The sequence below is a fragment of the Dama dama genome, chromosome X (assembly GCF_033118175.1).
Source record: "Dama dama isolate Ldn47 chromosome X, ASM3311817v1, whole genome shotgun sequence".
NCBI classification, from domain to species: domain Eukaryota; kingdom Metazoa; phylum Chordata; class Mammalia; order Artiodactyla; family Cervidae; genus Dama; species Dama dama.
The window spans coordinates 61,922,949-62,211,306 of NC_083714.1; the positions used below are offsets into that span (position 1 = coordinate 61,922,949).

General features: G+C 41.2%; 7 protein-coding genes across 14 annotated transcripts; 5 read left to right on the forward strand and 2 right to left on the reverse strand.

Annotated features, from left to right (window-relative positions):
* Window positions 1–22,206: 22,206 nt before the first annotated feature.
* Window positions 22,207–38,088, reverse strand: LOC133053130 (T-complex protein 11 X-linked protein 2-like). Of its 2 annotated transcripts, XM_061137995.1 has the most exons (11): window positions 38,049–38,088; window positions 37,468–37,605; window positions 34,973–35,105; window positions 29,390–29,510; window positions 27,803–28,023; window positions 26,755–26,891; window positions 26,286–26,503; window positions 26,009–26,190; window positions 24,851–25,014; window positions 23,870–24,018; window positions 22,207–22,552 (listed from the first exon to the last, which is right to left on the reverse strand). In XM_061137995.1, exons 2-11 carry the CDS (start codon window positions 37,592–37,594, stop codon window positions 22,541–22,543), a joined length of 1,464 nt encoding a protein of 487 aa, XP_060993978.1. In that variant the 5' UTR covers window positions 37,595–37,605; window positions 38,049–38,088; the 3' UTR covers window positions 22,207–22,540. The 2 variants fall into 2 exon arrangements, with proteins under 2 accessions (XP_060993978.1, XP_060993977.1); XM_061137994.1 differs by lacking the exon at window positions 22,207–22,552 and having other exon boundaries at window positions 23,631–24,018.
* Window positions 38,089–46,086: 7,998 nt separating this feature from the next.
* On the reverse strand, window positions 46,087–46,878 carry TMSB15A (thymosin beta 15A). Its single transcript, XM_061137583.1, is given in 3 exon segments — window positions 46,087–46,124; window positions 46,778–46,805; window positions 46,807–46,878. Coding segments are annotated over 3 exon segments (138 nt in total).
* An 11,578-nt stretch (window positions 46,879–58,456) lies between these two features.
* Window positions 58,457–151,743, forward strand: GPRASP1 (G protein-coupled receptor associated sorting protein 1). Its single transcript, XM_061137041.1, is given in 9 exon segments — window positions 58,457–58,692; window positions 58,798–58,907; window positions 120,776–120,843; window positions 121,189–121,267; window positions 121,588–125,065; window positions 125,067–128,459; window positions 151,257–151,320; window positions 151,425–151,488; window positions 151,672–151,743. Coding segments are annotated over 2 exon segments (4,119 nt in total). The 5' UTR covers window positions 58,457–58,692; window positions 58,798–58,907; window positions 120,776–120,843; window positions 121,189–121,267; window positions 121,588–121,912; the 3' UTR covers window positions 126,033–128,459; window positions 151,257–151,320; window positions 151,425–151,488; window positions 151,672–151,743.
* Window positions 58,460–63,114, forward strand: ARMCX5 (armadillo repeat containing X-linked 5). The gene is given in 5 exon segments (XM_061137585.1): window positions 58,460–58,471; window positions 58,798–58,907; window positions 60,408–60,487; window positions 61,109–61,285; window positions 61,288–63,114. Coding segments are annotated over 5 exon segments (1,881 nt in total). The 3' UTR covers window positions 62,790–63,114.
* Window positions 151,744–152,118: 375 nt separating the features above from the next.
* GPRASP3 (G protein-coupled receptor associated sorting protein family member 3) lies at window positions 152,119–173,385 on the forward strand. Of its 7 annotated transcripts, none has more exons than XM_061137046.1 (5): window positions 152,119–152,362; window positions 168,343–168,441; window positions 168,829–168,924; window positions 169,255–169,333; window positions 169,654–173,385. In XM_061137046.1, exon 5 carries the CDS (start codon window positions 169,804–169,806, stop codon window positions 171,508–171,510), a length of 1,707 nt encoding a protein of 568 aa, XP_060993029.1. In that variant the 5' UTR covers window positions 152,119–152,362; window positions 168,343–168,441; window positions 168,829–168,924; window positions 169,255–169,333; window positions 169,654–169,803; the 3' UTR covers window positions 171,511–173,385. The 7 variants fall into 7 exon arrangements, with proteins under 7 accessions (XP_060993029.1, XP_060993032.1, XP_060993031.1 ...); XM_061137048.1 differs by lacking the exon at window positions 152,119–152,362 and adding an exon at window positions 158,440–158,728 and having other exon boundaries at window positions 168,829–168,930; XM_061137044.1 differs by lacking the exon at window positions 152,119–152,362 and adding an exon at window positions 158,440–158,728.
* GPRASP2 (G protein-coupled receptor associated sorting protein 2) lies at window positions 152,362–155,271 on the forward strand. The gene has a single exon (XM_061137043.1). The coding sequence runs from the start codon at window positions 152,396–152,398 to the stop codon at window positions 154,931–154,933; it is 2,538 nt and encodes an 845-aa protein (XP_060993026.1). The 5' UTR covers window positions 152,362–152,395; the 3' UTR covers window positions 154,934–155,271.
* A 55,296-nt stretch (window positions 173,386–228,681) lies between the features above and the next one.
* On the forward strand, window positions 228,682–237,837 carry LOC133052692 (nuclear RNA export factor 3-like). The gene is made up of 19 exons (XM_061137586.1): window positions 228,682–228,707; window positions 230,495–230,511; window positions 231,924–232,074; window positions 232,295–232,448; window positions 233,059–233,142; window positions 233,249–233,353; window positions 233,477–233,557; window positions 233,854–233,970; window positions 234,088–234,195; window positions 234,343–234,452; window positions 235,033–235,069; window positions 235,430–235,498; window positions 235,581–235,636; window positions 235,777–235,884; window positions 236,005–236,063; window positions 236,156–236,271; window positions 236,375–236,417; window positions 237,027–237,099; window positions 237,651–237,837. The coding sequence occupies exons 1-19, from the start codon at window positions 228,682–228,684 to the stop codon at window positions 237,835–237,837; spliced, it is 1,701 nt and encodes a 566-aa protein (XP_060993569.1).
* Window positions 237,838–288,358: the final 50,521 nt, after the last annotated feature.

Below are 288,358 nucleotides of genomic sequence, written 5' to 3' on the forward strand. Positions count from 1 at the left end.
CTATGGTCCATAGGGTCACAGAAAGTGAAAGTGAAGTCGCTCAGCCGTGTCCGGCTCTGCGAACCCATGGACTGTAGCCTACAAGGTTCCTCCATCCATGGAATTATCAAGGCAAGAGTAGTAACTAAGCACAACACAGCATATATATATATATATACATATATGTATATATATATATGTATATGTATATATATACACACACACATATACATACACACACACAGACACATATGCGTGTATATACACTCACACATATGTACAAACATGCATCTCAACATTTAGAATTTAAAGTTTGGCATATCAATGCAAACCACAAAAATAATTAGATGCCAATAAATATGATTTTTTAAAGGAGCGCAACATGATCAAGGGATTTTATTTTATTTTATTGGATAGAGGGATTTTAAAGAGAGCAAGAAATGATTAGCTACAAAATTGAAGCTAATCACAGGTAAGGAAAGAGGGTTGCATAGAGGGTGGACAGGAGAGTTGGCCGGCGAGCGATTCAATCAATCGCCTTTCTTATTAACCCCAAACTTTGATCCTAGGTAATTTCAATTATGAAACTGACCAGGAGATCAGTCCTGGGTGCTCACTGGAAGGACTGATGCTGAAGTTGAAACACCAATACTTTGGCCACCTCATGCAAAGAGCTAACTCATTGGAAAAGACCCTGATGCTGGGAGGGATTGGGGGTGGGAGGAGAAGGGGACGACAGAGGATGAGATGGCCGGATGGCATCACCAACTTGATGGACATGAGTTTGAGTAAACTCCGGGAGTTGTTGATGGACAGGGAGGCCTGGCATGCTGTGATTCATGGGGTCGCAAAGAGTCGGACACGACTGAGCAACTGAACTCAACTGAACTGAATTTCATTTATATCAGTTAGAGACGTAGTTTATAGAAAGAATACTGTTGAGATGTACCTGACTGGAAGAAGAGTCGGAAAATAGCTCAGATGTCCGAGACCCCAGCAGTGGCAGCGCGTTCCTCCCTCTCCACAGCTCGCTGACAAGCCGCAGTGCTAGAGGCTACTGGCGTCTTAACGGTTCCCGCTCCAAGTTAAACTCACCAGAAGAGCACTTGGATTGGTGTAGTTCAGGTTAGATGCTACCCACTCACTCAGCTAGGTACCGGGAGGCGGGGCCAAATTCCAGACCCGCCCATAGGGACTGAGGGCAGAGAGGCTTATGGGTGAGAGGGTTCCTTTCAGGCGCCAGCTCCGCGCATCTAGAACCCCTTGGGTGGAAAGCTGGGCACAACGTCTCTCTGTGTGGCTCAGATACCGCCTGGCCAGGGTTTCTGCCAGGCCAGGACTCAAACCCAGAGAACTGATGTCCACATCGATGGGCATTGCAACAGAGACTGAACTGAAAAACGATTGGCTCCTTGATGAAAAAGAGGCTTCTCAGGTGGCGCTAGTGGTAAAGAACCCTCCTGCCAGTGCAGGAGATGCCAGAGTCCAGGTTCGATCCCTGGGTCAGGATGATCCCCTGGAGGAGGTCACGGCAACCCACTCCAGTATTCTTTGTTTTTTAATTTTTCACTCCAGTATTCTTGCCTGGAGAATCCCATGGACGAGGAGCCTGGCGGGAGACATAGCACTTGATGAAAAAGGCCATCAGACTTTAGTGTCCACGGGGCTCTCCTATGGTAAATAAGGGGTTGAGTCCACACCAGATAGGGAAAATGTATTCTGGCCTCTGTGCAGTAAAGCCGGCATAGCAATGACATTGATATTTGACAAAAGCAGCATAAAGGAGAAAACTGCATGCATGCTAAGTCACTTCAGTCTTGTCCGACTCTTTGTGACCCCATGAACTGTAGCCTGCCAGGTCCCTCTGTCCAGGGGATTCTCCAGGCAAGAATACTGGAGTGCAAGGCCATGCCCTTCTCTGGGGAAGGAGAAAACAGCGACCCGTTTAATAGCAAGGGGCATTCAGGGTATTTGTGTCCAACCTTCTCAGCCTGAAATGTGGGAGACCTCGGTTCGATTCCTGGGTTGGGAAGATCCACTGGAGAAAGGATAGGCTACCCACTCCTGTATTCTTGGGCTTCCCTTGTGTCTCAGCTGGTCAAGAATCCGCCCAACAATGTGGGAGACCTGGGTTTGATCCTTGGGTTAGGAAGATCCCCTGGAAAAGGGAAAGGCTACCCACTCCAGCATTCTGGCCTGGAGAATTCCATGGACTGTATAGTCCATGGGGTCGCAAAGAGTTGGACACGACTGAACAACTTTCACTTTCACTTTCTCCCTGAAATCCTGATTCCACTGTTGGTTTCTTATTCTCTTCCCAATTGTTTACCACTTTTCGGAATACAGTACATTTTATTTATATGCTATTTTTCTAAATTGGCCATCTCCTTCTGGTGGAAAAATATAAATTCCTGGAGGGCAGGAATCTTTGTTTATTTGTTCATTAACATATCCTTATAGTAATGCCTGGTATAATGTATACTTCAGCATTTGTTCAATGAATTGTTCTCCAGTCACACTAGCCTCTTTCTTGTGTCTCTGACCCTAACTCTAACTCACCAAGCATGTTTTCACACCATTATGTATTTTCCTGTAACAACCTGCCTGCAGATGTTCCTATAACCACCATCCTTACTAAGTTCACTTCTCTGCTCACCTTATCAGCCAAGGCTTACTTTTCTTCATGACACTTAGCATTTGATAATAGCTTTTCTGAGTATGTTTTGTTTCTCTGATTTGTTGTTGTTTTTACTTTGCTTTAGTTTAATTTTGCTTTTTGCTGTTTTCTTTCTTCAACATTTCTTTCTTATACTCTTTTAATTGCTGCTAAAGAAGTAAACCATCCATGACTGTTTTAATTTTTGCCATATAATGTCATCTTTCAGTATATGGGGGTAATGACATTAAATATCTGAAGACTGGATCCCTGGTTTCATGACTTTATGACTTAGTGGTACCATAAGCTTCATGACCTTGGCCTGGCACATTAACACTTCCAAGATTTCATTATCCATCTTCAAAAGGAGAATGACAATTGATGTAACTTCTTGGCTGTTGATAGGCTTCCATTTAGATAATGCATATATAGGGCTTAGCAGAACACTTGACAGTGATGATAAATGGATGATTATTATCATGATTATTGAATGTATGCTATCAGAATTGAGCGTCGAGAGATCTAGGCTTCTTCCTAGTCTCTGTTGCTTAAAAATATTTTGCAATTTCCATGAAGTTACCTTAAAGCACACTGTGCTTTAGATTCTGCTTCAGTCCAAAAGAATAATAATGCCTGTCAATATTGTTTCCCATAAGTATTTTAAGGAAAGTCTAAGTATTTAACTCATCTCAAACCCAGTATCACTTTTTTAATAGGTAATGGTTGGTTGAAGTGCTTCCAGTGTCCAGACAAATTTCTAAAGAACCCCAGGCAAGGAAAATGAAAAATCCTGTTCTCTGTTGCTCAGAGGAACAGACATTAGCCCAGCCTAACATCAGGTTCTGCCCAAAGAATCCTGAGCAGAAAACAACTGAGAGGTCCAATTCAGGTGCCACTTGTACAGACAGTAACTGGGCAGATTGCAACGATAATGCACCTAATGTCTTCCTCTAGATGGATCACTCCTGGGTGAAGATAAGAACAACAACAGAAACTTTTGAAAAGGAGAATTTTAAGGTAACTATTTTCCTCTCATATCCCCTATAAGAATTTTGAAAACTGGCTTCTCATATTTTTAACTTGCAAAGGATCTCATTTCTAGAATATTGTAGATATACCAGATAAATGTGTTTTAGATATCCTTTTTCTAAATCTTGGTACTACAAGTGTAGTTTACTCAGTTCATGAAAAATGTTCAGCATATGACTGAACAATTGGAAATCTAGTTCTTACTGAAAATTTTCAATTATTAATAGCATTATAGTTTATAAGTAAAAGTCTGACTTCATTTTTCAATTTCAGTAAATGTGTGAATGACACTCTATAGTATCTTCCTTCTGAATTCCAAATCTAATATTGCTCAGTTGATAATAAGATAGAAAGCAAGGTAGAAGAAGCCCACTTTTAAGTCTAAAATCTATCTCCCAGGTTTCAGTAAGAAATGCACTATTGTTGTGTTCTACTATTTCCACTTCTTTGCTGAGGTTTTCCAATTTTTCTTTTGTTTTAAAAGAACTTGTAACTACTTGATAATTACTTTTATGATGGTCACTTCAAACTTCTTGTCATTATTTCAACATTATTCACATCAGTATTGGCATCTGTAGAATGTCTTTTATTATTCAAGCTGTGATTTTCTTAATTCTTGGTACTGTGATCTCTACCATATCCTGGGCATTTTGAATACCACATTCTAAGACTCTGGACCCTATTCATCTGTATTTTTGTATGATTCTTGGGTGCAACACACAGTGATGTGGGCTGTACCTTCAGATTACTGCTCTGATTCTACCCTAGCAAAAGTGGATTGCTGACTCACGCTGCCTCAGTGGTAGCAACCACCCACCTCAGCCCTGGATAGCATCCGAATCAGTGAGAGGCACCAATTCACAATCCTTCTGTAGCCTCAGAAAGGGAGTATAAGTTCAGTTTCCCTCTAGGCAAGGCTGACCCCAGGGAAGGGGGAAGGGAATGGCAGACTGAATAATTTGTGAAGAAAATAGTCAGGACTATATTAATGGAGGCAGAAGTAGTATTTGACAAAAGCCAACAGCCATTCATAATAAAATCTCTCTCAACACACTGGGAATAGGGGATAATTAACCCCAACTTAACAGACTCAAGGGTAGGTGCAGAGATCAGCAATGTTTGTAAGAGTCAATGATGAATGTAGGCACTCACCAGAGGTAATAACTTGGAGAAACAATCCCAGATGGCACAGTCCAAAACCTAAAATAGAAAGAAGTGATTGACAGCTCAGGGTTGTTAAGCCTCTTGCCCTCAGTCTCTCCATCTTCCCTCTCCTTTCTCCCCTGGGTAGCTCCCTCCCAGACTGTCCAAACTCCCTTCTCCTGTGCCACAAGGAACAGCACTTCAAATCCAATCTGCAGGCCTTCCTCCCCTTCCTGCTGTTGTTCCTCCAGTGCCCAGTGAAGGTTGTGGAGATTAGAGGGAGTGGGGGGATGGAAGGCCAGGGCTTTGCTACCTCACTGGGGGTCCAGCACTCTGTCAAGTCAAGACACACTGCGGGGATGGCCCAGGAGGCTGTGGCAGGGAGGTGAATGTGGTGGGGCTGAAAAAGAGGGAGGAAGATGAAGACAGGAAGAGAGTGGAGGGAGGAAAGGAGAGATGAGACATAGGGGTGTAGAGACAAGGGAGAGAGAAAAAGGGAAGGGAAGGGAAGGGAAGGGAATGGAAGGAAGCTCTACCATGGCGGGGGTCAGAGGAGAAGAGAAAAGAAAGGGGAAGCGGTGTCCCTGCTGCAGCCTTTTCCTTTCCCTGCCCTGGAACAGCCCAGGCACTGTTCCTCCAACTATGCACATGTTGGACTGGGGGTCACTGGATGCTGGTTGAAGCTTTGTCACTTGTGTGAGCTCAGTCAGACTTGGCCATGGGAAACAGAGCAGCCATGGGGGTAGATGGTCCCCAGAAGGAGTAAAGGGACAGGTCCTGACTCACTGTGGGGCTGAGGGGCTTTGGCCTGCCCTTATGATCACCACTTTCTCTCCTGATGGCTCATGTGCCTGTCTGAGTTGGATATTTCTCTGAGGAATCACACCTGTCTCAGGCTACCTGGGGTTCCTCTGGAGGACAGGCAGGATGATGGGACGAGTGCAGGGAGGGATAGGCATTATCCCCCGAGAGGCCTGTCCTGCAATCTCCTCTAACACCTCTGCCCTATGCCAAGTTGGAGAAAGGAAAAGAATGAAAGTGTTAAATGTCTGGCCATCTATTCTGCTTGCTAACATGTTTCAGTCATACTGACGGGCTCAGGTGGACATCACTCATTGCTGTGTGTCTATCTCACTCCTGGTAAGATGAAAGATGTATATTAAAACTGTTCCAAACAATTCCCATACTTCTCTGAGTAAACATGCTGGGGTTTGCTCTACTTGGAAACAAAATACCTTGATCATTGTAATCTGATTCGGGAACAATATATAAATGCTCCAAAGGCCAGAACAAAGTCCTAGGAAAATATCATGCCTAATGAAGCAGAATCACTGACTTTTTTTTTCTTTTTTATTTATTTTAATTGAAGGCTAATTACTTTACAATATTGCAGTGGTTTTTGCCATACATTTACACGAATCAGCCATGGGTGTACATGTGTTCCCCATCCTGACCCTCCCTCCCACCTCCCTCCCCATCCCATTACTCAGGGTCATCCCAGTGCATCAGCCCTGAGAACCCTGTCTCATGCATCGAACCTGGACTGGCGATCTATTTCACATATGATCATATACATGTTTCAATGCTATTCTCTCAAATCATCCCACCCTTGCCTTCTACCACAGAGTCCAAAAGTCTGTTCTTTACATCTGTGTCTCTTTTGCTGACTTTTAAAAGCTAAAATGAAGTATTGCACAGTTCTAAAAATCTTGGAAGACCTCACTATAGTTTATTTTCTGGGATATGAGAGATTAGGAGGATCCACAGCAAGTACAGTGGGAAGGACTTGGGCTGAGGGTCTGATCTATGTTAGTTTGAGCTCTCCCTTTGTCATGCTGGGTCACCTGAGAATATTCACTTAACATCTCTAACCCTTACCTCCCTTTAATACCCTAAAGGCATAATAAAATATACCCTGAATATTTGGTGCTGTAGTTCAAAGCTCAAAGATAATTTTCCTCCTAGAAAGAAGAATTAGAAAAATGAAATATAGGTCTAAATAAAGTGTACAAAATGTAACCTGAAGAGACAGATGATGAGTTCAGTTCAGTTCAGTCACTCAGTCGTGTTTGACTCTTTGGGACCCCATGAATCACAGCACGCCAGGCCTCCCTGTCCATCACCAACTCCCAGGGTTTAGTCAAACTCATGTCCATCGAGTCAGTGATGCCATCCAGCCATCTCATCCTCTGTCGTCCCCTTCTCCTCCCGCCCTCAATCCTTCCCAGCATCAGGGACTTTTCCAATGAGTCAACTCTTCGCATCAGGTGGCCAAAGTATTGGAGTTTCAACTTCAACATCAGTCCTTCCAATGAACACCCAGGACTGATCTCCTTTAGGATGGACTGACTGGATCTTCTTGCAGTCCCAGGGACTCTCAAGAGTCTTCTCCAAAACCACAGTTCAAAAGCATCAATTCTTTGGCACTCAGCTTTCTTCACAGTACAGCTCTCACATCCATACATGACTAGACGGACCTTTGTTGGCAAAGTAATGTCTCTGCTTTTCAATCTGCTATCTAGGTTGGTCATAAATTTCCTTCCAAGGAGTAAGCATCTTTTAATTTCTTGGCTGCAATCACCATCTGCAGTGATTTTGGAGCCCCCAAAAATAAAGTCTGACACTGTTTACACTATCTTCCCATCTATTTCCAATGAAGTGATGGGACCAGATGCCATGATCTTAGTTTTCTGAATGTTGAGCTTTAAGCCAACTTTTTCACTCTCCTCTTTCACTTTCATCAAGAGGCTTTTTAGTTCCTCTTCACTTTCTGCCATAAGGGTGGTGTCATCTGCATATCTGAGGTTATTGATATTTCTCCCGGCAATCTTGATTCCAGTTTGTGCTTCTTCCAGCACAGCATTTCTCATGATGTAATCTGCATATAAGTTAAATAAGCAGGATGACAATATACAGCCTTGACATTCTCCTTTTCCTATTTGGAACCAGTCTGTTGTTCTATGTCCAGTTCTGACTGTTGCTTCCTGACCTGCATACAGGTTTCTCAAGAGGCAGGTCAGGTGGTCTGGTATGCCCATCTCTTTCAGAATTTTCCACAGTTTATTGTGATCCACGCAGTCAAAGGCTTTGGCATAGTCAATAAAGCAGAAATAGATGTTTTTCTGGAACTCTCTTGCTTTTTCGATGATCCAGCAGATGTTGGCAATTTGATCTCTGGTTCCTCTACCTTTTCTAAATCCAGCTTGAACATCTGGAAGTTCATGGTTCACATATTGCTGACGCGTGGCTTAGAGAATTTTGAGCATTACTTTACTAGCGTGTGAGATGAGTGCAATTGTGCGGTAGTTTGAACATTCTTTGGCATTGCCTTTCTTTGGGATTGGAATGAAAACTGACCTTTTCCAGTCCTGTGGCCACGGCTGAGTTTTCCAGAGTTGCTGGCATATTGAGTGCAGCACTTTCACAGCATCATTTATCAGGATTTGAAATAGCTCAACTGGAATTCCATCTCATCCACCAGCTTTGTTCATAGTGATGCTTTCTAAGGCCCACCTGACTTCACATTCCAGGATGTCTGGCTCTAGGTGAGTGATCACACCATCGTGATCATCTGAGTCATGAAGATCTTTTTTGTACAGTTCTTCTGTGTATTCTTGCCACCTCTTCTTAATATCTTCTGCTTCTGTTAGGTCTATACCATTTTTGTCCTTTATCGAGCCCATCTTTGCATGAAATTTTCCCTTGGTATCTCTAATTTTCTTGAAGAGATCTCTAGTCTTTCCCACTCTGTTGTTTTCCTCTATTTCTTTGCAATGATCACTGAGGAAGGCTTTCTTACCTCTCCTTGCTATTCTTTGGAACTCTGTATTCAAATGTGAATATCTTTCCTTTCCTCTTTTGCTTTTTGCTTCTCTTCTTTTCACAGCTATTTGTAAGGCCTCCTCAGACAACCATTTCACTTTTTTGGATTTCTTTTCCGTGGCATGGTCTTAATCCCTGTCTCCTGTACAATATCATGAACCTCCATCCATAGTTCATCAGGCACTCTGTCCATCAGATCTAGTCTCTTAAATCTATTTCTCACTTCCACTGTATAATCATAAGGGACTTGATTTAGGTTATAACTGAATGGTCTAGTGGTTTTCCCTACTTTCTTCAACTGAAGTCTGAATTTGGCAATAACAAGTTCATGATCTGAGCCACAGTCGGCTCCCGGTCTTGCTTTTGCTGACTGTATAGAGCTTCTCCATATTTGGCCGCAAAGAATATAATCAATCTGATTTTGGTGTTGACCATCTGGTGATGTCCATGTGTAGTCTTCTCTTGTGTTGTTGGAAAAGGGTGTTTGCTATGACCAGTGTGTTTTCTTGGCAGAACTCTATTCGCCTTTGCCCTGCTTCATTCTGTACTCCAAGGCCAAATTTGCCTGTTACTCCAGGTGTTTCTTGACATCTTCCTTTTGCATTCCAGTCCCCTATGATGAAAAGGACATCTTTTTTGGGTGTTAGTTCTGAAAGGTCTTGTAGGTCTTCATAGAACCATTCAACTTCAGCTTCTTCAGCATTACTGTTTGGAGCATAGGCTTGGATTACCATGATATTGAATGGTTTGCCTTGGAAACGAACAGAGATCATTCTGTCACTTCTGAAATTGCATCCAAGTACTGCATTTTGGACTCTCTTGTTGACCATGATGGCTACTCCATTTCTTCTAAGGGATTCCTGCCCACAGTAGTAGATATAATGGTCGGCTGAGTTAAATTCACCCATTCCAGTCCATCTTAGTTCGCTGATTCCTAGAATGTCAACGTTCACTCTTGCCATCTTGACCACTTCCATCTATGCCAAGTATGACCACTTCCAATTTGCCTTGATTCATAGACCTAACATTCCAGGTTCCTATGCGATATTGTTCTTTACAGCATCGGACCTTGCTTCTATCACCAGTCCCATCCATAACGGTATTGTTTTTGCTTTGGCTCCATCCCTTCATGCTTTCTGGATTTATTTCTCCACTGATCTCCAGTAGCATATTGGGCACCTACCGATCTGGGGAGTTCCTCTTTCAGTATCCTACCATTTTGCCTTTTGATACTGTTCATGGGGTTCTCAAGGCAAGAATACCGAAGTGGTTTGCCATTCCCTTCTCCAGTGGACCATATTCGTCAGACCTTTCCACCATGACCCATCTGTCTTGGATGGCCCCACATGCCATGGCTTAGTTTCATTGAGTTAGACAGGACTGTGGTCTTGTGATCAGATTGGCCAGTTTTCTGTGATTATGGTTTCAGTGTGTTTGCCCTCTGATGCCCTCTCGCAACACCTACCGTCTTACTTGGGTTTCTCCTAACTTGGACATGGGGTATGTCTTCATGGCTGCTCCAGCAAAGTGCAGCCGCTGCTCCTTACCTTGGACGAGGGGTATATCCTCACAGCCGCCCCTCCTGACCTTGAACGTGGAGTAGCTCCTCTCCGCCCACCTGCGCCGGTGCAGCCGCTGCTCCTTGGACGTGGGGTTGCTCCTCTCGGCTGCCGCCCCTGACCTTGGGCGTGGGGTAGCTCCTCTGGGCCGCTGCCCCTGACTTCAGTCATGGGGTAGCTCCTCTCAGCCGCTGCCCATGACCTGAGGCGTGGGGTAGCTTTATAGAAAATACCAAAGGAGAGTAGATGAGAGTTAAAGGAGAGGTGAATAAATCTAATACACGTTTCATTGGAGTTCAAGAAAGAGAATAGAGAAGTATTTGAAGAGATCATGATTGAGAAATATACAAAAGTAATGAAAGATATCAAATTGTTATAACCACATCAATGAGAGAAATTCTTTAAAGAAACTATACAGTAGAAAAAAAACATTTCATAATTATAAAAGATTTGATTTGATAAGAATATATTAACAACACAATTCAAATTTATGCACTTCTTATCACAGGAGTCAAAATACATGCAGCAAAAATTGACAGAAGTAAATGGTGAAATAAACAAATACACAGTCACAGTGAGGTATTTTAACAGCTCACTGAATTACAAGTAAAACAGACCAAAAAAAATTCAGTTAGATAGAGAAGTTTTGAACAACATGAGTGAAAAAATTAATTCAGAGTAGAACACTGCCTATAACAACTGGGGCTGGAACATTCCAGAATATGCTTGGCCATAAATCAAGCATTAAGAAACTTCAGTGAGAGTAATACAGTCGACCCTGAATGGTTCATGTGAGGATTCAAAGGTAAGGGTGATTTCTCTGCCCTTCCATCATCCAATTATGAATCCCAAGATTTCCAACACTCTCCACCCCAGGAATGCTCCCGTCTCTCCAAATCTTTATCCTGAGAGGTATCAAAGATGAACAAGGCCAAGCACTAGTTGCAAAGAGTTGGACACAGATGAGCAACTGAACAACAACATATAGGAAGAAAGTCCACTGTGAACTGAACTTGTAAACTCTCCAGTGTGAACTAAACTTGAATCCCTGAAAAGAAGGTTGGAGACATTTTTACTGATGGGTGAATGCTAAGGGAAAGTCACTGAGGGGTGTTTGAATGGGGGTGGAGTAGGGAGTTAGTTCCTATGATGCAGCTACTTGGATTTGCTAATTAGCACTTATGTGGGGCTTCCCTGGTGACTCAGATGGTAAAGAATCTGCTTGCAATGCAGGAGGCCTGAGTTCAATCCCTGGGTCGGGAAGATCCCCTGGAGAACAGAATAACTACTCAGTCCAGTATTCTTGCCTGGAGAGATCCATGGATGGAGGAACCTGGCGGGCTACAGTCCATGGAGTTGTAAAGAGTTGTACCTGATTGTAAGAGTAACACTTTCACTCTTTCACTTATCTGGAGGAGAAACAGTCTTCTCTTGTATTTATGGCAGGAAGCAGTGATGTAAATTGAAACAAAGTGCTCACTGAAGTTAGGGCCTTATCCTTCCATAGGGACTGGGAACAACAGGGAGGGTCATCTCCCTGAATGTTTGCACTTCACAGAGATGACTCTCAGGTCCTTGAGGCAATGTTTTTATCCCAAATTTAAGAGAAAGGATTATAACTGTAAGATATCTAATTGCTCTAAGAGTGAGTGCTGGGGAATATCTCTCTACTACCAAGTTTTAGATGGAACAAACAGCAAATTCTATTGTTAGCATTGAGCTTTTTCAAGGATACAATTAAAGGTGAGGGGGTGTGGCTGGGGTTATCTCTAGGACATAGCCTTAAGCTGCTAGAAGCCATGCTTGAGTTTAGTCAAGTTTTTTATTGCAGAGATTTTGAAGGAGTAGTTAGGAACCTAGAGTTCTGCAAGACTCAAGGAATCACATGATTAGAGCCTTTCCCCTTCAGCAGAGGGAGGATTCTACATCAACCACGACCTTAGCCACAAGAGGAGAGGTTCATCACATGTAATCATGGCATATGTGTTAGGGGTCACTCAACCCACATCCTTAGAAGAGTGGAAAACAATCAACCTGAGCCGTTGTACCACAATCGTCTGTGTAAAGGGGAGTCCACTGGGTGTCCTGTGGGTTGGGGTGGGGAGGATCCCTCAATCCCACCTACCATATAGGGTCCTAAGGTCAAGACCTCATGGTGACTGACTCACCCAGTTTGGCTTGTGGGCAGTGACCACGTCTTCAGAGTGTTTGTGAGGAGAGTCTATAGGATGAAGTCATGGGGTTTTGGAAAAATAAGGCAAACGGTCAAGGAAACCAAAAGTAGTCCCCAAACCACCTTGTCAGGGCCACATAAGCAAGATGAGTCCTCAAAAGAAGTTCCTTTTCCAAGGAGAGAGAGGAGAGCCCTAGGGGCCAGAGGAGACTGAGCTCCCCGTTCTTATTGCCCTCCCCCCACCCCCACTTTGCTACAAGTGTTAACACTGAGAGAACCCTTAGAAACTGAGCCACCTATGCAAAAGCAGTTAGCTAGAATCAGGAGGCCTGGGGCCCAGTTACTTGTATGTACAAATCCAGGGAACTCTGAGTGCCTGCTGCATGCCAGGCCCTGTGTCTCCTGCTTCATATTCTCCTCCTTCTCGTGTTCTGATCAGGACTCTGATATGCAGAATCGCCAGGTCCTGGCCCTCTCTGAGGCTGCTGAAGCTTAATGAAATATAAGAGCTTGTCAGGAGTTATTCAGATGTTACATGGAGATGCAGACACTGGGACTGAGCTCTACTGAATGAACATGATACCACCATGGATAGTTTTAATAAACTCCCTCTGCCATATTATGGGATTTTTCTGAAGGACGATCAAAGTTGCAAAAAGAACTGAAAGTAGCTGCATGACACTTCAGCCCATTCCAGGGAGGGCATACCAGGGACAGAAATGGAAAGCAGAAAGGACATAGGAAGCAGAGCTTAGTGGGCACTGAAATAATAGTAGAGGTAAAAGTCATGCTGCTTCCTTTTGAAAAATTTGGACAATGTGGATCGATGTTCCCTGTTTGTGAGAGACAGAATCAGAACTCTGTAAGTCTCAGACCAGCTTACTTAGCAAGGGACAGGGAGTGAAGACAGGGCATCAGGCAGAATTTTCTGGAGTTTTCTTTCTCCTAACAGCAAGTTCTTCTTGAGTCTCTGTGACCTAAGAGAAGAAATCCATCTCCTGCATGAGCTGAAGAGAAATCTGCACAAGAGTTGTGAACATTTTGGATGATGGAAGTGTAAGACAAAAAATACACACACACTGAAATAAACCTTCAAGAAAACCTAAAAATACAAGTGAATGTTTGGTCAATTTATTATTATATATTTTCTAGTGTTTCACTCAACAAATTTTGCTAATTACAAAATATTAAACACTCTAAATGTGTATTTAGAAGATAAAGTCATTCTGCATCTTCCATCTATATGAGTCCATCACCGTGACTCTTAGATATCTAGTATTTACTAGGTTGGTGCAAACTTCCAAATGCATTTGCCCTTAGGTAATGTGCTTACCTGCCTAAAATATTTTAAAGTATTTAGGATGTTTGTATATTATTTTTAAAAGTTACTATTACAGAAAATTTTCTTCATACTGGCTTTCTCACTTATTATATCTCCTAATTTTCATTTTTAAGCTAATGTCATTTGGCATCTGTCTAGAGGTTTATTGAAGAAGTATTTTCCTTTTTAGGTGTATTATTTGTTGATCTCTTGTCTACTTTGTCACATTTATATCGTTGCATATTTAGTCACTCAGCTAAGTGACTGACTCTTTTGGATCCCATGGGCAGTAGCCCTGCCAGGCTCTGTTGTCCATGGGATTTCCCAGGCAGTACTGGTGTGGGTTGTCATTTCCTTTTCCGGGGCCTCTTCCCAATGGAAGGATTGAAGGATCTAACCCGGCTCTTCTGCATTGCAGGCTGATTCTTTACCACTTAGTCATCAGGCTCTGGTCATCCCAGAGGGGCACGCCCAAAAGACTGCTTGAAGCACGGGGAAGCTGCCGAGGGGGGCCGATCACAGAGGCCACAGCCAGGGCCTGTATGTAAGCTGTCTTCCTATCTTCCCTCTTGTGGGCAGCGTTCCCAGGCATCTGCCACAAAGGCAGGGGCCACCATGTCTGCACTTAGGGGGATGGAGGGCCTGGAGGCCCTGAGAGGACACCCCCAGCAGAGCAACACTGGGGTAGCAGGGTGCACAGGCCTTTGATCAGCATGCTACACTCAAATAGGCCTAGCAGCTGGAGGAACCCCAGGGCCACAACCCCAGGGCAAAGGAAGTATGAATGATCACTGCATCCTGCAATTCACATTAATTCTCACAGCATTCTTCACAGATGCTGGGGCAGAGTGATCCACTGCTAAGAGTCCTACCAGTTTGCTTTTTATTTCAGCCCCTCTCCCATCCCAAGAGAGACCCGCCCCTGGCGAGGCACAGTCACCCAGGAGGATGCCCAGGAGGGAGACAGCAGATCTGATGGCCTGGAAAGTTCCAGACGGGGCACCAGGCAAGAACCAGCAGGGGCAGCCTCTGACACCGCATAGGCGCTGGGGGTGGGTGGGTGGGGGGTGTCAGGAGCGGGGGTTTTTCCCTCCTCCCTCCAGGACGAGGGTCGCAAGCAGGGGAACAAGAGGCTGCGGCCAAGCCAACAGCCGCCGGTAGCCCCCTCCCGACTGCCTCAGCCAGGGTGACCGTGGCACCAAGGGGCGCCACGGCCCCTTGGGATGGCGGAATCTGGGGAAGAAGAGACCAGTCTCCTGACTACCCACGGCCGACCCCAAGGTGGACGGGCGACCTCCCCAGGAGTCTTTAAACCTCCGCCCCAGGACAGGCTAGGTAACTGAAAAAGGCGAGGCAGACAAAGCAGGGGCGGAGCGCCCCACAGCAGCCACCCCGACTTGGACCACCACGCCCCATCTACAGACCGCCCGGGGCACGCAGGCTTCGGCGCTATGGGCCGGTGACTAGGGATCGCTGGGCGCTAGTCGACCGCCGACCGACGACAGACAACCCCGGTCCCCTGGAAAGCAGACAGAACCCCTTGGCTCCCCGATCGCCCCTTCTCTTTCCCAAACCCCGGGACCCTCCCCGCACCCACGTCTCAGGCACCCTCCCAGCCACCGAGGGCGGAAGCGGAGGCTTCAACGAGAAGCCGGGCACAAGCGAGCAGGGCCACACGCGGGGAGGGAGAGAAATTGCCTAGCCGCTGGAGGAGAGGCCCGAGGCGCAGAGGGCGGGGAGAGGCGCTGGGCTACAGGCAGGCAAGCCACCCCCGCAGGGGAGCAGCCTCAGCCACACCACGTAGCCCTGAGGCTCTGTGCCAGACGCGCAGGAGGCTACGCGCTGGTGGGTCACAAGCGGCGGGCGGGGGGGCGGGGAGAAGGTGTCGTAACTGGCCACAGAGACGAAGGACCGTGGGGGTGCTCGGCCCCACGGAACCCTCGGACCTAACCTCGAACGACGTGGCAGTGAGGTCGGGCGGGAGAGACACGCCAGAGACTACGTCGCCGGACGCGGGGCGGGAGTCGACTGGAACAGCCAGATGGGGTTCACGGTGTCCAGGGAGTAGGCGCGCGAGGGAGACGCGCGTGGGGAAGGCGAGGAGCTGCCTTCCCACCCGACTGCTTCACGACACCCCTTCTCACTGTCGTCCCTTTCAGAAGGCCACCAACCCTACTGCCGGCAGCCCAGGCGCCGGGTCTCCGCAAGCGCGCAGACCTGCCTACAGACGCCTCCTTCCCTCCTTCCCGTCATGCCTGGGGGCAGGCATCTACCTCAAAGGCGTGGGCCACTATGTCTATGCTTAGGGGGAAGGAGGGCCTGGAGGTCCTGCGAGGACATCCCCATTAGCGCAAACCTGGCAGGGGCAGGGGAATGGGGCGCAGGCATGCAGTGGAAGGTGGCGTGGGACTTGGATCAGCACACCACACTCAGATAGGCCTAGCAGCTGGAGGAGGCCCAGGACCACAAGTGCAACAGAAGTATGAATGATCACTGCATCCTGCAATTCACATTAATTCTCACAGCATTCTTCATGGATGCTGGAGCAGAGTGATCCACTTCTAAGAGTCCTACCAGTTTGGTTTTTATTTCAGGCCCCCTCCCACTCCAAGGAGAGACCCTCCTGCTGGTAAGGCACATTGGCCCAGGAGGGTACCTCTGGCAGGCTAAGTCAGAGGGAAACAGCAGACCTGATGATCTGGAAAGTTTCCAGATGGTACATCAGGCACCAACCAGCAGGGGTTGCTTAGGACACTCCATAGGCGCTGGGGGGAGGGGGAGAGGGCGGAGGGCGGAGGCGGCTTCCCGCCTCTGTCCAGGGAGGCGGGTCGCAGGACAAGCAGCCACAGCCAAGGGAACTGCCGCCCGGTAGCCCCCACCCGACTGCCTCAGCCAGGGTGACCGTGGCGCCCAGCGGCGCCATAGCCCCTTGGGGGTGGGGGTGGAACCTGTGGAAGAAGAGATCAGTCTCCTGACTACCCGTGGCCCGACCCCGAGGCGGACGGGCGACCTCCTCAGGAGTTTTTAAACCTTCACCCTAGGACAGGCTAGGTACCTGCGAAAAGCGAGGCAGCAAAGCGGGGCCTGAGCGCCCCTCAGCTGCCGCCGGACTTGGACCACCATGCTCCATCCGCGACCGCCCGGGGCACGCAGGCTTCAGGCTTCGGTGCTATGGGCCCGTGACTTGGGATCGCCGGGTGCTGGTCGACCGCCGCCCGACGACAACCCGGGTCCCCTGGAAAGCAGGCAGAACACCCTGGCTCTCCTATCGCCCCTTCTCTTTCCTAAACCCCGGGGCCCTCCCCGCACCCAGGTCTCAGGCACCGTCCCAGCCACCGAGGGCAGAAGGGAAACTCCAATGAGCAGCGGGTCACAAGCGAGAAGGGCCACACGCCGGGAAGGCAAGAAAGAGCTGGAGCGACGGAGGGGAGGCCCGAGGCGCAGAGGGCAAGGAGAGGCGCTGGGCGACATGCAGGCAAGCAGTCCGTACAGGGGAGCCGCGTCCACCACGCCGCACAGCCGGAGACACTCCAGAGGCTCCACGCTGGTCGGTCGCAACGGGCGTAGGGGGAACGGGGTGTCGTAACTGGCCCCAGAGACGAAGGCGCGTGGGGGGGGGGGGGGGCGGTGCTCCGCCCCACGGAACTCTCGAACATAACCTCGAGGGACCTGGCAGGGAGGTCGGGCAGGAGAGACACGCCAGAGACGACTTTGAGGGACGCGGGGAGGGCCTCGGCTCGGCCCTCCAGACAGGGTTTGGGATGTCCCGGCTGTAGGCACGAGAGGAAGACGGACGAGGGGAAGGCGAGGAGCTGCCTTCCCGTCTAATCACTTCACGCCACCCTTTCTGTCGTCCCTTTCAGAAGACCATGACCCGACTGCCAGCCGCCCAGGCGCCGGGTCCTCGCAAACGAGTGGACCGGCCTCCAGTCACCTCCGTGCCCCCTTCCCGTCCCGCATGGGGACAAGCTGGAGAGCTGCCTGGAGAGGCCGCCACGTTCTCAGAACCGCGTTAATGATCCTCCTGCAGGTTCAGCTATGTGAATAGTCAAATTCCACTGTCTTAATGCTCAGCTAGGGCTTTGGGCAGACCCTGGCGGGGCCCATCCTAGTGCCTCACTAAACCATCCATCCAATTAGAAGCAGCAAGTTTGCAGTAGCAACCACTTCTCTACTGATTAGTAAAACTCTTCTTTGGTCAAGCATATCAGCATAAAGTCTATAATAATTACTTTTAACACGTTTCCTTCTTTTGGCAGTACAGAAACTGTTTAAATTTGTTCATTGATTATTTGGGGGTGGGTGCGTGGGGACCCTGCAGGATTTTAGTTCCTCAACCAGAGACTGAACCCAGCCTAGGGAAGGGAAAGCACTGAGTCCTAACCACTGGAGCACCAGGGGAGTTCTCACTGATTTTTTAAATGCAAAAATTATACAACTTGTGAATAGCTGAATGCTTATTTGGCCTAAAGAAGACACCATAGAAAATGCCTCTGACTTAATTCTACTTGTGGGATTTCCCTGGCGGTTCAGTGGTTGCTTAGGACTCTGCACTTCCAGTGCAGCAGGTCTTGGGGTGGATTTCTGGTTGGGGAACTGTGATCCCACATGTTGTAGCATGCGTCCAATAAATAAATTAATTAAAAGACACTAGTTTCTTAATTCTGTTCTTGTTAAGTGCCTTCTCTCCTCAGAGGTCACACCTTTCCAGTGCTTCTGCCTGAGCCTCACACACTACCATTTCCTACACCTTTATATCCAGCTCTGCAGCAGGATTTCATCTTCCTCATCTTCTTCAGCACCAAGTAGGTGGATTGTGTACATTGGAGACACGATATAGATACCATTAAAGAAATTAAAAACTAGCTATATGACTGAAAAAGCTTTCAACTATGCTACAGATGTATTTACAAAAATTAAAGTGAAGTTAAGAAGATCTTGTCTATCCATACAAAAAGTCTCTGATAAAGAATGGTGAATTATTTTTTTAAATACTAAGGACATGTTTTATAAGCAAATTTTCAGCATATAAATGAAAAGGGTGTTAGATTCCCAAAAACCTACAGGAAGGAAACAAATTGATAAAAAGTATTCAGCTGCAAACATGTATCATTCAAGAAAAACGGAAGGATGATTCTGAGTACAGAACCTTCAGTGTGAAGTATAGACCCTTAGGCACAAAGGCCAGAATCTCCAGAAACAGAAGATGATTTCCAGGCCTTGTAGCCTGGTGGAGTTTACCTAGTTGGATTTCAAGATTGCTTGGAGTCAATAACGCTTTTCTTCATTTTCTCCCATTTGGAGTGGGAATGTCTGTAACTATTATCCTATACCTATCCCACTACTGTAATTTGGGAGGAGGTAACTTTTTTTACTAGTTCACAGACCCACTGATGAAGAAAATTTTTGTCATAGGGAGAATCATACCCAGTTTCTCACATATCTGGTTAAATGATTTACAGGTGAGATTCTGGACTTGATATGTAATATGTTGAGACTTTGGGGGATATGGGGATGAGATGAATGTGTTTTGCATGATGGGTGGATTTGGATCTTTGCAGGGGTCAGAAGATAAACTGTTGTCTGCTGAACAATGACCTCTAAGGATATCCATGCCCTAGTGCCTGAAATCTGTGAATGCTACCTGATTTGGCAAAAGGGACTTTGCAGATGTGATTAAGTTAAGGATCTTGAGATGGGGAGACTATCTTGAAAGCGAAACATGAAAGTGTTACTCACTCAGTTGTGTCCGACTCTTTGTGACCCCATGAGTATAGCCCGCCAGGCTCCTCTGCCCATGGAATTCTCCAGGCAAGAATACTGGAGTGGGTAGCCAATCCCTTCTCCAGGGGATCTTCCTGACCCAAGGATAGAACCCAGGTCTCCTGCATTGTAGGTAGATTCTTTACCGTCTGAGCCACCAGGAGACTAGCTTGGTGAGCCCTAAATGTAATAGTGTGTCCTTATAAAGAGGAAAGGAGGACATTTGACACAGAAGAAGGAGGGCAGCGTTACGTTGGCTCGGATGATGGATGAATGGGTCACAAGGCAACGACTATAAGAATGCAGCTCTAGATGTAGAAAAGGCAACTTAAGACATTCTCCCTAGAGAAAGCCACTCCCAAGGGACAGTGGCTTTGCTAAGAAACCTTGGTTTGTACCCAGTAAAGCCGATTTTGTACTTGACCTCTGGGGCTAGAAGAGAATAAATGTGTGTTATTTTAAGCCACCAGGTTCATGGTAATTTGTTACAGCCACTGTAAGAAAATAATCCAGGAACCTTTCAAGATAATCTAGTCCAGTGGCTTCAAAAGAACTTTTCAGCCCTACTTCACCTCAACCTAAAGAAAAAGTCCAGAAATGTGCAAAGATGTCCCCTTAACTCACTCAACCAGAGAAGATAAACAAAAATCAAAACAGGTTCTAACTCCCGTTAGAGCTTCTTATGCCACACTGCTCTGTGCAGGTGTGCTCAGTTGTGTCCAACTCTTTGTGACCCTATGGACTATAGCCCACCAAGATCCTCTATCCATGGAATTTTCTAGGCAAGAATACTGCACTAGAACTAGAAATATGGACTGGAAATAAACAATGCAGGAATAAATAAAACCATATACGTAGAAAGTTTAAAAGTGCCTAGCCTGTATGTGATCATAACACTATAATGTGTACTTGCATTTGCAGAGAATATCTCTGGAAGGATATACAAAATTGTAAAAATGGGGATTTCTTCTAGGTTGAATGAAACAGAAGCATGCTACAGAAACTGGCTTTTTACTACATTTAATCGTGTACACATACTGCCAATCCAGGTGGATCACTGGTAAAGTATCCTCCTGTGAATACAGTTCCTATCCTACAGCTGAACCAATCTTTTTGTCACGTTTTGAGGCTGAGAACACTTCATTTTTCTTGAGAGAAATGATGTGAGTATTCAAGGGTCAGAAAGGCACCATGTTTCTGTTTTTTATCTTCTCTGGTTAAGTGAGTTAAGGGAACATCTTTGCACATTTCTGGGCTTTTTATTTAGCTTGAGTTGAAGAAGAGCTGACACACATACACCCATACTCACCTTTGGACTTGTTTGAAATGGACAGGAGAAAATAAAACTTCACTTGTGGGATATTATAACTGGATGGGGGAAAATGTCCTCACCATTTCAGGGTGTGTATATACGTATATATTTTCCCCTTAAATGGTGAGCAGGATTGAATGAAGCCATCTTTCCCTGTTTAAGATTAAGATTTCTCTCTTCTCCATGTGGAGATATAAAACTAACTCAGAATCTCAAAGAAATCAATTATACCAAATCTCAATTGTAAACTATAAGGCAAAATTTCATTTCAGTCTAATGTCTATATCCACCAACACTCCTGCCACCAACAGTCATTTCCACAGGGATCCCTTCAGAGTACATTTTTATATAAAACAATCAGGACTCCAAAATGAAGATTTTTTTAAAAAAATGTATTTAATAGTGGCAAATCATATTAGAAAATCCAGCTAGACAAAATTCACAGCCTGTTTATTAAATGCACATTAACCAGCCATTGTCTCTTTCCTAAAACTAAGTCACAAGACTAGAACCCTTGAATGATCCATTCCTCAGCTTCCCTCTGTACCTTGCTCAGTCACTCAGTCATGCCTGACTCTTTGCGACCCGATGGACTATAATGTGCCAGGCTCCTTCCTCTGTGTGCCTTATATTCAGTCAATAAAGATATCACTCTATTCACCTAGCTATAGCAACCACCTGGAATCCATCTTCTAGAAAAATTACCCTGGGACTAATGGAACTCAGATCCCATCTGTTATTATTCTTGGATTAAGTAAATTATACTCAGCTCTTCCCATCCCCTGAAATGGTGAGGACATTTCCCCCCATCCAGTTATAATATACCCCAAGTGAATTTTTATTTTCTCCTGTCCATTTCAAACAAGTCCAAAGGTGAGCTAATTTTTCCCCTACTTTCCTGGATTGCTGGTGGTCTGTTGTAGCTGTCCTGTAAATGATAGGGTCACTTCAGTTCAGTTCAGTCATTCAGTCGTCTCCAACTCTTTGAGACCCCATGGACTGCAGCACGCCAGGCCTCCCTGTCCATCACCAACTCCCGGATCTTACTCAAACTCATGTCCATGAGTCGGTGATGCCATCCAACCATCTCATCCTCTGTCATCCCCTTCTCCTTCTGCCTTCAATCTTTCCCAACATCAGGGTCTCTTCAAAGGAGTTAGTTCTTCGCATCAGTTGACCAAACTATTGGAGGTGCAGCTTCAGCATCAGTCTTTCCAATGAATATTCAGGACTGATTTCCTTTAGGATTGACTGGTTGGATCTCCTTGCATTCCAAGGGACTTGCAAGAGTCCTCTCCAACACCACAGTTCAAAAGCATCAATTATTCAGCGCTCAGCTTTCTTTATAATCCAGCTCTCACATCCATACATGACTACTGGAAAAACCACAGCTTTGACTAGATGGACCTTTGTTTGCAAAGTAATATCTCTGCTTTTTAATATGCTGCCTAGATTGGTCGTAACTTTTCTTCCAAGGAGCATCTTTTAATTTCATGGCTACAGCCACCATCTGCAGTGATTTTGGAGCCCCCAAAAATAAAGTCTGTCACTGTTTCCACTGTTTCCCCATCTATTTGCTATGAAGTGATGGGACCGGATGTCATGATCTTAGTTTTCTGAATGTTGAGTTAAAACTTTTTCACTCTCTTCTTTCACTTTCATCAAGAGGCTCTTTAGTTCTTCACTTTCTGCCATAAGTGAGGTGTCAACTGCATATCTGAGGTGATTGATATTCCTCACAGCAATCTTGATTCCAGCTTGTGCTTCATCATTCCAGCATTTCTCATGATGTACTCTGCATATAAGTTAAATAAACAGGGTGACAGACAACATACAGCCTTGACATACTCCTTTACCGATTCGGAACCAGTCAGTTGTTCCATGTCTCGTTCTAACTCTTGCTTCTTGACCTGCATACAGATTTCTCAGGAGGTAGGTCAGGTGGTCTGTTATTCTCATCTCTTTAAGAATTTTCCAGTTTGTTGTGATCCACACAGTCAAAGTTCAAATGATAGGGTGAATCTCTACAATTGAAGAAAACAAGCCCAGATCTTTGTGAATCTAGGACATCTGTCGTTTGTGATGCCAAATGAGTTGACAATCACAATCTGGAAGTTAGAGGCTTAGACTGCAAGTGGGAAGAAACATGGTGGCTGTCCCACTCTTGAATACCCAGGTCATTTATCTCAAGAAGAAAGAAATGTTCTAAGCCTAGAAATGTGACAGTAGAAGATTTAGCTACAGAATGGAACGAGAGATGAACTTGAAACAAGTGTCTGTGACCTAAGTGTTTGCATTTGGAACTGGTTTGAGAGAGTCTAAAACTTACCCCCAGGATCACTAAAGAGAGAAAGAGAGAGAGTGCACACCCATTGAGGCTGAGAACTATCCTCAAATGAATGCTTGCTGGCAGACAATATTGACTTTCATCCAGTCCTCAATTTTGCATACTGCTTCATGCCCCCCACACCAGAACAGGATGTGGGGGCTCTTACTATTACTGCAGTTTTAAAATTATAGGGAAAATGTGATACTGGAAATAGGGTTCTATGACTTCCCCTGATCTGTAACTCAGTGTATTCCCAATTTCTAGAAGCCCTTATACTTCCAGAACTCATACTTTGAAAAAATTCCACAGAAAGTTTTCACAGCCCTCAAGGAAATGATTTTTCATTGGCGAAAACAATGCTAGCAGCCAATGCCCTGATGCCTGCTCAAGCCAGCATCCTGAAGAATGATCAGCCAGTGAAGGAGAACTGAGAGATCACTGGTTCTCAAGACAGTAGCAGATAAGGGCACAAAACCTGGGTTCAGTCACAACACAGAAGGAACTGAGGTTTTCTTGCAGCACAGAAGTTTATTATGAAGGGGGCTGGGCCAGTTTGTATTTACATGTTGGAATCCTGCAACCTTGAGTCCAGGTTGAAATGAGGAAGAGGCTACTCTGCTGGGCACAGGTGATGTCATCCCAGGAACATACTTAGCCCTCTCTCCTGGGTCCCTGTGGCCAGACTGGGGTCTGGCACTATCAGATAGACTCCACTTCTGTTTCTTGTGCCTGAGCTGAAGGGATGATATCTTTAAGGATTTCATCATAATAGGGGCTAAATACCTGCTGATTGTGACGCATCAGATTGAAAAACTTCCAACCCAGTTTTGTCAGCTCCCCCTTGATGAGAATAAGGCCAACAGGGAAGTTTAGCAGAGACTCCTGCATCCCGCGAACCAAACAGCCTTTGAGAAACAAGTGGATCCGCTGATCTGTGTGCAAGAAAAAAGTTAAAAGGGGAAGATCAAAGAGGTTTCAGAAGAAATTCACAATGCCCTTGCACTCTCTGTTTGCCAACGTTTAAATTAACACATTTTCACTGACCTATCTACTCATTCAGATAAACCATATTAATGAGATTTTTTCTTTTTTTTTTTTTTTTTTTTTGAAGAAGGAATGCTATAAAGCTCCTAAAAGCAATGCATTATTGAAAGATGTCGAGCCAGTAAGTTTCTGGCTGTTTATAATGTTATGGGGTGCTAAGTGAGCTCCCCATGTGTGTGACCTAACAAAAGGATCCTAGACATTGTACGTGAAATTCTAAGGACACACATTGCAGCCAGTGTACCGACTCTGGGCCCATACAACCATATCAGATTATGTCAAGATGCAAAAATTAGAAGCAGGGTGGTTGAGTTCATTGCTGCCATTCTTGAAGGGAATATATCCTTCCGTCTAAATTAGCATCAGTTCCTTAGAGGGAAATAGGGACCATCATGGTAACTTAAAGCATGGGATAGAGAAAGGGTTTCCCATCACAGGTCTTGGGTTATAGTTAGAGAATGGCCAGGAATCACTCAGCACTAGCAGCTACAAGTTACACATCCTAGCTGACCTTAAAACCATGTGTTCACTCTTCAAGCTGAAAGAGATCTATTTCAATTCTGTACATTATACATAAGGAAACTAAAGCCAAAAGACTTTCCCAATGATCATTCCATTTTTGAATGGCTTCACAACTGACTTCCAGGCTTGAGTCCACCTTCTTACCTTCCACATTCTTGCTACCCCTTCCCAGCCCCACCAGCATAGGAGGACTCTTACCAATGATGCTACGAACACAGTTCTCTTTCTTGGCAATGTTCTGAAGTTGGCCTCTAAGAGAGGCTTTCTTTTCACTACTCAGGGCAGTTAGGCCCATGTCTTTGAGGCGTTCATGGATTTTCTGAGACACTTGTTCACTCACACTCACCATAGTCTCTTCAGGCCTAGATAATGAAGGACAGAAAGCAGAGTGGCCTTGGCACAGGGGCAAAGCCCAGAGAGTCCAACATCAGAAGCCAGGTCCACTTAACGAAAGAATTCCAGCTCTCCACCACTAACAGAGGACCCAGCATTTCAAATCATTTCACTGTTACCCTCAAGATGTCAACTATTTCACAATATTAATTCATACATATTAACTAATTCATACTATTCTCCACTTCAAATGAAACAAATTGGACAAGGGTTCAGTTCCATTCTTGGATCTACTCAGTATTCTTTATTCCCATAAACTTTAATCAAATTCTGTTTTAAGACTTCTTAAGCATTTTCCAGAGTTGTCTTCCCTACTTCACCAATTAACTTGTAAATATACTGAGATCTGAACTTCCAGTTCTTTTTTTTACTTCGGCTGAGGTGCCCTGCATGAAGCAAATTATGGATACATATTGACCAAGAGATCAACTTCTGGATATACATACACAAATCCAATGCCACTTATTTAAGTATATAATGACTCATTTTTAGCAAACATGGTACTGAATCATTCATAGCAAACTAGTTTCCACACTCACCTCATTGGAAATAGGTTTTGTTTCAATCACAAGCCTTAATACAATTTATCAAAATACACCAATGACCTTTGCAGATGATGCCCAAGGTCTTTTGCGTAGTTTATGAAAAAGAATAAGGCAGTGATACATTAACTGCCTAAGTTCCAAAACCAACATACTATTTTCAACTCTCAGAAAGATCTAGGAAATTTGTTGTTGCTCATGTTGTTTAGTCTCTAAGTCATGTCTGACTCTTTTGCAACCCCATGGACTGTAGCCTGCCAGGCTCATCTATCCATGGAATTCTCCAAGCAAGAACACTGGAGTGGGTTGCCATTTCTTACTCCAGGGGATCTTCCTGACCCAAGGTTCAAATCTGGGTCTCCTGCATTGGCAGGCAGATTCTTTACCACTGAGTCACCAGGAAAGCCTCTATGAAGTTTACCTGGAGTTAAATTCCCCCATCAGGGCCTTGGTTATGTGTTTCAGTTTATTCACAAATTCAGTTGAACTGAATAAAGCACTACCAGAGAAACTTCTGGCCACTAGCAAGACTGAGGTAAGAATGGCCAACTGCTTCAACTGGGATTCCATGTTCCGCAGCCGGATTCTATCCATTAGCAGAGTCTGGTGAGGCAGAGAAAAGCAAGCTGTCAGAAGAGTGTTTTAGTAAAGGTTTCAAATACAAAACAAAAAGGCAATATTCTAACATATGTTCCTACCTCGGGAAACTCTTTACTATCAAGATCCCAGAGAAGAAGGTTCAGGTAACCCTGGTATAGCACCATTGTGGAACTGGGAAGTTGTGGGTTGTCCACTGCCCAATTTGGAGATGAACGGGCCACGACGGAGGAGCTGGGAGAGTCAGGAGAACTTGAAGGTGGTGTAGTGAGGTCTAGAGCTGTTTTGGTTAGCCATTTTGTGGTGCAATCAAGGAGATCTATGACATAGAAGGGAATATGTAAATATCTTCAAACACCAAGGCTTGAGGATATATTCTTCCTCAATAAAGAAATGATTTTGTACATCTTTTCTCTTAGAGAAATGTTCCTTCTTCCTACCCCACACCCTCACCCCCTGTCCAAGAGGGAGAAGCTATCTGTTTAAAAAAACTACAAAGTACCCTATCACTGTAAGAAATCAAACCCAAAGTCAAATTCCCCCTTTCCTGTCTTTAAATTTTGAACATACTGGGTTGCTTGTTGAGGAGTTCCTGGAATTTAGCTCGTTCATACAGGATGGAATGTTCCTTCAGGTAGGGTCGGAGGCTCTGTATAGTATAGTTCACCATGTCCATTTTCATCAGGCCCAGAACATGGAAGATGCCCCTGTCAATGGAGGAAAAATCAAATGCTTACACTCTGAAAGGTAATCTAGTTGAGTGAGGTGGAACTCAAGCTAAGAGTCCTAAAATCACAGTATCTTAGAGTTAAAAATGGCCTTAAAAACCAGTCTTCAATTTATTTCAGTCTACATTTGTACTTCAATTTACAAATACAGACATTGCAGCCAAGGACCCAAGGCCACAGAGTGAGTTGTTATCAGAGCTAGGAACAGATACATCTTCTGACCTTTTAGTTACCAGTCTAGAGTTCTTTCTACTGTAGGTACTCCATCTCAGAAAAATGACTAAAATTCTAACTCTCTGTGGGTAGCTGGAATGATGGTGGTTGAATTTCTAACTCATTCAGCTTATTACTTTACCTCTGGGTCTTGGTTCTTCTATCTGTGAAACACGGATCATCCTCATTCTTGTTCCCTCACAGGGTTTGAGTTAAGATACATAAGAAATTATCTGTGAAAGTGCTGTCTGAAATCTCCAAAGAAACAGTTACTGTACTCTAGTGTCTAGACAAGAATATTGGAGTGGGTTGCCGTTTCCTTCTCCACAGGATCATCCCAACCCAGGCATCGGACCCTCTTCTCTTGCATCTCCTACACTGGCAGGGGGATTCTTTACCACTAGTATCACCTGGGAAGCCAGTATTTTAACAGCATCATTTCTTAGAAAGTGTCCAAATGATCTGAAGATCATCAAAAGGGTTCTGAGAATCCATCCTTTGAAAATAAAAGCCAATAAACCAGAGAGGAACAACAGAGGTATTAGTCCGTTCTTCAGTATAGAAGAGTTAGGCAAGCCAGGGGCTATAAGCCAGTATCTGGCCCAGAGTTTTCTGGTACAGTGTCTAAGACAGGATACTACATCTCATGTTCAGGAACAGTACATCTAGTTTCTCACCTCAGTAACTGCACAGGATCTGTTATGCTCTGTAATTTTCGCACTGCTTCATCTCGGACTGGTGCACACAGCAGGGTCATCAACTTAAGAATGTAATTGGAGAGATGAGGGACATCCAGGGCCCCATGCTCTGCTTCCTGCTTGAGGAGATCTATGTCCAGAGCTTCTTCAATCTCATCTTTTAGGCTGTTCTGGCGTGGTAATAGCAGTGATAGCAATATCTGCCCAGAAAAGAAAATCAATGGAGCCAAATTATTTAGAATCCCAAACACTCTTTGATGAACAATCTCCTTAAGGCAAAGGCATGCCAGCCTATGTCTATTGAGGCTCCAGAAACTAGGTTTCCCAATTGCATATACAGAATATTATTTCTCTCTGTTTAGGAGTCAGTTATAATTTAAGGCTTCATTGGGATTAATAGTAACAGTAGTGCTGTACTATTTTCTGGGCAGAATGAGATAAAGATAGGAAGAAAAATAACTGTGACAAAAACAAATGCAAGATATAAAAAGTATAAAATACATACCATCACAAGGTAATGGGATATTCTTTTTATAAAACTTTTTAGTTTGTATTCAGGTAGCTGATTAACAATGTGATAGTTTCAGGAGAACAGCCATACATATACATGCATCCATTCTTCCCCTAACTCCCCTCACATTCAGGCAGCCACATGATATTGAGCAGAGTTCCATGTGCTATACAGTAGGTCCTTGGTTATCCATTTTAAATATAACCTTGTGGTGGTGAGATATTTTTAATAAGGGATAAGGGCATTATTAGATTGTTTGACTGCAAAGGGAAAAGATGAAATAGGCAGAGAAACCTTTAAGTGTCACTCGAAATAATCTTTTCACTCTAAAGTATAAGTTTCTTATTGGCAAAGGCTCTCTTATGTATCTATGTGCTTCTGAAACACAGAAAACATAATAGGAGTTAAGCGAAAATCTGTTTAATTGAATGACATACTGTGTTGTTACAGCAAGATCTCAAATTTCAAGCTTCATCTCGTACAAATAAAATGGAAGTTTCTCCATATTATCTGTTCAAGTAGTGGAACATATGTAGAAAGGAAGCTTGTGCATGCATGCATGCTAAGTCATGTCCGACTCTATGCTACCCTATGAACTATAGCCGGCCAGCCTCCTCTGTCCATGGGATTCTCCAGGCAAGAATACTGGAGTGGGTTGCCATGCCCTCTTCTAGGGCATATTCCCCACCCAGGGATCAAACTCGAGTCTCTTACTTCCCCTGCATAGGCAGGTGGACTCTTTACCACTGGAATCACTTGGGAAGCCCCCAAATAATTCCTAGTTATCAACAATTAAAAGGTCTGGGGTTAAAAAAAAAAAAAAAGGACTTCCCTGTGGTCCAATATTTAAGAATTCACCTTGCAATACAGGGGACATGGGTTTGATCCCTGCTCAGAGAAACTAAGATCCCACATGCTGCAGGGCAACTAAGCCCACAAGCTGCAAGTGCTGAGCCTATGCATCACAACTAGAGAGAAGCCCATGCACCACAATGAAAGATACCCCATGCCACAACTAAGATTTAATATCCAACAATGGGAAGTTGGTTACTCACCTCCTTAACTTCTTTTAGGAGTTCAAGTGCAGAAGTGAAGTCAGCTGGAGTACTTGATAGCTGGACTTTCAGATGATCCCAAAAAGCCTTGTACATTGTCTCCATAATCCTGCCTTCCAGACTATAAGAGGGTTAAATGAGCAACTTATTCTTTACCCAGAGAGTTGATATAGGATCCTAATCTCCTAAATCCCAAACATCATTTAAGATCATGAAAGACCATTATGTTGATAGGGCAGGAGCTATGTTTAGACTTTAGCAGAGTTGAATAAACTGAGTTTAGTCTCAGATGCAAAGGCACTGGTCAATTTCTCTCAGAAGGATTCCTCATGGTTCCAGAAAAGCTCTCCTTCTAGTAAGAAGAACCAAGAACTTGCATTTGAGGCCCTGAGTTCTAGCCTTGGTTCTTTATCTGACCTAAATGTATGTCTTGGTTTTAATACCCGTAGACTTATACCTTTGAACTAGATGATCTTTTCCCTTCAGCCTTAAAATCCAAGAAAGGATTTTCCTTCTTGATAACGCTTGAAAATCTTATGTGCACCTCCAACTCATTATCTTCCCTTCTCAAACCTGTGTCTTTTCAAACAAATCATAAAGTTTACATTTTTCCCATTAAAAATAAAATAGTAATGCATGCTTTTGTTGAAAATTTTACAAGCAATACAGAGGTAGATGAAAAAAGTCAAAGTTCCTTCCCCAACACACCAATCCCATTTGTGAGATGTCACCAACTGTTATTTATCTAACGCATAATAATTACTTCTCTTCATCCTTTTATTGCACTTGGTCCCAAAATTACAGAGATTTTGATTCCTAAATATGTCTGGAATCCATCTCCTCCTGCCATCATTTCCTACCTGGACTATTGCAATAGTCTTGTAAAGGTATTCCAGCCCCCAATCAAAGTCTTACTCCCACAATGCCACATATTCTTGCTAAGACCAATGATATTTCTAAGAAAAAAAATTGATCATAATGACATGATCATTTAAAGTTCTATAGAACCTCCCTATCACCAGGAAGATTTTCTTGTTGTCATTGTTATTTAGTAGTTAAGTTGTGTCTGAGTTCTTTGTGACCCCATGAACTATAGCCCTCCAGGCCCTCCTATCCATGGGATTTCCAGGGCAAGAATATTGGAGTGGGTTGCCATTTCCTCCTCCAGGGGGTCCTCTTGACCCAGGGATTGAACCTGGGTCTCCTGGATTGGCAGGTGGATTCTTTACTGCTGAGCCACCAGAGGAACCCCAAAGTTGTTTAGTTGCTAAGTCGTGTCCTCATCTTTTTTTGTGACCCCATGGACTGTAGCATGCAAGGCTCCTCTGACATCCTCTATCTCCTAGAGTTTGTTCATTGAGTCGGTGGTACTATCTAAACATCTCATCCTCTGCTGCTCCCCTCTCTTTTTGCCTTCAATCTTTCCCAGCATCAATGTCTTCTCCAATGAGTAGGCTCTTCGTATCAGGTGGCCAAGGTACTGGAGCATCAGTCCTTCCAATGAATATTCAGGGCTGATTTCCATTGGGATTGACAGATTTGATTTCCTGCCAGTCCAAGGGACTCTCAAGAGTATTTTCCAGAACCACAATTTGAAAGCATCAGTTCCTTGGCACTTAGCCTTCTCTGTGTTCCACTTCTCACATCCGTACATGACTACTGGAAAAACCATGATTTTGACTGTATGGACCTTTGTTGGCAGAGTGATGTCTCTGCTTTTTAATATGCTGTCTAGGTTTGTCATAACTTTCCTTCCAAGGGCAAGCATCTTTTACTTTCATGGCTTCAGTCATAGTCTGCAGTGATTTTGGAACCCTAGAAAATTAAATGTGTCACTGCTTCCATTTTTTCCCCTTCTATTTACCAGAAAGTGATGGGACTGGATGCCATGATCTTAGTTTTTTAAATGTTCAGTTTCAAGTCAGCTTTTTCACCCTCCTCTTTCACCTTCATCAAGAGGTTCTTTAGTTCCTCTTCCTTTTCTGCCTTTAGAGTGGTATCATCTGTATATCTGAAGTTGTTGATATTTCTCCCAGCAATCTTGATTCCAGGTTGTGACTCATCCAGCACAGCATATCTCATGATGTGCTCTACATATAAGTTAAATAAACAAGGTGAAAATATGCAGCCTTGACATACTCCTTTCCCAATTTGGAACTAGTCAGTTGTTTCGTGTTCAGTTCTAACTTTGACTCACAAAGGTCCAGTTCTAACCTTCTAATCATGTGAAATGAGTGCAGCTGTTTGGTAGCTGGAACATTCTTTGTCATTGCCCTTCTTTGGGACTGGAATGAAAACTGACTTTTCCAGACCTGTAGCCACTGCTGAGTTTTCCAAATTTGCTGGCATACTGAGTGCAGCACTTTAACAGTGTCATATTTTAGGATTTGAAATAGCTCAGCTGGAATTCCATCACCTCCACTAGCTTTGTTCATACAAATGCTTCCTAAGGCCCACTTGACTTCACACTCCAGGATATCTGGATCTAAGTGAGTGACCACATCATTGTGGTTTTCCAGGTAAATAAGACTTTTTCTTTTGCATAGTTTTTCTGTGCATTCTTGCCACCTCTTCTTAATGTGTTTTGCTTCTGTTAGATCACTATTGTTTCTGTCCTTTATTGTGCCCATCCTTACATGAAATGTTCCCTTGATACCTTCAATTTTCTTTTTTTCCCATTTATTTTTATTAGTTGGAGGCTAATTACAATAAAAAAAACCTTCAATTTTCTTGAAAAGATCTCTAGTCTTTCCCATTCTATTGTTTGCCTCTATTTCTTTGCATTATTCACTTAAGAAGACCTTCTTGTCTCTTCTTGGCTATTCTCTGGAACTCTGCATTCAGTTGGGTATATCTTTCCCTTTCTCCCTTGGCTTTCTCTTCTTTCTTCAGCATTTGTAAAGTCTCCCCAGACAACCATTTTGCCATCTTTCATTTTTTTTCTTTGGGGTGGTTTTGGTCCCTGTCTCCTATACAATTTTATGAACCCTAGACCGCCTGAAAAGCACCTATTCATATATAAAAATTCAACTCAACATTACCTCATCAGGAAGGTTTCCCAGACCCTCCTTGGCAGCTAAGCAGGAATAAGGAACTCCATATACTAGATGTGAGAGAACTTATCACTGCACAGGAACTATATACTATTTGACTATCTCACCTACAAAAGCTTCTTAATGGCAAAGCCAGCTATATGTCCCCAACATTTAGCATTCAGCCCTCCACCTAGTACATACTCAATAAATGTTTATAGAATAAATATCTGACAATGAGATTTCTCTTAGGAATCCATAACTCTAATTAGTATCATTTTATAAGTCCAAAGATAAAAGCAGTCATTGATTACCTATAGATAATAGATAACCCTCAATTGTACTTCAGTATCTTTCCTGGTATACTTCTTGCATTACTACACTAGAATAACGCTGTTATTAACAAAACAATGAAGATCGAGTTTCAAACATTGAGTTGGCCAAAAAGTTCCTTTGCTTTTTAAAGTAAAAATACAGACACATTTCTCATTTTCACCAACTTTATTGAACAACGTATTCACCATTTTGTTCCACTACCTTCTGCCATTTTTCAGACAACTTTATAATTTAATCTTCCCCAAACTTTTTATCTTTTTGAGCAAAGAACTAACCCAGGTTCCTTTTAAGTCTTCTGGGGAATTGAAACTTTTTCCATTCAAAGCATTTCATAAAGACTGAAATAAGTGGACATCTGAAGGTGCAATGTCTGGTGAATACACAGATGCATCAGAACTTCCTAGTCAAATTGTAACAGTTCTTGCCTGGTCATCAAAGAAACATGCAGTCTTGCACTATTCAGATGGAAGATGATGTGTTTTCCGTTGACTAATTTTGGATGCTTTTTGTTAAGTGTTGCTTTCAATTGGTCTAATCGGGAGCAGTACTTGTGATTAACTGTTTGGTTTTCTAGAAGGAGCTCATAATAGAGGACTCCTTTCCAATCCCACCATATACACAACATCACCTTCTTTGGATGAAGACCAGCCTTTAGTGTGGTTCGTGGTAGTTCATTCCGATTGCCCCATGATCTCTTCTAATCCACATTATTGTATAGTATCCACTTTTCATCATCTGTCACAATTTGTTTTAAAAATGAAACTTTTTTACCTTTCTTGAAAAAAGAAAGCATAATATGCCAAAATGTTGCTTTTTTCTTCCATCTTCAATATTAAAATTGCTACACAAAAATTCAGCAATTTTGATAAGTTTTTTTAATGCATGCTGATATGACAGCTGTCACAATACAACCTAATAAAATTGTTTGAAGTGAAATTAAAGTCAACTAAATGCTACTAGAGCCACCTTACAGGAAAAACTGAACAGTTTGGCCAGTTCAAGAGTATTATTCCCTCTGCTTCATTTCCCCACCCCTCATCACCACCACAACCCCTCAGCCACTTTAGCAGATCTTCACTCTCCTTGTTTCACTTTCTCTGCATCCCTGCCAGCAGAAAAATAAATCCAACTAAGACTCCAGGGACAGTGAAGGCAGTGTTGGCAAACTAAGGGAAAAAACTAAGAAGTGTAAAGATCAAGAGACACTGACAGAGCAAGGTGCTTAAGTGATAGAATACCTGAAGTGGCAAAATAGAAGCCACTTTTAAAGCTGGGAAATTAGAATGTTATATGCAATATTGGGTAAAACAAGGAAATTTACTCATTTAACTATTAACAAACTACTGCTGCTGCTGCTGCTGCTAAGTCGCTTCAGTCGTGTCCAACTCTGTGTGACCCCACAGACGGCAGCCCACCAGGCTCCCCCATCCCTGGGATTCTCCAGGCAAGACCACTGGAGTGGGTTGCCATTTCCTTCTCCAATGCATGAAAGTGAAAAGAAAGTGAAGTTGCTCAGTCGTGTCTGACTCTTAGCGACCCCATGGACTGCAGCCTACAAGGCTCCTCCATCCATGGGATTTGCCAGGCAAGAGTACTGGAGTGGGTTGCCATTGCCTTCTCCAAACAAACTACTAGAAGTATTCAAATCATACTTCCTGAATGATTCATGTATGTAGTGCAATATCAATACAATTAATAAGAACCAGAATAAACTGTGATTTTAGAGGGGCATTGTTTATTAATGGGTTTTGATCTTGGTTCACAGAATTTTTGTTAAGCTGATTATGAAGTAGAAATGTTCCCTGAAATCTCTTATCCCATGAAGAGTTGGCAATATCACTATTAGAAAAGAAATAATTTCATTTGTACTTGATCAACCTATAGACAGTTAAGAGATTAACTACTAGTAGCTACTTCCTCCAAAGCTGTCTAAGAAGATGTGGAATTCACTGTGTTTCACTGTTAAATGAGATACCAAAATGAAAGTTCTGACAATAATTTCATTAATTTATTCCCTGCTTAGATAATTTTTTTCTGCTTTGAATCTGTAAAACTAATAATTACACAGATTATTCCTCTGTTTTATTTGTTGGTATCATTTAAGACATACTAAAACATTAACTATATTAATAAAAATGCTTCAAACCTGATCCAAAGTCATTTGTGCTGTGTACATATGCCAGGAGGAATAAAATGGAAAAAATAGAGTTGATACCTGTTGGGAGGTAATACACTGTCTTCCATGTTAAAATCTTGATTTACCACGATTTCATGAGCAATGCTAAGCTTAGAAATTTCATTAACTGTCTTTATCAGATCCGTGACAGAAAGTACTTCAGGTCGGCTTGCTGGAAAAAGGCATAGAAATCAGTAAACAGGGAACCCACACAAATAGAATTTCTTTTCATCAGAGATACACTCAGCCAAATAACTTCCTCAAATTTAGATTTATCAAACAGATCTTAAACAGATTCACTCGATCATTATAGTATTTGAGGTTTTCTGAACTCTTTGCTGTTTAACAGCTCTAGAAACTTGCAGAGAAGTCAGATATGAGGAGAAGTTACCTTATGAAAAACAAAAAGTGAAACTTATTTCAAAAACTTTTGCCTAAACTGTCAAAACAATAAGCGAAATATAGCAAAGAAACAATGAATAAGTTGTGGTTTATAAAGTAAACCTTTAGCTAGAATTTACTTTTTATACTTACTGTTTTATCTATAGATTAAAAAAATATATTTTTATCTACCATCAGGTGCAGAGAGCCAACTGTATACTGAACTCAGAAAGTGCTTCCTAAATCCTTTTTCTACCTCTGATGAGAGAGGAAGAGACATAAAATGACAGTCTCCTTACCGATAACACCATAAGTATTCATATATGGCTCTAAAGCTGAACCATTCTCAAAGCATTGTTCCAAAATCTTGGGATTCCACAGACCAATAAAATTCACACACAAAAAATGAGTGACAGTAATATGCCAATTTAAATTTTTCCACATATGGGTATTGTGGCAAAAAACCCATCTTACCATAATCCAAGTAATTATTTTGTAAAAAATAAAAAGTATATTTCAACATATCAAAAGGCAAAAAGAAAATAGTCAGAATTCAGCAATCTTTAAATTGCATCAATTTAACTTTATTTTTAAAACCTATGATATTTCTGCTTTATTTCCTTCAAGATTGGTAAGAACTTTATTACACACTCCCATAGGAATTAAGGAATGACTTTCTGAGTTAATTATACAGTTGGCTCTCTGCACCTGAAGTTTCAACCCATGGCAGATAAAAAATATATATTTTTTTAAATTTCAGAAAATTCCAAATGGCAAAACTTGAATTTGCTCCATGCTGGTAACTATTTACATATAATTTATATTGATGGTATTATAAGTAATCTAGAGATGATTTATATTATACAGGAAGATATAAGTAGGTTATATGCAAATACTACACCATTTTACATAAGGGACTTGAGCACTATGGATTTTGGTATCCTAAGGGGCGAGGGTGATGAAGAGTCCCGGAACCAATCTCTTGTGGACACAGAGGGATTGTTGTACAGACTACTTAGTTACAGAGAGATAACAGTAAGCACACACAGTAGTTACAATTATTACTTGGTGTATAAAACAAAACTATTTTCTGTCTCACTCTCAACACTGTTCCATAATTGGTTCAAAAAGAACTACTTATAAGCAAAAATATAAAACTCATCTAAGAACCCTAAAACTTCACCAAGGAGATGATCTAATTATGCAAATTTACTTCTCATTTAAAAATTTTTCAACAGAAGTTAGTATCATCAATCAATATCTCCTTTCCACTCTAACTAAAAAAGCTACATATGTTGAAATATATCGTTTATTCAATTCATTAAGTCATTTATTTGAGAGACACTATGAATTAATAATTGTTCCACTCCGTTTACTAGCAGTGACCCTAAATGGCCACTAGAAAAACATACATGACTCAACTTAACAATATTGTGGCTCCCAACTATTTTTCTCATTTCTGTCTTCAAGAGGTTAGAGCAAGTCACTACATTTGGACAGATCTTCAGATTTATGTTTGGTTGAATTCACTGGCAATTTTCATAAGAGAACTGCAATTTGAGTTCCTATGAGATTGGACTAGTCAAACAAAAATCTCAAATAAGTGCCTACCACAAGGTGTAGAAAAGACCTCATGATTCTATGCATCTGTTATTATAGATCTAAAACATTACCCTAGAGCAGTGATAATTCTTATGTCAACAAACTGCTTTGGGAGTGGACAGAACACAATTCCAGCACTAGGTAATTAAGATTCTCTCAAATCCATTCTAGATTTATCATTTACAATCTATAAAATTAAAATATAAGAATGCCACCAATTTCCCATGTTTTGAACTAACTCAGACACGCTCAAGTCTTGTCAAACACAAGTCATTATGTTTTCTTGGCCTCTTTCTCTAAAGTTAAAATATCTTTTAATTTTATTTGACAATCAGGGACCTAGGTCCAATATGCAAAGATTAGAGGGGGAAAAGGACAAGAAAAAGAATAATATGAAAGAGGAGTTAGCAGAAGGATGAGGAGTGAAAAACATAAAGTTGTGAGGACCTTCTATGCTCCTTAAAGGCACTTAAACCACATGCTATCTATTCCTTTAACCTAGCTGCTATCGAGCACTACCCAAGGAAATGATGACAGAATTCCAGACCTACCAGCAGAATGGTCATCTAAACAGAAGCTCTGGTTTTCTTGGGTTTGTTCTGTTGTTTCAGGCTTATGGGTTCCATTCTCTGCTTCATTGGAATCATTCTGGAGCACAGTTTTTTCCATCTTGGGCATCTTGATGGTATCTGGAATTAGAGCAAAAAGAAGAGGCAAGCTGTTAGTGGTGGAAGATTTGGCTCTGATACAGGGAGGCGGACAAGAGGGCTCTTCAGTTGCCAGTCTGTGCTTTGAATCTGTGGCTCCAAGTTGTGATTGGGGACAAGGGTTTCAAGAGTCTCTTTTGGAATAGCTATGTTTCTCAAATAGCCTTGAGGGAAGGAGAACAGTGAGTCTAGTAGAGTCGCCTTTCCTGAAATTCAAGAAAGTTAGCATTGGGTAAGAAGGAGAGAAAATCAAGGCCCAGAGATGGACAATAACTTCTTCAAACTCAGTTGTCTTTAATTAGTCTGAGAATAACCCCCTTCCTCCTTAACTTCTGCCCCAGACTTGCCTTTGGTTATGAAGAGGCCTGGCAGCTGAACTCAGGCAGCAAGACACCCCCACAGCCCTCGGGACCCTGGCCCCTCACCTCAGCCCAGTCCTCCACCAGCTGCCCCTCCGCTGTGTGTGTTAGTGAGGCCCCCCCTGCCTCTCCAGTGCGGTCCTGGGGCATACCATGTGGGACAGGACAGGAGGGGTGATCAGCAGGAAGGGGCTGGACACAACTGTAGAGATGATGAAACCAACCCAGCATACACCCCTGCCAATGACTCTAGGTAGAACAGTCCGAAACGTGAAAACAAAGGGTGTCCGGGTAACGTAAAGGGTCTTGTGACCAGGGTACCATGGGAACCTAGAGAGCAAGCAAGGCAAGTGGGGATGCAACATTTGGTGATAGAACAGGTATGCAGCTGAGATTCTCCAGAAAGAGAGTTTTTAATTAATCTTCTCAAGTCCTGTGCCTCCCCTCCAGGGAAAAACTGTCCAAAGCTAGTATCCTCTCTGCCTGGCTTGGGGGGGTGGGGGTGGGGGTGGGGGTGGGAAGCATTTAAATAACAATTTAGAAAGGAAAAGGAGCATTATTTTTTGTTTCACCTCAAGCTCCTGTAACCTTTGAAATGAAAAACCAACAGGGTTACAGAAATCCAGAATTATGTTCTCAAGGTTTTTTGTCCCCTTTTGTTTAAGTCAATCCTCCTCGCAATGCAGAGACAAATAGGCTGTTAAACTTCCATTTTACCAATATAGAAACCAAGCATCATTTTAAAGGGCTAGTTATAAAAACTTTGTGGTGAAGGGGCCAGATCATAAGTCTCAGAGGGAGCCTAGGTTTTGGTTTGGTTCTTCCGACTATTTTCCTGGCTTCTTCATTACAATCCAATTGTGAGCCTTGGAGATCACCTAGAATGTAGATGCTAGAACAGATGTGGGTGCTAGAATGTGGGTGCTCGAATAAATGACTCTAAGGGCACTTGGGTTGCTCATTCACTAGTCCTAGCTTACTTTTTCACTCTACTGGCCAGTTAGTTACAGTGATTTGAGGACCCCTGGATTGACTCATTTCCAAATTTTGGGAAATTTTTTTTTTCAAAAATGTCTCTACCCTGCACTAAGGACTTCTCTGGTCGCTCAGTCAGTAAAGAATCCGCTTGTAATGAAGGAGACTTGGGTTCGATCCCTGAGTAGGTAAGATCCCATAGAAAAGGAAATGGCTACCCATTCCAGTATTCTTGCCTGGGGAATACCATGGACAGAGGAGCCTGGTGGGCTACAGTCCATGGGGTGGCAAAGAGTCAGCTACGACTTAGTGACTAAACCACCGCCACCCCTCTGCACTATTCTATCCTGCTCTTTTATCCTGATGACTGTTTTTTTACCCACTAACTTTAACTTCATAAAACAAAACTATAATTCGACCAAATTCTCATCCCTTGCCTTGTTAGGGTCAATAATGAAGTGTGGATATCTTGCACAACAGTTATAGAGGAGAGGTCCAAGAACTTTCCAGTCTCAGGAAACTCCAACTACCCTCTGGGTCCAAAAGGATGTGAAGGGTCTGACCAGTAAAGTTTCTGATTAGTTGGAGACTGTATAATATTAATAAATGCTAAATCTGAATGTCTTCCTCATCTTCTCTTGATATTTGCCTCAATAATATCAACTTTGAAACAAAATGCTGTCACACTTTTTGTCACACAAAACACTTGGAAGAAATGGTTACTTATATTTTTCTCAATTTGAACATCAAATTTTACATTCATAAAGCATGAATCAACCAGAAATTGATTTATCTTTTTTTTTGATTTATCTTTTTAAAAATAAGATTTCTGCTTGGCTTCTAAGAGAAATTATCCAGAATGATACAGATTTTTTCCCCTCACCAAATTGCAGTATTTAAAAGATTCTTCTCAGGGATGCTTCAAATTCTGCTAGTACTAAATTTGTTTAAGTTAAACTGTGATTTTTAAAATAGAGTATATTTTATAGAGCACTTTTAGGTTCACAGCAAAATTGAGCAGAAGTTACAATAATTTCTCATATGCCCTCAGGCCCTATTCATATCTAGCTTCTCCCATTATCAACATCCCGCATGACAGTGGTACATTTGCTACAATTGATGAGATACATCATTATCAGCCAGAATCCATAGTTTACATTAGGATTCACTCTTGATGTTGTACATTCCATGGTTTTGTACAAGGTGGGATATAGTCCATGGGGTCACAATAGTCAGACACGACTTAGTGACTAAACCACAATAACAATATCAACATGTACCCACTAATATAACATCATACAAAGTAGTTTCACCCTAAAAATCCTCTGTGTTCCACAGGATCCCTCCCTTCCACCCTGGCAGCCATTGATCTTTTATTGTCTCCATAGTTTTGCCTTTTCCAGAGTGTCATATAGTTGGAATTACCTAGCAATTAGTCTTGTCAGACTGACTTCTTTTACTTAGTAATATGGATTTAAGTTCCATCCATTTCTTTCCATGGCTTGATAGCTCATTAGTTTTTAGCTGTGAATAAGATTCCATTGTCTAGATATACCAAGGTGTATTTATCCTTTCACCAACTGAATGCCGTCATGGTTGTTTCCAAGTTATGGCAATTATGAATAAATCTGCTATAAACATTCATGTTCAGAGTTTTGTGTGTAATATTCTTTTCAAATTTCTTCGGGTAAACACCAAGGCATATGTTTACTGGATGATATGGCATAAGTAGGTTTAGTTTAGAAGAAACTGTCTTCCAAGGTTGTTGTTCAGTCACGTCTGACTCTTTGCTACCCCACTGGGATATATAGAAAAGCAGTTGACTCATATGTATTTATATCCTGCAGTCTTACTATAATCACTTGTTTAGGAGTTTGTTGATTCTTTCAGATTTTGTACATATATTATTATCATGTATGAACCAAAGATAGTTTTATGTCTTTTTCCCAATCTGTATGCCTACTATTTTTTCCTTGTCTTCTGCATTATCTAAAGTTTCCAGTACAATGATGAGAGTGTGCATCCTGTCTTGTTCCTTATCTTATAGGAAGAGCTTTCAGCTTTACACCGTTGAGTATGATGTTGGCTGTGGGCTTGTTAAATATGGTCTTTATTATGTTGAGTTACATTTATTCTATACCTAATTTGTTGAGAGTTTTTATTTTGAAAAAGATTTGAATTTTTTAATGTTTTTATGCATCTATTGAGATGATCATGTGATTTTTATCCTTCATTTTGTTAATGTGGTGTATCATGTATTTATTTTTGTGTGTTGACCCATACTTGACTCTGTGTCCGAGCAGGGCTGTAAGACAGGCTGTAAGATGGGCTCCATTGCTGGCTGGATTCTCTGGCCATGCTTTCTGGTCAGGTAGGATTAGAGGTTATACTAAGCAGTTGGGTAGGGCTGTGAATTTGTTTCTCTGCCCATAGAAAGGGTTCCACAGCCCATGTGGCTCATTGGCTGAGGACCCAAGTCAGGCAGAAATGCCAACTAAAGTACCTTGCTAGATGTGGCCACCAGCTTAGCTCTGCAGATGGGCAGAGTTACTGGCCAGGATGTCTGTTCTGTCACCATTGTTAGCAGGATTGCAGTCTGCCTAGATCTGAGTGCTAATCTTTGAAAGCCCTGCTCCCCTTTTCCATCTCTATCTGTCCCCCAATGGTCAAGCCCTGCAGATTTTCCCAGTGATCCCTGTGAGGTGCAACCCCTGTGAGCTTCCTGGGAAATTTCGTACAACACTGAGAAGCTGGACATCCACCTTTTGTTATTTTTCACAGTGGAGAAATTGTAAGTCCAAGAGGTCCCTCTTGGTGCAGCACTTTATCAGCTTGAGAGAGAGGCGATGTGATCAGAGTGTAGTTGCTCCTCTCGCCTTTCTAATATGCAGTGCTTCTCAGTCTCTGTGGTCCAAGGGAGACTTCAACCTCATCCCTCATTCCTGTCTTCTGGAATTTTCACAGTGCTGTCTTGGCTATGGATGATTGCTAGTGGGTCTTCTTGTGAGTGGGAAGGAAGTCAGGAATGATGTATATTGCAATCTGGATGACACCATTCCTCCAATTTTCTAATTAATAAATTGATTTAGGCCCTAAATCTCAATGCTTATAGTGAACTTACTGGGAAAACATTATCACACTTTGGTAGGCAAGTAAATCTAGTAACTAGAAGAGTACCCCATATTGTATATTTAAGAAAGGCAGGGTAAAACTACTCCATTTTGGCAATCATTTTTCTCATATTTGTGTGAGTATTCACTTAGAAGCTCCAGGTTTTTCATCTCCTGCCACACACCTCTCATCTGCTCCCACTCAATTTAGTACTTACACTGCCCAGGGTAGAATCAGTACATTAAAGAAAAGAATGGTTATCAGATGCAGCTAAACAATGGGAGTTATTGTCCAACACCAGCTTATCTGACAATGCTCATGCTTTTCTTTAAGCCCTTTGAAATGGGCCTAATCTTGTGATTAATGCACAAATGCAGAGTTTGCTCAATTTATCATGGATTTACAGTATCTATCTCAAATTTGCCAGTGGCAGTACTAGAAGGAGAGTAATGTGTTGTGTGAAGGGATTAGGATCCAAAGAGATCTGATGAGCAAATTTGAGCATATTGGCAACCAGGGTTGTTCCCCATGCATGCAACTTCGGTCCAAAGGATCTGAGAAATGTCATTAGGAGAAGACTTAGGGGTACAGTAGCAGGCACACAATATCTATCTTCAACTACTGAAGCAGAGATTACCTGCTGTGTGAGACTCCAGCATATTTTCCTAGGTCTATTTGATTGAAGCTACAGGGAGGCAGGTTTGGGCACAGTATAAGCAGCAGGTCGCCAAAAGGGACTGAACAACTCTATAGGATAACTATTTCAAGCAAGAGGTTAGGTCTTGGTGGCCAACATGGTTTCTTCCAAGTCTCAAATCCTCCAGCAACACTAAGACCTATGATTGCATCATGTCATATCTACTGTTTTGCTTGTGGAAATTTATGCTCTAGCAAAGAAAACAGCTTCCAGTTCCCTTGGAGGATAGTCCATTAGAAAGGACTGGTAAGCCAATACAGTACATTAACGCATATATATGGAATTTAGAAAGATGGTAATGATGACCCTATATGCAAGACAGCAAAAGAGACACAGAGACAAATAACAGACTTTTGGACTCTGTGGAGAAGGCGAGGGTAGGATGATTTGAAAGAATAGCATTGAAACATGTATATTACCATATGTGAAATAGATCTCCAGTCCAGGTTCAATGCATGAGACACGGCACTCAAGGCCAGTGCACTGGGACGACCCTGAGGGATGGGATGGGGAGGGAAGTGGGAGGGGGTTCAGGATGGGGGACACGTGTACACCCGTGGCTGATTTGTGTCGATATATGGCAAAAGCCACTACGATATTGTAAAGTAATTAGCCCCCCCAATTAAAACAAATTAATTAATTAAAAAAGAAAGGAGTGGTAAGATAACATGATGTTTCAAATAGGTCTGAACGTCTTGTAGGAAAAGATACATACATATGTACTTCATTTTATTGTGCTTCACTTTATTGTGCTGGGTTTTTTGATGTTATTTTTTATTTCTGTGAATTGAAGGTTTGTGGCAACCTTGTATGAGACAGTATGTTATCTCCATGTTTTTCCAACAGCATTTGCTCACTTTGTATTTCTGTGTTGCACCTTGGTAATTGGTTCACTTCATTTCCCTGCACCACATTACAGTAATTCTTGCAATATTTCAAACTCTCCACCAGGAAAAAGATTATGACTCACTGAAGGCTCAGATGGTGACTAGCATTTTTTAGCAATAAAGTGTTTTTTTTTACTTAAGGTATATACATTGCTTTTTAGACATAATGCTATTGCACACTTAATAGACTACAGTATAATTGTCCTTTGAAACATGCAGGAATTAGGGACACTAACTCCTGCACAGTAAAAAATCCATGTATAACTTTTGACTCCCCCAAAACTTAACTACTAATAGCCTACTGTGGACTGGAAGCCTTGCTGATAACAGTTGATTAAAACATATATTCTACATTATATTTACACATATTTTAATGCATTCAAGACATCGTGAATTAATTTTTTTTTTTTTTTATTTCTAGGTTATGTGGTTTGTGAGTTTCTCAAATTATGGCAAATCTTAAAACATTTTTCCCACATATTTATTGAAAAAAATCTGTGTGTAAGTGGACTCACAATTCAAACTCATATTGTTCAAGGGTTGATTGTATATAGTGTAAACATAACTTAAACATAAACATAACATATGCACTGGGAAACCAAAAACTTTGTGCGATTCATTCTATTGCAATATTTGCTTTATTGCAGTGGTCTGGAACCAAACTAACAATATCCCTAAGTTATGCCTGTAGTATACTAGAGTACGGGTGATTATGCACCCAAATGCTAATGCTTCTAATTGGTGGGATTATAAGTGACTGGTTTTATAAACTGAAAGTGATAAAATACTGCATATGGGCAGGGATTGGGTCACTCCCATTTACATGTACTCCTTGTTCTCACCATGAACATCAAAATGATTGGTTCATAAGACAGTGGATTCTGTTCAAGACAAGAAATAGACCAGAGGTTCAGTGCTGCAGCTCATCAAAAGATATTAGATTTCTGAGTTGATGTTCAACAGATGTGATGTGTTTAGCAAAGTGGGTGTTAGTGTCTCTTGCCCCCTTCTCTATCCAACCTCAGTCTTGGGTATCTCCTCTCATTAAACTGAAAAACACTCTCAGAAAACAAGAGAATTCAGTTTATTTTTTAAATTTATTTACTTTAATTGGAGGCTAATTACTTTACAATATTGTAGTGGTTTTGCAATACATTGACACGAATCAACCATGGGTGTACATGTGTTCCCCATCCTGAACCCCCCTCCCACCTCCCTCCCTATCCCATCCCTCTGGGTCATCCCAGTGCACCAGCCCCGAGCATCCTGTCTCATGCATCAAACCTGGACTGGCGATCTGTTTCACATATGATAATTAATACATGTTTCAATTCTATTCTCTCAAATCATCCCACCCTCACCTTCTCTCACAGAGTCCAAAAGACTGTTCTATACATCTGTGTCTCTTTTGCTGTCTCGCATATAAAGCTATCATTACCATCTTTCTATACTATATATAGTATACTGACTTACTTCACTCTGTATAACAAGCTCCAGTTTCATCCACCTCATTAGAACTGATTCAAATGTATTCTTTTTTAATGGCTGAGTAATATTAAATCCCAATCCTTATTTACCAGGTTTTCATTTCCTCATCTTCGAGATAAGAATACTAGTCCACATGACCTCCTCTTCCAAGGTTCTCAAATTCTGTGACTCCAACTATGGAAAAAAGCAAGTCATGACCACCTCACCTGGACAAAGAAGAGCCTTTTCCATGTGACTATTCTGCTAAGTGGACTTCCTTCATCCTTCAATCATTTTGTTTGCTTGAAGGGTACCCTTTTGTACTTTCAGTCCTTAGAAGACCACCAAGAACGGACCACCACAGGAGTCTCAACATAATGATTATATATATTATTTTATTGCTAAGTAAGAAGTGAAATAAACTGTGAGAAGCTGCAAATGCTTGCCAATTTATGAAGATTATGGAACAATGAAGACATCCAGTATAAAAAGTTGCTTATCCCTTAGGGAGGCAAGGACTACATGCACAAAGATCATCAATGGTGAGATTATTCCATCAGCCAGCTGATGGAAATGGAAAGTTTAAAAATGAAAGTAAAGGAACATTAGGATTCCCTGCTAACTCAGATGGTAAAGAAACCACCTGCAATGTGGGTGACCTGGGTTTGATCCCTGGGTTGAGAAGATCCCCTGGAGGAGGGCATGGCAACCCACTCCAGTATTCTTGCCTGGAGAATCCCCATGGACAGAGAAGCCTGGTGGGCAAAGAGTCAGACACGACTGAGCAACTAAGCACAGCACAGCAAGGGAACATTAGCTACTCCTGACCTCTTAACCAGGGATTATGGATGAGAAGACATCAGAAGATAGCCAAAATCTCTACAAACACATAGGTTTACAAAAAACAAGTTTAAAACCAAGACATTCAGGCAATGTTGAAATTTATGTTTGGGAGGAGATCCTCATCTTATGATGCTTGAATATACTCTTTCTCTTGCTGGATAGCTGGGAAAAAGACAAACACAAACAATCATTAAAAGAGTGTTCCTAAGATGAAGTTCAGTTTCTTCCAAGAGAGCTCTTTGCCACTCTTTGCCAAGTCACTGAAGGCTACCATATCTGCTTTAAATTTAGGATCCTAAGGCACTAACTGCAAATCCTCAGTTGGGTGTGTGTGTCTGTCAACCACCTGAACATCAAAATCTACATTAGCTGTGTCTTTTTATTCATTTAAGAGTTTGATTTATGCTGTTGCCATTTTTTTTCATTGAATGCTCTGAGACTGAGGAGCAAGTGAAGTATTTTCCTCGGATTTATCTATCACTATATAGTTAGGAAATTATACCCTTTCAGACAATTTTGATTAATTTAGAAACTATCAAATAACAGCAACATGACAAAAAGTGTCCCCCAGTTTTGTGAATATGCTTGGAGTTTCTCCATCAGGCTGTAAATCTCAAAGGCAAAACTGATCCCTCGAGTCTGGGAGCCCTGAGCCAACCGAATATCTAAACTTGTTCTCTGCCTCATTGTCAGGTACAGAAAGCCAAAACTGCAGAACTTATATAGGAGAGTTTATTTACTGAACCTGTGAATGCTCACCAATGCTTTTCTTCACTAGAGCCACCCCCCCCCCCCCACATTGCCCCATGAGTTACTTTCCTTTGAGGGGAGAGTATTTTTTTCTTTCAGTATTAGTTTTCTTCAGTTTTGACTTGTCAAACTTCTCCACTTCAGACAAGTCTGGTTTATCACTCATCTTGGCTTAAAGAAAGATTGAAAAAAACTTTTTTTTAACTTATCTGGCAAAACTATTATCATACAAATAGATCACAACCCCAAATTCTCAAGTTTAATATCAATATGGATTTTACCTTCTGATTTTCAACAAGAAAACAGCACACATCTTAGGAAAGTCATGTTTTTATCGAAATGCTTTTGAATTGCACATCATTACCCTATTTCCAATAGTCAGTAAAAACCACTGAATCGGGATGCACTAGAAATCAAGATGTTCTAAAAGCCAGAGTTGATATGTCTGACTCTTTTAAAAATCACAAGCAAGGTCAATTGGAGGTAGTGATAAAAGTACAAGAGCAAATAGAGATAGAAGAAAAAATGAATGAGCTTAACCAGCTAATGAATTTGTAACAGGAGATAGCACTATGTGAACACCTTCACTTTATATGGCATTTCTACTGAGGTTAGGGAGCAGCACACAATAAAGGGTGGCATAAGTTGTACTGCTTTTTTTTTTTTTAAGAGACATTACTTTGCCAACAAAGGTCTGTCTAGTCAAAGCTATGGTTTTTCCAGTAGTCATGTATGGATGTGAGAGTTGGACTATAAAGAAAGCTGAGGGCCGAAGAATTGATGCTTTTGAACTGTGGTGTTGGAGGAGACTCTTGAGAGTCCCTTGGACTGCAAGGAGATCCAACCAATCCATCCTAAAGGAAATCAGTCCTGAATATTCATTGGAAGGACTGATGTTGAAGCTGAAACTCCAATATTTTGGCCACCTGATGCAAAGAACTGACTCATTTGAAAAGACCCTGATGCTGGGAATGATTGAAGGCAGAAGGAGAAGGGGATGACAGAGGATGAGATGGTTGGTTGGCATCACCGACTCAATAGGCATGAGTTTGAGTAAATTCCGGGAGTTGGTGATGGACAGGGAGGCCTGGCATGCTGCGGTCCATGGCGTCGCAAAGAGTCGGACACGACTGAGCGACTAAACTGAACTAAATTGTACTAGTTTCTTTCCATTTAATTTGCCTAAAGACAATAGATCAAGGTGCTGCAATAAGGGAAGGGGAGATTCAATCCCATCATAACTAATGGCATGTCTCACAATAGCTCCTTGTGGGACTGGTTTGTAAATGCTTTAAGACAGCACGACTAATTATGATCAAACCAGGAACTTCAGCAGAATGGGATAAACCAAACAGAGTTGATTTTTATTTCACTATATTTTCTCCTCAGGAGGAGAGAGGAGGGCATGAAGCTAGGAGGTGAGGTGCCCGGTGATTATTCTGAATTTGTCCAGAGGAGACAATAGGAGACCTCCTAGCCCGGAAAGCAGAGCTCTCCTGCGCGTGTCTGGTCTCACCCGGTGGAGTATGGCCTGTCTAGTGCCTAGACTAGAATGGAGAGGCCCCCAAACACCCAGGCGTGCCGAATATGCCTTCTCTCCGTCGGGGTCACCCTAGGACCCTCCTTGATTGGCCGCCAATCTCCAGAGGGCAGAAAATAGGGATTTCAAATAATAACAGGGCTGGGCAAATAAGCCACATTGTTATCAGCTCACATGTTATTTGCTCACATTTAAAAATAACTATTATCATTGTTGGGAGACCAGTCCAACCAAACAGTCACAGGAGCAGAGGGAGCAAAGGGCCAGCCCCAGAGTGCTCATTCCGAGTCCCAAACTCCTCGTTTGGCGGGGGGACGCATCGGACAGCCGCTCTTGGGGCTCCTGCCTACGAACCTGCCAGGGACCGACCCGGGAAGGATTCGAATCCCGCTCAGAAGGCGGCGCTGCGAAGACAAAAGCGTGCACTCTCCAGGAGGCGCCGCTACAAATCGCGCATCCCAAGTTCCACCCTTCCAATTCCTGCAGGCCGGATTCACCAGCCCCGCGGCCACCACGCCCTCCTCTTCCCATAGCCCTCTAGCTCTGGCGGGGCCACACATCCTCACCCGAAGACTTGAAGACCAGAGAAAGGTAGACACCGACACCGCTTCACATTCTAGACGAGGTTAGCATTCCGGTGAGGAGCTCCTGCAGTTTTAAGTTGCGTGGCAGACCCCGCCCCCCCCAATCCGCCCCAACCATCTCCGATTGGTCAAGGAATCCTAGATCCGCCTCCTTGCCCCTCCCACCGCTTTAGCCTTGCTGGCCTGAGTCCACTATCTCTCTACTCAGGACCTCACCTCTGCAAATGGGTGTTTTAATGTCATACCAGATTCGCTTCCCCAGTGAAAGTGAAAGTCACTCAGTCGTGACTGACTCTTTGTGACCACATGGTCACATGGAATTCTCTAGGCCAGAATACTGGAATGGGTAGCCTTTCCCTTCTCCAGGGGATCTTTCCAACCCAAGGATCGAACCCAGGTCTCCCACATTGCAGGCAGATACTTTACCAGCTGAGCCACAAGGGAACACCAAAGAGTGAAAGTGAAAATAGCTCTGTCGTGTCTGACTCTTATAGTCCATGGAATTCTCCAGGCCAGAATACTGAAATGGGTAGCCATATCCCTTCTCCAGAGGGTCTTCCCAACCCAGGGATCGAACCCAGCTCTCCTGCATTGCGGGTGGATTCTTTACCAGCTGAGCCACAAGGGAAACCCAGGAATACTGGAGTGGGTAGCCTATCCCTTCTCCAGAGGATCTTCCCGACCCAGGGATCTAATCGGGGTCTCCTGCACTGCAGGCGGAGTCTTTACCAACTGAGTTATCAGGGTTTAATAATGTCATACCAGATTTGCCTCCCCAGGCCCCATTCAAACTCACTCTGATTCCTCCAGGGTTTGATGGCTTGGCCTATCTCCCCTGTGTCTCCCACGATGTCCATCCTGAGGGTCCACTTCCCTTCCTCCTAAGTATGCTCACTCCTCCATGATAATAGGGGCCTTTACAATAAGTAGATACATCTTACCCAGTTAGCTTTGTATCTGTCTGAAGCTCCGAGATCCAAGCTGAAGGAGCCATAATCAGGTACTCCCTGCTTTTTATAGCCATAGGAGCTATACGTTGTGACAACCAAACAGTGATTTGGAAGCAATGTTCAGTGTTGTCTGTTCTAATTCTGCGAGGTCAGGGAGGAAGGCTGTTCATGAAGAGGGTGGGCGGTTTGGGGTCATTCACTCTCTCAGCTGAGCATTTCTGTGACAGTGGTGGGCTCCTATGTAAGTTATATTTTCTGATTTTCAGCCACTGAACATGGCAACAGTCAGTTTAGGGCAATCAGAGCATCTGCTGAGGCTATTCATCTTGATTTTCTTCAATCCTGATCACTTTACTTGATCCACAGTAGTTGCTTAGATAAATACCCATCTTTAGATTGAAGTAATAAGTCCAGAATAGAGCAGAATTTTTGGACAGCAGCACCACCCAGTGTCTCTGTTGGGGAGAATAGTGAGGATCTGGTAGTTAATTGGAAGAACTGGGTCTTCAAGGTGATTTTCTGCATATTCACCCAGAACCTTAGAGTGTTAAGATAAAATGGAGATAGGACTATATCTTCAGCTTGCACTCCATATTTTCTATATGGCTCTTGTATGGTGGTAGAGATCTACACAGATCATCAATCACTCTCTCCTCAAGCATTTCTCAGGCCTCCTCCACACCTCTTCATTTATTTTTCTATGCTCTTGTAGCATGGGGTACAACCTTGAGAGTTTTGTATGCTTGTTGGGTGGACTTGTAAAACAGAAAAATAAGCTCATTCAACAAACGACATTCACTGAATACCTACAATGTCCCAGGCATTAAATATAATAAACACCAGTGTTTCTGCCACTCTGATTTGGATGTTGTTGATATTTAGGTATATTTACTTTGTCTTTTTTTTTTAAAGGAATAAAAACATTACAGAAAAATTCAGGTTTTTCTTGACTTTCACCCCATTTCCACTCCCATTTTCCCAGGGGTACTCCTATCCTGAATGTGATATGTAGTTTCTAGCTAAGGTTTCTGTCATTACAGATTTATATGATCTGTTTCCAGGAGCAACATGGACAATATTTTTGCCCAGTGCCCCAGGTGTAAGACTGAATTTCCACATCTCTTGGGTTGACAGGAAGCCCCAGACAGGCACCTCCCCACTCCTGCCCCAAACTTCAAAGTATATCTTAAATCTATCCACCTCAAATCTTCAGAACTCCTCTCATGTCCACCCTTTCATGTTTCCATACAAATTGTAAAATGTTTCGTGCTTATTCTGTGAAAAATGTCACTGATAATTTAATTTTAAATCTGTAGGTTGCTTTGGTAGTATATTCATTTTTACAATATTTATTCTCAATTTTTCACCATTGAGAATGATGTTTGCTATGGGTTTGTTGTATATGGCCTTTATTATGTTGAAATAGGTTCCCAAGAATGTTTTAAGAATAAGAAATATAACAGCATGTTCCAGCTGCTGGAAAGGTAACTGATTAAAATGAAATAAATATAATGAAATGTTTTTGGTTAAGATATGTGTGTGTGTGTGTGTGTGTGTGTTTATACACATTGGTTGGCACTGATACAAGTCTGGAGGATTCTATATCAAAATATTGGTGGTATTTATCAGTGTTAGGATATACTATGTGTGTGTGTGTGCCAGTCACTCAGTCATGTCTGATTCTTTGTGACCCCATGGACTGTAGCCCAACAGGCTTCTCTGTCCGTGGAATTCCCCAGGCAAGAATACTGGAGTAGGTAACCATCCCCTTCTCCAGGGTGTCTTCCCAACCCAGGGATCAAATTCAGGTCTCCTGAATTGCAGGCAGATTCTTTACCATTTGAGGCACCAGGGAAGCCCCAGGATATTCCATACTTTTCCTAATAATTTTTCTTATATTTACTATTTTTTCTACTATGAGCATATATAACTTAGGTAATAAAAAATAAGTTAAAGGATTGGGAAAATAAACATTCCCAGAAAGTTCAATAGAAAAAAAATTGTGGTAGAAAAGAAGTTGAATTATTTTCAGAACCAAGTACATTTCTAAAGCAACATATGAATTCAGTTAAGAGTATGATCATGAGAACTATCTCATTGTTCTTTGTTTCTTCCAATGGAAGGGCCAAAATCTGGGACCACCCTAAAACAAAAAAGACGCCTAAAAATAGAAAGCGTATCTCCCATAATCATTATTTTCAACAGCTATCATTTCTGCTCTTTAGATGTTTATTGAGTGTCAAGAGTGCTGTTTCACATCATGCTTTTGTGTGGATTCAGATACAGTCTCCTCAATGAAAAGCAACATTATCTGTTATAGTAGTAGCAGTATCTTTACAGCATTTATTATGAATTTACCCAGTAAAATAGATTGTGACTCTCACAGGAGAATATGCAATTAAGGGCATCTTGGAAGCTTGTTCTTCAAATCTGGAGGATAAGCCATCTACCCTCATTAAAGCCATTTCAGAATTGGAAATTGTTAAGCCAACCAATGGGCCTTTTTCACTGTCTTTTACTAACATGGTGGCCCATCTTAGAGTCCATGTGTGTAAGTCTGAGAAGTTGGAGCATTTCTAAGAATATGTGTTGTGTTTTCGTGCACCCCAGTGTTCATCGCAGTACTGTTTATAATAGCCAGGACATGGAAGCAACCTAGATGCCCATCAGCAGATGAATGGATAAGGAAGCTATGGTACATATATACAATGGAATTTTACTCAGTCATTAAAAAGAATTCATTTGAATCAGTTCTAATGAGATGGATGAAACTGGAGCCCATTATACAGAGTGAAGTAAGCCAGAAAGAGAAAGACCATTACAGTATACTAACACATATATATGGAATTTAGAAAGATGGTAATGATAACCCTTTATGCAAAACAGAAAAAGAGACACAGATGTATAGAACAGACTTTTGGACTCTGTGGGAGAAGGCAAGGTTGGGATGATCTGAGAGAATAGCATGGAAACAAGTATACTATCAAGGGTGAAACAGATCACCAGCCCAGGTTGGATGCATGAGACAAGTGCTCAGGGCTGGTGCACTGGGAAGACCCAGAGGGATGGGATGGGGAGGGAGGCGGGAGGGGGGATCGGAATGGGGAACACATATAAATCCATGGCTGATTCACGTCAATGTATGGCAAAAACCACTACAATACTGTAAAGTAATTAGCCTCCAACTAATACAAATAAATGAAAAAAAAAGAGAATTATTCCTTAAAAAAAGAATATGTGTTGTGTTTTAAATATCCTCTAAGACATGCTTTATTTAAATTGAAATTTATTTTTGAATAGTTATAAATATGAGGTTTAAAATTTAAAAAGAACATGAAAAGTTCATACAAGTAAGTCTCCAAGTCTCTTTCACATCTTTGACTGTCTATCAATAGGTCATCCTCCAAAAGAGATAAGCCACCAACAATGTATAAGAATGCCAGTTTTCCCACCTCTTCTCCATTCCAATTTGTTCTCCATTCCAATACAGTATACTGTATTGGTCTTTATCTTTCCAATTTGCCAATATGATTGATGAGAAATAGTATATCATTGTAATTATAATTTGCACTTCTGTTATTGTCAGAGAGGTGAAACATTTTCTCGTATATTTGAGAAACATTGTCTTTTGATGAACAACGATCTACTATTTTTCTACTGGGTTGCTGGTCATTGGTCTTTTCTTTATGAATTCATAGAGGTTTGCTATATATTAAGGAGGTTAGTAAGGTACAGTTTCAAGTATGAAAAGAAGACAGAAAATGATAAAAACCTCTTATCAAATGTGTTCCCCCAAATGTTCATTGCAATGCATGTTAAGATATGCCAGATTTATTTCCAAAATATATTAAATCAAATTCTTTGCTTCCTTCCTCCACTGAAAATTAGAGAGCATCTTCAGTGTGGCAAACTCTAGGCAAAGCCTTTGGTTTACAGACATCAAAGTGAAAAGTGAAGGTGTTAGTCACTCAGTCCTGTCAGACTCTGTGATTCCATGGACTGTAGCCCATCAGGCTCATCTGTCCATGGAATTATTCCAGCAAGAATACTGGAGTGGGTAGCCATTCCCTTCTGCAAGGAACCTTCCTGACTTCAGGGATCGAATCCAGGTCTCCTGCATCGCAGGCAGATTCTTTACCATCTGAGCCACCAGGGAAAGACAAAGACAAACCTAGAGACAGGTCTTGATCTACAAACAGTAGAAGGTACCATGGAATTCTCATGACTAAACGGCCCTTCGCTTGTTCCAACTTGAAAAGAATACATATATTCAGGGAGAATGAGCGATGCATTCATTAGGCAGGACACAGTGGTGAGAGAAGAGGAGGAGTCAGGAGAGCAGTTCAAGGATCTGCCATGAGAAGCGTGTGGGTAGTGTCCCTTTTCCTTAAAGAGAACAGTGTAAGAGGAGCCAGGACTGCTCCTACATGGTGCCTGACCCCTGGCTGTGGGGTGAGAAACAGGGAGGATTGTCTGAGCAGGTGCAGGTCCTGACAGGAAAAGATCCTCTTTCCTGGGCAACTGTGGGGACAGTGAAACGGTAAAGTGTGCCACCACTGAGACTGAGAAAACAGCAGTGTGGCAGAAAGAATGACTACACTGGGCAGACAAGTGGTTCATCTCCTCAGGCCAGAGGTCTATCAGGGGCTGCCTTCCCTTAGAAGAGGGGCATATGGCTTGGCCTCCATAGGTGCGCCTTTCCACCTTCCTGCCCATGGCCCCAGAAACAATGAAAGCAGAACTGCAGAGGGCCCAGAATCTCTGGGGTGGTCTGGCTTCAAACTGCTTCTCCTCTCCTCCTTTTCTGATATTTCCTCTACCCCACCTGACTTTTTATGCTTATAATATGGTTGGTGTAAGAAGGCCTTAAAAACATCTGAGAAAAGACAAGTGAAAGACAAAGGAGAAAAGGAAAGATATACCCATCTGAATGCAGAGTTCCAAGAAGCAAGGAGAGATAAGAAAGCCTTCTTAACAGAACAATGCAAAGAAATAGAGGGAAAAAAGAGAATGGGAAAGACGAGAGATCTCTTCAAGAAAACTAGAGATACCAATGGAACATTTCATGCAAAAATGAGTGCAATAAAGGACAGAAATGGTATGGGCCTAACAGAAGCAAAAGACATTAAGAAGAGGTGTCAAGAATACACAGAATAACTGTACAGAAAAGCTCTTAATCACCTGGATAACCAGAATGGGGTGATCACTCACCTACAGCCAGACATCCTGGAGTGTGAAGTCAAGTGGGCCTCCGGTAGCATAACTACAAACAAAGCTAGTGGAGATGATGGAATTCCAGCTGAGCTATTTCAAATCCTAAAAGAGGATGCTGTTAAAGTGCTGCACTCAATATGCCAGCAAATTTTGAAAACTAAGCAGTGGCCACAGGACTGGAAAAGGTCAATTTTCATTCCAATCCCAGAGAAGGGCAATGCCAAAGAATGTTCAAACTACCTCACAATTTCACTCATTTCACATGCTAGCAAGGTAATGCTCAAAATCCTTCAAGCTAGGCTTCAATAGTACGTGAACAAAGAACATCCAGATATTCAAGCTGGTTTAGAAAAGGCAGAGGAATCAGAGATCAAATTGCCAACATCCGTTGGAGCATCAAAAAAAGCAAGGTAATTCCACAAAAACATCTACTTCTGCTGCATTGACTACACTGAAGTCTTTGACTGTGTGGATCACAACAAACTGAAAACTTATTAAGGAGATGGGAATACCAGACAACCTTACATGTCTCCTAACAAACCTGTATGCAGGTCAAGAAGTAACAGTTAGAACTGAACATGGGAAAACAGACAGGTTCAAAACTGGGAAAGGAGTATGTCAAGGCTGTATATTGTCACACTGCTTATTTAACTTATATGTAGAGTACATCATGCAAAATGCTGGGCTGGATGAAGTTCAAGCTGGAATCAAGATTGACAGGAGAAATATCAGTAACTTCAGATATGCAGATGACACCACCCTAATGGCAGAAAGCAAAGAGGAACCAAGAGCCTCTTGAAGAGGGTGAAAGAGGAGAGTGAAAAAGCTGGCTTAAAACTCAACATCAGGTCTTATCATTTCATGGCAAATAGATGGGAAAAAATGGAAACAGTGAGATACTTCATTTTCTTGGGCTCCGAAATCACTGGTGACTGCAGCCATGAAATTAAAAGACGCTTGCTCCTTGGAAGAAAAGCTATGACAAACCTAGACAGTGTATTAAAAAGCAGAGACATCACCTTGCTGATAAATGTCCATATAGTCAAAGCTATGATTTTTCTAGTAGTCATGTATGGACGTGAGAGCTGGACCATAAAAAAAGTGAAGAGCTGAAGAATTGAGGCTTTTGTACTGTGGTGCTGGAGAAGACTCTTGAGAGCCCTTTGGACAGCAAGAAAATAAAACCAGTCAATCCTAAAGGAAATCAATCCTGAATATTCATTGGAAGGACTGATGCTGAAGCTGAAGCTCCAATACTTTGGCCTCTTGACGCAAGTCGACTCATTGGAAAAGGCCCTGATGTTGGGAAAGATTGATGGGCAGGAGGAGTAGGGAGAAACTGAGAATGAGATAGCTGGACGGCATCATCATCAACTCAATAGACATGAGTTTGAGCAAACTCCAGGAGATGGTGAAGGACAGGAAAGCCTGGAGGTCCTGCAGTTCATGCAGTTGCAAAGATTCCGACAGCACTGAGCAACTGAACAACAATATGGTGGTGAGGCATAAAGAGGGGTCCGCAATGAGATAGTTTGGCATTTAACCCATTCTCATTCAGTGCTGCTTTCTTAACTCTCTTCCATTTCATATTCCATTTTAGGTGATAAATAAGGAAACCCTGTGGAGGGGGTATGGGAGTGTGTCGGGGAGGGGGGAGGGAGGTATTTAAGGGTACAAAGATATTTGAGTACTCATCCTCTTCTATGAGTACAGAATTGTTTTCCACATACCCATAATCAGGCCCATGCATATTTAGGCGCAGAAAATATTGTGGGTGTTCAGAGGGGAGGCAGGGCATAAGAATGGCATATGTACACACCTGCCTAATATGGTATTAATATGCTTCTCTCCATACATCTGTGCTTTCCCTATATTCTCAACCCACCTTACCCTCAACTATTTCTGTGCAAGAAATAAAGCAGACAATAAGGGCCAGAGACTTAGAGAAGAACAAGACCAAGGTGTTTGACATTGATCAGCACATCCGACCAAAGCAGATTTCCACACACCCCAACCCATTCATTGGGCAAATGGATTGCTGGGAATGGCAGTTTGGAGGGGCTTGAGAAACCTGTATACAGGTCAGGAAGCAACAGTTAGAACTGGACATAGAACAACTGACTGGTTCCAAATAAGAAAAGGAGTACATCAAGGCTGTATATTGTCACCCGGCTTATTTAACTTATAGGCAGAGTACATCATGAGAAACGCTGGGCTGGAGGAAGCACAATCTGGAATCAAGATTGCCAGGAGAAATATCAGTAACCTCAGATATGCAGATGACACCACCCTTATGGCAGAAAGTGAAGAAGAACTAAAGAGCCTCTTGATGAAAGTGAAAGAGGAGAGTGAAAAAGTTGGCTTAAAGCTAAGATCATGGCATCCGGTCCCATCATTTCATGGCAAATAGATGGGGAAACAGTGGCTGACTCTATTTTTCTGGGTTCCAAAATCACTGTGGATGGTGATTACAGCCATTAAATTAAAAGACGTTTGCTCCTTGGAAGGAAAGTTATGACCAATCTAGACAGCATATTAAAAAGCAGGTCCGTCTAGTCAAGGCTATGGTTTTTCCAGTGATCATGTATGGGTGTGAGAGTTGGACTATAAAGAAAGCTGAGCACCGAAGAATTGATGCTTTTGAACTGTGGTGTTGGAGAAGACTCTTGAGAGTCCCTTGGACTGCAAGGAGATCCAACCAGTCCATCCTAAAGGAGATCAGTCCTGGGTGTTCACTGGAAGGACTGATGTTGAAGCTGAAACTCCAGTACTTTGGCCACCTGATGCAAAGATCTGACTCATTTGAAAAGACCATGATTCTGCGAAAGATTGAGGGTGGGAGGAGAAGGGGACAACAGAGGATGAGATGGTTGGATGGCATCAGCGACACAATGGACATGGGTTTGGGTGGACTCCGGGAGTTGGTGATGGACAGGGAGGCCTGGCGTGCTGCAGTTCATGGGGTCGCAAAGAGTCGGACACGACTGAGCGAATGAACTGAACTTTCATGGAAGGGCTTCTCTCATGGAAGGGACGCATAGTTTCGGAATAGAGGAGAATTTACCTTCTTGTGTCAGTCTTGAGCCTGTCGGTCCTGAGCTTCTTTCCCGACCTTTACCCAGACCCCTAACCCCACCCCTAGCTGCGGACCTCGGACTTTGGAGAGCAGAATGTGTAAAAACTATATTTTGGTATCTGTCTGCTCATCAGGTCAGAGCTGATTCACTGACTCCACGTCCCGAAAGGCGTACACATTTCAGTTCAGGGGAAAAGACTGTAGGTTTGTGGTAGGGGAGCTCTCTAAGAGAAAGGAACTAATACCAGATCCTTTCGTTTAGTCGGCTTCTCACCCACCAGAGAGGCTTTCTCTATATCCAAACTCCGCCACCGCCCACTCCAGCAGCCTAAACAACCAGGGTGGGCGGGACCGGGCTCGCCGGAAGAGGAAGGAGCGGCGCTATGCAAAGCGTGGTATCACTCCGCTTCCGTAAAGCCGGATCCCCTTCAACTCCCCTTTAGCCACTCTGGTTGTCGGTTTTGTTTTTTTGGATGAGGCCAGACAAAGTCTGCTGAGGAAATGGTGGCTGTTAAAGATTTACTAGGAGCGGGTCCCTGAGATGTCCTGGGGACAAGAAGAAGGAAATACCAAAAAGTGACAATCGTATGCCAATTGCGGTCCTTCATCTGATAAAGTAGGTATCTCGTCCTGAGTCCCAGGTGCCGGGCCTGTCTCCAAGCAGTCGGCGCCATTGTCTCATGTCCTTGAGCTCATCTGACTGTCTGTCCCTCTTTCTTAGGTGTCTGCACCCCCTCGAGGCAAGGAAATGAGAAAACTACTTCTCATCCAAGCGGAGCAGGTCAATGAAGAGGCGGGCACTGCTTGGGAGTGTGGATACGGGTGTCAGAGGTGAACGTGGGCGATGTGACTTGGTCCTGGGGTGCACGGGGTTGGTGAGAGGCAAAGAGGGACAGGGGTCGTTTGCGTGGCACACAATGATAAATGAATGATCTGCCTCTTGCAAGCTTGGCTTCCAGACACTGCACCCCGCCACCATGTTTGGGGCGAGAAAGGAGTGTAGTAGCGGCCTCTAGCGGAGGAATGGTGGATTACAGTAATAGGAGGAGGAGGGTCTCCTGCTGTTGGTGAGAGCTGTTGTCTGCAGAGCCCTGGGAGGGAGAGTGTGAAAAGAGGTTGTAAGTGTTTGATAATCAAGGCCCCGGGTTAGAAGAGAGTCTCCTGTCCTGATTACTAGGCTGAGTATTAATAACCAGGTCTCTCCCACTGTCTTTTCATTGCGTCATTGAGTGTGTATCATGTGTTTATTTGTGTAGGTCTGTTTCTACGTTTGTGGTACTCCATGTTTCTGTAAACATGATCTGTAGGGGGTAGTGAACCTCAAAAGGAGGAGTAAGAAAAAGAAAATTTGCATAACCTCTGTAGAGAAGGCAGTGCTTCGGTGTGGTAGGTGGCTAGGACTAGAGCAGGTAGGGATCTAGGGGTAACGCAGCATCTCCTTTCTGCCAGTTTTCTAAACCATCCTCCCTTTTCCTATAGTGTTGAAGAAAATGACAGGCTTTGGGGAGAAGAAGGAAACATAAGAACATGAAAGTAATACTTTTCATTGATTTCCAAAGCAACTTCAATGGTTTGAGCATTCCATCCTTCCTACCAGCAGCACAGTCTTGCAGCGATTTTTGAGTTGTCTCTGCAGGGGAATTGTCAGACTGAGAATGGAGCAGAGGAGCTTGGGGCTTGGGGGAGGAGAGAAAGAAAGAGAAATTTTTGGCAGTCAGGTACTTGTATCTAGAAAGGATCAATGTCCTAGGTGCTGATCTCTACCAAGGACTCAATCTCCACTGTCTTCTGTGTCTGTATTTATATATTTATCTCTGCACTTATGAGTCTTTGTGTGTAGATCTGTCTTTTGGTTTGCATACCTCTCAGTTGTTGTGAAGACTTGTAAATGGGAATGCAACTTGAAGCTTGGCAATAATGAGGAAGAGAAATAAGCCCTGTATCTGCTTAGATTGGTGTGAGGGTAGAGCGATTGAGATTATGGAATTATCTGTCTTTTCTGTTTTGCCAGTTTACTAACCTGTTTAGTCTTCTGCCAATTTAGGTGGAAGCCTTCCTAAGCTTTAGGGGTACAGAAGGGTAATACCTGCTTTTGTTACTTTCCACTTCGTTTTCCTAGCCCAGTTCTGAAACAGGGAAATATTAGGGCAGTCTCTGAAGAGGAATATGATGGGAAACAGGGAGGAGGAATGGTCCTGAATGAAGCAGGGCAATGGGGGAAAGGGACCAGAAGGAGGGAAACACTAGACAAACTACAAATGTAGGGACCAGGGACCAAGGTCAGTCTACCAAGAGATCAGTTTGCATATCCTCCTATTTATTTGTCCATAGATCTGCCTTTAGGTCTGCTGTGAGTCTTGTCATCACTGGAAACAAGGAAAGGAGGAGGAAATTACTGCAGATCAGTGAAGGTTTGTGTGTGTGGAGACTTCCTCAGTAGACCTGTAGGATGAAGTAGTGGAGATCTGCTTGGGTGCAGCAGAGGTAAAGAGTCAGCCTAGGGATTCTTCAGCCTCTCTCACTCCCATCCAACTTTCCCACTCTCCATACTCCCGTTTTGTGTCTGGAAAAAAGATTGATTTTACCTGCAATGGTAGGGGACATGAAATGGAGGAAGAGTTTGCTAATTATCTGCCTTCTACACTTAGAACTGAATTTCCATACTTTTCTGTTCCATGTTGTGCTTATCAACGTGGAAAAAAGTTAGAAAAAGACTCAAAGCCCCATTTCCTTCCTCCACTCCTAGGTCCAACTTCAGTGGCTGATCTGGTGGCCTTGGAGTGGCTGAAGACCACCATCCTCCACAGGGCTGTGCTCAGGCACACAGCCATCCTTCCCTTCCCTGAGTGAGCTTCTTCTGCACGTTGTTTATATCACTGAGAGCCTGTAGTTTGAAAGGGGGCTGAGTGACAACTGGACTTTGTATGAAAACACCAACCTGAGAGAGACCTTCAGTCAAGGCTGAGACAGGGTTGGGGATGTATAACGTGGCCTTGCCTGTAACTTGGATCGTGACTGACTTCCGTGCTGAGGCAAGGGCAGAGGAGGGGCTGGGGTTGGCCTGAAAGCTGGCATCCGTGGCCCTGCCAACGCTAAAGCCAAGGCTAAGATCCAAGCCAAGGCTAAGATCCAAGCCAAGGCAGTGGCTGAGGCAGAACTGAAAACAGGACTGGTGACCCAGGCCAAGGCTGGGGATGGAGCAGTGGCCAAGACACAGTGACCTATGCTGAGGCCATGGCTATGGCAAGGCAAGTAAGCAAGATGGAATCTAAGACTAAGACTAGAGTCATGGCTGAGACCAAGGCAACCCCCCTGACAGAACCTAGTGTAGTGTCCCAAACCAAGTCAAAGGCCATGTCTATGTCCAGGCTCAGTGCTGTGACCAATTATAAAGGGAAGGCTGGTGTTGGAAGTGAAGCCAATATTGGTTCCAAAGACAACATTGGGCCCAGGTCCCAGAGAAGGAGCGAGGCCAGCATCAAGTTGAAGGTTGGGGACAGAGCTGGCAATGTAACTCAGTTCGGTGATGAGGATGAGGAAAATGTCTGTTCTTGGTTTTGGACTGGAGAAGAACCTAGTGTAGGATCCTGGTTCTGGCCTAAAGAAGACAACCCATTTCAAGTGTATAAGCCTCCAGCTAAGATCCAGGAAAAGCCTAAGCCTACACCCAAACCTGAACTTACTATAAAGCAAAAAGCAAAAGCATGGTCAAGGGCCAGGTTTTCTGTCCTAGTTCCGGTAGATGGAGGGGAGCAATCCTTACCTCCAGGAGGGAATTGGACTCTGGTTGATACCTTGATTGAAACTCCACTAGGGATTCGACCTCTGACCAAAATCCCACCCTATGATGGGCCTTACTTTCAGACCTTAGCTGAGCTCAAAAAGCAGGTTAAGTATAGGGAAAAGTATGGGCCCAATCCAAAAACCTGTCGCTGCAAATCACGTGTTTTTAGTTTAGAGCCTAAAGAGTTTGATAAACTTGTTGCCCTGCTTAAGTTAACTAGGGATCCTTTCATTCATGAAATAGCTACAATGATAATGGGTGTCAGTCCTGCTTATCCATTTACCCAAGATATAATTCATGATGTAGGTATTACTGTTATGATTGAAAACTTGGTCAATAATCCCAATATTAAAGAACACCCTAGAACTTTAAATATGGTGGATGACAACTCTGAGTTTTCTGGAGAACCACAAATAGGAGAGTTGTACATAAATCAAATTTGTAAGGACATAATCTTTTATCCTTTGAACTCCCCTGAACAACTGTCTGGACTAAAATTATTAGTGCAGCTGAGTGTAAACTTTGAGTACCACCATATAATTGTCAATTACATTCCAGATTTCCTCACTTTGTTAAACAAGGGAAGTGTCAAAACCAAGTTTTATGTTTTAAAAGTGTGTTTGCACTTGTCTAAAAATCAAGCCAATACAAGAGAACTAATCAGTGCCAAAGTATTGTCATCATTGGTTGTGCCCTTTAACAAAAATGAGTCAAAGGCCAATATTCTTAATATCATTGAAATATTTGAGAATATAAATTTCCAATTTAAAAAGAAGGTGAAGCTATTTAGCAAGGAAGAGTTCACAAAATATGAACTTATTTCCATATTTCAGGGAGCAAAAGAGTTTGGTCAGAAACTACAAGACTTAGCAGGGCACAGTGATCCTGAGGTGAGAGATAAAGTTATAAGATTAATACTCAAACTCTGAATAGCTGTATGTTCTCAGAAAACCTTTAGCAGTTTTTTTGGTGTTGTAATATGAAACCAATGCAACTTATAAGATAACTTATGCTATCTGTGCTGATTGAAGGAGCTAATTTTATGGATACCAAATGATCTTGACAGCTTGAATGTTTGTTGGTTTTCATTGTGCCATATAAGTTCAGATATTTTTAGTATTTTTGCAATATGACCTGATAATGAACCTATTCATCCTGAGTAAGTTATACTTCTGTGCTTTATATTAACATAAGTGTATTCATTTAATACTTCAATTACATGTGAATAAAGTTGCATGCTAAAACTGGTGAAAACATTGTCCTAGTTCTTCAGTTGAAGTCTAGTCAGAGGGATAAAACACCAATAACAGGATTATAAAGAGCACAGTCTGTGTCTATAGCGGGGTACAAACAACAAGTTTATGTTGACAGATCCTTTAGTTTCAACATGTTCAAGAAGGATAATCACTCTGTACACAAGAAGACAGGACTGTGCTACTAGCTGACATCTGGGCAGATCTGGGAAAAGGGGTGAAGATGTAGACTTTAGGAGTAAAGAAACACAGATGCTTTCATTCCAGTCTGAGTCTCAGAACTTGTGCTTAGCCTTTCACATATGATGTCTCATCAGGAAGATTTTTAACCTTCAAGAAAATTCCTGGTTCTCATCCCCAACTAGCAAAGCCATGGTAGTGTGGTTCTAAAAGGACCCAGTCTCATTGTGTACTCAACATCCAGGTGCCCATCTTTGGGGTACTGAGTTTACTGCTTCATCTGAGGCTCCCTCCCCCTGTATTCCTGGGTCTCAGAGGAGTGCCTTTCTAAGGTCTAACCACAGAAATTGCTTCATGGATAATCTCATTTGCCCCATCTTTATGACTGTTTGCTCTCATATTTGCTTTTATTTGCTGGCCAATGCTTCGGACTTGGTGATTTACACCTATGCTTGATGACAGTGCCTTGTTTGTGCTGATCCCTTTTGATTAGAGCTTAGCTCTATGAGACAGCCACAGGGTACCAAAGTCCTTTAGGAGTGTGTGGTTAGGAAGAAATTAATTCCCCTAATCCCACTATTTTATTTATTTGTACAGTTTACAGAGCTGAAGCCATGTTGTCTATACTACCTCAGCTCCTCCTGTTTATACCTAACAGAACCTAGGTTCTGGTTAAGAGTTTGTGGCATAGAATGCCAGAGTTTAGATTGGGATCTGGGGTCCCCTTTGCCTCTCCTACCTTCTATCTCCTTTGCTGTTATCATCCTCTTTCCTTAACTGCCAGCATTGGAAAATTGAGTATTGGAAAATGCAGTGTAGAAATACTGGTCTTTCTATTGAACTATCTCTCTCCTTACTTTTTATGTCTTTGAGGAGAAGGCCTAAACTGAAAAATCTCTATAAGATGTCATGCGCCCCTAGTTTTAGCAATTATCTTTAATTTCTATTACGGTCAAATCTGAATCTATCTTCTGTATATCTAGGAGTTGAAATGAAGGACAGCCACACATGTGCATTAAGGGTGCAAAAATGCAGGCCGGCTTTTTGCAACATACAGTTGCAACTTAGATGATATTTGAAGTTCTTTATAACTTGTTTTTAATCCACAGAACTCCCATAGCCTGGAATTCCATCTGTGGGTGCTGCCTTCAGAATTGGGGATCTTCACAGAACTGTTGGACCAGACCCTTTGGAAGTGTTCTGTGTCTCAAATGCCCTATGGAGCACACACTTAAAACAGTTGATAGCTGTAGAATTTTCCATCAGCTAAAGAGAAGGGTGAGTGTAGGGTGTGTATGTGTATCAAAGCAAGAAGCTGATGGTTTCTTCTTGGGTGGTAATTATGGAAGGCAGAATCAGTTTCCAAATTGTTCCTGGGGTGTACTTGAAGTCAAAACCCCATTGCTCGTCTCTTGTTTCATCTCCTTTCCTGGAAAAATAATTCAAGCAAATCCATGTAGTATCAGAGCTGATACAGATATTACTTATCTCAGTATGTTGCTGGCTTGGGGTAAAACCAGTGTAGATTTCTCATCTTCCCTGTCATTAAGTAAAACAAGAACTCTTCCTCTAATACAACTGGATCATTAGCATCTACTGACCCTTTGCTGTGCCCTTAATTTTAAAAGAGGAACTTTCAGAGGAAATCCATCTACAGATCACCAGATTCCCTAGCAAGGCTGTCAAGGCACAATATCCTTCAGTATCTTTCCATTGTCTGCATTATATGCCACTACGTGACCTGCATTCAACCTACAGGGGACTTCAGGTTCTCTGAAACACCTTAGGTGAGAAATCCTGGTCCACAACTAACAGTTCATCCCTCAGTGAACCAGTGACCAAGCACAAACATCTTTAAGAAAAGAGGCACACTCCCATCCTTCAGTTTTCATAACAGATGATTTCTCCTGAGTCAAAACCAGTCTGATATGAAAAACAAAAACTTCTGTGGCTGTCATCCCTTGGTATATAAATCTCAAGTGGATAAAAAACCAAAGGAAATGACTCAAAGGTTGTACCTTTTCCACTTGAGATTCCTGTTAAAGTAATGTGATTTTTCTGGTATACCAAGAACAGTGGTAGGAACTTTTATGATTTACATAAATCCATTAATGTCATTATATATGTAGTAAAGTTTTGAAATATAATATTAAAATTTCCAAAGATAGCCTAGATGAACAACACAGTTAATTCCCTCTCTCTCTTCATTCTGCAAGAAACATGGCTCCATTGAACAGAAAAAATTCTTTTCGGGGACTGTTGTGGCCACCCCTCAGAGATGAAATACATTATCACTCCAGATTTTGTTCAGATGCCGATATTGATAATGTCACACATATATACACACCAAGACAGTGTAAAAAGTTATTACTCAATAATGAGGCTTTCTGGGCAGAGCAGGGTAGCTCCCAGACAGGTCTGAAAATAGCTTAAGAGAATAGGACAAGAAGATGACCTTTGGGTTTTATGATAGCTAGGAGATGGGTTCAGAGTGAGGGTTCCTGCAGGTGGTTTGAAATTTTGCCAGTGCCTAAGGAGGGAGCACCTTGGCTTTTTGATCAGCTTGCCCAAATGTGGGGCAGAGGGGGAAGATATCAACTTATTCATATGTGGAGCAGAGGAGAGGGAGGGGTGAGGCTTGAAACCTATCAAGTAGTCAAAGTTAAAAATATGAAGTCAGCCTCTTTATTATAGGGACTGTAACGTATCAGCTTTTTTTTTTTTTTTTAACCAGTCATAACTTAAAGCATATACAGATAAGTTTCTATTGTGATTGAAGCAAAAAATCATTTTTGGTTAATCAAACTTCCCTGAAATAGTTTTCTTCTGGCATCTTTGTCCCCAGAGTTCAATCTACCAGAATATCCTAAGAGTTACAACGATTTAATAAACCAGTGACATGGATATCTTGAGTAACTTAAGTGTTGACTCCACTACATCAGTAACAGGATTTGATGAATAATATAATGAATAAGAAGTATTTTCCTTAAACACTTCTCAGAGCAAAACCATGAAACTTACTCAGTTTGGCTTTAAAATTAGCAACATGCTTCAAAGAATGCCATTGATAAATTAAAAAGACAACTCATAGGATAGAAAATATTTGCAAATCATATATATGATATGGAACTGGCATCCAGAATATATAATGAACTCTTGCCACTCAATAAAGACAAATAAAAAGCAATTAAAATAGCAAAGGATTTGATTAGACATGTTTTCAAAGAAGATATGTAAATGTCCAATAAACACATGAAAATATGCCCAATATCTTGAGAGAGCTGCAAATCAAAACCACAGTGATACCATTTCACACCCACTGGATGGCTATAATTCATTAAAAAATGGATAATAGTGTTGGCAAAGATGTAAAAATTTGGAACCCTTGAACCTGCTAGTGGAAATGTAAAAAGTTGCAGCCAACATACAAAATAATTTGGCAGTTTCTCTAGGGTGTGTGTTAGTCGCTCAGGCATGTCTGAATGTTTGGGACACTATGGACCGTAGCCCACCAGGCTCCTCTGCCCATGTCCAGTATTCTACAGGCAAGAATACTAGAGTGGATTGCAATTCCCTTCTCCAGGGAATCTTCCTGACCCAAGGATCGAACCTGGGTCTCCTGCATTTCAGGTGGATTCTTTACTGCCTAAGCTACCAGGGAAGCCCAGTGTACCATGTCTTAATTATGTAACACCCAAGTTTGAATTGATATCAGCTTAGTTTCAAGAGTAAAAGTCTCTCCTTACCGCTCAATTTCCCTCTTTATGTTATTGTCACAAATTAGATCTCTATACATCATGTCCATTAGTACAGAGTTTTAGTTATAGTTTGTGCATTTGGCTTTTAAAATACAGTATAAATTTACCCATGTTGTGACAAATGGCATGATTTCATTCTTTTTTTTAATTAATTTATTTTTTACTGAAGGATAATTGCTTTACAGAATTTTGCTGTTTTCTGTTAACTTCATTCTTTTTTAAGGCTGAGTAATCTCTGTGTGTGTGTGTGTGTGTGTGTGTGTGTGTGTATCTTCTTTTTCCATTCATCTGTTGATGGACATCTAGGTTGTTTCCACATTTTGGCTAATGTAAATAATGCCGCAGTGAATATAGGGTGCATATATCTTTTAAAATTAGTGTTTTTGTGTTCTTCAGTTAAATACTCAGAAGTGGGGTTGCTTGATGGTATGCCAGTTCTATTTTTTATTTTTTGAGCAACTGTTTTCCATAGTGGCTGTACCAGTTTACATTCCCACCAGCAGGTGAATAAGGGTTCCTTTTTTTCCACATCCTTGCCAACATGTTACTTCTTGTCTTTTTGATAATAGCCATTCTAACAAGTATGAGGTAATATCACGATGTGGTTTAAATTTGCATTTCCCTGATGACTAGTGATGTTGAGCATCTTTTCATGTGTCTATTGGCCTTCTGTATGTCCTTTAGAGGAATGTCCATTCAGGTTCTGTGCCCATTTTTTTAAATCTGATTGTTCATTTTTCTTTTCATATTGAATTATGTGATTTTTTAATAATTTTGATATGAACCCCTTATCAGATATATCATTTACAATTATTTTCTCCCATTCCATATCTTGTTCTTTCATTTTGCTGATGGTTTGCTAGGTGAAATAAGTCAGAGAAAGACAAGTACCATATAAACTCACTTATATGTGGAATCTAAAAAACGAAACAAACAAAATGGAAACAGAGGGAGTTCTCTGCTGCCCTAGTGATTAGGATTCTGGGCTTTCACTGCTATCAGTTCAGTCACTCAGCCATGTCCGACTCTGCGACCCCATGAACCACAGCACGCCAAGCCTCCCTGTCCATCACCAACTCCCAAAGTCCACCCAAACCCATGTCCATCAAGTCGATGATGCCATCCAACCATCTCATCCTCTGTCGTCCCCTTCTCCACCTGCCCTCAATCTTTCCCAGCATCAGGGTCTTTTCTAATGAGTCAGCTTTTTGCATCAGGTGGCCAAAGTATTGGAGTTTCAGCTTCAACATCAGTCCTTCCAATGAACATTTCAGGACTGATCTCCTTTAGGATGGACTGGTTGGATCTCCTTGCAGTCCAAGGGACTCTCACGAGTCTTCTCCAACAACACAGTTCAAAAGCATCAATTCTTCGGTGCTCAGCTTTCTTTATAGTCCAGCTCTCACATCCATACATGATCACTGGAAAAACCATAGCCTTGACTAGACAGACCTTTGTTGACAAAGTAATGTCTCTGCTTTTTAATATGCTATCTAGATTGGTCATAACTTTCCTTCCAAGGAGTAAGCGTCTTTTAATTTCATGGCTGCAGTCACCATCTGCAGTGATTTTGGAGCCCAGAAAAATAAAGTCTGACACTGTTTCCACTGTTTCCCCATCTGTCTGCCATGAAGTGATGGGGCCGGATGCCATGATCTTAGTTTTCTGAATGTTGAGCTTTAAGCCAACTTTTTCACTCTCCTCTTTCACTTTCATCAAGAGGCTTTTTAGTTCCTCTTCACTTTCTGCCATAAGGGTGGTGTCATCTGCATAACTGAGGTTGTTGATATTTCTCCTGGCAGTCTTGATTCCAGCTTGTGCTTCCTCCAGCCCAGTGTTTCTCATGATGTACTCTGCCTATAAGTTAAATAAGCAGGATGACTATACAGCCTTGATGTACTCCTTTTCCTATTTGGAACCAGTCTGTTGTTCTATGTCCAGTTCTGACTGTTGCTTCCTGACCTGCATACAGGTTTCTCAAGAGGCAGGTCAGGTGGTCTGGTATGCCCATCTCTTTCAGAATTTGCCACAGTTTATTGTGATCCACGCAGTCAAAGGCTTTGGCATAGTCAATAAAGCAGAAATAGATGTTTTTCTGGAACTCTTGCTTTTTCAATGATCCAGCAGATGTTGGCAATTTGATCTCTGGTTCCTCTGCCTTTTCTAAAACCAGCTTGAACCTCTGGAAGTTCACGGTTCACGTATTGCTGAAGCTTGGCTTGGAGAATTTTAAGCATTACTTTACTAGCGTGTGAATTGAGTGCAATTGTGTGGTAGTTTGAGCATTCTTTGGCATTGTCTTTCTGTGGGATTGGAATGAAAACTGACCTTTTCCAGTCCTGTGGCCACTGTTGAGTTTTCCATATTTGCTATGGCCCAGGTTAAATTCCTGGTTGGGAACTGAGATATCATAATCTGTGCAGATGAAAAAAAAAATCTCGAAAATGTGAACAGATTTACAGATACAGAGAGCAAACTTATGGTTGTCAGAGGGAAGGAAGGTGGGGGGTATTATGGTGCAGTAGGTAAACAAATCATACAATATTTATTATTTGTGTCTGGCTGCTTCATATATTTTCAGTTTATCCTTGTAGCATATATCAAAATTTTATTTCTTTTTACAACTGAATAGTAGTTCATTGCTGGTATATATCACACTTTGTTTATCCATTCATCTGTCAATGGACATTTTGGTTGTTTCCAATTTTTGGCTGTTGTGAATAATGCTAAGAACATTGGTGGCACAAATATCTGATTCAGTCTTTGCTTTCAGTTATTTTGGTTAAAAACTAGAAGTGGAATTGATATATCATATGCTAATTCTGTGTTTAATTTTTTTTGAAGAACTGACATACTGTTTTCCACAGTGGCTACATCATTTTTCATTCTCATCAGCAATGCACATGGGTATCAATTTCTCCACATCCTTGCCAGCATTTGCTATTTTTCTGTATAATACCCATCTTAATGTGTATGAAGTGGTATCTTGTGGTTTTGCTTTGTATATCCCTAATGACCAGTGATGTTGTGCATCTTTTCATGTCCTTATTGGCTATTTGCATATCTTCTTTGAAAAAAATGTCTATTTGAGGCCTTTGCCCTTAATGAGGGCTTCTCTCATAACACAGTTGGTAAAGAATCCGCCTGCAATGCAGGAGACCCTGGTTTGATTCCTGGGTTGGGAAGATCTGCTGGAGAAGGGATAGGCTACCCACTTCAGTATTCTTGGGCTTTCTTGTGGCTCAGCTGGTAAAGAATCCACCTGCAATGCGGGAGACCTGGGTTTGATCCCTGGGTTGGGAAGATCCCCTGGAGAAGGGAAAGGCTACCCACTCCAGTATTCTGGCTTGGAGAATTTCATAGACTGTATAGTCCATGGGGTCGCAAAGAGTTGGAAACAACTGAGCGACTTTCACTTTCACTTCACTTTGCCCTTAAAAATAAACCCTTAAAAATAGGGATGTTTGGTCTTTTTTGTTATTATTGTTGAGTTTTAGAAGTCTTTTAAGTATTCTTGATATTAACCCCTTATTTTGTATATGATTTGCAAGTATTTTATCCCATTCTATGACTTGCCTTTTCACTGTCTTGAAAGGATCTTTTGATACACCTAAGTTTTTAATCTTGACAAAGTCCAGTTTATTTTTTCTTATGTTTTGGTATTCTATCCAAGAAATCATTGCCAAATTCAGTGCCATTAAGTTCTTCCCTATATTTTCTTCTAAGAGTTTCAACGTTTTAGCTCTTGAGTTGGTCATTGATCCATTTTGAATTAATTTTAGTATGTGGTATGGGGCTTCCCTGGTAGCTCAGATGTTGAAGAATCTTTCTGCACTGTGGGAGACCTGGGTTTGATCCCTGGCTCAGGAAGAACCTGGAGAGGGGAATGGCTACCCACTCCAGTATTCTTGCCTGGAGAATTCCATGGACAGAGGAGCCTGGTGGACTACAGCCCATGGGGTTGCAAAGAGGAACGACTGAGTGACTAACACTTTCAGTCTCACATGTGGTATGAGGTAAAGCTCCAAGTCCATTCTTTTGCATGTGGATATCCAGTTTTCCCAACACCATTTCTTGAAAAGAATGTTAATTCCCCATTGAATGGTCTTGGTACCCTTGTCAAAAATCATTTGGCCACATATATGCCAGGGATTATTTCTTGGCTCTTTATTCTGTTTCACTGGTTTGTGTGTCTATCTTTATGCCAGTGCCATACTGTTGAGATTGCTGCAGTTACTATAGTAAGCTTTGTGTGGTATTGTGATTTATAAGGAATATAATTGGCCATTCAGATGACCAAGATATATTTCTCATATATATTTGGTCTCCATCCACTGTCCCTGGCTCACAGCTCCTGAAACCCTTGAAATTTCCTGAATAAGAGCAATGAGAACACCTTTTGTGATAATGTTTGGTCTCTTATCCTCAGTTCCTGAAATCCACTTCAGAGCTATTATGGTGAAATGCGCGTTTTGTTATTCATTTGTTGTTCAGTTGCTAAGTTGTGTCTGACTCTTTGGGACACCATGGACTGCAGGACGCCAGGCTTCCCTCCCTTTTTCCGCCACAACTGGGTTTATGTTAATGAGATGACTTTTGGAAAGCACCAGAGATACTGACCCATTGCCAGAGGAACCAACCCTGTGATTAGAAGTTGTAATATTCAGTCCAAACCCCTCCTATTACTTCCTGGGAAGGGAGAGAATGTAGAAGTTGAATCAACCACTAGGAGCCAATGACTTAATCAGTCATGCCTATGTAATGAAGCCTCAATAAACACCCCAAAAGGATGGGATTTGGAGAGCTTCAGACTTGGAGAACACATGAAGATTCTGGGAGAGTGGAGCACAAGGAGAGAGCATGCACCCATTCCCCATACCTTGTCCTATGTAATCCAACTGACTGTTTCTGAATTACATCCTTTGATAATAAACTAGTAATCTGGTAGATAAAATGTTTCTCTGAATTCTGTAGGTCACTCTAGAAAATTAATTAAAACCAAGGAGAAGGCCATAGGAACCTCTGATTTATAGCCAGTTGGTCATAAGTACAGGTAAGAACCTTGGCTTGAGATTGACATTTGAAGTGAAGGCGGTCTTGTGGGACTTGGTCTCTAACCTGTGGAATCTGATGCTATCTCTGGGTAGATAGTATCATTATTAAGTTTACTTGTAGGACACCTTGCTGACATTTGAGAATTACTTGTTGGTATAGGAAACCACCTCCCCCTCCCACCTTCTGACACATACACATTGGAAATGAGTTCAGAACCACTTTAGTTAGTATCAGAGAAGTGGGATTTGTTAGAAAGCCCTGGCTCACATAAACATGTAGTTTGGGAAAAGAAAGGATGAAAAGGTGGGGGATGAGGAACCTTTGATTCATGATCATACATGGTATGGAGCAACGGCTGTGCTACAATCTGATACGAAGGGGTAAAAGTTACCAATGGAATTTAGGGATGGATCTGTAAATGAGAAATTAGTAGTCAATCTAAGAAAGACATGAAAATTTTATTTGAAGCAACTTGAGGATTATAACTAGAGAGGCAGACTTTCAGAAAGTTCTGAGGACTGTCCCACTTGTTAGAGGTCAAAGCACCATTATATAGTTTTTGAGACAAAGGATTATATATCAACTGACATATTGATACAATCCAGGTCTGCAAGTACAAAGTGAGTAGTGGGTCACCATGACTCCTTACAAGACTAAGAAGGAAGGTTATATCCTAGAGATCTGATTAGTGCAGATGCACAATACACACTAAAGGGAAGGGAGGAGGCCCAAATGGTCAGAGAAAAATTTTATGTTTACATTTTCTTGTCTTGCCATAAAATTAGAATTTTATTTAATCAGATCCAACTCCTGGGGAGTTGTCTCACTAGATGAATAAGGAAGTGCAGACTAATAAGAAAAAAAGGTAAATATACAATCTTGGTAATTATCTGTTAATAGCTAAAGTAAAAGAGAGTGTTAGACCAGACCCTGATGTTAGACCAAGCTCAGATTTCAGTGAGTCTGATCTTCAGCCACCAGCCTCACAGCTGCTTCCACCCCAAGGTAAAAATTATGCAGAGGCAACAGAAAGTACCTCTAAAACCTCTAGTTACTAGGAAGGTAGTCATTGTAGGGGGAGGGCAAAACCAAAACACTATTGAAATCAGGGGACATTAGTGTGAAGGAGTTATTTTATTTTGTAGATCAATATCATCAATCTCCTGAGGAACTTTTATTAAAATGGATTGTGAAAGCGACTAATTTAGGAGCTATGGCTTTGGTTTTGAATGCTGCAGAGTGAAAGAGCATGTTTGGGTTGGCACAGGATGCACAGATCACTATAGAACAATCACAGATGGCTATATGTGATCCAGACACACAGGAGGTTATTCCTGAAGGAACAACTAGCCTGGTAGATGGGATAAAAATCACTGTAAGGTCTGTTTACCCTGAGAAGGGGACTGCCCATCTTTTTGTATGAATGGAAACTGGATTACCCCAGATGAAGCAGCTGATATGCTTTGTATGCAAACCATGTGGGACTGGCTTTATGAATACCAGGATATTCACCCAATGAATATACTTGTTACCCAGTCTTGGTAGATGCTATGTTAAAGTGCTCCTTTTGTATGGATACCCTATTGTAACCTTACTGCCACAAAACTGAGGGACAGTTCAAAAAGTCTTATGAAATTTACTATCTCAGCTTCCTCTCATGGTCTTATTGATGCTAGTAAAAATATTAGATTATTAACAAGAGAATGGAGAAGGCAGAGAAGAGAATCAAGAGAATGGTTTTATCAGGGGAGAAATTTTAAACAGTTAAGGAATAAGGTGAATAAAGCTAATGTTGATAGGAGTGGAGCAAAGAAGAAAGAGTCATGGAACTCATCCTAGCAGAATGGAAATCTTTAGATAGTAATTAAGGAGTGGAATGAATAAAACAGATATTGGTGGGCTTAACACAGAGATTTTAATACAGCACTACCAATTGCCCCCCCAACATTAAATAGCCCCAGATAAGTCAGCTCTGTTTACAATTTGGAGAAAATTTGAAAGCCAGAAAACAAATTACAATGAGAAATCTGACCAATCACTTAGGGCAATAGTAAGACAATCAATATAAGATTGACAAATCTCATATAAGATTTAAGACATATAACATTTTATATGTCTTATACATAAGACCTTATGACTTATAAAGTCCCTTGGCTCTTGCTAAGGATTTAAAGCCTTTTGCATAAGCTTGGATAAAATAGTCAGATGGTGGCGAAAAGATGCCAAGACTCCCTGATACAGGAGTCTACAAACTGGTACCAAAATCCATTGATGAAACCTTGACTCAGGCTGCAGTTCAATTGAGAGAACATATAAGTGTAAGGGTTAATTAAATTATGAAAGTTGGAATGTTACCCAAATCTTTTTTTAGGAATGGAAATTATGTCTGACTGGGGAATGCTTCTCTTACATAGTATTGTAAAACCAAACCCCCTCCCCCCAAAAAAAAACCCATTGATGAAGTCCTAAGGGAGGCTACAGTTATGAATGTAAGGGTTGATGAAGTTAAGATAAAACTTTGTAGGAGAATTGATATACTTTAACAGGTTTCGTGTGAAGTGATTGCATCTTTTTTTTTTTTCCTTTTTACTTCATTGTATTTTGGGGATGGACATTTTATCTGACTGATGAATATTTCCCATACCTAGTAGTGTAAAACAGAAGGCAGGTAAATCCGCCCTTCAAGCAGTGTTAATTGGGCATACTAAATGGGAACCAGTAAGATTGCCTGAGCCAAAACAGTGTAGAATAGAGGCTGAGGTGTTGGTAGGCTGTGTGATAGCCCTGTGTGAGGCATATAAGTTGTGTCCGCCACTTTTGCAACCCCATGGGCTGTAGTTCACCAGACTCCTCTGTCCATAGGATTTCCCAGGCAAGAATCCTGGAATGGGTTGCCATTTCCTTCCTGACTGGGGCTTATGGCAAGAGTCTGTGAGCACCTCACAGTGACAATTACCGGCAGGTGGGACTAGAAGATTTCCATCTGAGGGACATTTTACTACCTTGCAATCAGAGATGAACTGAAGCTACCCTTATGACTGACTGAAGGGCATAAAGTGATCTTGAAACTTGAAATAGCCATAATGTCTAGGATAATGGGACTGGCAGTGCCCAGAAGCATTCCGCAGTAAAATAAAAATGGTTGGTAAAGTAATAAGCTGCATGAGTGATGCAAGAATGAGGTACTCCTGAGAGCAGGGGGCCTCTTTTCACTAAGGGCTGACTCTGAAACTGTTTGAGGTGCTGCTGGATTCTGTTGTAATGTGTACAGTGCCATATAAAGAGCCCTTAACTGACCAACAAAGAGCTGCTCGACTTGTGGATGGCCAGTTCCATGGGAAATGGACAATATTTTAGAAGTGTTTGGGAGGCCAGCACTCCTGATTGAAGAAGGTAAAAATAGATCAGCCTGGTGTGCTGAATTGCATGCTGTTTTCCTAGCAGTGGTGGAATTGAGAAATGGCAAAAGCCCTTATATTTGGGTGGTTACCTACACTTAGGCAGTAACCCATGGCCTGGCCGTATGGTCAAGTAGATAGGCAATGGAAAACTGGACTATTAAAGGGATGACCATATAAGGCACAGCTCCATGGAAATCACTTGGAATTTAAGGGGGTACCTTAAAGTAGGACATGTTGATGCTCATCAGAAGAACCCCCTTCCGAAGTTCAGAAGGTGATTGGAACCACCAGGTGGACCTTTTGGTGTGCTTCCTTGAGTTTGCCACCTGGGTCCATGAAATAAGTGGACATGGGGGAAGGGCAGCAAGGCAAAGATGGGCTGAATTCAGATATATTTCTCTTACACCCCCAGAGGCATTGCCAATAAGAACTGTTCTGTATGCCAACAAAAGAGACAGCCTGCAGATGGCTATGTGGCAGATTCACTGGGGGTGGGGGTAGGCCCTGATTATAGTTGACAGACTAATTATAGTCAGACCAATGCTGGTAGTCCTGGGGGCTACAAATGAGTCTTGATAGGAATGCAGTACTAGATATTGACTCTTTACTGGGTTTTGCCTACCCAGTGGTAGATGGCAAAAGCTCAAAGTACTGTAAGAAAAGATGTTGCACAAGTTTGGACAGTTGAGCATCACGTCTTTAGATAAAGGAACATACAGACTACATCACATGATGTCCATCAATGTTAAAAAAAAATAACCTCGTTAGAGTCATAGTTTGATAGAGAATTGAATTGGGCTGTTAAAATATTGGTTATCTAAAATGCAGGGGTGGGGGCTGGGTAAAGGCGTGAAGGGCTGGCTTATGTCCCTTTTCAAGTATGTACTCATTCTCATCTTGAATATGAGTGTGGCTAAAAGAATGTTCCCACAGGATAGATTTCTGTTTTTTTTTTTTTTTTTTTTTTTTCTGATGGATCCAGGGAATAGGGGGTGGGGAAAATACTGGTATTCTCCCTTCTCCATATCACATCAAATTCTTTTCTGCACTACTTGTTACAATGGTTTCAGGACCAGGGCTGCCACTACAAAGGGTCTGAAACAGGGAAGATTCCTAAGCAAGAAAATGTTTACCTTTATGTCAGAATTCCTAAGGATATTAAGAAGATATGCCTTCACCCAATCTAGTAGAATTAGGGTTAACAGTGAATACAGCTATACTGCCTATTGATAGCTCACCTATGTAACTTCTGCTCATATGTAGCCTTACCTTATCTGACTAAAAGTGAACTGAGGGAATAGGACTTGCTAGACTACTTTTGCTGCCTGCCGTTTATACCAGTACAGTGACTGAACCTAACATCCTTTCCAAAGATGGAAAAGTTTGAGTGTCAGTGAAGAGAATGAAAAATATTAGTAGCTGAGGGTTAGAAAATGAATAAATGGGTTATGTAGTCAGAGAAATTTACATGAGTATCTCAAAAGAGGCCTGGAGCAAAAGATCTCTTGTCTCTCGGCTCAATTATACTGGATGCCTGAAATGGTTTAGCTGTATATTGCTGATACCACTTCTGCTTTTGGAACCTGACAGGATTGAATAGAAGCCTGCAAACCTGAGTGACCTTGTGCTGGGAGACATTTTCATAAGATTTGATAATGGACTGGATGGTTATTAGTGATTATTAGTGATTGAATGAGGTTCTAGTAATACGCTATATTTTTTTTAACATTTTTTATTGTTTTTCTATAAAGGATCTGTGATATATTTGTTATTAAGATGATCAAAATCTATTTCTCATGTATATTTGGTCTCCATCCATGGTTCCTAGCTCATAGGTCCCAAAACCCTGGGAATTTCCTGAGTGATAAGAGCAATTGGAGCATCTTTTGTCATAATATTTGGTCTCTTGTCCTTAGTTTCTAAAATCAACTTTAGAGTCATTGAAGGTGTTTTTCTAGAACTCTGTTGCTTTTTCAATGATCCAACAGATCAGATGTTGGCAATTTGATCTCTGGTTCTTCTGCCTTTCTAAGAGGTTTCTGCCTTCTAAGAGGTTTCTCTGGTGGCTCAGACCGTAAATCGTCTGCCTGCAATGCAGGAGACCTGGGTTTGATCCCTGGGTTGGGAGGATCCCCTGGAGAAGGAAGTAGCAACCCACTCCAGTACTCTTGCCTAGAAAATGCCATGGACGGAGGAGCCTGGTAGGCTACAGTCCATGGAGTCACAGAGTCTGACATGACTGAGCAACTTCTCTCTCTCTCCTGCCTTTTCTAAACCCAGCTTGGACATCTGGAAGTTCTTGGTTCACGTACTTTGAAGCCTCATTTGGAGGATTTTGAGCATTACTTTGCTAGTTTGTGAGATAAGTGCAGTTGTGCGATAGTTTAAACATTCTTTGGCATTGCCTTTCTTTGCAATTGGAATGAAAACTGAACTTTTCCAGTCCTGTGTCCACTGGTGAGTTTTCCAGATATGCTGGCATATTGAGTGCAGCACTTTCACAGCATCATCTTTTAGGATTTGAAATAGCTTAGCTGGAATTCCATCACCTCCACTAGCTTTGTTCATAGTGATGCTTCCTAAGTTCACTTGACTTCAGACTCCAGGATGTCTGGCTGTAGGTGAGTGATCACACCATCATGATTATCTGGGTCATGAAGATCTTTTTTATATAGTTCTTCTGTGTATTCTTGCCACCTTTTCTTAACATCTTCTGCTTCTGTTAGGTCCATACTGTTTCTGTCTTTTATTGTGCCCATCGTAGCATGAAATGTGCCCTTTGTATCTCTAATTTTCTTGAAGAGATCTCTAGTCTTTCCCATTCTATTGTTTTCCTCTGTTTCTTTGCATTAATCATTGAGGAAGGCTTTCTTATCTCTCCTTGCTATTCTTTGGAACTCTGCATTCAGATGGGTGTATCTTTCCTTTTCTCCTTTGTCTTTAACTTCTCTTCTTTTCTCAGCTATTTGTAAGGCAGTGCCTAAAGAACTACGGATGGAGGTTTGTGACATTGTACAGGAGGCAGTGATCAAGACCATTCCTAAGAAAAAGAAATGCAAAAAGACAAAATGGACAAGTAGGACATTCTTTGAATATATACCCGGGCTTCCCTTGTTTCTCAGCTGGTAAAGAATCTGCCTGCAATGCAGGAAACCTGGGTTCGATCCTTGGGTTGGGAAGATCCCCTGGAGAAAGGAAAGGCTACCCACTCCAGTATTCTGGCCTGGAGAATTCCATGGACTGTATAGTCCATGGGGTTGCATAGAGTCAGACACGACTGAGTGACTTTCACTTTCAGTAATAACAATTTAGCGTCTATCTACAGACTAAAGTGGGCTTCCCTGGTGACTCAGTGATAAAGAATCCTCCTGCAATGCAGGAGACATGGGTTAAATTCCTGGGTCAGGAGGATCCCCTGGAGGAGGAAATGGAAACCCACTCCAGTATTCTTGCCAGGAAAATTCCATGGACAGAGCAGCCTGGTGGGTTATAGTCCATGAGGTCAAAGAGTCAGATGCAACTGGAGTGTCTAAGCACACGGACAAAAGTGCCTTTGTGAGAGCTGTGGGGTCCAACACCATATACCACAGGACCTGGACAGAGTCTCACCCACTCATGTCTTAGGTAATACACATACAGATCTCAGTCTTGGCTTCAGACCCTGCAGTGGCCCATGCTCTGGCCCTAGTCCTTGTCATTCATGGTCTAGAAGCCCCTGAAGAACACTATCAACCATCTATGGATGAGACAGTCACCCATTGACAATAAAGCCTTTGTGGAATTCAGGGTTTTCAGCAGAGAAGGTCCAGCATGCTGTTGGAGAAAGCAAACAAACACACACACACACGTGTGTGTGTGTGTGTGTGTGTGTGTGTTTTTGTGTGTGTGAGTATGAGTTTGGGTTCATTGGAGAGGGGAAGAATAACATTTTTGACTTTACCTGTACCACCCCACCCCCAATCAATACGTCTCAGTTCCAAGAGACACTTTTTTGGCCAGTGATTTCTCCTGCATGGGCCAGGGGTGCAGGGTTAGTGAAAGGGTGTTAAGGAGTGTCTGGCTTCCCCAGTTGTCAGGGACACCACCAAGAGGCCCATTTCTCTCTCATTCCATTCAGAGTACCGAGTTCTGAGCTGCATGACGGGAGTAGAAAGAGGCTGAAAGAGTGACATACAGGACTCTTGGAGGGCACTAATGGGACATAGATCCTACTAGCTGCTTCATGGACTCTTAAGAAGCCATGAATTTGAGTCAGTTGTAGTGAGGTGGATGAACCTAGAACCTGTAATACAGAGAGAAGTAAGTCAGAAAGAGAAAAAAACACATGTTGTATATTAATACATATATATGGACTCTAGCCCTGGAGAAGGAAATGACAACCCACTCCACTATTCTTGCCTGGAGAATTCCATGGATAGAGGAGTCTGGAGGGCTACAGTCCATAGGGTTGCAAAGAGTTGGACATGACTGAGTGACTGAGCATATGGAATCTAGAAAAATGGTACTGGGGAACCTATTTACAGGGTGGGAATAGAGATGTGGATGTAGGGAATGAACTTGTAGACACTGTGAGGGAAGGAGAGGGTGGGACCAACTGAGAGAATAGCATTGAAACATATATTATTGTATTGTAAAATAGATAGCTAGTAGAAAGCTGTTGTATAACACAGGGAGCTCAACCTGGTGCTCTATGACAACCTAGAGGGGTGGGTTGGGTCGGATAGGAGAGAGGTTCAAGAGGGAGGGTATATACCTATACTTACGGCTGATTTGCAGTGCTGTATGGCAGAAACTAACACAGCATTGTGAAGTAATTGTCTTCCAATTAAAAATAATTTTTTAAATATTTTTAAATTAAAATTTTTCATTTAAAAAGTTTTTTTTTTTTCAATTTTTTTTGGCCACAGTGCGTGGCTTGTGGAACTTCCCTGACCAGGAGGACCAGGGATCAAACCTGTGCACCCTGCAGTAGTAGTGCGAGTCTTAACCACCAGACCACCATGGATGTCTGAGTTGTCTGACTTTTTTAAAAATTAATTTATTTAATTGGAGGATAATTACCTTACAATATTGTAGTGGATTTTGCCACACATCAGCATGAAACAGCCATGGGTGCACATGTGTTCCCCCATCCTAAACCCCCTTCCACTTCACTGCCCACCCCATCCCTCTGGGTTATCCTTGAGAACCGGCTTTGAGTGCCCCACTTCATGCATCAAACTTGCACTGGTCATCTATTTTAAATATGGTAATATGCATGTTTCAATGCTATTCTCTCAAATCATCCCACCCTCCCCTTCTCCCACACAGTCCAAAAGTCTGTTTTTTACATCTGTGTCTCCTTTGCTGCCTTACAATAGAGTCATCATTACCGTCTTTCTAAATTCCATATATATGCATCAATATACTGCATTGGTGTTTTTCTATCTGACTTACTTCACTCTGTAAAATAGGCTGCAGTTTCATCTACCTCATTAGAACTGATTCAAATGCATTCTTTTTATAGCTGAGTAATATTCCATTGTGTATATGTATCACAACTTCCTTATCCATTCATCTGCCAATGGACATCTAGGTTGCTTCCATGTCCTACCTATTGTAAACAGTGATGCAGTGAACATTGAGGTACTTGTGTCTTTTTCAGTTCTGGTTTCCTGGGTGTGTATGCCCAGCAGTGGGATTACTGAGTCATATGGCAGTTCTGTTTCCAGTTTTTTAAGGAATCTCCACACTGTTCTCCCTAGTGGCTGTACTAGTTTGCATTCCCACCAACAGTGTAAGAGGGTTCCCTTTTCTCCACACCCTCTCCAGCATTTATTGTTTGTAGACTTTTTGATGGCAGCCATTCTGACCAGCATGAGGTGATAACTCATTGTGCCTTTGATTTGCATTTCTCTAATAATAAGTGATGTTGAGCATCTTTTCATGTGTTTATTAACCATCTGTAATGTCTTCTTTGGAGAGATGTCTGTTTAGTTCTTTTCCCCACGTTTTGATTGGATTGTTCGTTTTTCTGATATTGAGCTGCATGAGCTGCTTGTATATTTCAGAGATTAATTCTTTGTGAGATGTTTCATTTGCTTTTATTTTCCCATTCCAAAGGCTGCCTTTTCACCTTGTTTATAGTTTTCTTCATTGTACAAAATCTTTTAAGTTTCATTAGGTCACATTTGCCTATTTTTTTTTAAATTTCCATTACTCTGGGAGGTGGGTACTAGAGGATCTTGCTGTGATATATGTCAGAGAGTGTTCTGCCTATATTTTCTTCTAAGAGTTTTATAGTTCCTGGTATTACATTTAGATCTTTAATCCTTTTTGAGTTTACTTTTGGGTATGGTGTTAGAAAGTGTTCTAGTTTCATTATTTTGCAATGTGGTTGACCAGTTTCCCCAGCACCACTTGTTAAAGAGATTGTCTTTTCTCCAATGTATGTTTTTGCCTCCTTTGTCAAAGATAAGGTATCCATAGGTGCGTAGATTTATCTCTGGGCTTTCTGTTTTGCTCTGTCGATCTATATTACTGTCTTTGTGCCAGTACCATACTGCCTAGATGACTGTAGCTTTGTAGTATAGTCTGAGATCAAGATGGTTGATTCCTCCAGTTCCATTCTTCTTTCTCAAGATTGCTTTGGCTATTCAAGGCTTTTTGTGTTTCCATACAAATTCTGAAATTATTTTTTCTAGTTCTGTGAAAACTACCATTGGTAGCTGATAGGAATTGCATTGAATCTATAGATTGCTTTGGGTAGTATACTCATTTTCACTATATTGATTCTTTCAACCCACAAACATGGTATATTTCTGCATTGATCTGTCATCTTCTTTCATCAATGTTTTATAGTTTTCTATATAAAGTTCTTTTTTTTTCTTTAGGTAAATTTATTCCAAAGTATTTTATTCCTTTTGTTGCAGTGGTGAATGGGATTGTTTCCTTAGTTTCACTTTCTGTTTTTTCATTGTTAGTATATAGGAATGCAAGGAATTTCTGTGTATTAATTTTATATCCTGTAATTTTACTACATTCAAGGATTAGCTCTAGTAACTTACTGGTGGTATCTTTAGGGTTTTCTATGTACAGGATCATGTCATCTGCAAACAGTGAGAGTCTTACTTCTTTTCCAGTCTAGATTCATTTTGTTTCTTTTTCTTCTCTGATGGCTGTGGCTAGGACTTCCAAAACTATGTTGAATAGTAGTGTTGAGAGTGGGCACCCTTGTCTTGTTACTGATTTTTAGAGGAAATGCTTTCAATTTTTCACCATTGAGGAAAATGTTTGCTGTGGGTTTGTCATATATGGTTTTTATTATGTTGAGGTATGTTCCTTCTATGCCTGCTTCTGGAGAGTTTTCATCATAAATGGGTGTTGAATTTTGTCAGAGGCTTTCTCTGCATCTTTTGAGATAATCATATGGTTTTTATCTTTCGATTTGTTAATATGGTGTATCACGTTGATTGATTTGTGAATATTGAAGAATCCCTGCATCCCTGGGATAAATCCCACTTGGTCATGATGTATGATCTTTTTAATATGTTGTTGGATTCTGTTTGCTAGAATTTTGTTGAGGATTTTTGCATCTATGTTCATCTGTGGTATTGGCACGTAAATTTCTTTTTTTGTAGATCTTTGTCTGGTTTTGGTATGAGGGTGATGTTGGCCTCATGGAATGCGTTTGGGAGTTTACCTTCCTCTGCAGTTTCTGGAAGAGTTTGGGTAGGATAGTTGTTAGATTTTCTCTAAATTTTTGGTAGAATTCCCCTGTGAAGCCATCCAGTCTTGGGCTTTTGTTTGTTGGAAGATTTTTATTAGAGTTTTTATTTCCTTGCTTGTGATGGGTCTGTTAAGATTTTATATTTCTTCCTAGTTCAGTTTTTGAAGGGTATACTTTTCTAAGAATTTGTCTATTTCTTTAAAGTGTTCAATTTATTGGCATATAATTGCTCATAGTAGTCCCTTATGATCTTTTGTATTTCTTTTTGTCTGTTTTGATTTCTCCATTTTCATTTATCTAGTGGATTCTTCTCCCTTTTCTTGATGAGTCTGGCTAGTGTATTGTCTATTTTATTCATTTTCTTAAAGAACCAGTTTTTAGTTTTGTTGATCTTTGCTATAATCTCCTTCATGTTTTTCAGTTATTTCTGCTCTGGTTTTTATGATTTCTTTCCTTCTACTAACTTTGGGGTTCTTCTGTTCTTTTTCTGGTTGCTTTAGGTGTAAAGTTAGGTTGTTTATTTGATGTTTCTCTTGTTTCTTGAGGCAGGCTTATATTGCTATGGACCTCCCTCTTAGCACTGACTTTACTGAATCCCATAGGTTTTCACTGTCATGTTTTAATTTTTATTTTTTCCTGTGCATATTTTGACTTCCTTTTTGATTTCTTCCTTGATCTGTTGGTTGTTTAGAAGTGTGTTTTAGCCTCCATATGTTTGTGTTTCTTATAGTTTTTTTTTTTTTTCCTGTAGTTGACATCTAATCTTACCACATTGGGATCAGAAAAGATGCTTGAAATGATTTCAGTTTTTTAAAATTTACCAAGGCTAGATTTATGGCCCAAGGTGTGATCTATCCTGAGGAATGTTCTGAGTGCTGCTGTTGCTGCTAAGTCGCTTCAGTCATGTCCAACTCTGTGCGACCCCATTGATGGCAACCCATTTGAGAAAAAAGGTAAGATCCATTATTTTTGGGTGAAATGCCCTGTAGATATTGATTAGGTCTAACTGGTCCATTGCATCATTTAAAGCTTGTGTTTCCTTGCTAATTTTCTGTTTGGTTGATCTATCCATTGGTGTGAGTGGGGTATTAAAGTCCCCCACTATTATTGTGTTACTGTTAATTTCTCCTTTTATACTTGTTAGGATTTGCCTTATGTATGGAGGTGCTCCTATGTTGGGTACATATATATTTATAATTGTTATATCTTTTTTCTTGAATTGATCTTTTGATCATTATGTAGTGTCCTTCTTTGTCTCTTATCACAGTCTTTATTTCAAAGTCTATTTTATCTGACATTAGTATTGCTACTCCTGCTTTCTTTTGGTCTCCATTTACATGAAATATATTTTTCCAGCCTCTCACTTTCAGTCTGCATATGTCTCTAGGTTTGAGGTGGGCCCCTTGTAGACAGCATATATAGCAGTTTTGTTTTTGTATCTATTCAGCCAGTCTTTGTCTTTTGGCTGGAGCATTCACCCTATTTACATTTAAGGTAATTATTGATAAATATGATCCCAATTACCGTTTACTTTGTTGTTTTGGGTTTGTTTATAATAACCTTTTCTGTGTTTCCTGTCTGGAGAAGATCCTTTAGCATTTGTTGAAGAGCTGGTTTGGTGGTGCTGAATTCTTTCAGCCTTTACTTGTCTGTAAAGCTTTTAATTTCTCCTTCATATTTGAGTGAAATCCTTGCTTGGTAGAGTAATCTTGATTGTAGGTATTTCTCTTTTATCACTTTAAGTATGTCCTGTAAACTGCTCCTGGCTTGGAGAGTTATCCTCCAGTTATTAGCTGTTATCCTTATGGGGATCCCCTTGTGCATTATTTGTTGCTTTTCCCTGGCTGCTTTTAATATTTGCTCTTTGTTTTTAATTTTTGGTAGTTTGATTAAAATGTGTCTTGGGGTGTTTTGCCTTGGGTTTATCCTGTTTGGGACTCTGGTTTTCTTTAACTTGGGTGGCTATTTCCTTCCCCATTTAAGGAATCTTCTGACCATTATCTCCTCTAGTATTTTCTCATGCCCTTACTTTTTGTCTTCTTCTGGGACACCTATGATTTGAATGTTGGGGTGTTTAACACTGTCACAGAGGTCTCTGAGTTTGTCTTCATTTCCTTTCATTCTTTTTCTTTTTTCTTTCTGCTTCATTTATTTGCACCATTCTATCTTCCAACCCAATTATCCTCTCTTTTGCCTCAGTTATTCTGTTGTTGCTTTCCTCCAGAGTGCTTTTAATCTCAGTTATTGCATTGTTCATTATTGACTGACTTCTTTATTTCTTCTAGGTCTTTGTTAAACATTTCTTGCATCTTCTCAATCCTTGCTGCTAGTCTATTTATCTGTAACTGCATTTTGTTTTCAAGATTTTGGATCATCTTTACTATCATTATTTTGAATTCTCTTTCAGGGAGAATCCCTATCTCCTCCTTTTTGGCTTCATTTGATGGGTTTTTATCATGTTACTTCACCTGCTGAATATTTCTCTGCCTTTTCATTTTGTTTAGATTACTGTGTTTGGGGTGCCCTTTCTGCAGGCTGGAAGTTCATGTTTCCTCTTAATTGTGGAGTCTGCTCCCTCTGGGTTGGTTTGGACCAGTGGCTTGTCAAAGTATCCTGTTTGGGGGAAGTTGTTTTTGTGTTCTGGTGGCTGTAGCTGGATCTCTTCTCTCTGGAATGCAGTGAAGTGTCCAGTTATGAGTTTGGGGGTGTCTATAGGTTTGGCATGGCTTTGGGCAGACTCTCTTTTTGTGTTCAGGAGTGTGTTCCTGTTTTGCTGGGAAATTAGTGTGGTGCATCTTGCATTGGGTATTGTTGGCTCTTGGGTGGTGCTTTGTTGTAGTGTAGGTTTGGAGACTTTTGGGTGAGCTCTTGTCTATTAATGTTACCTGGAGTCAGGAGTTCTCTGATGTACTAAGTTTCTGGAATTAAGCCTCCTGCCTCTGGCTTTTGGTCCTTCTCTTACAGTAGCCTGAAGACTTCTCCATCCATACAGCATAGAAGGTAAAACCACTAGGTCAATGGTGAAACAATTCTCCACAGCCAAGAACACCTAGAGAGATGCACAGAGTTATATAGAGAAGAGAAGAGGGTGGACTGTAATGGAGGTAACCTGGAGGAGAAAAATGAGAGTCAAAAAGGAGAGAGCAATCAAGCTAGTAATCAAATCCCTAAGTGAAAATGGATACTGAAGATTAGATTCTTTAAGGTACAAAATTGATAGCAAATACCATAAAAGCAAAGACTAAAAACCTAGAATACAGTTTAGACTCTCAAAAAATACAATATAAAAATACAAAAAAGTTGATCACAAAAGTTAATAAAATATGTATGGACTTTATTTGAAAATAGGGTTTTTTTAAAGGTAATATTAGGCTATAAAGTGAAAAATAAAGGAGTAAGAAAGAACTAAATTTTTTTTTTAAAATTCAAAAGTGATATAGTCACTTTTGATAGATGGCAGAGGACAGATGGCAGAGGAATAGGACGGGGAGACCACTTTCTCCCCCACAAATTCATCGAAATATCATTTGAACACTGAGCAAACTCCACAAAACAACTTCTGATTGCTAGCAGAGGACATCAGGCACCCAGAAAAGCAGCCCATTGTCTTCGAAAGGAGGTAGGACAAAATATAAAAGATAAAAAGAGAGACAATAGAGTTAGGGATGGAGATCCACCCTGGGAAGGGAGTCTTAATAGAGCAAGTTTCCAAACACGAGGAAACCCTCTCACCGGTGGGTCTGGTGGAAGTTTTCAAATCTAGGAGGGCAACCTAACTGGGAGGAAAAATAAATAAAAACCCACAGATTACATGCCTAAAAACAACTCCCAACAGAAAAGTACCCCAGATGGTCGCATCTGCCACCAGCAAGTGGAGGCTGAACGGAGAGGAGCCCCAGATGGTCGCATCTGCCACCAGCAAGTGGGGGCTGAACGGAGAGGAGCGGGCGATATTGCTTAGGGTAAGGATCGGGCCTGAAAGCCCTGAGGGCAATCTGAGGAAGCTAACCAGAGATAGCAACTTAAACTGTGGGATAGCAAGAGAGAGAGAATTAACCTGGGAAAAGCCCTAAATTTAGGCACTACCTGCCAGTTCCCAGAACAAAGGACTGAGTGAATACCAGAGAAGAGCTAGCCTGCTGCGGACCACCCCATCCCCCTCTGGAGGCAGGAGGCAGGGGGGAGGGGAAAGGGGCAAATTCTGCCCCAGAGACGGTATCCCCTACCAAACTGCAAGCACGCTTCCAGTCTCTAACCAAAGACTCCCTGAGATTCTGGATGATTGACATCCACCGGGAGGGTTGCAGCCAGAAATCAGCTTCCCAGAAGAGACACAAGGCACACCCGACCTGTGCGCCCCGGAAACTGAGGCTGGGACTGTGGAGGGGATAAGGCACACTTCCCCCGGGAAGAGTGCGCTCATCAAGCTCCTGGCTGCTTGAGCTGCTCGGGCCGGGGATGGCACAAAATGCAGGCCCAACAAAGTCTGCGTCTTTATGGAGTACCTGAAAACATGAACCTGAGTGGCTTAGGCCAGGGAAGTGCATGCAACTCAGGGCTCACTCCCTGTAGAGCAACCTGGAGCCTGAGCAGTGTAGACGGGGAAAGCACACACGCCGTGAGTGGGGGCAAACCCAGTGTGGCCAGAATACTGCGAGCACTCCCCACACATGCCGGTGATATTTGTCTGCAGTGCCCCTCCCTCCCCACAGCGCGACTGAACAAGTGAACCTAAAGGAGAGATGACCTCCGCCTACTTGTGTCAGGGCGGAAAAGAGACACTGAAGAGACCTGCAAACAGAAGGCAAATAAAGGGAACCGCTTTAGAAGTGACAGGTGCAACAGATTAAAATCCCTGTAGTTAACACTGACTACACTGGAAGGGGCCTATAGATATTGAGAAGTGTAAGCTCGAACAAGGAGCTATCTGAAACTGAACTGAACCCACACTGCTCACAACAGCTACAGAGAAATTCCTAGATATATTTTTACTATTATTATTAATTTTTTAATTAAAAGAAAATTTTCTCTTTTTTTTAAGTCCTCTATTACTGCTCTTTTACTCCTTAATTTTCATTTTTATAACCCACTATAACCTGGCAAAAAAAAAACCAAAAACCAAAAAGGACCCTATTTTTTTTTTTTTTAGTTTTTATTTATTTATTTATTTATTTTTTGGTTTTGTCATACATTGATATGAATCAGCCATGGATTTACACGTATTCCCCATCCCGATCCCCGCTCCCACCTCCCTCTCCACCTGATTCCTCTGGGTCTTCCCAGTGCACCAGGCTGGAGCACTTGTCTCATGTATCCCACCTGGGCTGGTGATCTGTTTCACCATAGATAGTATACATGCTGTTCTTTTGAAATATCCCACCCTCACATTCTCCCACAGAGTTCAAAAGTCTGTTCTGTATTTCTGTGTCTCTTTTTCTGTTTTGCATATAGGGTTATCGTTACCACCTTTCTAAATTCCATATATATGTGTTAGTATGCTGTAATGTTCTTTATCTTTCTGGCTTACTTCACTCTGTATAATGGACTCCAGCTTCATCCATCTCATTAGAACTGGTTCAAATGAATCCTTTTTAATGGCTGAGTAATATTCCATGGTGTATATGTACCAGAGCTTCCTTATCCATTCATCTGCTGATGGGCATCTAGGTTGCTTCCATGTCCTGGCTATTATAAACAGTGCTGCGATGAATACTGGGGTGCACGTGTCTCTTTCAGATCTGGTTTCCTCAGTGTGTATGCCCAGAAGTGGGATTGCTGGGTCATATGGCAGTTCTATTTCCAGTTTTTTAAGAAATCTCCACACTGTTTTCCATAGTGGCTGTACTAGTTTGCATTCCCACCAACAGTGTAAGAGGGTTCCCTTTTCTCCACACCCTCTCCAGCATTTATTGCTTGTAGACTTTTGGATAGCAGCCATCCTGACTGGCGTGTAATGGTACCTCATTGTGGTTTTGATTTGCATTTCTCTGATAATGAGTGATGTTGAGCATCTTTTCATGTGTTTGTTAGCCATCTGTATGTCTTCTTTGGAGAAATGTCTGTTTAGTTCTTTGGCCCATTTTTTGATTGGGTCATTTATTTTTCTGGAATTGAGCTTCAAGAGTTGCTTGTACATATTTGAGATTAATCCTTTGTCTGTTTCTTCATTTGCTATTATTTTCTCCCAATCTGAGGGCTGTCTTTTCACCTTACTTATAGTTTCCTTTGTAGTGCAAAAGCTTTTAAGTTTCATTAGGTCCAATTTGTTTATTTTTGCTTTTATTTCCAATATTCTGGGAGGTGGGTCATAAAAAAGGACCCTATTTTTAGAGCAAACGTCATATACATTTCTTAATTTTTTTGTGTTTTTGTTGTTTTTTAATATTGTATTTTTAAGAGTCTAATCTCTACGCTGGATTTATAATATTTGTTTTTCAGTTTTATATCAATTTTGGACATTTAAGAATCCAACCTTCAGTATCCATTTTTACTCAGGAGTGTGATTACTGGTTTGATCACTGTCTCCCCCTTTTGACTTTCCTTTTTCTCCCCCAGATCACCTCTATTTCCTCCCTCCCCGTTCTCTTCTCAATCCGATTCTGTGAATCTCTGTGGGTGTTCTGGGCTATGGAGAACACTTAGGGAACAGAGTACTGCCTAGATCTGTCTCTCTTCTCTTGAATCCCCCCTTTTCTCCTCCTGCTCACCTCTATCTCCTTCCTCCCTCTCCTCTTCTTCATGTAACTCTGTGAACCTCTCTGGGTATCCCTCACTCTGGTGAACTCTTTCACCTTTAACCTAGAAGTATTATTATCAGTGCTGTATGGATGGAGAAGTCTTGAGGCTACTGGAAGAATAAGACTGAAATCCAGAGGCAAGAGACTTAAGCCCAAAATCTGAGAACACCAGAGAACTCCTGACTACAGGGAACATAAGTAATAAGAGATCATCTAAAAGCCTCCATACCTACACTGAAACCAACCAACACCCAAGAGCCAATAAGTTCCAGACCAAGACTTACCACACAAATTCTCCAGCAACACAGGAACATAGCCCTGAGCATCAATATACAGGCTGCCCAAAGTCACACCAAACCCAGAGACCCATCTCAAAACTCACTACTGGACACTCCATTGCACTCCAGAGAGAAGAAATCCAGCTCCATGCACCAGAATACCGATGCAAGCTTCCCTAACGAGCAAACCTCAACAAGCCAAACATCCAGCTCCACCCATTGGGAGAAACCTCCACAATAAAAAGGAACCACAGACTACCAGAATACAGAAAGGCCATCCCAAACACAGCAATCTAAATAAGATGAAAAGGCAGAGAAATACCCAGCAGGTAAAGGAACATGACAAATGCCCAGCAAACCAAGCAAAAGAGGAAAAGATAGGGAATCTACCTGAAAAAGAATTTAGAATAATGATAATAAAAATGATCCAAAATCTTGAAAACAAAATAGAGTTACAGATAAATAACCTGGAGACAAGGATTGAGAAGATGCAAGAAATGTTTAACAAGGACCTAGAAGAAATAAAAAAGAGTCAATTAAAATGAATAATGCAGTAATTGAGATCACAAACACTCTGGAGGGAACCAATAGTAGCATAATGGAGGCAGAAGGTAGGATAAGTGAGGTAGAAGATAAAATGGTGGAAATAAATGAAGCAGAGATGAAAAAAAGAAAAAAGAATTAAATGAGGACAACCTCAGGGACCTCTGGGACAATGTGAAACACCCCAACATTGGAATCATAGGAGTCCCAGAAGAAGAAGACAGAAGGAAAGGCCATGAGAAAATACTCGAGGAGATAATAGCTGAAAACCTCCCCCAAATGGGGAAGGTAATAGTGACACAAGTCCAAGAAATGCAGAGAGTCCCAAACAGGAGAAATCCAAGGCGAAGCACCCCAAGACACATATTAATGAAATTAACAAAGATCAAACACAAAGAACAAATATTAAAAGCAGCAAGGGAGAAACAACAAATAACTCACAAGGGGATTCCCGTAAGGATAACAGCTGATCTTTCAATAGAAACTCTTCAGGCCAGAAGGGAATGGCAGGACATACTTAAAGTAATGAAAGAGAATAACCTACAACCCAGATTACTGTACCCAGCAAGGATCTCATTAAAATATGAAGGAGAATTCAAAAGCTTCACAGACAAGCAAAAGTTGAGAGAATTCAGCACCACCAAACCAGCTCTTCAACAAATGCTAAAGGATCTTCTCTAGATAGGAAACACAGAAAGGTTATATGAACCTGAATCCAAAACAACAAAGCAATTGGCAACAACCCAAAACCTATGGGGCAAAACCTATGGGGCAGTGGGACCATTCTTATCAATAATTACCTTAAATGTAGATGGGTTGAATGCCCCAACCAAAAGACAAAGACTGGCTGAATGGATACAAAAGCAAGATCCCTATATATGCTGTCTACAAAATACCCACCTCAAAAGAAGGGACACATACAGACTGAAAGTGAAGGGCTGGAAAAAAATATTTCACACAAACGGAGACCAAAGGAAAGCAGGAGTCGCAATACTTATATCAGATAAAATAGACTTCAAAATAAAGGCTGTGAAAAGAGACAAAGAAGGACACTACCTAATGATCAAGGGATCAATCCAAGAAGAAGATATAACAGTTATAAATATATATGCACCCAACATTGGAGCACTGCAATATGTAAAGAGATGCTAACAAGAATGAAGGGGGAAATTAACAATAAGAAAATAATAGTGGGAGACTTTAATACCCCACTCACACCTATGGACAGATCAACTAAACAGAAAATTAACAAGGAAACACAAACTTTAAATAACACAATGGTCCAGGTAGACTTAATTGATATTTACAAGACATTTCACCCCAAAACAATCAATTTCACCTTTTCCTCAAGTGCACACAGAAGCTTCTCCAGAATAGATCACATCCTAGGCCATAAATCTAGCCTTGGTAAATTAAAAAAAAAATTGAAATAATTCCAGTTATCTTTTCTGACCACAATGCAGTAAGATTAGATCTCAATTACAGGAAAAAAACTATCAAAATTCAAATATATGGCGGCTAAATAACATGCTTCCGAATAACCAAAAAATCATAGAAGAAATGAAAAAACAAATCAAAATATGCATAGAAATGAATGAAAATGAAAACACAACAACCCAAAACCTATGGGGCACTGTAAAAGCAGTGCTAAGGGGAAGGTTCATAGCAATACAGGCTTACCTCAAGAAACAAGAAAAAAGTCAAATAAATAGCCTAACTCTACACCTAAAGCAACTAAAGAAGGAAGAAATGAAGAACCCCAGGGTTAGTAGAAGAAAATAAATCTTAAAAATTAGGGCAGAAATAAATGCAAAAGAAACAAAAGAGACCAATGCAGAAATCAACAAAGCTAAAAGCTGATTTTTTGAATAGATAAACAAAATTGACAAACTGTTAGCCAGATTCATCAAGAAACAAAGGGAGAAGAACCAAGTCAACAGAATTAGAAATGAAAATGGAGAGATCACAACAGACAACTCTGAAATACAAGGATCATAAGAGACTACTACCAGCAGCTATACGCCAATAAAATGGACAACTCGGAAGAAATGGACAAATTCTTAGAAAAGTATAACTTTCCAAAACTGAACCAGGAAGAAATAGAAGATCTTAACAGACCCATCACAAGCACAGAAATTGAAACTGTAATCAGAAATCTTCTAGCAAACAAAAGCCCAGGACCAGATGGCTTCACAGCTGAATTCTACCAAAACTTTAGAGAAGAGCTAACACCTATGTTACTCACACTCTTCCAGAAAATTGCAGAAGGCAAACTTCCAAACTCATTCTATCAGGCCACCATCACCCTAATACCAAAACCAGACAAAGATGCCACAAAAAAAGAAAACTATAGGCCAATATCACTGATGAACATAGATGCAAAAATCTGTAACAGAATTCTAGCAAACAGAATCCAACAACATATTATAAGATCATACACCATGACCAAGTGGGCTTTATCCCATGAATGTGAGGATTCTTTAATATCTGCAAATCAATCAATGTAATACACCACATTAACAAATTGAAGGATAAAAACCATATGATTATCTCAATAGATGCAAAAAAAGCCTTTGACAAAATTCAACATCCATTTATGATAAAAACTCTCCAGAAAGCAGGAATAGAAGGAACATACCTCAACATAATAAAAGCTATATATGACAAACCCACAGCAAACATGATCCTCAATGGTGAAAAATTGAAAGCATTTCCCTTAAAGTCAGGAACGAGACAAGGGTGCACACTCTCACACTACTATTCAACATAGTATTGGAAGTGTTGGCCACAGCAATCAGAGCAGAAAAAGAAATAAAAGGAATCCAGATAGGAAAAGAAGAAGTAAAACTCTCACTGTTTGCAGACGACATGATCTTCTACATAGAAAGACCTAAAGACTCTACCAGAAAATTGCTTGAGCTAATCAACGAATACAGTAATGTTGCAGGATATAAAATTAACACACAGAAATCCCTTGCATTCCTATACACTAACAATGAGAAAAGAGAAAGAGAAATTAAGGAAACAATACCATTCACCATTGCAACAAAAAGAGTAAAATACTTAGGAGTATGTCTACCTAAAGAAATGAAAGACTTATATATAGAAAACTATAAAACAATGATGAAAGAAATCTAAGAGGACACAAACAGATGGAGAAATATACCGTGTTCATGGTTTGGAAGAATCAATATTGTGAAAATGACTATACTACCCAAAGCAATCTATAGATTCAGTGCAATCCCTATCAAGCTACCAACGGTATTTTTCACAGAACTAGAACAAATAATTTCACAATTTGTATGGAAATACAGGAAACCTCGAATACCCAAAGCAATCTTGAGAAAAAAAGTGGAACTGGAGGAATCAACCTGCCTGACTTCAGACTATACTACAAAGCCACAGTCATCAAGACAGTATGGTACTGGCACAAAGACAGAAATATAGATCAATGGAATAGAATAGAAAGCCCAGAGATAAATCCACATACCTATGGACACCTTATCTTCCACAAAGGAGGCAAGGATATACAATGGAAAAAAGACAACCTCTTTAACAAGTGGTGCTGGGAAAACTGGTCAACCACTTGTAAAAGAATGAAACTAGAACACTTTCTAACACCATACACAAAAATAAACTCAAAATGGATTAAAGATCTAAATGTAAGACCGGAAACTATGAAACTCCTAGAGGAGAACATAGGCAAAACACTCTCCAATATAAATCACAGCAGGATCGTCTATGACCCACCTCCCATAATATTGGAAATAAAAGCAATAATAAACAAATTGGACCTAATGAAACTTAAAAGCTTTTGCACAACAAAGGAAACTATAAGCAAGGTGAAAAGATAGCCCTCAGAATGGGAGAAAATAATAGCAAGCGAAGCAACAGACAAAGGATTAATCTCAAATATGTACAAGCAACTTCTGCAGCTCAATTCCAGAAAAATAAATGACCCAATCAAAAAATGGGCCAAAGAACTAAACAGACATTTCTCCAAAGAAGACATACAGATGGCTAACAAACACATGAAAAGATGCTCAACATCACTCATTATCAGAGAAATGCAAATCAAAACCAAAATGAGGTACCATTACACGCCAGTCAGGATGGCTGCTATCCAAAAGCCTACAAGCAGTAGATGCTGGAGAGGGTGTGGAGAAAAGGGAACGCTCTTACACTGTTGGTGGGAATGCAAACTAGTACAGCCACTATGGAGAACAGTGTGGAGATTCCTTAAAAAACTGGAAATAGAACTGCCATATGACCCAGCAATCCCACTCTTGGGCATCCATACCGAGTAAACTAGATCTGAAAGGGACACATGCACCCCAGTATTCATCGCAGCACTGTTTATAATAGCCAGGACATGGAAGCAACCTAGATGCCCATCAGCAGATGAATGGATAAGGAAGGTGTGGTACATATATACAATGGAATATTACTCAACCATTAAAAAGAATTCATTTGAATCAGTTCTAATGAGATGGATGAAACTGGAGTCCATTATACAGAGTGGAGTAAGCCAGAAAGGTAAACACCAATACAGTATACTAACACATATATATGGAATTTAGAAAGATGGTAACGATAACCCTTTATGCAAAACAGAAAAAGAGACACAGATGTACAGAACAGACTTTTGGACTCTGTGGGAGAAGGCGAGGGTGGGATGTTCTGAGTGAATAGCATTGGAACAAGTATACTGTCAAGGGTGAAACAGATCACCAGCCTAGGTTGTATGCATGAGACAAGTGCTCAGGGCTGGTGCACTGGGAAGACCCAGAGGGATGGGATGGGGAGGGAGGCGGGAGCGGGGGATGGGGATCGGGAACACACATAAATCCATGGCTGATTCATGTCAATGTATGGCAAAAACCACTACAATATTGTAAAGTAATTAGCCTTCAACTAAGAAAAATAAATGAAAAAAAATGTGATGATAATAAGAATATATCTAGTAATTTCTCTGGAGTTGTTGTGTGCAGTGTGGGGTTAGTTCAATGTCATAAAGTCCCTTGTTCCAGCTTGTACTTGTTCTCAAGGTCTAAAGTTTCCCCTCAGATGCACAGTTTGAGCATCAACTGCAGGGTTTTAATCTGTTGCACCTGTCACTTCCAGAACGCTCTTCCCCCTTCTTTGTTTATTTTGGCTTCCTTTGTTTGCAAGTCTCTTCAGTGTCTAATTTCCTCCCTGACATGAGGGGTTGATGGTGGCCCTTTACTTATCCTCACTTGTTCAGTTGTGCTGTGGAGAGGGAGGCCCACGGCAAACAAATGCTGATGGCGTGTGTGGGAAGTGCTTGCAGTTGATGGGCCATACTGGGTTGGCCATAGTCCAAGGCAGCATGTGCTTCCCAGGTCCACACTGCTTAGGGTCCAGGGTGCTCTGCAATGGCACTGTTCCAAGTGGGCCCTGCAGTTCATGCACTTCTCAGGTCTGAGTTGCTCAGGTTCTTGGATGCTCTGCAGGGGCACAGACCCAGATGGGCTGTGCATTTGTGCCTTTCCTAGGTCTGAACAGTTCAGGCGACTGGCTTGGTGAGTTCACCGTTCCAGGTGGGCCATGCATCTTATGCACCTCCCCAATCCCGGCCACTCGGTTTCCCCGGTGCCCCAAGAGCACAGTCCCAGATGTGCCGTGTGACTCCTCTCGGGAGCCGATCTCAGGCTGTGACACTCCTGGCAGATGTGATCCATCCATGATCCCAGGAAGATGTGGTTAGCAACTGGAAGCCTGCTCACAGTTTGGTGGAAGATGCAGTCTCTGCGGCTGAGATTACAGCAGCCCCTTGCCTTCTCGTTCTGGCTGTCACACACCTGCCTCTGCTTCAGGGGAGGGAGGACCCTAAATGGCAGCTGGCTTGCTCTCCTTTGGTATTCACTAGGGCACAATCATTTGTTCTGTGAGCATCCCAGGCATCTTCATGTGGCATTAGAGTCTTTGCAGGAAAGGTCCTTTTTTTGTTTTTTGGTCTCTCTGACGATCCCCTGGTTTGGGTTGCTATGTCACATTAGCTCCCTCAGATTGTCCTCAAGGCATTCAAGCCTGGTCCTTACCCTAAGGAAGGACGATGCAGCCTGGGCCTCCCTGTCGGGTCCCCACTCGATGGTGGTGGACGCGAGCATCTGAGCCACTTCTCCACTAATAGTTATGATTAGGTGCATATTCTGTGTTTTTTTTTTTTTTTTTTAATGTTGCCCTCTGAGATTCCAAAGCTCCCCACTGACATGCCTGTGAGAGGGTTTCCTATTGTGTGGAAACTTCTCCTCCTTCATGACTCCCTCCCCAGAACACATCTCTGTCCCTAAATCTTTTGTCTTCTGTTTACATCTTTTATATTTTGTCCTACCTCCTTTAGAAGAAATTGGGCTGCATTTCTGGGTATCTGGTGTCCTCTGCCAGCATTCAGACGTTGTTTTGTGGAGGTTGCTCAACATTCAAATGATCTTGTGATGTATTTGTGGGGGAGAAAGTGTTCTCCTTGTCCTATTCCTCCGCCATAATGGGGCCGCTGATCTGTCTGGTTTTTTTGATGTTGAATTTTATGATATATATATGATATTAACCTCATGTAAATCATATGATTTACGGATATTTTCTCCCATTTTGTAGGTTATCTTTTTGTTATGTCAGTGGTTACTTTTGCTGGGCAAAATCTTTTATGTTTAATTATGTCCCATTTGTTTATATTTGCTTTTATTTCCTTTCCTTTAGAAGAGAGATTTTTAAAAAATGCTACTACTATTTATAACAAAGATTATTCTGCTTATGTTTTCCTCTAGGAGTTTTATGGTTTCTGGTCTATTTTGATTATGAGGCTTTTTTTTTTATTATTATTTAGCAAGTTACACTGTGAAAGATGCTCATGAATCTGAGATTCTGGTGATAAACACAGTATGGAGACTTCCTAACCTCATCACTTTGGTAAACACTGTGTATCAGAGGTCCACAACCACCATATTTATATATTAGTTGGAAATAATTTATCATCATTAATACATTCAGGGAAAGATACCATGAACTGAATGTTTAGGAAATGCTATTATAATTTGTTATTCACAGGACACTGGCAGTTATAGCATCTTTAAAAACTTTGATAATATCATATATGCTTTTCTGTACCTTTTTGAAAATTACAAATAGCTTTTTCCAAGAATAGAAAGGCCAGTCAGGACTTAGGACAAGAAGGGATGTTGCTACTCCTTTAAGGATTCATTAGACATTAGGGAATATACTAGTTAGTAATCATATACTTGTAGATAATATGCTGAGGTTTCTACATGCTTTATTTTTATCTGCCACTGTCATCACAGAATCATAATTATGAGTTCACCTTTCCTCAGAGAGCAGTAAACAAGTTTGAGATCTTTAAGCCTGAAAATAGGCTTTGGTACTCTTCCCTAAATTCTAAGTAATCCCATTAAACTCCAGAAAGATCTTCTCAGCTTTGTCTTAAAGCATTCAGCAGTAGGGTTTGCAGTGTGCTTAATTTCAATATTCTCAACAATTCACCTAGGTAATTCCCTAAAGAAGAGTTTTAGTATTTCTCTTCTGCTTAAAATCAGAGGCAAGTTTTCTTATAATAGTTTCCTATTGGTCCTGTGAAAATTACTACATATATAATTGCTTAAAACAACATGGGTTTATTATCTTAGTATTATGGAGATCAAAAATCCAAAATTAGTCTCTCTGGAATATAGTGAAGATATTGGCAAGCCCTTCTGAAGGCTGTGAAGGGTGAATCCATTTCCTTGTCTTTTTTCAGCCTCTAGAGTCTGCATACCTTACTTGATTCATGGTCCTTTTCTTGTATCATTCCAAACTTTCATTCCTTTGTCCCATCTCTTCCTTCTGTGTTTGACCTTCTTGCTTCCCTCTTTTAAGGATCCTGTACTTACATTTGCCCATCTTCATAATCCAGGATAATCTTCCCATATCAAGAACCTTAACTTATTTTTATTAGTATGTAAGTTAACATACTGACAAGTTCCAGGGATCAAGATACTGACATCTCTGGAGGGAAAGGGCCTTATTCAGTCTACCATACCACTTACAGTAAAGGCAGTGGTCATAGAAACAGTTAAACAAGTTACAAATATGTAGATACTGTGGTAAAACAGGCTACTCACATAATTTGAGTTCTGTTATATGGATATCTTTGACAGACATCCATCCAGTAATTATTAATGAATTCACACAAGGGCATATTATAATAAGGTAAAAACAGATGAGTGATAAACCCCCCAGGTTTCCTTACCAAAGTGGAGTTGTGAATTTTTACCATTCTATAAATTTCACCTCACAGTGAGCAACTTGAAAAACTGTTCTGTGATGGACTTCCTGTACATATGATAGGGGTTCATTTTAACTTTCTCTTTATCATGATAACCCTCTGTTATGGGCTAAATTGTCCCTCTTTTCCTAAATTAATATGAATTCCTAACCTCTCATACTTCAGATTATGATTATATTTGGGGACAGGTCATATAAAGAGGTGATCAACTTTAAATGAGTCCATTAGACTGGTGTCCTTATAAGAAGTGTAAATTTGACAGGGACATATCAGACATACATGTGCACAGGGGAAAGACCACACTAGGGTACAGCAAGAAGGTGATAATCTGAAATCCAAGAGAAGAGGCCTCAAGAGAAACCAAACCTGCAAACACCTTGATCTTGACTTTCTAGCCTATGGACCTGAGAGAAATAAATTTCTCTTAATAAATTAAGCCACCCAGTCTGTGCTATTTTTGTTAGGGCAGCCCCAAGAAACTAATACATCCTCAAATTTCTATTTATTGACTTGGCATCTAACACCCATTTTGGGAGACAGAAGACCCATATTTATGCTTAATATATAGAATCTTCTGTGAGTTTCTTCAAAATTCCAAATTTTATAAATCCAGTAAGCCAATAGCCCCCCTTTCAGTATTACATACAATTTCAGTGTGATAATGTGTATGCGTTAGTTTTTTAATCTGTTTTAGATGGCAGAGTAAAAAAATGCACTGGATAGAATACTTTCACCTTTATAAACAAAAAATATTATTATCTCCAATGAACTAATGAGTTTAAAGATATTTAATGGGGTGCTTCTTAGTTTGGCCAATGATTTGTTGTTGTTCAGTCACTCATTGTTGTTGTTCAGTCATGTCAGACTCTTTCTGATGCCCATGGACTGCAGCTCTCCAGGCTTCCATGTCCTTCCCTATCTCCCAACGTTTGCTCAAACTCATGTCCATTGAGTTGGTAATGCCATCCAACCGTACCATCCTATATTACCATGTTCTCCCCTGCCCTCAATCTTTCCCAGCATCAGGGTCTTTAGCATTGAGTCAGCTCTTCACATCAGGTGGCCAAAGTATTGGAGCTTCAGCATTAGTACTTCTAGTGAATATTCAGGGTTGATATCCTTTAGGACTGACTGGTTGAATCTCCTTGCAGTCCAAGGGATTCTCAAAGTGATGTCTCTGCTTTTTAATGCACTGTCTAGTTTTGTCATAGCTTTACTTTCAAGGAGCAACTGTCTTTTAATTCCATGGCTCCAGTCACCATCCACAATGATTTTGGAGCCAAAGAGAAAATAAAGTCTGTCACTGTTTCTGTTGTTTCCCCGTTTATTTGCCATGAAGTGATGGGACTAGATGCCATGATCTTCATTTTTTGAATGTTGAGTTTTAAGCCAACTTTTTCACTCTCCTCTTTCACCTTCATCAAGAGGCTGTTTAGTTCTTCCTCGCTTTCTGCCATTAGGGTGGTGTCATCTGCATATCTGAGATTATTTATATTTCTCCTGGAAATTTTGATTCCAGCTGTGATTCATCCAGCCCGGCGTTTTGCATGATGTGCTCTGCATGGAAGTTAAATAAGCCAGGTGACAATATACAGCCTTGACATACTCCTTTCCCAATTTGAAACCAGTCCATTGTTCCATGCCTGGTTCTAACTGTTGCTTCTTGACCTGCATACACTTTTCTCAGGAGGCAGGTAAGGTGGCCTGGTATTCCCGTCTCTTGAAGAATTTTCCACACTTTGTTGTGATTCACACAGTCAAAGGCTTTAGTGTAGTCAGAGAAGCAGAAGTAGATATTTTTCTGTTACTTTTCCTATGACCCAACAAATGTTGGCAATTTAATCTCTGTTTCTTCTGCCTTTTCTAAATCCAGCTTGTACTTCCGCAAGTTCTCAGTTCACCTACTGTTGAAGCCTAACTTGAAGGATTTTGAGCATAACCTCATGAGGGTGTGAAATGAGTGCAGTTGTTTGGTAGTTTGAACATTCTTTGGCATTGACCTTCTTTGGGATTGGAATGAAAACTGACATTTTCTAATCCTGTGACCACTGCTGTTTTCCAAATTTGCTGGCATTTTGAGTTCAGCACTTTAACAACATCATCTTTTAGGATTTGAAATAGCTCAGCAGGAATTCCATCACCTCCCTTATTTTTGTTCATAGTTGTGCTTCTTAAGGCCCACTTGACTTCACACTCCAGGATGTCTGGCTCTAGGTGAGTGATCACACCATCATGATTATCTTCATTAAGACTTTTTTGGATAGTTCTTCTGTGTATTCTGGCTACCTCTTCTTAATCTCTTATGCTTCTGTTAGGTCCTTGCCATTTCTGTCCTTTATTTTGCCCATTTTTGAATGATATGTTCCCTTGAAAGTGAAAGTGAAGTCGCTTAGTCGTGTCTGACTCTTTGCGACCCCATGGACTGTAACCTATCAGGCTCCTCTGATCATGGGATTTTCCAGGCAAGAATGCTGGAGTGGGTTGCCTTTTCCTTCTCCAGGGTATCTTCCTGACCCAGGGATTGAACCTAGGTCTTCTGCACTACAGGCAGATGGTTCACCATCTGAGCCACCAGGGGTATCTCTAATTTTCTTGAAGATATATCTAGTGTTTTCCATTCTGTTGTTTTCCTCTGTTTCTTTTAACTGTTCACTTAAGAAGACTTTCTTATCTCTCCTTGCTGTTCTTTGGAACTCTGCATTTGGTTGTGTATATCTTAGTCTTTCTCCTTTGACTTTCACTTCTCTTCTTTTCTCAGCTATTTGTAAGGCCTCCTCACACAACCATTTTGCCTTGTTGCTTTTCTTTTTCTTGGGGACTGTTTTGGTCACTGCCTCCTTACAGTGTTACAAACCTCCGTCCATAGTTCTTCAGGCACTCTGTCTATCAGATCTAATCCCTTGAATCTATTTATCACTTTTACTATATAATCATAAGGGATTTGGTTTAGGTCATACCTGAATAGCCTAGTAGTTTTCCGTACTTTTTTCAATTTAAACCTGAATTTTGCAATAAGGAGCTCATGATCTGAGCCACAGTCAGCTCCTGGTGTTTTTTATGATGGCTGTATAGCTTCTCCATCTTTGGCTGCAAAGAATATAGCAATCTGAATTTGGTATTGACCATTTGGTGATGTCTATGTGTAGAATCTTCTTTTGTGTTGTTGGAAGAAGGTGTTTGATGTGACCGGTGCATTCTCTTGGCAAATCTCTGTTAGCCTTTGCCCTGCTTCATTTTGTACTCCAAGGTCAGAATCCCTGTTTCTCCAGGTAGCTCTTGACTTCAAAGCATGTAAAAGGATAATAACTCTACTCAGATTTAAAATTAAAGTGTAAATTGATATGATTTTTAAAATCAACAGAAAAAGTTGATTTTCCCAAGGTTCTAGAGGCATTTATATATTTAACAAGTATTTATTAAGCAATCTATTATATGTCAGGCACTGTTCCTAAGTCCTGGGAATATAGCACAGAAAAAGATAATTTGTTATCCTCATGGAGCTTACATTTAGGATGAAGTAAAATAGATAATAAGTAAATATATAAAATATGTAATATAATATTTAGTAGTGATAAATTCTATGAAGAAAAATTGAGAACATAGTATGAGGATAAAGGATACTGGAAGTGAGGTACTATTTTTAATGAGATAGAGAAATTCTCTATGAACACGTAAATGAATGAAATGAGGGATTAGGGCATGAAGCTATCTGCAGAAGAAATATTCTAGGCAGTGGGAACAATAAATGTAGAGCTCCTTGGGTAGAGAAATGATTAACTTGTTAAAGAAATATCAAGGAGGCCAGTGTAGCTCAAATAGAGTAAGCAAAGTGGTTGGAAAGAAATGTAAATTTGTAGCCAGTGGCTGGATCTTGTAACATACTGTAGGCCATGGAAAGAAGTTTAGATAAAAGAAGTTTTATGGGAAACCATTAGATGATTTTGACAAGGGGAATAGTGTGATACAACTTACATTTTTTAAGGGATAATCCTGTCTACTGTGTAAAGAATGGATCCTAGGGGAATAAGAATGGAAAGTAGGGAGACCAATTGGAAGGTGGGAAGTAACTGCAATGCTCTAGGTCAGAGATGATAGTGACTTGGACTAGGGTGTTACCTGTGGAAATGGTGATAAGTATCCAGCTTTGGCATATATTTTGTAGGTAATGCCAATGGATATTATAGATGGATTGAATGTAAAGAGAGAGGAATCGATGATTCTGATGCTGAGCAACTGAATGAATAACAGTATCATTTACGGAGATGAATGAAGACTGGGAAGAACAGGTTTTAGGGGGAGGGTCATGAGCTCAGGTTAGGGCATGTTAAGTTTTAGATGCCTTTTATACATATACATGGAGATGAAAAGTAGGCAATTGGATGTATGTGTGGGACTTTTAAACGAGTTCCAGGTTAGAGATAGAAATTTGAGAGTCATCAAGATGCTTGCATGCATGTTCAGTTGCTCAGTTGTGTCTGACTCTTTGCTATCCCATGGAATGTAGCCTGCCAGGCTCCTCTGTCCATGGAATTTTCCAGGCAATAATACAGATGGTATTTAAAGCCATGAAACTGGGTGAGATCACTAAGGAATATAAATAATGTAGGTAGTAAGGGAAGAAGTCCAATGATTGAGCTTCTGGGGCTTTTCGATATTGAGATATAGGAAATGATAATGAACTAGCAAAAGGAAAATTCCCATGGCTGATTCATATCAATGTATGACAAAACCCACTGGAAAAAAAAATAATAATAATAAAAATAAAAAAAAAAGGAAAATTGAAAAAAAGAAAGTTAAGAATGTGCAGTTATGAGTCGCCAGTAGAATGGGAGAAAAACCCAGAGTGTATGGTATCCTGCAAATTAAGATGTTTCAAGAACGAAGTTTTCAACCCTGCCTAACACTGCTGATAGGTAAGGTGACAGAATACCCCTCCTTTCCCAGGACAGTCCTAATTTATGTCTGTTGTACAGAAATAATTGTCAACAGAATCCTTTTTCACTCTCAGAAATGTTCTGACTTGAATGGTAAATTGTATGGTAACTGGGATTGTAGGTCACAGTGAGGATTGAGGACTGATTATTGGATTTACCAACATGGATATCATTAGCAATTTTGACAAGAGTAGTTTCAGTGGCACAGTGGAACTCCATTGGATGTTGGAGATGAAAGACTAGCATGATTTCAAGAGAAAAGGAGGAGACAGCATTGATACAGTACCTGAAAACCACGGTTTTAAGGAATTTTGTAGCAAAAGGAATCATAGAAATGAGGTAGTAACTACTGAGTGATATGGTGTAAAGGGAGAATTTTATTTTGAAGATAGGAGATAGTACAGTATGTTTGAATACTGCTGAGAACATTCCACTAGAGAGGGAAATGTTTATGATAAAAGAGAGAAGAAAATTTTGGAACAATGGCCTTGAGTAGAAGAAATAGGATATCATCCAATGGACAAATGAAAAGGCCAGCTTTAGATAACAGGATGAAGAGTTCATTGTGAGAATACCAGAAAAGGCAGAATTTATGGGCACAGATGCAGTTAGATATGGCAGTAGGAGTTTGTGGGAGTTCTCTTCAAATTGCTTTTATTTTTTCAATGCAGGAGTCTTGCCTGGGAAATCCCATGAACAGAGGAGCCTGGCAGGCTACAGTCCACGGGTTTGCAAAGAGTCAGACAACTGAGCAACTGAACGTGCATGCAAGCATCTTGATGACTCTCAAATTTCTATCTCTAATCTGGAACTCGTTTAAAAGTCCCACACATACATCCAATTGCCTACTTTTCATCTCCATGTATATGTATAAAAGGCATCTAAAACTTAACATGCCCTAACCTGAGCTCATGACCCTCCCCCTAAAACCTGTTCTTCCCAGTCTTCATTCATCTCAGTAAATGATGCCGTTATTCACTCAGTTGCTCAGCATCAGAATCATCAATTCCTCTCTCTTTACATTCAATCCATCTATAATATCCATTGGCATTACCTACAAAATATATGCCAAAGCTGGATACTTATCACCATTTCCACAGGTAACACCCTAGTCCAAGCCACTATCATGACCTAGAGCATTGCAGTTACTTCCCACCTTCCAGTTGGTCTCCCTGCTTTCCATTCTTGTTCCCAATAGTTCAAACTATTGTATACAGAATGGATAAACAAACAGGGTCCTACTGCATAGCACAGGGAGCTGTATTCAATATCTCCTGATAAACCATAATGGAAAAGAATATTAAATAGAATGTTGTATATATATGTTTGTGTGTATCTGAATTACTTTGCTGTACAGAAGAAATTAACACACTGTAAATCAACTATACTTCAAAAAACTAAAATTAAAAAATATGTATACACACACACACAGTGGAATACTAATCAGCCATAAAAAAGAATGAATTTTGCCATTTGTGACTGACAACATGACTGAACTTGGAGGGTATTATGCTCAATGAAATAGGTCAGACAGAGAAAGACAAATACTACATGTTATTACTTATACACAGAATCTAAAAAATAAACTGGTGAATATAACAAAAAAGAACAAACTCACAAATATAGAGAACAAACTAGTAGTTGCCAGTAGGGAGAAGGAAATGGGGAGGAACAAGATAGAGGTAGGAGATTAAGAGGTACAAATTACTATGTGTAAAATAAATAAACTGTGAGGATATACTGTACAGCACAAGGAATATAGCCAATATTTTATTGTAGTTGTATAACTGGAGTATAATCTTTAAAAATTGTGAAGCACTATGTTGTACACCTGAAGCATGTAGTATTGTAAATCAACTATACCTAAATAAAAAAAATAGAGAAAAGTTTTTTAATTAATTCACTTAGTTTAATTGGAGGCTAATTACTTTACAATATCATGGTTGTTTTAGAAGTGATTTCTTGGGTATAGCACTAAACTCACTGGCCACAAAAGTAAAAATAGATAAATGAGACCGTATCAAACTAAAACTAAAACATTTGTGCACAACAAAGGAAATAATCAATGTAATGAAAAGGGAAAAAATATTTGCAAACCATATATCTAAGGGACTCATACCTAAAATATGCAAGGAACTCCTACAACTTCGTAGCCAAAAAAAGAAAAAAAGGCAAAGGACTTGAATGGAAATTTCTCCAAAGAAAACATACAAATGGCCAACACGTATATGAGGTGCTCAACTTCACTAATCATCAGGGAAGTGCATCAAGGTTTTCCCCTATGTTATCTTCTAGTTTCATAGTTTTGCATTTCATATTTAGGTCTGTCATCCATTTTACGTTGATTTTTGTGAAAGATGTAAGGTCTGAGTTTAGATTCAGTTTTTGCATGTGGATGTTCATTTTCTCCAACACTATTTGTTGAAAAGACCATCTTTGTTCCATTGTGTTGTCTTTGCCCTTTTGTCAAAGATCAGTTGACTATGTTGGTATATTTCTGGACTCTGTTCTGATAATGTTTCATTGATCTGTTTGTCCATTCTCTCACCAATATCACATCATTATGATTACTGTAACTTTATAATAAGTCTTGAAGTCAAGTTATGTCAATCCTCTGACTGTTCCTCTCCTTCAATATTGAGTTGGCTATTCTGGGTCTTTTGCCTCATCATACAAACTTTAATATCTTTTGATATCCACAAAATAGCTTGCTGTACTTTGGTTTGGGAAGAGCTGGTTAGGAAGAACTAGTCTCAATGAGTCTTCCTATCCATAAACATGGACGCTCTCTCCATTTATTTAGTTCCTGTATGATTTCATTAATCAGGGTTTTGTAATTTTCCTCATATAGATCCTGTACATACTTGTTAGATTTATACCTATGTACTTTATATTTGAGGGTGCTAATATAAAAGTTACTGTTATTAATTTCAAACTTCACTTATTGCTAGTATGTAGAAAAGCAATTGGCTTTTTAATATTAACCTTATCCTGTAACCTTACTAGAGTTGCTTATTAGTTCCAATTTTTTTTTTAATATTCTTTCAGATTATCTACATGGACAATCGTGTCATCTGCAAACAAAGGCAGTTTTATTTCTTCTTCCCAATCTGTATCCCTTTGATATCCTCTTCTGGTCTTAATGCTTTAGCTAGGAATTCCTATACAATTTTGAAAAGGAGTGGTGAGAGAGGACATTCTTGACTTTTCCTTATCTTAATGGTAAAGCCAGTTCCTAACCATTATGTGGGCTTCCCTGGTAACTGTATGTTTCTGTATATTTCTTTATCAAGCCAAGGAAGTTCCACTCTATTGTTAGTTTGCTGAAGCAATTTTATTCTTTTGCATGTGGATATCTAATTGTCCCAGCACAGCTTGTGAATGGACAGCACTCTCAACGAATGGTGATTGAATTCCAGTTAATGAAATCTAAGTGTAAATGATGTGGACATTCTTGATTAAGGATTTTAGGAAGCAGGTGGACTACTTTGACTCTGATTTCCCATTTTGTTGACTAGACACAGACTACTGTGATGCCCCATAATAGTGAGGCATAAGTGATGGTTAGGTAATAAGAAACATAACAGAAGGTACCATGGACTTTTCAATATCTTCTGTTTTGAAGTTACTTTGACATTCAGTTAACTGCCAATATTTGCTGGCATTTTGGAAATTCAAGATCTCTTTTCCTTGCAAAGTTAATAACCATGAGCTCACCTCACCAGCCCCTTTAGTTCTAGAAATCCTCAAGGGGTATTTCCCATGTCCTGAATTTTGGTGATTTTCACACGATTTTTCCATATGTGGTTGGCACAGTATGCTTTACTGTCAAGCACTTAAGTCCCTCCAATTGCTCCCTCTAATTTGTCCAACCACTACCCATACCCAGAGTCCTTATGATGTTAGAATTGACTACTACTCTAAACTTTAAAACCATGTTGGAGAACTGACACTCTTTCCTCTTTAAGTTATACTTTATAAGTGGAATCTGCACACCAGAATGTTACAGTTTCTTTGCAGACAGTTCTTTTTGGGATAACTTATGAACCTGCCTTTGTTTTGATAGACATACAGTTGAAGATGTATGTTACAAGAGGCAAAAACAAGAGCCCTAATACCAGTGCTGCCATTATCAATAGAATAGCTAAACTTCACTAATGAAAAGGCATTGTTCCTGGGCTGAGGTCATTGTGCCTGGCTTTGTTTTCCCTAAGGATAAATTTTCTTAAAGAAGAACCCACTGTAAATGTAATCTGAAAATATTCTTGGGTCAAGACTCCCCATAAATTCTTTAGATGTGCTTTGTCTCAAGTAGCAGACACAGTTTAGAGCTTTCCTAGAGGTTCTTCAGTCTCTACTGAAAGTAGACAACTGTTGAGCCAGTTTCATAGTTTACAAGAACCCAACGCAGCCTGGAACTCAGGAATAGGAGAATGGATATATTCTAAGAATACATAGGGTTTGGATCAACCTTAAACAAAAGGGAGATACCAGAGGGAAGGTTTGCCTGAGGCACATGAAGGACAGAAGAAAGGTAAGTTAAGCCAAATGGGCAAAACTAGGTCCATGACCATGATGAATGAGAGACAGGAGTAGATCACTGAAGCTGCACAGGCAAGGTATATGTTAGAGTTTGTGTGCATGGATGTGGGAGGTGGGGTGGGTATAGTGAGGCAGCACAACTGCTTCTGTATCCCAGGCTTACTGGTTTGGGGATTATTTGGGGGTGTGGGGAGAGAGACAGAGAACATGAAACTGGGCTCTTCTTTTATGAGGGTCCCAGCATAGGGAGCCTAGGGTTCCTCAGGATGTCTTTATTTTCTAATTTAAAGCACAAGAATGGATAGTAGTCTCAAGAATGAAAAATCAGGATCTCTTAAGGACTCAGTTAACTAGGTTAACCAAGGCTTTCTGGAAGAGAGAGCTTCATGAGTGGGAGTGGCCTAGTTCCTTCTCAAATCCATTCTGTAGCTGTCTTAATATGTTTATTTAAGATGGATGTCTTTTGAAATGGATGCCTTTGCAACTCAAAAGCTTAATGTCAGGCACTTAAAATAAAATCAAAAGGTGTAATGCCCAGCATTTACACCACAGAAATTTAGATTTCAGAGGCTAGTCAGGATTACACAGGTGCCATTGGAGACACTGGAGGGTGGAACTGTGGGTGTTGCATTCACAGGAGAATCCATTTTACAAGGAAGTAAATACAGTATTTTTAAATACAGAGAAGTAAATACAGTATTCTGGCCTGGAGAATTCCATGGACTGTATACACCATGGGGTCACAAATAGTCAGACACAACTGAGTGACTTTCACAAATTCAGTATTTACATGAAAACGAAAAGGAACTGAAGAGCCTCTTGAGGGTTACGAAGGAGAGTGGGAGAGCTGGCTTAAAACTAAATACTAAAAAACTAAGATCATGATATCTGGCCCCATTACTTCATGGCCAATAGAGGGGGAAAAGGTGGAAGTAGTAACAGATTTCCCCTTCTTGGGTTCTAAAATCACTGCGGCTGGTAACTGCAGCCATGAAGTTAGAAGATGTTTGCTTGTTAGCAGGAAAGCTATGATAAACCTAGACAGTGTATTGAAAAACAGAGACATCACTCTGCTGACAAAGGTCCATATAGTCAAGGCTATGGTCTTCCCAGTGGTCACATATAGTTGAGAAAGCTGGACCATAAAGAAGGTGGAGCACCAAAGAATTGATACTTTTGAACTGTGGTGCTGGAGAAGACTCCTGAGAGTCCCTTGAACAGCATGGAGATCAAACCAGTCAATCTTAAGGGAAATCAACCCTGAATACTCATTGGAAATGTCAGGGGAGTGTGTAATTTCCTCGGTTCTGTCTTGCCACAACAAAAATTTGAAGTGATGGACATTAAAGCCCTCAGTGCATCACAGCTCTCAAACAGTGTTACAGCTCAGTTTTATATAGAAGAAGGTGGAGCACCAAAGAATTGATACTTTTGAACTGTGGTGCTGGAGAAGACTCCTGAGAGTCCCTTGAACAGCATGGAGATCAAACCAGTCAATCTTAAGGGAAATCAACCCTGAATACTCATTGGAAATGTCAGGGGAGTGTGTAATTTCCTCGGTTCTGTCTTGTCACAACAAAAATTTGAAGTGATGGACATTAAAGCCCTCAGTGCATCACAGCTCTCAAACAGTGTTACAGCTCAGTTTTATATAGAAAATAAAGGAAAACGCATCCTCGAGGCATGAGGGCATGCTGACCCAAAAGACGCAAAGAGAAGAGAGAGAGGGAGATCACCTGCAGGAGAGAGAGAGAGACACCCCAGCCCTTTGGCTCCTCTTTTTATGTGTTTTTTTTTTTTTCTTTCCCCTGGCCTGTGCTACATAAATTGGGCTAGCCAGGAGTGCTGTTTGTTCTACCTGAGGTCCTCACTTCAGTCCTCGAACCTTCCTTTGTTCTATTTTTGTAGGCTTTTCCCTTCCTTGTCTTTTAGCCACCACCATTCTGGATTCCTTTTTACTATTCTAACTACCCAACATACCCCCCACCCCAATAGATGGGAGGCCCAATTCTTTGGAAATAGGGGTGTTGAGGTCTTTCTGGCTACTTCCTGCTGAACTGGGATGGTGAGGGGCATTGGGCCTCCCTCTCTTGCTAGTCTCAGGCCTCAGAGTCCTTATAGTGGTGTCCATCTAAGGATGAGTGATATTTTCCATGGTCGACTGTAGTTTTATATATCCTTGTTGAACTGGCACTGCATGTTGTAGCTTGTTGACTAGGCTTAGACAAACAAAACGGGTTAGACAATTGATAATACATGGAGCAATCATAAGCAGCATCAACAGGGTATAACAAGGACTAGTAGGGACTTTAGCCAACTCCAAATTCCCATCACCAGGATGGCTCAAGTCCCTCCTTGTTCAGGGATCAGAAGATCTATCTCCTGTTGGTTTTGGAGTACAACCCTGCCAAGCTGTGTTGGCTCTTTAGAGATGTCCTGAGACATCTTATCCTCAGAAACTAGATTTTGGGGGGTGTTCATTAGAATGACTCATTTATAGTTCTGAATAGGTATCTGAGATCTCCCAGGGGCTCACAGGTGTATTGAGTGTCCTCTTCTGTTTTCTTCCATGGCTTGACTCATGAGTAGTGAATCCAGGAGTCATGTCCTGGTACCTTGATTGCTGTGGGGGTAGAAAGTATTACAGTGTAAGGGCCCTTCCATGTGGGCTGGAGTTGAGCCTTTGGGGACCCATCTTTCCAGACTTTAATTAGGACTTGAGTCCCTGAAACATATAATGGTGATTCCTTAGAATCTTTTGGGTCCTGGTTCATGCCCCACAAGTGTATATCCTGTTGGAATTGTCCAATGGCCATGGTATAAGACTGGAGGGTCTGAGCCTCTGGATCTAGGAAGAGGTCATTGACATAAACAAAAGGTCTCCCATATAGCATCTCATAAGGACTAAGACCAACCTATTCCTTAGGGGCAATACGGATGTGGAGGAGAGCTATTGGTAAAGCCTCCTTCCAACCTAGGGAGGAGATGTCTCCTGGGTTATCTTTTTTATCCCTGATTTTAAGAATTTGTTGGCTCTTTCTACTTTTCCTGAAGACTGAGGCCACCAGGCACAATGGAGATAATAAGTAATGCCTAAGCTGAAACTCCAATACTTTGGCCACCTCATGCAAAGAGTTGACTCATTGGAAAAGACCCTGATGCTTGGAGGGATTGGGGGCAGGAGGAGAAGGGGACAACAGAGGATGAGATGGCTGTATGGCATCACCGACTCGATGGGCATGAGTTTGAGTAAACTCCAGGAGTTTGTGATGGACAGGGAGGCCTGGCGTGCTGCGATTCATGGGGTTGCAAAGAATGGGACACAACTGAGCAACTGAACTGAACTGGATGCTTTAGAGACCCCTTGGGTGATGTCCCATTGTCACTTTGTAATGACCCAGGAAGACCAAACCTTGGAATGATCTCATGGAGCAGTTTTTTTTACCACCTCCTCAGCCTTCTCAGTCCAGTTGGGAAAGCCTTCATTCCATCCTGTGAATGTATCTATCATGACTAATAGGTTTTTATACCCTTGAGAAACTGGCATCTGGGTGAAGTCCATCTGCCAGTCCTCTCCTGGGTAGGTCCCACATTGTAGGACAGGCTGGGCCAGCTAGGGTCTTCAAGCTCCTTGGGGGTTGTTTAGTTGGCAAGTGGGACAAGAGAAGACCACTTGCCTTATAGTCGTTTGGAGGCCTGTTCCTCTGAAGGACCTTTCTAGTAATTTTTGGAGGGCCTTTTCTCCTAAATGAGTGGTGGCATGTAAGGAGTTAACCAACTTCCATTGGAGGTTTCCAGGCAGAAAAAGGGGTCCCTCCTTTTGGAACCACCCCATATGATCTTTAAAGCCCTCAGTTAAGAGTCTCACCTTCAGTATATGAAGGAGTTTCTGGCAAATTAGTCTATGGAACTAAGGTGGCAACCCCTGTTAGGTCATTGTTCTGTAATGCTGCTCTCTTAGCTGCCTGATTGGCTTCTTGGTTCCCTCGTGCCACTTCTGTGCTCCCTTTTTGGTGTCCTTTACGGTGGGAGACTGAAACCTCAGTGGGCAGATGGACTGCCTCCAAGAGTCTAAGGATTTGATCACCATAGTTGATTGGGGACCCTTGGGTGGTCATGTGTCCTCTTTCTTTCCAATTAGCAGCATGTGCATGTAGCACCAGAAAGGCATACTTGGAGTCAGTGTAAGTGGATATTCTTTTTCCTTTTCCCAGCTCTAAAGCTCGAGTCAGGGCTATGAGCTCAGCTAATTGGACGAAGTACCTGGTGGCAAAGGTTTAGGCTCTATGGTCTCAAAATGGGAGACTACTGCATATCTGGCTCTTCTTTTTCCATCCAACACAAAGCTGCTTCCATCGGTGTACCGGATTTCCTCAGGATTGGTCAGAGGATCTTCCAACAATCCCTCTCGGGGTTTTGTCCAGTGGTTCAAGTTTTCTAGGCAAGAGTGAAAGGGGAGAGATCCCTCAGGGGTAGATAGGAGGGTGGCTGGGTTAAGAACCTCACAAAGGGATACAGTGAGGCCTGAATTTTCCATCAGCACTACTTGATATCTTAGGAATCTTTGATCAGACATCCATAAATGGCCTCTCCCATTTAGGAGTTGTTTCACTTGGTGGCTGGTAAAAATAGTTAGTTTTCCCCCAAAAGAGAGTTTTAAAGCATCGTCTGTCAGGACTGCAATAGCTGCAAGGTTTGGAAGGCAGGGAGAGATTTCTTCCCAATAAGGGAGGAGGACAGTCAGGGACCACTAGAAATTTGTGGGAAAATATTTGTCCATTCCAGCAATAAAGTGCTCAGGTGAATCTTTTTGTAACTGTTTTTCCTGTAGCACCCAAAATAGTACAGGTTTGGGAGGAGAAAGCTCCGGAGCAGGAGGTCAGGACAGAGTAGGTAGCCCCTATGTCAACCAAGAAATTTTCAGGCTTACCTGCCACATCCAGTTGCACCCTTGGCTCCAGCCCCGTGATGGTTATCTGTGACAGGCAGGCTGGCTGGAGCAGGCCGCTTCAGTCCTGTTGAACCATTGTGAGGGAAGGCTTGGCACTTGACCTTGAGGCTCTTGGGTCCTGAGGGCAGAGTGCTGCCCATTGTCCCAGTTGATGGCATTTATGGCAAGCCACTTTAGGAGACTTGTCACGGTTTGGAAACTCTTTAGCCCAGTGCCCTGCCTGTCTACAGATTAGGCATTTGCCTGGTGCCTTGTCCTTCAAGGAATCGGGGTTTGCCATAGGGCTTCCCTGGAGGGCAGCCAGCATCTGGGCATGCCTTGTCTCTTTCCTTTTCTCCCTCTCCTGGGCCTTGGCCTCCTTCTGTTCTCCGTTATAAAAGGTATTGGTGGCTGTCTGGACCATCTCATCTGAAGAGGCAGCAGGGTCCTGCTGCTGTAGCTGTTGTAACTTTATTCTGATATTTGATGCACATTGGGAAAGGAATTTGTTCCTTAAAATCACCTTGCCCTCATAAGAGTCTAAGTCCAGATTAGTAAACTTTTGGAGGGCCTCTTTTAGCCTTTCCAGAAAGGCAATGGGGTCTCATTGGGCTCCTGAGTTATTGCTGAGACTGGGCACAGTCCCACAAGTAATAGGCTTCCTTCAATTTCCTTGGGTGGACTTCCTTAGGGGTGAATCTTTCTGAAGCTTATCCTACCCAGTGCTGTTGCAACCTGAGAGCCAGGTGTCCCCAGGTCAGGGTGCAGATCCCAAGGCAGGCTGAGGCATGACAGCCTCCTGGAGATCAAATCCCCGGACAGGTCGAGCTCCTGAGCATTGGATCCCTAGGCAGGTGAAGGCAAGTTGACCTCCTGGGACCCCTGGACTGGAGTTGGGCATCCCCAATGTCTCCAGCGTGACCAGTTTTACCTTATTGCCAGTTTGTTCACTGCAGATGGGAATTGATATCATGATATAAAGCAATCCAAGCCTGTGACCTGAGACTGGGAACCTGTCATAAGCCTTATCTTCTTACTGCTTTATGAGATTAGAAGTCACTGATTTCCTCTCCTAGTCCTCCATAAGAGCAGGCTAGGGTGTCTCCAATGTAAACATTTCATTGTCAAAGACCCAATTTAGGTAATAACAGAAGTAATGACAAAGGAGTGGGTTATCTGCCCTGTTAGGGGCATTAAGAGTATTTTAATAATAAGTGGGATGGAGCAACAAAGGGGCAGGGTCCTGGTTGTAGGAGTTAGTAATTGGCTTAAGAACAAATTGGTAACCGGCAACAGACCAGATGCTCCATAAAAGTGGAGTGGAGATTTGATTTGGGGTTATGTTTGTAACTTTAGGAGAAGGGTGGTAAGGGTTTGGGCCCAAATGGCCTGCAGGGCCAATTCCCAAAGTGGCAAACATTATCCCTGGAAGCCCAATTGCCCTTGAAGGGATGCCAACAGATGGACTTCTAGCAGGCATTGTGTGCCTGTTGCCCACCCTAGCAGGTTCACTGAGGGATGCTGATGTTGTACATGTTGTAGGAAACATGGAAGATGAAGGCCTGAATATCTAGAGACTGGATATTATACAGTATTTCCCTCCCAAGGGCTAGCTATTTTCTGGTTGTCCCTCCAGAAGATTGTAGAGGCAACACTGTGGGCCTGGACAGGGCTCAGGAAAAGAACATGAAACAGGAGGAAAGGGGGCAGGGCACAACTTTTGAAAGAATGGCATAGCCCAAGGGCATAACATAAACCAATCAAGATCAATTGGGTCCAAGATGACAAGTCAAATTCAAGTAAACCTTAATCCCTGATCTGTAAGCTAAATGACACACCCAGAGATGGCAGGAAAGCTCCAGAAAGTGAAAGTGAAGTCACTCATTCGTGTCCCATTCTCTGCGACCCCATGGACTGTAGCCTACCAGGCTCCTCCATCCATGGGATTTTCCAGGCAAGAATACTGGAGTGGGTTACCATTTCCTTCTCCAAGGCACTGTCAAAAGACAGTGGATGGTGGTTCCCCAGTGGTTGGGATGATCTTCCCACTCATTAGCGTATGAATTCACCCAGCTCGAAAAACCTAGCCAGGCTGCATTTCTGGCTGGAGCCCTTGCCCTCTGCAATGGCCTACACCCTGCAGAGTACTCTGAATCCTAACAAATCAACCTCTTACCTATCGCTGTGTCTCTCACTGAATTTTTGCAATGAGCTTCATTAGGTCCTGAAGCCAGGCATCATGGGTTTTGGTTGGGCTCAAGTTCCAGGAGAGAGGAGCTGAAGGATGGGAGGAAAAAGCAGTGGGAAAAACGTGCCAAGGAATCCCCTTCATAGCCTGCCACAAAACCTGCTAAATACCTGACCTGTGCTCACAGTTTTCATTGGCCTGATCCTTAGTACAAAGAAGATTAAGGACAGAACTCCCACCAGCTTGGGTAACAGCTACTGGGGCTCAGCAGAGAGTGGAGCTTTGGGGACATACTGAGGAGTAGCCTCTCCAGAGTCCCTCATGTGCACCCACGGCCACTCACCTGTTCGAGGAAACAAGAAACGAGAGATTGTAAAGGAATTAAGATTTCATTAGGCATATGTTCCTCCAGTCATAGGAGCAAGGACCTCCTACCTTAACTGGAGGTCTTCTCGAATCTGAGACTGAGCCATGTGAGCTTTCTGCTGAGTTCGTTTTTTGCTGTCCCGGTTTCCATCATGATGGGCTTCTTGTCACTTCCCCCGCGCTGGGTTTTCTTTGCCTTCTGCTTCTACCAAGGGAGATTTCACCAAGTTGGGCTCCTGCTGTGCTTGGCCTCCTCCTCGCAGGGGCCGCGCTGAGGTTGTTTCAGCCAGGTTAAATCCAAGTCACAGCACCACAGATGCCAGGGGAATGTGTAATTTTCTTGGTTCTGTCTCGTCACAACAAAAATTTGAAGCAATGGATATTAAAGCCCTCGGCGCATCACAGCTCTAGGACAGTGTTACAACTATGTGTTACAGCTCAGTTTTATTTAGAAAATAAAGGAAAACACATCCTCGAGGCGTGAAGGCATGCCGACCCAAAAGAACTGAAGAGATGAGAGAAAGACAGAGAGAGAGAGAGCATGCATGTACACATGCGTGTGGGAGAGAGACCCCCCGCCCCACCCTTTGGCTCCTATTTTTATATGTTTTGTCCTCCCCCTGGGCCTGCCCTGTGTAAATTGGGCTAGCCAGGAGTACTGTTTGTTCTACCTGAGGTCCTCACTCTGGTCTTTGGACCTTCCTTTGTTCTATTTTCAAGGACTTTCCCCTTCCTTGTCTTTTAGCCACTGCCATTCTGGACTCCTTTTTCCTATTCTAACTACCTAACAGAAGGACTAATCCTGAAGGTGAAACTCCAGTATTTTGGTCATCTGATGTGAACAGCTGACTCATTGAAAAAATTCCTGATGCTGGGAAAGATTGAGGACAAAAGAGAAGAGGGCATCAGAGGATGAAATGGCTGGATGGCATCACCAATGCAATGGACATGAACTTGGGCAAATTTGGGGAGATGGTGAGGAACAGGAAGGCCTGGCGTGCTGCAGTTTATGGGGTCGCAAAGAGTCAGATATGACTGGGCGACAGAAAAACAACAAATCAATATTATTTAACAGTCAGACAGACATAGGTCAGCATCCTGCTTAAATCTTTTATTTTCTCTTTGATTTTAAACATGACGGTCTAAGAATGAACATAAAAAGCATGAAATAGGACTTTTCTATTCCAATATATGTTAACAGCAATAGTGTCTGTTCTGTAAGTGAATTTAGAACAAATTGTCCAAAATGTACTTCATAGTCTCACAGTATCCACTCCCCTGCCAGTAAATGTTTTGGGGATCAATATCCCAGCATCTGGAAATTACCAGAGAAGTTGGCATTGATATGACCATAAAATTTTAGGTAGGAATCTAAATAAAATAGAAAATGCAAGTAAATGTAAACTGAAGAGAACAGAGATATATATATATATATTTTTACTGCATGTCTAGTGACTAGGATAAAGTAGACACTCATATATATCTGTTGATAAATGAAAGGCAGCAGTCACTTTAACAACAAGAAGCAACAGTTCAGAGTGGCAAAGAAATTAACACACACCCAGAGATCCCAGCAGAGCTCAGACACCTTTCTTCAAACCTGGCATTCATCCAAGAGAGCGTATACTTTGGAACAAAGAAAACATAATCCACAATTCAGCTAAGGTAATTGAAAGGGCACAGTGAAAGACTTTCCTATGGAAATTGACATTTGTTGTCTCTAGATACAGTTTAGAATCATCTCTAGATTTTTTCCTATCACTGAAATATTGTGCAGTTACAATAAATATCTAATAACAAGTAAAAGCTGATATGAAAATATATGAAAATTTGTAGTATGATTTTTTGTTGTTCAGTTGCTCAGTCATGTCCAACTGATTGTGACCCCATGGACTGTAACACACCAGGCTTCCCCATCTTTCACTATCTCCCAGAGTCTGCTCAAACTCATGTCCATTGAGTCGAATGATGCCATTCAACCATCTCATCCTCTGCTGTGCTGTGAATAAGGTTTCCTTTCCATCTTGGTAAGCATCAGTGATTTTCAAAGAATAGGGACTTTCTCCAAGAGGAACCTCAAAGATGACTGCAAAATTTCTCTTCTTTAGCAAAGAGAGAAGGCGCTTAAGAGGGTAGCTATAGTGGTGAGAGATGAGCCCCCAAATTGATCCTCCTGGGGGCGCAAGTCCAATTCAAGAAAGTGAAGGGGAATGGACTTTATCAGGATGGTGATAGAATTTGGTTCCCACTATGACTGTAACAAATTACTGCAAACTTGATGGTTTAAAAAAAAAAAAACAATAACAATAAAATATTATCTTACAGTCCTGAAGGTTGCAAATAGGAAAACGGTCTCTTATGTCTCCTGCATTGGCAGGTGGGTTCTTTTCCATTAGCACCACTGGGAAGCCCATGGACATTATTGGGAGATCTTTATTCAGCCTACCACAATGAGGGTGCCATTTAGTTGGGTTTTTAAATGGGCAGCAATGCCAGCAGTTTTGTGCTCAACCAGAGTTGTTTATAACCATGGTTGCTCTTTGCCCAACGGAGCACAAATGAAGCGGATGGAGACTACAGGGAGGATGTAGAAGTGCAGGAATCAGAGGATTCAAGAAACAGCAGGTTTCTCTCTTAAGTGTTTGGTGGGGCCTTCTCCAAAGAATGGCTGGGGGAAGTAGACTGGTGTGTATGGCAAACGTGTGAGATCCCAATTAGTTCCAATCCTTGGCATATTCCTACCCTGCCAAAGATGATGAGCCCTTGGAATCCCCTGTAAAAGAAGACATGACAGGAGCCAGGAAGAACCAGGACTGCCCCTACGTGGTGCCTGACCCCTGGCTGTGGGGTGAGAAACAGGATTGTCTGAGCAAGTGCAGGTCCTGTCAGGGAAAGGTCCTCTTTCCTGGGCAACTGTGGGGACAGTGAAATGGTAAAGTGTGCCACCACAGCAACTGAGGCAACAGCAGTGTGGCAGAAAGAATGAGACACTGGCGCAGACAAGTGGTTTGTCTCCTCAGCCAGGGGTCTATCAGGGGCTGCCCTCCCTTAGAAGAGGGGCAGGAGCTTGGCCTCCAATGGCGCCCCCTCCCACTTTCCTCCAGCCCGCGGCCCCTGAAGGTGAAAGCAGCTCCCCTGCCACCGGCACTCAAGAAGGATGGCCGGCGTGATGGGGGAAGGGAGGGGGCAGACACCGAACAGTGTGGGGGTTCACACAGACACTGCAGGACGGTCTGAATCCATCCGCTGCTCCCTGCAGTGCGACCCATCCCGACTGGCCCGAGCCGCGCGGCCCGTGACCCCCTTATGCTGCAGGACCAGCAGCGTGGCGGGGGTCACCCCACGGGGGGCGGTGGAGGGCTGGCGAGGCCCCGCCCCTCAGGCTGGCGTTCTTCCTGGCCCCGCCCCCTGTGGGTCGGAACTATGCTGGGCCTGGCGGGAGGTGGGTGCGGGGCATCAAGCCCATTATTGCCGTATCCCTCCGCCCCCCACTTCCCGACACCCTTGCAGCGAGTGGTCGGTGCTGCAGCCTGCACATCCTCTGCTGGGTTTGGCGCCGCGGTGCAGTGGGCCACACGCCTCTTTGCTGTTCTACCCGCACGCCGAGCGGTGGGAAGCGAAAGAGAAACTGCGACCGGAGTGGGAGGACGACCACTGGGACCTTGCGCCTCCGAAGGCAAGTGAGGGTGTCGCGGGGCGATGACCAGCTCACAGCCTATCCCTGGCAGCCTGAGGACGGGAAGGCGAGCGGGTCGAAGTGGGAATCCTTAGAGAAGTGCGCAGCGCCAGAGGATCCCTGGCGCTGAGACAGCAGCGACCGGTGCGGGCGGGGTCGGGGGGTTGGGGTTCCCTCGGATGCTGGGGAGGCGTACGGCACGGACTAGTCTCCGACGGGCTTTCCTGGTGCCTGCGCCCCGCCCTCTACGGTGCCTGTGCGGGGAGAGGGCTGTGCGGGAGGCTGCTATGGACGAAGTGGCAGAGGGAGCCAGGATGGGAGCAGCCCGGGCCATGATTCTGCCAAGGTCCCTGTAGGGCCCCGCGTGCCGGGTGCTGTCCCTTCCCATAGGCACCTCTTTGATGCCAAAGTCTCCTGTCTGTGCAGTAGGTCTGGCAATTTCAGGCCATGGGGTGCATCTATAGAGGAGAGGCTTGAGGAAAACGAGGAATGGGAAAACGACCTGTTTTTCTGAAGGTGTGTGGGGAATGGGGGGTTGAGGGTGGGCAGCAGCCATTGACTGGACATCTGAATCGGGGTGGGGTGAGTGCGACCAGTGCAGGTCAGGCATCCAGGAATACTTTCTAAAATTCTCCTTTCTACCTGGTTTCTAAATACCTCCCTTGCCGTCCTCTCTCTCCTCTATCCAGAATTGGAGGTGGAAAAGCTGAACTGGGAGATAAAGGTGCGAGAGAAGTCATAAATACAAGTACCACTACACAAACTAGAATATGTGGGTGCTCTTCCCCCAATTTGTTGTGCAGCACAAAGGAGGTGAACAACAAGTGGTGAATCTTCAGAATTGAAGAAGAGAGTAAGAGGAGTGTGATATGATGTTGAGGGGTTATCCAGAAACCTGGTCCAGATGGCCTAAGTTAAAAGGAAATAGTCTACCTAATGGGACTCTTACATGTTAAAAGGCAGGTAACTTGGGAACTCCTGTGTTTGTGGTGTTTGTCTGTCCCCCAAGTACTCAGTTGCTGCTTTTATTTCTTGACTGTCTTACCTTTTCATCTGTTTTTCCATAGGCCTGCTTTAAGTCTGGTCACTTCTGCAAGGAAGGAAAGGAGGAGGAGTCTGGTTCAAATCTCTGGAGGTTTGTGCAAAGAGGGGCAACACAGGAGACAGCTACAGAGTAATATGGCAGATATCTTTGATCCAAGTGGTTGCAGGGCCTTCTCTACCTCACCTACTCCATGTCAAGTTTGCACACTGCCACAGAAACCCTCGCGTTTCCTGCAGGGTATACTAGGAATATTGGAGTAGGTGTGGACTGGGCTGTGAATGGGAGAGAAATACTTGAGAGTAGAGACCAGGAGACAGAAAATATTAGGCATATTAGACCTTTAAAAGAGAAAGATGTTTGTATCAGGGTCAGGGTTCTCACTTGTCTTTCTAGCAGTTAGGCTCCAGTCTCTATTATATGTTTACTTGTTCTCAGGATAGCCTACAGGCTGCTGTAGAGTTTGACACCACTGGAGTCAAAGAAAGGAGCAAGAAATTGTGCTACATCAGTGCAGGTTGGTATGGGAGTGGGTACAGCTTTTGGGTGGGGTAGAAGAGACCAACATAAGTCCAGCAGTGACTAGGGTCTGGCCTTGGGGCTCCTCAGCCTCTCTCATTGCCAAGATACTTTTCCACCAACTTCATACCTATTTTATAACAGGCAAAGTAATATGGCAGCTCTGGGGATAAAAATTGTAGACAAAATGAAGGTGATAGACTTTAATAGCCTAACTTTCCCACCAAGCATTTAAGGTCTAGTCTCTCCGTGTGAGTTTTTGCATGGAGTGAGACAGTTGGAAACGACTCAAATATCCATGTCATTCTCACTTCCCAGATTGACTTCCAGTGGCAGCTGTGGTGGTGTTGGAATTGCTGCTGAGCACTACCTTCAACAGGTGTGTACCTACCCAGGAACCATCCATCCTCTCCCAGCTTGGTTTTGTTTTCTCTTCACTCTGACTGTAATATTGACTGAGGCTGGGATTGGAAAGGAGGCTTATTGACTGCTGGACTGGTGATTGGCTCTAACTTTTCTTTCCAACTGTATCACCTGAGTCATCAAAAAATTAGAGTGTGAAGATACAAAACTGTGAGAAATCTGTGGTAGAAGCTGAGACTGGGATAGTTGTAGTTATTCAGGTCTCCTCTGTAACTGTACTATGACTGGGGCTGAGATTGAGACTGGTGTCCAGGCCAAGCCTGAAAAGAAGCCTGGCAAAGAGGTTGCCAGTGGGGCTGAAAGAGAGAATGAAGTCCTAATGGTGGTCAGACCAAAGGTTAGGACCCAGGCCCAGGTAATGCTTGGAGCAAGGCCCAAAATTGAGACCGTGGCAGTAACTAAGACACATCCGAAGAGTGAGGCCAAGGCAATCACTGTAGAAAGGTCCATGGATGAAACCTCTTCATGGGCCAAGACTGAGTTTGATGCTGAGGTCCTACTGAAGACAGAGGGAGTGTCCCAAAACAATGCTATAGCCTGGTCACTGATCAGTACTGAGTCTGGGTCAGTTGCGAAACCTAAGATCTCATCTATAGTTAGGGAACTGGCCAGTACGGATGCCGAGTCCTTTCCTGGCACTAAGGTCAAGTCCCAATTACGAATCCAGCATTTGCTTGTGTCAGAGGAGGAGACCAATATGGGGTCTTGGTGCCATCCCAGGCCTACATCCAAAAAGGAGAACTTTCACAATTGTGATTTCAGATGGGTGGATAGATCCTTTATGAGCTCCTGGTTCTGGAGTAGAGAAGAGGTCAGTACAAGGCTTCATCCTAGAGACAGGGTAAAAGCCAGTACTAGGTCTAGGCACATGGCCAAAGAAGAGGCTATGTCTAGGCCCCAAACCAGTTGGGAACTCTATGTTGCCTCCAGTTCTGGTTCTGAAGATGAATCTATCAAGAATTCCTGGTTCTGGGTCAGAGAAAAGACCAGTATCCGGTCTAGGCCTAGGGAAGAGACCAATAGTAGGTCCTGGTTTAGGTCTAAGAAAGAAGTATCTGAATCCAGTTCTGGGTCTGAATGTGACGACAGTGTCAAATCCTGGTTTTGGGCTGGAGAGGAGGGTAGGCACAAACCCCGAGCCAGGAAGGGGGCCAATGTCAGTGCCAGGCACAGGGCCAAGCAAGAAACTTCCATTGATTTCATGTCTGGGTCTATGGATGTAGTCAAAAAAGAGCCCTGGTTCTGGCCCGGAGAGAAGGCTAATAACTTGGCCAAGCCCAAGTCCAAGAAAAAGGTCAGCGCCAGAGCAGTGGTAAAGGAAGAAGCCAAAATCAAGGCCAGAGCTAGGGCCAAGCAAGAAGCCAGGCCAGAGGAAGAGTTCCTCACTGGGGCCTGGTTCTCGGCTGCGGAAGACTCCAGCATAGTTGGTGGGGCCACTGTCAAATCCGGTTCTCAAGTGGAGGATGATTCCATTGTTGGCAGTTGGTTCTGGACTGAAGAAGAAACCAGTGGTACATTCAGACCACAGACTGAGCAGGAGCCTATTGGCAGTTCTGTGCTTGGAACTGGGGAAAAGACCAGTGTGGAAACTGAGGCTGATGCCACTTCCAAATCAGTGCCAACAGATGAGAAAGAAAAGGTCATTGCCAGTTTTTGCTGGGCTAATGAAGAAACCAACCTAGAGGCTGAAGAAGAGACCATTTTTGGGTCTTGGTTTTGGGTCGGTGATGAGGCCAGTATGGAAGCTGGGGTTGGGGCCAACTGTGGGTCCAGGTCAAAGTCTGAGGAAGAAGAGGTCATTGGCCCCTGGTTTTGGGCTGGAGAAGAAATCAGTACAGTGGCTGAGTTCAGAGAAGAGGCCAGGCCAGGAGCTGAAGAGGAGACAATATTTGGGCCTTGGTTTTGGGCTGGAAACCAGGCCCACACGGATTCTGGGGCAGAAGTCAACTGTGATACTATGCCAGGGACTGAGGAGGAGGAGCCCATTATTGGGTCATGGTTCTGGCCTGGAGTAGAAGCTTGTGGGAGGGCTGAAGTGAGTAAGTCTAGCCTGGAGGACAAGGAAAAGAGTATTACATCCTCTTGGTTTGGGACCACTGAAGAGATCTGTATGAAGTATGCTGCTGGTGCCCAGTGTACATTTATCACAGCTGCTGAAGAGATTAACAGTGAGTCTGGTTTCTGGTCAGGAGAAGGTCCCTGTATGTTCCCTGCCAACGAAGGCAGCTGGGAGTCTAGGCTAGAGGACGAACAGGACATTGTTGATTCTTGGTTCTGGTCCATAAAATATACAGGGCCAGAGACCATTGTAGGTCCCTGGTTATGGGCTGTGGAAGAAAGCAGTACAGATGATAGGGCTGAAGAAGAAGCCAAGCCACCTACCAAAGAGGAGACCATGATCACATCCTGGTTCTGGAAAGGGGATAAAGCCATTATAGAGGCTGCAAACAGAGAAGAATCCAGGCTGGATATTGAAGAGGAAGACATTATTGATTCTTGGTTCTGGGCTAGGGAGGAAGACAAGCTTAAAACAGAAGCAGAGGCTAGAGAAGAGGACAGGCTGGCAGCTGAAGAAGAACTTTTTGTTGGGTCTTGGTTCTGGGCCAGGGAAGAGGCCATTAGGAACGAGGCTAATATTTGCAGCAAATACAGTCCAAAAGCTGGAGAGGAGGAAGTCATTGTTGAGTCCTGGTTCTGGGCTGAAGAAAAGACCAGTCTCAAGGCAGGGGCTAGTTTTGATTCCAAGCATGGAGCTGAAAAGGAGGAAATCATTGTTGGGTCCTGGTTCTGGGCTGAAGAAGAGAGTATAGACATTAGACCTCAGGCAGTAGAAGAGACCACATCAAGGTCTGGAGAGGAAACCATTTTTGAATCCTGGTTCTGGGATGCAAAAGAAGTCAATGTAGAAGCCAAAACACGCTGTGCGTCTAAGCCAGAGGATGATAAAGAGATGATTGTTGAGTCCTGGTTCTTATCTGGAGACAAGGACATTAATGAGACTGAAACTGGGGCCACCTCTGAGTCTAGGCCAGAAAATGAGGAAGGGGCAGTTGTTGGGTCCTGGTTTGTGGCTAAAAACGAGGACAATAACAGGCCTGGTGATGGAACCAACTCTGAGTTCAGGACAATATCTGAGGAGGATGAGGCCATCGTGGGGTCCTGGTTTTGGGCAGGAGATGAGACCCATTTTGAATCAGATCCTAGCCCTGTGTACAGGGCCATTTCCAAGTCCAGATGTTCAGTTGAGCAGGAGCCTGATGCTTCACACAGGCCCCAGAGCTGGGAGGAAGTTACTGTTCAGTTCAAGCCTGGCCCATGGGGTAGGGTTGGCTTCCCATCCCCAAGCCCCTTTAGATTTTCAAAAGAAGCAGCTATTCCTATTCTCTGAAATGTTTGGAGGAAAGCCAAAGTACATGGAACTGAGCCTAGAAGGGGAAGACCAGGAATCTTTGCTTCAGCCTGATCAACCTGACCCCAAGTTCTCATTTCAATATGATCCATTCTACTGGTCAGTCATGCAAATTTGGGAGCATCTTAGGACCAGGGAGAGTGCAGAGCCTGAGAGTTGCTCCTGCAGCTGCATACAGTGTGAGTTTAAAATTGGTCCTGAAGAGTTTGAAGAAGAACTCCTATTAATGGACAAAATTCGAGAGCCTTGTATTCATGAAATATCTAAAATTGCAATGGGTATGAGAACTACTTCTCAATATGCTTATGATTTCATTCGTGATTCAGGTGTTGTCTCACTTATTGAAACCTTGCTCAATTATCCCTCCTCCCAAGTTAGGACAAGGTTTTTAGAGAATATGATTCACATGGCTCCACCTTACCCAAATCTAAACATAATTCAGACATATGTATATCAGGTATGTGAGGAAACTCTTGCTTATAGCTTGGATTCCCCTGAGCAGTTATCTGGAATAAAGATGGTTAGACACCTCACTAGAGCCACTGGCTATCACACACTGGTTGCCAGGTATATATCTGGGCTTCTTTTGTTATTAGCCACAGGCAATACTGAAACGAGGTTTCATGTTTTGAAAATGCTGTTGAATTTGTCTGAAAATCCTGTCATGACAAAAGAACTACTCAGTGCTGAAGCAGTGTCAGAATTGATGGGCCTTTTTAGCAGGAAAGAGACAAATAATATTCAAGTTGTTCTAGCAATGCTTGAGAATATTGGTAACAATATAAAAAAAGAGGTGTTCACTGATGATGATTTCAGTCTTGAGCCACTTACTTCTGCATTCCATGAAATTGAGAAATTTGCTAAGGAACTGCAAGGCAAAATAGACCATAAAAATGACCCCGAGGCAGACCAAAAAAATGAGTATGATTAGTTACTTGGCTCTGATTATCCTTATGTTCCTGAGTTATGATCCTTGAATAATGTTTTCAAAGTTGGTTCTATGTTGTAATGTACATCCTTAATGCTGATACTAACTTTGTCCAACTTTGTATGAGCTGGATCTATCTTCTGATGCCAAACGAATACTAAAACTGAAAGCACATTTGTTGATATTTGTTTTTGTCCAGATTGTGAATTTAGTATTTAAACTTACAGTGAATTGAGCCATCATAAGTAAGCTACCCTTTTGATTGTTGTTCTGGTGTTACTGATGTCGATTTGAGTCATGTCCTGTTTTCAATAAAGTTCTGTGTTTAAGTAGGCAGAAATCACCCTTCTCCTTGAAATTAAAATATAGCTGCCAAGATAACACATGACAACATAGAGATAATTAATGTATGAATAATAATGTTCCTTGAAAAAGCTTATTCTTATATCTGTAAATGCAGATGTTACCATGGATTGCTACTCAGGGTATGATTTAGAGAAAAAGCACCCAATTGATTTGGGCTCTGAAATGTAGGGAAGATGTTGGATGTTGTGAAGAAAAGCTCACAGTTGGAATAGTGCTCCTATGGGAGTGAAGTATCCAGTCTGCCTGGAGTGGCTATGAGGAGTATTAAGCGTTATAAAATGAGGTTAAGTTTTGAAGAGCTGAGAAGTTGCATTTTGCAGTTCAAAGTATGGGTGTTTCTTTGATACTGCCTAAAGCAGGGGTCTGGGGTGCAGACCAGTACTGGTCCGTGGCCTGTTGGGAACCAGGCCATATAGCAGGAGGTGAGCAGAAGGCTTCCTCTGTGCTCACCCCATCCCTTGCATTACTGTCTGAACCATGCCCCCCTACACTGCTCACATTACCAACTGAACCATCCTTATTCCCCCCTACCCCCAGTCTGTGAAGAAATTGTCTTACATGAAACTGGTCCCTGGTGCCAGAAAGGTTGGAGACCACTGGCCCACAGGTTAAAAGAAAAAGACCAGAAAGCACACAAATTTAACTGTCAGGAAGACCGTTTCTTCATGGTGGTGCCATGGAGAGTGTTCAGGTAATAGCATACAGCTACTAAGAGTGATGATATACAGGTTTTTTAATTGGCTAAGAAAAGCTCTAATGCCTTCTATATTTGATGAAATAGAAAAGACTGGTAAAATATATGGAAGGATGATACTCCCCAAATATATGAAATGGACTGAATTTGTGAAATGTATATTATTTTATTATGGGAAATCTTATAACCATTTAAAACATGTCAAAAGAGTAAAGAAGTGTGAGAGACTACAATTTAGGACTGGGTTGCCAAAGAAAAATGCATAATTATCTAAAGGGAGTAAATTGTAAACTTTCTAAAGTTTCTGATTTATGGTACACATTTTTTTGGATTCACAAAGGTAATAATGTATCTTCAGACAGGATTAAAAGTCAGGGATGATGTTGATTTGGGGTAGGAGGGAGTCCAGGCTAAAGGAAAATACACAAATTTTTATTCACCTTGGTTTGTCTCAGGATGGAAAGTTTTGTTTTGTTTTGTTTTCTATAAGACTCTAGGCTGTAAGATTTTTGTAAGTAGGGCAAAGTGGCAGATTTCATCCATTCACAAACCAAAAGTGATAACAGAGATCGTCCTGGTGGTGGAAATTGGAGACTGAATGTTTTGCCTATCAGTATTTTAAAGACAGATCTTGCGTGTGTTTTAATACATCACCCGAGTTTCATCAGTTCAGTCGCTCAGCCGTGTCCGACTCTGCGAGCCCATGGACTGCAGCACGCCAGGCTTCCCTGTCCATCACCAACTCCCAGAGCCTACTCAAACGAGTTTTATACAGAATATTAAAAGTCAGTTGGTCTCTGAACTCCTCATGGAGTGTTCCTCGCCAGCCCTGTGTTCCTACAGAGCAAAGCACAGTCCTAGGACGGAAGCGTTGGCTCCAAAACAGCCTTCCTTTCAGCTCTCTATCTTCACCACCACCAGGAGCTTCAGGTTGTTCTAGCAAGCAGCTCAGTCCTAGAGGCAGAAGACTGTACCTTGCTTGCTACTGCAGGGCTGCGGCAGACATGCCGAATGTGCGGTCACGTGAGGCTGAGGGTGAGTCACATGACGGCGCTCTCGCTTGAACCGGCGTAGAGGTGTGTAAGCCCTGAAAAGGGTCGGGAAAGACTTGCACCTGACGCTTGACAGACGGCTGTAAGAGGAGTGGTAGGATGTAACGGTGGGTGGTGGATGTCTCTTCATGGTGCACTGGCCTGAAAACGAATTCCTCAGGTGCCCAGGATTACGGTATTTGTTGGCAGAGGGCACAATCCCTCAGCCAATCGCGAGCGTCTTAGCCGGGGCCTGATTTTTGTCCAGGAGCTCAAGAGGCCGGAAGTCATCCTGAGGGAGGCGTATGCGGAGAGAAGCAGCGGCCGCTGTTGGAGGAGGTGGGTTCGAGGCCGGGAAATAGCATCCATGGGAGGTGGTGGTAGAGACTAGATCCTCGTGGAGGAAGCGCCTGGGACCTTCGTGGTCCCTCCTGCTCCATCCTGCTTTCTGAACGCCCTTCACCCCACCCAGCGTTGGGCGACTGTTCCTCTGTTTGGGTAGGGGAGGTGGATACGAGGAAGCAGTTGGCTTCAGGGGTGCCTAGAAAGAGGACACGGTGAAGTGACAATATGTGAATACCCAATTTGTGTACACCCATAGCGCTGGCTCTGGAGAGGCAGGGATGGGATCAGATGGGATCTTTGAGGTACCATACCCCTCCGTTCCTCCCATCCAGTTGGCACTATCTCTTCTATCTGTCAGACAGTGGGGATGACTGGACTCAGTATTGCAGGCAAGTTAGTGGTGGGGAGTGGGTATGGGGTTGATCAGAGAGTAACGGAACTGACTTTTGCTCTAAGGTTCCAGGTGCCTGGAGATGCAAGAGAGGCATGAACCTCAACCTGGGCAGCTCTAGTGTAGTGGAGAGAGGACACACTCATGAGGAGGGAACCTAGATACTTTGGGCCCTTCACATAGTGGTTCTCATTGGGATATTGATATCCCAATTGATATCCAGCAAGCTTTTCAACCCTCAAGAGGATCCCTGGATCTCAACCCAGGCAGCAGCATCCTGGGGATCTGCCCTGGATATGAGATTCTGAAATGGCTTAGTCCCATTGCACCCTCAACAGTTCCCATCCAGAGACACAAGGGTCATTGTTTTACCTGCTCCCTCCCTTTTCCAGTCTTGGGCCTAGAGGAGGGTCTTTATGGGAACCATCTACAGGAACTGCTTTATGAATTTTCTCACAGGTTCCCTTCCACCGACTCTTTGCTCTTTTCCTTGTTTTTGTTTTCTGGCCAATGCCTCTTGGTGGTTTGCATCTATCCTTAGTGGTACTCCCTTACTTGTGCTAATCCATTTCGATCAGAGCTCAGCTTTATGAGGTATTTCCAGGATACCAAAGTCTTTTTAGGAGAGTATAGTTAAAAAAAGATTTGACTAATCCCATTAACCTCTTTATCTGCACATTTTACAGATTTGAAGCCAATTAGTACATAGCAATCTTTTTCATTTTTTGCAGCTGCATAATCCTCCATTGTGTCACTGCTATGTGTTAATCACTCAGTCATGTCCGACTCTTTGTTATCCCATGAAGTGTAGCCTGCCAGGTTCCTCTATCCGTGGAATTCTCCAGGCCAAAATACTGGAGTGGGTTGCCATTTTCTTCTCCAGTCACTGCTATAATTTGTTCAATTACTCTCCTGTATATGGGTATTTCTTTCCAATATTTTGCTGTTGCAACAGTGCTGGAAGAATAACCTTGTGCAATTATAATTTTTGTATGATTAGAGGTAGATTCCTAGAAGTGAGGATGGTTGGTCAAATGATAAATGCATATGTAGTTTTATTAGATATTCTGAGATATCCCTCCAAAGGGATATTACAAATTTTCATTACCATCAGCAGTTTATGGGTTGTCTGTTTCCCTCCAGTCTTGCCAATAAATTTATTATCCTTTTGATGTTTGTTATCTAGTGATGTCATCTCTCTCATTCTTGATGTCAGTAATTGTGTCTTCTCTTTTGTTTTCCTTTATCATTCTGCCTAGAGGCTGATCAATTTTATTGACCTCAACAAACTAGTGTTTAATTTTATTGATTTTAAAAATTTTGTGTTTTCTATTTTTATTGGATTTTGCTCTTATTTTTTTTCTTTTGTTTACTTTGTGTTTGTTACTGTTCTGTTTCTAGCTACTTGAAATAGAAGCTGAGGTCAATTAATTTGAGCCCATCATTTTTCTAATACAGGCATTTTAGTATTGTAAATTTTCCTCTAATACTGCTTAAGCTGCATCCCACAAATTTTGATATGTTGTGTTTTCATTTTTCAATGGAAATTACATACTAATTTCTTTTTAATTTCCTTCTCTTATCCAAGAATTATTTGAAGTAGGCTATGTAGTTCCTAAATATTTGAGACTTTCCCAGATATGTTTTGGTTATATATTTCTACAGTACTGACCTGGTCAGAGAACTTACTCTGTATGGTCTGTATCTTTTTAATTTATTGAGTGTTCCTTTATGGCCCAGAATATGGTCTATTTTAGTAAATATACCGATTGCACTTGAAAAAATTGTGTATCTTTCTGTTGTCCTGTGAACTTTTCAAAAATGTCAGTTAGGTCTAGTTAGTTCATAATCTTAGTTTAAGTCTTCTGTTATATATCTTTACTTATTTTGTCTGTACTTGTGCTGAAATCTGACTGTAGTTATGGTTATGCCTCTCTCCTTGACATTCTATCACAGTATTTTTGTTGTTACTGTTTTTTAATATACTATTAGATTCAACTTGCCAGTTTTTTTTTTTCATTTTTTTCATTAATGATACTGACCTATGATTTTATATTTTAATGCTGTAGTTTTCTTATTATAGTTTCAAGGTTATATTAGCTGCATTAAATGAGTTAGAATAGCTTTTGTTCTTTTTCTGGTCTCAGGAAGAGTTTGTATATCACAAAGAATATCTGTACCTTGAATATACCTTAGAACTTGTCTTTAAAACCTTTTTAACTAATGCCTTTTAGGGTAGAACATACATTATTTAGCATTTTACAGATCACACAAAATAGGCTTTCACAGACATCTTCCCCACAGCTTATTCACACAGTTCCTTGCACCTGGAGAGGACAACTTTCTCATTCACTTGTCCTTTCTCACTCATCATCTCCAGCCCCTTGTAATCTCTGTCAGAGGCCTATCCATTCTTCAAAGATTTTCTAGAAGGCCATCTATCCCCTTCATAGTGACACTGCTGATCCCTTTCACCAGTTCCATGAATTCTAACCTTCAGGTGTCCAGTGTTTATCCATTTGGTCATACCTACTCGAGAGTCAAGCAAGGACTTCTTCCTTTGGGATGGGGCTGTGGGCTGGGTAATCTGTCTTAGAAACGTATAGTGAACTTAGTAGATACATATGTCTATAAGTCTATCAGCAAAATTTTTAAGCCTTTTACTAATGAAATTGGGGAACATGGTATTGCCTTGTTATTTTGGTATTATTAATGAGGTTAAACCTACTTTCAGATGTTTCAGAGGTTAAACCTAGCCAGTTGGGTTTTCTTTTTGTAAGCAGAGTATTTGTAAGCTTTTATCATTTGCCTTTTCAAGGTTCTTGGTTTAGAGGTTCTTAGAAGTTCAAGAACTTCTTATTGATTTCTACATACACACAAGCCTGTGAATAGTCCAGAGAATTTTGAAAGAAAAATAATATGGAAGTTGGAAAGTGTTTTTCCCACAAAGAATTTAAAAAATTTTGTCAAATCTCTTCACAGGGTAGAACTACTCAGGAAAAGTTAAATGGAATACAGATAGAGAGCCCATATGTTTCCACATATATGTGGGTGACAGTTCAAATTCATGGAGAAAAGTGAAAGATTCAGTGTGCCCAGGATCCTCAGCATGTTCAGTGATTCACTAGCAGGATTCACAAGGCTCAGTATACAGTTGTACTCACAGCTATGATTTATTACAAAAGAATGTGAAACCAAATCAGTGAAAAGAAAAAAGTGCATGGAACAAAGTTCAAAAGAAACCACTGCAAACTTCCAGTATTTCTCTCCCAGTGGAGTCCCACAGGATACACTTAATTCCTTCAATAGTTTATGACAACATGTGTGAAATGTTATTTATCAAGGAAGCTTACTAGACACTCAGTGCCCAAGATTTGAGGGAGACTGAGGTAGCTTTTGCCTAGCATGCACCAAAATTCAAGACTCCCAGAAGGAAAAAAGGTATTAATATTTAGCATAAACTGTATTGTTTGCACAGAGAGTTTAGGCACAGTGAGCCAATCATAATCTGTTTTGGGAATAATGGAAACCTTCTTTAAATCCAAGTTAACAGAATCAAGCCAAAGGCCAGCCTCCAAGCAAGTCTTTATAAAGCTCGCAGTCTTACATCTGCTATGCTAACTCTTTTCTACACATTTGGTGAATGGTGTTAGAATAATTAGTTAATCATTTGGGAAAACAGATGATGTCATGTCATGATACATGTAATCAAATTCCAGGAAGATTAGATATCTTAAATATTTCAAAAGATGCAGAAGGATAAAGAAAAATAAATACTCATTTACTTAAAATGAATTTTGACTTGTGATATGTAGAGGGAAATGCAAATAGATTCTTTCCACATAATACCAGTATCATTTATTAAATAATATGCCCCTACTCCAACAATTTCCCATGTCTCTTTTATAGTATATGGTTATCTTCAAATATGTTTCTGAGGTAAATTCTCTTTGGTGTTAGAAGCATACAGGCTTACTTATTGCAGTTTATAATAAATATTGTGGGTTATCTGAAATGTACTACCTATAGTTCATACCTGATTACTCTCCAATTAATATTGTCATTTTATCTTATCTTTAATATTCTTATATTGATTGAGGTAGAGGGTTACTGATATTCTCATATAACTCCTTTGAAATTCTCTTGGAGTTTCAAAAAGGAAAAGTGTGTTGGCCAGGCCAAAGAATATCTCTCTATGTTGCTATGTCAGATAGCATAATTTTTTTCTCATGACTGAATTTTACTTACATATATGAATAAATGTTATTATATATAGTCATATATAACAGGTTCTTTGTCAGTTCATCTGTCAGTGCATATTTAGGTAGTTTCTGTGTCTTGTCTATTGTGAATAATGCTGAAATGAACATGGAAGTACAGATATCTCTTAAAGATAGTGATTTCATTTCCTTTGAATATATACACCAAAGTGGGATTACTGGATGATGTGGTGATTTAAAAAAAATTTTGAAAAACCTCCATGCTGTTTTCCATAGTAGCTGTACTAATTTACATTCCCACCAACAGTGTATAAGAGTTTGCTTTATTTATATTCTTATCAACATGTGTTATCCCTTGTATTTTTGATAATCATCATTCTAACTGGTTGAAGTAATACCTCATTGTGATTTGATTTGCATTTCCCTGATGACTAGTAATGTCATCTTTTCATGACATTAGTGATGTCATCTTTTCATGTAACTGTTGGCCATTTGTATCTCTTCTGTAGAAAACTAATTATTCAGGTTCTTTACCCATTTTAAAATCAGATTATTAGTTTCACTATTCAGTTGTATGATTCCTGGTATGTTTTAGATATTAGTGAAAGAGAAAGTGTTAATCTCTTGGTCGTGACCGACTCTTTGCGACCCCATGGAATGTAGCCTGCCAGGCTCCACTGTTCATGGAATTCTCTAGGCAAGAATCCTGGAGTGAGCTGCCATTCCCTTCTTCAGGGGATCTTCCTGACCGGGGTCGAACTTTCATCTCCTGCATTGCAGACAGATTCATTACCACAGAACCACCTGAGAAGCCCTCTGTTAATGTAGTGTATCTCATTTGTTGATTTGTATATGAAGAACCATGCTTTCATTGCAGATATAAATCTCACTTGATCATGGAATATGATCCTTTCAATGTACTATTGAATTCAGTTTGCTAGCATTTTGTTTAGAGTATTTGCATATAAAATTAATTTATTTTCATTGGAGAATAATTAACAATATTTTGATGGTTTTTGCCATAGATTGACATGAATAAGCCACAGGTATACATGTGTGCCCACTATCCTGAACCCCCCTCCCACCTCCCTCCCCATCCAGTGCCTCTGGATTGTCCCAGACCACCAGCTTTGGGAACCCTCTTCATGCATCGAACTTGCATTGGCATCTGTTTTACATATGGTAATGTACATGTTTCAATGCTATTCTTTCAAATCATCCCACCCTCGCCTTCTTACAATGAGTCCAAAAGTCTGTTCTTTACATCTGTGTCTCCTTTGCTGCCCTGCATGTAGGATCATTGTTACCGTCTTTCTAAATTCCATATATATGCATTAATACACAGTATTTGTCTTTCTCTGTCTTACTTCATTCTGTGTAATAGGTTCCAGTTTCATCCACCTCATTAGAACTGACTCAAATGCATTCCTTTTTATAGCTGAGTAATATTCCATTCTGTATATGTACCACATCTCCCTTATCCTTTGTTCTGCCGGTGGATATCTCTAGGTTGCTTCCATGTCCTAGCTATTTTAACTAGTGCTGAAATGAACGTTGGGGGTAGATGTGTCTTTTTCAATTCTGATTTCTTCAGGGTGTATGCCTAGCAGTGGGATTGCTGGGTTGTATAGCAGTTCTATTCCCAGTTTTTTAAGGAATCTTCACACTTTTCCACAATGGCTGTACCAATTTGCATTCCCAACAACAGTGTAAGAGGGTTGCCTTTTCTCCACACTCTCTCCAGCATTTATTGTTTGTAGACATTTTGATGATGGCCATTCTGACTGGTGTAAGATGATACCTCATTGTTGTTTTGATTTGCATTTATCTAATAATGAGTGATGTTGAGCATCTTTTCTTTTTCTTTTTTTTTTCTTTTCCTTTATTTATTTATTTATTTTTTCAGTGGGTTTTGTCATACATTGATATGAATCAGCCATAGATTTACACGTATTCCCCATCCCGATCCCCCCTCCCACCTCCCTCTCCACCCGATTCCTCTGGGACTTCCCAGTGCACCAGGCCCGAGCACTTGTCTCATGCATCCGACCTGGGCTGGTGATCTGTTTCACCATAGATAATATACATGCTGTTCTTTCGAAACATCCCACCCTCACCTTCTCCCACAGAGTTCAAAAGTCTGTTCTGTACTTCTGTGTCTCTTTTTCTGTTTTGCATATAGGGTTGTCGTTACCATCTTTCTAAATTCCATATATATGTGTTAGTATGCTGTAATGTTCTTTATCTTTCTGGCTTACTTCACTCTGCATAATGGGCTCCAGTTTCATCCATCTCATTAGAACTGGTTCAAATGAATTCTTTTTAACGGCTGAGTAATATTCCATGGTGTATATGTACCAGAGCTTCCTTATCCATTCATCTGCTGATGGGCATCTAGGTTGCTTCCATGTCCTGGCTATTATAAACAGTGCTGCAATGAACATTGGGGTGCACGTGTCTCTTTCAGATCTGGTTTCCTCAGTGTGTATGCCCAGAAGTGGGATTGCTGGGTTATATGGCAGTTCTATTTCCAGTTTTTTAAGAAATCTCCACACTGTTTTCCATAGCGGCTGTACTAGTTTGCATTCCCACCAACAGTGTAAGAGGGTTCCCTTTTCTCCACACCCTCTCCAGCATTTATTGCTTGTAGACTTTTGGATAGCAGCCATCCTGACTGGTGTGTAATGGTACCTCATTGTGGTTTTGATTTGCATTTCTCTGATAATGAGTGATGTTGAGCATCTTTTCATGTGTTTGTTAGCCATCTGTATGTCTTCTTTGGAGAAATGTCTGTTTAGTTACGAGCATCTTTTCATGTGTTTATTAGCCATCTTTATGTCTTCTTTGGATAAATGTCTGTTTAATTCTTTTGCCTGCTTTTTGATTGGGATGTCTGTTACTGTGGTACTGAGCACATGAGTTGCTTGTATATTTTGTATTATTTTTTAATCAATTTATTTTAATTGCAGGATAATTACTTTACAATATCATGATGGTTTTTCCATACATCAACATGAATCAGCCACAGGTGCACATGTGTCCTCCCATCCTGAACCCTCTACCTTCTTCCCTCCCCACCTCATCCCTTTTGGTTGTCCCAGAGCACCAGCTTTGAGTGCCCTGCTTCATGCATCAAACTTGCACTGGTCATGTTTTACATATGGTAATATACATGTTTCAATGCTATTCTCTCAAATCATCCCACCCTTGCCTTCTCCCACATAGTCCAAAAGTCTGTTCCTTACATCTGTGTCTCTTTTGCTGCCTTGCATGTAGCATTGTCATTACCATCTTTCTAAATTCCATATATATGCCTTAATATACAGTACTTGTCTTTCTCTTTCTGATTTACTTCACTCTGTATAATAGGCTCAGTTTCATCCACCTCATTAGAACTGACTCAAATGCATTCTTTTTTATTGAGTAATATTCCATTCTGTATATGTACCACAACTTCCTTATCTATTCTCAGCCGATGGACATTTAGGTTGCTTCCATGTCCTAGCTTTTGTATATAGTGCTGCAGTGAACATTGAGGTACATGTGTCTCTTTCAATTCTGGTTTCCTCGGTGTGTATGCCCAGTAGTGGGACGGCTGGGTCGTATGGCAGTTCTATTCCCAGTTTTTTAAGGAATCTCCACATTGTTCTCAACAGTGGCTGTATCAGATTGCATTCCCACCAACAACATAAGAGAGTTCCCTTTTCTCCACACCATCTCAAGCACTTATTGTTTGTAGACTTTTTGATGGTGGCCATTCTGACTTGTGTGAGATGATACCTCATTGTAGTTTTGATTTGCATTTCTCTAATAATGAGTGATGTTGAGCATCTTTTCATGTGTTTATTAGTCATGTCTTCTTTGAAGAAATATCTGTTTTTTGCCCACTTTTTGATTGGATTGTTCATTTTTCTGCTATTGAACTGCATGAGCTGGTTGTATATTTTGGAGATTAATTCTTTGTCAGTTGCTTCATTTGCTATTATTTTCTCCCATTCTGAGGGCTGCATTTTCACCTTGCTTATAGTTTCCACATTGTGTAACATCAGGTAAGTTTAATTAGGTCCCATTTGTTTATTAGGTCCCATTACTCTGGGGAGTGGGTCCTAGAGGATCTTGCTGTGATTTATGTCAGAGAGGGTTCTGTCTGTTTTCCTCTAAGAGTTTTATAGTTTCTGGTCTTAGATTTAGATCTTTAATCCATTTTGAGTTTCTTTTTGTGTATGGTGTTAGAAAGTGTTCTAGTTTCATTCTTTTAGAGGTGGTTGTTCAATTTATCCAGCACCACTTGTTAAAGAGATTGTTTTTTCTCCATTGTATAGCTTTCCCTACTTTGTCAAAGATAAGGTGTCCATAGGTGTGCAGATTTATTTCTGGGCTTTCTGTTTTGTTCCATTGATCTATATTTCTGCCTTTGTGCCAGTCCCATGCTGTCTTGATGACTTTAGCTTTGGAGTATAGTCTCACGTGACGAGGGTTGATTCCTCCAGTTCCATTCTTTCTAAAGATCACTTTCGCTATTTGAGGTTTTTAGTGTTTCCATACAAATTGTGAAATTATTTGTTCTAGTTCTGTGAAAAATATCATTGGTAGCTGATAGGGATTGCATTGAATCTATAGATTACTCATTTTCACTATGTTGATTCTTCCAATCCATGGACATGATATATTTCTCCATCTATTTGTGTCATCTTTGATTTCTTTCATCAGTGTTTTAGATTTCTATATATAGATCTTTTGTTTCTTTAGGTACGTTTATTCCTATCTATTCAGTTCTTTTCGATGCAATGGTAAATGGGATTGTTTCTTTAATTTCTCTATTATTTCATTATTAGTGTATAGGAATGCAAAGGATTTACGTGTATTAATTTTTTATCCTGCAAATTTACTACATTCATTGAAGAGCTCTATTAATTTTCTGTCAGTTATTTAGGGTTTTCTATGTACAGGATCATGTTATCTGCAAACAGTGAGAGTTTTACTTCTTCTTTCCCAATCTGGATTCTTTTCATTTATTTTTCTTCTATGAATGCTGTGTCTAGGACTTCCAAAACTATGTTGAATAGTAGTGTTGAGTGTGGGCACTGTAGTCCTGTTACTGATTTTAGAGGAAATGCTTTCAGTTTTTCACCATTGAGGATAATGTTTGCTGTGGGTTTGATGTGTATGGCTTTTATTATGTAGAGGTATGTTCCTTCTATTTCTTAGGTTTCTGGAGAGTTTTTGTCATAAATGGGTGTTGAATTTTGTCAAAGCCTTTCTCTGTATCTTTTGAGATAATGATGGTTTTTTTATCTTTGAATTTCTTAACATGGTGGATCACATTGATTTATTTGCAAATATTGAAGAATCCTTGCATCCCTGGGTCTTGTTCTCATGGGTGGGGTCATGCTCAGTAAATATTTAATCCAGTTTTATGTTGATGGTTGGAGCTGTGTTCCCTCCCTGCTATTTTAGTTCAGTTCAGTTCAGTTCAATCTCTCAGTCATATCCGACTCTTTGTAACCCCATGGACTGCAGGACACCAGGCCTCACTGCCCATCACCAACACTCAGAGTTTACACAAACTCATGTCCTTTGGGTCAGTAATGCCATCCAACCATGAGTCCTCTGTCATCCCCTTCTCCTCCCACCTTCAATTTTTCCCAGCATCAGGGTCTATTCAAGTGAGTCAGATCTTCGCATCAGGTGGCCAAAGTATTGGAGCTTCAACTTCAGCATCAGTCCTTCCAATGAACATTCAGGACTGATTTCCTTTAGGATGGACTGGTTGGATCTCCTTGCAGTGCAAGGGACTCTCAAGAGTCCTCTCCAACACCACAGTTCAAAAGCATCAATTCTACGTCGCTCAGCTTTCTTTATAGTCCAACTCTCGCATCCATACATGACCACTGGAAAAACCATAGCCTTGACTAGACGGACCTTTGTTGACAAAGTAATGCCTCTGCTTTTTAATATGCTGTCTAGATTGGTCATAACTTTTCTTCCAAGGAGTAAGCGTCTTTTTATTTCATGCTGCAGTCACCATCCACAGTGATTTTGGAGCCCAAGAAAATAAAGTTTGCCACTGTTTCCACTGTTTCTCCATCTATTTGCCACAAAGTGATGGGACCAGATGCCATGATCTTTGTTTTATGAATGTTGAGCTTTAAGCCAACTTTTCCCCTCTGCTCTTTCACTTTCATCAAGAGGCTCTTTAGTTCTTCTTCACTTTCTGCCATAAGGGTGGTGTCATCTGCATATCTGAGGCTGTTGATATTTCTCCCAGCAATCTTGATTCCAGGTGTGCTTCATCCAGCCCAGAGTTTCTCATGATGTACTCTGCATATAAGTAAAAGAAGCAGGGTGACAATATACAGCCTTGACATACTCATTTTCCTATTTGGAACAAGTCTGTTGTTCCAAGTCCAGTTCTAACTGTTGCTTCCTGACCTGCATACAGATTTCTCAAAGGCAGGTTAGGTGGTCTGGTATTCCCATCTCTTTCAGAATTTTCCACAGTTTACTGTGATCCACACAGTCAAAGGCTTTGGCATAGGCAATAAAGCAGAAATAGATGTAGTTCTGGAATTCTCTTGCTTTTTCAGTGATCCAGCAGATGTTGGCAATTTGACATCTGGTTCCTCTGCCTTTTCTAAAACCCGCTTGTACATATGGAAGTTCATGGTTCACATACTGTTGAAGCCTGCCTTGGAGAATTTTGAGCATTACTTTGCTAGTATGTGAGATGAGTGCAATTGTACGGTAGTTTGAGCATTCTTTGGCATTGCCTTTCTTAGGAATTCGAATGAAAACTGACTTTTTCCAGTCCTATGGCCACTGCTGCATTTTCCAAATTTGCTGGCATACTGAGTGGAGCACTTCCACAGCATCATCTTTTATGATTTGAAATAGCTCAACTGGAATTCCATCACCTCCACTAGCTTTCTTCGTTGTGATGCTTCCTAAGGCCCACTTGACTTCACATTCCAGGATGTCTGGCTCTAGGTGAGTGATCACAACATCGTGATCATCTGGGTCGGGAAGATCTTTTTTGTACAGTTCTTCTGTGTATTCTTGCCACCTCTTCTTAATATCTTCTGCTTCTGTTAGGTCCATACCATTTCTGTCCTTTATTGAGCCCATCTTTGCATGAAATGTTCCCTTGGTATCTCTAATTTTCTTGAAGAGATCTCTAGTCTTTCCCATTCTATTGTTTTCCTCTATATCTTTGCACTGATAACCAAGGAAGGCTTTCTTAACTCTCCTTGCTGTTCTTTGGAACTCTGCATTCAAATGGGTATATCTTTCCTTTTCTCCTTTGCTTTTTGCTTCCCTTCATTTCATAGCTGTTTCTAAGGCTTCCTCCCCTGCTATTTACCTGGGGCCAAACTATGGTAGAGGTAATGAAGATAATGGTGACCTCCTTCAAAAGAAGGAGTACTACTATTATTATTCTTGCCTTGAGAACCCATGAACAGTATGCAAAGGCAAAAAGATAGGACACTGAAAGATTAAATCCCTAGGTCCATACATGCCCAATATGCTACTGGAGATCAATGGAGAAATAACTCCAGAAAGAATGAAGAGACGGCGTCAAAGCAAAAACAACGCTCAGTTGTGGATGTGACTGGTAATGGAAGCAAGGTGGGACTCTGTAAAGAGCAATATTGCGTAGGAACCTGAAATGTTAGGTCCATGAATCAAGGCACATTGGAAGTGGTTAAACAGGAGATGGAGAGTGAACGTTGACATTTTAGGAATCAGCGAACTAAAATGGACTGGAATGGGTGAATTTAACTCAGATGACCATTATATCTACTACTGTGGGCAATAATCCCTTAGAAGAAATGGAGTAGCCATCATAGTCAACAAAAGAGTCCAAAATGCAGTACTTGGATGGAATCTCAGAAACAACAGAATGATCTCTGTTCTTTTCCAAGGAAACCATTCAATATCACAGTCATCCAAGTCTATGCCCCGACCAGAAATGATGAAGAAGGTGAAGTTGAGTGGTTCTATGAAGACCTACAAGACCTTTTAGAACTAACACCCACATAAGATGTCCTATTCATTAGAGGGGACTATAATGCAAAAGTAGGAAGTCAGGAAACACCTGGAGTAACAGGCAAATTTGGCCGTGGAACACAGAATAAAGCAGGGCAAAGGCTAATAGAGTTTTCCCAAGAGAATGCACTGTTCATAGCAAACACCCTCTTCCAACAACACAGGAGAAGACTCTACACATGGATATCACCAGATGGTCAATACTGATATCAGATTGATTATATTCTTTGCAGCCAAAGATGGAGAAGCTCTCTACAGTCAGCAGAAAGAAGACAGGGAGATGACTATGGCTCAGATCATCAACTCCTATTTGCAAAATTCAGGCTTAAATTGAAGAAAGTAGGGACAACAACTAGACCATTCTGGTGTGACCTAAATCAAATCCCTTATGATTATACAATATAAGTAAGTAATAGATTTAAGGGACTAGTTCTAATAGCGTGCCTGATGAACTAAGCACGGAGGTTCGTGACATCATACAGGAGACAGAGATCAAGACCATCTCCAAGAAAAAGAAATGCAAAAAAGAAAAATGGCTGTCTGAGGAGGCCTTACAAATAGCTGTGAAAAGAAGAGAAGCAAAAAGCAAAGGAGAAAAGGAAAGATATACCCATTTGAATGCAGAGTTCCAAAGAACAGCAAGGAGAATTAAGAAAGCCTTCCTCAGTTATCAGTGCAAAGAAATAGAGGAAAACAATAGAATGGGAAAGACTAGAGATCTCTTCAAGAAAATTAGAGATACCAAGGAAACATTTCATGCAAAGATGGGCTCAATAAAGGACAGAAATGGTATGGACCTAACAGAAGCAGAAGATATTAAGAAGAGGTGGCAAGAATACACAGAAGAACTGTACAAAAAAGATCTTCCCGACCCAGATGATCACGATGTTGTGATCACTCACCTAGAGCCAGGCATCCTGGAATGTGAAGTCAAGTGGGCCTTAGGAAGCATCACAACGAAGAAAGCTAGTGGAGGTGATGGAATTCCAGTTGAGCTATTTCAAATCATAAAAGATGATGCTGTGGAAGTGCTCCACTCAGTATGCCAGCAAATTTGGAAAATACAGCAGTGGCCATAGGACTGGAAAAAGTCAGTTTTCATTCGAATTCCTAAGAAAGGCAATGCCAAAGAATGCTCAAACTACCGTACAATTGCACTCATCTCACATACTAGCAAAGTAATGCTCAAAATTCTCCAAGGCAGGCTTCAACAGTATGTGAACCATGAACTTCCATATGTACAAGCGGGTTTTAGAAAAGGCAGAGGAACCAGATGTCAAATTGCCAACATCTGCTGGATCACTGAAAAAGCAAGAGAATTCCAGAATTACATCTATTTCTGCTTTATTGCCTATGCCAAAGCCTTTGACTGTGTGGATCACAGTAAACTGTGGAAAATTCTGAAAGAGATGGGAATACCAAACCACCTAACCTGCCTCTTGAGAAATCTGTATGCAGGTCAGGAAGCAACAGTTAGAACTGGACTTGGAACAACAGACTTGTTCCAAATAGGAAAATGAGTATGTCAAGGCTGTATATTGTCACCCTGCTTCTTTTACTTATATGCAGAGTACATCATGAGAAACTCTGGGCTGGATGAAGCACACCTGGAATCAAGATTGCTGGGAGAAATATCAACAGCCTCAGATATGCAGATGACACCACCCTTATGGCAGAAAGTGAAGAAGAACTAAAGAGCCTCTTGCTGAAAGTGAAAGAGCAGAGGGAAAAAGTTGGCTTAAAGCTCAACATTCATAAAACAAAGATCATGGCATCTGGTCCCATCACTTTGTGGCAAATAGATAAAGAAACAGTGGAAACAGTGGCAAACTTTATTTTCTTGGGCTCCAAAATCACTGTGGATGGTGACTGCAGCCATGAAATAAAAAGACTCTTGCTCCTTGGAAGAACAGCTATGACAAACCTAGACAGTATGTTATAAAGCAGAGACATCACTTCACCCACAAAGATCCATATAGTCAAAGCTATTGTTTTTCCAGTAATCATGTGTGGATGTCAGTTGGACTATAAAGAAGGCTGAATGCCAAAGAATTGATGCTTTCTAACTGTGCTGCTGTAGAAGACTCTTGAGAGTTCTTTGGACAGCAATAAGATCAAACCTGTCCATCCTAAAGGAAATCAGCCCAGAATGTTCATTGGAAGGACTGATGCTGAAGTTGAAGCTCCGATACTTTGGCCACCTGATGTGAAGATGTAACTCAGTGGAAAAGATCCTGATGCTGGGAAAGATTGAGGGCACGAGGAGAAGGATGACATCATTGGATGGCATCATCAACTCAGTGGACATGAGTTTGAGCAAAGACTGGGAGATAGTGAAGGACAGGGAAGCCTTGTATTCTGCAGTCCAGAGAATTGCAAAGAGTCGGGCACAACTGAGTAACTGAACAACAACAATAACTAGACTCAGACACATCTTTATTAATCAAAATAGGAACTATTAGAGTCGACAAATTTTTGCTGACGAGAAATAAGTTTGTTTATTCCTTTAGCATAAAAATTCGTGATTTGGGATTCGACGACATCCTGGAAAGCATATTCTGTATCCTGCTGATTGTGGAAGCTTTTTCCTGAAAAAAGCCTGAAGAAGTGGTAGTCGGTTGGTGAGAGGTCAGGTGAATATGGGAGATGAGGCAAAACTTCATCGCCCAATTCATTCAACTTTTGAAGCATTAGTTGTGTGACATGTGGTGGGGTGATGTCATGGAGAAGAACTGGGCCCTTTCTGTTGACCAATGCTGGCTGCAGGCATTGCTGTTTTCAGTGCATCTCATCAATTTGCTAAGCATAATTCTCAGATGTAATGGTTTCACCAGGATTCAGAAAGCTGTAGTGGTTTAGACTGCCAGCAGACCACCAAACAGTGACCATGATCTTTTTTTGGTGCAGGTTTGACTTTGGGAAGTGTTTTGGAGTGTCTTCCAACCACTGAGGCTGGTCGTCACTGGTTGTTGTATACCATCCACTTTTCATAGCATGTCACAGTCTGCCTGATTGAGAAATGGTTTGATGTTGCATAGAATAAGAGAAGAGGACACTTCAAAACAATGATTTTTAAAATTTTAGACAGCTCATGAGGCACCCACTTATCAAGCTTTTTCTTCTTTCTAATTTGCTTCAAATGCCTAATGGCCATAGAATGGTTGATGTTGAGTTCTTCAGCAGCTTCTCGTGTAGTTGTAACAGAATCAGTTTTGATGATTACTCTCAGTTGTTGTCAACTTCTGATGGCTGGCCACTGGGCTCCTCATCTTCAAGGTTCTTGTCACCTTTAGAAAACTTCTTGAACCACTGCTGTGCTGTATTCTCATTAGCAATTCCTGGGCCAAATGCATTGTTGATGTTGCAAGTTGTCTCACTGCTTTATGACCCATTTTGGACTGGAATAAAATCACTCAAATTTGCTTTTTGTGTAACATGATTTCCATAGTCTAAAATCAATATTAAATAGACAGCAAGTAATGTCATTGGCAAGAAAACACATAGTAATGTGCATTAAATGATGTATAACATAACCACATTTAAGAATGCATTCCGATATCAAAGGCAAATGTCAACAATGCAAAAACTACAATTACTTTTGCACCAGCCTAATAGAATGATTGTTCATCTACATGCAAAAGAAAATCTATACTCATATATTACATCTTTCACTATTATTAACTTAAAATGGATCATTGACTTACATGTAAAAGACAAAACTGTAAAAAAAAAAACTCCTAGAAGACAACATAGTAAAAGATCTAGGTAACTTTGTGTTTGGCAAGGACTTTGTAGATAAAACATCAAAAATGTGATCCATGAAGGAAAAAATTGATAAGTTGAACTTAATTAAAGATAAATCTTCTCTGCAAAATACTCTATTAATAGGATGAAGACAAGTGGAGATTGAGAAGAAAAGTGTTGCAAAACAGAATTTATTAGAAGACTGGTATCCAAAATATACAAAAAAGTCTTTAAATTTAGTAATAAGAAAGCAATCAATGCCATTTTAAAAGGTAGGGGGGGTCTGATCTGACCAGATGATTGACAAATAAAATATACAAATTAGCATATGTAAAGATGCTCAACATCAGAGGGCATTATGGAATTACAAATTAAAACAACAGAAAATAGGACTTCTCTTGTAGCTCAGTGGTCAAGAATCCGCCTGCCAATGCAGTAGACATGGATTCAATCCCTAGTCTGGGAAGATCCCATGTGCCACAGAGCAACTAAGCCCATTCATCACAACTACTGAGCCTGTCCTCTAGACCCCAGGAACCACAAGTATTAAAGCCAGTACACCCTAGAGCCTGTGCTTAGCAACAGAAAAGCCACTGCAATGAGAAGCCTGTGCATCACAACTAGAGAGTAGCCCTCGCTTGCCACAACTGGTGAAAAGCCCACATAGCAAAGAAGACCCAGTGTAGCCAGTAAATAAATAAAATATTTTTAAAAAACAGAAAGTAACCAAGTTAAGCTTAATAGACATAAACAAGTCTCTGTCCGTGGTGAGTAAGAGGGAAGAGGCGTAGATCCTATGTGTTGTATAGGCAAGGAATATGCTACTGTGAAAGTTCATGTGCATACTGTAGGTATGATGCAGCACAGCTGTGTCTGTATCCTGGGCTTAATGCTTGGAGGTTATTTATTTGGTTCTGAGATTTAGATATAAGAGGCAAGTCAGGGTTACACAGGTCTGGTGGAGGCATAGGAGAGTGGAACTTTGGCCATCAGAATTTATTAAACTGGAATCCATTTTGTTATTGTTCAGTAGCTCAGTGGTGTCCGACTCTGCGACCTCAGGGACTGTAGCACACCAGGCTTCCCTGTTCTTAACCATCTACTGGAGCTTGCTCAAACTCATGGCCATTGAGTCAGTGATGCTATCCAACCATCTTGTCCTCTGTCATCCCCTTCTCCTGCCTTCAATCTTTCCCAGCATCAGGGTCTTTTCTAATGAGTCGGGCTCTTCGATTCAGGTGGCCAAAGTATTGGAGCTTCAGCTTCAACATCAGTCCTTCCAATGACTATTCAGGGTTGATTTCCTTTAGGATTGACTGGTTTGATCTCATTGCAGTCCAAGGGACCCTCAAGAGTCTTCTCCAACACCACAGTTCAAAAGTGTCAATTCTTCGGTGCTCAGACTTCTTTATGGTCCAACTCTCACATCCATACATGACTACTGGAAAAACCATAGCTTTGACTATATGGACCTTTGCTGGCAAAATGATGTCTCTCCTTTTCAATACACTGTCTAGATTTGTCATAGCTTGTCTTCCAAGGAGCAAAGAAAGTGAAAGTGAAGTAGCTCAGTCGTGTCCGACTCTTTGCGACCCCGTGGACTGTAGCCTACAAGGCTCCTCCCTCCATGGGATTTTCCAGGCAAGAATACTGGAGTGGCTTGCCATTTCCTCCTCCAGGGGATCTTTCCAACCCAGGGAATGAACCCAGGTCTCCTGCATTGCAGGTAGACGCTTTAACTTCTGAGCCACCAGGGATGTTTAAGGAGCAAGCATCTTCTAATTTCATGGCTGCAATTGCCACCTGCAGTGATTTTGGTGCCCAAGAAAATAAAGTCTGTCACTTTTTCCATTGTTTCCCCATCTAGTTGCCATGAAGTGATGGGACCGGATGCCATGATCTTAGTTTACTGAATGTTGTGTTTTAAACCAGCTTTTTCACTCACCTCTTTCACCTTCATCAAGAGGCTCTTTAGTTCCTCTTGCTTTTTGCCATCAGGGTGGTGTCATCTGCATATCTGAAGTTATTGATGTTTCTCCCAGGAATCTTGATTCCAGCTTGTGGTTCATCCAGCCTGGCACTTTTAAGGATGTATTCAGCATATAAGTTAAATAAGCAGTGTGACAATAGACAGCCTTGATGTACTCTTTTCCCAATTTTGAACCAGTCCTTTGTTCCATGTCTGGTGCTTGACCTGCATACAGGTGTCGCAGGAGGCAGGTAAAGTGGTCTGGTATTCCCATCTTTTTTAAGAATTTTCCACAGTTTGTTGTGATCCACACAGTCAAGGGCTTTAGCATAATCAATGAAGCAGGCATAGATGTTTTTCTGGAAATCTCTTGCTTTTTCGATGATCCAACGTATCATTTCATTTAGGATGAAATAAATACTGCTTACCAGTCAGACAGATATAGGTCAGCATTCTTTTAATATTTAAAGCTTTTCTTTTTCCCTTCGACTTTAAAGATGAAACAATTCATTCAAGCTGGTTTCCTCACATGTAACATGAAGGTAATAGCTTATTTCAATAATAGTTCATACTGTCCAATATTTTTGTGAGTTAATACACAAAATGTTTAAAATAGGACCTTCCTCGGTTCAGTAAATGTTAATGAGTTGTACTGTCTGTTCTCTAAATGAATTAACAATAAAATGTCTAACAGACATTTCAAAATCTCACAGTATAATCTGTCAGCTAGTAGAAGATTCACTCCTCTGTCAGTATCTTGAAATCAAGATTTCACTATATCCAGAATTACCACATAGGATTGCTAATATGACTTTGGATAAATCTGTAAATTTTTATAAAATAATAAGAATGAAACTACAAGTAAAGGTCACCTCTATGGGAGTGGAGATTTCATTTTTGTTTGCGCTGAGGACAAAGTAGATGTTCATATATATATTCGCTGAATGAACGCAAGGCACCAGCCACTTGAAGGAGGAGAAAGAACAGTTCAGAGAGGTAAAGAGATTCACATAACACCCACAGATCTTGGCAGAGCTCAGACTCCCTTCTTTAAGCCTGGCATTCACCCAAGAGAGAGTATACTTTGGAACAAAGAAAACATAATCCACAATTCAGCTAAAGCCATTGAAAGAGCACAGTGACAACTGACATCTGTTGTCTCTAGATACAGTATAGAATTGTCTCTAGATTTTTTCTGTCACCTAAATATTTTACAGTTATCATGTCTGACTCATTGTGACCCCAATAATAAGTATCTAATAACAAGTAAAAGCTGATAGGTAAATATATGAAAATTCATGGTAAGAAAAAGTTTCCCTTTTGATTCTGGTAAGCATAAGTGATTTTCAGTAAATAGGGACTTTCTCCAAGATGAACCTCAGAAGACTGCAAATCCCTCCTTTAGCAAAGAGAAAAGGTTCTTAAGAGGGTGGTTATAGTGGTGACTGGTGAGAGATGAGCCCCCAAATTGATCCTCCCAGGGCATGAAGCCCAATTTGAATGAAGAGGAATGGACAGTCAGGATGGTGAGTGAATTCCATTCCTACTGCTGCTGTAACAAATTATCACAATATTGCTGGATTAAAAAAAAAAAAGCAAAAAATAAAAATACTGAAGGTTGCACATAGAAAAGGGTTTCACTGGTATGAAATAAAGGTGATAGGAGGACTTCATTCTTCCAAGAGACCCTAGAAGAATCTGTCTCCTTGCCTTTTCCACCTTCTGGGTCTGCATGTGGGCCTTGGCCTCTGGCTTTCTTCTTCAAAACCGGCAACATCCTATCCACTGGTGGCATCTTGCATGCAACTTCACTGTGACACTAAATCTTCTGCCTGCTTCTTCCACATTTAAAGTAGCTTTCCATGGCATTGACCAAGATAAAGCAGTGTGATCTTTCTTTACATTCAGCTCATTAGCAATCTTAATTCCATCTACGATCTTAATTCTCTTGTGCAAGGTAACATCATATATTTACAGATTCTGGAGAACAGGACATGGACGTTTTGGGGGGACTTTTATTCAGCCTACCAAAGCGAGGGTGCCATTTAGTTGGGTTTTAAACTGGGCAACAATGCCAACAAGTTTGTGCTCAACCAGAGATGTTATTAACCACGGTTGTTGTTTGCCCAATGGAGCACAAATGAAGAGGATGGAGACTACAAGGAGGATGTAGAAGTGCAGGAATCAGGGGATTCAAGAACCAGCAGATTTCTGTCTTGGGGAAGTGGGTGCCTGGTGCGGCCAACTCCAAAGAATGGCTGGGGGAAGTAGGCTGGTGTGTATGGCAAGCATGTGAGATCCCAATTGGTTCTAATCCTTGGCATATTCCTACCCTGCCAAAGATGATGAGCCCTTGGAATCCCCTGCAAGAGAAGACCTTACAGAAGCCAGGAAGAGGAGCCAGGACTGCCCCTACATGGTGCCTGACCCCCTGGCTGTGGGGTGAGAAACAGGACTGTCTGAGCAGGTGCGGGTCCTGTCAGGGAAAGGTCCTCTTTCCTGGGCAACTGTGGGGACAGTGAAATGGTAAAGTGTGCCACCACAGCGACTGAGACAACAGCAGTGTGGCAGAAAGAATGAGGACACTGGCGCAGACAAGTGGTTTGTCTCCTCAGCCAGGGGTCTATCAGGGGCTGCCCTCCCTTAGAAGAGGGGCAGGGGCTCGGCCTCCACGGGCGTCCCCTCCCACTTTCCTCCAGCTCGCGGCCCCCCTGCCACCCGCGCCCAAGAATGCTGGCCGGCGTGATGGGGGAAGGGAGGGGGCGGACACCGAACAGTCTGCGGACACACACACACACACACACACACACACACACACACACACTCTCTCTCTCTCTCTCTCCCTCCCTCCCTCCCTCCCTCCCTCCGCGGGGCGTCCACACACACACACTCTGCGGGGCGTCCTGTATCCATCCGCTGCTCCCTGCAGTGCCACCCCTCGCGACCCTCCCAGCCCCGGCCCGCGACCACTCTACGCTGCAGGGCCAGAAGCATGGCGGGGCGGGAGGTGGTCACCCAACGGGGGGCAGCGGAGGACTGGCGTGGCCCCGCCCCTCAGGCTGGCGTTCTTCCCGGCCCCGCCCCCTCTGGGTCGGAACTACGGTGGGCCTGGGAGGGGGCGTCTAGTCCATTCGTGCCGTATCCCTCCGCCCCCCTTCCCGACACCCTCGCCGCGAGCCGTCGGTGCCGCAGCCTGCGCAGCCCCTACCCGGTTTGGTGCAGCGGCGCGGGAGGTGGGGACGCCTCTTTTCCATTCCGCCCGCACGGCGAGCGGTGGGAAGCGAGAGAAGAGCTGCGACCCTGCGCCTGCGAAGGCAAGTGGGGGTGTCGTGGGGCGACGACCGCCTCACAGCCTGCCCTTGGCAGCCTGAGGACGGGGAGGCGAGCGGGTCGGAACGGGATCCTTAAAGAGATGAGCAGCGCTGGGGGACCCCTGGCCCTGAGACGACGGCGACCGGCGCGGGCCGGGCCCGGGGCCGCGGAGTCTTGGCCGTAGGGGTTCTCTCGGATGCTGGGGAGTCGTACGGCGCGGACTAATCCCTGGCGGACTTTCCTGGTGGCCGTGCTCCGCCCTCGACGGTGCCTGTGCGGGGAGAGGGTTGTGCGGGAAGCTGCCATGGGAGAAATGGCGGAGGGATCCCGCGGGGGCGCTCTGAGGATGTCGCCGGAGCCGGGACGGGTGTAGCCGGGGCTGTGATTCTGCCAAGGGGCCTGTCGGACCCCTCGTGCCGGATGTTGTCCTTTCCAACAGGCACCTTTTTGATGCCAAAGTCTACTGTCTGTGCAGTAGGTCTGGCAATTTCAGGCCACGGGGTGCATCTGTAGCGAGGCTTGAGGAAAACGAGGGACAGGAGAAAGGCCTGTTTTTCTGAACGTGTATGGAGGGTGGGGGTGGGCAGCAGTCGTTGACTGGACATCTGAATCGGGGTGGAGAGATTGCGACCAGCACAGGTCAGGCATCCAAGGAATACTTTGTAAATTTCTTGTCTACCAGGGTTTTACACACTTCCCTTGCCTTCCTTTCTTTTCGCAATCCAGAATTGGGGGTGGAAAAGATGGACTGGGAGGTAAAGGTGGGACAGAAGTCATAAATTCAGGTACCACTGCACAACCTGTTTTCTAGAATATGTGGGCACCCTTCCCCCAATTTATACTGCGCAAGGCAAAGGGATGTGGTGCACCTAGTGGTGAATCCTCATAATAGGAGAAGGGAGCAATGCGAAAAATGTGACGTCAAGAGATGCTGTTTGTTATCTGGACTGCTGAAATACAGGACCTAAATAAAATGGGAATATTCTACTAAGAGGACTCTAAATATTGAAAGACAGTATATGAATTCCCATACTCAGTGTTGGTCTGTCCACCAGCGTCTTAGTTGCTACCTTGGTCTTCTGATTGTTTTTTTCATCTTTTGTCCATAGACCTTCTTTAAGGCTGGTTACTTCTGCAAGGAAGGAAAGAAGGAAGAGACTGAAATCTCTGAAGGTTTGTGCAAAGAGGAGCAACGCAGGGACAGCTACAGAGGAAGATTGACAAGTGTTTTCCATCTAGTTGGGTGTCGCTGATTCACATCTCCTTCTCTCTTTTAGATTTGCATGCTGCTGCAGAACCCCTTGACCATTTCCTGTCCTGCAGGAGTGTTAGGATTGTTGGGTAGGTGTGGATTGGGCAGTGAAAGGGAGGAGCAGACCAGAGAGCAGGGACCAAGAGAAAGAAAACATTAGACAAATTAGACACTTAAACAAAAAGAGATATTTATCTGTGGTCAGGGTGTCTGCCTGTCAACCAAGCAGTCAGACTCCATTTTTACTGTATGTTTACTTATCCATAGGACAGCCTGCTGTTTGCTTAAGGCTTAATACCACTGGAACAAAACAAGGAGAGGAAGATTGTGCCACATTGGTGCAGGTATGAGAGTGGGTCCAGCTTTTGGGTGCGATAGAAAAGACCAACACAGGTCCAGGAGTGATTGGGGTCTGGTCTTTGGGCTCCTCAACTTCTCCCATTGCCAAGATACTTTCACACTATTTATGCATGTGTGTTATAGCAAGCAAAGCAATGTGGCATCTCTGGAGTTAAAGAATATGTTTGGGTAAAATGAGGATGACAGAGGGACTTTCTAATAGCCTAACTTTCCCACCAAGCTTTTAAGGTCCAGTCTCTCTGTGTGAGTTTTTGCATGGAGTGACACAGTTGGAAGAGACTCAATGTCCCATGTTGTTCTTGCTTCCTAGATTGACTTCCAGTGGCAGCTCTGGTGGTGCTGGAATTGCTGCTGATCATCACCGTCAACAGGTCTGCACCCTGCCCTGGGGAACCATCATCCTCTCCCAGCTTGGTTGGGCTTCTTCTGCACTCTGTAATACTGGCTGGGGCTGGGATTGGAAAGGAGGCTGATTGAGTGCTGGACTGGTGATTGACTCTAACTTTTGTTTCCAACTATATTGTCTGAATCATCGAGAGATTACAGAGTGTGAAGATTCAGAACTGTGACAGATCTGTGGTAGAGACTGAGACTTGGATCAAGGTATTTAACTGGGTCTTTTCTGTAACTTGTACTATGACTGGGGCTGAAGTTGAGCCTGTTTCCCAGGCCAAGCCTGAAAAGAAGCCTGGAGAAGAGGTTGTAGGTGGGGCTGAGAGAGAGAATGAAGTCCCAATGGTGGTCAGACCCAAGGTTAGGAACCAAGCAACATCTGGGGCAAGGTCCAAAACTGAGTCCAAGGCAATGGTTGGGGCAAGGCCTAAAACTGAGTCACAGACAATGGCTGGAGCAAGGCCCAGAACAGAGTCACAGCCAATGGCTGGGGCAAGGCCTAAAACTGAATTCCAGGCAACGGCAGGAGCAAGGCCCAAAACTGAGGCCAGGACAGTAGGCAGGGCACGTCCTAAGACTGAAGCCAAGGCAGTCCCTGGAGCAAGACCCAAAGATGAAGCCCAAGTTTGGGCTCAGACTGAGTTTGGGGCTGAGGCAATGTTGCAAGCAGAGGGCATGCCCCAAACCAATGCAGTTGCTTGGCCATTAGTCAATACTGAGTCTGGGTCAGCCACTAAACCTATGGCCCTATCCGTGGATAGGGAACTGGTCAATGTGGACAGTGAGACCTTTCCTAGCTCCCAGGTTCAGACAGGAATCCAACCCTGGTTTGGATCTGGGGAGGAAACTAGTATGGGGTCTTGGTGCTATCCCAGGGCCAAGGCCAGAGAGGAAGCTTCTAGTGAGTCTGGATTCTGGTCAGCAGATGAGACCTCTACAATGTCTTCTTTTTGGGCTGGAGAAGAGGCCAGTATCAGATCATGGCCTAGGGAAGAGGCCAATACCAGGTCTAGGCACAGGGCCAAACATCAGCCTAATCCCAGATCCAGGCCCAGATCCAAGCAAGATCCCTTTATTGATTCCTGGTCTGGGTCTGAGGAAGAGTCTGGCAACCCATTCTGCTTGTGGGCTGGAGAAAATACCAATAACTTGTTCAGGTCCAGAGTCAGGGATGAGGCAAATATGAGGTCCAAGCTCCGGACAAAAAGAGAGGACTTTTTTGAATCTGAGTCTGAAGACGAGTACTATAAGGAATCTTGGTTTTTGCCTGAAGAAGAGGCCAATAGTAGATTGAGACCCAGAGACAAGGAAGAACCTAATACTGTCTTAAAGCCCAGGACCCAGAAAGTTGTTAATAACAGTGACAGGGTCAAACAAGAACCCAGGTTTGAGGAGGAAGTCATTATTGGGTCCTGGTTCTGGGCAGAAAAAGAGGCCAGTATGGAGGCTGGAGCTTCAGCCATCTGTGAATCTGAGGCAGGGGCTGAGGAGGGGGCCATTGGTGGATCGTTGTTCTGGACTGAGGAAAAGTCCAGTTTGGGAGCTGTGGCCAGAGAAGAGACCAGACCAGAGTCTGAAGAAGAGGCCATATTTGGGTCCTGGTTCTGGGACAGGGATGAGGCCTGCTTTGACTTAAATCCTCGTCCTGTGTACAAGGCTAGTCCCAGGTTCAGAGATGCAGCCGAGGAGGAAGTTGATGTATCATCCAGGCCCAAAACCTGGGAAGAGGTCACTGTTGAATTCAAACCTGGTCCTTGTCATGGGGTTGGCTTCCCATCCCCAAGCCCCTTTAGAATTCCTGAAGAAGCAACAACATCTGTATACATCGAACTGTTTGAGGGAAAGCCCAAGAATGTGGAAGTTACCCCAGAAGGGGAAGAGCAGGAATCTTTGCTTCAGTCTGATCAGCCTGATTCTGAGTTCCCATTTCAATATGATCCATCCTACCGGTCAGTCAGGGAAATTCGGGAGCATCTTAGGGCCAAGGAGAGTGCACAGCCTGAGAGTTGGTCCTGCAGCTGCATACAGTGTGAGCTTAAAATTGGTCCTGAAGAGTTTGAAGAACTCCTCCTATTAATGGACAAAATTCGAGATCCTTTTATTCATGAAATATCTAAGATTGCAATGGGTATGAGAACTGCTTCTCAATTTACTCGTGATTTCATTCGCGATTCAGGTGTTGTCTCACTTATTGAAACCTTACTCAATTATCCCTCCTCCCGAGTTAGGACAAGTTTTCTGGAAAATATGATTCACATGGCTCCCCCTTACCCAAATCTGAACATGATTGAGACATTTGTGTGTCAAGTGTGTGAGGAAACCCTTGCTCATAGCGTGGGTTCCCCTGAGCAGGTGCTTGGGTTAAGGATGCTTAGACACCTCACCTCAACTACTGACTATCACACACTGGTTTCCAATTATATGTCTGGATTTCTTTCCTTAGTAACCACAGGCAATGCAAGAACAAAGTTTCATGTTCTGAAAATGCTATTGAATTTGTCTGAGAATCCCATGGTGGCAAAAAAACTGTTCAGTGCCAAGGCTCTATCAATATTTGTAGGTCTCTTTAACATAGAAGAGACAAATGATAACATTCAAATTGTTATTAAAATGTTTCAGAATATCAGTAATATTATCAAAAATGGAACAATGGCCTTAATTGATGATGATTTCAGTCTTGAGCCACTTATTTCTGCATTCCATGAATTTGAGAAGTTAGCTGAGGAACTGCAAGTCCAAATAAACAATCAAAGTGATCCTGAGGTGGGACAGCAAAGCTAATGTGATTATCCACCTGCCTCTGATCAGCCTTATGTTCCCAAAGAACCCTGAGTAGTGCTTTGGTTTTCAGTCTGGTTTTATATTGTAACTTATATTTTAATGCTGATGTTAACTATGTCCAATTCTTTGTTTGAGCTGGATCATTTTGTGGATGCCAAATGATAATTAGTGCTGAAAAAATTTGTTGATATTTGTCTTGCTGTCCAGATTGCTGTATTTTTCAGTATTGAGCTGCTAGTGAACTGAGCCGCCTGTGTAAGTTACCCTGCTATTCATTGTTTAAACATATTGTTCTCTATTCGAGTCAGTGTTTTAAATAAAGTTCTGTGTGAAAAGTGGCAGAAGTGACCCTTCTTCAGTTTAAAATCTAGATGTAGATACATTGTGCACAGTGACAGACAACTTGTAGTATGACATACATACCCTCATTGGAAAATCCCATTCCTGGAGCTTAAGAAGGAAGAGATTACTGTGGGCTGTGGTACTTGAGGAATGCTTCAGAGAAGAGGGACTCAAATTGGTCACTGAATAGTAGGATGAGACAACCCATTAGGTCATTCTTGGAAGTGAGCAGTGTGGTGTGAAGGAAAGTGTGTAACTAGAAAAATCTGTTCTGGTAGCATGGCTATAACCTGTCTTCCTGGAATAGGTGAGACAAGTTTAGTGAGGGATACAGTTAGAATGAGGCCACTCTTGAGAACTAAGTTGGCCAAATCTGCACATTTTGCAACTCAAAGTAGAGGTGCTGCTCAGTGCCACCTGAAGAGAGAACAAGTGAAGTAGAATACCAATTAAATGGAGTCAGGAATAAGATTTCCTTTGTGATCCTAATTCAAGGAAAGTATTAAGGAAATAGCATGCAGCTATTAAAAGAGATCTATTTATTGGTATGGAATGACACCGATGCTTTTATATCTGGTGACATAGAGAAGACTGTAACATCATCTATGGAAAATTATTAATAGATTCCATTTTTAAAACCTGTGTGTAAACAGACACAATTTCTGTACAATTTCAGTAATGACTTTCTAAAAAACTTCACATATTCCATATTCTGGAAGAAAGTACTGTGCTAAAGAAGTTTTCAGAGACAGGCATTGGGGAGATACAAAATAAGACAATGGTTTTACCTTTTAATATGCTTATATCTAGTGCTTTAAGTTGTAGGTGGACATGTTGGAAGGGATATAGTTATGTAAAGGAGCATGTGTTAAAATAATTTTTTAGAGATTAAACTCATTTAGGAAAGTTGAAAAGGAATGAGACTTCAGAAAAACTAGCTTATGAAATGTTTTAAAGAAAAGTAAAATTACCAAGGTTGCTAAGTTTCTACTAGTCTCTTGATTGTATGAAGATGGCAGCCTATTGACGTAACTGTTGCATACAAAAGATCATCACATTTCCTTTTGTAGTGGACAAAGTGGGCAACAAAGTTCCAGAAGCAGATAGTGGTAATGATTGCACAACACTGTGAATGTACTTAATGCCACTGAATTGTACACCTTAAAATGGTTAAAATCGTAAGTTTTATGTTATGCGTATTTTCCAAAAAATAAGAAAAATATCATACCATACCTTCAGACAAGAATTGCAGAAGTCAGGGATAGAGTTGGTTTAGAGAGGGAATACAGGCTTGTGGGAAATACCATATGTCTTGTTATTTTTAGACATGGTGAAAATGTTTTGTCTGAGGATGCTGTTAATTTTTGCAATGGTAAATTTATGATTCATAAATTAGAAATCACTGCAGATGGTAACTGCAGCCATAAAATTAAAAGACTTGCTCCTTGGAAGAAAAGCTATGACAAACCTAGACAGTGTATTGAAAAGCAGAGACATCACTTTGCCAACAAAGGTCTGTATAGTCAAAACTATGGCTTTTCCAGTAGTCATCTATGTACATGATAGTTGGGCCATAAAGAAGGCTGAGCACCAAAGAATTGATGTTTTCAAACTGTGGTGTTGAGAGTCCCTTGACAGCAAGGAGATCAACCCTGAATAGTCATTGGAAGGAATGATACTGAAGCTGAAGTTCCAATACTTGGGCCACCTGATGCAAAGAACTGACTCATTGGAAAGACCCTGATGTTGGGGAAGATTTAAGGTGGGAGGAGAAGGGGGTGACAGAGGATAAGATAGTTAGATGGCATCACCAACTCAATGGACATGAGTTTGAGCAAGCTCTGGGAGATGTTGAAGGACAGGGAAGCCTGGCCTTCTGCAGTCCATGGGGTTGCAAACAGTGGGATACAACTGATCGACTGAACAACAATAAAATTAGAAATGGACATATGGAAGTTTTTTTCAACACAACAGCCACTAAGATTATGAGAATGGCTGAAGGAGAAGTGTATATACAATATACACAATATGATCATAAACAAAACGTTTGGCTGCTAATTTGAGTCTGCCTCTTTTGTGGCACCCATGGACTGTAGCCTGCCAGGCTCCTCTGTCCATGGAATTTCCCAGGCAAGAATACTGGAGTGGGTTGCCATTTCCTTCTGCAGGGAATCTTCCGAACTCAGGGATCGAACCTGCATCTCCTGCATTGCAGGCAGATTCTCTACCACTGAGCCACCAGGGAAGCAGACTATATATATATATATATATTAAATTTCATACACATAGAAAATAAATGTTAGTATAACACTGCTAGATCAGGTACAAAGTTGATTAATATCTTAAGGGTGATAAACTGAAATCATTTATGTTTTTTATTCCACTGGACATGAATCATTTCCATCTCTATTGGACAAAATACCTACAAGTTAATATAGCCTCTCAGGGTTGAAAACTTGCTCAGTCAACAGGAAGTGAATTCCAGCACTGCACTGAACTAGTATCCAGTAACTTAGTTGTCTTTACCCAATTTTTGTATACTTTTTCTGACACTGCAACACCTCCCATCCAATTTTAGGCTGCAAGGTTTTTGGAAGTGGGGCAAAATGGCAGTTTGCCTCCATTCACAAACCAGAAGTGATAACAAGAGATCGTCCTGGTGGTGGAAATTGGAGACTGAATGTTTTGCCTATCAGTATTTTAAAGACAGATCTTGCGTGTGTTTTAATACATCACCCGAGTTTCATCAGTTCAGTCGCTCAGCCGTGTCCGACTCTGCGAGCCCATGGACTGCAGCACGCCAGGCTTCCCTGTCCATCACCAACTCCCAGAGCCTACTCAAACGAGTTTTATACAGAATATTAAAAGTCAGTTGGTCTCTGAACTCCTCATGGAGTGTTCCTCGCCAGCCCTGTGTTCCTACAGAGCAAAGCCCAGTCCTAGGACGGAAGCATTGGCTCCAAAACAGCCTTCCTTTCAGCTCTCTATCTTCACCACCACCAGGAGCTTCAGGTTGTTCTAGCAAGCAGCTCAGTCCTAGAGGCAGAAGACTGTACCTTGCTTGCTACTGCAGGGCTGCGGCAGACATGCCGAATGTGCGGTCACGTGAGGCTGAGGGTGAGTCACATGACGGCGCTCTCGCTTGAACCGGCGTAGAGGTGTGTAAGCCCTGAAAAGGGTCGGGAAAGACTTGCACCTGACGCTTGACAGACGGCTGTAAGAGGAGTGGTAGGATGTAACGGTGGGTGGGTGGATGTCTCTTCATGGTGCACTGGCCTGAAAACGAATTCCTCAGGTGCCCAGGATTACGGTATTTGTTGGCAGAGGGCACAATCCCTCAGCCAATCGCGAGCGTCTTAGCCGGGGCCTGATTTTTGTCCAGGAGCTCAAGAGGCCGGAAGTCATCCTGAGGGAGGCGTATGCGGAGAGAAGCAGCGGCCGCTGTTGGAGGAGGTGGGTTCGAGGCCGGGAAATAGCATCCATGGGAGGTGGTGGTAGAGACTAGATCCTCGTGGAGGAAGCGCCTGGGACCTTCGTGGTCCCTCCTGCTCCATCCTGCTTTCTGAACGCCCTTCACCCCACCCAGCGTTGGGCGACTGTTCCTCTGTTTGGGTAGGGGAGGTGGATACGAGGAAGCAGTTGGCTTCAGGGGTGCCTAGAAAGAGGACACGGGGAAGTGACAGTCCGTGATCACCTGTGGTCTTGCATCAGGAAATGCAGGTGTGAAGATGAGAACTGTGAGCTGCACTCCCTTCCTCCCACCTCGTTGGCACTCTCTACTGTTTGTCTGTCTTTTCCAGCTGGTGAAACGAGCTCAAAATTGGGGCAGAGGGTGGGATATCCAAGGCTCCAGCTGCCTGGAGATGTAAGGGAGGAATTAACCCCAATCTGGGCAGCTCTGGGGAAGGGGAGATAACAGACTCAGGAAGAGGGAATCTGTTTGTTTGGGGCCCTTCACATAGGAGTTCTCTTTGGGATACTGCCAAGCTTCTCAATTCCCAAGATGATTCCTGGATCTGTGCCCCAGGTAGCAGCTCCTTCCCATCTAGGAACTCAAAAGCTGCTACTCCTTGGAGGCTCCCTCCTGCTGCCTGCCGTGCTGGGCCTCTTAATAGGGTTTTTCTGGCAACCACCTATGACAACTGCTTTATGGACGGTCTCATGTGTGTCTGCTCTGCTGACACTTTGCTCTCTTTGTCTTTTGCTTTCTGCCCACTTCTTCAGGCGTGTTTCTTTGGTCTTACACTAGGTGTAAGGTCCTTGGTGTATCCTTAGTGTATCCTTACACTAGGTGTAAGGTCCTTGGTCTTACACTAGGTGTAGGTCCTTGGTATATCCTTATCCTCTTTCTAACTAAATATCCCCGCTCCACCTACCCACTCCCTCCCACCCCCATGTACACCAGATACCAGGGCAGTTTAAGAAAGTGCCACTAGGAAATAATGAATTTTCCTAAGCCCACTCATATCCTTATTTTTATACTCAGTATAGAGTTGAAACTATGCAGTAATTCTACTTCAGGCCCTCCTGTTTACATTTAAAAGCTGGAATAGAGCAGTGGGCATGTGGGTAAAATTACAGAGATTGAGGCCTTTGGGCTGCCTCCTCCTCTCTTACCCCCTGCCTCTTTTGTTGTTATCCTCTTCCCTCCATTCTCCAGAATTCTGTTAATATATGTATTGGGACCAACATTTCAGTTGTGTCCTTTCCCCGCAAACCTTGTTGTCCTGTCTGTGTTGTTTTAGAGTTTGACAGAACACCTCAAACATTAAGTGGTATGTGAAAGTAGCTCAGTTGTGTCTGACTCTTTGCGACCCCATGGACTGTATATTCCATGGAATTCTCCAGGCCAGAATACTGGAGTGGGTAGCCTTTCCCTTCTCCAGGGGATGTCCCGAACCCAGGGATCGAACCCAGGTCTCCTGCATTGGGAGGGCATATTCTTTACCAGCTGAGCCATAAGGGAAGCCCAAGAATACTGCAGTGGGTAACCTATCCCTTCTCCAGAGGATCTTCCTGGCTCAGGAATTGAACCGGGGTCTCCTGCATTGCAGGCAGATTCTTTACCAACTGAGCTATCAGGGAAGCCCTTAAGTGGTATAAGAGAGAGTACATCTGACCTTTGTCTCTGGACCCTTGCACAGTGCCAGGAATTTCTTGAACCTTGGGAGGATCTTTGTTATGCTTACGAATGGACCATGGTTGGTCCCTACTTAGCTTCAGGATGTGAGAATGTGGGCTGGTCACTATAAAGGGACAACCACATATTTAGAGTTGGAACTTTAGGCCAGCAGGAACTCCTGAGTGGGGAGGACACTAGATTTGGGGTTCAATCATGTGACCAGTAATTTACTCAATCATGCCTATGTAATGATACCCCAGTGAAAACTCTTCCTGGTTGGTAACCACACTGATTTCCAAGGAGGATGATGTTGCCCTGAATCCATGAAAAGAGGGCATGGAATTTGTCTGTATGTCTGAGACGCGTCCATACCTTGTTCTATGTGTATCCTTTCTGGTAAAACAACATCTCTACATATAGCACTTTTAGTGAGTTCTTTAAGTTGTTCTAGTAAATTATTAAACCTGAGGGGGCCATTGTTGTTCAGTCACTTGTTGTTCAGTCATTTGTGTCCGACTCTTGGCAGCCCCATGGACTGTAGCACTCCAGGCTTCCCTGTCCTTCACTATTTCCCAGAATTTGCTCAGATTCATGTCCATTGAGTCAGTGATGCCATCCAACCATCTCATCCTGTTACTTCCTTCTCCTCCTGCCCTCAATCTTTCCTAGCATCAGGGTCTTTTCCAATGACTCGGCTCTTCACATCTGGTGGCCAAGGTATTGGAGCTTCGGCCTCAGCATCAGTCCTTCCAATGAATATTCAGGGTTGATTTCCTTTAGGATTGACTGGTTTGATCTCATTGCTGTCCAAGAGACTCTCAAGAGTCTTCTCCAGCACCACAATTTGAAAGCATTGGCAGTCAGCCTTCTTTATGGTCCAACTCACATCCATACTGACTACTGGAAAAACCTAGCTTTGACTATATGAACCTTTGTTGGCAAAGTCTGCTCTTTAATATGCTGTCTGGGTTTGTCATAGCTTTCTTCTGAAGAGGCAAGTGTCTTTTAATTTCCTGGCTGCAGTCAACATCCGCAGTGATTTTTCAGCCCGGGAAAATAAAATCTGTCACTGCTTCCACTTTTTCCCTGTTTGCCATGAAGTAATTAATGGGACCAGATGTCATGACCTTATTTTTTGAATTTTGAATTTTAATCTAGCTTTTTCACTCTTCTCTTTCACCGTTATCTGGAGGCTCTTTAGTTCTTCTTCACTTTCTGCCATTAGAGTGGTATCATGTGCATAACTGAGGTTGTTGATATTTCTCCTGGAAATCTTGATTCTAGCTTGTGATTTCTCCCGCTTAGCATTTCACATTATCTACTCTGCATAGACGTTAAATAAGCAGGGTGACAATATACAGCCTTGGTGTACTCCTTTCCCAATTTTTGACCAGTTCATTGCCATGTCTGGTTCTAACTGTTGCTTCTTGTCCTGCATACAGGTTTCTCAGGAGGCAGGTAAAGTGGTCTGGTATTCCTATTTCTTTAAGCATTTTCTACAGTTTGTTGTGATCCACACAAAGACTTTAGCATATACCAATGAAGCAGAAGTAGATGTTTTTCTGGACTTCCCTTGCTTTTTCTGTCAGATTTTGGCAATTTGATCTCTGGTTCCTCTGCCTTTTCTAAATCCACGTTGTACATCTGGTCATTCTCGTTTCATGTACCTTTGAAGTCTAGCTTGAAGGATTTTAGGTCTTCCCTGGTGGCTCAGTAAGTAAAGGATCTGTCTGCAATGCAGGTGACCCGGGTTCAATCCCTGGGTCAGGAAGATCCCCTGGAGAAGGAAATGGCAATCCACTCCAGTGTTCTTTCCTGGAGAATTCCATGGACAGAGGAGCCTGGTGGCTACAGTCTATGGGGTCACAAAGAGTTGAACACAACTGAGTGACTAGCACTTTCACTTTTCTTTCACTCTTAAGGATTTTGAGCATTACCTTGCTAGCATGTGAAATGAATGCAATTGTATGGTAGTCTGAACATTCTTTGGTATTGCCCTTCTTTGGGACTGGAGTGAAAACTGACCTTTCCCATTCCCATGTCAGTGGCTGAGTTCTCCAAATTTGCTGGCAAATTGGGTGCAGCATTTTAACAGCATCCTATTTTAGGATTTGAAATAGCTCAGCTGGAATTCCATCATCTCCACTAGCTTTGTTCATAGCAATGCTTCCTAAGGCCCACTTGACTTCACACTCCAGGATGTCTGGCTCTAGGTGAGTGACCACATCATTGTGGTTATGTGGGTCATTAAGACCTTTTTGAGGGGGTCATGGGAACCCTTGAATTTATTACTGGTCAGTCAAAAGTGTGGGTGGTACTCCAGGACTTATAACTGGCATCTGATCTCAAACGGGGACAGTATTATTGGGGACTGCACTCTTAAACCTGTGGAGTCTGCCTCTAACTCAGTCTTCAATATCCTCATGCTCTTTCTCTGCCTGTGGGAAACATAGCCATCCTTTTAGGCTCAACTCAAATGCTAGGACCTGTTTGAAGTCTTTCTGAAATTCTCACCCTTACTCTTTATCCCTTTGTAGGAAGTAATTCCTCCATCCTGTGTACTTACACAGTATTTTATTCACCCCTATTTTAACATTTGTTTCTTTATATCATGCATATATCTGAAGTCTGGCCATGTCCGAGAGTAGAGCCCACAAGAAAGAGTCTCTACTCTACTATGCAGCCTCCTTTTAGAAAGTGCTTACAGGGCTTTTTGAAATGTTTGAAATGCCAAACATTAGTTATGCTTGGAAAGAACTTAAAGAGTAACTGAGTGAGGATATTGATTACAAAGTGAAGGGGATGGTCTTTCTCAAAGAAAAGGAGGGTGTTTGCTTTGATATCCCTACTGCATCAGTAACAGAAGTTCAGGGAAAGTGGCATGATTCACAGCACTGGCAGCTTTCTCTGGCCACACAGCAACCAGAGCTAGAAGGACCACAGGAAGGATATCACAACTTCTGGGGACAGCGGGAAGGTAGCCAAAGCTTCAGGGGACAACACAAGGGCAACCAAGGTGTCAGGGGACAGTGTGAAAGAAATAGAAGCTTCAGAGGACAGTGATCAGCAGGTGACAACGAAAGTAACAGTTTCCAAAACAAAGGCCCGGAGCAGAGTTTTAGTAAAGCATTCAGACAGTAATTTGAAGTAGAAGATTTATGTGGCAAAAACAGAACTATGTTCACCAGCATGGAACTGAACATTATTTTTCATACAAAGTTAAAAGCACATTGTAGTTCCTTCATGACCACTTGCCCAGTCCCCCTCTCTTCGAGAGAAACTAGCTTCATCTAAATTATTTCATCTGATGATGGTTGTCATGTAAAACTTTATTGCTACTTCTGTCTCTGGTATTCCTTTGGAAAAGGTGTATGGATTCATTACATATTATAACATATTGTCTATAGATTATAAGATAAAGTCAAGGCTTTATCTGCTGATACTTTTTAAGATGACCTGTCTTTATACTTAGAAATGTCTCTTTAACAGTAGGCTTCCCTGGTGGCTCAGATGGTAACCAATCTGCCTGCAATGCAGGAGATTTTTGTTTGATCCCTGGGTCAGGAAGATGCCCTGGAGAAGGAAACAGCAACCCACTCCAATATTCTTGCCTGGAGAATTCCATGAACAGAGGAGCCTGTACAGTCCATGAGGTTGCAAAGAGTTGGACATGACTGAGTGACTATCACTCACTACAGGGCTTAGAAACTGGTAACTCTAATCTACGAAAGCACCTAGGAGTGCAGTGCACTGCCTCTTTATGGTGGTGGTGGTAACAGAGATGACTTTTCTCCAGGGGTTAAGTCACAGTTGTTCAGACCTCACCAGATCTTTGATTCAGGAAGTCTGAATTCTAATCTGCACTCCACATTAAGAATCTGGGGGCTAAGATGCCAAGTTCAGAGAGTCATGTAAATTTTCTATACTTGGGAGAGAAAAGAGCAAATATTCATGGAGCAGCTAGGTTTTCAAGAGCAACTTTATTTCCAGATCTGAAGTTCAGCTGAAAAGAAGAGAATGAAAGCTGTGTTCACTGATCTTTAGTTATCCTGTTAAAATCCCTAGGCCACACTTTCAGTTCTGACATGCAAAGAGCTTAGACGTCCTGTACTTAAAACAAGAAAAACGCTGAACAAACTGAGAATCAGTGACTTAGAACCATCATAGAACTGAGGTCACAAGGCAGATGACCACCCCAAATTCTGGAGAAAAGACAAATCGGAGAGTCACAGCCTATATCTCTCTACATAAAGCAGAAACTGCTAGAGACATAAACAGGTAAGAACACCTAAGTGGGAATTTTGACAAACTGCTGGAGACTGAGGGTGGAATAGTATGAGAATGAGAAACCCCTAAGGGACCTGCAGTGGACTTTACCTCTAGGAACTCATAGTGAAGATACCAGAAAGATCTCAGGGCTCTGGCAGTGGGAGGGGAAGTGTACACTCAAGAAATACACTCCCCAGTCTTCTCCGTAACAAAGGGCTACTCTCCAGTGAAAAAGACTTTCTCAGAACGTCATCCCAGCTAAGGGAAAGGCATTCCTTATATCCAGCCCACTCTAACCTTCCACTCTCCTGTAAGGAGAAGAAAGACACTAAAGAAACACTTGTGAAGGGCAGAATCAAGAGGCGCAGGCCCACAAAAGACTGGAATTTAACCGTAAGATTATAGAACACTTCCTCTCCTCCACATGCTAACAGGCTTCCAGTACAGTAACAGTGAAGTGCAGCTGAAAGAGTTGAAAATGCAGACTTTCTCTGCAAGATATAATTAGGGAAGCCCAAAGTTAAGAGGAAAGACAAAAATAGAGGCTAGGGGAATTTGAAGACTGGCACCTACAGTTACAGCAAACATTATGCACAGCCCAACTGCTACTAAAAGTCGGTTTACCTCAGTTCTTATTACCATCATCCAACTTTCAACACAAAATTACAAGATGTACTAAAAGGCAAGAAAAAGCATTGTTTAAGGATACAAAGCATCAGAACCAGGCTCAGATGTAATGCAGATTTGGGGATTATCAAACAGGCAATTTAAATAAACATGATTAACTTGGTTTTTTAATTGAAGGATAATTTCTTTATAATATTGTGGTTGTCTCTGCACTATATCATCACCAATCAGTTATAATTATATATGTTATATATTTACTATATATATATATCCCTTCCCTCTTGAGGCTCCCCCAAATTCACACCTTCCACCTCTCTAGGTCATCACAGAGCACCAGGCTGGGCTCCCTGTGTTTGTTATACAGTAGCTTCCTGTTAGCTATTTATTTTACACATGATAGTGTATATATGTCAATGCTACTTTCTCAATTTGCCCTAGCCTTTCCTTCCCCCACTGCATCCACAAGTTCATTCTCTGTGTCTGCATCTCCATTTCCCCTCTTAAATAGGTTCATCAGTACTATTTTTCTGGATTCTCTATGATTAATATGTTAATAGCCATAGTAGATAAAACTAGACTGGTGTGTATGGCAAGCGTGTGAGATCCCAACTGGTTTTAATCCTTGGCATATTCCTACCCTGCCAAAGATGATGAGCCCTTGGAATCCCCTGCAAAAGAAGACATGACAGGAGCCAGGAAGAGGAGCCAGGACTGCCCCTACATGGTATCTGACCCCCTGGCTGTGGGGTGAGAAACAGGATTGTCTGAGCAGGTGCGGGTCCTGTCAGGGAAAGGTCCTCTTTCCTGGGCAACTGTGGGGACAGTGAAATGGTAAAGTGTGCCACCACAGCGACTGAGACAACAGCAGTGTGGCAGAAAGAATGAGGACACGGCGCAGACAAGTGGTTTGTCTCCTCAGCCAGGGGTCTATCAGGGGCTGCCCTCCCTTAGAAGAAGGGCAGGGGCTCGGCCTCCACGGGCGCCCCCTCCCACTTTCCTCCAGCCCGCGGCCCCTGAAGGTGAAAGCAGCCCCCCTGCCACCCGTGTCCAAGAAGGATGGCCGGCGTGATGGGGGAAGGGAGGGGGCGGACACCGAACAGTCTGCGGGTTCAGACACACACACACACACACACACACACACACACACACACACACACACACGGACACCGAACAGTCTGCGGGTTCAGACACACACACACACACACACACACACACACACACACACGGACACACACACACACACACACACACACACACACACACACACACACACACACACACACACACACACTCTCTGCGGGGCGGCCTGTATCCATCCGCTGCTCCCTGCAGTGCGACCCTTCGCGACACACACACGGACACCGAACAGTCTGCGGGTTCAGACACACACACACACACACACACACACACACACACGGACACACACACACACACACACACACACACACGGACACACACACACACACACACACACACACACACACACACACACACACACACACACACACACACACACACTCTCTGCGGGGCGGCCTGTATCCATCCGCTGCTCCCTGCAGTGCGACCCTTCGCGACCCTCCCAGCCCCGGCCCGCGACCACTCTACGCTGCCGGGCCAGAAGCGTGGAGGTGGTCACCGCAAGGAGGGCGGCGCAGGGTGGCGGAAGGCTGGCAGGGCGGTATGGCGTGGCCCCGCCCCTCAGGCTGGCGTTCCTCCCGGCCCCGCCCCCTCTGGGTCGGAACTAAGGTGGGCCTGGGAGGGGGCGTCTAGTCCGTTCGTGCCGTATCCCTCCGCCCCCTCCCCCAACACTCTCGCTGCGAGCGGTCGGCACCGCAACCTGTGCAGCCCCTGCCGGATTTGGCACAGCGGCGCGGGGGGCGGGAGCCCCCTTTGCCATTTTGCCCTCACGGTGAGCCGTGGGAAGCGAGAGCGGAGCTGCGACCGGAGTGGGGAGGCCGACCACCGGGACCTTGAGCCTGCGAAGGCAAGTGAGGGTGTCGCCCAGCTCACAGCCTGCCCTTGGCAGCCTGAGGACGGGGACGCGAGATTGTCGGAGCTGAACCCTTAGAGAGGTCCTTAGCGCCGGGGGACCACTGGCGCTGAGAAGGCGGCGACCGGCGCGGGCCGGGTCCAGGTCTTGGCCGCAGGGGCTCCATCGGATGCTGGGGAGGCGTACGCAGCGGAGTAGTCCCTGGCGGGCCTTCCGGATGGCTGTACCCCGCCCTCGACGGTGCCTGTGCGGGGAGAGGGCTGTGCGGGAACCTGCTATGGACGAAATGGCGGAGGGAGCCCGGGTGGGGGCTCCGGGGAGGCCGCCGGAGCCGGGACTGGAGCAGCCCGGGCTATAATTCTGCCAAGGGGCCTGTTGGACCCCTCGTGCCGGGTGCGGTCCCTTCCCACAGGCATCTCTTTGATGTCAGTCTCCTGTCTGCGCAGTTGATCTGGCGACTTCAATGGAAGGGGAACTGAGCGCGTAGATTATGAAGACACCAAAATGACAATAAATTTGTTGCTTCTTAATACAATTGTTTAGTTGCCTTCCGTATTTAGCTCTTGCACGTGTCAAATGCAATCAGATGACATGGTGAGGAGTCCGTAGGCTTTCACAGGAAGAATCCATATAAATAAACAATGTATTAATTCACGTTTCTCGTTTGGAACCTGGTTTCTGAACATACTAGCGCAGTTGAATATGTTGAAGTGTGGAAATGGCTCTTCAGAATAGAGAGGAAAATTTTCTGCAGGGTCAGTTTAGAACACATGAAGTCAGTCTGCCCGTTCAGTTTCTGGTTCTGGAAACCCAAACCCATTTTCCCTTCAGAGCCCCTCTCATTTTGGTGGAGAAGCAGTCCCACAGATTTTTTGGACTTAACTGGGAGTGGGTACCAATTTCTGGAAGGTGAGAGACGTTTATTTACTTATTCCTTGAGTCTTCAAAAGGACATTTTAGGACCTGAATTTTGGGAATCTGTTCATTAACCTGATACTTTTCTACCATTGTCAACATACTGTTTTGGTGTTTTACTGAATGTCCCTCCTTTTTATGCAGGGTGTGACTCTTCAGCTAGTGGACTGTTCTGTAGTGGTAAAGATAGCATCTCCTGAAAACACCTGCTGTGTGGCCTGGCTGGCATAGGTGGTGAATGAGGTAGGAACTTTGTATGTGTGGGGAAGGGGGAAAGGCCACAGCATGCAAGATGGTATTGAAATGATAGCCCCCATTATCTTCACTGCCTGCCTTCTAAATACAGTTGCCTATGTTCCATTACCCACTCTTGCATCTCATATTTTTGTTCAAGGGAGGATATGTGGCCTCTGCTAGGAAAATGACTGACTTTAGAGTTGGGAGGTATGATTAGACAAGCTGCAGGTCTCTAGCAGGGGAGTGGATGGGAGATCACTTGGGAAGAGCAGAGAGATGGGAGACATTTTTCATGGCCTTGAATATATAGAAGCATGTGTTGTAACACTTGTGATGGGTGTTGGGTCATCTCAGTCTCTTCTGTTTTCTTTCCTATTTTTTTGTCTTTCATAGGTTTGTTCTTTTCAGAGTCCTATAGAAATCTGCAGGTAGCTGTTCTCTTTGAACTTGATTAGGAAAGAGGACGAAAGCTATTCATTTGAATCCAAGGTGAATGTGAGCATGAGCACCTTCATTGATTGGGAGTGGGAATTGCTATTGACAAGTAAGAGCAGATCATATCTTGAAGCCATTGTATTCCAACTTCCCACACACCTTTGCCCTCACATTTATGTATAGGAAATGGGGATGGGATAAGACACAGTTGTGCCTGTAGGGTAATTGATAGATACCCATGAAGTGGAGAAGGATAACATGGAAGAGGATCAAGGAGGCCAGCAACAAAGCTCTAGATTTGAAAAGACATGTATTGAATTTCGAAGCCCATATCTGTCTACCAGATGCTTAAAGTTGCAATCCCTTCTGTGTTTTTGTTCATAGGTCCACCTGTGAGTTGGCTATAGGCCTTATCAACACCAGAAGCAAGAGAAGAGGAGAAAATTCCACCATATCAGTGCAGGTTGGTGTGAGGCATACCAGGATGGACCTGTAGAGTATAGTGGTATATTCCAAATGGGCCATACCCCTTAGTCTTGCTCACTTTCACCAAACTTTCTCATCATCTCTGTTCCTATTTGATGCAGAGAAAAGAAAAGTGTCTGGACAGGGCATTGTTGGGCATTAGTGGGACTATGATAGGGATAAAATGAGGTAAAAAACATTTTCTACTATTCTACTCTTACCACACAGTCCATCTGTACTCTCACATTCTGTGTGACTTTCTGCATAGAAAAATGCAGTTGGAAGAGACTGAAAGCTCGTTTTCTTCTTCCACCTCAGGTCTATCTCCAGTGCTAGCTGTGGTGGCTTTGGAGTGACAGAAGATCATCACCTTCAACCTAGTGAAAGAATATTAGGACACTGACCCAAGACATACTGAGAACCAAGGCCAAGACTGTGTAGAGCTATCTATATAACTGGGCTTCAGCTATGGCTGGAGCTAAGAGTAGAAGGAATAGGAATAGAAAGAATGAGAATAAAAAGAAGACAAAAACTGAAAAAAGGGCAGTTGTAGAAGCTGAAGGAAAAAGGGAGGCCACTGATACAGTCAGATCAGCTGAAGGAAAGCGGGAGGCTACTGGTACAGCCAAGACCCAGACCAAAGCTATAACCAAGGCAGGGCCTCGGGCAGACGCAGTGGCAGTGGTGAAGGCAGCATCTAAGAACAAGGCTGTTACTGAAATGAAAGAACATCTGCTAGATGTTCGTCCCAAAGCTGAAGATGAGGCCGCTAGAGCAGCTCAATTTTGTTCTGCGGCTCAGGCTAGTGCTGAGTCCAGGTTTACGTGTAAAGATAAGACTCATATTAATACCTGGTTTGGGGCTGGAGAAGAGGCCAATGTTGGTTCCTGGTTCTGGAATGGAGAAGAGACTGGTAAACATTTCAGTGCTAAAGATGAAGGTAAAGCTGATACTGGTCTCCCATCCTGTGCTGAGAAGTTGGAGCCTCTGGCTGGGACCAGCTGTAAGGCTAGGCTAGGAGCTGAGGAGGAGGAGGAGGAGAACGTTATTGGGAGCTGGTTTTGGGACGGAGATGAAACTAGTTTTGACCCTAACCCTAGACCTGTGAGCAGGATAATTAAACCTCAGCCTGTGGATGAAATTAATGAAAAAGATAGGCCCAAGGACTGGTCTGAGGTAACTATATGGCCCAAAGCTCCTGCTGTAACTCCAGCAGTGTTAGGCTTTAGATCCCAAGTCACATTTGAGAAAAAGCCACCTTCATATGTTGTCCTGGCCTCTGCTGAGGAAAATACCCGTTCTTCGCCTGTGGCAACAGCAGCAGCATGCCCTTCTAGAAGCACGCCCTCTAGCTCACAGCCTGTCTCTGAGTTCCCATTTGGTTCTGACCCTTGCATCCAGACCATAGAGGAAATTAGGCGCCAAATCAGGATCAGGGAGGTGAATGGGATTAAGCCATTTGCTTGCCCTTGCAAGATGGAATGCTACATGGATTCTGAGGAGTTTGAAAGACTTATTACCTTACTTAAGTCAACTACTGATCCTCTCATTCATAAAATAGCTCAAATTGCAATGGGGATCATTAATGTTCATCCATTTGCTCAAGAGTTCATTAATGAGGTGGGTGTAGTGACACTTATTGAAAGCTTGCTCAGTTTTCCTTCCTCTGAAATGAGAAAAAAAGCTGTCATTACCCTGAATCCCCCCTCTGGGGATGAAAGACAACGCAAGGTTGAATTACATGTTAAGCATATGTGTAAAGAAACCATATCTTTTCCCTTGAATTCACCTGGACAGCAGTCTGGATTAAAGATACTAGGACAACTGACTACTGATTCTAACCATCATCACATTGTTGCCAATTACTTTTCAGAGCTTTTCCATTTGCTGTCCCTTGGAAATCGTAAAACTAGAAATCTTGTTTTGAAAGTACTTTTGAATATGTCTGAAAATCCAACTGCAGCCAGAGATATGACCAATACAGAATCATTAGCAGCGTTAAAACTCATCTTTAACCAGAAAGAGGCAAAAGCCAATCTCGTTAGTGCTGTGGCCATATTTATTAACATAAAAGAGCATATCAGAAAGGGCTCGATTGTAGTTGTTGATCACTCCAGTTATACTACACTCATGGCCATTTTCCGTGAAGTTAAAGTGATCATTGAAACAATGTAAAATGAGCTAGAAATAAGAGAATGCTTTGAACAATGTACACACTCGTATAGGCTGTCTATTCCCAAAGAGCCATGCATAATGTTTTCGTTATTACAGTGTGCATGTTATGAATTACATCTTTAACACAATATTACCTGTGACAGTCTAAGCCTGAGCTAGACCATTTTGGGGTGTCAGTGTTTCATTATGAGTTGAAAACATCTATCAATTATTATCTTGTGTAGATGGAGAGCTTTTTAACATTTTACTTAATTTAAAATAGTAAACTGGCATCGTAAGTAAGCTAAACTTGTTCATTAGTATCTGCTTAAATCCATTTGTAGCTTCAATGATTAAAAAAGATAATATCCTTGAATTTATAATCTGTTGCATAAACAAGGCATATACACAAAAAGATATCTAATGATACACATATACTCATGTATATATGTACACATACATGTATGTATGCCACACATGCTCATTGCCAAATGTGCACTCTCAATATATAAAGGCAGAGTTGCTTGCTACAGGCTGTTTAATGTAAAAGGAATTACTGTTTTCCCCCTATTCTACCTGAATCAGATAACTCATTCTACAACATACAAATGGCCCTGAATCTCAGATAAAATGTAATATTCATTTTTGTTTTGATAACTACATTTATAACTCATTTTTTGGCTATTTCATTTATGTCAAGTCATACAGACAAGAAAGGAGGTAGGTGTAGAGGGGAAACAATTTCCAGAGTACCTACTGTTAATGTCAGTAACTGTGTAGCACTACATATTACAGGTTTCCTCTTTTCAACAATGGTTCTCTGAGCTACGTACTGGTATTTTTTATGATTATAACTCATTGTTCTGGATCACCTCCAATGAGAATTAGGGAGGTTAAATCAATTTTCCTAGATTTACATGGCAGACAAGTGGCATTGCTGTTTTGTCTGATACCAGACCCACTCTCATTGCCCCACTACCTTATAGCCCTCTTCTACTTTTTTGTGTGGCAGCCTTCAAGGCTCACAGATTGGTTTTAATGATTAAATTTTGCTGTAGGTAATGCTCCTGCCAGTCTTGCAATTCTTAACTTCCTCTGAATGCACATGTCCATTAGACTAAATGTTGCTGGAGTTAGAAGAAAAATCTAGGATGAATGTGTATGGATTTGAACTGGTAGTGTCTGGGAAACAGTTGGTGCCCAAAACAGTTGAATGGATAAGATGTAAATTTGGAGTCAAAACAACTGAAATTTGCTGTATGACCTCATGGGTTTCAATCTGTATGTACTTTCTTCCTCCAAAGAACTAGAATCATTCTGTACATTGTTTCATACCTTATGTTTTAAATGATAATTGTTTTCTTCCTCCTTGCAAAGCTACCTTAATTTGTTTACCATTTGTAATCTATTCTCCTGTGAGTCGCAAAGAGTCGGACACGACTGAGTGACTGGACTGAACTGAACTGATCTTTTACTAGTAGGCAAGCCTACTCTCTGCATTTGTAGAAGCTAAAACTGTACAGGATAAACTTAATTGGAGAAATTTAGGCCCAGGCCTAGAACTGCAGCTTCGTCAACACGAAACAGGAAAGCTAGGAGAGAAGCTGATGCCTCAGTCTACGTGATAGTGATTCCTGAAGGGCTGTGGTCCAGAAAGCATTTCTAGGACTTTTGGACTAAAGCTCTGTTTTCTAAAACTCATGGTAGGAATTAGAACCTCTTATGTGAGTTGAAGTGAATGTCTCGGTATGTAAAAATATTGGGTTATATACTTTGAGATTGTTAAACAGTTAAGATGAAACAGTACCATACTGTAAATACTGTTTGTAACTTGCCTTCTCCCCGTCCTCCACTGTCTCTTGTGACCATCTTTCCGTATCAATAAATAGACTTATACAAATACTTTTGAATCTCTTATTTAAAGTTTTTCTTATGTTAACATTTGGTGCATAGTACTCTATAATCTTCCATTGCATATCCTCTTAATAAAGAATGTGCATAAATTTATTCTCCTATAATAATAAGACTACAGTATTCTGCAATTTGCCTTTTTGTCCTTTCAGTTATCTTTCCAATTTAGTATTCTGCATATCTACCACATGCTTTTTATTTAATAGCTTTATTGAGATATAGTTGACATATATCAAACCCTACATATTTAAAGTATACAATTTGATAAGTTTTAACATATGTATATAGACATGAAACTATCACCATAATCAAGATAGCAAACATATCCATCACCTCCAAAAGTTTTGTCATGCCCCTTTGTAATCTCTCCTTCCCATCTCTCCCTATGCTGTCCCAGACAACCACTAATTTGTATTTTGACAATATACAGTCATTTTCATTTTCTGTAGTTTTACATAAAAGGAATCATACAACATATATTCTTTTGGAGGGAAGGAGATCTCATTTCTTTTTTTATTTTCTAATTTGAGGAAAATTGCTTTACAATGTTGTATTGGTTTCTCCCATACAGCATTGCAAATCTGCCATAATTATGCATATTATCCCTTCCCTCTTGAGCTTCCCTCTGCTCCCTCTATCTCACCCCTCTAGGTCATCACAGACCTCCCTGTGTTATAGAGCCACTTCTCACTGGCTATTTTACACATGATAGTGTATATATGTCAATGTTACTTTCTCTGTCCCACTCTCACCCCATTCTGTGCATGAATCAGTTTTCTATGTCTGCATCTCCATTCTTTCCCTGTAAATAGATTCATTAATAGACCGTTTTTCTAGACTCCATATATATGTGTTGATTCACATTATTTGTTTTCCTCTTTCTGACTTCACTCTGTGTAACAGGTTCTAGGTTCATCTACTTCAGTAGAACTCGCTCAAATTCTTTTTAATGGCTGAGTCATATTCTATTTGTGTGTGTGTGTGTGTGTACATATATATATACACCACATATTTATCCATTCAGCATAATTATTTGAGACCCATGTGAGTTGTTACATGTATCAATAGTTCATTGCTTTTCATTGCCAAGTAGTATTCTATTATATGGCTATACCACCATTTACACAGTTTATCCATTCACCTGTTAATGGACATTTGGGTTGTTTCCAGATTTGAACTGCTGCAACCATTTCATGTAGAACTGTTATTATGGACATATACATTGCTTTTCTCTTGGATAAATTCCTAGGAGTGAGATGACTGAATCATATGGTAGGTATACATTTAACTTTTACATTTTCCAAAATGGTTGTACCATTTTACATTCTCATAGCAGTGTGTGAAAGTTCTGATTCCTTCACATCCTTCCTAACACTTGATATGACTGGTCTTATAATTTTAGCCATATTTCATTGTGGTTCTAAATTGCACTTCTATAATCACTAATGATGTTGAACATCTTTTCATAGGCATATTTGCCATCCATATATATTGAGTGAAGTATAAATATTTATAAATATTTTGCCCCCATTTTTAAATTGAGTGGTCCCTTTTTGTTGTTGATGTTGAGTTCTTTGTATATATGCTGGATATAAGTATATTATTAGATATAAGTTTTACAAATATTTTCTCCCAGTTTGTGAATTGTCTTTTTATTCTCTTAAAAATGTCTTTTGCAGAATAGAAGTTTTTCATTTTAATGAAGAACAATTCTTATATCAGTTGTGTTTTGGTGTTATATATAAGAAATTATTGCCTAACCAAGGTCATAAAGATTCTATCTTATATTCTACAAGTTTTACAGTTTTAGGTTTCATATTTAGGTCTATGATCCATTTTTTTCATTTTTTAATTGGAAGTTCATTGCTATACAATGTTGTGTTGATTTCTGCAACATGAATATTGATGGAGAGGATGTGGAGAAAAGGGAACCCTCTTACAATGTTGGGGGGGAATGTAAAATGATACAGCCACTATGGAGAACAGTATGAAGGTTTCTTAGAAAACTAGGAATGAAACTACCGTATGACCCAGCAATCCCACTACTGGGAATATACCCTAAGGAAACCATATTTCAAAAAGACATATGTACACCAATGTTCATTGCAGGACTATTTACAATAGCCAGGACGTGGAAACAACCTAGATGTCCATTGACAGATGAATGGATGAAGAAGCCATGGTACATGTATATAGTGGCATATTACTCAGCAATAAAAAGGAATGAATTTGAGTCAGTTAAACTGAGGTGGAGAAACCTGTAGCCTATTATATAGAGTGAAGTAAGTCAGAAAGAGGAAAAACTAATATTGTATGTTAATACATATACATGGAATCTAGAAAAATATCCATTTTGAATTTTTTGTATATGGTGCACATACATAGGTTGAAGTTCAATTTTGGCATAGTGATATCCAATTGTTACAGTATCATTTGCTTAAAGACTCTTCTTTCTCCACTGAGCTGCCTTTGCATCTTTGTCGAAAATCACCTGTCTCTGTATGTGATGGGTCTACTTCTGGACTCTATTTTCTTCCATTGATCTACTTATGTATCTTCATTACAATCCACATTGTCTTGATGATTGTAGCTTTATAATATCTTGAAATTAAGCAGTGTGAGTCTTCTATTATTTTTCAGTTATTTGGGTTATTATTACTCTGCTTTTCCATATGATATTAGAGTCATCTTGTCCATTTCTACAAAAACTCCAGCTGGGATTTTGATTGGGATAGCTTTGAATCAATAGATAAATTTGGGGTGAACTGACATCTTAACAATGAATCTTCTATTTATGTCTCTTTTAATTTCTCTCAGCAGCATTTTATAGTTTTTATGCAACATGCTTATTAGCTTATTCTTTCATATACTTATTCTTTAGCATATTTTTATATTCTATTTTCCTGTGAAAATTGATGCATCATTGTTTATGTTTTCATGCCTGTTTGAACATTTCTGTATGACAAATGTCTTGAAATAGAACTACTTTGCCAAAGATTGTGAATGGCAATGCCCTCCAGTCAAAAACCACCATTATTTGAACAACTCAGGTTACAGAGAGGAAGAACACACATCCTGGTGTGCCTCAGTAAGGGGGTTTTAGAAACAACTTATTTTAAGATTAGAACTCGTGTTTGGTGATTTGGAGGAGGGTTTAAGGAAGGCTTTGCTGTAGATTGAAAGCTGTCAGGAAATATGAGTACAGTAGACCCTTGAAGAACACGAGTTAGAACTATGTGGATTTTTTTCAATAAATAGTACTACAGTACTACATGAATGTGGTTGGTTGAATCCATGAATGTGCAATAGCATACAAGGAGGGCTGACTGTAAAGTTATACACAAATTTCAACTGCATGGAGGGTCAACTCCCTTAACCTCCATGTTTTTCAGGGATCAACTGTAATTCTATGATTTGGTATCTAACTAAACCTTGTTCTACAAATGGGGAAGACAAGGCCAAGGCTAAAGTTATGATAGGTAAAGAAGCAGCACCCACTTATATTAGCCAGAATAGGAGAATATTTGGCCATTTTTTGTGATTGGGAAATACTTCTCTGTGCTTATACATGATCACATAGTGAGCTTGTTTTTCTCTTGATAGGTCACAGTCTCAGAGTGGCCTTATCAGATGTTAATGTTCTGTGGAAGTGTTTGTATTCAAGGAAAGAACACCAAGGCTTAACCGAGTGCTGGGCCAGCTCCTGGATTTCAGAGGGTGCTTTTCTTTTCATGGATATTTTCAAATTTTGACATATATTGGCTTACTGACCTTCAAAATATATCCCCTCAACCCATGATGCATGAGTGTCTATTTCTTCATATACTTGTCAACATTCGGTATCAATAATCTCATCATTGCTGCTCTCAAAGACAGAAAAATCATCTCTCTGTTATTTTTATAACATTTTAAAGGTTATATAATATTCTGTATATGAATGTGACAATTTAATCTCATCTCTGTATTCCATTCGGAGAAGGCAATGGCACCCCACTCCAGTACTCTTTTGCCTGGAAAATTCCATGGACAGAGGAGCCTGGTAGTCTTCAGTCCATGGGGTCGCTAAGAGTCGGACACGACTGAGCGACTTCACTTTCACTTTTCACTTTCATGCATTGGAGAAGGAAATGGCAACCCACTCCAGTGTTCTTGCCTGGAGAATCCCATGGATGGTGGAGTCTAGTGGGCTGCTATCTATGGGGTCGCACAGAGTTGGACACGACTGAAGTGACTTAGCAGCAGCAGCAGCAGCTGTATTCCATTGGGTTTTTTCTAGGAATGTAAGAATGGGCCGCATCACTTACTGGAAGAGGACAGTGATATATATATATACATGCATCACTTTTCTATTTTACTTCTGTCCCCTCATCACCACCCCTCCTATATGATCTCCAGATTCAAGCCCTCACAAATACCACCAGCTGACAACCAGAAAAGTACCACTTACACTTTGTGAACTAAATTTATTATTTTTTTTCATTTATTTCTATTAGTTGGATACTAATTACTTTACAATATTGTAGTGGTTTTTGCCATACATTGACATGAATCAGCCATGGATTTACATGTGTTCCCCATCCTGAACCCCCCTCCCACCTCCCTCCCCATCCCATCCCTCTGGGTCATCCCAGTGCATCAGCCCTGAGCACTTGTCTCATGCATCCAACCTGGACTGGCGATCTGTTTCACACTTGATAATATACATGTTTCGATGCTGTTCTCTCAGGTCATCCCACCCTCGCCTTCTCCCATAGAGTCCGTACATCTGTGTCTCTTTTTCTGTCTTGCATATAGGGTTATCGTTACCATATTTCTAAATTCCATATATATATATGTTAGTATATTGTATTGGTGTTTATTTTTCTGGCTTACTTCACTCTGTATAATGGGCTCCAGTTTCATCCATCTCATTAGAACTCGTTCAAATGTATTCTTTTTAATGGCTGAGTAATATTCCATTGTGTAAAACAGAAGTGTGAAGAGTTTAGCTTGCTGATACTATGTTACAGAGTGTAGGTCCTGAACTCTCTTATGGGACCATACTCAGGCAATAAACACAGGCAGTAGACTAGTAACTGATATGTACACACAAGTATAGCTGAAGGCAGAATAGGGGTTATTATTGAGAAAAGCAAAAGCTTTGAAGCGAGCAAGATTGTTTTCTGATTATTGTCTTATAACTCAGATGGTAAAGCATCTGTCTGCAATGCAGGAAACTCAGGTTCAATCCCTGGGTTGGGAAGATCCCCTGGAGAAGGAAATGACAGCCCACTCCAGTACTCCTGCCTGGAAAACTCCATAGATGGAGGAGCCTGGTAGGCTACAGTCCATGGGGTCACAAAGAGTCAGACATGACTGAGTGACTTCACTTTCACTTTCAAAGATTATATAAACGTATTTCATGTTCTTCAGATTAAAAAGACTTGGCCATTATTTTATAAAATGAGCTTCAGAACAGTATCATAATTAATCATGAGTTGACAAAAAGTCTTTAGTAAACCAACATGCAGATTTTGCTTTAAGAGTACATAGAGCCTTCTTAGTTTATCTCTGGGCACCTGCTCACAGGTAAACAGTGTTACATACTCTGTCAACAAGTCTGAAAGAAGCTCTGGCTATCTCTCTCCTAGAGGTGCCATATCCCCCTCAATGGTCATTGCCAAGGTTCCCCTGAAGAAGAGGAAAACTCCAGGAACTTGAAAAATGTTTGTTACAGATGTTGAACATTTAGCAGTCTAAAATATGTCAAGAAGAGACAAAATGCCTAGTATGTTAGCAATGGTTGGGGGGAAGAGTATTGCAGAAAGAAGTAGTGTGCTTCCAAGTGTTTTGCTTTGAATCAAGATGCTAATTCCTTTCCTCCTTGATGATACAATGTCATGTTACCATGAAAATGGAAAATGAATGTTGCACTGGAGAGAATAACTTCCTTTAGGCCAATGTGGTATTATGTAACTTACTGTGGTTTAAGAATGTGAGCATTAATATTTTATCAGAACTATCTTGATTCTATACAATATGACAATATGAGATTTATTTGAAAATCCATGGACTGCAGCATGCCGGGCTTGCCAGTCCATCACCAACTCCCGGAGCTTGCTCAAATTCATGTCCATCGAGTCAGTGATGCCATCCAATGATCTCACCCTCTGCCGTCCCCTTCTCCTCCTTCCTTCAATCTTTCCAAACATCAGGGTCTTTACCAACGAGTCAGTTCTTCACATCAGGTGGCCAAAGTATTGGAGTTTCAGCTTCAGCACCAGTCCTACCAATGAATATTTAGTACTGATTTCCTTTAGGATTGATTGATTTGATCTCTTTGGAGTCCAAGGGACTCTCAAGAGTCTTCTCCAATACCACAATTCAAAAGCATTAATTCTTCAGTGCTCAGCTTTCTTTATGGTCCAACTCTCAAATCTATACGTGACTACTGGAAAAACCATAGCTTTGACTAGATGGACGTTTCTCGGTAAGGTAATGTCTCTGCTTTGCAATATGCTGTCTAGACTGGTCATAGCTTTTCTTCCAAGGAGCAAGCATCTTTTAATTCCATGGCTGCAGTCATCTGCAGTGATTTTGGTGCCCAAGAAAATAAAGCCTGTCGCTATTTCCATTGTTTCCCCATCTATTTGCCATGAAGTGACAGGACTGGATGCCATGATCTTAGTTTTTTGAATGTTGAGTTTTAAGCCAGCTTTTTCACTCTCCTCTTTCACTTTCATCAAGAGGCTCTTTAGTTCCTCTTCACTTTCTGCCATAAGGGTGGTGTCATCTGTGTATCAGACATTATTGATATTTCACCTGGCAATCTTGATTACAGCTTTTGTTTCATCCAGCCCAGCATTTTGCATGATGTACTTTGCATATAAGTTAAATAAACCATATGACCCAGCAATCCCACTTCTGGGCATACACACTGAGGAAACCAGATCTGAAAGAGACATATGCACCCCAATGTTCATCGCAGCACTGTTTATAATAGCCAGGACATGGAAGCAACCTCGATGCCCATCAGCAGATGAATGGATAAGGAAGCTGTGGTACATATACACCATGGAATATTACTCAGCCGTTAAAAAGAATTCATTTGAACCAGTCCTAATGAGATGGATGAAGCTGGAGCCCATTATACAGAGTGAAGTAAGCCAGAAAGATAAAGAACATTACAGCATACTGACACATGTATATGGAATTTAGAAAGGTGATAACGATAACCCTATAGGCAGAACAGAAAAAGAGACACAGAAATACAGAACAGACTTTTGAACTTTGTGGGAGAATGTGAGGGTGGGATATTTCAAAAGAACAGCATGTATACTATCTATGGTGAAACAGATCACCAGTCCAGGTGGGATGCACGAGACAAGTGCTCGGGCCTGGTGCACTGGGAAGACCCAGAGGAATCGGGTGGAGAGGGAGGTGGGAGGGGGGATCGGGATTGGGAATACATGTAAATCCATGGCTGATTCATATCAATGTATGACAAAGCCCACTGGAAAAAAAAATAAAAAAAAAATAAACCAAATGACAGTATATAGCCATGGCATACTCCTTTACCAATTTTGAACCAGTCCGTTGTTCCATGTCCAGTTCTTACTGTTGCTTCTTGACCTGCATACAGGTTTCGCAGAAGGCAGGTAAGGTGGTCTGGTATTCCCATCTCTTTAAGAATTTTCCATAGTTTTTTTTTGTGTGTGATTCACACAGTCAAAGACTTTAGCGTAGTCAATGAAGCAGAAGTAGATGTTTTTTTTCTGGAGTTCTCTTGCTTTTTCTATGATCCAACAGATGTTGGCAATTTGATCTCTGGTTCCTCTGACTTTTCTAAATCCAGGTTGAGCATCTGGAATTCTCACTTCACCTGCTGTTGTAGCCTGGCTTGGAGAATTTTGAGCATTACTTTGCTATTGTGTGAAATAAGTGCAATTGTGCAGTAGGTTGAACATTCTTTGGCATTGCCTTTCTTTGGGATTGGAACTAACACTGACCTTTTCCAGTCCTGTGGCCACTGCTGAGTTTTCCAAATTTGCTGACATATTGAATGCAGCACTTTCACAGCATCATCTTTTAGGATCTGAAATAGCTCAACTGGAATTCCATCACCTCCACTATCTTTGTTCATAGTGATGATTCCTAAGGCCCCCTTGATGTTGCAGTCCAGGATGTCTGGCTCTAGGTGAGTGATCACACCATCATGGTTATCTGAGTCATTAAGATCTTTTTTGTATAGTTCTTCTGAGTATTTTTGCCACCTGTTCTTAATATCTTCAGCTTCTGTTAGGTCCATACCATTTCTGTCCTTTATTGTGCCAATCTTTGCATGAAGTGTTCCCTTGGTGTCTCTAAATTTCTTGAAGAGATCTCTCGTCTTTTCCATTCTGTTGTTTTCCTCTATTTCTTTGCATTGATCACTGAGGGAGGCTTTCTTATCTTTCTTTGCTATCCTTTGGAACTCTGCATTTAGATGGATATACCTTTCCTTTACTCCTTTGCCTTTCACTTCTCTTCTTTTCTCAGCTATTTGTAAGGCCTCTTCAGACAACCATTTTGCCTTTTTGCATTCCTTCTTCGTGGGAATGGTTTTGATTACAGCCTCCTGTACAGTGTTACAAACCTCCATCCATAGTTTTTCATGCACTCTGTCTATCAGATCTAATTCCTTGAATCTGTCACTTCCACTGTATAATTTTAAGGGATTTGATTTAGATTATACTGGAATGGTCTAGTGGTTGTCCCTACTTTCTTCAATTTAAGTCTGAATTCTGCCATAAGGAGTTCATGATCTGAGCCACAGTCAACTCCTGGTCTTGTTTCTGCTGACTGTATAGAGGTTCTCCATGTTTTGGCTGCAGAGAATGTAATCAATCTGATTTCAGTATGGACCATCTGGTGATGTCCATGTATAGAGTCATCTCTTGTGTTGTTGGAAGAGGATGTTTGCTATGGCCAGTGCGTTTTCTTGGCAAAACTCTGTTAGCCTTTGCCCTTCTTCGTTTTGTACTCCAAGACCACCTCCTATTACTCCAGGTATCTCTTGACTTCCTAATTTTGCATTATAGTCCCCTATGATGGAAAGGACATCTTTTTTTTTTTTTCTTTTTTTTTTGGTGTTAGTTCTTCATAGAACCATTCAACTTCAGATTTTTTTTGGCATTAGTGGTTGGGTCATAGGCTTGGATTACTGTGATATTGAATGGTTTGCCTTGGAAATGAACAGAGATCATTCTGTCATTTTTGAGATTGCACCCAAGTACTACATTTTGGACTCTTTTGTTGAGTATGAGGGCTACTCCATTTCTTCTAAGGAATTCTTTCCCACAGTAGTAGATATAATGGTCATCTGAATTAAATTCGCCCATTCTGGTCCATTTTAGTTCACCAATTCCTAAAATGTCACTGTGTACTCTTGTCATCTCCTGTTTGACCATTTCCAACATACCTTGATTCATGGATCTAACAGTCCAGATTCCTATGCAATTTTGTTCTTTACAGCATCAGGCTTTACTTCCATCACCAGTTACATCCACAACTGGTCATTGTTTTTGTTTTGGCTCAGCCTCTTCATTCTGATTTCTTTCATGGAAAGCAAATGTACATATATTATCATTTTTTATGAGTTCCATTATGTAAGTTTACATGCCGGAAAAACAAACAAACAAACAAACCTGGAATAACAACAAAATCTAACTAATTATACCTGGTTCTTTTTTTTTTACATGATTAAAGGAATGAATTAATGAGGTACAAGGCCCTAGGTATTGAAAAAACAATCCCTCATCTTTCAAATGTAAGTTGAGAACTAAATATTAGTTCTGTGGATAGCCTTTGCCACCAGGAATTTTATTCATGCAAAAATCTCTGGAAAGGAATGGATAGTCTTCAAGATATTTCAACTATGGTAGAAATAATGCATTGCATTTGAGTAGGTCCCTTCTTCAATCAGGGCTTCCCAGGTGGTGCTAGTGGTAAGGAACCTGCCTACCAGTGGAGGAGACATAAGAGACAGAGGTTTGACCCCTTGGTCAGGAAAAGCCCCTGGAGAAGATTCCCTGAAGGAGAGCATTGCAACCCACTCCAGTATTCTGTGGCCTGGGAACTGGCTGGTGTAAACTTTAACTGGTATGATGCATATGGTGTATCATTAACATATAGATACTCACACAACACCCTAGAGATAATGTGCTTTTCCTGGGGTGTTGTGTACGTATATGTTAATGACAATAATATAATGTGCTTTTTCTGTTCACAATAGAACTCAATCTGGGAGATGTATTTTATGTTCCTCAAGCACCAAGAGGTCAGAGTCCTGGCGAGCTGCGGTTCATGGGGTTGCAAAGAGTCGGACACAACTGAGCGACTGAACTGAGCACCAAGAGGTGTAGCAATTAGAGCAGAAAAGCAGGATTGAGGGCGAGGTAGGATTTCTTAATTGTCTTCCATGTGCCAAGCACAATATTAAACACTTTATGGCATCTCATTTCACCATTTTCATTCATATTTCCTAAAGGAAACTTTCAGAGATAAAGTCATTTGCTCAAGGTTACACAACTGTATAGCAGCAGCCTATCTTTTACATCATTATTTTCATTACCCTGAAACACTTTGTGTTACATTTATCATGTTATCTTTTATTGCCCTTTTGTCACTGGTGAGTGCCCGGTAAATATCTACTGGTTAATGAGTCAACAAAGATGAGGATATTAATTTGTTGAATGCAAAGAATGGGCCAGAAATTAGATGCTACCATTAAAAATCAAAATAGGATTAGATTCTTTTCTCTTGCTTTTCCTGCAGATCTCCAAAACAGGCACAAAAAATCCAAATGAGGATATATTTGCCAATTATATTATCTTTTCCTAATAACTTCAAAACAACTCCTGTATGGGAAGTGACTAAAAATAACCTCAGGCAAAGGAAAGAATTTAAAAACCAAATTATTTCCAAGAAAATGAGAATAGTCAGAACATAATTTTCCTCTCACACAGCAGGCACTGGATGCTAGTGATTTTCCCTAGTTCTGTAGGAAACAGGAGACTTGTTATTTCAGGTGACCTTAGTATTACATCAACAAACTTCAATAAATAACATTAATAACAAAAGTTAATGGTGACCTTGTTCCCAACAGAGTTCCTCCTTTTCTTCCTATCAGTATATCAGAGTAAGCAACATAATGCAATTTTCTTTTTGTTTTGTTAAACTTTTCCATCTATACTAAACTAATTCTTTGGCTTTAACAGAGTTCCTTCCTTTCTTTCTACCCTTCTGAAAACCTAGAGGGTTTTCCCAGCTGGGATCTTGTGGTTTCCCACAATACTCCAGAACAGCTGGGAAGGCTCCCCAGTTTTCAACCTGGTGATCAGTTTGGGCCTGTAGAAGGCAACTGATTCACCCAGTGTCCTATCATTGGTGATGTCTCTGACCATGGAACCCAGGAAACTCTCCTGACCCTTACCCCAACGTCTTTGCCAGCAGATCAGTCATTGTGCTTCTTGTAATATATTGTCCTTCTGGATCTCCAAGAGTATCACAGACACTTAGCTTATGTGAACACTATAATCTGCAGTAGCTCAGACACTGGAACCCAGTTAGACCTGCTAATCTTCACTCCATGTGCACTCTGTGCAAACCTATGTCATATATTTTCGTCTAGTATCTTGTTTTTCTAGGGCTTAGAGGATATCATAGATAGCCAGCCAGTGTGTATGCTTGAGATTCACCTAGAGTAGTGGTTTTCAAGCTTATGGTCTCAGAAGACTTTTGTACTTTTAAAAACTATTGAGGATCCCAAGGAGCTTTAGTTTATATGTGGGTTATATCGATCAACACTTACCATATTATTAAGTAAAACTGAGAAAAAATAAAATATTTTAACTTTGGGACTCATCAGCAAATAAAACTCACTGTTTATCCTAACAGTCTTGTCCTATGCATATGTATTATATTTTTCAACTTGCCTTACAAGAAATGATAAAGGGAATTCTTCAGTCAGAAATAAAAGATGCTAATTAATATCATAAAAACATATGAACATAGGTGTAAAACTCACTACTAAGGGTAAATATGTGATCAAAGTCAAATTCTCTAACATTGGAATGGTATTGTGTAATTCACTTACAATTGAAGCATAAAAGCAAATGTGTTAAAATAATCATGACTACTATAATTTATTATTGGATACATAATATAAAACATAGATAAATTGTAACATCAATAACCTAAAACATAAAGGGGGTGGTAAAAGTGTAAAGTTTAGGAATGCTATCAAAGTTGAGTTGTTATAGCCTAAAACAGGATGTTATAAGATATTTTACGAAAGCAGTATGGTAACCATACATACACACACACACACACACACCTGTAGTAGTTACACAAAAGATAAAGGAGTCAAAGGACAAAGCTAAAAATGTCATTATATCACAAAGAAAGATAGCAAGATAAGTAGTAAGGAATAACGGACCTACAAAGCAGACTTTATTTTCTTGGGCTCCAAAATCACTGCAGATGATGACTGCAGTCATGAAATTAAAAGACACTTGCTCCTTGGAAGAAAGCTATAACAAATCTAGATAGCATACTAAAAAGCAGAGACATTAATTTGCCAAAAAAGGTCAGTATAGTCAAGGCTATGGTTTTTCCAATAGTCATGTATGAATGTTAGAGTTGGACCATAAAGAAGGCTGAGTGCCAAAGAATTGATGATTTTGAACTGTAGTGTTGGAGAAGACTCTTGAGAGTCCCTTGGACTGCAAGGAGATCAAGTCAGTCAATCCTAAAGGAAATCAACCCTGAATATTCATTGGAAGGACTGATGCTGAAGCTGAAGCTACAGTACTTTGGCCTCCTGATGCGAAGAGCTGACTCATTAGAAAAGACCTTGATGCTGGGGAATATTGAAGGCAGGAGAAGAAGGGGATGACAGAGGATGAGATGGCTGGATGGCATCACCGACTCGATGGACATGAGTTTGAGCAAGCTCTGGGAGATGGTGATGGACAGGGAAGCCTGGCATGCTGCAGTCCATGTGGTTGCTAAGAGTCGGACACGACTGAGAGAGTCAACAACAACAACAACAACAACAAGTCTTTAGCTAACAATCATTGCTTAAAATGTAAATTAATTAAATTAGCCAATCAAAAAATAGAATGACTGAATACCAGATAACAAAACAGAGTTCAACAAAATATGCTACATACTAGAGACACACTTTAGCTTTAAAGACACATGTAGACTGATAGTAAAGATTCAATCAAATAGTAATCAAAAGAATGCAGGGGCAACTTTAATCTGACAAAACAGGCTTTGAGCTAAAAGTGGTGAAAACAGACAAGGTCATTATATAATGATAAGGAGTCAGGCTATCAAGAAGATATAACAATTGTAAATATTTATGTACCCAATATCATAGCACCACAGTATATAAAACAAACACTAATGAAACTAAGGAAACACTAATGAAACTACTTTCTCAGATGGTAAAGAATCTGCCTGCAATGCGGGAGTCCTGGGTTCGATCCCTGGGTTGGGAAGATCCCCTGGAGAAGGGCATAGCAATCCACTCCAATCTTCTTGCCTGGAGAATTCCATGGACAGAGGAGCCTGGCAGGTTATGGTCCATAGGGTCACAGAGAGTTGTGCATGACTGAAACTGAAGGGACTTAGCATGCACTACAAACCTAAAAAGGGAAATAAACAGCAAAGCAATGATAGTTAAGGACTTTAATATCCCATTCTTGACAAGGGATGGATCATCCAGACAGAAAATCAATAAGGAAACAACTGATTTGAACAACACTGAAGACTAGAGTTCCACAACCCCTGGACCACGAACCAGTATAGTACAGGTCCATGGTCTCTTAGGAATCAGGCTTCAGAGCAGGAGTTGAATGGCAGACTAGAGAGGGAGTTCAGTTCAGTCGCTCAGTCGTGTCCGACTCTGCGACCCCATGGACTGCAGCACCACAGGCCTCCCTGTCCATCACCAACTCCTGGCGTTTACCCAAACTCATATGCAATGAGTTGGTGATACCATTCAACCATCTCATCCTGTCATCCCCTTCTCCTCCTGCCTTCAATCTTTCCCAGCATCAGGGTCTTTACAAATGAGTCAGCTCTGGCCAAAGTATTGGAGTTTCAGCTTCAACATCAGTCCTTCCACTGAACACTCAGGACTGATCTCCTTTAGAATGAACTGGTTGGATCTTCTTGAAGTGAGAAGCTTCATCTATATTTATAGCCACTTCCCATCACTTGCATTACCACCTGAGCTCTCCCTCCTGTCAGATCAACTGTGGCATTAGATTCACATAGGAGTGTGAACCCTAATCCTAAAGTTAAGGTGAAGTATTTTGAGATTGCCACAAAATAGAAATAAAGTGTACAATAAATGTAATGTGCTTGAATCATCCTGAGACCATCCCCACTCCTGCCCCAGTCCATGGAAATGTTGTCTTCCATGAAACCAGCCCCTGGTGCCAGAAAGATTGGGGATTGCTGCTATAGACAAATACTACCTAACAGATGTATATAGAACATTTCATCCAAAAGCAGCAGAATACACAGACTTATCACACTCACATGGAATATTTGCTAGATAATATGTTATCCTACAAAATAAGTCTTAGCAAATTTTAGAAAGATTGAAATCATACCAAGAATATTTTTCTGACCACAATGGTATGAAACCAGAAACCAATAACAGTAGAACTGGGAAATTCACAAATACATGGAAATTAAACAACACTCTCCTGAACAGCCAATGTGTTAGCCAAGAAAAAAAAAAGAGAACCCAAATAATAAACAAAATTATCAATCAAAATTCAGACATTATGACTAACACCACAAAAAATACTGGGTTGGCCAAACAGCCTGTTCAATTTTTAAGTAAAAATAAAATACATATATTCACCCAGCACTTTATTGAAAAATGCATTTACCATTTTGTTCCACTACCTTCTGCCAATTTTCAGGCAACTTCATAATTCTCCCCAAAACTTTTTGTCTTTTTGAGCAAAGAACTGTTCAAAATGCCTTTTGCAGTCTTCCAGGGAATTGGAATTTTTTCCATTCAGAGAATTTTTTAAAGAACAAAATAAATGAACATCTGAAGGTGCAATGTCTGGTGAATATGGCAGAGGAATCAGAACTTCCAGCCAAGCTGTAGCAGTTTTTTCCTGGTCATCAAAGAAACATAGTTTTGTGGTATCCTGATGGAAGATTATGCATTTACTGTTGACTAATCCCAGATATTTTTCATAGAGTGCTGCTTTCAGTTGGTCTAACTGGGAGCAGTACTTGTTGGAATTAATTGTTTGGTTTTCTGGAAGTAGTTCATAATAGAGGATTCCCTTCCAATCCCACCATATACACAGCATCATCTTCTTTGAATTAAAACTGGCCTTTAGTATGGTTGGTGGTGGGTTCATTTTGCTTACCTCACAGTCTCTTCTGTTCCATATTAATGTACAGTTTTCACTTTTCATTTCCTGTCACAATTTGTTTTAAAAATAGAATGTTTTCATTGTGTTTAATGAAGCATTTCATTATGCATGTGGAAATATGGTCAAGAAGGTTTTTTTCACTTAACTTATGTGGAATCCAAACACCAAAGTGATTAGTGTAACCAAACTAGTGCAAATGGTTTTTGACACTTGATTTGGAAATTTTGAGTATGTTGGCTATCTCCTGCATGGTATTATGTTGATTGTCCTCAATTAATGTCTTGATTTGAATGCTATTAACTTCAACTAGTCTACCCAACTACAGAGCATTGTCCAGTGAGAAATCTCTAACACAAAACTTTTAAAACCACTTCTGACATGTTCAATCAGTCACAGGACCTTCTCTGTACACTCACAAATCTTGTTTTCCACTTCAGTTGTGTTTTTACCATTCTTGAAATAATAAAGCATGATATGCTGAACATGTTGCTTTTCTCTTCCATCTTCAATATTAAAATGGCTACACAAAAATTCACCAGTTTTGACAAGTTTTTTTTAATGCATGCTGATATGACAACTGTCACAATACAATTTAAAAAAATTGTTTCAAATAAAGTTAAAGACAACTAAGCACTACTGGAGCCACCTTACAGAAAAAATGAACAAACTTTTTGACAACCCAATACAAATGGTCATAAGAGACTACTATGAACAACTATACTCCAACAAACTAGACAACCTAGAAGAAATGGGTAAATTCTTAGAAGCATACAACCTACCAAGACTGAATACGGAAGAAAGAGAAACTCTGAACTGACCAATAACAAGTAAGAACATTAAATAGTTCCAAAGAAAAGCCATGGACCAGGTATCTTCACTGGTGAATTCTACCAAACATTTAAAGAGGAATGAATGCCCATCAATCTCAACTTCTTGGGGAACACATGTAAATCCGTGGCTGATTCATGTCAATGTATGGCAAAAACAACTACAATAAAAATAAACAAATAAATAAAATTTAGAAAAATTGAAGAGGAGAGAAGAGATTCATGAGGCCAGCATTATCCTGATACCAAAGCCAGATATGGACATTACAAGAAAAGAAAACTAAATGTCAGTATCCATAAAGAATATAGATGCAAAGATTCTCAACAAAATACTAGCAAGTCAAATTCAGCAGCACATTAAAAGGGTCATTCATCATGATCAACTTGGATTCATCCCTGGGATACAAGGGTGAGTCAACATGTGCAAATCAATAAAAATGATACCTGACATTGGTAGAATGAAAGATGAAGGTCATATGATCATAATAGACACAGAAAAAGCATTTGACAACATTCAATATCCCTTTATGATAACAACTCTCAATAAATCAATATAGAGGAATCATTTGTTGTTGTTGTTGGTTAGTCACTGTATCTACATATAAAAGGTTGAAACCTTTTCCTCTAAGATCAGAACAAGACACTCTTACTAATCCTATTCAACATAGCCTTAGAAGTCCTAGCCAGAGCAATCAGGCAAGAAAAAGAAACAAATGGCATCACAATTGTCTCTATTTTCAGAGGATATAATTTTTATACAGAAAATCCTAAAGAACCCATCAAAAATTGTTATACCTAATCAATGAATATCATATAGTTGCAGGATACAAAATCAACATACAAAAACTCAGTAGCATTTCTATATACTAACAAGTTATCTGAAAATAAAATAATCCATTTTCAATAGCATCAGAAGAAATACTAAGAAATAATTTTAACTAAGGAGTTAAAAGATCTCTAAACTTAAAAATGTAAGACATTAATGAAGGAAAATAAGGAAGACACAAATAAGTGGAAAAATATTGCATGTTCATGATTTGGAAGAATTAATCTTGTGAAAATATTCATATTACTCAAAGCCATCTATAGATTCAATGTAATCCATATCAAGATTCCAATGACTTTTTTTTTTACAGAAATAGCATAAACAATCCCAAAATTTGTATGGAATGACAAAAGACCCCAAATAGCCAAAACAATATTGAAAAAGAATAATAGAGCTGAAGGCATCACATGTTATGATTTCAAACTATATTAGAAAGCTATAGTTGATAGCTATAGACTATAGTTAATAATACTAAATTGGATATTTGAAAGACTTTCAGAGATTAGATCTTAAACATAGTAATCCAAGAAAAAAAATCTTGCAACCATTTGTTGTTTAGTTGCTCAGTCGTGTCTGACTCTTTGTGACCACATGGACTGCAGCACGTCAGGCTTCCCTATCATTCACCATCTCCCAGAATTTGCTCAAACTCATGTCCATCGAGTCGGTGATGCCATCCAACCATCTCATCCTCTGTCATCCCCTTCTCCTCCTGCCCTCAATCTTTCCCAGCATTTTCTAATGTATTGGCTCTTCACATTAGGTAGCCAGTATTGGAGCTTCAGCTTCAGCATCAGTCTTTCCAATGAATATTCAGGACTGATTTCCTTTAGGATTGACTGGTTTGATCTCCTTGCAGCCCAAGGGACCCTCAAGAGTCTTCTCTGACACCAGAGTTCAAAAGCATCAATTCTTCAGTGCTCAGCCTTCTTTATGTATGGTCCACCTCTCACGTTCTTACATGACTACTGGAAAAAGCATAGATTTAACTAGATGGACCTTTGTCAGAAAAGTATTGTCTCTGCTTTTTAATATGTTTTCTAGGTTTTTCATAGTTTTTCTTCCAAGAAGCAAGTGTCTTTTAATTTCATGGCTGCAGTCACCACTCACAGTAATTTTGGAGCCCAAGAAAACAAAATCTGTCACTGTTTCCATTGTTTCCTCATCCATTTGCCGTGAAGTGATGGAGCCAGATGCCATGATCTTAGTTTTTTGAATGTTGAGTTTTAAGCTAGCTTTTCCATTCCCCTCTTTCACCCTCATCAAGAGGCTCTTTAGTTCCTCTTTGCTTTCTGCCATAAGGGTGGTGTCATATGCATATCTGAGGTTATTGATATTTCTCCCAGCAATCTTGATTCCAGCTTGTGTCTCATGCAGCCTGGCATTTTGCATGATGTACTCTGCCTAGAAGTTAAATAAGCAGGGTGACAATATACAGCCTTGACATATTCCTTTCCTGATTTTGAACCAGCCCATTGTTCCATGTCTGGTTCTAACTGTTGCTTCTTGATCTGCATACAGATTTCTCAGGAGGCAGCTGAGGAAGGTGGTCTGGTATTCCCATCTCTTTAAGAGTTTTCCACAGTTTGTAGTGATCCACACAAAGACTTTATATGGCTTTGTAACCATATAAAGTGACTAATGTTAACTAGATTTATTGTAGTCATCATTTCACAATGTATATACAAATATCAAATCGTTATGTTGTACACCTGAAAGTTATGTGAAAATTTATGGAATTTTAAAAATATGTATATGTATACATGTTTATACAACATCAAAAACTATAGTAATCAAAACAGTATAGTACTGGCATAAAAACAAATAAATGGGTCAATGGAACAGAAATAAGGGCCCAGAAATAAACCTATGCATATACAGTCAACTAATATTTGAAAAGGGAGCCAAGAATACTCAACAGAGAAAAGATAATCTCTTCCATAAATGGTATTATTGCTAGAAAAATTGTATATTCAAATGCAAAAGGATAAAACTAAACCACTGTCTTACATCATTCTCAACAATTAACTCAAAATGGATTAAAGACTTAAATATAAGACCTGAAACCATAAAACTCTTAGAATAAATCATAGGGAGAAAAACTTCTCAACAGGAGTCTTGGCAATGTTGATTTTTTTAATATGTCACCTAAAGCACAAGCAAGAAAATAAAAATAAATGTGACTATATCAAACTGAAGGACTTCTGCACAGCTAAAGAAATGGTCAACAAAATGAAAAGGCAATCTAAGGAATGGGAGAAGATCTTTGCAAATCATATGTCTGATAAGAAGCTAATATCAAACTATATGAGGGACTCATACAACTCAATAGCAGAAAACAAACAAACAAAAACCAATAATTAAATAAAAATGGGCAATGGAGCTGAGTAGATATTTTTTCAGAGAAGATATCCATATGGTACATGTAACAGGTGGTACATGAACAGGTACATGTAAAGGTGCTCAATAGTTATCATTAAAACACAAATCAAAACCACAAATAAGATGTCATTTCACTGTTAAAATGACTATCATCAAAAACACAAGGGATTAAAAAAAATGCTGGCAAAAATGTGGAGAAATGTGAACCCTTGTGTACTGTTGGTAGGAGTGTAAATTGTTATATCCACTATGGAAAACAGTATGGAGATTCCTCAAAAAATTAAAAAATAGAACTACCATATAATACAGTAATTCCACTTCTGGGCATATAGTCAAAGGAAATGAAATCACTATCCCAAATAGATATCGCATCCCCATGTTCACTATAGCATTATTTGTGATCTCAAGACATACAAACAACTTAAGTGTTCACTGATGGATGAATGGATAAAGAAAGTGTGATATACATGTGTGTGTATGTGTGTGCGTGTGTTATTAGAATACCATTCAGCCATGAAAAAGGTAATTCTGCCATTTGCAAAAACATAATTGGACTGTGAGGGTATTATGGTATGTAAAATAAGTCATAATCGGACAAATACTATATGATCTCACTTACATGTGGAATCTAAAAAACCAACACTCATACATAGAAACAGAACAGGTTTGTGCTTGCCAGTGGTAAGGGGTGGGGAATAGGATGAAAGTGGTCAAAAGGTTCAAATTTCTAGTTATAAAATAAGTATGTTCTGGAGATGTAATGTACAACATGATTTCGTTAATGATACTATATTGCACATTTGAAATTGCTAAGAAAGCAGATCTTAAAATTTCTCATTATGGAAAAAAATGCATATGTGAGGTGATGGATATTAAGTAAACTTATTGTTGTAAACATTTGGTAGTATATGCATATATCAAATCATTATGCTTTACACCTTAAATACATAAAATGCTCCATGTTGATTATATCTCAAAGTGGGGATAAAAGAATCATATTATACTGTAGTTTCATAATCCACTTTCCAAAATTAACAATTATTTCTTATAATCTTTTCTGAAAAAATAATACATATTCATTAAAGCAGATTTCTGAAAATTTATTTTACATACAAATCATCTGAGTATCTTATTAAAATGCAGATTCTGATTCAGTGTATTAATCTGTGACTCTGCTGTATTTATAATAAGCTCCCAGATAATTACAGTCCATGGAACACACATTTTTATTTATTTTTTATTATTTTTATTACTTTGAGGCTAATTACTTTACAATATTGTATTGGTTTTGCCATACATTGACATGAATCAGCCATGGGTGTACATGTGTTCCCCATCCTGAACCCCCCTCCCACCTCCCTCCCCATCCCATCCCTCTGGGTCATCCCAGTGCACCAGCCCTGAGCACCCTGTCTCATGCATCCAACCTGGATTGGCGATCTGTTTAACACTTGATAATATACATGTTTCAATGCTGTTCTCTCAGATCATCCCACCCTCGCCTTCTCCCATAGAGTCCAAAAGTCTGTTCTGTACATCTGTGTCTCTTTTTCTGTCTTGCATACAGGGTTATCGTTACCATCTTTCTAAATTCCATATATATGCATTAGTATACTGTATTGGTGTTTATCTTTCTGGCTTACTTCACTCTGTATAATGGGCTCCAGTTTCATCCATCTCATTAGAACTGATTCAAATGTATTCTTTTTAATGGCCGAGTAATATTCCATGGTGTATATGTACCACAGCTTTCTTATCCATTCATCTGCTGATGGGCATCTAGGTTGCTTCCATATCCTGGCTATTATAAACAGTGCTGTGATGAACATTGGGGTACACATGTCCCTTTCAGATCTAGTTTCCTCAATGTGTATGCCCAGGAGTGGAATTGCTGGGTCATATGGCAGTTCTATTTCCAGTTTTTTAAGGAATCTCCACACTGTTCTCCATAGTGGCTGTACTAGTTTGCATTCTCACCAGCAGTGTAAGAGGGTTCCCTTTTCTCCACACCCTCTCCAGCATTTATTGCTTGTAGACTTTTGGATAGTAGCCATTCTGACTGACGGGAACACACATTTTTAAAAGCAACTTCAGTTATTTAATGGGTATAAAGTTTCAGTTTTGCAAGATGAATAACTTCTAGAGATCTCCTGTGCAACACTGTCTTCTGTTAACAGTACTGTATTGTACACTTAAAATATGTTAGGAGGGTAGATTTCATGTTAAGTGTCTGTGAGTGCATGCTAAATTGCTTTGGTCGTGTCCAACTCTTTGCAACCTTATGGACTGTAGCCCATCAGGCTCCTCTGTACATGGGATTCTCCTGGCAAGAATACCAGAGTGGGTTGCTTTGTCCTTCTCCAAGGGATCTTCCCTATGCAGGGATCAAACCTAGGTTTCCTGCATTTAAGGCAGATTCTTTACCAACTGAGTCACCAGCTTTTTCACTCTCCTCTTTCACTCTCATCAAGAAGCTCTTTAGTTGCTCTCTGCCTTCTGCCATAAGGGTGGTGGCATCTGAATACCTGAGGTTATTGATATTTCTCCTGGCAATCTTGATTCCAGCTGTGATTCATCCAGCCTGGCGTTTTGCATGATGTACTCTGCATAGAAGTTAAATAAGCAGGGTGACAGTATACAGACTTGATGTACTACTTTCCTGATGTTGAACCAGACTGTTTTTTCATGTCTGATTGTAACTGTTGCTTCTTGTCCTGCTTGCAGTTTTTTTTTTCTTTTTTTTTTTCAGGAGACAGGTAAGGTGCTCTAGTATTCCCATCTCTTTAAGAATTTTCCACACTTTGTTGTGATCCACACAGTCAAAGGCTATAGTGTAGTCAATGAACTGAAAGTAGACTTTTTTGGGGGGGGAAAGGAGATTCCCTTGCTTTTTCCATGATCCAAAGGCTGTTTGCAATTTGATCTCTGGTTCCTCTGTCTTTTCTAAATTCAACTTGTATGTCTGGAATTTCGCTATTCATGTGCTGTTGAAGCCTAGCTTGAAGGATTTTGAGCACTACCTTGCTAGCATGTGAAATAAGCACAACTGTACAGTAGTTTGAACATTCTTTGGCTTGCCTTTCTTTGACACTGGAGTGAAAATGGACCTTTTCCAGTCCTGTGGCCACTGCTGGGTTTCCCATATTGCTGGCATATTGAGTGCAGCACTTTAACAGCATCATCTTTTAGGATCTGAAATAGGAATTCTATCACCTCCACTAGTTTTGTTTGCAGTAATGCTTCCTAAGGCCCAGCTGACTTCACACTCCAGGATGTCTGGCTCTAGGTGAGTGACCACACCACTGTGGTTATCCAGGTCATTAAAACTTTTTTTGTATAGTTCTTCTGTGTATTTTTGTGGGATTCCCTGGTGGCTCATATGGTAAGGAATCTGCTTGAAATGCAGGAGACCCGAATTCAATCCCTGGGTCAGGAAGATCCCCTGGAGAAGGGAATGGCTACTTACTGCAGTATTCTTGCCTGGTGACTTCCATGGACAGATAATGCTGGCAGGCTACAGTCCATGGGATTGCGGAGTTGGACATGACTGAGTGACTAGCACTCTGCACTATTTTACATTCCAAGCTCCCAATGAGCTCCCAAGAGATGCCAGCACTAACCCTCATGCATGTGAATGGGCTCTCTTGGATGTTCTGGATGAGAAGTGCCTCCAGATAAGAGCAGCCTCAGACAAGAAAAACAAGAGCAGCAGTAACAGACAAGAAAAACACCCAGCTGAGCCCAGTTTGACCCATAGAATCCTGAGCAATAATACATGGTTATTGTTTTGTTTACTGCTAAGCAGAAATGGACATTCAAAACATTGTGCTCTTGTGAATGTTACTTTTTTTCCCCCTGTGTTCTGTTATCATTGGATAGTATAGGGATTCTCTTATCTTTGAAGTCTTGATAGAACTTTGTTATCATTTTGACTACAATTTGTGTGTTGGTTTACGAGAGGGAGTACATTTCTGAGCATTCCATCAATTCCTTCTCGAGGAGATTATCTACAGAAATCCTCACAATATATGATATCCACACTAATCTTGGAAGTTGGAAAATAATTCCCTAATAATAAGAGAATCACATTTTAATCACACAAATCAAGGTACTGAGAAAGTGTTGCCACAATGGCTCCATGGAGGCAGACTCCAAAGGTGACTTGGTGAGTATTTATTCAGAACAAGGGGTATTCTTTTTTTTTAATTTTTATTAGTTGGAGGCTAATTACTTTGCACTATTGTAGTGGTTTTTGCCATACATTGACATGAATCAGCCATGGATTTGCATGTACTCTTTCACTCAGAGAAAATTTTCTCAAAGATGTCCTGAAACCTTTTCTTCTGCTACAGAGACTGCCTTTGGCCAGAAAGCCACTTTTTTTGAGTACACAGAGACATGACTCTTCAACCAGACAGCACATAGCTGTCCACTGCAGTCTTTGACCTTAGGGACTACCCCGGTGCAGCACTGCCAAGTGGACAAGTCTGTCCAAATCTGGACATTACTAATAGGAAACCCATTTGCCAAAAAACCTAAGCTGCTTTCTCCAATTTCACCTTCATAAGGAATCAAGTTGATACATTGTTCTTTTTTTTCTTTTTCATATTTCTTAGTTCGTTTACATAGCTCAGACATAGAGAAAGGGTGTATTTGGGGGGAGAAATAATGACATAAGCATTTTAAAGCAATAACATAAAAGTTGGTGAACTAAAGAGACACAAAAAGGGAGAATTGTAAGCTAATTGTAAGACCCACCCCTAAGGGCAGAGTAGAACATGTGCTTCCCTATGAGCAACTTGCTATAAGAGTTTTGAAAAGAGGTCTGTGCTGTGAAACCCCTATTTCTCCATCCAACCTCATGAATAAGATAAGCCATTCCTGCAAAAGAGAAAGAGTAAGTGTGGAGGGGCTGGAGGTGTTTTTATAATGAGTGTCCTTCCACATGCAAGAAAATAAGAATGGTGGATAAGAGTTCCCCAGGATAAGCGAAGTTGTGGATTAATTGACTTGGTTTCTGCCAAATAAATGACTATTATTCTATGCCTGCCTCCTTGAAAAACTCTGAGATTTCTCAAATGACTTTTTTTTCTATATCAAGTCATATAGTTATAGATCGTGTCTTAGTTTTCTGCTACAGATGGCAAAGTGCTTACCATGGCCTGTGATTTTACATGTTCACCCTCTCATCTCCAAGAAGCCTAGGATACCTCCCTGGGTCTCTGTGTAGTGACAATATCCCCCTATTGCTTTTTTAAAGGAAAAATTTCCTGACTATAGGAACATGCTTTGTTCCAACAACATGTGCCGAGTTCTGCCAACTACTGGTCCTGGTCTAGTGCCTCTAATCATTATGCTTTCTCAAGTGGTGGCCTGAAGCAAAGGTGATTTTCTTCAGCGAAACACCATTGGTGTAGCAATGTGAGGAGACATTTCCTGTGTGGAGGATAAGCCTATGTAAAGCAGTTGCCATAGAAACTGGATGTCACTATGGCGACCATGACGACTTTTCTACGGAGAAAGATATGGCCTGAGAAGAGAAGGTCACGCCTTTAGTTGTTTGGAAAACAGCTCATGGTGTGGGTACCCTCGGGGCGGGGGTGGGGTGGGGGTGGGGGGGCTGGACCACTCTGGGATATGGGGAGACAAAAGGATCCACATCCAAGTTGCCTCTTTCTTGCTTTGGGGCTCGGTGCCCCAGCTGTGCCGAAGGTAAAGCACTGGGGTCCCTCCCGGCCCCAGTGAGTGCAGTGTCCTCCTGCTCCAGCAGGAGGTGGGGCAGGTTGTGACTCTCTGAGCCTCAGCTTTCCCCTCTGTAAAATGGTAAGAATATATCACCTACAGGATCACTGTGAACATTCAGTGGTAACACATGAGTAAGCCCATGGTCCTGTGGTTATTGGGGGTTCATGAATGTTTTTATGAATTCAGGCCACTTCTTATTCCTTTCCACTTTGTTGTTAAGGGATAGATGAGGAAAGGAGAAGAAAAAGGCTGTGGTGGGAAACCCACTGTAACATCTGGTTGTTATGATCACTACCCAGTTGTTTCAGTGTCATTTTCACTAACCCAGTGCCTAGCACTGTGCAGGTCACAGTTACATCAGTAAAGCATGGTGATGCTGGATGTATCTCTCCCTGTGCAGCAACTCATGCTGATAGCCTTGCTCATATCAGATGTCTGAAGGAGGCAGCTTCTGAGGATCAGTGTCATGGCTGACGAAGCTTCTACTCCAGGTTCAAGGGCAATGGTCCTTGGGAGACCCCAACACTTCACATCTTCAGTTGGGTATGACACTTGACTCAAGTGAGTTCATAGATCTGAAAAAAGTGTGTTATGGGATAGCTCCTATGAGGTTCACCAAGTGAAATGAAGTGAAAATCTCTCAGTTGTGTCCGACTCTTTGCAACCTCTGCCAGGCTCCTCTGTCCATGGAATTCTGCAGGCCATAATACTAGAGTGGGTAGCTGTTCCCTTCTCCAGGGGATCTTCCCAACCCAGGAATTGAATCCAGGTCTCCTACATTGCAGGCAAATTCGTTACCGTCTGAGCCACCAGGGAAGCCCGTGAAGTTCATAAATTAGCCTAAAAGTAGAGGAGTTACTTTGATCTCCTCATGGAAGAAGAGGTTTAGCAGGTGGTATTTCATTACCTCAGCACCAACATGCTTTGCAGTAGCCCTGCTGCCCACCCTACAAATGCTTTGTTTGAAAGCAATGAATTGTCTAGCTTGAGGAAAGATCTTTGTGTTTAGCATTCATGTGCATAAATTTACATATGTTTTTCTGACTATAAGTAATAATCAGTGATTCTTATATGTCTCTCAGATGGTTATTGAGATATGCCATTGGTTCAAAGGTCTTCTGATTATTCCATAAACACCATGTTTTATCCATTGTATAATGAATTTTTTATGAAGCCAGGAGTTTTTCAACTGTTAGTTAAAATGTCAGTTACAAAAATGTTTGCATTTTCAAAAATATTAATTATCCTATAGGTTGCCCTATTATAATGATACCAAACCATGTGCCCTAAAATAACCAGATAAATTTAAATGTCATTAGTATTATTTTTCTAGAACATAACATTTTAATTCTGTACTACATGGCCTCCTTAGCCCTCTGACTTCCCTGTTCCTGGGCCAAAACAGTTATCTGTCACTATGAATTAGTTTTCATGTCCTAGAAATATATTTAAATAGAATCAAAGAGATTTCATTTTCTTTATTTTTGGTCTGGGTTTGTTCATTCATTATACTTATTTTTTAAATTTGTCCATTTTGTTGCATATATCAAAAGTTCATTCTTTTGTATTGTTTAGTAATATTCCAGTATATGAATATACCACAATTTGTTTCATATATGCATGCTCAGTCACTCAGTTGTGTCCTGCTCTTTGGGACCCCCATGGACTGTAGCTCACCAGGCTCCTCTGTCCATGGGATTCTCCAGGCAAGAATACTGGAGTGGAGTGGGTTGCCATTTTCTCTTCAGGGGATCTTCCTGACCCAGGGACCAAACTGGCATCTCTTGAGTCTCTTGCATTGGCAAGCAGATTCTTTACCACCTGGGAAGCCCCACATTTACCTGTCGATAGATATTTGGGAGGTTTAAAACTTAGAAGCTTTTACTTATTTATTTTTGGCTGCACTGGATCTTCTTTGTCACACATAGGCTTCTCTAGTTGCGGTGTGTGGGCTTCTTACACTGGCTTCTCTTGTAGAGGAGCACAAAAAGCATGCCAGCTCAGTATTTGTGGCACACGGGCTTAACTCACCTGTGGCATGTGAGATCTTTCTGAATCAAGAATCAAACCTGTTCCCCTGCATTAACCACTGGACCACCAGGGAAGCCCAGAGGTCTTTTAAATAAAGCTGTTATGAGCATTCATATATTAGTTTTTGTATAGATACTTTCTTCTGCTAAGATAGGAGTGCAATGACTGGATCATGTGGTAGATGTGGGATTAGCATGATAATAAAGTGGCAAGCCATTTTCCAAAGTAGTCACACCATTTTTAATTTCCACTCGCAGTTGTATGAGCATTCCATCCCATACGGTCTTGCTCAGACTTGATGTGTTCAGTCTTCATTTTCATCGAAGTCATTCTCACAGGGATTGTTGTAATATTTCATTGAAGTTTACATTTGCATTTCCCCAGTAATTAATAATGTTGAGCTTCATTTCAGGTAGTACTTATTTGATGTTTGATTTTTTTCTGTGTGTGCATTGTCTATTCATAATTTTTGCCCATTTAATTGAATGCCTGTTTCCTTCTTATGGGCTTTTGTGAGATCTGTATTCTGGATACAAGTCCTTTATCAGTTACATGATTTTCAAACAATTTCTGAGTCAGTGGCTTGTCTTCATTCTCTTAACAGTGTCTTTGGAAGAGCAGAAAGTTTTCCTTTTCAGGAAGTACAATTTATTGATTTGTTCATTTATGGATTGTGGTACTGATTTCTTATCTATGACATTTTTACCTAACCCAGGGTCACAAGGACTTTCGCTTGTGTTTTCCAGTACAGTTTTTGTTTTTATGTTTAAGCTTATAATGTATTTAGAGTTGAGTTTCGTATATGGTACTGTGTATGAATCACACTTTATGGTTGTGCATATGGCTATCCACTTCTCCAAACACCATTTGTTGAAAAGACTATTCTTTGTTCACAAAATTGCCTTTGTAGCTTTGATATCAATCATTTGTTCACATATTTGTGGGTCTATTTTTGACTCTTCATTTTGTTCTTTTGACATACCTACCTTCACCTCAATATCACACTGTTTTTATTATTATAGAGTTACAAAGAATCTTAAAATCAGGTAGTGTTTATCTTCCCACCCTGTTATTGTCAGTCATTTTTCATAGTCCAGGTCCTATTTATTTTTATAGGACATTAAAAATCATCCTGTCAGTTTCTAGAAAAAGTGTCTGCTTGGATTTTTATTGTGGTCGAATCTATAAATCCAATTGAATTTGAATTCAATTCATTCACTTGAATCTATAAATCAGTTTGAGAATAGACATCTTAACAATACTGAGTCTTCCAAACCATGATGATAGCATGTCTCTCTATTTATTTAGGTTTTCTTTAATTTCTCTGAGCAATGTTTTATAGTGTTGACAGTATAGGCATTGCATATCTGTGGACAAATTATCCCTAAGTATCTCATAATTCTTGCTGCTATTATAAATGGCAGTATTTTTAAAAATGTATTTATTTTAATTGGAGGACAATCACTTCACAACACTGTGGTGGCAGGGGCCACCACATCAACACAAATCAGCCATGGGCACACATGACCCCCCCACATCCTGACCCCCCTCCCACCTCCCTCCCCACCCATCCCTTTTGGTTGTCCCAGAGTACCTGCTTTGAGCGTCCTGCTTCATGCATCTAACTTGCATTGGTTATCTATTTTACATATGGTAGTTTTTTAATTAATTAAAATGCTGAAAGTTTCATGTATTTTATTTTTGTTGAACCGGCAGCAATAAAATGTTCAACAGAAGCTGTCGAGGAATCTTTTTGGTTGAAAGCACAGAATACTCTAGAATGAAAAGGGTATTTGATGCATAACTTGCATTTCCTGTATTTCCACATCAGTTTTTATTTGTTATTGTTGATCTACTGAAACTGTGGAGAAAAATGTCCCAGAGACAATTCTACAAGTCACTTCCATAAAAATTCATCATTAAAATAGCCCAGTAGCTTTGAAATTTGTAGAAATGAATGTGTTGGGTTGTGGGGATTTTCTTCTTTATACTCCAGTGAATCAACCTCAGTGACTTCCTGGGATATTTAGTGGTGAGAGAAAATGAGGGTGGGGGAGGAGAGGGAGAGAGAGGGACAGAGACAGCATGTGTATATGTGGGTATGTATGTATGTATCTATACACATATGTGTACATTGCTAGAGCTTCCAGGAATATTTATTGTGCAGAATACTTGAGGTTAATTACTGTGTGTTATATCAGTTCTAGTTTCTATCACATATTGGAACATAATCAGAGTGAATAGTGTTTGTTTTTTCCCAGTTTTACCTGACTGCATCAAATCTCACTGCAGTCAGAGTCACCATGGTAACTCTGTGACCGCAGTGAGATTTGATGCAGTCTGAGTGTCTGTTTATGATTCTTACCAAAACCACTTGTTGCTATGGTTTCTGCCAAGTATTGCTTTTCCAATTTTGTAATTCCTGCTAGAATTAATACTTAGCATTTGAGTGAAGGATCAAGCTTTTCTTTTTCCCCATCACTATTTAATTATTAAATAATTGTTTTCATTTGTATAAGTATGACCCCTAAAGTCTTATTTTTCTCAAAGGGTTTACTATCATTAAGTCTTTGTTTAAAAAAAATTTATTTGGCTGGCCTGGGTCTTAATTTCCATATGCAGGATCTTCATTGCTGCATGTGGCATCTTTTAGTTGTGGCATGAGGGAGCTAGTTCCCTGACCAGGGATTGAACCCCTGCCCCCTGTGTTGGGAGTGCAGAGTCTTCATCACTGGACCACCAGGAAAGTCCCTATCATTAAGTATTGTAATGCTCAAATTTTCCCCAGACTGGCCAGTGTTAGTGCTTCAAGTTGACCTATGGGTCCATTTGACACCTCCCTCTAATTCTTTGCCCATGTATGCTCTCTGTGCCTATCTCCTAATCTGTAGAAAGTAAGTAATGATGCCCACAGAACACTGCTTGGAGAATTCAAAGATAAAAATAACAACCTATAGCACACAGTATCTAGTAGGTCCTCAGTAATGTTAGCTCCCATTCCAACATTACCTCCTTCATCCTGTTTAGCGTGATGCCTCTGACATTACCATAATTGCATCACTACTGCTACTGGTAAAGAACCTGTTTGCCAATGCAGGAGACATAAGAGACATGGATTTGATACCTGGGTCAGGAAGATCCCCTGGAGAAGGTCATGGCAACCCACTCCTGTATTCTTGCCTGGAGAATCCCACAGACAGAGGAGCCCGGCAGGCTACAGTCCATATGGCCGGAAAGAGTCAGACACGGCTGAGGCAACCTAGCAGAGCACAGCACTAGAGAGAATACTTGGACATGTAACACAGACAAGGATAAGCGCATATGTCCATAATGTGAGAGCCTCAGCGTCACTGCTGTGTGTGGAGGGGGCTGTGTGATGGAGCTGAGAAAGAGGAAAAGCATCATTGCACAACTTCCAGGGAAATGAGAGGGGGCAGACAAGCACATCCTCACCCCATAACCCTGCATTTCCTGTGCTTTCCCTTCCTCTCACTTTCCTCTCTATTCCACGTGCTTTCCTATCTCCTTACTCTTCCTTAAAGTGAGACATCACTGAAGGATGTGGACACTGAGCCCCAGAAACAGGATCCAGTAGAGAAGAATTAAGCATGATGTTGAGTCTGCTAGACAGGTTCCTGGAGCAAGAGTGAAGAGATCGGGTCTCATCATTGGACACTTTAGGTAAGTCACTACTCTTTCCCATGCCTCAACAGAATGAAAGTGAAAGTGCCAGTTGCTCAGTCGTGTCCGATTCTTTGCGACCCTATGGACTGTAGCCTGCCAGGCTTCTCTGTCCATGGGATTCTCCAGGCAAGAATACTGGAGTGAGTTGCCATTTCTGTCTCCAGGGGGATCTTCCTGACCCAAGGATCAAACCTAGATCTCTGGCATCCTCCTGCAATGCAGGAGACCCCAGCTTAATTCCTGGGTTGGGATGATCTGCTGAAAAAGGGATAGGCTACCCACTCCAGTGTTCTTGGGCTTCCCTTGTGTCTCAGCTGATAAAGAATCTGCCTGCAATTTGGGAGACCAGGGTTTGATCCTTGGGTTGGGAAGATCCCCTGGAGAAGGGAATGGCTACTCACTCCAGTATTCTGGCCTGAAGAATTCCATGGGTCACAAAGAGTTGGACACTAATGAGTGATTTTCACTTTCACTTTCTTTACCATCTTAGCCATCAGGGAAGTCCATACAACAGGATAACAATATCCAATCCTTTCCAACACCCAAGAAGATTGTGGAGTTTTAGTGTGATGCCATATGGGAAAATAATCTGTGCTCGTAGGGTGAGGGAAGGGTCAGTGCACTTTGCAGTAATTACATTAACAGAGATGCCCAGATATCCTAGAACTCTGCAGGGTAGTCATTAAATTTTAATACTACACAAATGTCTGTCCTTTAGGTCAGAATTTCTCAAAGTGCGGTCCTTGGACCATATCACAAAATGATCAGGGAGTGCTTATTAAAATTACATATTCCTGGACCCAATGTAGGTCTGCTGAATCAAAAACATTTACAATAATATCTCCAACTAGTTATGGTATTCATCCAAGTTTGAAAAGCACTGCTGTGGTTTTACAAAAAGGTTTTCTAAAATTTTTGAATTCTTTAATGTTTAATTTTATTGTTATTTGCACCTGATAGGCAGTTTTCATTATCTTTTCTTCTGCAATGTGTTTCCAGGACTCAAGGAGAAGCTTGGATTAACCTTGTTAGAGTGGAGTCCATTTGAAGTCATATATCTTGGGTGGGTACTAACATACTTGTTGCTCCCTGTGGGCATTTACACTTCACGTAGGTCTAGAGATCAAGACAAGGAAGGTGTGGGATGCAGATATGGAATTGGTCTGGCGGTGTCTGGTATGCAGTAGACACCTAACACACATTAATAAATTAATGAGATGTAGATGCAGGAGAAGGCAAAAAAGATCTATGTATATTTCCTCTCAGTCTTTTTATTATAAACATTATGAATTTTTCAGAGAGAGCTGTGATCACTCAGTACTCCTTGGTTCATAATTTGCTTTGAGAAAAAAAAAATCTGTTTATAAAGCTTGCTTTTTCAATTGGGAGAAAATAACCTGTAGAAAATAGAGAAAGATGCCACCTGGTGATCAGAGTCAGAATTGCAGATGTGAAAGTCTCAATTAGGAGACTAGTTTTGGAATAAGTTTCATGGAAGTGAGGGAGGTGGATGAATTCTTCATATAGGCCAAAGCCTTCAAGAATTTTCCAGACACTGATACAGATCCTTTCATACTGATACCAATCCTGGGATCTTCAACTCCTACAGCTGGAAGTCAAGCCCCTGTGTGAACTGAATAAAATGCTGCACCAATCAGTGTGAATAATTAGTGTGAATAAGTTCGAGACACAGAAACACATGCATGCACACACACAAAAGTATTGTCAGGTAAATTATCTTGGTCTGCTTCTTTTACCCGCAAAACAGTATACTATGATCATGTTTCCAAAACAATGAATATATGCATGTCATATTTGTAATCAGATTCAAGTATTTTTAAGTTTTCAGCATTTTATTAAAGTTTCCATATTTAAAATAGTATAGAAATGCAGATTTAGAAAAGGAAAGGATCCACTCTCTCTCCAATGACTACAGATTGAATTATTATCAGAGAAATATCTTTAATGTGATATTTTAATGAGATAGTGTATGAACATATTTCCAAGTCAATAAATGCATTTCTACTCTGTTTTTGTAACATAGTTTACACATCTTGTTTTATAAAACTTTATCTCAATGACTATTTAAGATTACCAATGATTTTTTTACTTTTCCAACAACTATCAAATCATATGGAAATGTTTAGAAGATGAATTTATTCTTTCCCTTCTGCTCCCACCTTCTGACCACCATAATATAAAGCCCATCTCTGTTAATTTATTGGTATTTCTTCTCCAGATTTTTCCTTACACGTAGCACACTAACTTGTAATCACATACATATGTCATATACACGTGTATTCATGTTGATATTAATATATATTCAGTTAGCCAAAAATTTCACTAGGGCTCTCCTGTAAAACCCAAATGAACTTTTTGGCTGACCCAATATATTGATACTTTTGCAGAAATGCCATCATATCTCTCATTATATTTTATGATTTCCCTCTTTCACTAATTTTCATTTACTTATTTGGTATGTTACTACTTGTACAAAATATCTGGACCTAGGACAAAAAGGGGGCTCTTAACCTTGGTGAGAGCATGTTTATTGCAATCATGGGAACAGAAGCATAATGCAGTGGAATAAGGAGTTAGTGGGAATTGAAGAATGTTAACAGGAAATGTATAAAACTTTCTGCAACTTACATTTTCAAAGAGAAGACAGGGATGGAGGGAGGGAGAGAGTGAGAGAGAGAAAAAAAGAGAAAGAGAGAGAGAGAAACTGTCTCATAGCATGGGGATGAAGGTTCCAAGGAGGGAATTTTTTTTTTCATCTTCAGTGCCTTGAAAGTTGAGAAAATTTGAGTTAATGTGAAGGAGCCATTCCAGCTCATTTTGATCCCTGAATTTGCCAATACATTCATTTCCCATATTATCATCTTATTTCCATATAGAGTTAACGAGACATCTTGAATGGAATAATATAAGTTTTCAGGCCAATATATGTTTAGTTATTAATGAATGAAAGAATGCACAATTGCGCATCCATGAAATGCTAGTAAATTAGGGGTTTTTTTACTTCATAGGAAGATAGTAGATGGCTAAAATCTGGTGTGACATGGATGGATGTTGCATGATCTGAAACGCCCTGCAGTGTTGAATGGAAGACAGGTCTAGAATTTTCCTATCAATGTATTAACACAGGGAGCAGTCCAGGAGCAACAGTTAGGCAACACCAGAGCCCCCTCCCCTGGTACCATCTCTCGCTGAGCTCACCAGGTGAGTCAGAGGCAAGCCTGTCTTCCCAGTGTGGGGACTGGATTAGGGTCTGTGCAGAGGCATGATGTTGGGCACTTCTTAGGAGCTTCTAAGTATCCCAGGAGACTAGAGATCCTTCTCTCTTTAAAACTTGGAACTCAAGCCATATCAGAGAGACATTTGCTTCCTTCATAAAGATATCTATCTTTTCATTAGGAGAACAGTAAGAAATGATTTTACACAGTGCCTGCCTTAGCCCTGAGGCTCAGGCAGCCCCAACTGCTGTGCCCCAACATATAAAGGGCCTTTGAAGTCCTGCCATGTGCCATACACTCTGGGCAGGTTTCCACATTCATCCCTCAGGGCAGCTCTGTGACAAAGGTATTGTGAGTCCCAGTCACAGATGACCAAGCAAGTCCTTGCAGAGCATGTATGTATCACCTTCCTAGAAACTGGCATTAGGGGAATGAGGGTCCATCCCCTGCCCTCTGCAATGGACTACAGAGCAGCCTCCCTTTTAGACAATGGGCTTTTAGGGCAGAAGAGATGGTCATTTTGCTCTCCCCTGATATTGTGAAACTGTGAGGACTCACTCAAAAACCCATCTTGATGATGAAGATCATACTGTACCTACATGCTCACATACATTCATTACCTTGCAAAAGCATTCATCGTGTTCAATTTTGTGAGGAGAGAATCAAAATGGAATTGACAACATAGCTGTGTGTGTGTGTGTGTGTGTGTGTGTGTGTGTGTATGAGTGAGTGTTGTAAGATAGGTTTTGGATAATTTTTAAGTCTCACTCTCTCCTTTCATTTTGATTTTCTGATGATGTGAATGTTAAATCTTGTTGTCTTCTTTTGTGTTTCACTGAATGTATATACATGTATACTTAGATATGGGCTTCCCCGACTGCCCAGAGGGTAAAGAATCCACCTGCAATGCAGGAGACACAGGAGACACGGGTTTGATCCCTGGGTTGGGAAGATCCCCCTGGAGGAGGTTATGGAAACCTACTCCAGTATTCTTGCCTGAAGAAACCAATGGACAGAGAAACCAATGGACAGAGAAGTCTATAGAGTCACAAAGAGTTGGACCCAACTGAAGTGATTTAGCACACATGCATGCTTACATATATTTATACACACACACACACACACAAATATATATCTCCAAAGTCTGAGGGCAGGAGAAGATGGAAAACTCAGGCCAAGAACAAAGATAAAATTCACCCTTTTTGCCTTTTTGTCCCATTCTGGTCCCCCAGTGTATTGGATGATGCCCAGCCACATGCAAGAGTGTGGATTTCTTTATTTAGTCTCCTGGATCAAATGTAATCTGTATCAGAAACACCCTCACACTAGACACACTCAGAAATGTTTAACCAGCTATCTTGGCATACTTTAGATAGTCAAGTAAATATTAAATTAACCATCACACCTCTAGTCTTCATTATTTCCTCTTAAGGAAATAATTGAGAACTACATCACGTAGTGTTATGCTTTTGTTTTAACCATCAGACAGAACTTAGAAATCTAAAGAGGAGAAGGAAAAACTGTAGTATTTACCTATATTTGTGTTCTTTCTGTTTTTCTTTCTTCCTTACTAATGTTCCAAGTGTATTTTTTTGCCAATTCCTTTTTTTAAGAACCTCCTTTAGCCGTTCTTTTATGGAGCATCTGCTATTGACAAATTCTTTTACTTTTCCTTCTTTTGAGAATGTCTATATCCCCTTTCATTCCTAAAGGACAGATACAACATTGGACGTTGACAGTTCTTTTCATTCAGCACTTTAAAATTGCCCTTTTCTTCTGTACCCTATGGCTCTTTATGAGAAATTTTCTGTCATTCACATTACTTTTATGGTATCACTTCCCACTCTCTGCTTTCAAGAGTTTATGTATGTATTTAATTTTCTGAAGTTTGATCATGAGGTATTTTCATGGATTTCTTACGGATTATCTTTTTGGGGTCTGATCAATAGTCTGTACCTGTAGGCTTGTATGTTTTGCCAAATAATGAAGTTTGTCGGCCATAGTTCCTCTGAATACTTTTTATTGTATGCACATTTTCTCTTCCCTTCCAAAACATTAATGACATATTACATCTCTTACTATGGTATCACTGGTATCTGATACTTTGTTCTATTTTATTTTCAGTCTATCTTTTTCATGTTGTTCAAATTGGGTAATTTTTGTGTACTATCTTCATATTCACTGATTTTTGTTCTCTCTCTGCTCCATTCCACTGTTGCATTCATCCATTGAGTTTTTATCTCAGTTATTTGCATGTATCAATTCTAAAATTTCTTCTAGGTTCTTATGCATATCTTCTATTTCTTTGTTTAGACTTGCTATTTTTTTCCACAGTTTTTAAGCATGTTGTTATTTACTCATTGAGATATTTCTATTATTACTTTAAATAATCTATAAATAAATTACTTTAAATAATTCTAATATTTGTTTCATATTGATGTTGGCATCTGTTGATTGTCTTTTCTCAGTCAAAGGAAGATCTTCCCAGTTTTTCAATAGAAGAGAGACTTTTGTATCTGAGATATTTTGCATATTATTTTATTGACTCTGGGTCTTAATTAAATAATCAGTTTTAGTAAGTCTCTTGTGACACCATGCCCATGAAAGGTTGTTGCTGAATCATGCAAGGACATCGGGGTTCTTGGCCTCCAGAGAAAAATTTGATCCAGGGCCAGAGAAGAGGCTGGATCGCTCAGAGATTTTGGTAATAAAGTTTTATTGAAGTATAAAGGAGATAGAGAAAGCTTCTGACATAGACATCAGAAGGGGGTAGAAAGAGTACCCGCTTGCTAGCATTAGCAATTGAGTTATATACTCTCCAATGAATCCAAAGAATGTCTGGAGGTTGTAATGACCTCACCAGACCTACTTCCATAATTTACAAACAGAATTAGCCACAAGGCTTAATCCAGAGACTGTCCTCAGGCAGGATACACTATTGTTATATAATCCTTGTAAAGACCAGACCTACTCCCATAATTTACATTTTAAGATAACAAAATTAGACAGAAGGTTTAATCCAAAGACTGTCCTCAGGCAGGATACATTATTGTTATATAATCCTAAGGAATGTAGAGGGAAAAAAAGTAAAAAGTTTGTCCTTTCTTCCTCCTTGAGTATTCCAGACCTCTCTCCTTGGGGACCCCTAGACTTCTTATCAACCTGTCTAGGAAATGATTCACCCGTTAGGGATGAAACTCATAACATTGTGTAATAGCAGGTGGAGATGAAAGTCCAGATTCACCACTCAGCCTTCTCTGACTCAAAAGTTGGAGGGTGAGTGGGAGGGGAAGTGTGCCTCATTAGTGCTTGGTAGAGGTGGAATTTCAGACTCCCCACCAGGCCTCCCCCTACACTACCCTGGCTTGGAGAAGGAGCACACCTCCTTTCTGTCCTCCAAGTGACCTCCGTTGACACCATGTTGGGGGAGGGGGTATTTATTACTGCCAGGTGGGGATAAAAGTTCAAGTTCCCCACTCAGCCTCTAGTAACATGGGAGATGGGACAGGCATGGGGGTAAAAGAAGTGCTGCCATGTTACTACTACTTGGTGGAAGAAGGATTTCTCTGCCTACCAGGTCTCCACCAACACCACCCAGGTAGGAGTGGGAAGGCACTTCCTACCTGCCCTCCTTGTGGCCTCCCCTGACACTGTAGAGGGGAGGAGACCTCTTCATCAATGGATGGCCATGAAAGTTACACTGTCCCATTTGGCTTCTGGTGACACCAGCCCAGAGAGGGGAAGGGTGCCCTCCTTTCCACCAAGGGTGCTTTCCATTCCACCAGAGAGGAGGGGAAGGGGAGCTTCATTATGATTGGGTGTGGGTAGAAGTTAGGTGGGTTTTTCTGGAGGTTCAGTGGTAAAGAATCCATCTACCAAGCAGGAGACTTGGGTTCGATCCCTGGGTCAGAAAAATCCCCTGGAGAAGGAAATGGCAACTCACGCCAGTATTCTTGTCTGGGAAATCCCACAGACAGAGGAGCCTGGCAGGGCTACAGCCCGTGAGGTCAGAAACAGTCAGACACAACTTAGTGAGAGGGTAACAGGCAGGAAGGCCAGGGGTCTCCAAATGGAGGAAATAGGCTTTTTAAGAACGGTTTTCATAGCCGTTGCGAAAGCTTCCACCTGTTCCTTTGTCTTTCTCTGCCTCTCTTTCTTTTCCTCATATTCCCTACCATATTAGACTGTCTGAGCCAATTGTAACAGATTATCTAAAGACTGATTTGGCCTGTACGCCTGTTTTAATAGCTTACGGCGAATATCTGGAACCGACTGAGTGAGAAATTTATCTTTTAAGATCACTTTTCCCTCTTCACTTTCGGGATCAATCTCAGTGAACCTGCAAAGGGCTTCTCTCAGTCTATCTAGGAATTTACCAGGAGCTTCCTTCTCCTCCTGTTCTATGTTTGCCAATTTGCCATAGTTTAAAGGCTTAGAATGCACCTGCCTGAGTCCTTCAAGAATACATCTGACAAAATGACTCTGATCCCATCTTCCTTTAACTGTGTTATAGTCCCAGTCTGGTTCTGTAATTGGGACCACCTGATTTCCAGTGGGGAGGGCAGTTATCTCACCCTCCCTCTTCCCTGCTGATTCATTACCAAGCCATTCATCTCCATAAGCAACCGCTTTTCCCAAAACTCGATTTTTTGAGTCGGGAGTCAGCATTTGTCCCAAGATATACATCACATCCTTCCAAGTAAGGTCATAAAGCAGAGTAACATCTTTAAAAGCTCTAATATATTTTTCTGGGTATTTTAAATAGTCTCCCAGATCCTCCTTGATTCTTTGTATTTCTTGATAAGAAAAAAGGCTTATTAACTCTCATAGACTGATTATTTCTTCTGGTGGGTGCTTCATGAAGAGGCAACAGCTTGTGTGGCTGTTCCTCAGTCTCTCTGGCTGTTCTGCACATATCCCAGGGATAGATTGGAGAAATCTGCTTTTCTTTATCTCTTTGTCTCCTGTCCTCCATCTCATCTCTTACTTTGATGGTCTGAGTTTCTACTGAAACCAGAGTAGTCTGAGGTCATACTGAGACAGGAGTTGTTTGGACCTCTACATGGGCAGTTTGAATCTCAGTTTGGGTTCCCACTGAGACCAAAGCAACCCTTCTTGGGGGGGGTTCTCTGGCTTTCAATTTGCTCAGTTTGGAGCCCCGGGAATGGGGGCAAAGTAGGAGGACAGGAGAGAGCTGAAGGTTTCACATCCAAATCTATACCCTTAGGACATAAGTCTGGCATATTTCACAGAGAGGAAAAGGGCAGCACATATGCTACTTCTACCCATTTCCCTTGTTTTCTACAGAACTGGTCTAATTGTAAAACAATATTATACTTAAGAGACCCTCCAACTGGTCACCATTCGCCGTCCTCCAATGGGTACCGTGGCCACGCAGTATCATGTAGGAAGACCAGGTGTGTCTTCTTTAAGCCCTGGGGATCAAATCTATCCCAGTTATTCAGGATACAGTTCAAAGGAGTGAGGCTGGAATTGTTAGCTCCCATCTGTAAGAGAGAAAAAAAGTGACCAGCGCCATCTTTCTACTGGAGTCATCCCTCCCTGCTCTAGATGGGGGTGTAGACAGACTTTACACCAAAAGCTTTTCTTTCCTGGTCGGACTTAGTCTGTCCCTTACTGACACAGGCGTCACACTCATCCCTCCTGGTTCTACCACTGAGATGGGGTAGGGATGCACCAGGGGTAGACCTGATGGCATCCCTGACTGACGTCCAGCTCTTCACCATTAAAACCTTGCTTGCCTCTGATGCCACCCAGAGTGCAGAGTAACCTTCCGGAATGCCTCCCAAGCTAAGATCACTGTGGGAAACATTCATCACCTGAATGCCTGTGAACAACGACCCTGAGTATATTGCTAACCACAATAAGACCGATACGAACATAAAACTGAGATGTTCCTTCCAAGCATCACCACACCAGTATAAGAGTCTCCTCTGGTCCACTAAAAGCCAGCATTACTAAAGGAAAAAAAAAAATTGTAGTTCCAATCTGAGTAACCTTTAACCTCAGAGATGCTCTTGGAGCTAGAGCGCCATCTAGCTTCTGAACTTTCGATTCCTAGTGAGGCTAGGTGCTTCCTGACTACCAATCCAAGTTTGGGACCTAAGTCACAGTACACAGTAACAGCATAGATCACAAGTCCCTTGAAAGCCTATGATCTGATAGATTAGGTTAGTACTTCTAATTCCAAAGGAGTTATGATATGGTCAAAGAGACCAAAAAGTTTGACTGAGAAAGGAGAGTTCGGTCCACACGCTTTGCCCCATTTCTGGTCAGTCTCCTAAGGAGATGTTGGGTGCCTCTTGGCATTGGCACCTGACAGGTTTCTGCCATAAGCCGTATAAGGTGCCACGGAACCACAGAGCAGGGCTCCTCACTTGCTTCGTGCAGGGTATTTCATTCATTCACACAACCACACCGTAGAATTAGTAAAGTACAGCGGAAAATGTGTTCACTAGGAGAACAAAGAACTAGAGCTCCAAGTATCCTTACCTTGTCCTGAAGGATCCTGGATGAGCCCCCAAGATGAAAGGTTGTTGCTGAATGAAAAGACGCTGGGATTCTTGGCCTCCAGAGGAGAAGAATTCAATCTGGGGCCAGAGATGAGGCTTGATCGCTCAGAGCTTTTGTGTAATAAGGTTTTATTAAAGTGTAAAGGAGATAGAGAAAGCTTATGACATAGGAATCAGATGGGGGCTGAAAGAGTACCCTCCTGCTAGTCTTTAGCTGGATGTTACATAGTCAGTAGCAGTCTGTTAATGAAAGAAAGGAATGTTTTAAAACTCAGAATGTCACCAGGCCCCTCATCCACAAGATGCATTTTGGGATAATCTTGGCACCGGGTGATTCATCCCAGGTCATAAAACGATTGACTTGAATCTTGTAGAAGGGCAGATTACCATACAAATAGTTTCATTTACATAGAGTAAGGGAACAATATTTGAGTATAACATACTGGTTTGTCAAGTAGGTTCTGAGCCATTAGGCGGAACTGACTTGAAGACAGAGTCTGGGGTAAATGCATAGTACATTAACATAGTTTAAGACAAACATTTCCATAAGAAAAATACATTGGTTAACTCAAGGTTTGAGAATAGTTAACTTCAAGTGAAACCAGGTGTCATCATGGCAACACAGTATTTTAAGAGAAACTTCCTTTTAAATTTGTATAGAGAAGGAAAAAGTATCACTAGTTTGTGTCCTCCTGCTGCTTACGAGAGACAAAAATGTCTGACACTTGCAGCCTATTTCCTCCATTTGGAGACCCCTGGCCTTCCAGCCTGTTACCCTCTCATTAGCAGCTAAATAACAATAGAAGTCAGGCTCCCTGCATGGTCTCCACTGACACTATGTGTGAAGAAGGGTGGAACTAATTTCTACCATGTGGGGATAAAAGCCCCATTTCCCCAAGTAGTCTGCTCTGATACTGCTCAGAGGGTGGGGTGGAGTGCCTGCTTACAATCAAGTGAGCATGAAATCAAAGCTCCCCACTCAGCCTTTGCTGGCGTGGTGAGGGTATATAGCTGTGTTTCATTCTGTGGTGCTTGTCTGAGGTAGGACAGTTGATTTTTAAAAGGTTTCTGTCTGTGTCAACTCTACTTCTGCCTCTCTCTTATAAAACACTTGTGATTGCATTTAGGGCCGACCTAGATAATCCAGGATAATCTCCCCATTTTGGTAATATTCAGAAGTTACAGGGGTTGGGGTCTGATATCTTTGGAAGCAAATATTAAGCCTACTACAGTGATCATACCATTTTGCATCTCCATAAGCAGTGTAGGAAAGGACATGGTTTTCACATCCTTATGGAGTGTGTTAACAAAGTGGAAGTACCTGAAAGTGAAAGTGAAAGATGCTCAGTTGTGTCCAACTCTGCGACCTCATGGATTATACAGGCCATGGAATTCTCCAAGCCAGAATATTGGAGTGGGAGGCAGTTCCCTTCTCCAGGGGGTCTTCCCAACCCAAGAATCAAACCAGGGTCTCCTGCATTGCAGGCAGATTCTTTACCAGCTGAGCTACCAGGGAAGCCCAGTTTAGAAATGGTATCTTAGTGTAGCTGTAATTGCATCTTTCTTACTTGCATCAAGTTTGAGATTCTTTTCATGTGTTTATGGACATAGTACATATTTTTGGTAGGTTGTTTATATTTGCTACGTGTCTTTGATAAGGTCGCCGTGTTTGATGCCTCTGTATTAACAAACTTGTTTATAAAAGGAATATCAGCATTTTATTGGAGATACTAGTTGTAAATATTCTTTCCCAGTGTCTTCTTAATTGACTGTCATGTGCTTTGAAATGCAAATTTGTTATTTTTACTTAGTTAAGTCTGTCAATCTTTTTTTCCTTGATGTGCTTGGATTTTGAATCCTAGTTAGGAATGTTACCTCCAACTTCCAGATTATAGAGGGATTTACTCATAGTTTCTTCTAATACTTGTATGGATTCTTTTTTTTTTTTACATTTAAATCTAGACCCCTTGTTATTTCTCCTGATGTAAAATGGAGAGACGGATCTCTTTTTACCTTTTAAACCATGTGCTTATTAAAATATTAGTTCTTAAATCACCCATCATATGTCTACTCTAAGAATGCTGCCTCAATTGTATTCAATATCTCTGAATATAACTGGACCTGTGTTAGTACTTTCTACTCTGTTTTATTAGTCTTTCTGTTGATTCATGGGACAATATCACATTCTTCTATTGTACATTATTATATGTTTTAGTATCCAGTAAGACTAGCTGTTACCCTTTCCCATCATGCTTCTTTTTCAAGATTTGTTAGACTATTTTTGCTGTTTCTGCCAAATAAATTTGAGAATCAACTAATTATCAAATAAATTTTATAATAATCTATTTGTCAATCCTAAAAGAAATCAGTCCTGAATATTCATTGGAAGGACTGATGCTGAAGCTGAAACTCCAATATTTTGGCCACCTGATGTGAAGAACTGACTCATTGGAAAAGAACCTGATGTTGGGAAAAACTGAAGATGGGAGAAGGGGACAACAGAGGATGAGATGGTTAGATGGCATCACCAACTCGATGGACATGAGTTTGAGCAAGCTCTGGGAGTTGGTGATGGACAGGGAAGCCTGGCATGCTGCATTCCATGGGGTCACAAAGAGTTGGACACAACTAAGCGACTGAACTGACTGACTGATATTATATTGCTAATATCATTGTCTAAATTCATACAAAACATTAACGATATTTAATTAGATGCACATTAAATTAATTATTAACTTGGAAAAATTGGCATCTTTTTGCTATTAACTCTCCTTACTCAAGAATATCATATCTTTCCTACATGTTCAAATCTACTTTTGTGTTCTACTCAGGTTTTGAACATTGTTTTTTAAGATCCAGTCATTTTCTTTTCTTTTATTATGTCTTCTAATTTTTAAAGCATTTGTATATAAGATCATATTGATTTTGGATGTTAATAGTATACCTACTACTTTTCTAAATTCTCTTTTAGTTTGTGGTAACTTTTTTCACTTTTTCTTTGGATTTTCTAATGTGTAATCACATCAGCAGCAAACATAGATTTAACTACCTCCTTTTGCTTTTAATTTTTTGCTTTTTCACTTGAATTGTAAAATATCTCCTAAAAAATGTCAAACATTAGAAGAGATAAGTTGACATCTTATCTTGTACTTGCCTTTAGCAGGAACTGAAGGGTCCTCACTTTCTCCACTCAGATGTTGCCAAATGTCTCTGTAAAGAGATTGTACCAATTTGTCCTCTTCTAACTGTGTATAAAGAATTCATCCCCTCCCCAATAGGTTTTTTTTTTTAAAGTTTATTTCTTTCTTTATTTTTGGCTGTACAGGGTCTTCGTTGCTGTACAGGCTTTTCTCTAGTTGCCATGAGTGGGGGCTACTCTTTAGTTGTGGTGCACAGGCCTCTTCTTACGTGGTCTCTCTTGTTGCAGAACACTGGCCTTAGGGTGCACAGTTTTAGTAGTTGTGGTTCCGTTACTGACATGGCGTCACTGAAGCCTTGCTAAAAAAGATGATTTAATTAAGACCCAGAGTCGATAACATAATACGCAAAATATCTCAGATGCAAAAACTCTCTTCTATACAAAAATTGGGAAAATCTTCCCTTGACTGAGAAAAGACAATCAACAGATGCCAACATCAAGATGAAACATACTAAAATTATCTGATATGAATTTTAAAGTAATCATAGAAATATCTCAATGAGAAAATAATGGCATGTTGAAAAACAGCAAAAAAAAAAAAAAAAAAAAGGATGTCTCAACAAAGAAACAGAAGATACATGACAAAGGAGAAATTTTAGAATTGTTACATACAATAACAAAGTATTGATATTCCTTTTATAAATAAGTTTATAAATATAGAAGCATCAAATACAGCAACCTTATCAAAGATATGTAACAAATATAAACAACTTACAAAAAATATGCACTGTGTCCATAAACACATGAAAAGAATCTCAAACTTGATTCAAGTAAGAGATATGTAATTACAACCACACTAAGATACCATTTCTAAACTGTTACACTGGCAAATGCAAAAGTTAGTCAACACATTTGGTGAGGATGTGAGAACCATCTCCTTTCCCACACTGCTCATGGAGATTTTTAGAGCTGCAATTCTGGATGTGATCAGCAAAGGGGCACATGTCTCCATCTTGCTTGGGAGGGGAATTGATAGACTTTGAGATATGTAAACACAAACACACCCAGGTAAACACAAATGCACACACACCTACTATGTCTAGGTAATTATTTTAACCTTTTTCTTCCAGGAGCACTATATTTTGTACATATTTCAAAGGTAGTAAGTATATGTTTATGTCTTTGTCAATCTGTTTACAAACATCTTCGCTCCAAATTATTTCCTTAATGTTTTTCATAATATAATATTTCAAACAATAAGTGAATATGTATTTATAAAATAAAGTTATCTGGTATCTTTCCCCTTCCAAACCTCATCAAAAAGAACAAAAACATGCCTGTCAATAGATTGGTAGATATTCTCCATATGTATTTTTGTAGGTGGAACATTAACTTGTACTTGCAGATAAACAAATATGTATGCACAATCACACATTCTTCAAAATTATAATCACATTATACATATTTGCCTATTGTTTGCTTTCCAACTTAATGCTGTTTATCTTGATTTTTACATGTTTTCATTGGTTATTGTTGTTTTGGCATTTAGAAGTACTTTTGTGCATGTACATTTTTAAGTGAATTCTCCATTGCTGTCCTAACCGTTTCGTTTTTGGTTAACATGTGTGCTTCCTATTTCAAGGCAGTCACTTTCATCTTTACTAGACATTTGCTAGCTGTCACCTTCATGCTCTCCATAGTGACTGTACACTCACCATGGCACCTGTTAGTTCCCCTTTGCCAAATCATGCATCCAAAGGGGAGGTTGCATTCTTGGTTCCAAACACAATTCCTGGAGTCAGACAAACAGGCCAGATGAGAGTGGCTCTGTCTCTCAATAGCTGTGTAAACCTTAAAACATTCTTAACCTCCTTGAGCCTCATCTTCCTAATGTGTAAAAGGAAATCCTGACTCCTACCTTGGGGGATCATTGTGAGGTGTTCAAGGGGAACTGCCCTCAAGATCCCAGTATGGTATTTGGTGTAACTACATCACCAATATTTGCTGCCTTCCCATCCCAAATGCTTTTATCTTTTACAGGGATGAGGTTACTTGCCTCAATAACATTACCATATTTAAGTGAGTATTTGCGATGTAAGAATAAGAAGGGAAGCACACACACTCCTCCACATAATGTAGGAATTCCAGGACCATTTCTGTGATCTTCAGTGTAATGGGCTGGGTTGGGGATTAAGTCCTCACCCTTCCAATGGAATAATTGTGCTTTTCCTGTTCTCCATTGGTTCCTCTATGTTCACATCATGACTGCACTGACCTGAGGATCTGGGACCTCCTTGAAGCTCCAAGATTAGGTAACAGTGGGTCTTCAGGGAAGGACAAGGTAGCAAGAATCAGGAGCTCCTGGGTCTCAGTACTGGAGCCACCCAATGGTGAGTTCCTTCTCCTATTGTGATAGGCATCATCACATGGGTGTTCACTGAGCATCTATTTCCCTTCACATGTCCCAGGACCAAGGGGCTGCACATGTCATGGTAATCATTTCACATGATCCTGATCCCTGTGGTGTTGTGGTCACTTATGTTGTTTTAGTTGCTAAGTCATGTCCGACTCTTTTGTGACCCCCATGGACTATAGCCCACCAGGCTCCTCTGTCTGTGGGATTATCCAAGCAAGAATATTGGAGTGGGTTGCCATTTCCTTCTACAGGATTACCTCTGTAGAACCCCCTTAGTTTAAAAAGAGAAACAAGTGCTCACTGGAGTCATCAGAGACTCCTGAAAGAGGAGCTGGGCCTGGGACAGTGAGCAGGAATAAAGGGGGCTGGATGGAAGGGAGGTGATGGGGAATCCATCCTGACTCGAGTGAAGAGTGGGGGCTCCCAGGTGAGTAGACAGTGCTCAGAGGTAACTGATGGGATACTCCAGGGATCTGAGGTCATCCTCTGATTGGGATTGTTATTTATAACAGGACTGGTTGCAAGATTATTATTTATTTCCTTCTTTGTGTTACCACATGAGCTTCCAGGAAGTCTGAAAGTAGAAGTGTTAGTTGATCAGTCGTGTCCGACTCTTTGTGATCCCATGGACTGTAGCCTGCCAGGCTTCTCTGTCCATGGAATTCTCCAGGCAGGACTACTGGTGTGGGTTGCCATTCCCTTCTCCAGGGGATCTTCCCAATCCAGGGATGGGACCCGGGTCTCCTGCATTGCAAGCAGATTCTTTACTGTCTGAGCTACTAGGGAAGTCCAGGAAGTCTGGGTGAGATCAAAACTTTGCCTGAGCCACGAGGTAATTGGCTAAAAGTGTGCCCTTCTCCCATTACTTCACCATTTTTCTTTGACACAGTTTGGTGTGCTAAGAACAGTCAGACACCACTTCTCCCTGCCTTATTTTATTTTGAAGGAATGAGGGACAGTATCTAAACTTTTCTGCTATCCTTTTAGCTTTCTGCCCTTGGATATGGCTAGTGAGGAGGTTCTTCAGTGTTCACATCCAACCACTGACATAGTTCAGCACAGGGGTTACAGAGTGGTGGGATCACAAGGGGAAGTAAATGGAGAGGAATTCTATGATCATTAAGGGCATGATGACACTAAAATGCTATAAGAAGCCATATGGGATCAAGTGGAATCTATATTTAGGAAGATAAGCAAAAGTTACACACTGCTGTGGAGGGCAGTTATTACAGGGGCATTTCCAGAGGCAATGAATGGTATCTGATTAGCTCAGAGATAAGTTCTGGGACAAAGTGTTGGGAGCAGAGAGTAATACACAGGAGCCAGATATATTCTGAGGGAAGGCACACAACTTAGTTGGAAATGAAGGATGGAAAAGGGCATCTTCAAGCCACTTCCTCTAGAGTTACTGCAGCTGTTTTTGAGGTGCTTTTTCCAGGCTCTGTAGGTGGTGCTAGTGGTAAAGGACCCACCTACCAATGCAAGGAGATGAAAAGGACTCAGGTTCAATCCCTGGGTCTGGAAGATCCCCTGGAGGAGGAAATGGCAACCCATTCCAGTATTCTTGCCTTGAGAATCCCATGGACAGAGGAGCCTGGTGGGCAACAGTCCATGGAATTGCAGAGTCGGACATGACTGAAGTGACTTAGCACACTTTGGAAGTGTCCTTGAGCTTGATGCCTTTGTACTTGATGGGTGGAAGAGAAGACACATACTGGAAATAAGGCCTATTCCTGGAGCTAATCCCACATGAATTCCACAGCCCCCTATGTGATCCTATCCCGAAACAGAGTGTGCCAGGGCCCAGAGAGTGAACAGAACAGCTGCCCCTGGACCCTCTTGATCAGAACTCCCATTTGCTGCCTTTCATACTAATCAGTCTTTCCATTCCATGCATCATACCATTTCACAGTCTAACTACACCTTCGTCCAAGCATCTACTATGGACTCAGTTTCTTGCAGATCTTTGATCAGCATAGAGACCAGATACTGTGGAAAGGATGAGTGGTAGGACTTAAGAATATCTGCATTGCTTCCGCTGGGGGGTGAGTCAACCAATTCAGGACCATTCTGCTGTCAGGGTTCTCTAGCCAGAAGACTACCAGGAACACATCTATAGGCAAAGTTGGGTTTTTTCCTTATTACAGTTTCGCAGAATGTACCCTGTAGATTTCTTAAGAGGACATTAGAAATGAAGTATTATAGGACTTGGATTTGTGTTAGGTGACTTTAGAGAGGGTTCATATTGCTCCTTATTTAATGCTGTCAGGAAGCGGAAGTGATTCTATGAATGAGTATATTAATAAATTTTGACTGAAATGAGAGAACAATAGAGCAAGACCAAAGCTATAATTGGTAAAGAAGAATAAGCCACTCATATTCAGCATTAGAAGAGGGTGTTTGGTCATTTTTTTAGTTTGCTTAGTGATCTCCCACCCCCAGTATTATTGAGATATAACTGACATAACATTGTGTAAGTTTAAGGTACACAACATGAAGTTTGATATATGAACATATTGTGAAATGATTACCACAATACAGTTACTTAACACATACATCAGTCTCACAGTTACCATTCTTTCTCTGTGTGGCAAGAATATTTAAAATCTACTCTCAGCAACTTCCTAGTATAGAGAACAGTATTATTAACTATTGTTGCTATGCTGCACATCCGATCTCCAGAACTTATTAATCTTATAAACAAACTTTGTAATCTTTGATCACCATCACCCATTTCCCCACCTCCAATCCCTGGCAACCACCAGTCTACTCTCTTTTTCTATAAATTTGTCTGTTTTAGATTTTACATATAAGTGAGATCATACAGTATTTGTCTTTCTCTGAGTTATTTTACTTAGCATAATGAAATGGCAGGATATATATATATATATATATAAACATTTTCTTTATTCATTTATCTGTTGATGAACACTCAGTTCCTCTGAACTACATGCCCAGATTGTTATCTGAGGAACAATTATGCAGTTCATTGCTGAAGTGACCTGTGTCCCCAGCAGAATCCCCCTCAAAAGTGGAAGAGTGTGAATTTTAGGTGAAACTTCAGGCAAGATATTTGAAAACTTCAGCATCTTAAGTCCATTGTGTGTTGCTACAACCTATGACAAATTGTGAACTCAGTATTTGGTCCCCTTTCACATATATGCCTGGAGACTGCAAATATGGTAGAGTCACTAGATGCCTCAGTTCAGTTCAGTAGCTCAGTCGTGCCCGACTCTTTGCAACCCCATGGACTTCAGCACACCAGGCTTCCCTGTCGATTATCAACTACTGGAGCTTGCTCAAACCCATATCCATCGAATCAGTGATGACATCCAACCATCTCATCCTCTGTCATCCACTTCTCCTCCTGCCTTCAATCTTTCCCAGCATCAGGGTCTTTTCCAATGAGTCAGTTCTTTCTATCAGGTGGCCAAAGTATTGGAGCTTCAACTTCACTTTCTTTACAGTCCAACTCTCACATCCATACATGACTACTAGAAAAACAATAGCTTTGACTAGATGGACCTTTGTCGGCAAAGTGATGTCTTTGCTTTTTAATATGCTGCCTAGATTGGTCACAGCTTTTCTTCTAAGCAGCAAGTATCTTTTAATTTCATGACTGCAATCACCATTTACAGTTATTTTGGGGCCCAGGAAGATAAAGTCTGTCACTGTTTCCATTGTTTCTCCATCTATTTGCCATGAAGTGATGGGACCAGATGCCATGATCTTCGTTTTTTGAATGTTGAGTTTTAAGCCAGCTTTTCCACTTTCCTTTTTCACTTTCATCAAGAAGCTCTTTAGTTCCTCTCCACTTTCTGCCATAAGGGTGGTGTCATCTGCATATCTGATGTTATTGATATTTCTCCCAGAAATCTTGATTCCAGCTTGTGCTTCATCCAGCCCAGCATCTTGCATGATGCACTCTGCATGTAAGTTAAATAAACAGAGTGACCATATACAGCCTTGATGTACTCCTTTCCAAATTTGGAAACAGTCCATTGTTCCATGTCCGTTTCTTGTTGTTTGTTGACCTGCATGCAGATTTCTCAGGAGGCAGGTCAGGTGGTCTGGTATTCCCATTTCTTTAAGATTTTTCCACAGTTTGTTGTGAACCACATAGTCAAAAGCTTTAGCGTAGTCAATGAAGCAGAAGTAGATGTTTTTTTTGAATTCTCTTGTTTTTTCTATGATCCAACAGATATTGGCAATTTGATCTCTGGTTCCTCTGCCTTTTCTAAAACCAGCATGAATGTCTGGAAGTTCTTTCTTCATGTACTGTTGAAGCCCAACTTGGAGAATTTTGAGCACTACTTTGTTAGAGTATGAGATTAGTGCAATTGTGCAGTAGGTTGAACATTCTTTGACATTGCCTTTCTTTGGGATTGGAATGAACACTGACCTTTTCCAGTCCTGTGGCCACTGCTGAGTTTTCCAAATTTGCTGGCATATTGAGTGCAGCACTTTCACAGCATCATCTTTTAGAATTTGAAATAGCTCAACTGGGATTCCATCACCTCCACTAGCTTTGTTCATAGTGATGATACCTAAGGCCCTTTTGACATTGCAGCCCAGGATGTTTGGCTCTAGGTGAGTGATCACACCATCGTGGTTATCTGAGTCATTAAGATCTGTTTTGTATGGTTCTTCTGTGTATTCTTGCCACCTCTTCTTAATATCTTCAGCTTCTGTTAGGTACACACCATTTGTGTCCTTTATTGTGCCCATCTTTGCATGAAATGTTCCCTTGGTATCTCTAAATTTCTTGAAGAGATCTCTAATATTTCCCATTCTATTGTTTTCCTCTATTTCTTTGCACTCTGATCACTTAGGAAGGCTTTCTTATCTCTCCTTGCTATTCTTTGGAATGCTGCATTCAGATGGATATATACCTGTCCTCTTCTCCTTTGCCTTTGGCTTCTCTTCTTTTCTCAGCTATTTGTAAGGGCTCCTCAGACAACCATTTTGCCTTTTGCACTTCTTTTTCTTGGCAATGATTTTGACTACCGCCTCCTGTACAATGTCAGGAACCTCCGTCCATAGTTCTTCATGTACTCTGTCTATCAGATCTTATCCCTTGAATCTATTTATCACTTCCTCTGTATGGGCGTCCCTGGTGGCTCAGAGGTTAAAGCGTCTGCCTGCAATGTGGGAGACCTGGGTTTGATTCCTGGGTTGGGAAGATCCCCTGGAGAAGGAAATGGCAACCCACTCCAGTACTCTTGCCTGGTGAATCCCATGGATGGAGGAGCCTGGTGGGTCCATGGGGTTGCAAAGAGTCAGACACAACTGAGAGAGTTCACTTCACTTCACTTCGTTTCAGTATAATTGTAAGGGACTTGATTTAGGTCATACCTGAATGGTCTAGTGATTTTCCCTGCTTTCTTCAATTTAAGTCTGAATTTGGCAATAAGGAATTCATGATCTGAGCCACAGTCAGCTTCTGGTCTTGTTTTGCTGACTGTGTAGAGGTTCTCCATGTTTGACTGCAAAGAATATAATCAATCTGATTTCGTTATTGACCATCTGGTAATATCTATGTGTAGAGTCATCTCTTTTGTTGTTGGAAGAGGGTGTTTGCTATGACCAGTGAATTCTCTTTTCAAAACTCTGTTAGCCTTTGCCTTTGCTAATCAAACCAGTAGGGTCTATCTGGGATTTCTCACGTGAAGTGACCTCTAAGCTGAGATCTGAGGCTAAGGAGGCTTTAGCCAGCAGAAGAGGAGAGAGTGGAGACAAATCAGATATAACCAAAGGAAATATCCTGTAACCAGGTTCATCCTTTTGGAAAATCCAAAGTGGAAACCCCTTACCCTGCAGTCTATCATGCCAGGAAAAACTTTGTGAAATTTACAGGACAGTCATAGACAGTATGTACATGAATCCCTTCTGCCCTCCTTGCTCCCATCTCAGGCATATGCTAATCAGCAGTCCCCTAAGAGGAGTCATATTATTACTATGATTTCTATCTGGAAAACCACAAAGAAGAAGAAAATCATTAGGCAAAGCACTTTAAGCATGCATTTATTTTATATGTTTTTTTTAAACTTTTGAAACATTTTTCATTCCATTTCCCAAATAATCCATTTTTCACTGGATAAAATTCAAAAATTAGATGTCTGCGCCACCTGGTGAACATATCTGGAATGGCAACTTGGCTGTCACTTAGCAGGAAGCCTTGGAAGGAGGAAGAGAACAACGTACCCATCACACGGAAATTTCTGGAAGATTATTGTGGCAAATGAAGCATTAAGGATGAGTCAGAGACCATGTACATTAAATATAGGGGCAAGAACTTTTCTTCAGCCCCTCCCTCCAATTATTACAAGAAATGTACATATATATGTGATTGAGAGAAGGGTAATGCAAAAATATATAAATTGAGATATATACATTTAAGTCACATATGTATGCATTATCTTTGCAATGAAATTCCCACTCAGGTATGTATCATAATGTTATAAAATTTTAAATCAGCTATTTTTCTGATTTCAAATTAATATTTTTATTTTAAAGCTAATGAAGTTCAGGAAGGTGTATTTATTAGAAAAAAATATTATTCTATATTTTTTATCATCTTACATAGCAAGATGTACACCTTTTGTAGTTTAGTTTACATTCCCCAGAAATATTTCTCTGTGTGAAGTACTATATAAACAGGTTTACATGAACATATATATTCTTAAAATTTTTCTCACTATATATGTATATATACACACTGTTCTTCATATGTTATATAATGTTTATGTATATATGTATATATAAAAAGCATGTATAATTATTTAATCTGTATAGGTTTGTAATGCATAGTTCTTATTTAACTTATTTCAATAGATTTGAATGACACACTTTTTACTAATCAGATTTATTTATATAAGACCATATTAAACAGTTGCTTATAAAATGCTTTTCCTATAATTCATATGCCTTTATATATGAGAATTTTGGAGGGAATAGAGAAAGGTTTTTTTTTTGACTTTGCCTAAATTTCTCTAATAACTTTGTAGCAGAGTTAAAAGCTTTTCTTGTACCACATATCCAGTTTTTAGTTTTTCTAGTGTCAATGCCATGCTGATACAACCCTCTCCCCCATATCGTGGTCTTGAAGATGATGTAAGTGAAATCCACTCCTTGGGTATAGGGCCCCAGGGATTGAACTTTGTAAGGGATTTGCATGGGGTTCAGGTCGAAGCAGAGGGAATTAGCCTCCATGAAGGGAAGGAAATGATCATTTATGGAATTATTTTAGGTCAGATACACTTTACATGATATCTCCTATAAGCAAACAAATATTCAAATATTTTCCCCATTATTTGTCAATGTAGAATTTGGTCTAAAGTTTTCTTACATTTTGTCCTGAAGTTCTCAAGGCTTTGAGTCTAGAATTCCCAGTGAACTAATAGTTGATGCAATCCTATGTATTATACATTTTTTTCTATTATAGCTGTATTATTCTTAAATTTAAAAATCTATAAATCTAAAGAATTTCTGTACTATCAAAAAAATACAAAGATTTAAAAGCTGAGAGTCAATATTTCAAACAATGCTACAGATTTTGTGCTTATATTCAATAATTGAAAGGACTTTTACTTATCAGCGGAAAAAGGGACAAAAGACAATAGCAAATAACTCACCTAAAAAGCAAAATGCTGTCTCCAAAAACATCTGGAAAGATGACCAACCACAATAACTGAGGAAATGAAAATCTGGAGTTGTCTTGATAAGTGAAAAACTCAATTTACAGAAAACTGTGCACATTAAATCACTTCATTGGTGTCCGACTCTGTGTAACCCTGTGGACTGTAGCTTGCCAGGCTTCTCTGTCCATGAGATTCTCCAGGCAAGAATACTGGAGTGGGTTGCCATGCCCTCCTCTAGGGGATATTTCCCACCCAGGGATCAAACTTGTGTCTCTTATGTCTCCTGCATTGGCAGGCAGGTTCTTTACCACAAGCGCCACCCGAGAAACCCGCAGAAAACTGTATGTATGTGATTGCAAATTTTAGAAGGATGCACAGTATCTAAAATGACATAAATACACAAATATTTTAAGTTAGGTATACATATTACTTAAAGAGTGCTGCAGTCCATGGGGTCGCAAAGAGTCAGACACTACTGAGCGACTGAACCAAATTACTTAAAGAGAAACACATCTGGAGTGTGAACACCAGTCTTTTTGCATTGAATATATTGGGATCTGCAAGTCATGGTGAGGGGATCATATATATGGAATGTGTAAAATAATTTCATTTTTAAGTATAGATTATTAAATGTTTAATATGTTTTGATAAGGAAAGTTTGTTTAAACAATTGAAAATAATAACCAAATGACAAAAAAGTTCATATATATCATGTTGTCGAAATGTTCACATGATACTGTTTTATAAAAAATAAAATATTTCAGCTTTTGACTTGACAGTTTATCTGTATTGAGTGTGATTTTCTGTCTTATGCTTCTTTTACCTCAAATGTTCACATTCTCATATGCAGATTTTTCTCCACCTCTCTGTGGCTGGACTTCCTCTTTTAGGAAGGACAGAGATCCAGGAAGGGGTTGTGGGCAAGGAGTGGAAAATTCCAGAAAGTAGTGGAAGATCCCAGAAGTTTCTGGCTGGTGCACTAGAGCTACAATTCTGTTTCTGGCCACTAGGGTCATCTATCTACATTGACTATATATCATATATTATATAGGCTTCCCAGGTGGTGCTAGTGGTAAAGAACCTGCCTGAGAATGCAGAAGATATAAGAGACATGAGTTCAATCCCTGGGTGGGGAGGATGCCCTGGAGAAGGGCATGGCAACCCATTCCAGTGTATGTTTCTTCTCTCTCTCTGTTTTTTTTTTTTTTTTCTCTTGTTGTTACTCTCTCTAAGATGAACTGGTATTAATTTCAGACATTTGACTACTATCACATTTTGTTACTTTGTACCAACTTAACCAAGAATTTAGTGAATCTGTGCATAGGGAAATCAACCCAATTCCTTGGAGCTCAATTCCAGTCTCTGTTAATCCAGGTAGCATCCGAATGACTCCACAAGCTCCAGCACCTCGGTAAGCCTCAGCAACCTTGAAAAGTTGGTTCTGACATCAGAATCTCCTTGTGAGGAATACATGAAAGAACAGATGCAATGTAGCAAGTACAGAACTTTTCCTACCTCTGGCACTCACAGTTCTCTGGGTCTGCAGAATGAAGGAACACAGTGTAATGTAGCAGATGCAGAATCTGGCATAGAGAGTTCTCTGTGTTTGTATCTATAAGTACCTGGGTCCCCAGTGCCTCCTAACACCTCTGTAGGAGTGGTTTAGTTGGAAACGGTCCCTGGGCGTTAAGCTGGTAGAAAACCCAGAGGGCTGTTACTATAAGAAGTTAAAGCTCCTCTGGCCCCCAGGGCTCTCCTCCCCTATGCCCTTGGGGAAAGGACTTCCTGTAAGGACTCCATCTTGCTTGGCATTGACAGAGAGTTTGGGGCCTGCTCTCTCTTTCCTTGGCAGCCTTCCTTGATATTCTCCAAACCTCCAGTTCCAGACCCACGCGTTCTCTTCTAGAGCAGCCTGTGAGGACAGCGGTGACAAATCTCTGCCTTCAGGTCACTCCATGGGTGAGTCAGTCTGCATGAGAACTTCTTTTCAGATCTCCACAGGACAGGAGGGTTTCTGGGTTCCCTTCCCCACCCCAACGCACATGACCCCTAACCAGCCAACCCTCCTTTAGAGAAAGAGGGGAGACGGCCTAGACTGACTGTTTTCTACTCTCCTGAGGAAATGGGCCAAATGGGCTCTGACACACCCGTCCTGATTGCAGGTGGGAAACTTACCCTCTTATGGAAATGGCCATGGCTGGGTGAATTTTTTTCCTTGGCTAAGGAAAAGGCATGAGTAATGTGATCTTCTTGGGTCTAGGGTTTGGAGAGTGGGGATGGTAACCTAGGTGGAGGGTGGGATTGTGTAAACTAATGTTCTTTGTATTTATACTAGAGGTGAGGGAGGGGCGGAAACCCCACCATTGCTACTGAATATTGCATTAACTAGTCAGGGTAAATTGTATTAGTCCTTAGAAGTTTTTGAGGCTTGCTTTTGTGCCTAGCATATGATCTATTCTGAAATGTTCAGTGAGTATTTGCTATGTACATTGTTCTATGTCAATTAAATAAATTTGTATATTTAAGTCACATTTAAAAATCCTCTCCCTCTAGCTGAGTTTTGTTTGCCATTTTGTGTCACTCAGTGAGACGTGTTAAAGTTTCCCACTGTGACTGTGGATTTGTCCATTCCCACTTATTTCTATCAGGTTTTATTTTGCATATTTTGGCTCTATTTTAAGACATGCATACAAATTTAGAATTTTGTATTAATATCTTCTTATTGCATTGAACCTGTCATCATAAAGAAATCTCCCTCTTTCTCTTATAATGTTTCTCTTTAAACTGTACCTTTTCTTTTACTAATATGGTTATACCAGTTTTCTGTAGGCTAATGTGGACAAGATATACATTTTGTCATTTTTTATTTTCAGATTTTCCTGATGATTAGATTTCACATGTTTCTCTTTTCAAGAGTGTTTGATGAAATGTTTCTTGTCCAGTCTGAAAATATATGTCTTTCTATTTAGAATATTTATCCTGAATCTTTTAATGTAAAAATAGATATAATTTGCTTTATGTGTATCATATTGCTATGTATTTATTTTTGCTGCTTCTAAGTTCCTTTTCCTTTCCTTTGAAATGGTTAATATTTTGTAACTATTGAATTCTTAATTCATGCAGATATCTAAACATTCTTTTGCTATTCTTGTAGTGCTTACCCTTCATATTACAAAGTGCATTTTTGCCTTTTAACAGTCTGGTGGTGGTGCATGGTAAGTCACTTCAGTTTTGTCCAACTCTTTGGGACACCATGGACTGTAGCCCGCCAGGCTCTTCTGTCCATGGAATTCTCCAGGCAAGAATACTAGACGGGGCTGCCATTCCCTTCAGCAGGGTATCCTTCCAACCCAGGAATCAAACCCAGGTCTCCTTAATTGCAGGTGGATTCTTTACCATCTGTGCCACTAGGGAGGTCCTTTCACAGTCTAATATTAGTTAATTAGTTCTTTAAAACTCCTCAGACAATTATGGGACCTTGAGACACTTTGATTCCACATACTCTCTCCAAATTTATTGCCATTCATTTTCATTCTGTATATATGTGAACCCCCAGAAAATATTCCTATCATCATTTTATATAGTTTAAATTTGCCTACATATTCACAAATGACATTAGTCTTTCTTTCCTGTATCTATGTGACTCCATCTGGGATGATATTTCTTCTGCCCAAAGAAGAGCCTGTAACATTACTTTTAGTTTGAGTTTTCTGGTCACAAAATTTCTGACTTTTTGTTACATTATGGTGAAATGAATACATTTTTAAGGAATGTTTTTCCTTAAATTTTTTCTCCAACTAACATTGTTATCCTAAGTTGATATCTTGTTACTTTTGGAAACTTCTCAACCAAGTTCTCTTCAAATATCAGTTCTCTACTTTTCCCGCTCCTTCTCTCTGGGATTCACATTAACCATGTGTTTGGTATACTCACTGCATCACCTTTAATTCTCTACACCTCACTTTTGGTATTTTCCATATTATATGTGGGAGGAGAAGGGGACAACAGAGGATGAGATAGTTGGATTGCATCACCAACTCAATGGACATGAGTCTGAGTAAACTCTGGGAGTTGGTGATGGACAGGGAGGCCTGGCATGCTGCAGTCCATGGGGTCACAAAGAGACACGACTGAGTGACTGAACTGAACTGAACTGATATATCTTTCCAGGCTCCATTCTGGATATTTTCATCAGATTTATCTTTCATTTCTCTAATTCTTCCTCCAGTGAGGCAGACCAGCTTTAACCCTTGAACATCACACCAGGGTAGATTTCAGGGTATGTTTTATTGTCCCCCTAGAGCAGAGCAGAGAAGTAAGACTTGGTGATTAAAAGTCACTTGTCCCACGTCACCTAGCCTGAACCAAGTAGAGCAGGATCTAACATCACAGACTACACTCTAGATCCAGACCCTTTCCTCTGTGCCTGTTTTCTTCTTAGCTGTGAATGCTCTGCACCTCTCATTTCCTGACTAGTGGAGCCACAGTGAAGTCTCTCAGCCTTTGTTTTTAGCACTGTGATGCATTTCTGTTTAGATTATACAATCAGTGATATTTTTTCCTTAGCCATGATATTTACCCAAGACTTTTGGTATTGGGACCACTGACCTGTTATTGTCAATTTTAGAGCACTCTGATAAACTGAACCCTTTACAAAGAAGAGCACGAAGCTGGAGGTTTTTTCGAAGGCGACACAACTGTTCGTCTGAGCATGTCACTTCCCAGCAGCAGCAAGATAATGATTCAGGTGATGTTCCCATGGACGTCCAAGCAAGATAGTAAGTGACCAGTCAGCATGGCTGACATGTACCAATCAGTGAACAACAAAACCTTGTAGTTAAACATGTTATTCTTCTCTCCAATCTGGAAGAGTGAGGAATGATGGGATCTGGCTAATGTTTAAGCAATCTTTATTATAGCTCTGATATCATGTGGGAAAATGTGGAGAAGACTTTCTAAATCTATATGGACCACTTTCTTCTCTCCACTTCCCCACAGTGCTCCCTATGCTGTTCCACCCCATCATCAGAGAAGCAGTTTTCAGAAACAAGACCAAATGCATATTAATACGGAGACAAAGCAAAAGCCTCCAGAGAGAAAAATGGAGAGAAACAGACAGGATGAGACCTTGGGGAGCTGGTTCAAGATCATAGTGAGTGTTCTGGCTAAATGGACCTAATATGTAGAAGATGACAGAGAGAGTCATGTTGAATTTGTGTAGAGATGCTGGGAACTTTTCTGGGGCAGTGGTGTTGGTAATGTCTTCTTATTACTAGGGACTATCTTCCTAGATTATCTAAGGGAAAGTTCAGAGAAGCAATAGAAAGGAAACAGACTGACTGCAAGGAGGAGCATGGGAGAGGTTGTCTAAAAGCAAAGGAGGAAACCTACTGCCAGGGAGATGAAGCACTTCACACCAGATCACACAGTTTGGCTCAAGCTGAGTGTGGGAGGATGTTGAGTCTCTGTGGTCCATGTCAGAGTGGCAGGCCAGGTCTATCTCACATGGATCTCTTGGAACTTTATAAAAGGAAATGCATGTGAAACATATTATTTTTTTCAGGAAGAGAATATGAATGGAAAGAAACTATATTTAGCAAATCCATGCCTTGTACAAAAGTTAGCGATAACAGATATTGTCCTATCTTAAGAATTTATTTAAAGACTGAAAATAGGTCCTAAAGTAAGACACAGTTGGGTCTTATCTTAACCTTGGATTCTATTGCATCAATTTTGTTTCCCATTTCTTCTTTGGCCTCTAGATTCCCTTTGGTGTAAAATACGATGAGAAGTGGCTGCTGAATTTGATTCAGAAGCAATGCAGTGTCCCCTTCATTCCAGTAGAAGTAAGACAGGACATGGAAATGACGAGACAAAATGGTGTAAGTGGCAGGCCCAGATAAGAAATGGCTCTGGTCTCATATTTTGCTTCTCTTGTCACTCTCCCTACAGTTTCACTATGAGAAAATGCAGGCCCAGTTCTTTGTAGAGAATGCCAGCATTGCCTGTGCATTGAAGAATGTCAATGGCAAGATTTTCAATGAGGATAATGAAAAGGTGTGTGTCAAGGGCATGAACAGGGCTGAATAGGGGCAAGAGGGAAGGAGAGGGGCATGGTATTGCTTGATCCCATGCACAGCTTTCCCGGAGCTTACCCAGCCCCTCTTGTGTTCTCTACAGATATTTATCTTTGTTGAACCCTGTGATGCACCCCCATCTGTGCAGAAGGCACTGAAGTCTGAAAAGGTGGAACAGATGAAGGTAATGCAGACTCAACACAAGCTGTGCACTGATACCCAAACCCACCTCTTCCCCCCACTCACCCTCAGACACAGAGCCACAGAACCCCATCCCTAACTCTGAAGCTGACCATGAGCAAACCATATGATTTCCGCCAGCAATCTCTTGACATCCAGAGACTCCTCTTTGGCCCTGGTATGGCTGTAGTAGTAACTGTAGGACAGGTGAGGGTAGAGGGTCTGTCTGGGAAGGACACTCAGAGATGATATCATGGGGATGGGGTGGTGCTGGAGGTGCACCAGCCAGGGCCCTCTCAGCCTGTGTTTCCCTCCTGGTTTCCTGGAGACTTGATGATCTATGATATTGGAATGACATGGAACCATAGAAATGGCATGCCTGCCTCCCTGCACATCCATCCAGGGATCAGGTCCAAGGTGAAGACCTAGGCCCAATGTTGATGCTGATGGTGAGGATTGGAAAGATCAGATAGAAGAGGCATATTGGTCTCAGATATCCCCTTTGGAGTCCTCACTCTTCTTTCTTCATCATAGCTTTCATCCTTGGACCAGAGCAACAAAAAACCCTACATGGTGCATAGCCTGTCCACCATTATGGATAATGCTTCCCACACCAAGAACTTGAATCTCTCCAACACTGAGGTAAGGTGGAACACTCAGATCTTCCTTTAAAAGGGATGTGGGAAGGCTTATGGGATGGTGACAGATGACGGGAAGTGGATTTGTAGGGAAAAGTTGGGTGTGGATGCAAAGCCATCTAGTCCATGTGGGTGTTCCCCATAATTCCAGGTGAAGTCTGCTGGGGAGATGGACAAGGGTCAACAGCTGGAACCACAAGGGATGTGGGTTGACAGAAATGCCATGTGCACCACCTCCCGTGATAAGTCAACCAACATAAGGTCTCTCTCTACCTCGTCTCTATACCCTTCTGTCTCTCTCATCTCTCACCTCCTCCCTCCACTCCATGTCTGTCTTCATCCCCCTCCCTCCCTCCTGAGTCCCACCTCACTCACTTCCCTGTCACAGCCTCCTGGGTCATCCTTAAGGTTTGTCCTGACTTTACAGAGTGATGAAACCCCTGTGAAGTAGCAAAGCCCTGGGCTCTCATCCCCCCCATTTCCTCTTCTCTCCACAGACTTCACTGGGTGGTGGAGAAAGGAAGGGAGGGAGGGGAGGAAGACCTCCAGCAAGGGTTTGAATTGCTGGTCTTTGTGGCACTGGAGAAGGGAGTCAGGACAGTCTGGCTGGGAGCTATCCAGGGGAAATGAGCAGGAAGAGGGAGTGGGAGGAAGGGATAGAGGGAGCAGTCTTCCTCTGGGTCAACCCATGGAGTGGTGACCAAGGCTCTGGAAGTCTAGGATACTGCGTGGTGGGCAGGGGGCACACAGAGGGCTGTGATTGCTGTAAGTGACTTGCTCCCATGAAGAGGGTCACATCCACATTTTCACTGGCTTTTCTCTTTTGTCTTGATTTTGGCAGCACCATCCTGGAGTTGTTCCCCAGGTTACTAAGCTTGGTAAGCGTATCCCTTGATCATAGACTCCTCTAACTAGCACTGACAGTTCCCACAAACTACTCTGAAACCCATTAGGACCTGTCCAAGTTCCATTTTTGAACCTGACCCTTACATATCCTGTGGGAGGAAGAGTGTACCATCCTCTGTGGGAACCTGAAAAGGCCTTGAATCTTCTTCAGCCATGCTCTCCACAGGCTTCGGGGACCCATGGAAATGACAGAACATGTAGTCCTGCCCCTGGCCTTCCCAGGACCCTTTCTCCTCTGATCTCAGACCCCCGCCCCATCCTGGGCCCATTCTTTTCCCTGATCCAGCATCACATCCTGGACTGCCTTGCTGACTTCCTCTTCCCTCCCCTAGGATGGCCAGGAGACACCCTCAGGGCCTAAGTGTGCTATTGAAGTCCCCAAATGCTTACCAACATGCAAGGTGAGCATGGAGGATCCAGCAGGGTTCTAGGTGGTACACGAGGGGGTGTCAGCCCTGGTCCTGAGGACTGTTTTGATTCTAGGGAAGCTTCTTTGGATCTGATGAGCTGAAGAGTCTAATCATGCAATTCCTGCAGCAGTAAGTACCCTTGGGAATCTGAGCAAGGGGAGGGCTGGTACAGGGGAGGCCACCCAAACTCAGGTCTGCTCATGGGAGTTTTCAAGTCTCCTTTGAGCTCCATACCACAGAGCTAGACTGTCCTTACTGTTCCCCCTCAGGTATTACTTGATCCATGACTATGGGGACCGCCAGGGACTCCTGTGTGCTTATCACGAGGAGGCCTGCTTCTCCCTGACCATTCCATTCCACCTCAAGGACCCAGGACCGTGAGTATCACAGCCCAGATTCCTCCCCAGGGGCATCTGGTTCCCCAGCAGATGCAGGCCAGCTCCTGCTGACACCTATGCTGGTTGGACCACCACCCAAGTTTCCTCTGTGTCTCCTAGAAGCAGCATGTGTGCATACTTCAAGAACAGCAGGAATATGAAGAAGCTCAAGGACCCCAGTGAGTGTGTGGTGGGAAAACTGTGCAGGAAAGGGCAGTGAATGGAAGATTCATAGGGTCCCTGACCTTTGCTTGCTTCCCCTCCCCCACAGATCTGCGGTTCCAGCTGCTGAAACACACAAAATGTGACATTGTGCATGCCCTCTGTGGGTTGCCCAAAACTCAGCATGACTTCAGGTCCTTCATGGTGGACATGTGGTTCCAGACGGTGGGCACCTGCTTCCTGCCTTGTTGGGAGCAGGGGTGGGAAGCTGCAGATGGGGAGGAGTCAAGTTGGGGGGTGACTGAGTACCTGGGCTCTTCTCTTTCAGGAATCAATGCTCTGCTTCTCTGTGAATGGGGTGTTCAAGGAAGGTGAGTATTCATAGATCCCTCCCAGACCCTCCACTGCTCCCTCCCCTGGCTGGGCTCCCTCCCTCCATCCTTCCAGCTTCCCTCACCTCCCCTGCCTTCCATTCCATCCCTTCCTCTGGACTCCCCTCCCTCCCCTTCTCTTCCCCTTTTATCCCTCCCCTCCCCCCCTCTTTCCTCTCTGTGATCTCCAGCCCTCAGCCTTCCCACAGACAACCCAGGTCTGAACTGCGTCCATGTCTGCCCTGTTCACTCTAGGCATTAGGGACACAGGATGTGGAGTTTTGTGACTCCCATACCAGATCCTTACACTGAGAACTTGGGCCAATACTTAACCTTGCAGTTTCCCCATATACCCACATCTTGGGCAGTTAAGAAAAATGTATCCCATGAACTTGCAAAGTGGTTGTCATGGGGACATGTTACTGGGAGCAGACCGCCCTCCAGTTGCCCTACAGTTACCCTCCCCATTCCTAACACCCAGGCTCCCCAAGTGAACAACTGACCCCTCAGCATGAGTGTCAAGTCAGACCCTGACTGGGGATCCCTATGGGAACCTGTAAACACATGGGGCTTTAAGGGGGTACTCTTGTTTATTGTTTGTTGTTGAAGTGGAAGGAAGGTCTCCTGGCTGTGTGCGTGCCTTCACCAGGACTTTCATCACTACCCCTGCCACCCCTTCCAGGTAAGAGCTGTGTTGTGGGCGGGATGGCCCATCCAGCCTGGTCTCAGGGCCCTGGGCATGTGGTGGTGCAGACCTTAGGCTGACTCAGTATTGTGGAAAGCCAGCAGGTAGTTCCAAGGGGCAGTCTAGCCTAGTGGTTAGGAAGAGCATGGGCTTTCTCCTTGAGCACATGGGTTTTCTCCTTGACCCAACGCTCATTCTCTGTGTGACTTTGGTTAAGTCAAAGGGCCTCTCTGTGGCTTGGTATCTTCTTCTGAAAATGGGGATCAGAATGTACACTTCTGTACTGTAGTGTACTGGGCTGCTGTTCAGGGTAGATATGAAGTTGTCCCTGGGTTGGGGATCAGGCTATTCATTGACTGAAGCTGGTAGACAATCTCTCTGAAGGTGGGCTCTGTACAAGGGGCAGAAGAACCAGTCAAGGAGCCTGGGGACAGACACAGGAGGGGGATGGAAGGAATCTGGTTGCTGAGTGCCAGTGGGAGCAGATCATTGCTGGGGGTTTGGGTTGGTACATCTGTCAATTGTCTAAGAGTCCATATTTCCTCCAGTTTTTGTATTGTGAATGATAAGCTGTTTGTGAGTGACTTCAGCCCCAAGAAGACTGAGCCTGTGCTCTTCATCCCAAAGCCTGAACCCTCTGTCAACTCCATGCCCACCTTCTCCTTGGAGCAACAGGAAATAGTGCAGGATTTCTCCATCCAGTCTGGGATGAACTTCCAGCAGTCTCAGAAGTGATGCTGAAGATCATAGTGCACATACGTGCACACATATGCTCATTGCCTTGGAAAATCATTCATTGTGTTCAATTTTGTGGGGAGATGAAGTTTAATCAAAATGTGATTGACAGCATATCTGTGTGTGTTTGTTTCTCTTTCTAGGTCTCCTCTAGCCCAATCACCCCCTTCTCACTAGTGTAAATTTGTCTTCAGCTCAGACTCCCACTGGATTCCAATCTCAGGATTCAGTAATCCAGAAAATGATAGATAAGGAGGGACTGCTGCCAGGTGGTGAAAAATTCCAGAGAACTCTGATTGAAGACATTATAACAAGATCCCAAGTTCCATCCCTTCTTTCCCCTTGCTGAAAACCCTCGTCTAAGGCTCCCATAGCTGACATTCTTATCTGGCCACCTGGTTCCATCCATCTTCATTTTTAAGAAAAAGAAGTACATTTTGTAAAGAATAACAGATGTCTTGGAATGGCTTATTTAGTATAAATCCAGTTCTGTTTGGAAAATTCTATGTATATCACAGCAATTCCATCTGTTGTTGACCCCAAATCTACATCACATTCATTGGTGTATCTCTTCCCCCATCAATGTAGGTTGACTTGTTCCCACTGTAGAGGGTCCCTCCAAAGGAGCAGAGTGTTTACCTCCATCACCCACCTCTGTATCAGCTGCCCAGTTCTCCCACACCCTGTCATCCCATTATTGGGACACTGGATACAGCTGTCCAGACTTCAGTCTCTGCCCCATTTCTCTTAGAACCCTGTGTTTCCTTATGCTGCTGACTGCTGATACACTACTGCTACCTGGTGATTCATTTTATGCAGACTCTGGAGTATACTTTACCAGCTTCTTTAACACCTATCAGATTTCTTTTTTCAAACAGAATTAAAATTATGTTATACTTAGTTCAATATGCTGGCTTTTAAGGGAGAACATTGTATTTTTTTTTCTCTTTAAATAAAATTCTTTGTAGAGAACTTGGATTCTGGAGTTATGTTGGTGCTACCTCATGACAAGCCTGACAGCAGCTTGAACAGGCAGAGCAGGCAGGTGGGAGGGAAGGTCTATGTGTTGCCAAAATTCACCAGACAGAGCTTTCTGGAATTTTTTAATGATGGTTAAAGTCATTATACCAAGATCTGAAGTTCCATTCCTTCTTTCCCCTTGCTGATCATCCTGGTCTGAGGCTCTCATAGCTGACATTCTGATCTGGCCACCTGGTGCGTAAAGAGAGAAACCCAGTTACAGGTACACTGAGGTATCTAGACAGAAAGCACAGCCCCTCTCCATGTGTTAGCACTCTATTCACTCTTTGATTTACTTTCTCTGCAACCTCTCACAGATTTTTCACTAAGGGCCTTCTCCTCACTGACCGATGAGCTCTGTTCATCAGCTCAACACAATACTGTTCTGCCAAGTTTACCCCAAATTTAACATTCACCCTCACTATCTTTTCTAAATTTTTATTTGTGGTAAAAAAAAAAGCATAAAATATAGTTTTCTACCTTAATCACTTAAACATTTTAAAGTGTGTAGTTCAGTAGTATTAATTTTAATAATCTTTTCCTTTAGCCTTTATATTAAGTGGTTAATATCCCAATCTGTTACAGAATTAGATTTTTCCAAATATGACTATTTGTTTACCTTTACCAATGCATTGTATGCTTTCCTATGTTTTTATATCACTGACTAGCATCTTTTTCATTTCAGCGTTAAGAACTTCTTTCAGCATTTCTTGCAAGGTAGACCTAGCAGCAATGAACTCCCTTAACTTTCATTTGCCTGGAAAAGTCTTCATTTTTCCTTTATACCTGAGGGATAACTTTGCTGGATAGAGTATTCTTGGCTGAATTTTTTGTTAACAATGTAAATGTATCATTCCATCCTTTTCTGGCTTTCTGCAGAGCAATATTCTGATAGCCTAATGGGGGTTCCTTTATAGGTTACAATCTTTTTATCTCTGGTTGCTTTTAGGATTCTATATGTTTGATTTTTTTTTTGACAGTTTCATTTAATGTGTCTTGGAGAAATCTTTTTTGCATTGAGATAAAAGTGATTTATTAGCTTCATGAACTTGGATGTCTAAGTTTCTCCTCAGGTTAGGGAAGTTCTAATCCATTTTTTAAAATAAACTTTCTGCCCCTTCTCCCTTTCTTTTTCTTCTGGAATCCCAATTATTTAACATTTTACATTTTGTAGCCCCCCACCCCCACCCCAGTGGCTCAGATGGTAAAGAATCCGCCTGCAATGCGGGAGACTTGAGTTCAATCCCTGGGTTGGAAGATACCCTGGAGGAGGGCATGGCAACCCACTCCAATATTCTTGCCTGGAGAATTCCATGGACAGAGGAGCCTGGAGGGCCATGGTCCATGGGTCTGCAAACAGTTGGACATGACTGAGTGCGACTAAGCACATAGATCATTCAACCTTTCTTTGATCTTACTTCTTTGTTCTCTGTTATTTCACGTTTTCTGTCCTTCAGATCACTTATTATATCTTCCATTTGGTCTACTCTGCTGTATATATAAGTTGTACACACATATATATGTATATGCTGTACATATATATATATATATATATAGCTATATATATATAATCACATTTTTCATTTCATTAATTGAGTTCTTCAGACTCATTAAAAAATGATTTCTGTTCTTCTGTTAAATTTCTCATTTTGCTTATTTGTTGTTTTCCTGTGTCTTACTGAACTGTCTTTCTATGCTTTCTTTGAAAAGTTGTTTCCTCAAAACTGCTGTTTTGAATTCTTTATCAGCTAGATCTAGGTCACTGAGTTTGATAACTGAAAAATTTATCATTGTCTTTTGGTGATGACATGTTTCCTTGTTCCTTCATGATCCTTGGATTTCTGTTGCTACTTTCACATTTGAAGTATTGACAGAAGTCACCTCTCACAAACTTTATTATCTGTATTCAAGTAGAATATTTTTTTGTTGGTCTTGCTTGTATCTAGGGTTTTCTCAAATCTTGTATGGAGACACCTGCTCTCCATTTCTGCACTCACTCTTGTAGCAGAATTCTTAACCTTTTATGTCCTCTTTGGTTCTTGCCAGGCTAGGTGTTGGAAAACTCTGTTTTATTTTCCACAAGGTGGCATTATAACTCAATGTGTATTTTTTCCCCTACCTGAAACTCTGGTCTGTTTTTCTGAAAGCACTCTGTTTACTCTCACCTCTGCACTTGGAGGTGCACACAGGGAGCCATTTTCAGAATGAGGGAGGTGTGAGTTTAGCACTCAGTATTGGGAGAGCCCACAGACCTAGTGGGGGGAATCCTTCAGTGAAGTTCTCTCAGAGGTTTGTGGGCCAACTTCTGCCCCTTTCCCAATATGTTTCCTCTCCTGAGTCATTCGTGTCCAACCTCAGTCCTATAGGTGCTGCTGGTGAGAAATGCATCCCACAAAGCTGGAATAACCTGGTACTCACTCACTACTCTTCTTTTACCCTATGAGAGAGGTCACCACCAACTGGGTCACCCTCATATTGTTTTGCCTTAGGGGATGAGCAGCATTCTTAAAGTTCCTCTTATCTTCTTGAATGCATTCAAACTCAAGGAAAAATATAATCGTTTAGAATGGTAAATAGCTTCTAAGCAGAGTACTCCTTATACAAGAAACTATTGTTCACTAATCTAGTAGCTCATATGGTAGATAAGTACTGCTCTAAGCTGAAAGTTTTATCACTGTTTTTTTTTTCATGGTATTAAAGCTTTTTTGTTGCCTTTATTTCAAGTTGAAATATTTTCCATAAGATAAAACAAGTTGCAAACAATGGTGATTGTAAAATATGCTTTAAAATATGTAACAGTAAATGTAACACATCAAGTTCAAAGCTTGATAAGATTTTTGTTAAAAAAAGCATTTTGTTTTCCCTCTATGAAAGTCAGTTTGTCTTGATAACATAAGGAAGAATTATTTTAAAATTTTCTTCCAATTGAGACAGAAACAAAAGTAAGTGTGACAATTTTCTTAAATCTTAAATGCAATGCAAAAGATTGTGTTTTATTTACATCTCCATCATGCAGAATCACATATGAATTTGTGAACACATAGAAGCATCTCACTCCTTTTATTTATTTTTCATTTATTTTTATTAGTTGGAGGCTAATTACTTACAATATTGTAGTGGTTTTTGACATACACTGACATGAATCAGCCATGGATTTACATGTGTTCTCCATCCTGATCCCCCCTCCCACCTCCTTCCCCATCCCATCCCTCTGGGTCATCCCAGTGCACCAGCCCTGAGCACTTGTCTCATGCATCCAACCTGGGCTGGCAATCTGTTTCACACTTGACAATATACATGTTTCAATGCTATTCATTCATATCATCCCACCCTCGCCTTCTCCCACAGAGTCCAAAAATCTGTTCTATACATCTGTGTCTCTTTTTCTGTCTTGCATATAGGGTTATCATTACCATCTTTTAAAATTCCATACATATGCGTTAATATACTGTATTGGTGTTTATCTTTCTGGCTTACTTCACTCTGTATAAGGGGCTCCAGTTTCATCCATCTCATTAGAACTGATTAAAATCTATTTTTTTAATGGCTGAGTAATATTCCATTGTGTATATGTACCATAGCTTTCTTATCCATTCGTCTGCTGATGGGCATCTAGGTTGCTTCCATGTCCTGGCTATTATAAACAGTGCTGCAATGAACATTGGGGTGCACATGTCTCTTTCAGATCTGGTTTCTTCAGTGTGTATGCCCAGGAGTGGGATTCCTGGGTATTATGGCAGTTCTATTTCCAGTTTTTTAAAGAATCTCCACACTGTTCTCCATAGTGGCTGTACTAGTTTGTATTCCCACCAACAGTGTAAGAGGGTTCCCTTTTCTCCACACCCTCTCCAGCATCTATTGCTTGTAGACTTTTGGATAGCAGCCATTCTGACTGGCGTGTAATGGTACCTCATTGTGGTTTTGATTTGCATTTCTCTGATAATGAGTGATGTTGAGCATCTTTTCATGTGTTTGTTAGCCATCTGTGTGTCTTCTTTGGAGAAATGTCTGTTTAGTTCTTTGGCCCATTTTTTGATTGGGTCATTTATTTTTCTGGAATTGACCTTCAGGAGTTGCTTGTATATTTTTGAGATTAATCCTTTGTCTGTTGCTTCGTTTGCTATTCTTTTCTCCCAATCTGAGGGCTGTCTTTTCACATTGCTTATAGTTTCCTTTGTTATACAAAAGCTTTTAAGTTTAATTAGGTCCAATTTGTTTATTTTTGCTTTTGTTTCCAATATTCTGGGAGGTGGGTCATAGAGGATCTTGCTGTGATTTATGTCAGAGAGTGTTTTGCCTATGTTCTCCTCTAGGAGTTTTATAGTTTCTGGTCTTACATTTAGATCTTTAATCCATTTTGAGTTTATTTTTGTGTATGGTGTTAGAAAGTGTTCTCGTTTCATCCTTTTACAAATGGTTGACCAGTTTTCCCAGCACCACTTGTTAAAGAGGTTGTCTTTTTTCCATTATATATTCTTTCCTCCTTTGTCAAAGATAAGGTGTCCATAGGTACGTGGATTTATCTCTGGGCTTTCTATTCTGTTCCATTGATCTATATTTCTGTCTTTGTGCCAGTACCATACTGTCTTGATGACTGTAACTTTGTAGTAGAGCCTGGAGTCAGGCAGGTTGATTCCTCCAGTTGCATTCTTCTTTCACAAGATTAATTTGGCTATTCGAAGTTTTTTGTATTTCCATACAAATTGTGAAATTATTTGTTCTAGATTTGTGAAAAATACTGTTGCTAGCTTGATAAGGATTGCATTGAATCTATAGATTGCTTTGGGTAGTATAGTCATTATCACAATATTGATTCTTCCAAACCATGAAAACCGTATATTTCTCCATTTATTTGTGTCCTCTTTGATTTCTTTCATCAGTGTTTTATAGTTTTCTATATATATAGGTCTTTTGTTTCTTTAGGTAGATATACTCCTAAGTATTTTATTTTTTCTGTTGCAATGGTGAATGGTATTGTTTCCTTAATTTCTCTGTCTGTTTTCTCATTGTTAGTATAGGAATGCAAGGGATTTCTGTGTGTTAATGTTATATCCTGCAAATTTACTATATTCATTGATTAGCTCTAGTAATTTTCTGGTAGAGTCCTTAGGGTTTTCTATGTAGAGGATCATGTCGTCTGCAAACAGTGAGGGTCTTACTTCTTCTTTTCCCATCTGGATTCCTTTTATTTCTTTTTCTGCTCTGATTGCTGTGTCCAACACTTCCAAAACTAAGTTGAATAGTAGTGGTGAGAGTGGGCCCCCTTGTCTTGTTCCTGACTTTAGGGGAAATGCTTTCAATTTTTCACCATTGAGGATAATGTTTGCTGTGGGTTTGTCATATATAGCTTTTATCATGTTGAGGTATGTTCCTTCTATTCCTGCTTTCTGGAGAGTTTTTTTTTTTTAATCACAAATGGATGTTGAATTTTGTCAAAGGCTTTTTCTGCATCTATTGAGATAATCATATGATTTTTATCTTTCAGTTTGTTAATGTGGTGTATTACATTGATTGATTTGTGGATATTAAAGAATCCTTGCATTCCTGGGATAAAGCCCACTTGGTCATGATGTATGATCTTTTTAATATGTTGTTGGATTCTGTTTGCTAGAATTTTGTTAAGGATTTTTGCATCTATGATCATCAGTGATATTGGTCTGTAGTTTTCTTTTTTTGTGGCATCTTAGTCTGGCTTTGGTATTAGGGTGATGGTGGCCTCATAAAATGAGTTTGGAAGTTTACAGTCTTCTCCAGTTTTCTGGAAGAGTTTGAGTAAGATGGGGGTTAGCTCTTCTCTAAGTTTTTGGTAGAATTCAGCTGTGAAGCCATCTGGTCCTGGGCTTTTGTGTGCTGGGAGATTTCTGATTACAGTTTCGATTTCTGCGCTTGTGATGGGTCTGTTAAGATCTTCTATTTCTTCCTGGTTCAGTTTTGGAAAGTTATACTTTTCTAAGAATTTGTCCATTTCTTCCAAGTTGTCCATTTTATTGGCATAGAGCTGTTGGTAGTAGTCTCTTATGATCCTTAGTATTTCAGTGTTGTCTGTTGTGATCTCTCCATTTTCATTTCTAATTTCGTTGATTTGGTTCTTCTCCCTTCGTTTCTTGATGAGTCTGGCTAATGGTTTCTCAATCATATTTACCTTTTCAAAAAATCAGCTTTTACCTTTGTTGATTTTTGCTTTGGTCTCTTTTGTTTCTTTTCAATTTATTTCTGCCCTAATTTTTAAGTTTTCTTTCCTTCTACTAACCCTAGGGTTCTTCATCTCTTCCTTCTCTAGTTGCTTTAGGTATAGAGTTAGGTTATTTATTTGACTTTTTTCTTGCTTCTTGAGGTAAGCCTGTAATGCTATGAACCTTCCCCTTAGCACTGCTTTTACAGTGTCCTATAGGTTTTGGGTTGTTGTGTTTTCATTTTCATTCATTTCTATGCATATTTTGATTTCTTTTTTGATTTCTTCTATGATTTGTTGGTTATTCAGAAGCATGCTATTTAGCTTCCATATGTTTGAATTTTAATAGTTTTTTTTAACCTGTAATTGAGATCTAATCTTACTGCATTGTGGTCCAAAAAGATGACTGGAATGATTTCAATTGTTTTGAATTTACCAAGGCTAGATTTATGGCCCAGGATGTGATCTACTCTGGAGAAGGTTCCGTGTGTACTTGAGAAAACGATGACATTGATTGTTTTGGGGTGAAATGTCCTATAGATATCAATTAGGTCTAGCTGTTCCATTGTGTCATTTAAAGTTTGTGTTTCCTTGTTAATTTTCTGTTTAGTTGATCTATCCATAGTTGTGAGTGAGGTATTAAAGTCACCCACTATTATTGTGTTATTGTTAATTTCCCCTTTTATACTTGTTAGCAATTGCCTTACATATTGTGGTGCTCCTATGTTGGGTGCATATATGTTTATAATTGTTATATCTTCTTGTACTGAACCTTTGATCATTATGTAGTGTCCTTCTTTGTCTCTTTTCACAGCCTTTATTTTAAAGTCTTTTTAATGTGATATGAGTATTGAAACTCCTGCTTTCTTTTGGTCTCCATTTGCATGAAATATTTTTTTCCAGCCCTTCACTTTCAGTCTGTATGTGTCCCTTCTTTTGAGGTGGGTCTCTTGTAGACAGCATATATAGGGGTCTTGCTTTTGTATCCATTCAGCCAGTGTTTGTCTTTTGGTTGGGGCATTCAACCCATTTACAATTAAGGTAGTTATTGATAAGTATGGTCCCGTTGCCATTTACTTTGTTGTTTTGGGTTCGTGTTTATACACCATTTATGTGTTTCCTGTCTGGAGAAGATCCTTTAGCATTTGTTGAAGAGCTGGTTTGGTGGTGCTGAATTCTCTCAGCTTTTGTTTGTCTGTAAAGCTTTTGAATTCTCCTTCATATCTGAATGAGATCCTTGCTGGGTACAGTAATCTGGATTGTAGGTTATTCTCTTTCATTACTTGAAGTATGTCCTGCCATTCCCTTCTGGCCTGAAGAGTTTCTATTGAAAGATCAGCTGTTATCCTTATGGGAATCTCCTTGTGTGTTATATGTTGTTTCTCCCTTGTTGCTTTTAATATTTGTTCTTTGTGTTTGATCTTTGTTAATTTGATTAATATGTGTCTTGGCGTGTTTCACCTTGGGTTTATCCTGTTTGGGACTTTCTGGGTTTCTTGGACTTGTGTGACTATTTCCTTCTTCATTTTAGGGAAGTTTTCAGCTATTATCTCCTCGAGTATTTTCTCATGGCCTTTCTTTTTGTCTTCTTCTTCTGGGACTCCTATGATTCGAATGTTGGGGCATTTCCCATTGTCCCAGAGGTCCCTGAGGTTGTCCTCATTTCTTTTGATTCTTTTTTCTTTTTTCCTCTCTGCTTCATTTATTTACATCTTTTTATCTTCTACCTCACTTATCCTATCTTCTGCCTCCAATATTCTACTGTTGGTTCCCTCCAGAGTGTTTTTGATCTCATTTATTGCATTATTCATTTTTTATTGACTCTTTTTTATTTCTTCCAGGTCCTTGTTAAACATTTCTTGCATCTTCTGAATCCTTGTCTCCAGGCTATTTATCTGTAACTCCATTTTGTTTTCAATATTTTGGATCATTTTTATTATCATTATTCTAAATTCTTTTTCAGGTAGATTCCCTATCACCTCCTCTTTTGTTTGGCTTGGTGGGCATTTTTCATGTTCCTTTACCTGCTGGGTATTTCTATGCCTTTTCATCTTATTTAGATTGCTGTGTTTGGGATGGCCTTTCTGTATTCTGGTAGTTTGTGGTTCCTTTATATTGTGGAAGTTTCTCCCAGTGGGTAGGGCTGGATGTTTGGCTTGTCAAGGTTTGCTGGTTAGGCAAGCTTGTGTAGGTGTTCTGGTGGGTGGAGCTGGATTTCTTCCCTCTGGAGTGCAATGGAGTGTCCAGTAGTGAGTTTTGAGATGGGTCTATGGGTTTGGTGTGACATTGGGCAGCCTGTATATTGACGCTCAGGGCTATGTTCCTACGTTGATGGAGAAATTGCGTGGTATGTCTTGCTCTGGAACTTATTGGCTCCTTGGTGGTGGTTGGTTTCAGTGTAGGTATGGAGGCTTTAGGATGATCTCTTATTAAATAATGTTCCCTGTAGTCAGGAGTTCTCTGGTGTTCTCAGATTTTGGGCTTAAGACTCTTGCCTCTGTATTTCAGTCTTATTCTTCCAGTAGCCTCAAGACTTCTCCATCCATACAGCAGTGATAATAAAATTTCTAGATTAATAATGAAAAGATTCTCCACAGTGATGGACACCCAGAGAGGTTCAAAGAGTTACATGAAGGAGAGGAGAGGGAGGAAGGAGATAGAGGTGAGCAGGAGGAGAAAAAGGGGGATTCAAGAGAGTACAGATCTAGGCAGTACTCTGTTCCCTAAGTGTTCTCCACAGCCCAGAACACCCACAGAGATTCACAGAATTGGATTGAAAAGAGACGGTGGAGGGAGGAAATAGAGGTGATCTGGGGGAGAAAAAGGAGAGTCAAAAGTGAGAGAGAGTAATCAAACCAGTAATCACACTCCTGAGTAAAAATGGGTACTGAAGGTTGGATTCTTAAATGTCCAAAACTGATATCAAATACTGAAAAACAAAGATTAAAAATCTAGAGTAGAGTTTAGACTCTTAAAAATACAATATTAAAAAACAACAAAAACACAAAAAATTAAGATATATATGAAGTTTGCTTTAAAAATAGGGTGCCCCCTTTTCTTTTTGCCAGGTTATAGTGGGTTGTAAAAATGAAAATTAAGGAGTAATAGAGGAGTAATAGAGGACTTTTCAAAAAAAAGAAAAAAAATTTAATTAAAAAAATTAATAATAGTAAAAATATATCTAGGAATTTCTCTGGAACTATTGTGGGCAGTGTGGGTTCAGTTCAGTTTCAGATAGCTCCTTGTTCCAGCTTACACTTCTTGATATCTATAGGCCCCTTCCAGTGTAGTCAGTGTTAACTCTAGGGATTTTAATCTGTTGCACCTGTCACTTCTAAAGTGCTTCCCTTTGTTTATTTGGCTTCTGTTTGCAGGTCTCTACAGTGTCTAATTTCTGCCCTGACATAAGTGAGTGGAGGTGGTCTCTTGTTTAGGTTCGCTTGTTCAGTCGTGCTGTGGGGAGGGAGGAACGCTGCAAACAAATGTCACTGGCGTGTGTGGGGAGTGCTCGCAGTGTTCCGGCCACACTGGGTTTGCCTCCGCTCACAGCATGTTTGCTTTCCCCGTCTACACTGCTCAGGCTCCAGGCTGCTCTACAGGGAGCGGGCCCTGAGTTGTGTGCACTTCCCAGGCCCAAGCCACTCAGGTTCAGGTTTTTGGGTTCTCCACAAAGGCGCAGACTCAGTTGGGCCTGCGTTTTGTGCCTTCCCCATCTGAGCAGCTCAGGGAACCAGGAGCTTGACGAGCGCAGTCTCCCCAGGTGCAGCGAGACTTCTCCCCTCCCCGTCCCTGCCTCAGTTTCTGGGCACGCCAGTCCAGCGCGCCTTGTGTCTCTTCTGGGGAGCTGATCTCTGGCTGCGACCCTCCTGGTGGATGTCAACCATCCAGAATCTCAGGAAGTTTTTTGGTTAGAAACTGGAAGCCTGTTTGCAGTTTGGTAGGGGATGCCGTCTCTGGGGCCGAGTTTGCCCCTTTCCCCTCCCCCCTGCCTCCTGCCACTGGCAGGGGATGGGGCAGTCCACAGCCAGCTAGCTTTTCTCTGGAATTGCTCAGTCCTTCCTTTGTTCTGCAAATGGCCAGCAGTGCCTTTGGTTAGGGCTTTCGCAGGTTAATTCTCTCTCTCTCTCTCTCTCTTACTATCCCACAGTTTAAGTTGCTGTCTCACATTAGCTCCCTCCGATTGCCCTCAGGGCTTTCAGGCCCAGTCCTTACCCTAAGCAATGCCACCCGCTCCTCTCCGTTCAGCCCCCACTTGCTGGTGGTGGATACGAGCGTCTGGGGTACTTTTCTGCTGGGAGTTGCTTTTCGGCATGTAATCTGTGGGTTTTATTTATTTTTCCTCCTGGTTAGGTTGCCCTCCGAGATTCAAAAACTTCCCCCAGACCTGCCAGTGAGAGGGTTTCCTGGTGTTTGGAAACTTCCTCTATTAGGACTCCCTTCCTGGGACGGATCTACATCCCTAACTCTTTTGTCTCTCTTTTTATCTTTTATATTTTGTCCTACCTCCTTTCGAAGACAATGGGCTGCTTTTCTGGGTGGCTGATGTCCTCTGCTAGTGATCAGAAGTTGTTTTGTGGAGTTTGCTCAGCGTTCAAATGATCTTTTGATGAATTTGTGGGGGAGAAAGTGGTCTCCCCGTCACCTTCCATCTCACTCCTTTTAATGGATGCATAGCATTCCACTGTATTGGTGTTCTCAGTATTGTTCAATGACAAGTGTGGTAGATGCCTCACAAGAAGATTGACCTCACACACCCAAACACCGATGTTGCTCCTGTTGGAAAACACTTGGAGTTTTGGATTCTTAACAAAATTTCACAGTCATCAAATCCTTCCCATTAAGCTCCATGAATGTTATTTGTTCTCTGAAAAGATTATGAAATTTAGATATTACAGTATCTGTTTGCCCACACTTTCAAGTTATTTTAAAATGCATCATGGCAAACATATATGCATGTGCAATAACGTGCAGAGAATAAATTTACAAACACCAAAGTACCCATTACCCAGATTTGCCACCTGCTGATATTTAGCATTCTCTCCTTATAGTCCTCACACTAATTGCACCAGAGCAACATACTAGAAAGATAAGTGACACACTGTGGATGAACAGCATATGGGTGTTTCCTGCCAATAGTGGGATTGGGAATTGTCAGTGAAGCTTCAAGAAGGAGATGCTATTTGAACTGATGAAGGATGAGTAGTCATGGAAAGGTCTCCAGAGGACATTCCAGGTATGATCCAAGGTACAGAAGAGATAATGTACAAAGGTACAAATGTACAAAGGTATACTTGGTAGTTATTATGAACAGTCCAGTGTTGCTTCAATATAAGATACTTGGATGGATGATATGAGAACTGATGGAAGGATAGGAGCAGACAAGTCTCTGAGAGCTTAGAACACTGTCCGGGGGATCAAGATGCTACCCTGTAGCCTTGTTGTTGCCAAACCTGGCAAGCAACAGAGTCTGTTTTTTGTTTGTTTACTTAATTAATTTTGCTGTTGGGGATGGTGAGGGGAGCAAATGTCAAGATCTGATCTAGAAACCTTCAAGGTAACTTCTGAACCTATCATTAGGCTTGGACAGTCTATGTCTGTAGTTTTTGTCTAGAGATGATTAACGGTTTCTTTAAAACTTTGGATCCTAATGAGAGAAGCTCTACAAGTTTTACCTTAAGTCTCCACATTTATGTCTTGAAGAAGTTGCACACCACCAGCACCAGTGACTTTCCACTCTGTCTGTAAAGTACAAATCCTCAATTAAACACCTAATATCTCAGAAATGTGGGGGTACAAGAACTGTACAAGGTGTGAGTTCAACAACAACAATTTTCATAAACACCACCATATAACCTCTACCCCAATCCAGGTATAGAACATTACCATAACCCCTGAGGAGTCCTTCATGGCGTCCTCCCAGACATTACTACCACTGCTCCTATGCAAAGTTCACTACTACTTGGATTGCTAAGTCATCGATCAGTTTTGCCTGATTTTGATGTTTACAAAAAAGGAATCATACAGCCTGAACTCTTTTGTGTCTGGCTTCTTTATGTCTGTTATCACTTTTTGCAATATTTTGTTCATTTTCATGGCACTGCAGTTTTCCATTCTTTTATTTTACTAAATTTAATTTATCTGTTCTTATTGATGAACATTTGGCTGTTTCCAGCATTGGATTTTTATGAATGATGCCCCTATGAACATTTTATACATATATTTTTGCATACACAGAAATTAATTGTTGTGAAGTATTATGTATTTGTCCATGGGGTTGCAAAAAGTTGGACATGACCGAGTGATTAACACTTTCACTTTCAATAAATATTTGCCTATGGGTGCAATATAGGCTATCAGGATAACCTGTAGGCTATCTGGTACATGCAAGTTCAGCCTTAGTAGATACAGCCTAACAACCTTCCAAAGTGGCTGTACCAATTCACACCTGTACCAGCCATGTAAAGGGTTCCACTTACTTTATAGCTTTACCAGCATATTATTAGTGAGTTAGTTATACTTTCAGCCATTCCAGAGGGCACTGCACTATGTTTTTAGTTTGGATTTTCCCAATGAATAATGATATTTAGCAGTGTATTATATGCTAAGTAGTCACTTGGATAAAGTAAGGTCATATCTTTTTCTCATAGCATATGCAATATGACTATATTTGGCTAAAACATATATATGAAATTTATGAATGTGTGCATTTATATGCATTTATATAAAGAATATGAACCTAGCTACTATTAGTGGCAATATTGAGCATTTGTTCTTTTCCAGGCACATTTCTAAAATGTTTCATTCATATAAACTTATTTAGCCTTTATAAAACTTTACAGGGTACATTTTTCAAGCCAATGAAGAATTCAAAATGCAGAAATATTAATATCACATCTATTTGTTATACTGGTTGTCAATGGTTAATGAGATCCCTGATTATATGCATTTTCTTCTTTATGCTTGATTGAAATGTTGAACATTGCCAGCACCTCAGAGGAATTCTTCCATGTGTAAAGGGGTGAATATGTTGTTTTCCCAGTGGTCACTAAAATTCCTCTTATGACTAGTATGGCAAAAAAATCATGTGGTATTAATCCCTTGCATCCTGATCCTTTGTGTATTTCTTAGGTCATAAAGGTGTTATCTGATATAAGTGCAGAGATGAATAGTCCTAAGGCCATTTGGTAAAGTATTTAGAAAAGAGCAAAGTTGTACTATACCACTTGCTGTACTATACCACCACTGTACTATTCACACCTGTACCAGCCATATAAAGGGTTCCACTTACTTTATACCATTTAATTTTTATTTATTTCTTTAAAATATTTTTTACACAATATTTTTATTTAAATATTTTTAAAATTTTTAATTTTTTATTTATTTTATTTATTGTACCATTTAAATTTTTATTGTATGTGTGATGTAATACATATGTGCATCTATGGTCATGTGCAGAAAAATAGGTACAACTGAATCATAGTCAAAGATAATGATTATAAGTGTCAGGGCATTTTCTCTGTACCCCTCTGCCCTTCAAAATCTGACACCTTTGTCACATGACAAAGTCGTTTCAAAGTTCAGACACCTTTCCAGTCCTCAAGGTGAAGGGGATATGAAAACAGCATTATTTTGGTTTTCAGAAGAGCCCTCTGCCTTCTACAGAAAAACCTACAGAGGGAAATAATGCACAGTGTTAACAATGGTTGCCAGCAGGTCTTTTGGTTGCCTGTGTTTACATTATATTTTCACGTATCCACAGTTTTAAGAAATTGTAAATAGCCACCAAAGGAACATAAATGAGGCAGGCTGAGCACTGAGGTAATATGTTAATTAGGAATTGGTTCATACAACAGGTAAGAGTTTGGGGTAGATTGAAAGTAAGCATGTCAGCAAGAATATATTTTTAATCTACAATTATATGTTAAGAAGATGGACTTCAATAGAGGGACAAATGTTCCCAGAACATTTTTTTGGTGCTTTAATAGATGTTTGGTTTAACATCTTTATATTTAATGCTCTAGTTTTTGCTTTATTTTTTTGTAGACTTCTGAGGAGAGGGACAAATTTAGATCATTTAGTGAAAATATTTGTATTAATTTTAATTAAACAAAGCAGACTGAACATTATATATAGTGACATCGTTTTTAAAAGAATTACTAACATGTGTTAAAATATGCATACACGAAATACAAATACTACACTGAAACTAACAGCAACTGACATTAGAAGAGTACCAGAGAATTTTACTTTCTGTTCTCTATATTTGTATACTTTTTTTTTTTTTTACAAATGGAACATATATTCTTTTTTTCATTTTTTAATTTTGGTGAAATACACAGAACATAAAAATTTCCATATTCACCATTTTAAGTGTGCAGTTCAGTGATATTAAATATTCATAATGTTGTACAACCATCACCACCATCCACCTCTATTTTTTTTTTTCATCTTATAAAACTGAAACTCTATACCTATTAAACCAAAACTCCCCATTTCACTTCCTCCAGTCTCTGGCAGCTGCCATTCTATTTGTTCTCTACTCTAAATACCTCATATAATGAACTAATAGTGTTTGTCTTTTTGTGACTGGCATATTTCACATAGCAAAATGTCCTCAAGGTTCATTCATGATGTAGCATATGAGAGAAGTTCATTCTTTTTTCAGGCTGTGTAATATATCATTGTATGTATATATTACATTTTTGTTCATCCATTCATCTGTTAATGGACCCTTGGGTTGCCCCCATATTTTAGCTATCGTGAATAATGCTGCTCTCTATCACTGTGGGTGTATAAATATTTCTTTAAGATACTGCTTTCAAAGTTTTTAGATAAATATCCAGATTAATATCATATGGCAATTCTTTTTTTTAAATTCTTTTGGAACCACCATACTGTTTGCCACAGTGGCTATACCATTTTACATTCCCATTTACAGTGAGGATGCTCCACATCCTCAATGACACTTCTTTTCTGTTTTTTTTTTTTTCCTTTCTTTCTAGTATTAGCTATCCTAATGTGTATGAGGTGATATATCATTGTAATTTTAATTTGCATTTCATGGTGACCACAACCATGAAATTAAAATATGCTTGCTCCTTGGAAGGAAAACTGTGACAAACCTAGCCTGCATATTAAAAAGTGAAGACATCACTTGCCAACAAAGTCTGTATGGTAAACGCTATAGTTTTTCTAGTAGTCATATATGGATGTGAGATTTGGACCATAAAGAAGGCTGAGGTCTGAAGAATTGATGCTTTCAAATTGTGATGCTGGAGAAGACTCTGGAGAATCTCTTGGACAGCCAGGAGATCAAACCAGACAATCCTAAAGGAAATCAACCTTGCATATTCACTGGAGGGACTGATGCTGAAGCTGAAGCTCTAATAATTTAGCCACCTGATGCGAAGAGCCAACTCTTTGGAAAAGACCCTGATGCTGGGAAAGACTGAAGGCAAAAGAAGAAGTGGGTGGCAGAGGATGAGATGGTTAGATAGCATTACTGACTTAAAGGACATAAATCTGAGCAAACTCTGGGAGATAGTGATGGACAGGGAAGCATAGTGTGCTGCAGTCCATGAGGTCGCAGAGTGGGACACGACTTAACAACTGAACAACAACAAATAATTAATGATTCTGAGCATCTTTTCATGTACCTGACATTTGTATTTTTTTTAGAGAAATGTCTATTCATGTCCTTTGCTCTGCTTATTTTTGAATCAGGTTGTTTGGATTTTGTTGTTGATTTTTTAAGATACTAATTTCTTATTATAAATATTATTTGTAAATATTTTCTCTCATTCTACAGGTTGCCTCTGTGGGTTTACTCTGCTGATAGTGTCTTTTGATGAACAAATTGAAAGATTTTTCATGAAGTCCAATTTGTCTATTTTTTCTTTTGTTATCTGTGTCTTTGGTGTCATGTCAAAGAAATTGCCAAGTCCAACACTGTAAAATTTTGGTTTTAAGAGTTTTTATAAAGAATTTATCTATTTATTTGCCTGGGTCAGGTCTTAGTTGCAGCACATGGGATCTTTGTTCTATTGTGTGGAATCTTTCACTGCTGTGTGCTAACTCTAGCTGTAGCACATGGGCTTAGTTGCTCTGTGACATGTGGGATCATAGTCTCCCAACCAGAACTGAACCTGTGTCCCCTGCATTGCAAGGTGGATTCTTAGCCACTGAATGACCAGGGAAGTTCCTCTTTTAAGAATTTTTTGTTTTGCTTTAATTTTTTTTTCTAGTTGTAGGATAATTATAATACTGGGGTGGTTTTTGCCATACGTCAAGGTGAATCAGTCATAGATATACAGGTGTTGCCTCCCTCTTGATCCCCCTTCCCACTTCCCTCATTGTTTTAGATCTTACATTTAGGTCTTTGATGCATTTTGAGTTAAAGTTTTCATATGTTGTTAGGTAAGGATTCAACTTAATTCTTTTGCATGTGTATGTCCAGATTTTCCAGCACTGTTTGTTGAAAAGACTTTTCTTTTTCCATTGAATGGCCTTGGTACCCTTGTGAAAAATCATTTGACTAGATATATAAGGGTTTATTTCTGGAGTTTCTATTCTTTATAAAGAGTCTCTATTCTTTATAGTCTCTCTTTATGCCAGTACTTCACTGACTACTGTACTTTGTAATATGTTTTGAAATCAGAAAGTGTGAATCCTCCAAATTTGTTCTTTTATTTCAAGATTGTTTGGGTTTCTGAAAATTCTACATGAATTTAAAGATAAAATTTTCTATACCTGTTAAAAACATGATTGGGATTTTGATCAGGATTGAATTAATCTATAATTTGGATACCACTGAAATTTGAACAATATTATGTCTTCCAATCCATGAACATGGGTTGTGATTTCATTTGTCTGTCTTCTTTCATTTCTTTCAGCAGTGTTTCATTTTTATTGTTCAAGTCTTTAACACCCCTGTTTATTTTCTATTTTCTCATTCTTTTGATGCTATTATAAAAAAAATTGGTCTCATAATTTCCTTTTCAGATTATTCACTGCTGAAGTGTAGAAATACAATTGATTTTTGCATGTTAGCTTTGTATTCTGAAAATTTGCTGGATTCATTTATTAATTCTAACAGCTTTTTTGTAGAACCTTTAAGGTTTCTACATATAAGATCAATTCTTTGGTGCTCAGCCTTCTTTATGATCCAACTCTTACACCCATACATGACTACTGGAAAAACCATAGTTTTGACAATACAGACTTTTGTTGGCAAAGTGATATCTATGCTTTTTAATACTCTGTCTAGGTTTGTCACAGCTTTTCTTTCAAGGAGCAAGAGTCTTTTAGTATCATGGCTGCTTTCAAATTGTGGTGCTGGAGTAGACTCTTGAGAGTCCCTTGGACTGCAAGGAGATCAAACCAGTCAATCCTAAAGGAAATCAACCCTGTATATTCATTGGAAAGATTAATGCTAAAGCTGAAACTCCAATACTTTGGCCACCTCATGCAAAGAGCTGACTCATTGGAAAGACCCTGATACTGGGAAAGATTGAAGGCAAATGGAGAAAGGGCAGCAGAGGATGAGATGGATAGATAGCATCACTGACTCAAGGGACATGAATCTGAGCAATGTCTAGGAGATAGTGGTGGACAGAGGACCCTGCCGTACTGCAGTCCATGGAGTCACAGAATCAGACATGACTTAATGACTGAACAACAACATATAAGACAATATCATCTACATTTTATTTCTTCCTTTCCAATTTGGATGACTTTATTATTTTTTTTTTCTTGCCTAGTTCCTCTGGCTAGAACTTCCAGTACAATGCTGAACAGATGTGGTGAAAATAGACATCCTTACTTTGTTTCTTGGAGGAGGAAATGGCAACCCACTCCAGCATTCTTGCCTGGAAAATCCCATGGGCCGAGGCACCTGGTGGGTTACAGTCCATGGGGTTGCAAAGAGTTGGACATGACTGAGTGACTTCACTCATTCACTCAGTTTGTTTCTTACCTTAGAGGGAAAGCTTTCAGTCTTTCCCCATAAAGTATGATGCTTACTATGTGATTTTTGTGTATGGCTTTTCTTTTTTTTTCATTTATTTTTATTAGTTGGAGGCTAATTACTTTACAATATTGTAGTGGTTTTTGCCATACACTGACATGAATCAGCCATGGATTTACATGTGTTCCCCATCCCGATCACCCCTCCCGCCTCCCTCCCCATCCCATCCCTCTGGGTCTTCCCAGTGCATGGGAGAAGGTGAGGGTGGGATGTTCTGAGAGAATAGCATTGAAACATGTATGGCTTTTCTTATGTTGAGGTAGATTCCTTCTATTCCTAGTTTATTGAGTACTTTTGTATCAAATGGTGTTAAATTTTGTCAAGTGATTTTCCTGCCTCAATTGAAATAATTATGTAGTCTTTTTCATTCATTATGTTAATGTGGTGAATTACATTGATCAATTTTTGTATGTTGAACCATACTAGAATTCCTGTCATATATAAACTGGATCAAACTCTCTTAATTTGTGTCTGTCTGAGAAAATCTTTATCTCTCCTTCACTTCTGAAGGATGATTTTATTGGATACAAAACTCAAAACTAGTGATTTTTTCTTTTCAACAGTTTAAATAATTTACTTCATTCTCTTCTTGCTTGCATGATTTTTGAAGAGAAGTATAGTGTACTTTTTATTCTTGTTCCTATATAGTTTTTCCCCCCTTTCTTTTGTTTCTTTCAAGATTTTCTTTGTCTTTGATTTCCTAAAATTTGAATATGATATATACTGATGTATATTTTTAAGGTATTTTTACTGCTTGGTGTTCCTGAACTTTATTGATATGTGCTTTAGTGTACATCCTTAATTTTGGAAAATTCTCATCCATTGTTATACTATTTATTCTGTTCCTGTATTTCTTTTTTTTAATTCTTGTATTCCTATTCCATATATGTTACACCTTTGGTAATTGTCCACAGTTCTTGGATATTCTATACTATTATTTTCTTTCTTTCTTTTTTTCATTTCAGTTTGGGAAGTTTCTGTTGATATACCTTTAGTCGCAATGTTTCCTCAGCCATGCCCAGTCTATGGCATATGCCTACAAAAGACATTCTTCAATCCTCTTACAGTGTTTTTTTTTTTTTTTTTTTTTTTTTGTTAGCATTTACTTTTGAATCTTTCAGTCTCCATGCTTACATTACATACCCCTTCTTTCACATTGTCTACTTTTCCTGTTATAGCCCTCACCATAAGTTCATGGTCTGATAATTTCAAAATCTCTATCATACCTAAGTCTAATAGTAGTGCTCTCTCTCTCTCTCTGAAATATGTTTTTTATATTTGGTGTTACTCGTAATTTTTGTTAAAAGCCAAAGATGATATCGTATGGGAAAAGAATTGAGGTACATAGGCTTTTAGGGTGAGGCTTATGTCTATCTGACTAGAAGTTATGCTGTACTCATTATTTGCTGTAGCTGTAGGTATCAGAGATTAAAATTTTCTCTTGTGTTCTTGTTTTTGTCTTCTTTGTTGACTTTGGATTTTCCCAGAGACTTTTTAAGTAAGTTCTCATATATGCAATGTTCAATTTTTTCCATCATATTCCTCTGTTACTATACAGGAGCCCTATTGATGTGACAGTAAGATGTGAGGGAAAGGGAAGTGTTTTGCTCTCCTGTAATTAAGTTTTAGTCTTGTTATGAGGAAGATCAAGATGGTGGAGAAGTAGGAAGCAGAGTTCACCTCCCTCCACAGAAACATAGAAAATACATCTACAGGAGGAATGATTTACACAGAACAGCTACTGAGTGCTGACTGAGGACCTCAAAAAGACAATAAAACCTTCACATAAGCAGGTAGAACAAAAGGAAAAAGAAGGAATCAGGATGGGGCTTGCACCCCAGGGAGGAAACCAAAGGAAAGGTTCCTGCACCTTGGGAAGGTTCTTCACCAGCAAAGAAATTAGACTGGGTAGAGGGCAAGTCTCAGAACCTAAAAGGGGGGAAGAGCAACTGGTTTGTGGAAGGCAAAATGAAGTAACCTGCACAAAGGGTTGGCACCACTACTCTCTGTTTACCAACCTGACACACTCCTCTGTCGGTGAGGGTGGGGGTCAGGTGTTAAAGCTCAGACTCCAAAGATCAGTCTCAGAGAAAATACCAGGGATAGGTGTGGAAACAACCTGAAGAAGATGTGCTGTGGCAACTGAGGGTGTACTAGTGAGAGAGTTAACTTAGGCAGGTTGATAAGGAGTCCAAGCCTAAGGCCCCTTTAGGGTGGGGGTGAACATTCGTTTTCACATTCTTTTGCCTTAGACAAGTAGGCCTCATAGGCAGCAGTATCTCTTGTTCAAGGACATGCCTCTTTTTGAGCTCAGAATGTATGTTATGAGAGAACGTCTGGGTAAAACTTCCACAGCCTTGAGCTCTGGGTTAGCCTGTTCCTTCTGATTAATCTTGTGCTGATGTCATTCCAGGATGTATGTTACAGGAAAGGGTCTGGGAAAAATTTTCTCAGCCTTGAGGTATTTTTTTCTATTCTCAGCAGCTAGCAGAAAAGTATGTAATGCCCTGCTTAAAACTAGCAAGACGGGTAATCTTTTTACCCCCTTCTGATACCTATGTCAGAAGCTTTTTTCCTGTTACTATCACTTTAATAAAATTTCTACTACACAAAGCTCTGAGTGACTGAGACTGTCTTTGGTCCCAGAGTTAAATCTTCTCCTTTGGAGACAATGAATATGGCAGAACACCATAAGCTTTCAACTATCACTAGGAAGAAGCCTGCCCCACCAGAGAGGCAAGGCACCATTATTGGCAGATGCACATGGAGAAAGGTGGGACAACCATAAGAAATTCTATCCCTGTGAGTACACTCAGGCAACAGGACAATGCCTATAGGAGCTCAGTGGGCAGACGTGAGTTGTTGCCACCATCTTGGGTTCCAGAGGTGGGCACTAGCTGCCTCTTCCAGACTTGCAGGAAGGCACCAGGCCTTGCCCCTGCAGACCCAAAAAGGTGCAGACAGCTTTCCCCACTAGCGATTCTGCCAGTGGGCCTCAGTATCTGCCCCTGCTGGCCTAGAAGTCCATGGTTAGCTCTTGGTACTAGGAAATCCACCAGTGAGTGTCAGGACCTGCTCCACTGTCCCAGGAAGGTGCAAATAGCTACCCTCACTAGGAAATTCTCCCATAGGAGGGATGAAACCAGAGCTGAGCCATAGGGGTTGGGTGACTAAGGAAGAAGAGCTGAAATTTCTCCTTGTGGTGGTGAAAATGTCAAGTTATATCTCTACTTACGGCTTCCTTAATTCAGAGCCTGCAAAACATCTGAAAGGAAAATTACTCTTGCATCTGGGATGGGGGTGGCTTTAGCAGCTGTGGCCTCTGTGGGCATGTACACATGGGAGTTGGGTCAGATCAGAGTACAAGCTGCCTCTATAGCTCCCACAGAAGGCCCAGGTGCATGAATACTGCAGCCCTGGGATCTAACCTTGGTGGAACTGCACTGGTGGCCAGGTGAAAACAATGCCTGAGAGTCATCAAGGCCAATTGCTGGCATATCCACAGTTAAGGTGGGACTGAGAGCAGTACCAGCAACAGTGTAATTTGTGAGCCCACACAATGGGCAGAAGGGGACAAAACCAACCACATTCACAAGTGAACATCTCCAGAAGAGGCATACTCAGTGACTTCTCTCCCAGTGGGAATGCTCCAATACCACCTACCTCACACCGCAAATCAGAATCACAGCTAATAAACAGATCTTGGGGGTTTTACTCCAACAACTCGGGAGCAGACCCTGCCCCTGACAAGGCAACGACAACCACAGAGCAAAGGGGAGCCCCCGCTCAATATCTAGGGCAGGCTCTGATCACTGCAACACCAATTAAACTCCATATCAAGGGGATAATGGCAAAAGCCTCTGGACCAACTTCACCCACCAGGGAGCAGACACCACAAACAAGAGGAAATACATTCCTGCAGCCTACAGAAAGGAGACCACAAACACAGTAAGTCCAACAAAATGAGACAACAAAGAAATATATTGCAAAGGAGAAAGATGAAAACCTACTGCTGCTGCTGCTAAGTCGCTTCAGTCGTGTCCAACTCTGTCCGACTCTGTGAGACCCCATAGACATCAGCCCACCAGGCTCCACCGTCCCTGGGATTCTCCAGGCAAGAACACTGGAGTGGGTTGCCATTTCCTTCTCCAATGCATGAAAGTGAAAAGTGGAAGTGAAGTCGCTCAGTCGTGTCTGACTCTTCGCGACCCCATGGACTGCAGCCTACCAGGCTCCTCCGCCCATGGGATTTTCCAGGCAAGAGTACTGGAGTGGGTTGCCATTGCCTTCTCTGATGAAAATCTACAAGAACAACTAAATGAAGAGGAGATAAGCAGTTATCTGAAAAGAATTCAGAGTAATGATAGTAAAGAAGATCTGGGATCTCAGAAAAAGAGTAGAGGCATGGATCAAGAAGATATAAGAAAATTTTAACAAAGATCTAGAAGAACTAAAGAACAAACAGAGATGAACAAGACAATAACCAAAATGAAAACTACACTAGAAGGAGTCAATAACAGAATAGCTGAGGCAGAACTGATAAGTGACCTGGAAGACAGAATGGTGGAAATCTCTGTCACAGAGCAGAATTAAAAAAAAAAAAATGAAATGAGGACAGTCTCAGAAGCCTCTAGGACAACACCAACTTTCAAATTATAGGGGTCCCAGAAAAAGAGAAAGAGTCTGAGAAAATATTTGAAGAGATCATAGCTGAAAACTTCTATAACATGGGAAAGGAAATAGCCACCCAAGTCCAGAAAGTGCAGAGAGTCCCATACAGGATAAACCCAAGGAGGATCATGCTGAGACACATATTAAACAAACTAACAAAATTAAATACAAAGAGAAAATATTAAAAACAACTAGAGAAAAGCAACAAATAACACACAATGGAATCCCCATAAGGTTATCAGCTGATTTTTCAGCAGAAAGTCTGCAGGTCAGAAGAGAGTAGCAGGATATATTTAAAGTAATGAAAGGGGATGACCTACAACCAAGAATACTCTACCCAGCAAGGCTCTCATTCAGATTTCATGTGTGTGTGTGTGTGTCCACGCGCACATGTGTGTGTCTGTGTTAGTCACTCAGTCGTCTCCCACTCTTTGCGATTCCATGAACTGTATAGCCTACCAGACTTCTCTGTCCATGGAATTCTCCAGGCAAGAATACTGGAGTGGAGAAATAAAAAACTTCATAGACAAGCAAAAGCTAGGAGAATTCATCACCACCAAACCAGCTTTACAACTGGTAAAGGAACTTCTCTAGGCAAGAAACACAAGAAAAGATAACAAAAGAAGAAGAGAAGAAAAAAGAACTACAAAAACAAACACAAAACAATTTAAAAAATGGCAATATGTGTGCTTAGTTGCTCAGTCCTGTCTGTTTGTGACCCCATGGACTGTAGCCTGTCAGTCTCCTCTGCCATGGTAATTCTCCAGGCAGGAATACTGGAGTGGGTTGCCATGCCCTCCTCCAGGGGATCTTCCCAACCCAGGAATTGCACCAGGGTCTTCTGCATTGCAGGTGGATTCTTCACCAGCTGAGCTACCAGGAAAGCCCATATGTATAGATAATTACCTTAAATGCAAGTGGATTAAATGCCCCAAATAAAAGACATAGACTGGCTGAATGGATACAAAAACAAGATACAAATATATGCCGTCTACAAGAGACCCACTTCAAATCTAGGGACACATATGGATTGAAAATGAGGAGATTAAAAAGGTAACTATATGCAAATAAAAATCTAAAGAAAGCTGGAGTAGCAATATTCATATCAGACAAAATAGTCTTTAAAATAAAGACTGTTACAAGAGACAAGGAAGGACACTACATAATGATCAAAGGATCTATCCGAGAATGGTGTGTGTGTGTGTGCATGCTCAGTTGTGTCTGATTCTTTGTGATCCCATGGAATGTAGCCCGCCAGGCTCCTCTGTCCATGGGATTTTCCAGGCAAGAATACCCGAGTGGGTTGCCATTTCCTACTCTAGGGGATCTTCCCAACCCAGGGATGGAACCAGCATGTCTCTTGCATCTCCTGCATTGGCAGATTGATTCTTTACCACCTGTGCCAGCTCCACCAAAGAGGACATAATAATTGTAAATATTTATGCACTTAACATAGAGGCACCTCTGTATATAAGGCAAATGCTAATAATCATAAAAGGAGATTGAGCTTAAGCAGATTGCCTATATGTGCCTGGTTTTTATCTTAAAAAATGGCAGTTTAGTAGGATTTAATCTACTATCTTGTGGGACTTACCATGTATCAGGTACTGGGCTAGTTGCAGGATATGCCCTGTTAAATAAGAAAGACATGATCTCTCAGAGCATGAGATGAACAGTCTAGTGGGGAAGAGAAACACTAAACAAACATGTAATCCCGAATTATAATAAAGAAAGAAAACAAGTTTCTGTGAGGCAAAACATGAGGAGCTAGACCAGGGATTAAGAGTAAGCATGATGTTTAAGTTGAGTCCTAAAGGGAAAATAAGGAAATGAGTTAATCGGGGCCAGTGAGAAGGTTGGGAGGGAAAGTGATTAGCAAGGAGCCATGGGACGTGCACAGGCTCTAGGGCAGAAAAGTCCTTGGCCCAGTTAGAAGCAAAGGATGGCATTGTAGCTGGAGCTTATCAAAAGAGGGGGAGAGTGGCCTGGCTGAATGGGAGAGGTGACCAGGAACCAAGTCTTGCAGAGCTTGAAGGCCATGGTAATGATTTGTTTTGTTTTGTTTTAAAGTATTCAAATGCAGTGGAGGAATTTAAGGGACATAATTGAAAGAAGGAGCATGTTCAAATTTTTCTTTAAAGTGTTAAAATATTCCTTGGACTCCCATTTAGAGATTGGATTGGAAAGGGGCAAGAAGAGAAACAGACTAGTTCACTGATTCAGTGGTCTAAAGTCTGTGAAAGATACAAAACAATTATAAAACACAATCCAAGATATCACAGGGAAAGGTGGACAAGATGGGCCTGGGAAGGTCTGCTATTGCACATAACTTCTAGTAAAAAAGAAATTGAAAAACTATGTGATTCTGTCAGCTTAATAGGAGTATAAGAAGGGAGATAATCACAGAGCCAGGAAAGCTGTCATGAGGAAGAAGAATCTTGGTTGAGTCTTGAAATGTAGCTAAGTTTGGAACTTTTTTTCTAGGAGAAGGAGTTCTGGAAGGAAATAATAAGTAAAAGAGAGTAGCCTGGCTCAGATAGAGGTCATGAGCCCACCAAGAGAGCAAGCAATGTCCAGTGGAAATCCCTACAAACCCCAATAAGGTTAAAAGCTGAGACAACTAAAATTTTGCTTTTTAGAAATGTTGTTAAAAGACATTCAAGGCTGACTTTCTACCTACTTCAGAAGAAAGGGATGTGCCCAACACATCTGGCACTGGTCCACAGAGCAGGGCCAGATTCTAAGAAGGGAGGTGTTATATATGTTTTGAAAGTGGAAACTCTGAAAAATTTATCTCCTTGGAATTATCTCCACTGGGTTCTTTTTCTCACTGACTGGTTTCTTGGGCATCTGTGGGCACAGACCCACATGAAGTCTGCTGAGCCATGGCGAGTGGTCTTACTGGACCTGGTAACTTGGAGCAACTTCCCCTTGTTTTGGTTTTGGTTTTTGATCATAGGACTCCAGGGATATTTCAGATTTCTATCAACTGGGGAGCTTTTCCCAAGTCACAGTCATGATTTCTTCTCTCTCTCTCTCTTTCTCCCCCTCCCTCCTTTCCCACCACTCTGTCTCTTTTTCCTTCCTCTGCAGGTTGGCATTTTTTTTGGGAAAGTTCTGTTTTTTTATGATCTATCTCCTTTCCTTCCAAAGTTTATTCAGTGTGTCTTCTGGCTATTTCATTTACCACTCAGGGCCTATTGGAGGTCAGTGTGTTCTGAGGCATTCTTATTTTTGAGGCATCCGGTGTAGTATATGCTTAGCTAATATCAGTTTCCCACTTCCTCACTAACAGAACTCCAGACATTGGAATGTCTACCCCACTTTACCTCACTGATAGCTTCTGGGAGCAAGTCCTTATTATTCTGAACCTATCAGGATCTAGAATCTCCCTGAGTACTGCTACTGGTTGAGGCTGGCCAACAATCTTAAAATGGCCCAGTCAGATTGAAAAGGCCTTATATTTGAAGGTTAGAGGAGAAGTTTCTCTTTTCTCCTGAGGGACAGAAACAGAAGAATGTGCCCTCAGTCACCATAAGCAACCATATTGATACATCAGGGGTAACCATCAGCCTCAGGAAAAAGGTAACACTTGGTGTGTGGGAAACTGACCAGAGATGGAAGTACCCCGGGTCTTGATGACATACTTCAGTTGTTGAATCAGTCAGTCCTGAAGATTGCTCTATCTACTTCTGCTCTTCTGGCTAAATGAAATCATATTTCCCTAATATTTTAGCCAGTTTCAGTCAATTATTCTTCACATATAGCTAAAATTCCCCCATCCAATATTTCTTAGAGAATTTTCCATTTCATTCTGTTCAGAACTATTCCATTATTTATAATGACTGTATAGTTTTCTGAAGTCTTATTGAACCCTAATGTATTTGTTTTCTACCTTATTTACAAATATTAAAGTTGTATTCAATTTTGTGGGTTTCTTGATATTTCAAAAATGCTGAAATAAATATCTTGTTATTGAATATAGTTACATATTTGCACACTTGAATGTTTTCACAGCTCAGACACAAAACATTTGTATGACTTTTCATCTGGGATGTAGTCATAGAAATTTGGGGTTAAAGACTGTAGAATTATTTTAAAGTTTTTGATACATACCTTCAAACTAACTTTCAGAAAAGTACCAGTTGTCATTCTCACCAGCACTATATGAAAGTGCCCACTTTTCTGAACTTTCACCTCTAGATACAAATCATTAATAATGGCATGGACTAAGAAATCAGACTGTTCAAATTCTAGCTCTATATCTTAATAGTGACATGACTTTGAGTATGTGATTCATTATCCTTAATTACAAAATGGGCCTAACACTGGTATCTGCATGCAACTTATGTGGGTAAGGAAATTAAATAAGACATGTAAGGCACTTAGATTATAAGTGATCAATAAATGTAGGTTGTTATCATTATGAAGATTATTTACCAACTTGTGATTTGAAAATATTTTCTTATTCTCATTTGAATTTCCTTGATTACTGATGAAACATCATTTTTTCTCACATCTATTACTCAATTGTAAAATGGTTTACCTTTTCCTTTTGTGTTCATTTTTATATCTGTGTTGCCCTTTCCTTGATCATTTGAACCCAATTCACTAGTTATAATAATAATTCTTTGTGTTTTCTGTATGTTATTTTTCCTGTATTTTATTTGTGATTTAAAATTATATCATGCAAAAGCTTACTTTTAAAGTAATAAAAGTTATTTTTCGGCATGATTTCTGCCTTGGATTATATGTTGAGAAATGCTGTTAGCATGCTTAACTTAATCATCTGTATTTTCTCCCAATTCTATTGTTATTATATTCAATTTGTCAATCCATTTAAGTAGCAATTTTATTTCAGATAATTCTTAAAGATAGCAAAAAAGGGTTATCTTAAAAATGAGAGGGTAACAGGTAGGAAGGCCAGAGGTCCCCAAGTGGGAGGAGGAAAGAAACTGCAAGTGGCAGACTTTTGTTTTTTTTTCCCTTCTCTATTGATGAAACCAATTCTGCCTAACTTTTTTTCTTTTCTCAAATCTTGTGCTGATAATGGCTCAACAAACCAGTACTCAAGTCAATTGTTTTATGGCTGGTGGGAGGGCAGGATGACACACCTCATGCCATCCTGTCTCAAAAATGCATATCGTGGGAAAGAGGCCTGGTGAAACTCCCTCAGCCTTGACATGTCTCTCTTATCTGATTAGCAGCTTGCTAACAGACCTAAAATGCCTTGCTAAAAGCTAGCAAGCAGGCACTCTTACTGTCCCCTTCTGATGTCTATGTCAGACGCTTTCCCTATCTCTATTATATTTTAATAAAACTTTTTGCTACACAAAAAGCTCCAAGTAGTCAAGCCTCATCTCTTCTGGAGGGGATGTCACGAATCCCAGCATAACACAAGCCACAGCAGTAACCTTTCAAAATGTTAAGTGGAAGAGAAGCATACAAAATAGCATATACGGTATTATCAAATTTTTACAGAACAAGATTTCATTTGTGGATATTTTGTGTAGAAAAAAGGCTAAAAGAAAATAAATGGAAATATTTAACATGCGTAGCAGGATTATGGGACTTCCTAGGAAGCTTAACTGGAATTCCATCATTTCCACTAGCTTTGTTCATAGTGATGCAGGTGGAGTTGATAGATTCCAGTTGAGTTATTTCAAATCCTAAAAGATGACGCTGTTAAAGTGCTGCACTCAATATGCCAGCAAATTTGGAAAACTCAACAGTGGACACAGGATTGAAAAATGTCAGTTTTCATTCCAATTCCAAAAAAAGGCAATGCCAAAGAATGTTCAAATTATTGTATGATTGCACTCATTTCACATGCTAGCAAAGTAATGCTCAAGATTCTCTAAGCTAGGCTTCAACAGTACATGAACTGAGAGCTTCCAGATGTACAAGTTGTATTTAAAAAAGGCCCAGGAACGAGAGATCAAATTGCCAACATCTGTTGGATCATCAAAAAAGCAAGAGAGTACTAGCAAAACATCTACTTCTGCTTTATTGACTCTTCCAAAGCCTTTGACTGTGTGGATCACAACAAATTGTGGAAAATTCTTAGAGAGATGGGAATACCAGACCACCTAACCTGCCTCCTGAGAAACCTGCATGCAGGTCAAGAAGTGACAGTTAGAACCTGACATGAAACAATGGACTGCTTCCAAATTGGGAAAGGAGTACCTCAAGGCTATATATGGTCACCCTGTTTATTTAACTTACATGCAGAGTACATCATGTGAGATGCTGGGCTGGATGAAGCACAAGCTGGAATCAAGATTTCTGGGAGAAATATCAATAACGTCAGATATGCAGATGACACCACCCTTACAGCAGAAAGTGAAGAGGGACTAAAGAGTCTCTTGAAGAAAGTGAAAGTTGAGAGTAAAAAAGTTGGCTTAAAACTCAACATTAAAAAAACGAAGATCATGGCATCTGGTCCCATCACTTCAAGGCAAATAGATGGGGAAACAATAGAAGGAGTGACAGATTTTATTTTTTTGGGCTCCAAAATCACTGCACATGGTGGCTGCAGGCATGAAATGAAAATTCACTTGCTCCTTAGAAGAAAAGCTATGACCAACTTAGACAGCATACTAAAAAGCAGAGACATTGCTTTGCCAACAAAGGTCCATCTAGTCAAAGCTTTGGTTTTTGCATTAGTCATGTATGGATGTGAGACTTGGACTATAAAGTAAGCTGAGCATCAAAGAAATGATGCTTTTGAATTGTGGTGTTGGAGAAGACACTTGAGAGTCCCTTTGACTGCAAGGAGATCAAACCAGTCAATCCTAAAGGAAGTCAGTCCTGAATATTCATTGGTAGGACTGTTGCTGAAGCTGAAGCTCCAATACTTTGGCTACCTGATGTCAAGAACTGACTCACTGGAAAAGACCCTGATGCTCGGAAAGATTGAAGGCATGAGTAGAAAGGGATGACAGAGGATGAGACGGTTGGATGGCATCACCGACTCAATGGACGTGAGTTTGAGCAAGCTCTGGGAGTTGATGATGGACAGGGAAGCCTGGCATGCTGCAGTCCATGGCATTGCAAAGAGTCAGACACAACTGAGCAACTGAACTGAACTGGGTAGCTCAAATGGTAAAGAATCTGCTTGCAATGCGGGAGACCTGGGTTTGATCCCTGGGTTGGGAAGATCCCTTGGAGAAGGGCATGGAAACCCACTCCAGTATTCTTGCCTGGAGAAGTCCATGGACAGAGGAGCCTGGTAGGCTACAGTCCATGGGGTTGCAAAGAGCTGGACATGTCTAAGTGACTAACACTTTCACTTTCAGCAGGATTAAGATGATTTTTTGAATTTCTTTTGTATGATTCTTTGTGTTTTCCAAAATGAATGTGTATCATTCATTATGAGAATTTTAAAAAATAAGATTAAAAATATTTTTAAATCCAGGTCTCAGTTTTTCCCATGAAACTACGAATAAAGGCAAATTTAATAGCTAAAGCTTTTAAAAATATGTGTCTTTTGATAAGGGCTTCCCAGGTGGTACTAGTGGTAAAGAACCCACCTGCCATATGTTGCTAGTTACAATTTGTTGATGAAACACACTTGGATCACACTTTCCTTTAATAAGCCTTTGAAATTCCTTTTTAAAAGTTCAAATGGTCAAATTGAGACATGAATCCAAGTACTTGTCTGTGGAACCAAAGAATGGAATCCATGAACACACAAACAATCATGGTAGCAAGCCAATAGAATTTATAAAAGAGAAGGAAAGTACATAGCTCTCAGCATAGACACTGAGAGGGGGTAAAGAGTCCCCCTCCAAGGTGGGACTTACAGCAGTTTTTATATTCTTCCTTAAATCACATTATTTCTAACCAATCAATTTAATGGTCAAGATACTTAACATCTTTATGGCTTCTCTTGATCCTTGGATTAAGTCACTACCCTTTTTCATGCCCCCTGGCCATTTTATCATTGACCATAAGTATGGGTTTAGGATTAATGATCACCAGTTTTTTTTTTTCCCTCAAGCATATGGAACAGAATTTAATTACTGCCCTTCCCTGGGTCTGAGTGCTGATAATTTATGAGACTAAAGACACATTCCAGTAATTCAGGACAATGCAGTGGAGTGTTTACTAAAAACAAGACTAGGTCTCAGAATTCTACACTGACTGCTTAATAATTTCTACCTCAAAATGATCCATAGTAAAAACCAGGACAGACCCATGTAAATCCAAAATGCATACTTGAAAAGGCAGCACCTTTTAAAAATAATAATTTTATTGAATTATTTTTGACTGTGCTGGGTCTTCATTGTTGTGCGGGCTTTTCTCTAGTTGCAGGGAGCAGGGGCTACTCTAGTTGCAGTATGTGGACTTCTCATTGTAGTGGCTTCTCTTGTTGTGGAGCCGGGCTCTAGGGCACAGTCTCAGTAGTTGTGGCGCAGGGGCTTAGTTGCTCCTGGACCAGAGACCGAACCTGTTTCTCCTACATTGGCAGGTGGATTCTTTACCACTGAGCCACCAGGGAAGACTGAAAAGGCAGTACCTTTTGTATGAACTACATTAAGGTCTAGTTATGTAGCATATGGATTTTAACATCAGACCACAGAGACTTCAAAGTTGCAAAGGCAAATGAGGCATCTTGTCTGAGAAGAAAAGAGAACAGAAAGAGGAGGAAAAGGAAGGGAAGAGAAAGAAGGAAGAAGGGGAAACACAGAGAGATTGAAGAGAGGAGCAGGAAAATCTGCATATATGGCTTCTCTGCATCAGGAGAGTGACTTATCTTTGGGAAATTTACAATATGTATTAAGCAAATGGTGGACCATTAAGGTAATAATTCACAATAATAGAACCTGAATCTATCGATGCCTTATTTAATGCAATACTAAAAAAATAAGGTTATATTTTAATTAAAAAATGTGATATTTCTTAAAAATGATTTGGAATGGTGTAGTTCAATAGAAAGATAATGTAAGTCACATATCTAATTTTAAATTTTCAAGTAAATTCATGTTTAAAAGGAACAAGTAACTGGTTAAATTAATTTTTATATTATATTTTGTTTAACACAGTATATCCAAAATGCTGTCATTTGAACACGTAATCCATATAAAAATTAACAATATATTATGCATTCTTTTTTTAATAGTTGGATTCATTCTAGACTAGTCTTTTAATCATCATTTATATACATTTTTAATAAAAAAGTAAATTCTTCTTGTATACTATGTGTTCAAAATCCTGTGTGTGCTTTACACTTTTACCCATCTCAAATTGCATTAGTCACATTTCAAGTTCTCAATAGCCACATGTGGCTCATGGTTATCATATTGTACACTTCAGATTTGCAACATGAAAATGTCTTGAGTCCCAAATTAGGCTGAATTCCACTCATTTACTGAACCATTACTCTAAATTACTTTGAAATGCAGTCAATATGGATTAGGGGCTACAGACTGAAATGCCTCTAAGGGCCAGAGAAATAACTATGTAATTTGAATAAGAAAAGATGGGTACCAAAAGTTAAACTGGAAAGGAACATGTCTTTCTAAAGAACTGAAGCCACTACTGAGTTCCCTCTAGTAAATTGGTGCAACATGAGAGTGCAGGCTGAGGGTTGACGGACCTACTGATTTTTTTATGGAAACCTAAACTCTGGATTTACCAGACCACCTTACCTGCCACCTTACCTGTGTTACCTGTCAGACCACCTTACCTGTCTCCTGAGAAATCTGTATGCAGGTCAAGAAGTAACAGTTAGAACTGGACATGGAACAATGGACTGGTTCCAAGTTGGGAAAGGAGTACCTCAATCCTGTATATTGTCACCTTGCTTATTTAACTTATATGCAGAGTGCATCATGCGAAATGCCAGATTGGGTGAAGCACAAGCTCGAATTAAGATTGCAGGGAGAAATATTAATAACCTCAGATATGCAGATGACACCACCCTTATGGCAGAAAGTGAAGAGGAACTGAAGAACCTCTTTCAATGAAAGTGAAAGAGGAGAGTGAAAAGGTTGTCTTAAAACTCAACATTCAAAAAACGAAGATCATGGCATCTGATCACATCACTTCGTGGCAAATTGGTGGGGAAATAATGGAAACAGCAACAGACTTTATTTTCTTGGGCTCCAAAATCACTGCACATGGTGACTGCAGCCATGAAATGAAAAGACGCTTGCTCCTTGGAAGAAAAGCTATGACCAACCTACACAGCATTTTAAAAAGCAGAGACATTAGTTTGCCGACAAAGGTTCGTCTAGTCAAAGCTATCGTTTTTCCAATAGTCATGTATGGATGTGGGAGTTGGACCATAAAGAAAGCTGAAGATAGTGCTAAGTCGAGTCCGACTCTTGTGATCCCATGAACTGTAGCCTGCCAGGCTCCTCTGTCCATGGGTTCTCCAGGCAAGAATACTGGAGTGGGTTGCCATTTCCTTCTCCAGGGGAACTTCCTGACCCAGGAACTGAAGCTAGGTCTCTCCCACATTGCAGGCTAATGTTTTACCAACTGAGCTACACAGGAAGCCCAAAGAAAGCTGAGAGCTGAAGAATTGATGCTTTGGAACTGTGGTGTTGTGGAAGACTTAAGAGTCCCTTGTACAACAAGAAGATCAAACCAGTCCACCCTAAAGGAAATCAGTCCTGAATATTCATTGGAAAGACTGATACTGAAGCTGAAGCTCCAATACTTTGGCCACTCGATGTGAAGAACTGACTCATTAGAAAAGACCCTGATGCTGGGAAAGATTGAAAGCAGAAGAGAAAGGGATGACAGAGGATGAGATGGTTGGATGACATCACCAACTCGATGGACAGGAGTTTGAGCAAGCTCCAGAAGTTGGTGATGGACAGGGAAGCCTGGTGTGCTGCAGTCCATGGGGTCACAAAGAGTTGGACACGACTGAGTGACTGAACTGAACTGAAACTCTGGATTTCCTGTGCAATTTCTCAATTATTAAATATCAATGATGATTAAAAAATTGAACAGTACTTTGTGCGACAAATCGCTTTCACCAAATGTAATCCTTTTGGTGGCTTCCCAGGTGATTCAGCAGTAAAGAACAGCAGCAGCAATGCAGGAGTTCAGTCCCTGGGTTGGGAAGATCCCCTGGAGGAGAGCACAGCAACCCACTCCAGTATTCTTCCCTGGAGAATCCCATGGACAGAGGAGCCTGGTGAGCTATAGTCCATAGGGCTTAGCAGGCAAGCATGCAATCCTTTTTATGCCAAATTTTGACTAGTGGGATCAATACATACTTTCAAAATTCCACTAATTCTGTTAAGTTTGAAACATTAAGATAGTCAGTTTTAGTGACTAAACCTTTTTCTTTTCATTTTACATGTGTGTTAACATTAACAGCTAACATTTATTGGGAGAATAGCATATGACAGGCATTTTGTTAAACACTTACCACATTTTACCAATAGGAGAAATGAAACTAGGAAATTGACCAACTTAGTATAAGGTCACAAAACTTGTGAGTGATGAGTCCAGTATTTGAACTAAGGTCTGCCTGACTCCAGTCTGTGCTTTTACAAACACACCTTAAATCACCTGGGAGTATCCATGTCTAGGTAATATACCAACCTCTCTCTCTCTCTCTCTCTCTCTCTCTCACACACACACACACACACACACACACTCATACACACACCCAATCTCTGTCTCACACATACATGAGCACACACACTCACACAGACATGCACACATACTCCTCCAGTCCTTTTTCTCTTATGTGTTGCCTTGTTTTCTTTTATCTTTCTCTCCTTTATGCTCATCCTACATCTCTTTTTCAAAAGACATTTCCTTTTCCCATTCTGATCTTTCATTTTCCTTGCATAGTACTGTCCCTGTTTTAACCACCTTGCTAAGGGAGGCTTTCAGCCAGTGGTGTGCTGAAGCCGGCTCTTAATGGCTCAGGACAGCTAATTGTGCATATATCTTCTCAACTCTACATTAAGTGTCATCATGTTGGTAGCTGAAAATCAGCTTAGTAGGAGTATTTACACAGTGGAAATAGGCTAACATTATAAATGTGTGTGCATCTGTGCTCAGTCGTGTCTGACTCTTTGAATCCAATGCACTAAAGCCTGCCAGGCTCCTCTGTCCATGAGATTTCCCAGGCAAGAATACTGGAGTGGGTTGCCATTTCCTTCTCCAGGGAATCTTCCTGACCCAGGGATCCAGCTCATGTCTTCTGTGTCTCTTGCATTGTCAGGTATGTTCTTTACCACTGAGCCACCTACTATGAATAGTTTACTGGAAACCTAGTTGTTTGATAACATTTAGTTTATCGGTACACCACTGGCTTTAGCACTGTTTACACATTTGACTTTTTTCTGTCTGGGGATCACTGTAGGTATTAGGTAGCTTATCTGCCCATCTACTTCTCCCTTTGGTTTTGTACATACCATCATTTTCTGGAACCCAAACTTTTACATTATCTGCTTAGATTATTACTACATTGATTCATAGTGTTTGTGGTGTGTATGATTATTGCATTATTATATTATTATAGTGTACATTGTGTGTATGATTATTATATTGTCATTATATAGTGTGTGTGGTGTGTATGATTATTACATTGATTCATAGTGTGTGTGGTGAATTTTACTTCTTTGACATTCAGAAGACAACTTTATTTTTCAGTTATGCATGAACTGAAATTACTTTTTATTTTTCTTAAAGAGATCTATTTTTAGTATTGTGAAGGTATGTTAATTGATATCTTTCCTGAATGCATTTCTCCACTGTGACAGCTAGATATTATGGTCAGAACTCCCTTCAGTTCATTTTGCATTACTTTTTGTCCTGTTTTTGCATGTTTCCTTCTCTCTTATGCCACATTTATGCCATCTATTTCATAGTTTCTAAAGTATTCCTTGGACCTCTACCTGTTTTAACCTCAAGTGTCTTAAAGAATCTCCCAGACTCTGCTTCTTATGGGCATATTATTATTATTTTCCTTCCTGAAGCATATCCATGGTCCTGCCTGCATTGGACAACTCCCATATGATGCTAATTGGAGTACTAGATCTTCTCAATATTTTTATTACCACATTCACAGATAATTTCTTGTGTTATTCACAGAGATGGAAAGCCATATTCATTGCCTGTCAGATTTACCAATTTAGAACTCTTAGAGGATATCCACATTTTCAAGATTATGGTTCAGGTGACCCACAAATTGTATTCTCTGTATACTTATTTTTTTCTTTTTTCATTTTGATGTACTACACAGACTGTGGGATCTTATGTCCCTTACCAGGGATTGAACTTGGGCCTTGGCAATGAAGGTGCTGAGTCCTAATCATTGGAAATTCCCATCCTCCATGTACTTGTACTTGTTATTGTTGCTTAGTCGCTAAGTCATGTTCGACTCTTTGTGACCCCATGGACCCGCCAGGCTCCTCTATTCATGGAATTTCCCAGGCAAGACTCCTGGAGTGGGTTGCCATTTCTGTCTCCAGAGGATCTTCCCAACCCAGGGACTGAACCTACATCTCCTAAATTGGCAGGCAGATTCTTTACCAATGAGCCCTCAGGAAGCCTAATATACTTGTTAGTCCTCCCAATTTTGTGTTTCTCAAAAAAAACAAACAAAACAAAAAAAAAATGGCTTCTTGATAACATACTCTGTGCCTTATTCAATTAAAGTAGATGGTAAAATGGTTTCATATTCTTGTTTGTTCACCTGTTACCTTAGTCCTACCTTTCCTCCAATTGTAACTCCATAATAGAACTTTTTTGCAGGTATTCACCCAACTACAAGAGTGATTGAAGCTGATGATTTATGCCTGCATCTTTCCAACATTGTCAGTCTGACCTCCATTTTTCCTAGCCAATGCTTTTCTTTCTAGAGTTAAACAGGTTATTTTGGCAAATTTGATTAAGTCTAACTGTTTTCCATTATGACTGCACCTTTCCAACATTGTCAGTTTGACCTCCACTTTTCCTAGCCAATGCTTTTTTCCCTAAAGAGATTATTTTGGCAAATTTGATTAAGTATAACTGTTTTCCAAGATTTCTGCAAAATACAAGTGCCAAAATCTCAGATGACTGTTTTGGTTATGAAGTTATCTATATGATTCCCTTTTCCAACCCTGATGCTACCCTATATTTTTATCATACAGAACTTACTAATTTCTTTCTTTACATTTGCTGATTCTCAGTATCTGTAGCCTCAGGTCTATGTTGGCTTCAGAAGTTATGAGACTCTTTCTTAAGCATACACTTTTGTCAGATTCCCAATAGAAAACTTTACATTAGGTTGTTCCTGTCATTTGCAACCTGAAAAGGTCAATAGTGTTGCTCAGGAACCCAATTTATTTTTTGTTAGTTTATATAGTTTGTAGTTAAAAATTATGAGACCATTGGGAATTTGAACCATGACTGAATATTAAATAATTGTTTCCCACATTTACTTGTGATTATGCTACTGTGGTTATGTTTTAAAAGCATTATTACCCTTTAGTGAAAAGCATTATTATCCTTTAGCAGGCTTCCCTGGTGGCTCAGTAGTAAAGAATCTGCCTGCAGTGCAGAAGACCTGGGTTTTATCAGAAAGTTGGAAAGTTCCCCTGGAGCAGAGCATGGCAATCCACTCCAGTATTCTTGGAGGACTAGGACTGAGAGTCTTAGTTCCTTACTGCATGTTGGCTGTAAGATACTCTCAGTTCTTTGCTATATGGGTCTCTCCAATATAGCAGTTTGTTTCATCAAAGCCACTAAAGGAGTAGAGGACAGGGAGAGAGTCTCCTAGTAAGATAGAAGTCATAATCTTCTGTAACACAATTACAGAAGTGACATCACATCACTTTTACTGTATTCTATTGATTAGAAGTAAGACTTAGTGGTTTTGCCCACATTCAATAGGAGAAACAATTAAACCATGGGGGCTCCCCTGGTGGCTCAGACAGTAAAGAATCTTCCTGTAATGCAGGAGACCTTGGTTTAATCCCTGAGTCGGGAAGATTCCCAGGAAGAGGGCATGGCAACCCACTCCAGTATTCTTAGCTGGAGAATCCCATGGACAGAGGATCCTCGTGGGCTACAGTGCATAGGGTTGCAAAGAGTCGGACATGACTGAAATGACTTAACATGCATGTGTGCATGAATACTGTATCTTTGGGTAACTTGAAATCTATGTATCTTTCTGTCAATGAGAATTCTTTATGTAGCTCTATTGCATTTATAAGCTCACTGAAGAGTGCTTTGGATCTGGATCTATTTCTTTTCTGCACAAGTAATCCATATGCCTTAAGACAAATGTAGTTGAGTACAAGGGAAAAAAAATCACCCAATATCCCACAAAAGATAACCACTGTTAACTTTTTAGTGTATATACTTTCAATTTTAATTTTTATATAGTAAACCTAAAGGTCTTTTAAATTTTCTCCTGCTTTGCATTTTAATGCTTCTTTCCACTGAATTCAGATATTCATCTTTATGTTCTTCTAATTATTATGGTTCCTACTGAAGAACTGAGATCATAATAAGTATATACACACTAGTAGCCTTTTAGACATTAATGTGCATCTGAATCACCAGGGAAGTTTGCTAAAAACAGAAGTTCCAGAACTCTATTCAGTAGATTTGGACGGGTACACTTTTAAGAAACTCCTCAGGTGATTCTCACACAGGTGGCTGATGATCATAGTTTTAGAAACACTAGGACATTATTAAATGAATCCAGTGTTCCTTTAGGAATTGCAAATAATCTCTTCTAGAGAATTGAAGTTACGTATCCAAGATTATTTTATTCAGGGAAGGAATGAGACAAAAATTCAGAGCTCTTGATGCAATCATTATTAATTGTATTTTGCCAGGTGCCTACCTTATGTCAGGCAGAATCACAAACTGACTAGCAGAAAGTGCAGCCCTGAGGGGGAGGAAGGATGTTGGACTGGGAAGATCTATCTTTGGGGACTCTGCTAAATAGTTGAAGGGAAAATCTGAGGGTAGGGAGTTCTGGCTTAATATGTGGAGATGGGGACAAAAATAGGTAAACACACACACTGGACCTTGTTTCACAGTCATATGAAGCAAATATATTTCCTAATTTGTAAAGAATTCCTGGGTTTATTCATCAGGCTTAATGATTCAAATTTCATAACCAAGTCTTTATTAAGTGACTCTATGGCTCTCATAAAGTCATTAAAAATAGTTCCACATCATCTCAAACTATAGAAATTATAAAAGGCATCAACTCATCTCACAGAAATGAGCCCCTGTATTAATCTTTTAGTATATTAATTTCAGCATTTTTCTCTTTATGAATTAGATAAGTATTAAATTTGAAATAAAAAAGAATACAGACAGAAATTGCTTTTTTAAACTGTTTTACATACTTCACAATATATAATAAGCATCTTGCCATGCAACAGGTGAAATTATCTGTTAACAAAATCTTACAGACTGGGTCAAAACATTCAACTAGAAGCTGGTAATATGAGACCCACCAGAAATGAGTGGCATCAAAAGGTTTATGGCAAAGGTACATCATGAACATGTAAGTTTAGGAAGCAAGTGTGTCTCCCTATTAACATCAGGATTTAAGGCATAAGGCAAAACTCATCATGATGTTCATGGTGAGGGGGGTCAGTGCTAACTGCCCACAAACTGTGACTCAACTGCTTTTCCCTCAGCTTTTGCATGAGTTGTCTCATCCCTTCCCCAATCCTTTCTATATTCTCTTCTCTCATCCTCGCCTGTGGCTTTCCAAGGCTCTGAGTCAAGTCCCATCTATAATGTAGAATGGGCTGCCTAACACGGAACCGTCTGTGATTTCCTCTAGGTACACAGTATTCACCAGCTCCCAAAGAGAGGGCCAAAGGCTCTCCTTTATTAGCATCTTGCTCTTTTTCATCCTTTTTTTCATTTTCTTCGTTGGCATTTTCCATGGTGATATTTTTCAGCACTTGTTCCTCTTTGGGCATCATTGCTCCTAGGCGACAAAAGACAAGAAAAGCAACTGCATTTTCGGTGGATAGATCAGCACCGAGGACAGAGGCCTTACTACGGATTTTCAGAGGTCTAGATATCATGGTTTTCTTTTTTCTTTCTTTCTTTCAATTTTCACACCTGAAAGGCTTCGTGCGTCCTCTAGGGGGCCCCCAGTCCGAGCCCTCCCCATTCCTTCTCAGTTCTTTCCCCTCCATCTTCCTAAACCCACCATTTTCCCTACAGATTCACTCCCCAGGCCCCTTCAAAGATAAAAATGGAGGTCGGGGCATGGAGAGGTTGAGAGTGGGTATGACGGAGTTCTGCACCCCCCCTTCGCACACTGTCCCCTGCACCAACCTGGGCCTATCCTTGCTGTCTCCTCTTCCTCCCGATTCCTGCTGCAAAGTGAGTTGCTGCAACACTTGACACGTAGACCTAAGTGGATGGAGGGAGGGAGTACTGTCACCAAGCTCTCGGTGCCAAACCACCGCTCCTCCCCCGCCCCTGCCGCCCCCCGCGACCAGCGTCCCCTGCCCCACGGCCAGGTGCCCCATCCCCACTCCACTCCCGGGTTCACCATTGTCTTGCAGAAATTCAGGGATGATTTCCCATCGCTCTTAGTTGCTCTGCAGCCCTCCCTGGAACCCTGCCCCCCCGCAACACGCCCACTCCAGGGGGCCCTTATTTCTGTTCCCAGGAAGGCCAGGGTGTGGAAAGAACTCGCCGGGACTCTCCGCGCTGAACCCCTGCGCGGGCCTCTAGGGTTGGTTGGCCACTGCCTCCCTGGCATCAGCGCGCGAGCCCCTGGGCCTTTACCTGCTCCGCTTGCCTCGGGCCGATGCCAGCCCGCTGAGCTCAGGGCAGCAGGGAGCTGATAACTAGACTGGAGTGACGCCTGCACCTAAGGCTGCATCGCTCTGCAGCTTGTGGTCACGTGAGGGCCCCGCCTCACGGCCGAGCTCGCCTTCTGATCCCCCCTCCCCCAACCCCCAATAGGACCTGTCCCTTCACCTCTGCACGCAAGAACCTCCCAGTCCACACAGCTGTGTGGTAGGCCCAGAGCTCAGCTCAGTCCTCTGCAATCTGATACCCATGGGTGGCCTCGCTGCCCTATCTTTGGGGTTTGACCTTCTCTAGGTACCATGGAGTGTCTACATCTCCCAACCACTCCAAGCCTTGGTATTAACTTTGGCCTTTTCTGCTTTTTTTTTTTTTTTTCTCCTGTTCTCCCTAGCTATATATTGGCTTCCTACTAATTTCTCTTTATTTCCTTTTTATTTTTATTTTTTAATTTTTTTCCATTTATTTTTATTAGTTTTTAAAAATCAATATGTCTCCAAACAACCCTGAAAATTAGGAAATTTCATTTTTGAAAGACATGTTTCAGACTGGGGAAGTAAAAGAGAAAAAAAAAAAACCCTCATTATTTATGTTCTCTTGCACCTCACAGAAAATATTTTCTGTGGACTCCACACAGCTTCATTTTTAGAACTTTCTAAAGTGTTTCATGGAATAAAAAAAAATGGGGGAAACTTTCTAAATAAACACAGTTGGTGTTTTGAAAATGATCTGTGAAGTTAACCTTCAAGAAGTCTGATTGCCAAATCTTGGCTATTTTATGTAAGTAATCTACCTTTTTTCCCCTTCTGAGACAGATTTCAAGTCGTATTAATAAACATTTATATTTTATTCTACTATAATAAGCATTCATTAAATATGAAAAGCATTTGCTGGCAATTGAGGTCATCTGCTGAAATTTAACAGCTATTATTAAAGATGGTTTTAAAGACCTAAGCAAAGGGAAGGCCCTTGAGGCAGAAGCAGGTTGAGGGATACAGAGATAATGGCCTTACCCCATCCCGTCAAGAGATTGGGAAGGGACTGGTCTTCCTGCCGTCACATTCCAGAATCTCTCATTTCCTATATTCAGGCTCCTGGCTGTTGCTTACTCCAAAAATATAGATGGACAGGTGACCAGGGTCTTGACCTGAGTAAATTCCTTTGGTTTCTTCCTTCCATTTTCCCCCCAAATCCAACCTAGAAACATACCTCCCAGATAGATGAGGGAAACTAGATGGGACTCTTCTACACCTCTGTGGTGGGGGATTCCAAGAATTGTAGAAAAGTAAGTGCTATGGAGAGAACCACTGTAAATTTCCCCATAATTTCCACAAATATGAAATCTGCATATTTTCATAAACCATATACTATGTGTTCTTTGGGGGCTCTCTTCTTCATTTAGCATTATGTTTTCAAAGCTCATGGCAACATATGATTAATCATTTGAGGAACTGCCAGATTGTTTTTCAAAGTGGTTGACCATTTTACATTCCTACCAACACTGTATGAGAGTTCTGAATTTGCCACATCCTCACCATATATTGTCAGCTAAAACTTTGTATCTACTCATATTAGTGGGCATGAATTGTCAACTGGAAAATGTTTACAATGTGAAAGCTGTGAGTTCAGTTTTATTTGAGGACTTACTGAGGACCATAGCTGGGAGACAGCCCCTCAGCTAGCTCTGGGGAGTTGCTTTGAAGGTGTGAGAGGTCAGTATATTTATGATTTTCATGGAGGTATGTGCAATTAAGCACACATCTCAGTAGAAAGTTGTTGCCACTCACAAGGACCAGATATCTCTGATAATGATATTAAATGTTTGCTAGGTATGTGAAGATGCAAAAAATCAGGTTCATAAAATTGTCTCTGCAAAATATTTAATTATCTGAAGGATCTGAAGGCCTATTCTGCCAATTTTCCCAGAGCAGAGTACCTCATTCCTGAGCTCCTTGCAGGATGTGTTCAAGGTCAGTGACTGCAGTAGCTAAGTGACTTCATTCTTATAGAACTAGATTGGTGACTGGCATATTTTTGTTGTCAGTGCCCCTACCCCTTCTCCTCTTTCCACTCCATGGTAATAAATTCGGCCATGTTTTGGGAAGCATTTCATGACTATTTTATCCCACAGAGCTAGGAATACTCATTCCTAGGTCAGGCAAAGACTTCATTGATAGGTCACTCAAAGTGCTATTACTGGACTAGGCACTGTTAACAGTAGCCCAAATCTTTGGGTCATCTGACTTACTAGTTTTTGATGGTCTAGGAAATGATTCCCTCTTATTTCTTCTTCTCATAGCTAGTGTTACACTATTAAAATCAATTGATCTTATAGAACTAAGTATTTAGCCAATTGTTTCAAGTCACCTTTTTTTTGCAGCCAACGATGGAGAGCCTCTATATAGTCAGCAAAAATAAGACTCGGAGCTGACTGTGGCTCACGTCATGAACTCCTTATTGCCAAATTAAGACTTAATTGAAGAAAGTGGGGAAAACCACTAGACCATTCATGTATGATTAGAAATAGATTTAAGGGACTAGAACTGATAGAGCGCCTGATGAACTATGGATGGAGGTTCATGACATTGTACAGGAGACAGGGATCAAGACCATCCCCAAGAAAAAGAAATGCAAAAAAGCAAAATGGCTGTCTGAGGAGGCATTACAAATATCTGTGAAAGAAGAGAAGTGAAAAGCAAAGGAGAAAAGGAAAGGTATACCCATTTGAATGCAGAGTTCCAAAGAATAGCAAGGAGAGATATGAAAGCCTTCCTCAGTGATCAGTGCAAAGAAATAGAGGAAAATAATAGAATGGGAAAGACTAGAGGTCTCTTCAAGAAAATTAGAGATACCAAGGGAGCATTTCATGCAAAGATGGGATCAGTAATGGACAGAAATGATATGGACCTAACAGAAGCAGAAGATATTAAGAGGTGGCAAGAATACACAGAAGAACTGTACAAAAAAGATCTTCATGACCCAGATAAAAATGATGATGTGATCACTCACCTAGAGCCAGACATCATGGAATGTAAAGTCAAGTGGGCCTTAGGAAGAATCACTATGAACAAAGCTAGTGGAGGTGATGGAATTCAAGTTGAGCTATTTCAAATCCTAAAAGATGATACTGTGAAAGTGCTGGGTGCAATATGCCAGCAAATATGGAAAACTCAGCAGTGGCCATAGGACTGGAAAAGGTCAGTGTTCATTCCAATCCCAAAGAAAGGCAATGCCAAAGAATGTTCAAACTACTGCACAATTGCACTCATGTTACATGCTAGTAAAGGAATGCTCAAAATTCTTGAAGCCAGGCTTCAGCAGTACATGAATGATGTACTTCCAGATGTTCAAGCTGGTTTTAGAAAAGGCAGAGAAACCAGATATCAAATTGCCAACATCTGCTAGATCATTGAAAAAGCAAGAGAGTTGCAGAAAAACATCTATTTCTGCTTTATTGACTATACCAAAACCTTTGACTGTGTGGATCACAATAAACTGTGAAAAATTCTGAAGGAGATGGGAATACCAGACCACCTGACCTGCCACTTGAGAAACCTCTTGAGAAACTATATGCAGGTCAGGAAGCAACAGTTAGAACTGGACATGGAACAACAGACTGGTTCCAAATAGGAAAAGGAGTACATCAAGGCTGCATCACCCTGCTTATTTAACTTATATGCAGAGTACATCATGAGAAACGCTGGGCTGGATGAAGCACAAGCTGGAATCAAGATTGACAGGAGAAATATCAATAACCTCAGATATGCAGATAACACCACCCTTAAGGCAGAAAGTGAAGAAGAACCAAAGAGCCCGTTGATGAAAATGAAAGATGAGAGTGAAGAAGTTGGCTTAAAAATCAACATTCAGAAAACTAAGATCATGGCATCTGGTCCCATCACTTCATGGCAAAAATATGGGGAAACAGTGGAAACTGTGGCAGACTGTTTTTGGGGGCTCTAAAATCACTGCAGATGGTTACTGAAGCCATGAAATTAAAAGACACTTACTCCTTGGAAGGAAAGTTATGACCAACCTAGACAGCATATTAAAAAGTAGAGACATAACTTTGCCAACAAAGGTCCATCTAATCAAGGCTGTAGTTTTTCCAGTAGTCATGTATGGATGTGACAGTTGGACTATAAAGAAAGCTGAGCACTGAAGAACTGACACTTTTGAACTGTGGTGTTGGAGAAGACTCTTGAGAGTCCCTTGGACTGAAAGGAGATTCAACCAGTCCATCCTAAAGGAGATCAGTCCTAAATGTTCATTGGAAGGACTGATGTTGAAGCTGAAACTACAATACCTTGGCCACCTGATGAGAAGAACTGACTCATTTGAAAAGACCCTGATGCTGGGAAAGATTGAAGGCAGGAGGAGAAGGGAACGACAGAGGATGAGATGGTTGGATGGCATCACTGACTCAGTGGAGATGAGTTTATGTAAACTCCAGGAGCTGGTGATGGAGAGGGAGGCCTGGTGTGCTGCAGTCCATGGGGTCACAAAGAGTTGGACACGACTGAGTGACTGAACTGAATTCATCATTTTAACAGAAGCACAGTCACATATTTGGAAATGCAAGAAACAACAATCTAGTAAAATAGGCAGAATACAAGTAATACAGATAGTAGCATTATTAAGGTCATAAGTAAGAATTTAAGCCAAGAACTTTCATTAGGTGCAGCCCAGCATTTCCTCAGATCATCTGACTTAATCTGTTCTGTCTTTGTCTTTAAGGGAAATGATGTATTGACATTATTTGTAAAGCATCTAGCCCAATTTCCTAGTGTTATTAGACTGATTATCCTTAGTATCAACTACAAAATTAGTCACAACCTGAAAGTAGAGAGTTATTTTACTTGGTGGGAATGTTAAAGACTCTGAGCCCAGGAGATAGCATCTCAGTAGCCCCGAGAAAACTGTTCCAAGGAGGTGGGAGAGGGAGTCAGGTTATATACAAGTTTGCAACAAAGAGGGGCAGGTAGTCTGAGCATCAAAGATTATTGATAAGTAAGGAAACCTAGATATCAAGTAAGGAATTTAGTGTTCTTCTATGTATGGGAAAATACAAGTCTCTGGGCTCATTGAATTTATTTCTTTCATATGCATCTTAGCTATTTGGGGCCAAGTCTTACTTTTTCTTTGATTTCTCACATCCTCCACCCCTGTTGAGCTCTTTAGCAATCACTGTGGGTGGGTGGGGGGGAGTGTGGCATCTGCTAGGTGGCAAGCACTGTTTTCCATTTTGGGAGTCCTCATTCACATTTGGAAGCCCACTGATGGCTATGACTTTTTTCCCACCAATATGACAGGAAATACTTCATTTTGCATTAGTATGTGTCATGGTCCGGGCACGGGTTAGAAAAGAATTTCCAGACATGAGACAGGATGAGAGGGAAATAAAGTTTATTAGAGTGGGAGATGCTGTTAGAACAGCGGGCCAGCTCAAGGGAGAACCAACGTTGAACAGGGGTCCTTAGTTCACTTTTACACCCAGGGTACAAGGAGTTGGATAGGGGTCTTGTGGGTAATTTGCTGATTGGATGAGGCACATATACTGGGTAGAGGAAAGAGTAAGGCAAATACCTTCTCCCTATTGGGTAGGAGGGGGACACAGGTTATACTGCTCAGGAGGACTTGAAATCCATTAATAGTTACAACATGGGGGAGCGAAGGACGATAAGGGTCTGGTTTTCCTGTTCCTGCATTCCAAGACCCTCCTTTGTTTTATCTGCTCTTTCATCCTTGGGTCACTACAGTATGGTTAAATTGTACTCAACACAAGAAAAGTCTATAAGTTAAATGACTGTGGTCTGGTATTAACTATATAAGTCAATCCCATAACAGGGAGATGATATACTTTGACTGAACTTTAGCTCTTTGCTCTGATTGAACTTAAGTAACTTTGAAAGAAAATTCATATTTGTGGCTATGGTCAGAGCAAGTAGATTAATTGTTCAAGTGAGGGGAGGTCCCATCTAGTAATATCAACAGTAGCCTGAACAGAACTGTAACTTCTTTCTTCTAGAATAAATTTCCTAAGGGCCATCCAATTAGAGTCTTGAAGAGAAGAAATCCATCAAGGTAATCCAGAAGTACTGAATGTAGATAACTGAACATTAACCAAACAATTGGATTGATTTTTTTTTTGGGGGGGGGGGGACTTACAAATGATTGCACCCAAGAAAGAAATACATTTGGTTCATAAATAAAAATGTGAGAGATTATCAAAGTAATTGGTATACACTCCTGGTCTGGAATCTTGGGTAAGCTGATTGCTTCAGATGTCATCTTTTCCTAATTCTGGTCTCTTAAATTTTCCTCTATTTGAGCGTTGTTTTGAGTTTGAGGTTAATAGCCCTCTCTATAAACCAGCCAGTGCAGGGGCCCTTTCTAAGTGGGAAATAGGAACCTGTTACAGAGTTCAAGCTAACTATGCATGCCACATGATAGGCCAATGAATCTGAGAGATGGGGGGTTGAGGCAAGTAAGAGACTTTAATTGGGGAGCCAGCAGACCAAGAAGATGGCAGGCTAGCACCTCAAAATAACCATCTTCTTGGGGTCTAGATGCCAGGTTCTTTTATATATTAGAGAGAAAGAAGCAATGAGCAGCTAAAGTCAAAAGGCAGAATAGAGAGGGGAGATGCAGTGAGGAAGTAACATGAAAGGGTCTTCGGTCTTGCAAAATATCTCCAAGGGAATGTTCAGTCTTTGGAAGGGGTGTGCTAATCTCTTCTGTTCACAGGTAGACAGGGACAAACTACCTCTCCAAGAGCTGAACAAAGGCACTTTATTTCACAGTCCCGCAGAGGGGGCAGGGTCCTCCAGGCAAGCCATTGAGTATGATTATAATAATAAAAGCAAGTCAAAGAAACAGTTTCCACCATGCAGTCAGAATTGGCTTCCTCCTTGCAACAATTTCCCACTGTCAAAGTCCAATCCACAATCTTGTGGGAGGAAAAGGGAGTGACAAACTTTCTGCTTAGTCAGACGAATCTTTCTGGGAATGTCCATCATCTTTGCCAATGTTTCAAACGTTGAGATTTGTCTTCTTGTTCCTCTTTTGGAAAGTGTCTATTTTACACCTGTAGACTTAGAAATGCTGAACTTCAAATCCATGAGACAAGATCTCAAGTTAAGAAATTTAGTGCTTTTCTACATATGGGAAGTCTCAGGAGCCAGGGTTCACTAAAATTATTTCCCTGGTATGTACCTCAGCAATCTGGGGCCTGTAATCCTGCATTCTGAGTTTCCTTAAGGTTCACCATAGGGAGTGGCTGGAGTGGCCACAGTCTGATGACTGCCAGGTGGCAGGTATTCCCCTTCCTCTGGGCTCACTGACTCACATTGAAGGGCTGTAATCACTGATTCCATTCCTCAGGTGTTCCCTTTTTGGTCATGGGAGTGGTGAAAGGATTTTTGGAACCACCTTCTGGTCCTGTAAAGACCTTATTTGGAAACCAATGACAGCTTTTTTTCCCCTCCTTTTCCAAAAAGAATTGGGTAGCCTCCCCAACAAGGACTGACACATCTATCCATCCATGTTGGAAAACGTCACCTCTGCTTCTCTAGCCTAAGGGAGAAGGCCTTGCTAGAAGGCCCAGGGGCAACACCCAGGCTCCCACAGTTCAGTTCAGTCACTCAGTCATGTCTGACTCTTTGTGATCCCGTGGACTGCAGCACACCAGCCTTTCCTGTCCATCACCAACTCCTGGAGCCTGCTCAAACTCATGTTCATTGAATCGGTGATGCCATCCAACCATCTAATCCTCTGTTGTCCCCCTCTCCTCCTGACTTCAATCTTGCCCAGCATCAGGGTCTTTTCAAATGAGTCAGTTCTTTGCATCAGGTGGCCAAAGTATTGGAGTTTTAACTTCAACATCAGTCCTTCCGATGAACATTCAGGACTGATTTCCTTTAGGATTGACTGGTTTGATCTCTTTGCAGTCCAAAGGACTCTCAAGAGTCTTCTCCAATACCACAGTTCAAAAGCATCAATTCTTTGATGCTCAGCTTTCTTTATAGTCCAACTCTCACATCCGTTCACGACCACTGGAAAAACCGTAGCCTTGACTAGATGGACCTTTGTTGGCAAAGTAGTGTCTCTGCTTTTTAATATGCTGTCTAGGTTGGTCATAACTTTCCTTACAAGGAGTAACGCTCTATAGGGTGGTCCCAAAAGGAGAAGTGGAATCAGCCATTGTCTAGAATTGACTTTTCATATCCTGGGCCCTTCTTGAACAGTTGTCCTTTCAATCCTTCTAAGAGAGTGTACTGATATTCCAAACACTGAGAATTTTCCTGTGAATTTTCTTCTGGGGGTGTTAGATGGTCCTTGTGATTTTCTCCAGGAGAATTCCAAGGCTTTATCTGTGTGTGAGGAATCCAGGCATCAATACCTGTAACCTTACCAACTGTGGGTGAAGACCGAATAACAGAATTAGGTCCCTCCCATGTGAGAGTTAAGGTGGGACTGTCATCAGGAATAGCCTTTACTAATACCAAGCCCCCACGATTATGTAAGGACTTTTTATTTTCTTTTGGTTGTGAGATCCCATTTTCTAAGGATTGTAACTATTTTTGAAAAGAAGTTAGTGACATATTTTGTAGTTTGGCGGTTTCTTGGTCTAGAAGTAAATCATTTTCTGAGAAACGGCCTCCCATATAACATTTCAAAAGGGCTGAGTCCCAGTGACTGTGGAGTATTTCTTATTCTCACAAGATCTAGAGGAAGTAATGAAGTCCAGGAAAGGTGAGTCTCTTGTGGGAGTTTTCATAAATGTCTCTTAATCATACTATTAGCTTTTTCTACCTTCCCAGAAGATTGAGGAGGCCTCCAGGCACAGTGTAAATGAAACTCAATTC

Excerpts from the sequence above, each read along its gene's own strand:
- LOC133053130 (XM_061137994.1), bottom strand. The coding sequence starts at position 37,594 with ATGCCCAAGATGGAAAAAACTGTGCTCCAGAATGATTCCAATGAAGCA. Across the intron at positions 26,504-26,754 it reads ACTCCTCAACAAGCAACCCA|ATCTCCTTGATTGCACCACA; the intron begins GTATGTTCAAAA and ends TCTATGTCATAG. Across the intron at positions 26,191-26,285 it reads ATAGTAAAGAGTTTCCCGAG|ACTCTGCTAATGGATAGAAT; the intron begins GTAGGAACATAT and ends CTGCCTCACCAG.
- GPRASP2 (XM_061137043.1), top strand. The coding sequence starts at position 152,396 with ATGACTGGGGCTGAAGTTGAGCCTGTTTCCCAGGCCAAGCCTGAAAAG.
- GPRASP3 (XM_061137046.1), top strand. The coding sequence starts at position 169,804 with ATGGCTGGAGCTAAGAGTAGAAGGAATAGGAATAGAAAGAATGAGAAT.
- LOC133052692 (XM_061137586.1), top strand. The coding sequence starts at position 228,682 with ATGACTCCACAAGCTCCAGCACCTCG. Across the intron at positions 233,354-233,476 it reads TCAATGAGGATAATGAAAAG|ATATTTATCTTTGTTGAACC; the intron begins GTGTGTGTCAAG and ends TGTTCTCTACAG. Across the intron at positions 237,100-237,650 it reads ACCCCTGCCACCCCTTCCAG|TTTTTGTATTGTGAATGATA; the intron begins GTAAGAGCTGTG and ends TATTTCCTCCAG.